Source organism: Bos indicus, chromosome 19 (assembly GCF_029378745.1).
Source record: "Bos indicus isolate NIAB-ARS_2022 breed Sahiwal x Tharparkar chromosome 19, NIAB-ARS_B.indTharparkar_mat_pri_1.0, whole genome shotgun sequence".
NCBI classification, from domain to species: domain Eukaryota; kingdom Metazoa; phylum Chordata; class Mammalia; order Artiodactyla; family Bovidae; genus Bos; species Bos indicus.
The window spans coordinates 34,735,050-34,956,715 of NC_091778.1; the positions used below are offsets into that span (position 1 = coordinate 34,735,050).

The 221,666-nt window shown below is 46.3% G+C and overlaps 1 protein-coding gene across 8 annotated transcripts; it reads right to left on the reverse strand.

Moving 5' to 3' along the window:
• Window positions 1-5,978: 5,978 nt before the first annotated feature.
• SPECC1 (sperm antigen with calponin homology and coiled-coil domains 1) lies at window positions 5,979-212,702 on the reverse strand. 8 transcript variants are annotated; one of them, XM_070773131.1, is made up of 16 exons: window positions 212,605-212,702; window positions 205,946-206,014; window positions 155,869-156,035; window positions 148,775-148,913; window positions 78,827-80,403; window positions 67,753-67,960; window positions 65,224-65,297; window positions 64,721-64,899; window positions 53,803-53,948; window positions 52,730-52,830; window positions 50,782-50,863; window positions 45,946-46,102; window positions 44,395-44,497; window positions 22,098-22,214; window positions 16,949-17,008; window positions 5,979-9,047 (listed from the first exon to the last, which is right to left on the reverse strand). In XM_070773131.1, the coding sequence occupies exons 3-16, from the start codon at window positions 156,013-156,015 to the stop codon at window positions 8,958-8,960; spliced, it is 3,180 nt and encodes a 1,059-aa protein (XP_070629232.1). In that variant the 5' UTR covers window positions 156,016-156,035; window positions 205,946-206,014; window positions 212,605-212,702; the 3' UTR covers window positions 5,979-8,957. The 8 variants fall into 8 exon arrangements, with proteins under 8 accessions (XP_070629232.1, XP_070629233.1, XP_070629234.1 ...); XM_070773132.1 differs by lacking the exons at window positions 205,946-206,014; window positions 212,605-212,702 and adding an exon at window positions 177,891-178,051; XM_070773133.1 differs by lacking the exons at window positions 205,946-206,014; window positions 212,605-212,702 and adding an exon at window positions 173,415-174,433.
• Between the last annotated feature and the right edge of the window lie 8,964 nt (window positions 212,703-221,666).

A 221,666-nucleotide genomic window follows, 5' to 3' on the forward strand; every position in this document is an offset into this window, starting at 1 on the left:
TCTCCTCCTGCCTTCAATCCTGCCCAGCATCAGGGTCTTTTCTAATAAGTCAGCCCTTCTCATCAGGTGGCCAAAGTATTGGAGTTTCAGCTTCAGCATCAGTCCTTTCAATGAATATTCAGGACTGCTTTCCTTTAGGATGGACTGGTTTGATCTCCATACAGTCCAAGGAACTCTCAAGAGTCTTCTCCAACAACACAGTTCAAATGCATCAATTCTTTGATGCTCAGCCTTCTTTATGGTCCAGCTCTCACATCCATATGTGACTACTGGAAAAACCATAGCTTTGATTAGATGGACCTTTGTTGGCAAAGTAATGTCTCTACTTTTTAATATGCTGTCTAGGTTGGTCATAGCTTTTCTTCCAAGGAGCAAGTGTCTTATAATTTCATGGCTGCAGTCACCATCTGCAGTGATTCTGGGGCCCAAAAAAACAAAGTCTGTCACTGTTTCTATTGTTTCCCCATCTATTTGCCAAGAAGTGATGGGACCAGATGCCAGGATCTTAGTTTTCTAAATGTTGAGTTTTAAGCCTACTTTTTCTCTCTCCTCTTTCACTTTCAACAAAAGTCTCTTTAGTTCTTTGCTTTCTGCCATAAGGGTGGTGTCATCTGCATGTCTGAGGTTATTGATATTTCTCCCGGCAATCTTGATTCCAGCTTGTGCTTCATCCAGCCCTGCATTTCACATGATGTACTCTGCATATAAGTTAAATAAGCAGGGTAACAATATACAGCCTTGATGTACTCCTTTTCTGATTTGGAACCAGTCTGTTGTTCCATGTCCAGTTCTAACTGTTGCTTCTTGACCGGAATACAGATTTCTCAGGAGGCAGGTCAGGTGGCCTGGTATTCCCATCTCTTTAAGAGTTTTCCAGTGTGATCCACAGAGTCAAAGACTTTGGCATAGTCAATAAAGCTGAAATAGATGTTTTTCTGGAACTCTCTTGCTTTCTCTATGATCCAGCAGATGTTGGCAATTTGATCTCTGGTTCCTCTGCCTTTTCTAAATCCAGCTTGAACATCTGGAAGTTCATGGTTCACATAATATTGAAGCCTGGCTTGGAGAATTTTGAGCATTACTTTGCTAGCGTGTGTGATGAGTGCAATTGTGCGGTAGTTTGAACATTCTTTGGCATTGCTTCTCTTTGGGATTGGAATGAAAACTGACCTTTTCCAGTCCTGTGGCCACTGCTGAGTTTTGACGATCACCAGATGGTCAATACCGAAATCAGATTGATTATATTCTTTGCAGCTGGAGAAGCTCTATACAGTCTGCAAAAACAAGACTGAGAGCTGACTGGCTCAGATCATGAACTCCTTATTGCAAAATTCAGACTTAAATTGAAGAAAGTAGGGAAAACCACTAGACCATTCAGGTATGACCTAAATCAAATCCCTTACAATTATACAGTGGAAGGAACAAATAGATTTAAGGGATTAGATCTTACAGACAGAATGCCTGAAGAACTATGGACAGAGGTTTGTGACATTGTACAGGAGGCAGTGATCAAGACCATCCCTAAGAAAAAGAAATGCAAAAAGACAACATGGTTGTCTGAGGAGGCCTTACAATTAGCTGAGAAAAGAAGAGAAGCAAAAGACAAAGGAAAAAAGGAAAGATATGAGCATCTGAGTGCAGCGTTCCAAATAGCAAGGAGAGATATGAGAGCCTTCCTCAGTGATTAATGCAAATAGAGGAAAACAATAGAATGGGAAAGACTAGAGATCTCTTCAAGAAAATTGGAGATACCAAGGGAACATTTCATGCAAAGATGGGCACAATAAAGGACAGAAATGGTATGGACCTAATAGAAGCAGAAGGTATTATGAATAGGTGGCAAGAATACACAGAAGAACTATACAAAAAAGATCTTCACGACCCAGATAACCACAATGGTGTGATCACTCACCTAGAGCCAGACATCCTGGAATGCAAAGTCAAGTGGGCCTTGGGAAGCATCACTACGAACAAAGCTAATGGAGGTGATGGAATTCCAGTTGAGCTATTTCAAATCCTAAAAGATGATGCTGTGAAAGTGCTGCACTCAATATGCCAGCAAATTTGGAAAACAAACCATCATAAGCAAAGACAAACCGCCAGCTGGGGAAAGTATTTGCGTCTCAAATCACCAGAATCATCTCTCTAACTCACAAAAAAACTCCAAGATGTGATTTCTAAACACTGAGTAAGAAAAAAATGGGCAAAGGATTAGAAAAGACTAGTCACAGGAAAAGGAACATAAATAGGATTTCTTAAGCATATTCAGCCTCATTCACAACAAATGCACATTAAAACTAATTCAGATGCTGCTTCTCACCAGCAAAAATCCAAAGGTCTGACAACACGCTCTGTGGGCCGAGCTGTGATGATGAGAAAAGCCAGCACTGCTCCCACGGGGGGCAAATTGGCAGTTTCCACCCAGAGCACAAAGCAGACGCCCTTTGACCTGGAGAATTATGTGGATGAACCCAGTTATGCACGTGCACATTAAAATTTGCAGCACTGTTGTAACCGCAAAACACTTTCACTGACACCCCCACATTCATCCTCATGGGGCGACCCCATGCCCCAGTCCACTTGGGACAGTTCATAGCTTTGCTCCAGTATAATTACTAACAGACACCACACTCTCACTCTTGAAAGGGTCCTGGTTTGTGTGACAGATCATCCGGCCACACACACCCTTCCCAGGGGAGTAGATACATAATTTATGCTGCACCCACCCAGTGGAACACCAGGCTGCAGGAACAAGAAGTGAGAATGCTCTCTTTGTATTGATGGGAAAATGTCTCCGTGATGTATCACTAAAGGAAAAGACAACAGACAAAGCAAAATGAAGGACAAGATGCAGATGTGCACAGCCTGCCACCTTCCAGGTTAAAGAAGTGAGAGCCCATGATGCTCACAGTTGTTTGTATAAGACGCTACAGAGACAGAAACAAACAAGATAACTGGTGACACGGTTGCCAGTGAGCTTGTGTGAGGGGAGGGGAGGAGAGGGATGACTAAGTGGATGGGGGACTTTTCACTGTATCTCTTTTCCTAATTGTTAAATTTTTGAGCCAAGTAAAAATAAGGTTTTGAACTGATTCAAGAAATTAAACTTTAAGATGAAAAAGTATATACATTGTCACAGAACCTTCTAGGTGCCTTCACAATGTTGGTTCTTCCCTTTCCTAGTTTTCAGCCAGGTCCACTGGTGTTCACCTAAAAAGACTACATTTCATGGTCTCCACTGAAGCCAGGTGGGCTTCCCTGGTGGCTCAGACAGTAAAGAATCTGCCTGCAATGCAGGAGACCCAGGTTTGATCCCTGGTTGGGGAAGATCCCCTGGAGAAGGAAATGGCAACCCAACCCAGTATGCTTGCCTGGAGAATCCCATGGACAGAGGAGCCTGGTAAGCTACAGTCCATGGGGTCACAAAGAGTTGGATATGATTGAGCAACTAAGTTTCACTTTGAAAATTGAAGCTAGGTACACTGCTCAATGAAATAAAAGTGAACATGTTAAATGGGTCTTCTAGGAAGATTTAAAAAGGACAGGGCACTCTTCCTCTATGCTGCCACCTGGTATACAATTGTGATGACTGGAACTCTGGCAGCCATCTTAGCTCATGAGGACAAACTGCACTCCCTTGGGAAATGTCAGAGTGGAAAGGGGTCTGGGTCCCTGAGGATTTGAGGGCTCCAACATACCATTCTTGGGTTTTCCACCTCTGGACTTCTCTTTTTGATGAGAAATAAGTTTCATATCTAAGACAGTATTGCTGGAGTCTCTATTCCTTGAAGTTTAGCCCAATCCTAAGTGATCTGATAAAATACTGAATGGAGGTTAATTGTGGTAACCCATTTTTGGTGTGATGCCAAGGACTTTTTTCATCTTTGTACTTTTGGGTATTCTCTGGACAGAACATATATTTTAGTAACAATTGTCACTTTAGAACAATGACATTTACAACTAATCACAGGAAATGCATCTTCCGGCTTCTGGTTTCATGGTCAGAGAATTTCATTTTCAAAGGAGGCAAGGCTGCTGCTGAGGTGCCATCTTTCACATCACTCACAGTGGCCCCTCCCAGCAGCAGAGATCCCACAGCATCTCTGCTCTCTCAAGGCAGGCTCAGGGAAGAGGCCCGTTGCTTTAAACTGTAAACAAGTTGGAGAAGATGCCTGGGGCCAGGTCTGGTCCGGATCTGCCAAATCCCCAGGCTCCACGTGTCTGCTCTTAGCTGGGAGACAGGTTTCCATTGTCTGAGGCAGGGGAGGAATTCTCCATGGCCTGGGGACACGGACAATGAGATGCTGTGGGTTCCAGCTGACTCAACCTGGAGGATGCGCAGGCCAGCAAATGTTCTTGGAATCCAGCCTGGCTCCCCATCCCACCCTGTGCAAACAGCTCCAGAGCCGAACCTGTCCAGAAACGAATCATAAGGGGCTCCGATGGAGCTCGTTACCACTGTGCTCCCTGGTTTTCTTTTCCCAGGCAACTTGAAGTTACACAATTTGTGACTCACCTTTCTGGCCAGTTTTGTACTTCTCCAGCTGGACTCATGCCCTGAGGATCAGGCATGCCTATGGGTTCTTCATGCCAGGGGACGTAGCTCTACAAGGAGGTGCTGAATCTTCCCAACCAACGTCCTGATAGTACTCAAACATTTTTTAGGGGAAAAGTCAACATTTTTATATGACCTGTTAGGAAGGGAATGTAGAATTCTCGACATTTTAAAAACTTCAAATACAAATTTTAGGCCCTCAAAATAAAAGACTTCTAAAGAGTCACAGTGCACAGCTTCAACCCTGTCCTGAGACCCTGAGGGGCCATTTGGGTGTGCTGGTCTATAGGAGGTAAGGTCTAAAACCCCGGCCTCCAGGACTGCAAGTTCAGACTGAAAACATCCCTGGCCCTGTACACATCTGACCTTGTTGGCTCTGCCCTGGGAAGCCGTGCGCTTAGTGGCAGGAGGAACAGAAGAACTGGCGAAGGTGCCCACAGCTGGCCGAGACCCCGCGGCCAGAGTCCCCAGGCCTTCAACGCAGCACAGAGCCACTGACCACAGACGCAAAGTACCACTGGGGCATGGGCTGTGGGTCAGGCCTCGCTGGGCAGCTCATGCCTCAGACGGAACTCAGTATGCCTGGACCGAACTTCATTCACAGAGGGGTCCAGGCCCATAGATCAGGAACCTCCCTGCTGGACCCCAAACCATGGAAGGGGGTCAACTGGCCTTGGCTGCGACACTGGCCATCCACCAAATGTCCATGTGCCCGTGTGTGCACGCACACACCTGTACACAGGTTGAGCAGCTAGGACAATGGCAGGTTATCACACGAGGACCCTGGTGTCTTCTGGGTACAGTTGCCTGGCACCTGACTGTCCAGAGGAAGTGGGTGGTGGCTGCCATCCTGGCTCAGGGTCTGTTCCACTTACATCAGAGGCCCCCAGGAGGGAAAGGCCAGAACCTGTCAGGGTGGGAAGTGAGGCAGGGGCTTCCCTGGAAGGAGGAGGAAGTCATGAGGCTCCTCCTGTGTCCTCTCTCCTCTCCTGTGGGCTGGGCTGGTCCCCAGACATCTGTGAACAGTGGCCTCCGAGAAGTGCCTGAAGACCACAAACCACCTGACGAATCACTCGCATGGCATCCTGGTGTCAGAACACTGCACCATGTCCATTCAAGTTCATGTTCACCCTGCCCCCACGATCTTGGTATGACCCCCTCCTGCTTGCTCCCCATCCCTGGCGGGCCCGTCCATGCAGCCTACAGCATCCTGTGTAGCCTTGGAGGGTGGGCTCCACAAGGGGGCCATGCAGGGAAGGAGGCTGAGGGGCGTCAGGGCCCAGACCTCTCCGGTGACCCATGGCAGCTGCGGTGGAGACCACGCCCAGCAAGGAACAGGGGCCTGGAGGTGCCAGTTTGGAATGGACTGAATGGAAGTCTGGCATTTTGAGAAAACAGTAACAATAAATGTCGCTGGGACAAATTCACAATCAGACAGAAACAAAATATATTTATTAGAAATATTACAGAGTCATATGTCATACTTGGTCGTGTCCACATTTGCACACGCATCTGTCGTGTCTGGACCACGCTTGGCACTCTGCACTCCTGGCAGAAACGAGGCCGCATTCATCCACTGCACTCAGCTCGTGTGGTTACAGTCAGAGAGCTGCTCAGGGCAGCGTAGGCCCAGCCAAACTTTAACCTGGCCAGAAAAGTGAAACCTGCCACGAAGCTGGGGCCACGATATTAAATATCCTTTATAAAAGGGCTTCTGAGTCCTGTCCATTGCTGCATGCCACTCTCACTTCCTCTCAAATGACCCTCAGGCTCTGGGCTGGGGAGGACTGGGGCTGGATGTTCAAAGGAGCTCGTATCTGATGATCGAGTCCTCCATCCCAGGCAGGGCACAGAGAGGGGCCTGTCCCTTGGTGGGGACAGCAGGGGGCTGGGAAAGCAGCCCACCATTCTGGGGCTGAGACCCACGGATACCGTGACACCAGGTGTGGGTCCCCTGGGGTCCTTGGGTGGTCTCAATAAAAGCTATACAACAGCTGAGTGAAGAGCGAAAACCAAAGACCACCGTCGTTTCTGAGGTGAGGAGGGACGGGCCAGGAGAGGTGTGGGTTCCCAGATGGCCAGCCCAGTGGGCAGGGGCTGTGGCACCACCATCAGCCAGGAAACAACTCAGCACACAAAGAGCCAAGGGCTTCTCTTTGTGTCTTAAAACAACTCCGCCCCTCTTGGGGATCTTGCATTTTGTGTCTATCTTGCGTATAAAAATAATGCATTTTTTTTGGAAAAAGGATCTGCAGAACCACCAAATATTTTAAATGACGAAGTGCTGGGTGGAGGAAGATGGGAAGAAACATAGATACAGTGGCCTGTGAAAACCTCAGGACAGGGAACTGGGGAGGGTGGGGTGCGCTTATGGTAAACACCATGTGTTCTCAACTTTAAAAACATTCCACACTCAACTTGTGCTCTGAGCTCCTCAATTAAAATCAGACCAAGGTGACCCCCCGCCTCTTCAGTACTGGAAGACCTGACCCCACACCAGGATGCCCAGGGCCAGACTGCCCTGCACCACCTGGTCCCTTGGGCAGGACACAGGCACGCTGTGCTCTAGCCTGCCCGCTGGGCAGCAAGGGGAATTGGGCAACCTCTCCGAGTTATAAAAATAAACTGCACATGGCCCCCTCTCTTCTTTTTAACCTGAAGTGAGCCCCCCACCGAGAGACTGCCGCAGGAGCCGATCCTAGACCCTCTCAGGAACCACAGGGCACCAGGAGCAGCACCAGGCATCGGCAACCCCTCCCGCAGAGCCTGCAGCGAACCCAGAGTAAACACAGCCACCAACGAAGCCCTCTTGGGTGTGACACCCCCTTGTGGGGTGAGCAAGGCAGGAGCAGGGGGCGAGGAGGAGGCAGACACCTGGGAGGAGACACCGGGTAACTTCCAGCAGACTGTCCAGGGAGGTGGCTCCACCTTCCACGTGAAGACACCCCACATGGTTACTGTCACCAGACTCCCCTTCCGGCGCTTCTCGGGGACTTTGAAAATACACACAACATGACGCTGGTGTCCCTTCCTGACATTCTGACCCCAGGCCGGGGCAGGTGAGGGGGTGTATGCTGTCGGGGAGCCCCCAGACAAGAACCCCAGTGGGTCACCTCTGCAGCCTGAGGGGGACGGATGGACCCTGGCGGGGCCAGTGTCTCCTCCAAGGCAACTGGGCAGGCGGGCTGAGCTCACACCTCCCAGGACAGGGATCAACAGGGCCCGGGTGTGCAGAAGGGCCCGCCTGCCCCCCCGGGCTCATAGGGTGTACTGGGCAGGGTGGGCAGCCCTGGGCTCAGGGAGTGTCAATGGACCTGGGTCAGAGGGCACTGATGCCAGCAGCTGTGGGAGCCCCCTGGGCCAGGGGGGCCTCATTTGCCATGAAATGTGCATGTATTTGCCCAGGTGATGACCTGCACCCATGCCTGCACGACCCAGGGGAGGGACTGCTCTGGGGTGGGGGTGCTCTGCAGCCACATGGGGTGACTGCACGTGCTGGGAAAGCCGATGCCCTTCATCCAGTCCTACCCGAGCCCTCCCTGCCTTGCTCGGGCCTCCTGTCCATGCAAATTTAAGAGGCCTGGGGAAGGACTAAGCCAAAGCCAGAGCTGAGATGCTGTCTGCCCAGCACACCCAAAAGACACATCTTCAGCCTGCTTGTGCAAAAGCAGGAGGACCTTGGCCAACACAGGCCTGTCCCTTCTGTCTGAGGGACTCTTGTCAAGTTTTGCGTGTGCAAGCATGTGGGTGTGGACGGGCATGAACATGTGCAGGACGCAAGGAGCCGGTGAGGTCACAGAGGCTTTCTGTCCACTGCCAAGCACCAGTCCTGGTGTGACCACGCCCCAGACACACCCCCTCCTGTCCCTCCCAGGGGCACCGAGCACACACCCAGGGGCTCCTTTCATCTCAAACATTTGGTCTCCCACCCAGAGAATGAAGGGACAGGAGACCTAACGGTGGTGAAATCCTCTCTGGGAACCAAGTCTGTCCCCAAAAGGCAGGGCTCACGTGACTCAGAGCTGCTTGAGAGCTGACTTTGTCCTTTTGTGTCCTGCTCGGTGTTTCTGGAGGGGCTGGACTGGCAAGTGCAGAATTTTTAGAAGGCAGAAGCCAGGATTCTTAGTAGAAAGATGATGGGTTTAGATGTTTGTCGTGAGACTCAGGGCAGCTCCAGTGAACACATGGCAGGGCTCCCACAGGAGAAGGGGGCCCCTGGGAGCACGACCCCCAACTTACAGTCCATATGTGCCAGGGTTCAGGGTAGGTGCGGTGGACCCCGCTGTTTCTTGTTTGTGTGTTGGACTCGCGTGGAACCTGCCTTGGAAATCCAGACAGTGGGCGGCTGACAGCACAGACCAGGTGCGTCCAGGGCGCACAGTGGGTGTGGGACACGCAGGACCTACGTCTCGAAGTACTTGTAGATCTGGGCCACATACTGCATCACGCTCTGCCAGTCAGGCCGGTCTGTGTGCAGCAACTCACTGAGCTCCTGTGGGAGAGGGCAGAGGTCACTGGGTGCCGCCGGACCTTCCCTCGTGGCCAGCAGGTGCAGGCAACACCCAGCCAGTGCTAAAGGTGCTCAGTGGGGAAAAGAAAAGCTTTTCCTTCCCGCTTATTCAGGAGATGCTATACTTTTAGGAACATTAGACATGATCTGCTGCCCCTCTCATATTTTAACAATAAGCATTAAAAGAAAGTTCTGAAAAAAGAAAAGTTCTGAACAAAAACTAAGAGTTGTCACATGATCCAGCAATCCCACTCCTGGGCACATATCTGGATAAAACTCTAACTCAAAAATATACATCACCCCAATGGTCTAGGCAGCACTAATCACAGTAGCCAAGATAAGGAAACAACTTCAATGTCCATCGACAGAGCAATGGATAAAGAAGATGTGTTACATATATACAATGGAGTATTACTCAGCCATTAAAAAGAATGAAATAATGCCATTTGTAGCAACATGGATGCAACTAGAGATTATTACACTAAATCAGACAGAGAAAGGCAAATAGCATATGATATCACTTATATGTGGAATCTAAAAAATGACACAACTGAATTTATCTATGAAACAGACTCACAGACATAGAGAAGACTTGTGGTTGCCAAGGGGTTGGGGAGAGAGGACTGGGAGTTTGGGATTAGCAGATGTAAACCGTTACATACAGGATGGATAAACAACAAGGTCCTGCTGTGCAGCACAGGGAACTATATTCAGTATCCTGGGATAAACAAAAATGGGAAAGAACATGGAAAAGAATGTGTGTGCGTGTAACTGAATCACTCTGTTATACAGGAGAAACTAAAAGGACATTCTAAATTGGCTCTACTTCAATCAATAAAACAAAAGTTTCAAAAAGAGTCACTATGATTCCATTGTTGCGAAAGGATTCCCACTTCTCCCAGCTACATTTGAATACACACCCATGTCCTCCCACACTGTCACTGCGTACCCTGTGCTTGGTCACTGAACATTTTTCATACTCAATTTCCCACACAGCTGTGCTACATCATTTAGCGGACATACACTGTCCAGGAGAACAGCTGTCCCATCCAAATAGCACAGGGTGTGACTGTGGTCACTTCTTTGTAGTGAGCATCTGTGCAGTACTGTTTCTGCTACTTGCGCCACAAAAGCCCTACACCAGCTAAAAGCTATTTGACCAGAGGGTCACTAGTGGCAAAAGGGTCACTAGTCACGTTTTATTTTCCCTCATTTCATTGACCATAAGCAAGCACAGGCAGAGGCCGGGGACTGACGGCGGCAGGATGGTGCTCCATCCACTGCTCAGCCAGGCTTTCCTGAAATTTGTGTCACCACACTACTCAACAATTCATCTTGGGGCTGACTGCGGATTCTTCTGTGGTCATGAGAGAATAGTAGGGAAGGTCCTGGCATGAAGATGGAAGCAGAGACACAGTGGAAAAGCAGGCTGAGCTCAGAACATCTGTTCCTGGGCAGGGACAGAACTGGCTGAGGCCTGGAACCAGCCACTTAGCTTCTGTTTCAGCATCTAAATATATTTAACTGATTTTTCTCCCTGGTGAGGCTGAGAAATCAGCGTATCATCGGTCTGAGGGAAGGGTGAAAAAGGAGCACGTGGAACATCCCACACAGGAACCTACAGCTATGTGAAAAGAGAAACAATGCATTCACAGAAGACAAGGAGGAAAAGCCTCCTTCTGTGTGCACAGACAGATGCACAAACAGCCGAAGTTCTTATAACACGAGGGTTGCTAACATGATGACACAGACAGAAGCGATAAGGAATTGTGCTCTCGGGAGGCAGATGAGCTCTGAGAAGACAGGGATGGCCTGAGAGGCTGGAGGGATGGCAAACCCCCTCTGGGGACAAGGACACGTCTTCCTGCTCAGAGAGGATTCTGAAGTCTGATCAATATTCACAGTTTTACTCAGACTGTCCTACATGCTTGAACCCGACAATAATTAAATTTTAAACTATTTTAGTGCATTGTCAACATCACGTTTGAACATGTTTGAAGAAATCAGTTAACACCTTTCAGGAGAAGACAGGGTATGTTGGATCAATAAAAATCCGATAGTGTGAGACACTTGATTCAGTAGCTAAAAACCTTCCAAAAAAAGAAAACACCAGACCCAGATGGTTTCACTGGTTAATTCTATCAAACAGTCCAGGAAGAAATAATACCAGTTCTATGCAATCTCTTCCAGGAAACAGAAGAGGAGGGGACACTTCCTCATTCATTCTGTGAAGCTAGAACTACCTCGATACCAAAAGCAGGACAAAAACATTACAAGAATACCAATTTCTCACTAAAATGTAAACACAATGATCCTTAATAAATATTAGCAAATTGAATCATGATCAAGTGGGTTCATCTCAGGAATGCAAGGCTGGCTGGACAGCCATCAATCAATAAAATTTATTCATAGTTGTTGTTGTTTAGTCGCTAAGTGTGTCCGACTCTTTTTGACCCTATAGACTGCACCCTGCTAGGCTCCTCTGTCCTGGGATTTCCCAGGCAAGAATATTGGAGTGGGTCGTCATGCCCTCCTCCAGGAGACCTTCCCACAGTGGGATTGAACCCTCATTTCTTATGTCTCCTGCATTGGCAGGCAGATTCTTTACCACCAGGGAAGCCATGTTATGTGTATTTCATTGCAATAAAAGTAATTGAAAAAAAAAAAGATAGGGCTTCTTTCCCTCAGGAGTCTAGGCAAGAACAATGGAGTGGGTTCTCATGCCCTTCTCCAGGGGATCTGCCCAACCCAGGGATCAAACTCAGGTCTCCCATGTTGCAGGTGGATTCTTCACTGTCTGAGCCACCAGAGAGGCCCAGAGATAAGCCCTATAATCAGATAAATTACAATATAACACATATGCGCTTGATAGACTATGAGTAAATTGTGCTTTAAGAGCCCAGGTTGGCATGGCTGCTCAGATGCAGGGTCATGGAGGGGTGAGATGTGGGCTCTGGAGTCAAATAGCCTCCTTGACCCTTGTCTTGGCTACTCACAAGCTATGTGCCCTTCCACGAAATTGCAGTGTTCCTCATGTAAGGAGCATCTATGTCATAGGACTTCTGAGAGGGACCATGACTCAACTCACAGAAAGTGCCTGGTACAGAGTAGCCTCTATAAAGTTTATGCGACAGCGCAGGCTCAGCCTCACCTAAGGAATCATTCTAACCTCCCTATAAAACCCTGAGCTGTGAAGACCTACCTTCCTAGGTGACCTGAAGACCTTAGTCTGTGTGAGGAGTGACCATTCTGGGGGACACACAGGCTCAGCAAGCAAGTGACACCCTCACAGACCACACGGCCGGGTATGGGCATGTCTGCCTCACCAGTGCAAACACATCCACCCTTGGAGGGCACCCGTTCTGGCTGCTCTGACAGCAGCGGCAACAAGGCCACGCCTCTTCTCTCTCCACCCTTCCTGTGATTGATGCAGTGGGTGAAATTTCTGTCTCACACTGTGGCAGGGAAGAAATGCATTCCCAACGTGGCAGGGAAGAAATGCATTCTCAACTCGGGGGAACACTGTGGTGTTTTCACTTGGAAAAACTCTTATCCTTGTTAATCCTCTAAATGTAAAAGCCTATATTTGCTAGAATATAAACATATAAGGGAATTTTTTTCCTGACTAATCTAATAATAGAACTTGACCAAAGACTTGGGATTGTTACTGCTGCCAATTCTGATTAGTTGCAATTTTAAAATGTCACATGTAATTAAATATATTATTTTTCACTGCATCTCATGATACAAAAGTAAACTTAATAATGTAGGAAGCTTCTATTTTCTTGATGGCATGAACTGGTTAAACTGCTCACAAACATTCCTAAATGTTTGTGAGATCCACGATGATGTTCGTCAGTAGCTCCTCAGAGACTTCTGTACAAATAAAATCTCTGGCTCTGATGATTAGCTCAACAAGATGATCTCATTTGCTTCCCAGCATTCACTAACTTCAGTAGTACATGAGACAAAAAAATAGGAAAAAACATTAATTTAAAAAAGCAAATATTAACAGTAACATTTCCCAGGTGGCTCTAGTGGTAAAGAACCTGCCTGCCCTTGTAGGTGACACAGGAGACGGGGGTTCGATCCCTGGGTTGGGAAGATCCTCTGGAAAAGGGCATGGCAACCCAGTCCGGTATTCTTGCCTGGGAAATCCCATGGACACAGGAGCTTGGCGGGGTACAGTCTACAAGGTCACAAAGAGTCAGACACGACTGAAGTGACTTAGCACGCAAGCATACAAAGAAAACCATATTCTGTGTAGAATATCATCTTCCAACAAGTTCTCATTATATTCAATATCTTTCCTTAAGCAAATGATCTGTGGTTACTTGTTAGCTGCTTTCGATTTGTGCTGCTGGAGAAGACTCTTGAGAGTCCCCTGAACAGCAAAGAGATTAAACCAGTCATTCCAAAAGGAAATCAACCCTGAATATTCATTGGAAGGACTAAAGCTGAAGTTGAAGCTCCAATACTTTGGCCACCTGATGCAAAGGGCTGAGTCATTGGAAAAGACCCTGATGCTAGGAAAGATTGAGGGCAAAAGAAGGGGATGACAGGATGAGACGGTTGCAAGGGATCACTGACTCAGTGGACATGAATCTGAGCAAGCTCTCAGAGACTGTGGAGGGTAAAGGGGCCTGATGTGCTGCAGTCCATGGGGTTTAAAAGAGTCCGACATAACTTAGGGACTGAACAACGACAACTCCCTGGCTGTTTAGTGTTTCAGAAGATAAATCAGGTTCCTGCTACTCCATCCTCGCCAGACATTAAGTCCCCCCACTTCTTTTTAAATTCTCTAGACTCGAGTTTGCACAATAGGGACATCTGTTTCTCAAAGGTTCAGTGGAATTTGGGCGGACTCGTATTTTTTTGTTTATGTGTGTGTGTGACTATATTTAAAACAATGAATTGCACTTCTTTAATGGCTAAAGTTCTAGTTCTTTCTCTGTGCGTTTTGGAGAAATAGTTACATTTACTATTTGAAGAAATATACTTATGTATATATTTTAAAAACTGTCTATTCTGTCAAACATGTTAGGATAACACTGTTATAACTATAGTATTAAAATTCCTACGATAGTTGTCTTTTTCCTTTTTTCCCCCAAAATTTTATTTATTTTTTATTTTGGGCTGTGCTGGGTCTTCGTTGTCATGCGGGCTCTTCTCTAGTGGTGAGTAAGCGCTCCTTTTCGTTGCCATAAGCAGGCTTCTCATTGTAGCGGCCTCTCTTGCTCTGGAGTATGGGCTCTAGGGAGTGTGGGCCTCAGTAGCTGAGGTTACTGTGGTGCATGGGCTTAGCTGTCCCACAGTACTGGAATCTTCCTGGCCTAGGAATCAAGCCGATGTCTCCTGCATTGGCAGGTGGATTCTTTACCGATGAGCCACCAGGGAAGCCCCTGGTCTTTTTCCCTTTTCATTTCACCCTCTGAGGGTTACACAAGTATATCTCTCACTGTACTGCAGCTGAGATTTTCCTAATCACTGAACATGTTTTTAAACGTTTATTGGCCCTTTGTGAGTTGCCTATTCCAGACTTTGATAGTTTTCTACTGCTGCTGCTGCTGAGTTGCTTCAGTCGTGTCCGACTCTGTGCGACCCCATAGACAGCAGCCCACCAGGCTCCCCAGTCCCTGGGATTCTCCAGGCAAGAACACTGGAGTGGGTTGCCATTTCCTTCTCCAATGCATGAAAGTGAAAAGTGAAAGTGAAGTCGCTCAGTTGTGTCCGACTCTTAGCGACCCCATGGACTGCAGCCTACCAGGCTCCTCTGTCCGTGGGATTTTCCAGGCAAGAGTACTGGAGTGGGGTGCCATTGACTTCTCCAAGTTTTCTACTAGGTTTCTTTTATTATTGGTTAGTGCAAATTATTTGTAGATGATCACTTTGCTTTTTCTGCAATTACGTTACAATGTGTCTGGATGGATGTTTTGTATTATTTATCCTGTTTGAGATTCCATTAAGAATCTGTGGTCTTTCGTCATTGTGGAAAAATTTCAGGCGCCACTTTTTCAAATATTCTCTCTCCATGTTTTCTTTCCTCTACTTCTGGAATTCCCACTGGCCATGGGAGTTGGACACGGTCTGATTTTATCTTCCATGCCTCTTAAGCTCTGTGACAGACACTATCAGTTGGTCCCAACCTCTGTTTCCTTTGCAGGCGTCCCACTAAAGAGGATGAGAAACGTTGTATGTTTGCCCTCTCAAATCCCTTTGCAGCTGGGGTGGCCACGCAACAGAGAACTGCCACAGAGCTGGAGGGCCTCTCGGAAGCCTTTTGGTTTCCTTATCAAAGAGGGGGATGTCAGGCACTCACTGTACCCCTTCCTCCCCACTTTTGGCCCTACAGATGGGAGTGATGTCTGGAGCTTGGCAGCCATGTTCAGCTATAGAGAGACAAATAAGAGGACAAAGAACCAAGAAAGTAAAGACACTCTGTGGGCCTTGATTACATTAAGCAGTGAACCATTCCTGAAACTACAAAAAAAAATCTTTATGGTTGAAGCAACCGTTAGTTGGGTTTTCCATTTCTTAAAGTTGAAAACCTATTAATAAAACCCCTATCACATTTTCATCTTAAAATCTCTGTTATATGTCCTGGGTAATTTCCTGTGATGTATTTTCTGGTTCAGCAGTTCTCTTTTCTGCTGTATCCAATCAGGTTTCAATCCAGCTGTGGTTTTTACTTTCAAATTTTAAATTTCTACTTGGCTTTTTTCAAAATCTTAAAAAAAAAAATAAAACCATGTTCCTTCCTTATGATTTTTATTCCTTCTCTGATCTCCAATATGTTTAAACATAGTCTTTTGAGGTCTCTTTCTTATTGTTTTATTATCTCAAATTCTGGTAGATGGTCCTATTGTTCGTGGTGCCTGCTGACTAGATAATTTTCTTTTCTTTGTTTAAATTTTATTGGAGTCTAGTTGGTTTACAATGTTGTGTTAGTTTCAAGTGTACAGCAAAGTGATTCAGTTATACATGCACATATAGTCATTCTTTTTCAGAGTCTTTTCACATATAGGTTATCACAGAATACTAAGTACAGTTCCCTGTACTGTACAGCAGGTCCTATTGTCAAGTAGATCATTTTCCCGACTGCTTTGTAATTTTGAATTGTGAATGTATTTTCAGTAGCCTCTGTACTCCAGGCCACAGAGCTTCTGGCATCAGAGACACCATAAACTAGTCACTGCTTGCAGCAGATCTTATAAATTTGGACTCAAAACCTCATCTGGCCCAGCTTTTCCTTCCTTCCCTCCAAGAGATTTTGTGGGTTTTGGCCACAAAGAAATCCAAGGTAGAGACTGAGCTTCCTTATCACCTCCCTGGACTGGCAGGTAGCAATTTTTATCTCCCCTTCACTAAGAAGATCAGCGTTTGGGGAGCCTTGGTTCTGTCCAGGGGTCTCAGGCCCAATGCTCTGGTTACAGGAGCTCAGTGCCAGGTCTCCTGCCCCTTCATGAGCACAAACCACAGCCTACACACATTGGAGGCCCTTTCCCACCGCCCCAGTCCCACCCTGGGGTGGCCAGAGTCCAGCACATGCCTCAGGACTCTGGTCTTCACTCCTCTTTTAATTTCTGGCATCTAGTTATTTCCCGTTCCTTCTTCAGAGATTGGCTGTGTATTGATATTTTAAAAATTACATCGTATTCATATTTCCAGGGCTTTAATGATAATTCAGTCTAGAACTGAAATTTATGCACAGCGAAATCTTCACTGAAAACACTCTAAATCACATGTGGTCAGACCAACTGTACACTTTTATATCAGGAATCATGAGTAATGGACTTCATTGCTGTGAAGATTATTTAGTAGACGGCATAAAGTTCTTTCTCATGGGATTAAACTATCACATGGATACAAAGGGGGACACTCACCAGGCTGGGTTTGATGCCTACACTTTCAGCTGCTTCAAATGCCAACAAGAGATTTCTTTTCTAGGTTAAAAGTCAAACAGAATGAAATTATCAGCCAAGAATATATAGCTTTTGTTAGCAATAGACACCAACTGACACTCCCATATAGATTATCTACTATTTATAAAACACTAGTGTTGAAGTCAAGTATGCAGACAGTGGTCTCAGTTTAAGGGGGAAAAAAGAAGATTAACAGATTACCACTGTCACTAAAAAATAACATTATTGATTGATTCCTGACCATCAAAGATACATTTTTGTTAGTTATTTTTTACTTTGTCAATATTTAGGACATACACATTCTGTTGTATATCAATTTGTTTAATCATGGTGCTGTATCAAAAATTATCAAAGTAATATATACACATAGTTAAATATAATCACATGAAAGACTTCCTTGCCTCAATCCTGGACCTTGGGAGAATGATTTTTCGCTTCTCTCTTTAATTTCAGCGACTTCCTTCATTTCTCTGTACCTGCTGACATCACTGTTTCTTCCTTCCTTCTAAATATTTATTTATTTGGCTTAGTTGCAGCACTTGGGATCTTTAGTCGCAGCAGGTAGGATCTAGTTCCCTGACCAGGGATTGAGCCTGGGGACCCCTGCTTTTGGAGCTTGGAATCTTAGCCACTGGACCACCAGGGAAGTCCCACCATTTTCTTGATTTCTAAAATAGTGGCATGACCTTCTAACTTCCTCCTAAGTTAAATGACTCAGGAATCATGCACCTCTCTCTTCCCTTCATTCTAGTCACACAGCTCACGTTCGCTCCCTTATTAGTTATGTTTGTGACTTTAACCAGTATCCTCAAACCATCATTTCTTGTCCCATCGGTTACGAATGACAGTTCCCGACTTCACTTGGTGTGATGAGTAGGACTTTCCCTTGCCTTTCCTCCACCTAGTCATGTTCTGAACTGCTCAAGCTGATACATTTGGCTTCCTTCTCCTCAACCACACTGAAGTGTCCGGCACCCTCTTAACAGGACGACTCTGAAGGCTGAAAACAACAAGGGGTATTGGCACAGCAGCTGGGATCACATTCCTCGCCCCAGGTTCCAGAGTCCCGATGCTGTGCCACTCAACACATTCTTTCCAAAGGATTTTCCTCTTTGTAACAACCAACAGCTCAGAACCACACCACATTTCGGTGTGCTCCAGACCTGGACCTTGCCTTTCTTCAAGTCTGTTTTCAGTTCTGCTTGTCTGGGACTTTTCTTGCTGGGAGAACTGTGTCTCCTTCTCTACTTCTGGTTTCTTATCTTCCTATGGCTTATAATCCATGATATTCTCTTTATACTAAAGTGACTTTTCAGATTCTGATTTTGATAGGTTTTTACAGGTGGCACTACTGATAAAAGAACCTGCCCAAAAATTCAAGATTCGTGGGTTCGATCTCTGGGTCAGGAAGATACCCTGGAGGAGGGCATGGCAACACACTCCAGTATCCTTGCCTGGAGAATCCCATGAACAGAGGAGCCTGGTGGGCTACAGTCCAGAGGGTTGCACAGAGTTGGACATAACTGAAGTAACTTAACATGCATATAAACATTACAGGCCTCTCTTGGTGCCCTTTTCAATGTCTGCTGTTCACCAAAAAACCCAAGAAATATACTGCACTGAGAGCTCCCCAGACCCAGGCTCCAACTGAGGAGGGCTGAACTTCACTCATCCTGAAGGTCAAAGGCATCGTTTCATTCAAATTAGCTCCTTCCCTTTGAAACTCAACTTCAAAGTCATCCCTTCCAGGAAGCCTTCCCTATTTCTCCCTCTCTCCTCCAGCAAGAGCCCCTCCAGGCTGAGTCTCACACACGTGCTCAGCTTTAAACTGTGCCGGTTTGATTTGCCTGTGTTGACACATTGTTCTGGGAACCCTCATTGGTAACTCTGAGATACGAGTTTCTTTCCCCAAACATGAACACAAGGTCTCCCAGTGCAGGGGCCAAAGCCAGAGCACGTCCACATGGGGCAGTTAGGAAGCAGGAGGCCAGCGGTCATCAGGGGAGGCTGTGACGCTGCACGATCTGGAATGAAAACTCCACACCAAGTTGAGGATTCAAGCCAAGTTGAGGATTATAACCCGGGAACAGCCTCTGAGGAAGCTCCCAGAACTGTTCTGCCTGTAAAAGGTCAAAGCACAGTCGTACAGGATATTGAGACAGAGGGCTGTGCATCAAGGGATGCACCTGGAGCTAAGTCCTTCACCCCTCATGAACCTGCAGCATCTCACAGCCTGACCTGCCTCCTCCCCAGGACAACATCCAGGAGCAGGGAGAAGAAAGGCAACCTGCGTGCTGGAACCATGCGCTCCCGTATCTCGAGGACAACAGAGAGACCAAGCTGTGATGCTCGGCTGTTCTGTGCATTTCCAGATCTGGGCAGCTGGCCGTGAATCTCAGGGATCACCGGCCTCCAGGGGACATGATGCGGTTTCCGTCATCTGGAAGCAATGAGATGATCTGAAGGGTGAAAGCAAACACTTTCCATTCTTTTCCAACATGTCCATTGATGGGAGGACAAAGTGCCATGGCTGCAGTCAAACACTTCACACCCTGAGGACCTATCTGCAGCAGGCTTCGACCAACCTTCCCGTCGGCAGAAACATTCAATACCTGCTCAACCATGAGGAGTGACACTCTGCCGGCACCAGCAGACTCCCCTAGGAGACAACCTTCCTTCTTGACCTTCCCTGGGCCCTGATGACCCATGACCTGCTGCTCACTCTGTACTAGCAGCCCTGGAATGTGTAAACCGGTCACATCCCTTGATGCACAGCACTCTTATCTCTAAACCTTGTACGACTGTGCTTAGACCTCTAACAGGCAGAACAGTTCTGGGAGCTTCCTCAGAGGCTTCCTCAGAGGGTTATAAGCCTCAGTTTGGTTTGAATAAAAACTTCCTTTTTCTTCCTTGATCGACTGATGGATTTTTTTTTTTGTCGACAGTGCCAAGGCTTTGTGGATCCTGGGACCCCACATGCCCCTGCTGGTCTCCTTTGTGGCTGCTCCTCCTGGTACCTGGTACCTTCGCTGGGCCACTCTGCCCTGCCCTGGCAACAAGGATGGAGTCCTCAAGGCCTGTTCCTTGTCTTCTCTTGGTGCCTCTGTGAAGTTTGATTTATGATAAGAAATACACCTTTGTTCTTTGTCCTGGTTCCTGCACAGAGCTCCTAAAGCCTTTGTAATTTTCGATGTAGGAGTCATGGAGGCATCTTTTGTAATAATATTTGTTTTTATTCGTTTGTTTATCTGGCTATGATGGGTCTCAGTTGCAGCATGTGGGGTCTTTACTGGAGGCATGCCAACTCTGAATTGCGGCGTGTGGAATCTGGTTCCCTGACTAGGGATTGAGCCTGGGTCCCCTGCATTGGGAGCGCAGAGTTCTAGCCACTGGACTGCCAGGGAAGTTCCAAAACAGGTGTCTTTTGTTACTCATAACAAACCCTTTCCAACAACACCTGGGTGTATGTTAATAACTCAATTTTTGAAAACCCCTGGAAAGACAGTGTGGGATTAGAGGTTATAACATTCAGTCCCACCCCTTGACCTGCAGGGAGCGGGGAGGGGCTGGAGGCTGAACCAGTCACCAATGACCAATGATTTAATTAGTTATGTCTGTATAATGAAGCTGCCAGTAAAACCCCAAAGGATGGGTTTTAGTGAAGCATCCATGTGCTGGGAGGGTGGCACACCACAGACTCCAAGGGGACAGACGCTCCCATGCTCGGGACCCCTCCCCCACACCCTGTCCTATGGACTTCCTCATATGGCCCACCGGCCTCCCCATGTCTCTGGTCTCTGCTCCCCTGGGTGTGCCTTTGGCATGCTCCCTGGCTCTGGAAGGCCCCCCGGCTCTGTGCATCACTGGTTCCCTCATGTGGGCTCTTCACTGGAATTCCACCTCAGAGACGTCCACAACCTTCCTGGTGAAAGTTAGGTCCCCATGTTCACCCCACACCCTATGCTTCTCTCATGGTCTTTCATGAGTGAGTGAGTGAAGTCGCTCAGTCGTGTCCGACTCTTTGCAACCCCATGGACACCAGGCTCCTCCATCCATGGGATTTTCTAGACAAGGGTACTGGAGTGGGTTGCCATTTCCTTCTCCAGGGAATCTTCCCAACCCAGGGATTGAACCCAGGTCTTCCGCATTGTAGACAGATGCTTTACCGTCTTAGCCACCAGGGAAGTCATAGTTTACAGTTATTTACTTACAGTGCTACTTGTTACAAGTTTACTCACTTGTTTGCTGACCACCCACCTCCCAAGGACAAAGGACCTGTCTACACCACCACTGCTGCCTTTATTACTGGGCATGACAGCTACCAAGAAACATCTGTTGAGTAAATGAGTCCAGGGCCAGGGACAGTGTTTCCTGGAATAACTCTGTGGAATATGATTTTAAGGATGTTCTTGGGCAGGGTTTGCTAAATCAAAGCCCACAGGCCAAACTCAGCCCTCAGCCTGTTTTTGCTAATAAAGTTTTATTAGAACACAGCAAGCCTATTATTGACAAACATCTATGGCCACTTGGGTGCTTTGATGGGAGAGCTGAGTAGCTTTGACAAAGACCACAGACCAACAAAGCCTACCACTGACCCCCAACAGGGGAAGTCTGCCAACTCCTGTTATGGGTGATTATATTAAACGTTAAAAAGGTTTTGTGGCTCTGATGTACACTGGCCTAAAATGAGTCACACAGGTTTCTCTAATGAAGGACTTCCTAGAGTATTTATGGCATCAAGAATCTCCGGAAGTGTGCTATGATAGATAGCTTCCCCAGTTTATCTGAGCCAGGGATTTCTGGTTCTTTGGAAAAGATTTTGAAAATGCTGGCCTAAGGTCTTGAAACCATGAAGGCCTCCTCTGAAAACTGAGTGATAGGAAGTTCTCAGCAGACACAGTCAACTGGTCTCTGCTGCATTTTCCTAGGTAACAAGGGAAGTTGAGGACATTACTGAGGGTGGGACCTGCCCTCCATTGTGATCTGTGCTGGAATCTTACCCCAGTTTCCTCTTCAAGTCCACAAACCCCACACTCCCTGGGATGTATCAACGGTGTGAGAAATTCCCCTGTGTTCTGGAGAGTGACCGGGGTGGGGATGCAGGACTTACTTTCTCCTGGCTGTTCAGCTCCTGGTATGGGATGTGGGCGGGCAGGTAGGTGTGGAGGAGAGCACAAAAGGCCAAGCCATCACTCCAGCTGCTGCTGAAATTGGTGATATCAATGTTCTGTGGGGAGAGTGGCATTAATCACCAGACTGCTGAGTCATGACTAAACAGGGCTATGCTGCGATGCATGTGTGCATCTCTGGGTTTGCTGGAAGATGAGACCAGATACTACCCACGTCTGCTGGGAGTACATTCATTAATAATTTTGCTGCCAGGAATGGTGGCCTGGTGTTGCCCAAATCCATTCACAGAAATGCACAAAAAAAGACTCTGGAGTGAGAAACAGTGGGGAATTTCTGGTGGCCTGCTGGTAGGTCAAAGGTTCTCAGACACTGTATTCTCAGATTAACCACTTGGTTAGCTTTGTACATCCTAGTACCTCCCAGCCTTATTTGGCCAAAGAAGAATCACCACCGTCATCATCACCATCACTACCACCACCATCATCTCATCACCGTCTCCATCACCATCATCACCACCATCTCCTAGGGAAGACCCGGGGACTTCCCCTCAGAGAGCCACCTTAAGCAGTGTGTCCTTAAGCTCTCAGACAGGCACTAGTGTGACATACAAGTCTGAGAGGCCCGGCTGCAAGGTCTGTCTGTGCTCAGGCTGGACCCCCGAGAAGCAGATCATCTGGATCTCTTGTCTCAAAAGTCTCTGTGACGACCCTGCAGCTACCTGATGGGACTTGGGGGCTGTGCTGGAAATGAAGGCACTTTGATTTTATGCCTTCTGAAGAGGCTTGCTCATGAAAAAAGCAGAAGGAAGAGCTGGAGTGGGTGGCCACGACCCATCCAGTTCACTCAGTTTCAGCTTTCAAACCTGATGCTGGGCTGGGAGACCCTGGGAGGCGGGGCAGCTGCAGAGAAACCAGGCATTAGCAAGAGCGGAGGGTTTCCGGACTTGAGGGGTGAGAAGGGAGGACGGTTGGCGGAGTGTCTACACGGTGCCTGTCACTGTGCATTTTCTCATTTAATTCCCAGGACACCCACACCCGTAAGTAAGCAGCGTCATGCCCATCTGACAGGTAAGAAAGCTGAAGTGAAACCAAACCCTGCTGGTCCAGCTCCACCCGCTGGCCACTGCCCCCGTCCTCTTGTTGGGTTTCCTTCCTCCTTCCCTTTTCTCCCTCCCTCCCTGACTTCCTTCCTGTATAAATTCACTTTACACCAAAAGCCTTTAACACTTGGTAGATCTTTCTTTTTCTGAAACATGAAAACATTTTTTTACACTGCACTGTTATACCATTTATGACACAAAACATCATTTTTCTCCATCTATACTATCTTCAGAGGCATTTGAGAGGCCAAAGGGGACCCGGAAGGGGGACAATGCCACCACCTAACAAACTGAGATGCTGCCCTCTGTTTCAGCTCACTGAACACCACTTAGGAACAACTTTTGATCTAAAGTGCAAACATCCTCATTTATTGAGCCAGTGTGGAGGGTAAAAATCTGGTGCCACCAAAGCCAGGAGTGAAGAGTTAATCAGAATGACTCAGGCCCTCAGGATAGATCAGAAGCCAAGTCACTTCCGGATGGACGGCCACTCTCTGGCCATCAGGCATCATGAGACACACATGGACCCTCACGCTTCAGCAGCAGGACTTAAACACTGCCTCAGACCAAGGAGGCAGCTTTTAAAACAAGGAATTATGTAAATCCTAAATCCAGCTGGCTCACCAGATCCAACATGTGGGTCAGGAAGGGCTTGTCTTTTGTGTCACTTATTTCCCAGTTTACAGACTTTGTTTTTGTCTTTTAATTTTTTTTAAAGAAAATTTATTATTATTATTTATTTGGCTGCACTAGGTCTTCATTGCTGCGCAAGGGCTTTCTCTAGCTTCAGTGCACAAGCTTCTTCTTGTGGTAGTCTTCTTGTTGCAGAGCTCAGAAAAGGGCTCCAGCTCAGGCCCTAGAGTGCTTAGTTGCTCTGCAGCATGTGGGATCTTCCCGGACCAGGGATCAAACCTGTGTCCCCTGCACTGGAAGGCAGGTTCGTAACCACTGGACAACCAGGGAAGTTCCTAGGTCTTAGAATTGTTCTGTCTCCGGCAGAGATGGAGGGCATCCAGCTGTGACCTGTCAAGATTACATTCATTCCAAGAACATGATGTGCTCAAATAAAATCTTACCCTTCACTTCTCTGGGGGGGAACAACAGCTCTAGTTTCCTCAATGCCACCGAAACTGTCCTTGGTTCTATGTGAACAATGAGAGTATCAACTATCTCCCCTCAGCACCGCTGGCAGACAACTAAGCACATGTGTGCATCTTGGTCCCTCAGGTCAGAGGTGGGAGTCAGAGGGCAGAGGCACTGGGTTCCAGTGGTCACCCTGTGGCTGTCACCCCCAAGGGCTTCCTTACTGCTCCCCAAGATACATCTGGATGAGAAAAAGGTGAGCTGAGAATGGCACAGCTTGATATGCTCGTGTTTTTCACAAGAATCACACCAAAGGGGTGAGCTGACCAATGCTCTCTGAGGTCTCTCACTTGAATCCTGTTCAACTGTGGACCCGTCTGCAGATCACCGTAGTCGAGTACTCCTCGAGTTTCTGGTCAGCGGACAGAGTGGGCGCAGGGGACATGGAGGATGCATGGGGATGGCCTTGCTGAGCAGGGAGTGGAGGAAGAGTCTTCCCAGAGGCCCTGAAGAGTGAACTGTGCAGAAGGCTTGTAGATAGGGTAGGCAGCAGGTACTCCTGGGCGGGAATGGGCTGCCGGGTGAGGGCAGAGAGAAGACAGTGTCCTGGGCCGGGTGGCTGAGCCAAAGAACAAGGCGAGTCCTGACTCCAGGCCCCACCCTAGGACGGATGAAAAGCCTTTTCCTCAGCTGGGGACCGTCAGCATCAGCTGGGCCTCGGTGTGGGTGAGGCCTGTGTAGCCTGTGAGCATCAATACTCAGTGCTCACAGCTGCACTGACCAAGGACAAGAACATGGCACCCAAGGGGTGTAAATACGGTACCTTCCTTTCCCCAGAGACCATCCCACTGAATCTTAGGGCCGCATCAAGAGAATAATGTACAGAGCAGTGGGAATCAGCCAACCAGGCACTCTACAAGATGGTAGAGTTATTCCCGAATAAAACTGCCTGAGATCACTGTTAGCCTTGACTGCAAGTCAGTAGATGGAAGGGAGCATGTCGGGAGGCTGTGTGTCCAGAACTGGATGCTGGTGACATGGATGTATGTGCTTCATGAAAATTCACTGAGCTGTACACATGTACGTGCAATAAGAGCTACATCAATAAAGAGGAAAGAAATGAAGGGAGGCCGGGGAGGGAGATGAGCAGGAAGAGGGGTGGGTGAGGGAGGGGGGCAGTCAGGGAAGAGGACTGATTAAGAAGGAGAAAGGGAAGACAAACAGGGACCCTGATCTTCTTAAGGGGCTGAACCATGGCTGTCCAAAAGAATGTCAGCATTTTGGAATTCACATAGATTTACTGGGGGAAAAGCAGAGCTACAACCAAAAAGAAACTTGCTGACTATTTCCCCAAGGGGAATGGTAATTACTCACTGCAAATTACCCTCAACTTTCTCTGGGCTATAAATACTTCAGAGACATTCCCAAGTGAGAGAAAGTTCCAGGGAGAGGAAGGCTCAGATATAAAAAAGGTAACATTCTGAGCATTTCCAAAAAGGAGTGCTTAGGAGAAAATTTTGTAAGATAACAGATTTCTGTCCCTAGGGCCGCAGAAGTCATTTGAGACACACACAAACTGACGTGCACAGAAGAAGCTAAAACAACACTGGTGAACATCTGAGAACATGATCAGAGAGGCTGAGGTTGTAGATAAGTTCCAGGAGGGTGAGTGGGGATGCAGCTCACAAACAACACGGCTGACAGAGCAGAGCAAACCCAACAACCACAGCATTTGCTTCTAGAAGGTTCATTTCATTTGCCTTCTGTTGCCTGGAAATGCTGACATCTGGTGAAAACATGAACTGCTCTGCAGAGCAGGCACCCACCAAGGACATGGCTGTGACCTGTTCCCACTGAAACTCCATCATCCCTCAGGGTCTCTGTAGGCTGTTCCAATGGATTTCAACGAATGGATCGACTCTGTGTGCACTAAATGCACAAGATTTTTAAAAAGTTAAAAAAAAAAAAAAAAAGAAAGTTTCTGGGAAGGAGACGGCAGACCGTTTAGAAATCGCCGTCAGTCCCCCGCTTCAGGGATCAGCTGTCCTGGGCGCCGGGCAGCCTTAGCACCGTCGCCCTGGGGCTTCCTGGGCCTTTCTCGAAGATGTCTTATTGTCACAGCTGGAGAATCAGACTGAGATTTTTTTTTGGAGGGGGGAGGGGGGCGTGTAACAATTTATAGATCATTGAGGATAAAAGTAGCTCATTCCTCAGCAAGGCGCAGCTTGGGTAGGAAGAGCCCTGGGGAGACAGAGCTTCCTTTGAAGATCTGGTGAGAAAAGTACAGAAGAGCATGTGCACATGCAAGGGGAGGGGAGGGGAAATCACCACAAAGGCGGCCTGCACGCCCTCTCTGAACGTGACCTCGATCCCTGCCTGGACGCACGTCTGCACCTACCCACGCCTCCCATTCCAGGAGCCAGTCCAATCCCAGGCTACCCGGTGACCCTCAAGTGGCCTGGCCCTGCACATGTGCAGTCCTTGGCCATGGACTTACGCAGACCCGCCTGTGGACCACGGGACACTCTCTGTACACCCTTCCTTTCTGAGGCCCCATCTCACTGAAGGTTGCTGTCTCGGGTGCCCACTCTGATCAGTGTGTCCTCATCTCGGGAGGGCGGCTGTGACCCCTCCCCACCCAAAACCAGCTCTGCACCATGACAGAAACTGTTCCCCACAGAGAGCTGTGACCATGGATCACCTCATGAATGTCCCTTCTTTCGGGGATCAGCTGCCTGGAGATAAGTATATTTAATCAGATGGCTAAATTTATAAGCCAACATCAAACATGAGGATACAGATGAACAGGTTTATCATCCTGGGGAAACAGAGCCATCCAAGGCACAAAATGCAAAGAGTATAAAAGAACTGGCTACATAAAGTTAAGTTTCTGTGTGACACACATTAAAAAAAAAGATACTTGCGTACACACAGTAAGTGACTAATACCCAGAGATACAACCAGTCAGAAATACATGAGGAGGGCTTCAGTCTCACCAGAAAATAGAAACTTTGTTCATCAAATTGGCAAAAGTGAAATAAATGGTTAATTCACAGAGTCAACAAAGATGTGGGGAAGTGGGTGATGGGCTGATGTGTGTGCTTAGTCACTCAGTCATGTCTGACTCTTTGAGACCCCATGGACTGTAGCCCGCCAGGCTCCTCTCTGTTCATGGGATTCTCCAGGCCAGAATACTGGAGTGGGTTGCCATGCCCTCCAACAGAGGATCTTCCCGACCCAGGGATCAAACTCAGGTCTCCCACATTGCAGGTGGATTCTTTACTGTCTGAGCCACCAGAGAAGCCCATGAATACTGAAGCTCATCCCTTCTCTAGGGATCTTCCTAACCCAGGAATCAAACCGGGATCTCCTGCATTGCAGGCGGATTCTTTACCATCTGAGCCACCAGGGAAGCCCACGTGGGCTGACAGGAATATAAACTGGTACAGACTTTCAGGAAGGCAACCAGAAGCACTTTGCTAAATGCAAATATGATTTGATCAAGTCACTTCACTTCTAGGCAACTTTTCTAGGGGAAATAGTCACACATCTATCTGCTCAAAGACACACCTACAAGAATGTTTACTGCAATATTACTGTTCAGAATGGGGAACTGGTGATACCCCAGTTGCCTACCAATTAAGCTAAATAAACTTTCCTTTTGAAAACCTTAATAAAAAATCTATAACTCAGTCTTCTGACCTGAATACATTCCTAGGAAGCTTGTGGGAAAACACAGCCATTCTGGTTTTCAATATGTCTGCTACACTCAATAAGTTCTAGATAATCATACTTTTCACCGATTACTAGATAAACGTCAACCTAGAAGGTTGGCCCTGGACTTCTCTATGTCATCAGTGAATAACAAGCAGATAGATTCATAAGGAACTGAGGGCTTAAGACCTGGGACAGAGTAGCTCAGAGCAGCAGGTCTAGGAAGAACGCTCTTTGACTTACATGGCAAGAACCAAGGGTAAGTTACAGGGGAAAGAGAACAGGACCATCTGAGGATGAGGGCTTTCTGATGACAAGAGGGCTGCTTTGTCTCCAGGGATGTGTAGGCAGATATGCACCACCTCCCCCTGGAGACAGTGCTGAAAGGATACTGACACATCAGAAGCACGGTTGGAGCTTATCTTTCTTGCTTCTTCCTTTCTCACTGAACAAGTGCTAGAGTGTCCCCACCCATGACTTCCCTCCCTGAGGTTCTCTGACCATGGCATCATGACAGATGGCCCCATTCCGCCCCCCAAGACAGCGGCCCCTCTCGCCACACCCCCAGCGCATCACGAGGCACTAGTTCCTCTGCCTCTAGTTCCTGCCAGGTCTTCCCTCTACCCCTCAGCTTGGCTCTGAAACAATTCCCTGCCGTGTCCCATCCCCAGGCCCAGCCCATGCTCAGGGTCTCTGTAAAAGCACTTTTCCTTTCCAGTCCTCTAGTGACTCTCTCCTGAGTAGATCACCTCATTTTCATTAATTTCACTCATCTTGACCTACTCTTTCTAAGGGAGATGGTTACTTGTAGCTCTGGTGGCTCCATTCATCCTAGAATGGTCCAATTGCCCCTTTTCTAGGCTCTGTCATCTGTCTGTACCCCGAAACCCCATGCCTCTAGCTGAGAGCTTATCTGTATCCACAAAGGACAAGTTACAGAAATGGTTTCTTGGTGCCTAGGATACTGCTCAAAATCTTATATGTCCTTCCAACCCTCAACAAAGAGAAGCAGAATAGTACAGTGTTTCAGAGACCAGGCTCTGGAGCCTGATTCTGGGTTTGGAGGCAAACTCTGTCATTTCAATAAGCTGTATGCTTCACTGCATGTGTTCCCATCATGAACCATCTGCACTCACGGGTCAAGTTTCCAGACTGGAAGGGGAGCTCAGCCCTCAGTCTGAAGTCTAATGACAGCAAATGCTCACTGAGCCCCTTTGTGTGTTGGGTGCCACAGGACACACACACAACGAAGCGTGGTCCCCAGCTCAAAAGGTTCACCACGTTCAGTAGAGCAAGCGGGGCAGACGTGCCGTGATCTGGGGTCACATGGGGGTGGCCCCTGGTGGCTGGGCTACAGAGAACCAGCAAGTCATGGACAGGATCCCCCTGTGGTTCCGGGAACACTGGAGACAAAAGTCTGGCTCTTGTTTTCTTTTGTGACTGAAAATCAGACTGAACAGGGACCTTGGCAAACCAAAACATAAAAGACTCCAAGGAGGAAAAACGAACCCAAGTTGCGAGCAGCTCTGAGGCCCAGGTCTTTGTCACTATAGCAGCTGTGTGACTGGGACTTGAGACAAATGACTCAACTTCTCTGTCTTTCAGTTTCCCCACCTTCCAAATAACTAGCTCAGATTAGGTTAGATTATATTTATTTTGTTTATTTCGTAATTTATTTTTGGCTGTGCTGGGTCTTCATTGCTGTGCACAGGCTTTCTCTAACTACAGTGAGCAGGGGCTGCTCTCTGGTTGCGGTGCATGGGTTTCTCATGGTGGTGGCTTCTCTTGTTACGGAGAACAGGCCCTAGGGCACAAGCTCAGTTAGTTGGGGTGCATGGTCCTAGCTGCTCTGTGGCATGTGGGATCTTCCTGGATCAGGGATTGAACCCAAGTCGCCTGCATTGGCCTGCGGATTCTTTACCACTGAGCCACAAGGGGAAGTCCCTATATTCATGGTTTTGAAATGACTGGCTATGGAATCTGCTCTTCCAACAAAAGTTTATGCAGAAGCTCTTTTTAGAGATTGAAAACCATAAGATGAAATGATCTCTCACCAGCTCCCATGTCTGTTCTGTCCTGCATTATCTGACAAGATAGGCAGTAGCCACAGGTAGCCACTTAAATCATTTAAAATTAAATAAAGTCTAAGATTCAGGTTCTCAGCCACAGTAGCCACCTTTTAACTGCTCAGGAACCATGTCTGGTGAGTGGGTAAGGTGCTCATTGGCATAGATCTAGAACATTCCCACCAACTCAAGAGTTTTCCTGGACAGCACTGCCCTGTACAAAACAAATGTGAAGGTTTATTCCCCCTCCTTTTATGCAAGTATAGCATGCTGTGGACAGTTCCGAATCCTGATTTTTTCCCTACTCACCAGGGTCCAGAGACAGGTTCTTACACCACATAGGGAGAAACAGCTACAGTGTAGAAACTAACAGTGCATTCTGAAGCCAGAAGCCCGTCACTTACTAGTGGCATGATTGTAAGCAATTAGGCAACTTCTCTGCACGTTGGTTTCCAAATTCTCAAAAAGGATTTGGAAGAGATATCTCATGGGATTGCAGTCGAGACACGTAAGCCAGCAGAACAATGTCCACCACACGTGCAATACTCACTATACACCAGCTCATTCTCAGCTCTGTTCTTTCCTACGATGTGGATGAACACAACAGATGCTGAGGCTGTTTCCAGCCTTTTGCTATCACTCTGCACACACATGGAATAAACCACAATGGATTCTGCCAATCTGCCCTCTGAGACCTTCTCTATCTTATTCCCTCCCATACCTACCCCATAACATATGAGTGACTTCTCCACACATCCATAAAAGAATCCACAAGGTTTCAGGGAACAATGTGATTCTGTCCATCCTATAATGCTCTAGTACTCTAAACAGAATATTTTTAGTAAGGAGAAAAAGAAAACCATTGTTTTTTAAAGGGAAAATGGAACTTATGTATTTTTGGATATGCTTACCCAAAAAAAACCACAACATAATAACTAAACAACTTGTTCTGAGGAATTTCATTCTAAGACCAAGTTTAATTTATGCTCGACAAACAATCTTGAACCGCATCTTAACCTCCCACCCCCAAGAAGACTGAATTCAGTCTCCGAAATCATAATCTTCTTGTGGCTAGAGTGTTTCTTTCCCAGATGAACATTTCATGAATAAAAGAACGGAAAAAATACTCAGCACAGAGTCACTGGGGACTGCTATTGTCTAAACAGACTTACGAGCAGCCCTGGGGGACAGAGAGCGAAGAGCAGCAACATCCAGGCATCCGGGCCTCAGCTCTCACTGAAGGCAGGTTAATGGCTTTTGATGTCTGGTGGTGCCGTGTGGCCACACCGGCTGCTGGTATATCGGATCCTGAGAAGCACCTCCTTTCCCCACCTAGCAGGATGATGGCCCCCGGGGAGAAGAAAGGAAGAAACATTTTCGCACCATTCTGAAAATCCTGCTCTTGCTTCCTGAAGCTGGTAGGACTCCTGACATTTCTACACGTATGGAGAAGAGTACGCCCTGGTGATGTATGAACACAGGCCTTTCGTTCCAGTGATCCTGTAAAGCCATAAGACTCTGCTAACTCACAGGGAGAGGTTCTAAGCGTCCTCGAACGCTATCCCCCAAAGCCCACCTCCTTCTGTCCCCTCTCTTTCTCCTGCATTTTGTAGGAATGCAGAAGGTTGGAACGGGCACGATGTGGGTCCCTCAGCCTGTGGCCTCTAGGGATGCTGAGCTGGTCTACTGCATTTGTGACTTGTACATGTAAGTGCCTGTTAACATTTTAAACCAGGTCTTATTAACGCAAAACTTTATCTATCCCTAAACTAAGCAACAAGACAAATGTCCTTTATTATGAATAGAGTACAGAACACAATATGCTTCATATTAGAAAACAGCCATCATCAGGCAGAAACTTCCCCCAGGAATATACCATATGAAAAAATACCAGACACCCTTGGCCACGCTGGAGTTTTACCCCCAGGAATACAAGAATGTGTCCCCACTAGGACACCTGTTACATAATATATTTATGTGAATTACATAAATGGGTTGAAAGAGAAAAACATCTGATGTATTTATTGCTCAACAAATGCCAAAAAGGAATTTGAAACAATTCTTATCTTTTTCTGGATTAAAGAAAGAAAAACCTCTCGGTAATAACCTTGGGACTAGGCTTCCTTTAATGGATGGTGTTTATCAGGAAATAACACAAAAGTCATATTTAAAGGCGAGATACTACTCATTTTGCAGGGAAAACAAGACTATCCACCATTAACACTATTAGTCAACATTTCCTGAACTTCTACAAGTGAATAAAACCAAAAAAGTACAAAAGGTATGAATATTAAAAAGAAAGAAAAAATATCATTTTCTTGCAATGGTCTGCCTCAAAACTCTAGAAAATCAACTAATACCACCAAATAATGAAAAATGTCGAGATGCCAACATTGTGACCAATAACAAGGCAGTGGACATTCCCTTCCCATGGCCCCACACATGGTAAGTGCTTCCCCATCACCTTTCCACCTTTCTGCACAGCAGCTGTTGGTGGCAGAGAGAACCAGACCGGCAGAAGAGGCTGGGAATTCCAGATGCTGAATCTCCACTTATGCCCAGAACTAAAATTTTATACCCAATGAAATCACCAAGTGTCAGAGTAATGTGCAGAATCAAGGTGACGAAATTTTACCTCCCACGAACTCCTGCTCAGAAGATACTGGAGGAACCAAAACAAGAAAAAAAACGGATATGGGAACCTGAAGGTCAAAAAAATAAAAAAAGGAGCTGCTGCTGCTAAGTCACTTCAGTCGTGTCCAACTCTGTGCGACCCCATAGACGGCAGCCCACCAGGCTCCCCAGTCCCTGGGATTCTCCAGGCAAGAACATTGGAGTGGGTTGCCATTTCCCTCTCCAATGCATGAAAGTGAAAAGGGAAAGTGAAGTCGCTCAGTCGTGTCTGACCCTCAGCAACCCCATGGACTGCAGCCTACCAGGCTCCTCTGTCCATGGGATTTTCCAGGCAAGAGTAAAAGGAGAGACAGAAATATAACAGTCAAGCGTCTGACACAGGAGTGAGGACAAGCCAGGACGGAGGTGGCCAAGGACTCAGGGGAGACCCCTCAGTGGGAAATGGGTGGAACCCCTCACAAGTAGGACCTAAGGGGATCTCCACAAGGGTTGGGACTGAATTAGTGATGACCATATAGAAACTGAAAGAGACACAGAGACATACAGATGGTCAACAGGCCATGAAAAGATGCTAAATTATTAGAGTAATGCAAGTCAAATCCACAATAGAGTTCCACCTCACACTGGTCAGTGGCCATTATCAGAAGTCTACAAACAACAAATGCTAGAGAGGGTGTGGAGAAATGGGAGCTCTTCTACACAGCTGGTGGGAATGAAAACTGGTGCAGCCACTATGGAAAACAGTACAGAGGCCCTTAAAAAACTAAAAATAGATTTACCACATGATCCAGCAATCCCACTCCTGGGCACACACCCGGAAAAGATGAAACCTCTAATTCAAAAAGACATATGCACCCTAACGTTCATAGCAGTATTATTTACAATTGCCAAGACAAGGAAGCAACCTAAATCTCTCTCTCTATATATATATATTACATATACATATAAATATATATAAATGTATATATTTTACTTGTTTATATTTATATATAAATATATATATATACATATTACATCTATCTATGTATGGTACTTCATTGTGTGTGTATACACACACAATGGAATACTTTTGAGTGTGTGCTCAGTCACTTTAGCTGTATCCAAATCTTTGTGTCCCCATGGACTGCAGCCTGCCAGGCTCCTCTGTCCTCGGATTCTCCAGGCAAGAACACTGGAGTGGGTTGCCATGCCCTCCTCCAGGGGATCTTTCTGACTCAGAGATCTAACCCACGTCTCCTGCATTGCAGGCAGATTTTTTTTTTACTGCTGAACCACCGGAGAAATCCCACAATGGAATACTACTCAGCCATAAAAAATAATGAAATAATGCCACTTGTAGCAACATGGATGAAACTAGAGATTATCATACTAAGTGAAGTGAGTCAGAGAGACAAAAACAAATAAGTATCATATATATGTGGGACCTAAAAATAATTATACAAATGATCTTCTTTACAAAACAGAAAGAGACTCATAGACAAACAAATTTAGGATTACTGAAGGGGAAAGTGGGGGTGATAAATTAGGAGTTTGGGATTAATAGATACACAACACTATATATAAAATAAACAATGAAGATTTACTGTATAGCAATGCAACTATATTTAATATCTTGTATGACCTGTAATCGGAGAAGGCAATGGCAACCCATTCTAGTACTCTTGCCTGGAAAATCCCATGGGTGGAGGAGCCTGGTGGGCTGCAGTCCATGGGGTCGCTAGGAGTCGGACACGACTGAGTGACTTCACTTTCACTTTTCACTTTCATGCATTGGAGAAGGAAATGGCAACCCACTCCAGTGTTCTTGCCTGGAGAATCCCAGGGACGGGGGAGCCTGGAGGGCTGCTGTCTATGGGGTTGCACAGAGTCGGACACGACTGAAGTGACTTAGCAGCAGCAGCAGCAGCATGACCTGTAATGGCAAGGAATCTGAAGCTCTACACCTGAAACTAACACACTATTGTAAACCAACTGTAGTTAGATTTTTGAAAACGTAAAAAAGTGTCTTCACAAACCACAGTGTTTCATAAACAGCAGCAGAAGTGAGACAGCAGGTGAAAAGGGCCTCCACAGAGCACAGGCCAATAATGGCACTGGTTTTCTACTGGGGATTGATCTTTATAATGAGATCAGGAAAGGAGCCACTTTAACGACATAAATAAGTCAAAGCATCATACATTCTCTGAATCGTGCCTGTAGCTCTCAAGAGACCTGTCTCAAAAAAGAAAATAACCAGCAGAGCTCCAAATGGCCTGATGGATCGCAGACTGCTTGCTATTGGTCAGGCATGCGCTGGTGCTTGTCTGGGAACCAGAGACAGAAAAACATTTTGCCAGCAACGTGGGTGTTCTTTCCAAAGACAAATTAAGGTTTGTTTAGGACAACAGGAAGACTGCTTTTTTCTTTAACATAGAAGAATACGTAGTTGCTGGCTAAGAGGTTAACTAATTTGAATCTGTTCTAGTGAGGTGGATTGAACCTAGAGCCTGTTACACAGAATGGAGTAAGTCAGAAAGAGCAAAACAAATACTGTATATTAACACGTATAAATGGAATCTCGAAAATTTGAACCTATTTGCAGGGAAGGAATAGAGATGCAGATGTAGAAAACGGACTTGTGGACACCGCAGGGGAAGAGGATGGTGGGACAAACTGAGAGAATAGCACTGAAACATATACATTATCATATGTAAAACAGATAGCTGGTGGGAATTTGCTATATGACTCAGGGAGCTCAACCCGGTGCTCTGTGATAACCTAGAGGGGTGGGATTGCAGGGGAGGAAGGAGAGAGGTTCAAAACAGAGGGGATATATGTATATCTATGGCTGATTCATGTTGATGTGTGGCAGAAAACCAGCACAATATTGTAAAGCAATTATCCTTCAATTAAAAATGGGTTTTCTTGATGGCTTGAACAGCGAAGAATCTGCCTGCAATGTGGGAGACATGGGTTCAATCCCCGGGTCAGGAAGATCCCCTGGAGAAGGAAATGGCAACTCCAGTACTCTTGCCTGGAAAATCCCATGGACAGAGAAGCCTGGTGGGCTACAGTCCATTGGGTTGCAAAGAGTCAGACATAACTGAGCAACTTAACACTTTCACTTCCACTTTCCAATTAAAAAAACAATAAAACACCAGGTTCAAAGGTGTCTGTGCCTTCGTGACAGCACAGCTGTCTCCTTGCTGTCTCAATTCCTGCAGTACAAAACCAGAAACTCCACAGATTCAGACACATCTTCAAGTAAGCCTCTTGCCATCTGAACATGGGCTTCTTGCTATCTGAAATGCAAGAGCCAAGTATGATTTGAATAATGGGGGATACTCTTTATCTAAGTATCTAAATGTACACCTGTATCTAAGGGAGGGGTCAGCCGACCTTTCTTGTGAAGGGCTTTTTACTGCAGTTACAGCACAGAAGCAGCCACATGTAAATGAATGATTGTGATCCTGTGCCTGTAAATCTTTATCCACAAAACCCCATGGTGGGCCTGAGTTGGCCCCTGGGCCATGGTTGGCCGAACACTGATCTAGACTTATATGATCAAGACTTACATGTTACTCAGCGTAATAGGATTAGACCTACTACATTATCACCATTCCAGATGGCAAGGGCTTTGATTAGACAAAATATGAAAAAACAAGACAGGCCACGCCAAAATGAGTAAATTCTGAGTTATAGTATGTGCAATTCAGGGTTAGAGAGAAGCAGCCATTTTTCTGAAAAATGGTTTTATCAATCTTTCAAGTTTACGTTGGTTTTTAAAAGATGCAGGTTTTTTGCTTTTTTTTTTAAATCAAATTGTTAACCGTCACATAGCTCTGAAATGGCACTGAGAAATAAGAACAGAAGCCAACCCTGAAGGCCCTCCAGCCCATTCTCTGTACGACCATTTCTTAGGTGCTCTGTCCTTCCACATTGTGTTTTTCTCAGAAAGGATCTGGTTTAATCACTGACTATAAAACATTTTTATGGCATTCTTCCTCAGACTTCACCCCCAAATTGTATGTCACAACACAACAATCATACAAAAGACACATTTGAGTTATGAATCATCATAATGAAGTAAACACCTTGAATCCCACCTCCTAAATAAAACCAGAAGACCAATACCTTACATCTCTCCATTTTACTTTCCAACTATTTCTTAGCATACGCAGTAATACACGGTGTATTAAAATTATATCGTTTAAAGTTATAGTTTGATAAGATTTATCATCTAGGTACTATTTTCTACCACCCCCACTAACCCTTCATCCGTAATCTCCTTGATCTCTCTACGGAAGCTCTCCTAACTGCCTTTTCTAAAAACAAATAAGAGCTTTATTGGGATATAACTCACACACCATAAAGTCTGCCCTTATAAAATGTGATTCGGAAGCTTATTCATTCACTTACATGGTTGTATAACCACTGCCTAATTCCAGAACATTTTCATCACCTGCAAAAGAAACTCTGTCACTCCCTCTGAAACTGGACTCCCCCTAAGATCAAGCTCCCCTGCAGAGTTTATCATCAACCCTTCTATCTAAAACTCTATTCTCTTCCCTGTCCCACCCGGTTCCCCTCAGGATGGAAGAAGAAGGGGGACTGAAACCAAGCAGGACCCCATGGAGACTTCCTGGGCACAAAAGTCCTTCTGTTTGTCCCCTGCTTATTTGTAGAAAAAGGCTTTAGTCTCCCAGGCTTTTCCTGAGTTCCAAAGAGCAGATTCAAGCAGTTATTTATTAGGGAAGTGAGAGAATGTGGAAAGAAAAGACAAAGGGTCAAGAAACAACAGTTCAACAATAAAACGGAGTGCAAGCTCGTCCCAAGGGGCATACAGAACACTCTGACGTGTATCTTTGAGTTGTTCTGCAGAAATAAGACCCTGGCCCAGGTGGAGGACGGTGACGACAGGCTAACCCCAAGCACTAGACCCTAGACTGGTTGGAACTAGAAGGTGGACGATTAAGATTCCTGAAATACCCCCTGTTACCTCATCTCCTGCCCACAGGAAGGATGTGCAGGAGCTGATACACACCCCTAACCCTTCCCCTCTCTTCATCTTTAAAAATTCTTCCCTGAAAGTCATGGGAAGGAGTTTGGGTCTTTTGAGCATGAAATGCCTGTTCTCTCTGCTTGAAAGTGAAAGTTTCTCAGCTGTGTCCGACTCTTTGTGGCCCCATGGACTACAGAGTCCATGGAATTCTCCAGGCCAGAACACTGGAGTGCATAGCCTTTCCCTTCTCCAGAGGATCTTTCCAACTCAAGGATTGAACCCAGGTCTCCCGAATTGCAGGAGGATTCTTTACCAGCTGAGCCACAAGGGAAGCCCAAGAATGCTGGAGTGGGTAGCCTATCCCTTCTTCAGTGGATCTTCCCAACCCAGGAATTGAACTGGGGTCTCCTGCATTGTAGGTGGGTTGTTTACCAACTGAGCTATCAGGGAAGCCCTTCTCCCTGCCTGGTGCCCTACAAATAAACATTGGACTTTCCTTCACCACAACCCGGTGTCAGCAGACTGTCTGCCTCTACAGGCAAGTGGAACCAAGTTCGGTTCAGTAACTCCTCCCCCAACTCCCTGGGAACCATACTCTACTTTCTGACTCTATGAATTTCCCTACTCTGGACATTTCATACATATAATAAGTAGATTTTTGCATCTGGCTTCTTTCCTTTGATGCGTGTGTGCACAGTTGTGTCCAACTCTTTGTGACTCCATGGCCTGTGGCCTGCTAGGCTCCTCTGTCCATGGGATTTTTCCAGGCAGGAACACTGCAGTGGGTTGCCATTTCCTTTTCCAGGGGATCTACCTGACCCAGGGATCAAACATGCTTCTCCTGGGTCTCCTACATTGGCAGGCAGGTTCTTTACCACTGAGCCACCTGGGAAGCCCTTCTTTCTTTAAAATGATGCAATTTTAAAAATAACTTTTTCTTTTAAAAATTTACACATTCATAGCAGAAAATGAAAATATTATAAGAAAGGATGAATAAATTTTAAGTATTCTCCTAGAGATAACCACTGTTAACATTTGTATAAACTTCTTTTTACAGAATTGGAATCATACCAGACAGTGTTTAAAATTTGATTTTTGACTTAATGCACTGGGTATATTTTTCCCCACTGTTTTTAAATATATTTGTTCAAAGTATGACTTTTAAGGGTTATATTATATTACACTGTACACACATACCGAAATTTATTTGATTAACCTATTATTAGATATTTGTATCACTTCCAGTTCTTTAAAAATAATTTTAAATGAATAAAACATGATAAATTTGCTTGAAATGGTATCTTCATAGGCATCCATGACTATTTCCTTGAAATAAATACCAATAAACACAGTTTCTGTGTTAAAGGGTATATTCCATGGGTGGCACCTTGACTGGGAGGCCGACACTGGTGACTTATATGGTCAAGGACAGAGGCAGGACACGGCAAGTTTTAACAGGCTGAGTTTTAAAGTTTTAAAGGCCTCAGACTTCAAGTGTCAAAACATTAGAGCAATATTGACGTAGAAGGAAATATGTAAAACGATACCCAAGTTCACCCTTATGGGAAACACAATTTGAAAACAGTCTGGCCAGGAATGCCCAGGCATTTTTACTGCTTTCTAAGTCATTGTATTAGTTTTCTTTTCCTGTGTAACAAATTCTGGGGCCCTGTGACCTGTTTGTGACCTCACGGTTCCTGACGGTCAGAGGTCGGCCAGTGTAGCCGGTTCTCAGCTTAGGGTTCCCCAAGGCTGAAATCCACTGTCAGCTGAGTGTCGCCTGGCAGCTCTGGGATGAACCTGCCTGCAGGCCTGTCCAGGTTGGAGACAGGTTTCTGCATCTGTAAGACCAAGTTCCCCATTTCCTTGTTGGCCGTCAGCAACTGGAGGCTGTTCTCAGCTCCTTTCCCCAGGTTCCCCTCCCATCTCCAACCCAGCAGCGGCCATCGTGTGATGGGGTTAGGCCCACACAGGTAATCTCCCTTCCTATTCTAGGGCCAATTCACCAGCAACTTTTAACTATGCTGTCGAATGCCTTTTGCCATGAACACAGGGTGATTGTGGGAGAAATGCCAGGGAGCAGAGATCACAGGGCATCTTAGAATTCTGCCACCCCGCCTGGGTGCTCAGTGCCAACTACACATTCATCACCAGGAGCATTTATAAAGTGCTGTGCCTGACCCCGACCAGACCTAAAGACTCGGGACCCCACAGGTAGGGGCCCCGGCAGCAATGAGAAACCTTGAATGGGAAAGTCACGCCTGAGCCTCAGGGAACCAGTGTGCTGTAGACAGAAACACAGGAACAGTAACAATGAGTGGTACACTAATGACCCAAAGAAGCAAAGTCTGTCCCTGGTTGATCATAGGAAAAGCAAACAATCTGACCTAAGGGAGAATTGGGGACTCTCTCTGTTACCTCCAGATCCCACTAACTTCGCTTGACTGGAATTCTGTTGCTGTAAATCCGGCAGTGTGCACGACACCCACTAATTGTCGGCTGGTGTCTGGTGGGTCAGAAGTCCGGGGAGCCCTGCCCGGTTGTTCACGTCAGACGTCCAGGTGTCAGTCTGGCTAGACTCCGCCCTGGAGGCCATGGGAGGGAATCCACTCACAGGTGGATTCGTGGTGTTGCTGTATGACCCGGATTGACTCGCCAGTGTGGGCCACACAGTCCAGGGCCTGGGAGCACAGCCAAGGTGCTGCCTCCGGAGGGCAGGGCGGCTGGGCCTCATCATGCTTCCCGGTGGGTTGAAGGGGTGCCCCAGGACCACGCACTCATCGTTGTTTCAGGTCAAGGGCCCTTGGCTGAGGCCCAGCAGAAGGCCCAGCAAGCTGCACACCCTCAGCCTGGCTGAGGTCTGAGGGCATCAGGACAGGCAGAGAAGGACTAGCCTGTTCACTTCACAACTGCTGGGGCCCCCACAGTGCTTCCTGGGTGTCATAGGACCTCGGTGCTCCAAGGCTTTCATGCTGGGAAGTCCCAGTTTCCTCTCTAGCCATCAGCTCCTCCTCACACGTCGCTTTCACCTTTAAATCCACCAAGTGTGTGGGTCATTATGCTTCAGAGGAGACTTGACTTTTATGGGTTTATTTATTAGGTCTACCTGGGTGATCGCCCCTTTGCCACACTTGGGGGCAAGTCCATAGGGTGAGGGGCACTGGGCGTCATTCTTAGAAGTCTGCTCTTTTATCCACCATCTCAGTTTCTGCTCCTTTAGAAGGCTTCCTGGTAATGACCTTAGAGACGGAAACCTCTATGTCATACCCCAGAGAAGGAAGGGAAAGCAGATGAAGAGAGAGAGTCTGGGAGTTCCGTGGGTAGGGGTGGGGTGGGGATGCAGCTGAAGGCACGGCCAGCACCAGACCCGTGGGGAGGAGCCTGTGGAGCCTTCCTGGAGTTTGGCTTTTTCCAAAAAGGCCCAAAGGAATCTGAGGTGAGTGGACCGTCTGGAAGGGTCTCCTTTTAAGAGTGGCTCCGTGCAGACCCCTCCCCACAGTGCAGGCCGACTTCATGTGGGATGACCCGTGCCTGCTCATCTAACCCTCGGTGCTGCTGTACAGAGCAGCCACCTGGCGTTACTTCAACTCCAACTGAGACATCCCTAAGGCCATGCCCTTTTGAGCCTGGTGTGAGATAAACACGAGTCCTCACCTTCTCCAGGTGAGCTGAACCATCACCTCTCCCACCTTCCTGTTAAGACTGCACCCCCACACCTGACATTCCCAATCCTCTTTCCTGGCATTATGTTTCTCCCTAGCACACTCCATCTTCCAATCTGGTACATATTTCATATTTAAATTTTAATTAATTGTCATCCCCACGAGAACATAGTTTCCACAGGAGCAGAGGTGCCACCTGTTTCATTCACGGATGACTTCCCAGCAGTTAAATATTATGTGGCATGAACCTGGCATCTCGATAAAAACCCACTGAATTAATATAAGGAGGATTCTGATCTAACCTATCACACTACACTTTGGTAAAAAGAAACCATTTTCAGTCAAAATTACATGGTTATTGGTTTTTCAAAAGATGTTTTTTGAACCATTTTGAGTTTTCTACAGTTTATTTCTGGCTTCCCAAGTAGGAGAGAACAAGCTTTAGAGGGCTGTCTTAGACAAACAGGTCTAGACAGAGGATAGTTTTTGAAGAGTAGATAAATCAGACACATATGATTTGTATTTCTCTCTAAGTTTACAGAGATTTAACAATGAATGAAAGATACTCTTCAGGCAAAATAAGTTTGGGCTTCATCCAATGTGAGATGCTTTGAAAACAAGTTCAAGATGTTCACAAAAGAAAACAAAGTGAAAGAAAGCAAGACAGCAAGAAACATCATTCTCATTCTCATGACTGGAAATTCATTGTCTAACCCTCTTGTGACCTAATTACAATGACCTTCTGCGTTTAAGGGCTGATTCCTTCTGAAACTTTTAACATTCTTTTCATAACCATTCTAGCACATCCCTCACCTATTTCTGGAAAACGAGAAATGACAGTGCCGCTGACCACCATGACTTCGCGGGGCTCACTGCCGTCAGACCTCGTGCCTGGCCGATGAGTCCTACTCGTCTTCCTTTTTGGTCACCAGCCCATTTCCCTCACCCTGAAACCTCCCGTAACCAGCTTTCATCCCCGACTCCTGTCCTGACGGGGATGCTGTCACTCAGCCGCCTGCCTTTGCAGGGTGTCTGAACCTTGAGAAAAGGCAGACGCAGAGAGTGACAGAGGAGCCAAGAGCACGACGGGCCAGAAACACGTTTGTACCCGGGGGGCCTCTGTTGTTGGTCATGACCCTGATTTTTTCTTTACATTTTTAAAAAACAGAAAATGAAGAGACTCAGATATGGGCCACTTTTTTCTTGGGTACAGTCTGAATTGGAGACATTTGACTGCTGCTGCACAGAGAACCTGGCTCTGCCTGGCCCTCTGGGCTGACTCTCAGCCAAGGCCCAGTCTTCTTGCCCCTCAAAGCTGGACGTTGGGAAAGGAGTGTCATGGTGCCAACAGTTTCAGGATTTGTAGAAAAATAGGGTCAAGATGTGGGGGAGGGGGCTGGGCCTGAATAAGGAGAGTGAAGGAGGTGGCAGTTTTAAAGAGGACACCTAATTAACAGGAAGGTAAAACAGTCCAACTTTCAGAAGAAAACACAGAACGATGTGTAATGACCGTGGAACAAAGATTTCTTAAACAGAAACAAAATGCACTAATCATCAGAGAAGAGACTAATAAATTGGACTTAATTAAAATGAAGAACTGTGTTTAAAGGAAGAGTGAAAATTCAACCACCCTGGGAGATGATATCGTCTATTTGACTAAGGACCTGTGTGCAGAATGTATAAAGAATCTATGAAAGCAACAAACAAAGAAAGATAATCTGATTCTAAAAATGGGCAAAGGCTTGAGCAGGCATCCAAGGAAAGACAGCGAGAACGTCCAAGGAGCACAAGAGAGGAGCTCGACCTCACCTGCCAGCAGGGAAAATAAGCCACAGCCTGAGTGAGACCTCTTGTCACACATGCCCCAGTGACTGGGAGCAACAAAACCAACAGCAGCAAGTGCTGTGGAGAAAGTAGAGAAAACATAAATCACCCAAGTCATTGGTGGGCAATAACACCATACAATTGCTTGGGAAATCTGTCCGGCACGATCTACCACACGGAACACACATACATCCTGTGGCCCACCTGGTCCATTTCTAGGTGCAGACCCAGAAAGAATGGACACGTGGGTTCTGAGAGGCGTTACAAGAACATACCAACAGAACATACCAGATTTGTAAGAGCCCCAGACTAGAAGTCACTCACCTGCCCATTGACAACAGAACGGGTAAGTAAACAATGATGTGATCATACCATAGCTTACTATCGGAGAAGGAAATGAATAAATCATACTCACAGGCAACAACACAGGTAAATCTCAACAATTTAAAAACACAGATGGAAATACTACAGGTTTTAATTCCATTTATATAAGGTTCAAATGCAGACAAAATGGATATGGTATTTAGGGACGCTAAGTTTTATGGAAAACCAGAGCAGAAACAGAACTAGGGACAGAGTCACTTGTGGAGGTCATGGGGGCTACGACGGGAAAGTCACATGAGTGGTGTGGGCTCAGCCATGCTCTGCTCCTAGACGTGACTCTATGGGTTTTCACGTCCACAGTCATTTGATAAACTATGATTTACACACTTTCATCTTTGTGTATGACATTTTATTATAAAAAACCAAACTTATATCAAGTATTCCTTCTGTGTTCAACCTCCACAGAAAACAAAAGTGGAAACTCTCCAACTAAATATGAGCAACTCTTAACTTCAGAAGAGACTGAAGGCCCACCATGTGGGGCCTTTGTGTCAATCAGAAAAAGGCACCATCTTTTGAAGATGATTTAGTGAAAGCTGCCTCCTTGGGCGGATCAGCCGGTTGGGGGCACTGCTAGGGGTTTATTCGGCCTCTGAGCAAATAAAGACGCCGTCCTAGGGGACGCAGGCTCACAGTGAGGTCACGTCTGCTGGAAGTTGTGATGGGTCCTCGGGGTCCTACCCTGCCCCCACTCCCACCTGCCAGCAGCCCTGCCTGGGAGAACAGAGCTGACACCAACAGGCACACAGGCCCGCCCAGGCCAGTACACATGCAGGACACAGGCCGCCGCCCGTCCAAGCCTGCTGGATGCTGACGGCCCCCGGCCTTACCGCGTAGCCCTCTGTCTTCCTCTGACACCACCTGAGGAGAGCGTTGCGCTTGGAGCCGCCGTATTCCCGGGCCAGGGCCGCCAGGGGGTCTCTTCTTTCCACACTAGTTAGAAAGCAGAGATGCTGACGTTTAGAGTCCACAAATACACAGAAAATAATTAACTAAATGAGAAAAGCAAAAGTCAGTGTCTGTCCAACGAGACTCTAAAAAAATCGCCCACCAGACCCATTAACAGCACATTTTTATTACATTTCACGGTATGAAGCAGAAAGGGAACTGTGCTTCCTGGCTTTCAGGAGTCTGGTGAGGGTTTTTTTTTTTAATCCATCTGCTGCTCTATCCTTCTAGCCTTTTATTTATTAAGTACAGCATCATTTAAAGACACCTATAGAAAACAGTACATGTTCCAAAGCTACACCTATTTCTACGATAACATATACAAGGAATACTGGAAGAGCATTTTAAAAACCCCAGACTAGTTGCTTATGGGAGGTAATGGGAATGGAGTTTATATGGTCAGTGTCACCATTAACAATGAAGTTACTGTGACTTTGCAAGTGTTCACTATGCCTGGTCTTAATTCATCACTGAGAGCCAAATTTCTAGGCATGACAAATTAGGGAAGACTAAAATGAAGGCTTGGAAAAGAGTTTCTCAATAAACGAAACATTTACCAGTTTTCTTTAAAAAAAAAAAGAAAATAGACATGACTGCAATAATAATAATACAAAAATTACCAAAGTAAATTTCTATTCTATTATCGGCTTGTCTCAATGACATGAATATAAAAATGAAATAATAAACTAACCTCACTAATCTAACCTTTTACGATGAAGGTATAATATGAATAGCATGGAAAAATACACATAGTCTGTTTGTATGCATTTCTGGTACAAAAAAAAGAATAATTTTGGGATAGCACTAATTCTGGTCCTGAAAACCTGTTTTGATTATTTAAATCCTCTGCACATAAACAAGACAGAAATGTAACAACTGGGGCTTTAAATTAAACCTCTGAAAGATATGACTTCATCTATTTGGGTCCAGAAACAGACCACACCCAAAGATTTGACAATGGCTGAACTGAGGTGTTCAGACTTTTATAAAACCCTTTTCTAATACTCATAATGGTAGTTCTAATGTTTGTTAAAAAGCCATTACTCCTCAAGTAGCCAATTTTGTGCATTTATCCACCTGCCTATTCGTAAATATTTACTGAGTGAGCGGCTCTGTGCAGCATAACACAAGGGGCTGAGAGCGATCCAAGCGTCAGGATGAAGTATTTGCTGTCCACTAAATTACAGCCCAAGTGAGGACAAAAGCACACACAGTGTGCAGCAGGGAATTAAATACAAATGGAGGTCAGACAGCACAGGCCGAAAAGGGGGTGTCCGTGCTACCGGGGGCGGGCTGCAACCTCAGGGGAGGGTGGACTGAGGAGGAGAAGCGTGAAAGGACAGAAGGAAGATCCTTCTGGCCGGAGCCTTGTAAATCGTCAAAATAGCTAGTGTGGTGCTGCAAAGGTGGGAGGTACAGGCTCTGATGGGTACCTGAGTTTGCTCTGCGGCTTCCAGCCCGCAGGGGAGGTGCCCAGCAGCCTGGAGCCCCCGAAGCCCAGAGAAGGGGGTCTGCTCAGGGACTCGAGAGAGGGGCTCTTACGGAGATAAGGGTTTGGCTTCAGGTCCTCAGCTCTTCCCTTCAGGAGATCTGTGGGGACAACAATATGATTACTGTCCTGGAGGAGGAGAGACCCGAAAGGTCACACTGTCCAGTACACTCAGTCCTCATGTCAGTGTCGTGTACAAGCACACAACAGGTACCGAGTCACTCTGCAGCACACCTGAAACCAGCACACATTGCACACCCGCTACACTCCACTAAAACTGTATAAAAGAACACACAACAGATACTGAATCCCTGTGCGGCACACCTGAAACCAAGACAACACTGTAAATCATCTCTGTGCTGGGTCACGTCAGCCGTGTCCGACTCTTCACAACCCCATGGACTGTAGCCCACCAGGCTCCTCTGCCCAAGGGATTCTCCAGGCAATAATACGGGAGTGGGTTGCATGGGTTGCATGCTCTCCTCCAGGGGATCTTCCTGACCCAGGGATTGAACCCACGTCTCTTGTCTCTTGCATTGTTGGTGGGCTGGTTCTTTACCACATCCCAGATTCGGATAGAGATACACACATAACATGTTCTGGGCTGGGTGATGAAAATGTGAATAGGGATGTGGTGTTCTCTAGAAAGGACTCTCCAGGCAGGACCAGCTCCATGATCCACAGGGACCAATGACAAGCTGCCCTGGTTCAACAGTTACTCTGAGCTTCAGGATGCCACCAGCAGCACACTGACCAGAGGCCCTGCTCCTAAGAGCCTCCGCAGGTGCACAGGGTCAGGGCCACCAGACCAGCCTGTCCCCAGGAAAAGCCCATGTTCTATTGATGGGCACTGGGGGAGGGCGTGGCAGGAAGACGCCTGGTAGGTCATCAGGTGGAAACGCTGGGCACCAGGAATGAGGCCCACTTCACAGGACAGGACGCCATGCCAGCCACAGGTCCCGGCTCTCTAGGAATCAGTGAGAACATTTCTTCCGAGGCCCATCTCTGCTGTCACTGTAGTCTGAGGCAAAATAGCTAAGGAAACAGGCTGAACCCCCTTGAGGCTATTTCCTAGAGGACCCCTGAGGTACAGATTGGGAGAAGACTCCTGCAACTGTCTAGCTGGACGTACAGACGACTTGGGAGTGGGAAGCTGGTCACTTGCTCGATGCCACAAGCAGCCAGCGACCAGGCCGAGCCCACGGTCCCCTCCTTCGATGCCATAAACAGTGGGGAAAACAACACTTGTATAGCTATTAGCATCAATTATGGTGGTCAGGTTGGGAGTGTGGCTAATGAGCTGGGAAGAGCAGAGAATCACAGCATTTACATCACTAAAGGGAACAACAAAAAACAGTTCATTAACCCTGGTTCCTGCAGCTTCTAGGGACATGATGCTGCACAGCTGGCTGGAAAGCTGGCAATTTCCAGGGTGCAGGCCTTTCCAAGCCAAGTAAACAATCTTGCAGGTGGACAGGTGCCTGCGGGGTGGGGGGAGGGAGGAGAGAAAGAGGGGAGCTGAGGATGAGTTACTACTTCCGGGCAATCTCAGTGTCAGTATTTATCTTGTCAATGAAAAGAACAGTTTCTCTACAAAAGGGAAATTCTAAAGCTGGAGGAACAGAGATGTCAATACTAACAATTAAAGATCACCTAACGCACTTAAAAACAGTTCAGATGGTAAACCTCATGTTACAGGTATTTTGTGTGTGTTTATGTGTGTGTGTAGTCCCTCAGTAGTGTCCCACTCTTTGCAACCTCGGGGATGGTAGCCCACCAGGCTCCTCTGTCCATGGGATTTCCCAGCAAGAATACTAGAGTGGGTTACCATGCCCTCCTCCGGGGATCTTGCTGACCCAGGGATTGAATCCACATTTCCTGCACTGGCAGGTGGATTCTTTACCACTGAGCCATCTGAGAAGCCATTTTATCACAATTTTAAAAAACAACACAGGCAGCACTGCACTTATAACCAAGTTATTCCTACTTCATATTATGTAGCAAGTGTGAAGAACTCAACATGGATGCCCCCTCTGGATTCCTTACTCCTCTGACCCTGGACTACCCATGGTCTCTGGTCACCACTTCTCTCTTCCTGGGAGTCATTTTGACAACCCAAAGTCCTATATGAACCATGCACACTTCTTTATGAAGTTGCTAATAGGAGTGATCACCAGCCTCGTCACCAGAAGGTAACATGGCAAAGAGTCAGGGAAAGTCCTTCCTATCCCTGAGCTCCTCACAAGGAATGTGGCTCTTGTAAACTGATTAAGCTCTTTAGGGCCTGAGCTTGTAAAATGCAAGGAACGGGCCAAGGTCATCTTTAAATTCTCAATGTCAGTGTTTATCTAAGGCTAAAATAAAATCTTATTAAGTCCAAGAGAAAAGAAAACAAAATTCAGAAGGGAAAAAAATAAGCTGGTGAGGTGAAAGAGTTTACAGTCACAAAAACAACCATTTTACAGATAAATCTGTGCTCGACCATGATCAAAAATGAGAAGAGTGGGGTTTCCTTTTTTATTCAGTGTCACAGAAACTGTTTTACACTTAGAAATAAAGGATTTCTCTCTATGTGGTCTAGGTTTCTGGCTTTCTCTCCTTCTTCCCTGGATTGCAAGGAGATCAAACCAGTCAATCCTAAAGGAAATCAACCCTGAATATTCATTGGAAGGACTGGTGCTGAAGCTGAGGCATACTTTGACCAGCTGATGTGAAGATCCGACTCACTGAAAAAGATCCTGATGCTGGGAAAGATTGAGGGCAGGAGGAAAAGGGGGCGACAGAGGACGAGATGGTTGGATGACATCATCGACTCAATGGACACGAGTTTGAGCAAACTCTGGGAGATGGTGAAGGACAGGGAAGCCTGGCATGCTGCAGTCCATGGGGTCAAAAGAGCTGGACACGACTTAGCGACTGAACAACAACTCCTTCTTCCAGGCACGAAGAACCAGGTAGTCAGTGTTCTTTCTGTGTTTCCTCACAGCGTGACCTCACACACATGTATCCGTCTCCCAGTGCACATTCTAGACGATGGCAACCCCGGCCAAGGCCTTGGGGCTCTGGCAGGTGGCAAAAGTCAGTCCCTCCGAGGCTCTGGCACCAGCCCGTCTGGGTTCACTCAATCCTCCAAGCCATCCCAGAGGCGGACCACAGGATTTCTGTCTCAGAGACGAGGGAACCACAGCACCGGGGGCTGGGATTACCAGGCCAGAGCCAGGTTGTAAGTGGCAGGGCCAAGGTTCAAGTCCATGCCGTCTGCCCCAGTCCCCCCTCCACAGCTCCCTCACATCAGCCATTAGCATGGCAGGTGCAGAAGGAGCAAAAATGGGACACGTGAGGCCTGCCGATACAGCCGTGCTTCGTCATGGGGATTTAAATTTTTAAAAACAAGGCATAGCAACAGGAAAAGGTCTATACTCAATGACAAAGATCTCAGGCATATATTAGGAATTGTGGGAGCAATAGACCTTCAGAATCAGATAATAGTTTTTTCTCAAAATAGTTACTTTTAAAGATGAGATATGCTCTTGAGATTTAGTAAAACAAGCAAAAGACCTCCAGAGCCTGACATTTCTCTCAGACTCAGGCACCCTGTAGCAGCAGGACACAGCTGGGACCTCATGGCCATAATACACAGTTTCAGAGTTTGAATCATCTGCAACAAATGCCCCTGATTCTTTTTCTAAGCTCAGTTTCATGCAAAGGAGAGAAGAAAAGTTAACCTTACAACACATAAGTCAAAAGCACTTTCTATTTAACTCTTTAGTGACCGGGGGATTTTTCACAGAAACTAATGCCATGCTGGACTGGAAGAAACACAAGCTGGAATCACGATTGCCGGGAGAAATATCAGTAACCTCAGATATGCAGATGACACCACCCTTATGGCAGAAAGTGAAGAGGAACTAAAAAGCCTCTTGATGAAAGTGAAAGTGGAGAGTGAAAAAGTTGGCTTAAAGCTCTACATTCAGAAAATGAAGATCACGGCATCCGGTCCCATCACTTCATGGGAAATCGATGGGGAAACAGTGGAAACAGTGGAAACAGTGTCAGACTTTATTTTTGGGGGCTCCAAAATCACTGCAGATGGTGACTGCAGCCATGAAATTAAAAGACACTTACTCCTCGGAAGGAAAGTTATGACCAACCTAGATAGCATATTCAAAAGCAGAGATATTACTTTGCCAACAAAGGTCCGTCTAGTCAAGGCTATGGTTTTTCCTGTGGTCATGTATGGATGTGAGAGTTGGACTGTGAAGAAGGCTGAGCGCCAAAGAATTGATGCTTTTGAACTGTGGTGTTGGAGAAGACTCTTGAGAGTCCCTTGGACTGCAAGGAGATCCAACCAGTCCATTCTGAAGGAGATCAGCCCTGGGATTTCTTTGGAAGGAATGATGCTAAAGCTGAAACTCCAGTACTTTGGCCACCTCATGCGAAGAGTTGACTCATTGGAAAAGACTCTGATGCTGGGAGGGATTGGGGGCAGGAGGAGAAGGGGACGACAGAGGATGAGATGGCTGGATCGCATCACTGACTCGATGGACGTGAGTCTGAGTGAACTCCGGGAGTTGGTGATGGACAGGGAGGCCTGGCATGCTGCGATTCATGGGGTTGAAAAGAGTCAGACACGACTGAGCGACTGAACTGACTGAACTGAATGCCTGTGGTGGGCAATTTGTTATGTAAGTGAATACTGAAACACTCCGGTCAATAACATTTGGGTAACAAAAGATGTATTAATATGTCTCTGGCCAATAATGTGTTAACAGTGATTTACCTGAGAGGGGAAGGTCTGGGAGATCCAAGCGTTGAATCTCTCCTTTGCTGGCCGGCCGAGCACTGCTGAAGGCAGAATGCCTCTGAAACCAAAGGGCATCACACAGGTCACACCAGGAACAAGTGGTGTGTGTATGTGCTTGTGTGTGTACATACAACAGCTCTCAAGCTCATTAGAATCACCAGGGGGTACCTTTTAAAACAACTGCTTTAACTGGACAGGTAATAAATGCAATTGGTGTGCATGCATGCAAGCTTGCTCAGTTGCTCAGTCATGTCTGAATCTTTGCAACCCCATTGACGATAGCCTGACAGGCTCCTCTGTCCTTGAGATTCTCCAGGCAAGAATATGGGAGTGGGCTGAGACTCAATTGGCAGGATCCTCAAAAGGAACAGAAAGGACATGGAGTGAAAGCACAGTCTCCCTTTCGCTCCCATCACCCCCTTCTCCCCAGGGCAACTATTACTCATCACATCTGTGAACATCTTCCTGGAATATTCTATGTATATTCAAGGACATGTGTAAACATACTGTTTTTTTAATGGTCAACAGGCACATGCAAAGATGTTCCATATCACTAGTCATTAGGAAAATGCAAATCAAAACCACAATGAGGTATCACCTCACCCCTGTGAGAATGGTCATTGCAGAAAACAACCATAGGAAAAATAAGAATTGGTGAGGATGTGAGAAATTAGAACACTTGTGTACTGTCGCTGGGAATGTAAAACCATGCAGGTGATATGGAAAACAGCAGGAAGGTTCCTCAAAAACATAAAAACAGAACTACCATGTGATCCAGCAATATCACTTCTGGGTGGTTACCCAAGGAACACAAAACAGGGTCTTGAAGGGATATTTGCACACCCATGTTCACTGTAACATTATTCACATTAGCCAAGATGTGGCAACAACCTTAATGTCTATTAACAGATGAGTGGATAAAGAAATTGGCAATGATGGGAACACTGACATCAGAGAAACTGGCAAACCCCACAAATCAGGGCTCTTTCTCCTAAACAGCCAGTTGTTAAACATCTGCAAGCAAACTTGTGTTATAGCTCAATACAAATAGGTGAAAATGAAGCATGACCTTTTTTACTTGTCTTAAATAAACAATGATTATCATAAAAAATAAATAACTTGTATTTGGTTTTACATAAAAGGTGGTAGAAATTACCTTCAAAGATGAAAGAGTAAAAAAAAGAATAAAATTTTTCTTTTAAAGCATAAGAGATCCCAAATAATACATGTAACTACCAAGAATGTCAGATAATAGAGCTTGTTGACAAGTACATCAACCTCAGCTCTGTACAGACAGAACGCTGAGTGCTGCTAGTGCCATCAAAAGCCCTGGTCTTAGAAATGCCAGGGGGTTTTGGTCTAAGACCTTTAGGAGATGGCAAACACAACACAGGGTTAATGCAGTGAACCCTTAAGAATTCATAAATTGCAAGCACTCTCTCTGGGCATCAAAAAAAAAATTCTTTGAGAAAAAGATCAGTGCCCACTCTAGTATAAAAAATACAATCTTCATTTAACTGAAAACTTTGACAGTGTCATCCTATGGAAAACCAAGAAAGAGGCATCAACAAAACTGTATGATGCTTTCAGCGTCTCTCTCAGACCCTCACCAGGCACTGGAGTGGAATTTTTGATGAAAGCTTCATATTATTATTTTAGGTCTATTAAAAACAATATTCAGAAACTTCCCTGGCAGTCCAGTGGCTAAGACTCATCACTTCCACTGCAGGGGGCCTGGGTTTGATCCCTGGTCAGGGAACTAAGATCCCACATGCCACATGGCATGGCAAAAATTAATAAATAAATAAACAAAAAAGATGATCAATGTACCTCAAAAAATATACGAACTGGTTTCCACATCCCTTTTGTTGCCTGGGTAACCACATGACACAGGCTCCCACCCACACCTTATGGGCACCAATACCTGCATTGGAGAAACAGCAGCAGCTGGGGGCGTCCTCACAGGGATCCCACTCAGGGGACTCCGGGGGGTCTTGTGGACAGAAATATTCTGCCCAGCTCCACCTGCCAAGAAAAGAGACAGGATGTTTCTATGCTGTTCCAGTTTCAAATAGCAAATAATACTTCCTGCCTTGTTGATGCTCTTTCACCCTCTTCTGGTCTGGACTCATGCTGAACTGGGGAGTGAGTCAGGGGTTAACTAGATGGGGGCTGGTCTTAAGTCAAGGACACACAAGGAGCAGGAGAACGTACAGGTACTGAGACAGCCACAGCAAGAAGACACTCTTAGACAAACCACACTGTTCTTTCCTTTTCCACCTTCACAACCAAATATTGTCACTGGGCCTTCATATTATCCTGTCTCTGCAGGCTCATCTTAATCCAATTCAGTCGCAAACTGTTTCAGCAGAGACAATGTCCTAGGACTGGCTGTTACTCTGGCCCCTGGTACAATGAGCATATTTGATGCAATCAAGGGAAGACATACATCGTGTTTTGGATACAGGTTCCTTCTAAGAAGAGTGCTCATGAAAGTTCAGGGTAGACAAGGTAGAGATCCATTTTTCTCATACACAGATAATGACAAACAAAAGTGAGCTGTGGGTCAGGGAGACATTTCCAGGAAAAGCTGGGAATGTCCCACAATCAGGAATGACAGATTATATTAGGTGCCAGCCAGACAGCCCAATGCATGGAACCAGCGCCTCCTTTCCCAGGAGACAAGCCTCTGGCCAACCCTGCTAATACTCATGTGACGGTAAAAAGGCAAACAGTGGTGACCTGGATTTAACGGACAGAGAGGAAGAAAAGGAAAGGGGTGCAGCAGGAGCTGAAGGGAAGTTTGGGAGGAGAGGAGCCAACTCCCCTCTGCCGTCTCATGCAGCCCCAGCGAGCACTGCACATGTCTGCACGTGGATAGTCTGAGAAGGGCCCCCTGGTTGTACCAACATGGGGCCAGGGCAGCAGAGACAGGCTGGATTCATGAGGCTATGGTCTGAATTTGAGTTTTACTTATCAAACAAAATGACACAATACCTGGTCGTCCCAAGTCAAATGACTTGATGAGGGACTTTACAGTGGTCACAGACTCTGAAGGTGTTGGAGGAGTCCTGTTCACATAGGCGCTGGGCCACCGGCCAGGAGCGTCCGCCTCTGAGGGCTCGGGCTCTTCCTTCACTGGTCTGCATGGCAAAGAGCAAATCAGGTTGAAAAGCTGGAGGACGTACCCATTCAGGGAAGGACACAGATGAAAACAGCCAACATGGAGAAGAATGAGTCTGGAAGGAGAAACCCAAACTGAAAATCCTGCTCTCTGTATTAGCTTTGCATCTCCAGGAAATAACCTCTCAATTTTTATCAGAGACATTTTCTTGGGAATGGCCAGAGACAGCATTTTTATATGTGGAGTGACTTGATGTGAGCTCTAAATGTATGTCTACTCTGTAAACTATAAATATATTAAAAAAACAACTGTTATTTATCATGAAATAGTTATCTTACTGTCCACGATGGATACAACAGGTTGGTGAGTTAGTGTGAATTCCAACCCCCACCTGGTGCACAGAGGCTGGAAAGATGACACCTCAGGAGCCCACCCGCTGCAGGGAAGATCTCAGATAGGGCTTAGACACTACCGGCCAGGAAGACTGGGCCAGATGTGGACTCCTGAGTTGGGGAGGAGAGGCAGGGCACAGGGCATTCACTACGCTGAGATGGACAAAAGCAGAGACAAGGTGCTCCCGCTGCTGGAAACTGGTGGCAGCTTCAAACTGGGCTGGCAGCTTCCTAGTGTCAGGTTCCCATTCAGGGCAGAGGCAGCCACTCTCCTAGAAACCCAGCTGTGTGTGTGGTTACTTCCAGAGTTGTTCCTGGAGGCTAGGCCTGGGTCTGTTTCTCCAGAGGGGCCCCCAGCAATCCTGAAAGCCCCTTCTGCTTAAATCTACAAGGCTGCCATCTCCAGGAACATCAGAGTCCTGACTCACACATGAACCCTCCCACCCTTAGGAACAGGAATGGTAACCATGCTCTGGAACAATACTGCAACTCCCTGTGAGGCAGTGGTTCTCCTGAGCTCTCCTGCACAATCATGGTCAGTCTTCCCTGTGGTCTCCAAGCTGGAGCACAGACTCATGGACTGTTGTTTAGTTGCTCAGTCGTGTCCGACTCTTTGTGACCCCATGGACTGTAGCCCGCCAGGCTTCCCTGTCCATGGGATTTCCCACGTAAGAATCTTGGAGTGGGTTGCCATTTCCTCCTCCAGGGGATCTTCCTGACCCAGGGATCAAACCCAGGTCTCCTGCATTGCAGGCAAACTCTTTACTGCTGAGCTACCAGGGAAGCCCCCAGACTCATGGAAGAGCCTCTTAAAGACAGACCGTCTGGGTCAACCTTCCTCATCCAGGGGAACGTTAGCTTGTCACTTAATCTCCCTGTGCGTGAGCCAAGACATCGCCCAACTTCCGATTTCTAAATCACTGCTCTTTTTATTATATCAAATTGCTACAGCTGTTTTGCAAGAAGATGACTAATTTATGAGAATAGCTCGGAATACTTCTGGCAGCATATTTTAAAAAGGTCAATGGAAGTTTAAAATATTTATTTACTGATCTTTTTTGGAAGAAATCTGGCCACTCAGAAGCTTCCATGATTGAACTGACTTGTCTTTGATTCTCAAAGCTTTCTCCTGTTGCTCTATAATCAATGTGAGTAGGATAAATTTAGGAAAAACACAACTTAAAACACACTTTAAATCACACTGCCCTACACTTTTGTATTTACCTTCTTTTGAGGTAAAAAAAAAAATCAGTTAACGAATGACTTTTCTGGGAAGTTAGTATCAGGGAGTCATGTACGGATGTGAGATCTGGACCATAAAGAAGGCTGAGTGCCGAAGAATTGATGCTTTCGTATTGTAGTGTTGGATCTTGAGAGTCCCTTGGACTGCGAGGAGATCAAACCAGTCAGTCCTAAAGGAAATCAGTCCTGAATATTCATTAGAGGGACTGGTGCTGAAGCTCCAATACTTTGGCCACCTGATGTGAAGAGCCGACTCAATGGAAAAGACCCTGATGCTGGGAAAGATTGAGGGCAGGAGGAGAAGGGGGCAACAGGGAATGAGACGGTTGGATGGCATCACCAACTCAATGGACATGAGTTTGAGCAAGCTCTGGCAGATGGTGAAGGACAGGGCAGCCTGGAGTGCTGCAGTCCATGGGGTCGCAAAGAGTTGGATATGACTGAGCAACTGAACAACAATATCAGGTGTTTCAGAAATTGGTAAGTTTTTGTTTTTTTTTTTTACATCAAACAGGGTTGGTTTTGGTTACCTTCCCTGTTATGTCACATAGGACAAAATCAGATGGTGAATATGCAGAAAGAGTGGAATCAGTTTAGGTACAGGCAGAGGAAAACCTCTCATTTCTGTCCTGGCCATTCTCAGGAATGTGAGAAAGTGGGCACCTTCTTAGCTATCCAGGTACATAATCTACCTTCTCAGGGACTGGGGAGATTTAGGGCACCCAACAAAATGAAGGTCATTTTTAAAAAGCCCATGTTCATTTCACTCCTTGATAATTTAATAAGAATAAAATGGAGAATCCTACATTCTGTTGAGGTGTTCCCTTCAACTACTTAAGCTTCTATGTGATTCACATCAGATGATACAGGACTTGTTCCAAAGCCTAAGAGAGTAGCAAGGATGCTGGAACCACTCCCACCTCGCCTGCCTGCAGGTACGATGTGTAATGCTCCACACCTTCTGTCTGCTGGGCTGGGCCAGCAAGAAGTAGGGTGAAGAAACCCTGCAAGGAGTTTAAGTAGAGATAAAGACCCACCCCATTATGTAACCGTTATGTGTGTACGTGTGTGCATGCGTGTGGGTATGTGCATGTGTGAGTGTGTCTTGGGAGCCACAAAATAAAGCCTGAAATGAAGAACTACACAACACAGTCATTAAGAATGCTGTTGATCTCATCAGCACTTTAATCCTAAGCAGGGACACCAGCCTGTCTTCAGATGGCTTTGGATCAACCAGCAACAAGTCCAGCAATAAAATATGACCTCTCCTCTGTTCAGAGGAAGAGTAAGAACTCTGTAATCTACAGAGGCAGGCAGATATTTTCACTGCTGAACCACCTGGGAAGTATTCTTGCCTGGGAAATCCCATGGACAGAGGCGCCTGATGGGCTACAAACCACAGGATCACAAAGAGTCAGACATGACTGAGGACTGAGCAACCTCCCTAATGCACTACTTTCCTCGTTAGGTTACAGAACAGGATCTTTGAGCACTGTTGGTTTTCTACAGCTCTTGTGTCATCACACAGGACACTGCTTGGCGTTGCTGTCAGTTTTGCTCCAAGGACACGTGAGTTCCTGTGTGCAATTAGTTCTAAAATATTCAAATATGACTGACTTTTGGGAAACATCACATTATACCACTGCTGTCTTCACAATCACCAGATCAAGGTTTGTAAAGACCACCAACCGGGCACACTGATGATCTGCTCATGATGGCTCTTTCTCAGCTACTGAATGGAGCCCAGCCCAGGCCCTCCCAGTGCTGCACAGACTCCCTGCACCCTGCCTGGTTTCCGGACCAAAGCCTGGATGTCTGGAACTCTGTTCCTCTTTGTCCTTCCTCCAGGTCTTTGCTCTCCCACATCTCCACCTGTAAGGCACTCTTCCCAAACTGTGTCTTCAGTTATACACAAGACACTCTGAAAGAAGTCTGCAGATCCACATGAGACAGGAATTGGGAAGCACTCTGTCTCAGGTGTCAAGTGTCCTCTGAATTTCACTTCTGAATGGCAACGTAAGCATTTCTAGGACAATAAAAACCACCAGGGTAACATGGCGATTTAAGAACCACAGGAATATTTCATAAAAATCCTGCATCGACCCCTGAAGCTACTGAAACACGGCATGCACAGGCCTCAGACTGTGAAGAATTTCAGCTACACAGAGAATGAGTGGGGAAAGAAGAGAAAATACTACCAGTTCACCCTAATTCTTCTGCAAGGAGAGCGAAGGTGCAGGACAGCCCACCGACTCCCTCCCAGCCCTGGTCCTGGAGGGAGGGCCAGCTGGGGAGCGGCACCTGGAGGACATGCAGAGCACTCCTCCCACAAAAGGTCAGGAACACTGAGACATGACCATCTGAGGAGGCCAGGGTGGTTGATCCGAGGCACAAAGGATGGCAGCAAAAAGCCACAGGACACGCCTAAAATGGATAATGACCAAGCAAGACAGACCCCCAAAGCCAGCTCCCAATGCCACCTGTGCCAAACAGAGAAAAAACTGGACACTGGTGAATTTCCTTGCTGGCACCTTTCCTGCTGCATTTCTTTCAGTGCCTGTATTTCTGACATTCAGCAGAGATTTACCTTAAAGAGCCTCTCCTCTAGCTTAAGATACAAGATTTCAAGAGTGGTTGGGCAGAGTGAGCACAGATGAAGGCAGAATCCAGACACTGATCCTGGGCAGAGAACAGGTCCTGACACACTTGGATCCACTGAAGCAAGAATAAGTGATGGGCAAAAACAGGCCCTGATGCACGGACAGATCTCATGGCATAAGATGAAGAGACTCACTGCACGTGAGGGAGAACAGATGTGTAAATAAAGGAAAAGAAATAGACTCAGACACTGAAAAGCCTCAACCTTGAGAATGCAATAAAACCAAGAGAATAAACTGAAGGTGACAATGTAAAATGAAAGGCTAAGTGTTATTAGCAATCTCGTAAGGGCAGGAAAATATTTTCAAGGGGAACCAGCTTAAGAGAAAAGGAACAAGGGCATATTGGGAAAGTTTTTCTGAAAATGGATGAAATGAACGATGTCAATGTGGGATTTCAGTTTCGTGGGCGGAGAATGCTGCTGACACAGACTGCCTTCCAGAATGCTACCAGAGGGGTTTAACACTTCCATTTTATTATGAGTTCACCTAAATAATACTTCACAATTAAGAAGAAATCCAATACAGTCAATCACCAAACAATGTTTTTAGATTTCAACAAAACAACTCTGGACCTCAAATTCCATGTACTGTATTTTCCGATACTTCAGAATTTTTAATTAAAATCTCATTTATGCAAAATTAGTATCTTCGATCTGTGCCCTCTTATTTCCAATAATGAAATCATTAAAAAATAACATTTGCACTTAAAAGTCAACCTCCTGTCTACAAAGGGTACTGAAAATGCAGCTTTGCTTCTGCCTTGGTTCTAGTCATCTGATGTGGCTTTTAAGTTCTGAAACTACACATGCCAGAAAACTGGGAACAAAGTGACCTGGAGGTCCTGCCAGGGGTGAAAAACCAGGCAACAGACTCTTCTAAATAATTACATATTTATTTAGCACTTCATAAACACTTGTATATAAAAATAGTCAACAGTCTCCCAAGAAAGATAGATCAAAATATGTGGAGCAGAGACAGCTGTGCATTTGAAGCTGAGGTTGTGTTTTTCTTGTTTATATTTGAAAACACCAGGCCAAGTGAATTTTGTATCATCGTAAGGACTTTCAGTCCGAGATAAACTTACAGATATATAAATTGCTATCCCACAAGGACAATTCCAGCAGGTATTGAAACTATTCTTACAGAGAGGACAGTGACCTCTCAAGTTGAGTCTTCTAGTGACCCCCCACAACATTTTCCTGAGATGATCAGTTTGCCTAAGTTTCTGTGGAGCAGACAGGAAGTCCTATCTCGTCTCGTCTCCTATACAGTAGCTGATGGTCCAGATGCTCCTCACACGAGGGATGCAGTGATCTCTGTCTGGCATAGGCTGGTGACCTGGACTTAGATCTTCACAAATGGATGCACTTCCAACAGTTTACAGTTTCACTTTGAACCTTGGATCCCTCTGAGTTACACAATTCTGGACTGGAAAAGTCTTTTAGTTTCCAAGGTGAGCATATTCACAAGGCTTTTGCCAATGCGCATGAGTTCTCAATGCAGTTCTGATCAGCACTGTCACCACGTGGAAGTGTCTGATTCAACCACAGCCTTTATGATGAAGCAAACATATAACAGAACCCCAAAGAGATTTTGGAAGTCAGCCCAACACGTGGCAGTGGCTTGTTCTGGACTAGGTGAGGAAGTCAGACCTCAGCTTGAAGAGGCGAAATCAAGGCTTGACATGGGAGAAGTAGGGCTTTCTAACTTCTTCAGAGACGTCACGTGGACAGCTTCCTATTTCACCTAAACTAGTGTTAATTTCAAGCTTATCGGATACCGTATTCAAAAGGAAGCATAAAAATAAAGTCCAAAAAGTAAAGCACGGCCTGGTTTGTGTTCTCTCTGCACATGGAAAGCCACAGACCTCACTCAGCACTCTGGCTGCCTCTAAAAAATGTTTTCATGACAGGCTCGTACTTTGTGTTTTTTGTCTTTTGTTTTCAGAACAATTTCATTTTGGGCTTCAAAGACTGCTGAATCTTCTGAGAAGAAAGAGGGGGCAAATAAGAGGGAAGGATCATCTTTGTGCAGAGTTGATTCCAAAATGCAAAAAAACAAGAAAAAAAAAAGGGCAGAGAGACTTGCTGGCAATGACTGTTCAAGACAATGGCTGTTCTAAGGAGACCGTTTGGTTCTTTATGAAAAGGGCATTCCTCCTCTACACATGCACCCTCTCACACAGAAATGGCTGTGGCTCCCCATCGCGGCAGGGCTGGGCGGCCTCTCCTCCTCCACCTGCTCTGCTAGCTGACAGAGACCATGGAGCTGGAAGATAGAAACAGGAGGCACAGGCTGGTAAAGGGGTTACTCCATGTAACATGACCGCAGTCTACACACAAGAACTGACAGCTGGCAGTGTCCGGGGGCACAGCTCAGATCCAGATCAGGATCAGCACGCCTAGATTTTGACTTTTCCCATCCCTTGCGGGAGTCAAGAGATCTTCAGACAGAAAGAACGCCATGAACAGGCTCCTCCCACTAGACCTTCGCTGATAGACAAGGGTGTCGGCAGAGATGACGGAGACCAATCACATCAGGCCTCTGTGACTGACAGAATGGCCTGTGGGTCCCTCTACTGTCCTACAGTTAAGAATAAAAAAGAAAAAGGACTTCTTTTATGATACACAAGTGCTGTGTACACACGTGCTGGAGAAGCAAAGAGCAACCCACTCCAGTACTGTTGCCTGGAGAACCCCATGGACAGAGAGAAGAGCCTGGTGAGCTATAGTTCATGGGGTCGCAAAGAGTCGGACACAACTGAGTGACTTGGCACACTGTTAAAGGCTTCAGGGAGGCACACGTCTTCAGCCCACTTTTCAAAGTGAATCTGTAGACGGGGCGGGCAGCATCCAGCAGACGCAGCTCTGCAGAACTACAGGTGCCTTCTCTGATGCCACAGGTGCGAAGCTAAGCTATGAAAATGCACGTCTGTGCGAGTGAACGGGTGATGCTTGCCGGGATACTGGAGGACCAGTTTCTGCCCTGAGAGCCAAATAAAATGCCAGCAGCCCAACAGTTGGAGATATGTATGTGAGGTCTGCTCAGAAAGTGTGCGGGAATGCCCTTGAGAACTGGCCTCTCCCCAAGGCAGGGATGGGGAGGGGGTTGGACATGTCGACAATCCCAGGGACCCAGGAAGCTACACCTCCAATGCCCCACCTCCCTTCCAGTGACAGCCCCAGACACCCAGCGAGCGGTGTGACATGTTACAGCTGTGAGAACAAAACAGGGCGCGTAGAGGCACACAACCGACGTCAGAATGCAGGAGCACACACAGAATTAACAGCCGACCCCAGGGAGGCTGGCAGTGACAGGCTGCATGCTGCTAGCTTCAGGGGTGGCAATGCAAGAACCAGAAGCACAGGCTGACGCACTGTGCACCTGAAATGTCCTAGTTTGGAAGCTGGCACAGCTAATTATGCACAGACATTCAGCATGTTTAGCTCTTTAAGATGTTTCCCATGGCTGCTCATTGGTGTCACACAATAACTACAGCAGACATAGAGTAAGTCCCCTGTAAACAATGGTTTTAACAGTTTTACGGTAAGAGCAGACACACAGAGGTCTGTCCCTGCTTTGGTCTGAGACACCCACGTCATGCATGTCTCACTAACAGGGTCTTTTGTTAGAGAGGCTGCGTGTGGCCCATCGAGGCAGTAAGCTGAGTTGCATGTGTGTCCTCTGAAACTGCCAGGCCCAAGGACTCAACTTTTCAGGAAGAATATCTGATGTTTCAATTTCAATGAAAGTTTTAATTTCATTATATTTCCCTTAATGGTTCAAAACAAGAAACAGCCAGAGTTTAAAAAGTTATTCATGATCCTTTCATCGAATAATTTATGTGTCTGGCAAAACTGCCCACTTTCAGGTCCACAAAAACTACACAAGCTTGTTCAGACTTCTGGAAGAGAAAGATGAGGTCCACAACCTCGTGTGGAGGTGCCATATGTAAGGGAGACCCCAGGCTTCTGTCAGGAAGATGGTTCAGTGGGCATGCAAGTCCACGACTCTCCATCAGAGAAAGGTCAGCCCATCAACTCGTCTCAGAAAACAGCGGAGCCTGTTGGGGTGGTGCCCTAAAATCCGACCTACTCTTACCTTCTTATTTAAGAGACGAAAGCGCTTGGTCTGGGAAGAAAACCTGCAAAGGTGAGATCAGAGCCTAACTGTGCCATGTATCTTAACATCAATTATTCTGACTCCAAAATAAAAATACCTCTGAAAACTTCACAGGGCTGAAGATAGCTAATGAGCTAAGTTTTAGAGTCATCTAAAAATAGTATGCTAAATAACGTTCCACTGTTTTAGGTACTAAGTTCTTGGGAACAAACGCTAACTCGTCTGCACACCCAGGCCCGCTGCCCACCCGCCTGCTGGCCTGTGTTCTCTTGACAGCCAGCTGATGAGAAGGCGAATCGGTCCACCTGGAGTCACGATGGAGGTGCTTCTCCTACAACACTCTTACCTTCTCTTGTTGTACTAATACTTGGAGGACCTCGTTAGAATTTTCTGCACATTCTTTGGTTGTACTAATACTTGGAGGACCTCGTTAGAATTTTCTGCACATTCTTTGGCTGTGGCTGAGCCAAGGATGACTTCTGAGTTCTCGTTAGGTGACTGTCAAAGTCAAGAACTCAGGCAGCCAAAATGGAAGCACTATGCTGATCCGGGACCTCGGAGGGTGGGAGCTGGTTCCAAGTCTGGCTCAGGTGGTGTGTTCAGGGAGAGGCGGGGCCGCCGGCAAGTAACTTCTCCAAGGCCAACACTTACAAGAGGCAGCTGGTCAGGGCGGCCAAAGCCTGGTAAGAAACCACTCTGGCAAGTGTCTGGAGGGTGGCCTGAGGCAATGACAGCCAAGAAACCCACTGATGGCACAGGTTCAGTAATGTGTCAGTTCTCAAATTTTGAAATATTGTGTGATAAGGGATTAAACTGCTGTATTTGGGAGGTAGGTTTGCAAATCACTGGAAAATCAAAAGAGAAATGTACTGCGTTTTTAAAAAAAAAGTGCCCCTAAGTTAGAAAATGTTGGGTATAGCAAATGGGGGGCCCTACGTGGTCAAGCTACATGTAGGCATCCTGTGACATCAGGTTTGTATATATAATCTGTTTCTTAGAATCTATACAATAACTTATTGAGGGCCACATCTTACACTCAAGGGCTTGTCTTTCACTGTTTATCTGTGAGATGATGTATATATGAAGCAACACAAGTTATGATGTGGTTCTTCTTCCAAAGACACACAGTAGAAAACCAAGACACGTGGACAAGCAAACAAAAGCAGACACCACAGTAAACCAGAACGACCCACAGTCATTTCAACAGGGAACACCACGAAATCTGCTTTCCTACTTGGCTGCTCCCTGAACTGAAAATTCATGTACTTTGGTGGCCAGAAAGTATAGGTTTCACTGCACAGTCATGATCTTGATTTTCATAAACAAAGGGCCACAAGATTGACCAAAGCAAGTTTGGTAAGAGAATCAAAACAAAATTCTGAGCAGAAATCTATCCCTTCCACTGCCATGAAATTCATGACACTACATCAGACCCAGAGGCTGGGAATCCAGCCTCCAGCAACCCTGGAAAAGTTATAAATTGCAAGCTGTACAAATCTATATCCAGAACCTACTAAGGGTTTTTAAATTCTACTGTGCTTTACATTGAGAGACATCTTAAAATTCAAGATAACTTCTAATAACCAAGAACCTCAATGTTAAGGACATCTATTCCTGACAGGGGAAAGACAGCAATGCATGAGCTGAAGCCTAAAATACTGTGACAATCTTGCCCGGAAACCATTTAAACTTTAAACAATAAGCAACTCTGAGCTCACTTTGGGAACAGCTTCCTCTGAAAGCTCACTGTTAGGACAGGCTTGTTGGGAAAATGCGGCCTGTGATGTCCTCCCCGATTGTCCCCCCGAAAGAAGGCAATCTTTCATATTGGCCCAATGTGTGTTCTCCATGCTGACCCTTTGAAATAAAGTAAGTTATTTCATGCTCTTCTGCAGGGAGTATACAGGAGCTGCTAAGAAGGGACACACCCTGCACCAGGACAGTGGCTGGGGTCTGCACCCACCAGCCAGGCTGGGTAGCGGGCCAGCTTCTCCCACTGAGTGAGGATGACCCACACGGGGTGCTGAACCAACACTGAGATGGAACACCAGCCTCTCCTCCAGACCCCAGAGAGGACTTGGCTGGAGCTCTGTCCTCATGGTAACCAGCTTCCTCATCACCAGGAACGGCAGTCATGGTGCTAGGTGGACTGTTCCTACCATGGAGCTTGTTATAACTTGGCCATGGGTTAGCTATTCAACAGCCATGGTTAGTTGTAACTTCGCCAGGGGATTTGTTATAACCTGGCCACAGAGCTAGTTATAACCTGGCCATGGGCAGGGACAGAGCAGCAGAGGGACCTGGAACGAAGGAAAAGGCTCGGTGAGGGCAGAGACACCCCCGCAGCCTGGGTGAGGAGAGCAGCCAGGACCCACCTTCCGCGGGCCTGTGCGTCCCCCAGTGCCTTCTGCAGCCGGGCGTTCTTCTCTTCCTCCTCCAGCAGCCTCCGCTTGACAGCGCGCAGCTCCTGCTGGGCCTCAACCTTGATGTCATTGGCCACCACTACCGCCGTCTGCAGGTCAGCCTGGAAGCGCCGCCACTCTTCCGTCTCGTCCTGGAAGAGCCAAGTTGGCGCCCACATCAGACTGACGCCCCAGCCACGGTTGCAGGGCCGAGGGGTGTCCATAGGAAAGACGGGCTTTGGGATCTTGTGCTGGGAAAAGGTGCAGGGGGGCTGCACCTGCAGGTGCGGGAGTCCCAGCCCTGAAATTGAGGCCGCCTGAACCTCCCTCCTGGCCACACTGTGGTTCCAGGCCCCCCAAGTTTACTACACAAAGCAGGGCCGGAGAGTCGTCAGAGTGTATCTCAAAGGTGTCTACGCCTCAGTTGACGGGGATATTTAAGGTAGAATGATGCTCTGGCTCTGACCACGTCTCACCTTTATCTGCTTCGTCAGAGTCTTCAGCTGCCTCTCCAGGTCTGACTTCTGTTCCTCCAGCTTCATCACGCTGCCTAGAAAGGAACAGGCAGACTGGAGTCAGAAATGTCTTGAGCCTCTGGGGAGCTGAGCTCAGGAGCCAGGCAACCTCAGGTCCTGCCACGGGCTCTGAGACCTGCCTCTGTGGCCAGGTTTCCCAGCTCAGTGGCTAGGCTTCCCAGCTCAGTGCCCAGAGCATGGGAGCCAGAGGCAGAGGGTTCCTCCAAGAGAAACAGGATGAGTGGGAACCTAAGTGATGTGAGGTTAGGGTTCAGCCTCAGAGAAAGGCTGCACAAACTCACAGCGCTATGGGAAGAGAGCCAACAGTTGCTCACGCTCACACGCTGAGTGCCTGGAAGCAGCACAGCAACCTGAACATCCTTCGCTGCTGTGATGTGGAAGAACGGCTTTTCTTTAAATTTATTTAACTGGAGGATAGCTGCTTTGCAATGCTGTGTCAGTTTCCGCCATACAACAATGTGAATCAGACACAAGTGTACATGTGTTTCCTCCCTCTTCAGCCTCCCTGAGGGTGGAGTTCTGAGCAACAGCAGGAATGGATGGTTATTACTACTGTGATATTTAGACCAGCTTCCAGAGTCTGGAACTGACTCGCAGCTAAAACTCTAAATCACCCAGGGAAATTTTTCAGAAGCACAGATGTTCAAGCTCCAGACCCTGACCCATGGAATCTGGTCTCCCAGGGAGACAGGGTCTGGGTGTGTCTATGGTCCAGGCAGGTACAGACAGCTGCCAGGCACACAGGATCAGCTCCTAGAGCAAAGTCGGGTTATGCTCCCTTGAGCCTCTGATCCCAATGTTTTCATCAAAGTTTAATGCTGTTTGCATCAAACTGGCTCGCTGGTCGATATCTTTGTGGAAAAAAGCCCGTCCCATGGGTTCTGGAACTTGTTCACCCACAGCATCCTTCTCCCGTGTAACACTTGGCAGGCATCTGAAAGACACTTCTGCAGCCCAGGGCACTCAGAAGTGCCTCATCTGTCGGGCTGGAACTTCCCTCCTGTGGGTACCAGCGCTGGACGAGAGAGCTTCAGACCTTCCTGGGAATCTGACCACACGTTTCTTTGATTTGGGTTCACAACCACATTGTTCAATGTTTTGGTTCTTTTTTAAATCTCATGAATCTACCAATGTCACTACTTTCCCATCTGCTCCACTCAGCACTTTCCCAAGCGGCTAGGGGGCAGACTGGGAAGGTCCCCTCCTGGTCTCTGGAGGTTTGGTCCACATGAGGGCACTGCATTTCTGGTAGGCATGAAGCTCCCCCATGGCTTGGATTTCCTGCACGTGATGCGTCCTGGCTCTCCTGCGCCAGGGACAGTGGATGGGATTTCAGAACTACACTTGGGGCCATTTTAACTTGTTGTGAAGTGAAGGCTTCTCACTGCAGTGGCGTCTCTTGCTGTGGGGGTGCTCGGGCTCTAGAGCACAGACTCAGTGGTTGTGGCACACAGATTTAGTTGCTCCCTGACATGTGGGATCTTCCCCGACCAGGACTCAAACCTATGTCCCCTGCCTTAGCAGGTGGATTCTTAACTACTGGACCACCAGGGAAGTCCCTTGGGGTCCATTTTAAACAGAGGCATCACCAACATCCAAGCACAAAAATGCAAACCACATAGCACTGAATCAGCTGTGAAAGACACCTGTGGATGGTCCAAGCTAAAACCGGAAGGCGGGGTCACTCTGTCCCACCCAAGCTGGGGAGGCCCTCTGGGAGACTCAGACTTTTTCCCTGTCTGCAGGGCGCCAGCAGCTATGGCAGCACCGTGTTGATTTGGGCAGGGGGGTGGAGGTAGGGGGATGGGGTTTACGAGAAAGTTTTGGCAAGCAGGTAGATTCACCACCTGTAAGAGTTCCAAGAATAGATGGAGGGACTTTACCCACTGGGGAACCTTTCAGGCCACCAACTGTGCTATGTTCAACAAGGCGGGTGCTGCTAAAAGCTTGCACACTAAGTCTTTTGTTGCTAAAGGAAAACACATTAGATGGGATCATTTGATAAGGCTTATTTGGACAAAGCAGGCAGTGTTTACCTAATCTCTGAAAAACATCCCTACCTACTCAGAGGTAGGAACCAGTTCCTAAATAAGCCACACACAAGCGCCTCTTCAGGAACACGTGGGTGATGTCTCAAAGTCAGCTGATCCTACTGTCCAGGGGACCCATGCTGGGGATGTTTTCTCCTGAGGCCTACCCCAGGCCCCCATCCTTCTACCTGGCAGATCCCACTGGTAACAGCTGTTGGCACCTGCCGTGTGTGCCTAATGCCCCACATGATCCACCCACGACCAACAGCCTTTCTTCTTTATCAGTTGTTCTGTGGCTCAGTTCAAGAGACAGATGATTCTGTCTCTTCTACTGGCCTTTCTTCCTGGGAGACCACAGTGCTCTCAGAAGGAAGACCTGGCAACCAGTGTCCCCACCTCCATCCTGACCCATGCCCATAAAGGACTTGGGTCCACTTACTTTCCAGCTCACTGATGAGCTGGTTGTTGTGCAACTTGACAGCGCGATGCTGCTCCACCTGGTCCTCCAGCTCGAATATGGTCTCCTTCATGTCTTTGATCTCTGCGTCACTCTCTGATGCTTTCTCTTGTAGCTTCAGGCTGGTTCTGCTCAGCTGCTCTGCCTGGTGATCGCAGATCTCCTTTAGGTAAGAGTAATCCTTTTCCACCTAGAAAGAAATCAAGGTGCCATGGTCACCTGAACAGGAAAGAGCTCCCCCCATGTCCACGCTGGGCCCACTGATACAACAGCAAAGGAAACCTTGGGCACGTGTGTGCCCAGCACCATCTCTATGTTCTGGGCTTCAAAAACAGCCAAGGCAGAGAAGTGTGATGGATGTCAGTGGCCGAATGGATGGATTCTGGGCCCCTTCCTGTGGCGTCCAAGAAAGCTTGTTGTTCTTGCTCAGTCGCTAAGTCGAGTACGACTCTTTTGTGACCCCATGGACTGTGGCCCGCCAGGCTCATTCTGTCCGTGGAACTTCCCAGACAAGAGTACTGGAGTGGGTTGCCATTTCATTCTCCAGGGGATTTTCCCAATCCAGGGATCAAACCTGAGTCTCTCATGTCTCCTGCACTGGGAGGAAGGTTCTTTACCACTAGCACCACCTGAGAAGCCCCTAAAGAAAGCTGCAGCTGCTTAAGTACCCCTCTTTCCTGACCCTTCCTTGGAGCTGTCCCAGGACAGCGGCCACTCGCCTCACAGCAACAATGGAGCAGCGCCCTCTGCTGGGAAGCCAGAAAGCTAACCCCTGCAACATGCCCCAAACTTCAGTCAAGTACCTGGGGCTAGTGTTTCTTTAGAGGAACACTAATGGGATGTGAAGAAGGCTGAGCGCCGAAGAATTGATGCTTTTGAACTGTGGTGTTGGAGAAGACTCTTGAGAGTCCCTTGGACTGCAAGGAGATCCAACCAGTCCATTCTGAAGGAGATCAGCCCTGGGATTTCTTTGGAAGGAATGATACTAAAGCTGAAACTCCAGTACTTTGGCCACGTCATGCGAAGAGTTGACTCATTGGAAAAGACTCTGATGCTAGGAGGGATTGGAGGCAGGAGAAGGGGACGACAGAGGATGAGATGGCTGAATGGCATCACTGACTTGATGGACGTTGAGTCTGAGTGAACTCCGGGAGTTGGTGATGGACAGGGAGGCCTGGTGTGCTGCGATTCATGGGGTCGCAAAGAGTCGGACACGACTGAGCGACTGATCTGATCTGATCTGATCTGAATGGGACAGCAACAGCAGAAATGTGCACACACCAGACACAGACATGTGCACAGCACACTCACTTCACCTGTTCAAGTTTAATCAATAATGTTTTCAACACACAGAAAAGCACCAAAGGGGACAAGATAACTACTGTGTGCCAAAACGGGCAAACCAACTGTTAATTTTTGCCATGTTTGCTAAATCTTCTCTTAAGCTAACAAGGTTTGTTAAAGCCTCAACCTTCCTTCTCACACCAGAGTGTCCAGAAATTGGCATGTGGTTGTTCCTTGAAGAGTTTCCCACATTTACTGTGTGTGGATGTGCCCGTGACAATACACAGTGTTGTTCTGGATGCTCTAAAACTTTTACACAAATGATATCACACTATCTTAGGCTTCTGCAGGGCACTGTACGATATACTGCATTGTATCTTATGTAAGATGTTCTCGTCCTGTATTATTATTTTGTGTCCTGTATATACTGTGCTGATTACACTTCTGTAACTTGCTTTCAACTATGTTTTTGAGATATATTCATGATACACACTGTTCTAGTCAGTACTTTTAAAAAAAGAAAAGCTTTATTATTTTTTTTAATGCACCGTGATGTTTGTGAGCTGTTAGTTCTTCAACTAGGAATTGAACCTAAGCCCCTGGCAGTGAAAGCATTGAGTGCTAAGCACTGGATTGACAGGGAATTCCCTAGGTCATTACTTTAAATACTGCATATCCTACTGCCTGAATACACAAATCACTTTACTATTTTAAGCTGTATCCTGGTTCTACAGTCCTTTGTTGTTAATAGCTGTATATTTAGCAGGTTATGTAAGCTTGACACCTAGTAGGTTTCTTCCCAGATTTGGAAGGGGAAGTCTCCAAATACAATTTTTTTTCCCAATTGCATTTCATGTGCAGAATCTGTGGGTATTTGAGGACAGTACTGCATTTTATTAAAATATCTACTCTGGGTATAACATTCTTATTTTGTTTTTTACAGTTTTATTATTTCATTTTTGGCTGGATTGGGTCTTCATTGCTGTGCAGGCTTTTCTCCAGTTGCGGCAAGCAGGGGCTACTCTCTGGTTGCGGTGCAAGGCCTTCTCATTGCAGTGGCTTTTCTCTCGTTGCAGAGCACGAGCTCTAGGGTGAGGGGGCTTCAGTAGCTGTGGCACGTGGGCTCAGTAGTTGCGGTTTCTGGGCTCTGGAGTACATGCTCAGTAATTGTGGTGAACAGGCTTAGTTGCCCTGAGGCATGTGAGATCTTCCTGGGCCAGGGGCTGATCCTTTGTCACCTTCACTGTCAGGCTGATTCTTTCCCACTGAACCACCAGGGAAGCTGTGCACTGTTTGTCAATTGGGAGGTTTTGATCAAGATAAAAAAGGAAGGGACTGAGAGAGAAAAAGAGAGAGTGCCTGTGTGGGGGAGGGGAAAGGGTGCAGGTGTCTTTGGGGGGCGGGGGAAGGGGAGGAGCCGCACTTGGGGGTGGGGCCACGGCCTGGACCAGACTGCGGCATGTAAATGTCAGTTGTACCAGACTGAGCCTGCATCCATCCATCTCCCTGCCCTGGTGTCCTCATCTGAACAATTAAATGGAACTTAATACTTAGTTTATCACTATCCCTGGTGCAGGTAAGCACGCAACAGTAGCTATTCTTTCCTAACTGCCTTCTGTCTCCGAGTATGTAAGTTCAAGAAAATTACAACACATGCAAAACACCGAAAGTCTTATGTCCTAGGATAGCTACTTTAATAAACAGAAGACAGACAACTCTTAAGGAGAAAAAGCCACTGCATTTTAGCTCCTGGAAGGCTGGTATCTGACAGCCTTTAACAAGCAGCCACAGGAGGCACCTGTGGGCCTTGCCTCCGGAAGATCCTGGCTTTCTGCAGAGCAACCAGGCTCCGCCTCACAGATCCTCAGGTTAAGGGCCACTCCCCTGAGGTCTAGAAACATGTCCTTTGCTTGACTGGGACTAAAACAGGAGGATGTGAGCAGGTGAGGAATGGCTGAGGACTTGGGGGTCTCCACGTGCAGCTCAGGCTGCCGGCCTCTCAGGAGCTCTGGCCTCCGTTACATCTTTCATGTTGGGGTCGTGAGCACAGGTGCGGCTACGGGAGGGCCTGTGCTGGGTGCCGTGCATGGCTGAGTGGGTAAACGTACAGACCAGTGCACGTGGGTCCACTTACACACGACGTTCTTCCTTCTTGATTTTGGAACATTCTCTCAAGTTTAGCAATGTACTCTGGAAAGCTCTTTTATTTAAAAAAAAAAAAAAAAAGGTAGCTTTATCACGCTTCCGGTAGGGGCTGGGGAGGTATTTTTAGACTCATCTCAGAGAGTAACTAATGGAGAGAGAAATTAGATCATTAGAAAAGAGCAGCTCAGCCAGCAGCTCAGCCCAGCACCTGCCCTTGATGACTACTGGGTGCTGGCTGACCCCTGCACCCCTGGCTCTTCGTTCCCTGGGCCAGGTCACCGGGGTCCAGCTCCTCTGGTTCAAGGACAGAACTGACATGCAGCGACGTGGTTTCCAAGGCTTCCCTTTAAAGACAGAAATCACTCTCACGTATATCAAGCACATCTCCTCTTCAGAAGTCAACTTTCTCTAGAAATGGGGCATGCAGAACTGCATCACAAATCGGTCAAATGATTCCTGGGAGCCCCAGTCCTCCCCAGAGAGGGGGTGCTTTAAGCCAGTCCCGATGCTCAGGCAAGCACGAAAGGCAGGTGGCAGCAGAGACCACTTGGGAGGGACTGTCCTGCAGGGCTGGCCTGAGCTGACAGGGGCTGGGATCTCAACAAAGTCACTGCCTTTCCTCTGGCTGGTCAGACACTGAATCTGAGGAATGGTATCGTCATTCGCCTGTCCCCAGGAAAACAGACCCTGCATGGACTGTAGCCTGCCAGACTACAGTCTGTCCATGGAATCTTCCAGGCAAGAATACTGGGGTGGGTTGCCTTTTCCTTCTCCAGGACATCTTCCTGAATCAGGGATCAAACCTGAGTCTCCTGCATTGGCAGGTGTTTTCTTTACCACTGAGCCACCTGGGAAACCCTTTCTTCTGGGTACAAGATGATAAAAATGTTCTAAAACTGATTGTGGTGATGGCTGCACAACTCTGTGGATATACTAAAAACCACTTACCTGTACACTTTAAATGAATTCTATGTCAATAAAGCTGGTAGTGAAAAAATTCTCCAGAGGCTCCCACTGGCTTGAGGGTACAATTAAAGCTTTTAATGGGATCTCCTCCAGCCCAACTGCAAGCAGCTGCTGTGCACTCCAGAAACTGCAAACCACTGGTCACTTCTTTGATGGGTGAGAACTTAAAATTGTCTTTCCATGACATTCCTGCTGTCCTGCCCCACCAACACATCTGGTGAACCCAGACTCCCCTCAAGATTCAGGTTCTAAATCAAACAAGAGGATGGGTCTTGATTTCTCTACTCTGTAGACAAGCAAAAACATCTTTCCTAGTTCATCGAGATGTGGCAGGTTGCTTTCTATCAAATCTAAAGGCTCTGGCTGTAAGACTGCTGTGTATTCAAGCCCATGTGTCTGCTTTAGATGGTTTTCTCTCTCTTTTTTATTTTCATGTAACCAGGAAGCAGCATGAATCAGGGATGAAGAATAACCATTATGGGACTTCCCTAGTGGTCCAGTGGTTAAGACTCTGTGCTTCCACCACAGGGGGCACAGGTTAGATCCCCGGTCAGGGAACTAAGATTCCTGCACACTGCATAGTACAAGCAAAAAAAAAAAAACAAAACAAAACAAAAAAAAAAACCCTGCAAACAGGGTGATGAAAATTAAGTCCAACAAAATTTGCCTCTTCCAAAACAAACGAACAACCAACCAAGAAGAGTTCTGGGGTCAGCCTCTGGCCTTCATTAGTTAATGAACTAAGCCTAGTAACTTAACCATTCCCTGCCTCAGTTTCCTCAACAAACCCTGAGATGGGTCAAAAGGAAAAAAAACTAGATAAAAACAGTATCTGTACCCTAAAATTATGACAATTAAGTAAGATTAAATGACGTAGAGGCACCAAGAGTGTCTGGCACATATAAAGCACTAGAATAGTAGTTGTTATGATTAAAATATGATAAACTTTTATTTAACATATTGATATAATTTTAGCAGCCCTTCTCTCCTAATTCACTGCAAGTTTCTCTGACATTCATTCCTTCATTCAATTTATTCAACAAGCATTTACCAGATGCTTAACACATAGAAGAAGTCACGTGTTCAGTTCAGTTCAGTCACTCAGTTGTGTCCGACTCTTTGCAACCCCATGAATCGCAGCACTCCAGTCCTCCCTGTCCATCAACAACTCCCAGAGTTCGCCCAAACTCATGTCCATTGAGTCGGTGACACCATCCAACAATCTCATCCTCTGTTGTCCCCTTTTCTCCTGCCTTCAGTCTTTCCCAGCATCAGAGTCTTTTCAAATGAGTCAGCTCTTCGCATGAGGTGGCCAAAGTATTGGAGTTTCAGCTTTAACATCAGTCCTTCCAATGAACATTCAGGACTGATCATCTTTAGGATGGACTAGTTGGATCTCCTTGCAGTCCAAGGGACTCTCAAGAGTCTTCTCCAACACCACAGTTCAAAAGCATCAATTCTTCAGCGCTCAGCTTTCTTTATAGTCCAACTCTCACATCCATACATGAATACTGGAGAAATGATAGCCTTGACTATACGGACCTTGGTTGGCAAAGTAATGTCTCTGCTTTTGAATATGCTGTCTAGGCTGGTCATAACTTTCCTGCCAAGGAGTAAGGATCTTTTAATTTCATGCCTGCCATCACCATCTGAAGTGATTTTGGAGCCCCCAAAATAAAGTCTGACACTGTTTCCACTGTTTCCCCATCTATTTGCCATGAAGTGATGGGGCCAGATGCCATGATCTTAAGTTTTCTGAATGTTGAGCTTTAAGCCAACTTTTTCACTCTCCTCTTTCACTTTCATCAAGAGGCTCTTTAGTTCTTCCTCACTTTCTGCCATAAGGGTGGTGTCATCTGCATATCTGAGGTTATTGATATTTCTCCTGGCAATCTTGATTCCAGCTTGTACTTCCTCCAGCCCAGCATTTCTCATGATGTACTTCTGCATATAAGTTAAATACGCAGGATGACAATATACAGCCTTGATGTACTCCTTTCCCGATTTGGAACTTGTCTGTTGTTCCGTGTCCAGTTCTAACTGTTGCTTCCTGACCTGCATATAGATTTCTCAAGAGGGAGGTCAGGTGGTCTGGTATTCCCATCTCTTTTAGAATTTTCCACAGTTTATTGTGATCCACACAGTCAAAGTCTTTGGCATAGTCAATAAAGCAGAAATAGATGTTTTTTCTGGAACTCTCTTGCTTTTTCAATGATCCAGCGGATGTTGGCAATTTGATCTCTGGTTCCTCTGCCTTTTCTAAAACCAGTTTGAACATCTGGAAGTTCATGGTTCACGTATTATTGAAGCCTGGCTTGGAGAATTTTGAGCATTACTTTACTAGCATGTGAGATGAGTGCAATTGTGCGGTAGTTTGAGCATTCTTTGGCATTGCCTTTCTTTGGGACTGGGATGAAAACTGACCTTTTCCAGTCCTGTGGCCACTGCTGAGTTTTCCAAGTTTGCTGGCATATGGAGTGCAGCACTTTCACAGCATCATCTTTTAGGATTTGAAACAGCTCAACTGAAATTCCATCACCTCCATTAACTTTGTTCATAGTGATGCTTCCGAAGGCCCACTTGACTTCACATTCCAGGATGTCTGGCTCTAGGTGAGTGATCACACCATTGTGATTATCTGGGTTGTGAAGATCTTTTTTGTACAATTCTTTTGTGTTTTCTTGCCACCTCTTCTTAATATCTTCTGCTTCTGTTAGGTCCATACCATTTCTGTCCTTTATTGAGCCCATCTTTGCATGAAATGTTTCCTTGATATCTCTAATTTTCTTGAAGAGATCACAAGTCTTTCCCATCTATTGTTTTCCTTTATTTCTCTGCACTGATCACTGAGGAAGGTTTTCTTATCTCTCCTTGCTATTCTTTGGAACTCTGCATTCAGATGGGTATATCTTTCCTTTTCTCCTTTGCTTTTCGCTTCTCTTCTTTTCATAGCTATTTGTCACATGTTAAGACTGTACATACTGTGATGGCTTAGGTAACTGTAACATGAGTGAGTATGCGTTATCTTGCTGTGTGTGTTTAATTTCATTTTAAAAATTTTGGCTGTGCTGGGTCTTCGCTGTTGCCCAGGGGCTCTCTCTAGTTGCAGCATGTGGACTTAGTTGCCCTTCGGTATGTGGGACCTTAGTTCCCCAATCAGGTATTGAACCTGTATCTCCTGCATTGGACAGCGGATGTTTTAAAATTTTTTTAAATTGACTGTGCTAGGTCTTCGTTGCTTTGCTCAGGCTTTCGTTGCAGCAAGCAGGGGCTACTCTCTAGTTGTGGTATGCAGGCTTCTCATTGCAGTGGCTTCTTTTGTTGCAGAGCATAGGCTCTAGGGTACATGGGCTTCAGTAGTCATGACTTTCAGTCCCTAGAGTCAGGGCTCAGCTGCTCCAAGGCATGTGGGATCTTCCTGGACCAGGGATCAAACCTGTGTCCCCTGCACTGGCAGGCAGATTCTCACCCAGTGGACCACCAGGGAAGTCTCTGTTATGTTTGTTTTACATCTAACTTGGTTATTCCCTTCTGCTGAAGCCTTGCCCCTGTTCTGATGGAGCCATGATTCATTCATGCCAGCTTCCGTCTGCACTATCTTTTTTACAATGCTATTCTGCCAAAGGGGAGGGAATATGCTAATTCAGTTTACACTTTTGTTATGGAAAAAGAAAGATGGGGTCAGAAAATTCAAGGAAGAGGGCAAACATCTGTATCTCACTGAGGCCCTCTGGGACACTTTCAGGGTGGGGCTGCAATGCTCCCTGAGGTGCTTTCCAAGGTCTCAACAAGGAGACAAATGCTGGGGTGGCCAGAGGCTTCAGAAATCAGTCCTGCGGTCAAGTTTAAGAAAGTGAATGGAGCTCAGGCCCAACTCAGCACCATCAAGGCACTGGGCTAGCCAAGAAGTCCCAGCCCATCCAGGATGTGGCCTCCTGGGTCCACAAGCCCACAGCCCTCCTGGAGCTGAGGGTCAGCGTCTCTGAAAAAGGAACACCGAGGTTGAGACCTAAAGCTTCAGAAAGGACCTGTGGGGGGGAAAGGGGGACAGGCATGGCCCCCCAGATACCTGAGGGCAAGAACTGGGCCTGGTTGGGCCTGGCAGAAGGGGCAGAGGGCAGTGAAGGGGCTGGAGGGGAAAGTAGATGGGGTGGGGAAGTGACCGACCAAGCAGAGTCCTGCTGGCTGTGGCCAATGGTGCTCTCACCTGCCCAGAGGCCACTCCCCCTTCTCTTCTTACTAAGACCCCCTAACTTGTTCAGGAATCAGGCTGTGATCCTGCAGTCTCAGGGAAGGTGACCTGAGGGAGGGTCACCAGGTCTCTGGGTGTGACCCAGTCCTGCCCAGGTGTAAGGGGGGGAACCCAGGGAAGGTTCTCCCACAGGACTGTAGGGACCGTGGGGACCAGATGCTGAAAGCACCGTGCTCGCCTGCACCTCCAGCAGGAAGGCAGAGAGGGTCTCAGAGCTGCCAGCCTGGAGCGGCGACATTGCACTACCTGGACCCCACCACCAGCCTCGACCCCCAGACTCCAGGTTATGGAGCAGAGTGCACATCCGCTGACTGGGGCCCCGACACCAGGGTTTGTTCTCACTGTCCAAAGCACCAGCTGGTCATGCTCACAGACCACCTGTCATTTCAGCCAGGGTCCAGGTCTCTCCATCCCTGTAGGGTCCTGTCTTCAGTCACAGTGACGGGGCTATTGACCTGCCACATCGTCTCTCAAATTCTTCTGGCCATTTGTGGCCAGTCACTGCCCTAATCATTTTGTCTTGGTGACAACGCTGGTCACACAATAATCATGTCACCTCTCATTTTCCTTGGCCACTCAGGCAAGTGCTTCTTTACAACCCCCTTACTCCATTGCAGGAAATGCCTGAGTTTTGCAGGAGGAACTGAATTTCTACCTACATGTTGTCAACCTTAGGGGAAGAGAAAAATCAGTGTCTTCTTTTAAAACTTCTAGGTTCCAAGACTTATAAAAATTCTCCAGCTTGAAATCAAGATCCCAAATGACTGGAATCTTGACGAGTAGACCTAGGCTGCATTATAATCTGGAAAAACAAAGATGTGGTCCAACTCCACAGTGCTGGCCAGCTAGGGAAGCCATGTGTGCAGTGGCGGGAGGCTAAGGCTTGAAGATTCTGTGGAAATAAGATCCCCCCTGCCCCGGCCCCACAAAGCTGTGCACAGGCAGCTTGTACGATCACACAGTCAGCTGCCAGCAAAATTATAAGGTGGAGGTCAGAGAAGCTGGAAGCCTGAAGATACTCAAACCCAGCTGAAAATGAATACATGAGAGGAAGAGAAAGCCTGTAAGACGTCCACACCATTAATGACCAGAGAATCAGGTTGCAATGGACCATTCTTAAGGCAGATGAAGCAGGAGAGACAAACCCTCTGGGATTTCAGGGTGTAATTTGTATCAAGAGAGTGACAGCCCCTGAAATGAGGTGGAAGGATGTTTTCAGTCCCTCTCAGCAAGGGACCCCAAAATCAGACCCAGAGCTCAGAGGAATTGGGAAATCAGAAGCCATCTGTCTATACCTGCTGTTGTGCTCTGAGGATGGGCAGAATATTATACAATCACCAGCAATCTTTACCAGAGAACAAAGTCCAGGCTGATTAAAGCATTATTTTTAAAAAACGAAAATAGTGATCATTTACTTGATCTTGGGTTGGGGAAGATCTTTCTGAGTGGAAATGGGGAGGGGAAAAGAGGAAACGGAGACCAGATCTGAATGACCCAAAAGCTAGGTACCAAATGTCAGCAAGGGGTCCAGAACCCCCCACGCCATTGGTGATTACACCTATGTCTTGCTGCTGGCAGCCAATCTGGCCAAGGCATGCAAAGTCTTTAAAACGGTCACACTCTTGACATAGTGAGTCAATGTCTAGGAATTTTTCCTAAGGAAATAATCAGAGAGAGATTAAAAATGACTTACACTATCAAAAGACTGGGAAAAAAACATGAATGTTCAACAACAGGTGAGCAGTAAAGTACTTAGGAAATATTTCTAGAACAGCATACTATCTGGCCTTCAAAATCATGTTTCAAAGAATAGTGAACAATGAGACTGTGCTCACAAAACATCAGATTTTTAAAAAGTTAGTAGGTATAGAATGATTTTTTAACTTGTGACATAAACATATACACACATACATTAGTACATCTGGAAGAAAACGCCAAAATACTGGTTATATAATTGTATTACTTGGTGGGGAAACTTAGGATGATTTTAGTTTTCTGTTCCTAGGTGCCCAAAGCATGGTAACCAGGAAACTGGATGTCTATCACTCACTCTTCAACACTTGGCTTACTGCCACCTCTTCCAGGCAGTCCTCCTGCACTACCCTCCCTTACCCATGTTATTCTAGGTGCTCCCCTGGGACTGGACTCCGGACTGACCTCTGCAACATTCTTTATTCCTGCATCATCAGACTCACTGTATCCCTGTGACACATTCTGCTACTGTAGCCAGAAATTGGGGTGTCTCATTGCTGCATGCCTGGTCTGTGTGGACTCTGACAGATCTTCAGGCTAGAGTGCTGGATTGTGAATGTAATTGAGTACCTGGTCCTCTGTGCCCTGTGCCTCTCAAGCCGAGGAGGGCCAAGCAGACAAGGGTGAGCAAACCACAGCGGAGAGAAAGCTTCTTACCTTGGCCAGCAGGCTTGAAACGCGCTTCACCTCTCCATGTGCCTTCAGCAGCTCCTGCCTGAGCTCCGAGCAGGACTGTTCCAGCTGGTCCTTCTCGGCTCGAGCCACGGTCAGCATTTCCTGGACGTCGCAGCCCTCAGCCATGGGCCCCAGGGGGCTGGCCCCTCCAGTTTTCTGCTCCTCGTTCTCCAGGGAGGCCTGCAAAGACCCGTTCTCTACCTGGAGCCCTTCCACGGGAAGCTGACGCGCTGCTGGGATCTCGGCTGTGGGGCTGCCGCTGTGCTGCTCCAGCTCCAGGCGGGTGGTCAGCTCCCCATTCACCTCCTGCAGGTGCCGGACCAGCTCCAGGGCACTGCGGTGCTCCTCCTCGACGGCGCACAGGCGGCACGTCAGCTGCTGTTGGATGCTCAGCAGCTTCTCGCGCTCGAAGCGGCCCTGCTCCAGGATCTCTGTGCACTTCTGTTCCAGCTCCAGGATCTTGCCTTCCTGGGCGCCAGGCTCCTCGCCCTTGACACGCTCCTGCAGGAGGGTCATAAGCTTCTCATTCTCCTGGCTCAGCTGCTCCGCCCTCTCCCGGTGCTGATGGAAGGACGTTTCCAGGAGCGTCTTCTCATCCGCCAGCTTCTCATTTTCAGCCGTCAGCTCCTGCACCATCTGCTGCTGGTCAGACAGCTCCTGCAGCGTGGCCTGCAGCTCCTCAGCCGTGCTGTGCTGGTTCTCCTCCATCCTGTGGATCTTCTCTGCCAGGGACGCCAAGGACAGCTCGCTCGCTGTGTTTGGGGAGCTGCCGGCTGCCGAGCACTTGGAGCTCTTGACAAGGCTCCCAGCAGGGGACAGGGGCCCCAGGGTGTCTGCTGGGATGTGTTCGAAGTCAGAGGCATCCGGGGACAAGGAGGCCTTGGTGACATCACTGCTGGAAGAGCCTGATGTCCGCAGGGCACCCTCATGTGGGTTTTTTCTGTACACATCAATTTCACTCAACGCCTCATTCCCCGTCGGGCTCCCGAAGCTGGACTCCTGAGTTACGGACGTCGGGCAGCTGCTGTCCCCGGTGTGACTTGCTCCCCCCTCTGAATCTGGGGAATGCTCAAAATAAGTCAGTTTCTCTTTCAAGGCCCGGTTTTCTTCCTCGAGCTCTGCGAGCTCTTTCTGGAAGCTCTTGTTCTTCTCCTCAAGGGCTCGGATCAAAGGTTCCGAGTCACCTGGCAAGACTGATGCTCCGTCCACACTGGAGTCCAAAGCATCCCCGCCTTCACTGTCCTGAGTCCGTTTCTCCATCCATTTCTTGAGTTCACTTCGGAGCCTGTTGATCTCACTGTCTTTCTCTTTAGCTTCTGCCAAGAGCTCCCGGACCTGGGACTCGAGCACAGCCTTCTCTGCACCTTCATGCTCCGGCCGGGGTCTTGGGGGAGCAGCCCGCACGTGCTTGGTGGGGGTGGGCGTGCTGGAAGAGGTGGGGCTGGTCGTCACTTTCCTTGAGTTGGATGGACCGCGTGGCACAGTTCTGTCTCTTGAGACAGTGACGGCAAGTTCTCGAGGGGCAGGAATGCCTGTCCTCTTGGTAGCTGTCACGGACCCTGAAGAGAGAAGAAACCAGTGAAACAAAGCGAGCACTTTTATGAAGGAAACCCAGTAACTTCAGCTCTCAGGGCACGTGGGCAGCATGGCTGCCACTCTTCCTTCATTGCATCCTCCCTGAAATACCTACCCAGCTCCAACTGGGGCTTCTGCACCCCTGCCCCCAGCCCTGTGCTTCAGCAGAGCTGAGGTCACGCTGAGCTACTCAGCATCACCCCGTCCCCAGAGACAGCTGCTGCCTCAAAGCACACACCAGCCCCACAGTCAAGGTCAACGAGACACCAGGAGAGAGGTTCCTGGGTGAGCATCTAAACATACTGGTTGCGGGTGAGTCTGGGGACGGCTGGCAACCATCACGGCAAGAGGAAGGTGAGGATGCAGAGAAGAAAGAAGGAACCAAGCTCTTAGTGGCGCTGCGGAGCTGTGGGTCAGTCACCCTGAGGCTGGCCCTCCAACCACACAAGCCAACAGTCACCTTTCATAAGTCGCCTTAAACTAGGTTTTCTGTAACTTGAAACGTAACACAACTGAATTGACAGTTCTGGCAACTAAGCAAAATACAGGATCGCTGTGAATTCTTAAACAAACACTCAAAAAATGTATCATTTGCATTCTGACTGAACAAATTTCATGAAGAAATCAGAAGACCCAAATAATATTGTACTAGGCACAGGCTGATCTGATTCAATGACCTATTGTTTTTAACAAAGTGGGAATACTGTGCTCATTTGTATTCACAAAGAAACAAGAACCAACACGATGAGGGCCCAGCACATTCATCTGCAGTACAGTTTTCAATGCCAAACAGATTTACATAATGTGGAAATGATACAGAATTTAGAACTTACAATAGAAAATGTAAGGTAAGGAATTTATTTTCATCTATACTACCAGTTATTTTTTAACCTTCACCTATACTACATTTTAAATTTTCACTTATACTGTTTACTATGGAAAATGTAAAAAAAAAAAAAAAAAAATCTAGGGGTGAAAACTCAGACATCAATCTCCTAAATGCTCCAAAATGAAACCCACCTTGGAGGTTAAAGTATAAAATGAAAAATCTGGACGTCTTACAAACTCAAAGATGTGTGATGAATCAAGGCTGACTGCAGCAAGTTACACTACAATGGACCGTGGACCGGAGGCCTCTGCTGTGTAGGGAGGGTGGGGGGCAGGGACACATCCACAGCCTGGCAGAGGCTCCAGCCAGCCGAGGCAGAAGCAGGAACCACTGTGGTGAAACAGCTCTGAACCCACTGCCAAGACAGCCACTAAGTCATGAGTAACTGTGTCTCCCAGTGCCCTGGAATCCGGGGGGTGATGTGGAGGCAGACAGTGGACACTGCTGAGTGTCTGATGGCGGATGCCTCTAAAACATTGACATGATGAAGGCTAAGCTGTCGTAGCCACACAGAATAAGACTCAGGTTTTTAAGTTAACCTTTCCAAATTACCAGGGCTTCCCTGGTAGCTCAGAGGGTAAAGCATCTGCCCACAATGCTGGAGACCCAGGTTCAATCCCTGGATCAGGAAGATCCCCTGGAGAAGGCAATGGCAACCCACTCCAGCACTCTTGCCTGGAAAATCCCATGGACAGAGGAGCCTGGCAGGCTATAGTCCTTGGGGTTGCAAAGAGTTGGACACGACTGAGCAACTTCACTTCACTTTCCAAATCAAGTTACTAGAAAGCTAAGAGCACGGTAACACACGTGTGATGCATGGCTGTGTCCTGGTGCCTCCGGTACACCACAATAAATGCTCAGTAAAGAAAAGATGTGTTTAAATGCCCTTGTAAAGTGAAGACTGAAATCACTAAGCAATAAACCTTTTCATCACACCAGTCTTCTGGAGTGAAGTAACCTTGGCAAGGACCGGAATGAAAACTGAGGGATAACTAAAGTTTCAACTTAATGATAGTGAGGACATGCAACACTGAATATCCAGGACCGACTGTCACGGTATCTGCATTCCTGATAACGCCACTAAAGCAAGGCTCCTTTCAGCTGTCTGTTGACTGGGAAGAATGATGTGGACAGCAGCAGCCCACCTCTGCCATCGTGGCAGCGGCAGCTTCACTGCTTCCTCTTGCTGACAGTCTCAGTCTGTCCGCCACTTGGGTGTTACTTATGCCTTATCTAAACTACTAGGAATTTGTTGACATCAAACCCAAGTCCATTTATGAATTATATCCAGTTGTGGATTACAAAGCACGCAACCCAGCTGTACTTTCATAACATCTGTTCTTTTTTTGGTTCTCGCTGCTTCGTCATCACTTGACAATCAGTGTACTTGCCTCCTTACCTTCTTTAAAAGGCTCTTCCCATCTCTGGACACATCTTTTCAGAAACTATCATTAGCTGAGCATAAGTTGAGAGTGCTGCTAAAATTCATCACTGGACCAAACTAAAGTGGTAATACTTCCCCCTCTGCATCAAGACATCCCATCACGGCCACTGGCAGGGTTAGGGGTGCAGTCCCCCAGCTTACCACGTCATAAACCAGAAGGGTTCTTCCTCCCAGTCTCCTTCAAGAACTGAGTTCAGAGGCATCAGCTCAGAGCCATTCAGCCTGGGCAGGTTCCCCAGCCCAGGAAAGCTGAGCAGGGAGACAGCCGGGGTGGCTAGAGCCTAGGCTGATGGGCAGGGCCCGGTGTGGTAGGCACCCTTGCGTCTTTCCTCTTCTGATCACTGTTTATTTGTGCCAAGGATAGCTGTCTGGCTACAAGAAGTTAAAAGCAAGCTCTGCCTAATACAATAATATTTTTAAACCATGTTTGACATGTTACATTTCACAACACCAGAGGAGAAACTGTATTATCTTGTGGCTGATCACAGGTGCATCAAAGTGTGTGTCACAGACACACGCACAAGGAGGGGAGAGGACGCGTAGGACAGGGAGTGCTGAGCTGGTCGACAGTGAGTAGTTCTCCTGATTCTTTTTTACGTTATATTTATGCCATAAAGTAAGAAAGAGGGAACACAGGGAACTACTCTGTGGTGACCTAAGTGCAAAGGAAATCTGAAAAAGATAGGATATATGTATACAAATGGCTGATTCAGTTTGCTGTACAGCAGAAACTGACACAACACTGTAAAGCAACTATACTCCAATAAAACTTTAAAAAAAAAAGGGAAAAATCCTATCATAACAATACACAGAGAGAAAATGGGGTGGGAAAAAAATCTTTCCATAGAACAAAGCATGTTTAAAATAAACAACAGTGCAGTCATTTAAATTATTGATAAGGTTTTAAGCAGTGGTTCTCATGAGCTGAAGATAAAACACTTTCAGTCTCTTTCTGATTTCCTCATCTTACCCAAAGAATCTGTTCCTGGGGCTGCTCTGTGTGATGTGTGTCAGGTTGGGGGAAAGAGTGGCATTCTGAAGTAAACCATTAACCTTTCGTTTATTCACCAAGGATTCGAGTCCTGCTCTACAGAGACACACAATTCACAAGATTGCATGCTGCCTGCCTGGTCTCCTAACACAAGCAGACTCGCTCATTCTATCTCTAAAAATCTAAAACTACCAGGTTACTCTGTATTATAACTCTTTATAAGCTTTTTTAAAAAATAAGATAATACACTTTAAAAAAAATATTTATTTTTATTTACTTGGCTGTGCCAGGTCTTGGTTGCAGCATGTGGGGGTCTTAGTTCCCTGACCAGGGATGGACCCCAGGCACCCTGCACTGGGAGCACAGAGTCTTAGCCACCAGGGAAGTCCTTTTGTAACCTTTTTCTTGGAAAATTCCAGTAATTTCTTTACTGTCAAATCTAATCTCCCCGGACTCCTCATCCATTTCCGCTCTTGGCTGGTGGCTCACTTTTGAGAATCTTTGCTCTCTGCAGTCACAAAATATTCTGACAGTGGTACCAGCCATCTTTCAGTTTCCCCCATCAGAGAAGAACATATTTAAAGCCTCCTTCCTCCTTTCTTTTTGTAACCAGCCAGGCAGTCACCCAGATGTATTAATTAGCTTTGAGAGGGTCTCCATGTTTTTCCTTTCCTTTCAGTCTGACTCTAGTCCAGGTCCTTGGAACGTTCCATTGAAATTTCTGAAACATTCTCACAGGTCTTTCTGGTTCCAGCCTCCCTCACCTGTAAGATGTTCTGGATCCATATCCCTTAAGTAAGCCTCATTTTCTATTCCAGACTCTGTATGTATTTCCCGTCAAACTTCTTCCTGTGGTTTCAAGGTCACGCATACCAGCCACAGCCAACCGTATTCATCATTTGCACCTTTCTGCTCCCCACAACCCTCACTGAGCTCTTGCCAGTGTCCCCAGGGTCCCCAATACACCTGTGACTTGTGGAAATGTCATTCCCTTCCCACTGGATTCTTCTAACCAGCATTTAAACATACTCAATTCTCTTCAATTAAAAGACACATGCACCCAGTGTTCACTGCAGCACTATTCACAAGAGCCAAGGCATGGAAACAACCTAAATGTCCATCAATAGATGACTGGATAAAGAATAGCATATATGAAAGTGAAAGTGACTCAGCGTGTCCAACTCTTTGCGACCCCACGGACTATACAGTCCATGGAATTCTCCAGGCCAGAATAATGGAATGGGTAACCGTTCCCTTCTCCAGGGGATCTTCCTAACCCAGGGATCAAACCCAGGTCTCCACATTGCAGGTGGATTCTTTACCACCTGACCCACAAGGGAAACCCAAGAATACTGGAGTGGGTAGCCTATCCCTTCTCCAGCAGATCTTCCCGACACAGGAATCGAACAGGGGTCTCCTGCATTGCAGGTGGATTCTTCACCAACTGAGCTATCAGGGAAGCCCCATGTGTATATATACAATGGAATATTACTTGGCCATAAAAAAGAACAAAATAATGCCATTTGTAGCAACATGGGAAAGACTGAAGGCAAAAGGACCAGCGGGTGGCAGAGGATAAGATGCTTGGATAGCATCACTGACTCAATCGACATGAATCTGAGCAAATTCTGGGAGACAGTGAAGGACAGGGAAGCCTGGTGTGCTGTAGTCCATGGGGTCACAAAGAGTCAAACATGACTTAGCAACTGAGAAACAACAAGTAACATGGATGGACCTAGAGATTGTCATACTGAGTGAAGTCAGTCAGACAGAAAAAGACAAATATCATGTAATATCACTTATATGTGGAATCTAAAAAAAATTACAAATGAATTTATTTACAAAACAGAAATAGACTCACAGACATAGAAAACAAACTTATGGTTACCAGGGGGAAGCAAGGGAGTGGGGCAGAAGGATAAATTAGGAGCTTAACAGAAACATACCACTATACATAAAATAGATAAATAGCAAGGATCTACTGTATAGCACAGGAACTGTAGTTACTATCTTGTATTAATAATAACCTATAATGGAAAAGAATCTGAAAAAGAATAGATATATTTATACATACAACTGAATCACTTTGCTTACACCTGAAACTAACATTGTAAATCAACTAGACTCTAATAAAAGTTTTTAAGAATTTAAAAAAAAGAGTATCTGAGTCCACACCTTCCTTCAGCTAGTCTCTGATCTGTCCCTACGTGTCCCAGCAGAATCCGGCCCCGCAATGCACTTCCAGGTTGTTTGCATTTCTTCCCCCTCATCCCCTCCTCTGCCCACTCCCATTACTCAATCAAACAGTGTCTGCTGAGCTTATCAGTGGCTTCCACTGCAACATCCAATGCAATGGGTGTTTTCAATCCTCTCAGCAGGGCTGGACTTTTTGACATGGGTCTCTGATGTCATACTGACCTAGTTCTCTCTGACCTCAGCAGCCACCCCATGTGGCCCCCCACCTCCCACTCTCTGCATGCTGGAAGTCTTCAGATCCAGGTCCTGGGCCATTCCTCTTCTCTTATTACAAGTATTTTCCTGGTGCTTCTACTCAATCCCATGAGCTTAAACACCACCTGTATTCTGATGACTCTCACATCAACTCTCTTATATGGATCTCTCCTCTGACAACATATGAACATCAAACTACTCACTTGATAAGCATAATTGAATTATCACAAAAGTATTTCAAACTAGATAAAAGGGAGAAAGAAAAGCTAGTAAAGTGTGAACAATGTGTAAAGGCCCTGGAGTACATGGAGGGGCTGATGAGAAAGAAGGCTAATGGCCATAGGGTGCTCAGGGCAGGTCTCACCATTGAAATTCAAGGTTACACACATTCGCTAAAACAAGGCCAGGATGCTATGAAAAAGTAATAGAAAAAGCTCTAGCTCTCAGAAAGTTTAAATATGTTTGTCAAATCAAAAGATTCAATGGAAGGAATACAATGCAAAATGAAGGAATTCTCTCAATGTGTACGAGAAAATGGAAACAAGATGAAAATCGAAAGGATAAACATAGAGGGCCAAACCAGGCAATCAAATAATCAATTAATAGAAATTCCAGAACTATAGATGAGTGGAAACAGAGCAAAGGAAATAATCAAAGAGCAATTCCCCAAATTTGAGGAAGGTGTCGATAGAATTTATGTCAGGCAAAACAAAAAATAGATCCACAAGGAGATAGATAAATATTTTTAAAGTTTCAGAACACCAAGAATGTGTAAAAGTTTGGGGAAGGGGTGTGAACTGAGAATGAGCCTGGCCATCATCATGTATTGGGTTGGCCAAAGAGTTTGTTCAGGTTTTCCATAAGATGTTACAGAAAAACCTGAATGAAGTTTTTGGCCAACCCAGTATTAGCAATACTGAATTCTAGAAGGCAACAAAGCAAATGCCTACAGAGTTCTGTGGGAAAATGATTTTTAACCTAGATTTCTATACCCAACCTAACTGCAAATCAATTAGAGAGGCAGAAAACACATGTCAAAACATGCACAGACTCAGAAAATTAAAACTGCCAACACCTTTTCTGAGGAAGTTATTCAAGGATGTGCTCCAGGAAAACAATGAAGCAAACCAAACAGAAGAGGATGAGTCATTCAGGAAGCCTGGCCTTATCAGAAGAAAGCAGTCAAGGGAAGTCTCGGATGGTGTCCATGGAGCAAGTCTGGAGAACAAGTCCATGCTGGGTTGAGAGGATAAAGTGTCTAAGAAGGGAGGTTTCTTTAATAGAACACCTCATTGGAAGAAGAGTCGGGGGGCGGGGGGAGTGAGGATATAATAAAAATAGTGAAAAAACAGAAACCTCACAAAAACAAGAAACTGCATAAAGGTAACAAAATCATAGCACATGACTGCACTCTGCAGGGAAGCCTATCTTGCTGTTGTTCAGGCCCTAAGTCATGTCCAGCTGTTTGCAACCCTATAGACTACAGCACGCAGGCCTCCCTGTCCCTCACTATCTCCCGGAGTTTGCCCAAGTTCATGTCCATTGAATCAGTGATGCTATCCACCCATCTCATCCTCTGCCGCCTCTTCTCTCCTTTTATCCTCAGTCTTTCTCAGAAGCCTATCTTTGTAGTCATAATAACATTAGTACTACTTAAATTTACCTATACCAAAGTAGGAAAGACTGTTTTATAGAACATTTGAATACTATCATCCTTGTTAGCAAAAAAAAAAAAATTAAAGTACCAATAGAAGAAATTGAGAGGTAGAAGACCAGGTGAAGAAAGCTGGAAGAAAGGGTTGTGACAATTTCCAACCTGATCTCATAAATGGAGAGTCAAAGAGACTAAATATAGTTGGCAAAACAAGAAAAAAAGATGAACTACATTATTAAAATAAAAGAGGTAACCAGGAAAGGAATTAAAAACAGTGATATGACACTGGGAGGAGGCAAAAGGTTATGAGTTAAATTCTCACCTATCATTGTGAGGGTCAACAAAGTGTCTACATGTGAAAAACTAAAAAACAGCAATGTCAACGGAATGATTAGACAGGCCACAGACTAGGAGGAAAAAAATCTGCAATAGACGTATCTGATAAAGGACCGTTAGCCAAAACACACAAAGAACTCAACAATAAGAAAATGAACAACCTAATTAATGGGCAAAATATCTGAACAGAAACCTCACCAAGGAAGATAAACAGATGGCAAATAAGCAGGTGAAGAGATGCTCATACATCATCAGGGAATTGAAAATTAAAACAAGGACATACCACTGCACACCAATTTTAGAGTTGCGAAAGCCCAAAACACAACACCAAATGCTGGTCTGGATGTGGAGCAACAGGAAGTCGTACTTCTACTGGTGGGAACACAGAATTGTACAGCCACTTGTGAAGACAGATCGGTGGTTTCTTTGTTGTTGTTGACCTAGGGGGCTCATCTTCTGACATCATATCTTATTGCCTTTTCTTACCATCCATGGGGTTCTCCAGGCAAGAATACTGGAGCGGGTTGCCATTTCCTTCTTCAGAGGACCACATGTTGTCAGAACTCTTCACTATGACCTGTCCATCTTGGGTGGCCCTGCACAGCACGGCTCATAGTTTCATGGAGTTACACAAGCCCCTTCAACATAACAAGGCTGTAATCCATGAAGGGGATTCAGCAATTGTACTTCCTGGTATTTCCCCAAATGAGTTGAAAACTAACGTCCACACAAAAACCTCTAAGTGGATACTGATAGCAGCTTTAGTCATAGATCCAAAACTTGGAAGCAGTCAAGATGTCCTTCAGTGGGTGAATGGCTAAACTGTGGTACATCAGCCAGTGGAACATTAATCAGCACTAAAAAGAAATGAGCTGTCAAGCTGTGAAAAGACACCGAAGAACCTTAAATGCATATGATTAAGTGAATGAGGCGAATTTGAAAAGGCTACATTCTGTGATTCCAATCACTAACATATGACACTCTGGAAAAAACAAAACTATGGAGATACTGAAAAGATCAGTGATTGCCAGGATTTTAAAGGAAGGGGATGGGAATAGGCAGGGGAGGATTTTTATTTATTTGGCTCTAGTTGTATCTAGTTGCAGCATGCAGGATCTAAAGTTCCCTGTTGTTCAGTTGCTAAGTCGTGTCTAATTCTTTGTGATCCCAATGGACTGTAGCCCGCCAGGATCCTGTCCAAGGGATTTCTCTGTCAAGAATACTGAAGTGGGTTGCCATTTCTTCCTCCAGGGGATCTTCCTGACCCAGGGATCAAACCCGCATCTCCTGCATTGCAGGTGGATTCTTTACCACTGAGCCACTAGGGAAGCCCTTTCATAGTAAAGGTCTTGCCCTATTTCACTATTTAACCAGTGCATCTCCTACTTTGTTAATAAGATTTAAGGAAAAGAAATGCGAGTGTTTGTGGACGCTGTGGAAGCCAGTAATCTGCAGCTGGTTTTATAGGCAGTGCTGGTCCTTTGGACTTAGAACAAATGAGATAAAACAGGAAAGCCTGAGGCAACTCAAGCTCTGCCATAAGGAACTGGGTCTCTTATCGCATCTCCAGCTCCACCTCACCTGTGGTAGGAAGTATTTCCATGGGCTGCCTTTTGCAGAGTCTCAATAGTTTTTCCTAAAGATTCACACATTCCTCACATTAAAGTTCACGGAAACTCCCTTTGCAAAGCAAACAGAGGAAAAAAATACACACAAGTGAGCCAAACTACTTGCTCATCTTGCTTCCTTCACTAAAGGCAACCAGTACAGCCCACATTCAGAGACGACTTCTGCAACCAGATACATGTTTTGTCTCATCTTCCTTTTTCTTTTTCCAGAACACAGAATTAATTTTGCTCATGGTCCCCTTGGTCAGCAACTCGGGTAGAGTCTAAAAAACACCCGTAAATCTGTGTTCTTCTCCTTCCCAAAGACCTACTCTGGACCTCGGCCACCACGCACAGAGCTCTAGAACCAGGGGGCTTCTAAACAAAAGACCCCTAACATTAAGAGGGGGCTCTGGCCTGAGGGAGGACACAGTGGCTGCTCTGTGTTGGGTTCAAAGCAAGATGGGGCAGGAGACAAAGCAGCAGTGTTTGGAGAAGAGCTTCTTGCAGGCGGCCCACATGGCGCTCAGTTCGTCATCTCCAGGAGGAGCCAGAATGCAAACCACCGCTGGATGGGCTGCTCCAGCAGGCTGGCTGAAAGGGGCAGAGGCAGCTGGTTTCCACTGAGACCCAAGTGGCCTGGGATTTGCTCTGCAGGCCACGTGGGCCTTCGGCTCCACTGTGCAGGTCAAATGCCAGCCTTCCCACCTGACCTGAGGGCTGGCACCTCCACACAGGAATCCCCCAGCACCCTCGGTGTCTCCAGGCAGCAAACGCTGAGTGAGGGGGGATGGGGGTGGTGGAGCTGTGGTGAAAGCAAAGACTTGCCCCTCCCTGGGCAGCAGAGATGGGAAAAGATGGACTCTATGAGGCCTGACGCAGAGCAGAATGACCCATCCTGGATCACTATTTAACTCTAATTCTCTAAAATGGGGTTTCCCTGGTGGCTCAGACAGTAAAGAATCTGTCTGCCAATGCAGAAGATCTAGGTTCGACCCCTAGGTCGGGAAGATCCCCTGGAGGAGGGAATGGCAACCCACTCCTGTATTCTTGCCTGGGAATCCCATGGACAGAAGAGCCTGGTGGGCTGCAGTCCTTGCAGGGGGTCACAAAGAGTCTGACATGATTGAGTGACTAAACACTAATACTTCTCTGAAATGAGACACGTGGCTTTATCTCACAGTGGTCACTGAGAAACTTCCAAGTTCCAGCATTATAAGGGATTAAATTTACCTGAATTTGCGAGTGGAGCAACAAGAGAATTAGGTCAACTGGGCAAGCTGAATCCTATTTACTTGAATTAGCATCACTTTTTTCTTTTCTTTTCTTTTTTTTTAAACCACCCATAGGTCAAAACATACAAAGAACTTTAAGGCGCTGTCCACATTCTTTAAACTGGAGTTCACCACGTAGGCGGTTACAACAGTTCTTTACATTGTGGGGCACTTTGGTTCTCAAAGCATTTTCTACATAATATATGAGGTTCACAAAAGTCAGCTGGCAACACATTGCTATCTTCACTTTTTGGACAAGGAAAATGAGTCTGACAGGCCTCACATTTTGCCCAAGGGTCATAAAATAAGTATGTCTTCTGATAGCTATTCTTGTTGCCCAGTCATGTCCAACTCTTTGCGACCCCATGGATTGTACCCTGTCAGGCTCCTCTGTTCATGGGATTCCCAGGCAAGAATACTGGAGTGGGTTGTCATGCCCTCCTCCAGGGGATCTTCCTGATCCAGGAAACGGACCTATGTCTCCTGCATTGTGAGGCAGATTCTTTATGAGCCAAGCCATGTGGGAAGCCCTAAGGAGGCACCAAACAGTGTTATTTCAGAACTGTAAGACACAGAAATCATGTGGCCTGATCTTTCATGCAAAGTAGTATCGACAGCATCCAGCTTCCGTTGCTATTTTAAACTCTTACATTGAACACGGCATCAGCTGTTTCCACTGCTGAGCAGCTCAAAGAGCCAGACAATCCTTCTTTCTTTCCAACTGGCTGAACGCAGTCTTGATTCACATGACACACGTGGGTTCCAGTTCTGAAACAATCTGGAACCATGAAGAACAAACGGCTTTCCTGTCCCCCATGATGTCTGAACATCTGAGACCCACTTTCATCCCCCTTGGCCTTCTATTCTTGAAGCAGGACATCCTTAACCCTTCTGGCCCAGCCTCCCAGGTCCTGGGGCCAGTCACTGGATGAACAGCCTAGTGACTGAGTTCTGCCTCTAAGAGAGCAAAGTCCCTCTGCTGTTTCAAAAATCTCAAAATGCTGCAGATGTGGTCACTCAGAGTTTTCACAGCAGAAAACCCAACTCAAGCTTGCATTCATAAGAAGAGAGGAAATGCTTGCAGAACTGGAAGTCCAGGCACAGCCTGACTTCAGGTCAGCTCAGCGGTAAGATGTCCCTGGGGCCTGTTTCTCTCCAGCCTTCACATCTGCTTCCTGGATAGGCACAGTGGCCTTGTGGCCACAGTATGCCTCAGGCAGCTCCAGGCCTCATGTCTGCACATCCCAAATCCAATGAAGAGAACTCTCTCTCCCAGAAGCCCCGACAATGTCTCTTCAAATCTCGATCTGAGGGTCTGAACCATCCTTGACTCACTGAGGCCAAGGGATCAGCTGACCTGCTGGAAGTGGAGAAATGGTGAATCAGGCAAGGAGAATGCCTCAAAGAAGAGGGAAGGAGATGCTGGGCGCAGACACCAAAGTTTCAGAAAGTGTTCGTATTGTGGTCTGAGCAGAGCTGGGTAAGTTTCCTGGTAGAGTACATCAGTGTTGGAGTGCAACACAGAGAAAATGGCACAGTTTATTCCAGCTCAAAGCAAATAAACAAAAAAGGCTTCAGATCCCAGCAGGGGATCAGATCAGATCAGTCGCTCACTCGTGTCCGACTCTTTACGACCCCGTGAATCGCAGCACGCCAGGCCTCCCTGTCCATCACCAACTCCCGGAGTTCACTCAGACTCACATCCATCAAGTCAGTGATGCCATCCAGCCATCTCATCCTCTGTCATCCCCTTCTCCTCCTGCCCCCAATCCCTCCTAGCATCAGAGTCTTTTCCAATGAGTCAACTCTTCGCATGAAGAGTGGCCAAAGTACTGGAGTTTCAGCTTTAGCATCATTCCTTCCAAAAAAATCCCAGGGCTGATCTCCTTCAGAATGGACTGGGTGGATCTCCTTGCAGTCCAAGGGACTCAAGAGTCTTCTCCAACACCACAGTTCAAAAGCATCAGTTCTTCGGCGCTCAGCCTTCTTCACAATCCAACTCTCACATCTATCAGCAGGGGACAGTAGGCATCAATTAAGAATGGAAATTGTGAATCAACAGATGAATGGATAAAGAAGATTGAGAGAGAGATATATACACACACAGAATGGAATATTACTCAGCCATAAAAAGAAGGATATAATCCCATATGAAGCAACATGGATGGACCTAGAGATTGTCATATTGAGTGAAGTAAATCAGACAGAGGAAGACAAATATTATACGGTGTCACATACATGTGGAATCCAAAATACAACACAAGTTAACATACCTACAAAACAGAAACAGACCCATAGACACAGACGACAGACTTGTGGTTGTCAAGGGGGAGGGAGGTGTGGGGAGAGGGGAAGTTTGGGACTGGCAGAGGCAAACTACTACATATAGGGTGGATAAGCAACAAAGTCCTACTGTATAGCACAGGAAACTATTATTAATATAGTTAATATCCTGGGATAAGTCATAGTGGAAAAGAATATGAAAAGAATATATATATGTATAACTAAGTCAGTTTGCAGTATAGCAGAAATTAACAAAACTGTAAATCAACTATACTTCAATAAAACTTTTTAAAATGTATACTGTTTGCCATACATTTTAGTGCATATAATGTGTAATATATAATACATATACATAACACTGGGTTTCTCAGGTGATGCAGTGCTAAAGAATACACCTGCCAATGCAGAAGATCAGGGTTCAATCCCTGGGTTGGGAAGATCCCCTGGAGGAGGAGATGGCAACCCACCCCAGTATTCTTGCCTGGGAAACCCCATGGACAGAAGGGCCTGGAGGGGTACAGTCTATGGAATCACAAAGAGATGGACATGACTGAAACAACTCAGCACATATGCATGAGTATTTTTAAGTATTATGCATACATAATACTTAAAAATAAAATATTAAATAAAAAAAGACCAAATGGGATAGTTAAGAGTTCTGATTATAACTAGGCAAACCTTTCTTGTTTACTAATGGTTTACCTACATGCAGGCTTCCCCTGTGGCTCAGATGGTAAAGAATCTGCCTGCAATACAGGAGACCCAGGTTCGATCTCAGAGTCGGGAAGATTCCCTGGAGAAGGAAATGGCAATTTACTCTAGTAGTCCTGCCTAGAGAATTCCATGGACTTAGGAGCCTGGTGGGCTACAGTCCATGGGGTCACAAAGAATCAGACACAACTGAGCGATTTCACTTACCTGCATCCAACACATAGCTGGGATCAGATCCAGGATGGTTCATGTGCCCTGAGAGTATGACCACTGTCACAGTTATGCTATTATTTACCAAACCCTCATGCTGCAGTTACTGCTGTTTCAGGACCAGTCTTCCCATAACTTTAATACTTTGTTGTTGTTCAGTCACTAAGTTGTGTCTGACTCTTTGCAACCCCATGGACTGCAGAAGGCCAGGCTTCCCTGTCCATCACCAACTCCTGGAGCTTGCTCAAACTCATGTCCACTGAGTCAGTGATGCCATCCAACCATCTCATTCTCTGTCCCCTCCTTCTCCTCCTGCTTTCAATCTTTCCCAGCATCAGAGTCTTTTCCAAGGAGTCAATTCTTTGGCTATCAGGTGGCCAAAGTACTGGAGATTCAGCTTCAGCATCAGTCCTTCCAATGAATATTCAGGGTCGATTTCCTTTAGAATGGACTGGTTGATCTCCGTGCAGTCCAAGGGACTCTCAAGAGTCTTCTCCAGCACCACAGTTCAAAAGCATCAATTCTTCAGTCTTCAGCCTTCTTTATGGTCCAACTCTCACATTCATACATGACTACTGGAAAAATCATAGCTTTGACTATCAGACATGTGTCAGCAAAGGGATGTCTCTGCTTTTTAATACACTGTCTAGGTTTGTCATAGCTTTCCTTCCAAGGAGCAAGTATTTTAATTTCATGGCTGTAGTCACTGTTCAAAGTGATTTTGGAGTCCAAGAAAATACAAATTCACCATTTCCACTTTTTCTCCATCTATTTGCCATGAAGTGATGGGACTGAATGCCATGATCTTAGTTTTTTAATGTTGAGTTTTTTCATTCTCCTCTCTCACTCTCATCAAGAGGCTCTTTAGGTCCTCCTCACTTTCTGCCATTAGGGTGGTATCATCTGCATATCTGACTGCATATCTGAGGTTGTTGGTATTTCTCCCAGCATCTTGATTCTAGCTTGTGCCACTGTTTCAGGACAAGTCTCCCATAACTTCAATGCTTTAGACAACCGTTATACTTTGTGGTTCTGTGGGGCAGGAACTCAGGAGGGGTGGTGGCTGAGGCTGGGCTGGCTCAATCCCATGGCCCAGCAGTGGGGAGCTCGGCTGGGTCTGGTGGGAGTCCCGATAGGGTATAGCCTCTCAGCATGGTGGGCTCAGGTTTCCCAGCATCCCTGTTTCTGAAAACAAGGGACCTTCACTACTTCTTGTAGCCCAGCCACAGAGGTCACACGGCATCACCTCTGTTGTATCTAGTGGTCGGAGCACCCCAGCAGGTAGACGAAACAGAGCTGCATCTTATGAAGAGGAACACACCAACTGTGCGCCTGTTCCCTAAACTGTTCACTGTGCCACCTAGACGTGAAGCCAACAACCAGCTTCCTGACGGTCTGGTAGTCCCTAAGGCACAACGAAGACACTGGTAAAGTCCATTCTGCTAGGCACACAACTCTGGGTGGCTTGCACTTTCCTGGACAAGATGGTCCCACTTCCTCACTATTAACACATGCAAGGGCATACAGAGATAACAACGCTCTTTCTAAAACTGAAATAACCAAAACCCCCTACTTTCCTGAGCCATTGACATGAAATATGAGACATGGAAAGAATGCATTCTTTCATGTGGAGACAAAAGAGCTTAGTCTCTTGTTTGGGATCATGATATACACACACATGACATAAAGCTGCAAACACTCTTCTGTGAATTCTATTTCATCTCATTAGAATACAAGCATTTATAGCCTTCCAGAACAGTGGGAAGACATTTTGCTGCTCTATTTAATAATATAATACATCCTAAGAATGATGTCTTGCAATTTATTCACTGTTTCTAGATTTGGGCCACTATAAAAAAAGAGTACTGAAATTGACAAACTTTTTCTACATTCACTGCATACTTGAGTAGTGCTGCTTTTACATCTAGAGGACAAAACCCCCCAAATGGAGCTGCTTTGTCAGAAGAAACGTGTATTTTTCAATCTCAACAGCTACTGCCAGACTGCTTTCCAAAAAAAACTGCCATCATTCACGCTGCCACTGCCAATGCACGGGAGTAACTGTTTCTCTAGTCCCTGAGTAGCACAGGAAGCTATTACTCTTCTGGATGGGTGAAAAACAGTTGCGTTTGACGTCCATTCTCCGGTGTAACTGATGTTCAGTATCTTTTTTCTTTTCTTTCCTTTTTGTCCTTTAATTGCTGATCATGCTGTTTTCGGTTGATCTGGACCACTACCTTCTTTGGCATCTGGCTCTTCCTTGTTCGTTTCTAGGCTGACCTCAGGTACACAGGGCATCCTGCATTATCCCCCCAGATTATAACATATCTGTAAGCAGAGGCTGGCTGTGCCCCAGAATTCCCTCCCTTTCTCCTCCTCAGTTACTCGACTTTCTACTGGGCACACGGCTTCAGAAGTAGGGCTTTCCAACCTCTTTGCAGCTGGGTGTGGCTGGGTGACTGGGTTCTGGACAATGGACGAAGTATTTTCTGGAAGCTCTCCTTAACTAAGCCCCTTTCCTCCATCCTTATGCCTGAAATGTGAGTGTCAAATCTGGGATCATGAGGTTAGGGTTTCACACAGTGGGTCAAGGCCCAGCACCCTACGTTCCATGGCAGCCTGGATCCCCCCTCCCAGACTGTTACATGAGAAATAAACTCAGGACTGTATCAACCTCTATTATTTGGGGGGCTGGTCTTTTGTCCTTGCAGCCAAATTTAATTCTAATGTAGAGTGACTCTGAATATAAGGTGACAGAAACCCACGTCCCAAAGAGCAAAAAAAAAAAAAAGACAGAATACAAGCTCCTTGACCAACTTGAGTAAGCTTTTTATTGCTGCAGACAAAGGAGGCAGATCCCTACCTTTAATTCATATATTATAAATATTTAATATATAGTATTTATTCCATATATCTATATAAAATGTCCTTTACATATTTATATGTGTTACTGCATTATGTTGTTGTTTAGTCACTCAGTCGTGTCCAACTCCTTGAGACCCTATGAATGTAGCCTGCCAGGCTCCTTTGTCCATGGGATTTCCCAGGCAACAATACTGGAGTGGGTTGCCATTTCCTTCTCCAGAGGATCTTCTTGACCCAGGGATCGAACCCATGTCTCCTGCATTGGCAGGGATTCACTTTAGCACTGAGCCACCAGGGAAGCCCAACCCTCTAATACTGTATTATAATGTATTATAATTATATATAATGCCTAATTGAATTATATAATACATATAATACATATGATACATTAAACTTCTATTTTATGTTCATATTTAAAACCATATTATATAAAATATATTCATTCAGGGACTTTCCTTGCAGTCCAGTGGTTAAGACTCTGTGCTTCCAATACAGGACAAGCAGTTTGATCCTTGGTCGGGGAACTAAGATCCCACATGCTGTACTGCCCAGCCAAAGAAATGAAAATCCCCAAAAAAATATATTCATCCAGAAAAACTGACCCCATATTCACATTTCAAGAAAAAGGTTGTCCAGATTTGTCACAAGCATGTTCTGTATCACTGTCTCCATCACAACTAGAGCTACTTTTCAACCATCTATTCCAATCTGCAAGAGAACCATCAGAGCCGTGTGAGATTCAGTGCTTTTTGAATCCAGTGACAGTACCATGCTGCCACTGAAAATTTTATACTAATACATATTTGCATGATATCAGGTCGATTCTTTTAAAATAACACCTGGCTGTGCCAGTCTTGGTTGTGGCATGCAGGATCTTTAGTTGTGGCATATGGGATCTACTTCCCCGACCAGGGATTCAACTGAGACCTCCTGTAAAGGGAGTTCAGAGTCTTAGCCCGAAGATCATCAGAGAAGACCCTCAGGTCAATTCTTAAAAAACAATTCTTCCTGTGAGTATGTTTATGTCTACAACCTAACCGCCTACTGTGCTGTCATACAATTTTTCAAGGCCTCAACAATCTATAACACATGTAACTCTGAGATCATATCTCATGGCATAAATACTAAATCTGTCTCCCTTTTTTCTAAGCCACCTCTATAATTATAAATTTAGAATTAAATCAGATTGAGGTTATTTTAGTCTGTCTTCCCCAAATAGTACCTAATTATTCAGAACAAAGTAATTAAGGATATGTCCAGTTAAAAATGTTATGTTTTGTAAGGTTTGAGTGTAAGGAGCTTCCTTTTTTCCTTAGAAATAATTCTGGGGAGAAATTACTCTCATATCCAGGCTTGAAAGATTAATAATTTCATAATATTTAAATCTGTCTACCCTGGAACACAGTATAGTTCCTATATCAAGTCTTGTTTTATGAACTAACAATGAGACTGAATACTTTTTACTTTATGGCCTATAATATTCTAGATAAAATCATTCCTAGATATTTTATGGCACCTGTGATTTATTTTTTTCAATTTCCAGGGTTAATCAGTTACTGCTAATATAGAAAAAACCTATTATTCTTTTCATATTTATCTTACATACAATCACAAATTCCCTTACTCTTAGTTCTAATTTGTTTCTTTTTAATATTTAAACCAAAAGATGTTTTTGTTTAATTGCATTAATACCAAAACAATGTTAAACACTAGTGATAACACTTCAAGTTTTCTATTTTTTTTTTTTTGAGGAATAGGTTTGTGAATTTATATTTTGAGGGAAATTCATCTTTTTCCTTCAGTTTTTCAAATGTAGACTGAAATTTTCATTTTTATACTTACAGCAGTAGACCTTTACTCATTTTAAATATTTTTCCTCTTTTTTTGTTTAATCAGAGATATTTCCATTATTTGCCTTTTCAAAGAATTAGTGTTTGGCCTTATCTTCTTTACCATTTTATGCTTTCTATTTCATTCATTATTAACCTTTATCATTATTAACTTATTTCTCTTTTATTTTTTCCCATTTATAAGTTGAATATTTCACTCACACAATTTCAGTCTTCCTTATATACTAATAAAAGCATCTATGATTATACATTTTCCTCTGAGTATGGCATTAGTTCTAATCCCTGCTTTTTGCTACAATACTCTCCTCCCTCCATTTGTCTCTAGATGATTTGTCATTTCTGGCTTGACTTCCTTTTGGCACAGAGAATATTTTTAAAGTGTCTCTGAATTCCAAGGCAGTTTTTAAAACAATCACCTTTTTTTTTTTAACCACTAATTGCATTGGGTTAAGATGACAGATTATTGCAAATACAATCACAATGTTTATATTCGACTATTTGTTTTCTGTGAGAAAGCACATCATCAACTTCTGTAAACAATCCCAGGTCTAGAAGAATGTATACACTTTCTCAGTGTGTTATTTATAACCTATATGCTTTGCTTTTTTTGTTTCAGAGCTTGAAAACTGGCAGCCTGCAAGGTACAGATACGTTTTGCTTGGCTGGCAAAGTGCTTTAAAATGTATGACTCTCAATGCCTTCAGGCAAGGCATGCATTCTCCAGTTCCTCTGCAATACTGTCATCTCTGCTGTCTTACACCAGGAACTCATATATTCACGCTGCCGAGCTATTCCCGTGGGCATCCAAATCAACAACCTCATCCCCCTGGCCCTTCATGTTAGAAAAGACACATAATTAACATCTCCTGGCATAACATGTTTTTTTTTTTTTTTAAACTATGTTCTTCTTTTATCCCCAGTATTTGTTCTACCTATTTTGTTGCTTAAAGATTAAAGATGGTCACGTATTCACGGTTTTTATCGTATAATATCACTCTTTGTCCTGTTCAACCCTTTTGTTCTTGCATTCCTCTATGTCTGACACTAATATTGCTCTCTCTCTCTTTTTAATAGATGGATTTGGCTTAAGAATACTTACCGAGGCTGTTTCTGTGGTTTCATTGTTTCCAATACTGCTATTCCTCTGTGGCCTGCTCACCTCTCATTATCATACTCAATCCCTGTTATTGGGGGAATACTAGCTTTTCTATTGTGTTCGTGATTACCAGCCATCGTTAACAGTCCTAACCACACCTTCATCAAAATTAAGTAACTATGAACCCAATCACATGCCAACAAAGACAAAATTCATTTCACAGTAGTTTTACATCTGAACGTCTTGAACGCCCCCAGCCGCAATCCTGGATTTTGCGGAGGTAGGCTAGAGTTTTTACTTCTGAGCTGTTACCTAGATTCTCCCTGAGAGAATAATCCTTCTTTTCAAGAATCCTACTTTACACTTCATGCATTTTCAGCCGCGTTAGTATACTCTACTTGTGTTTCCTGCTGCCAGATTCACGCTCACTTCAGCTCAGTTCGGTCGGTCAGTCGTATCCGACTCTGCAACCCCATGAATCGCAGCACGCCAGGGCTCCCTGTCCATCACCAACTCCCGGAGTTCACTCAAACTCATGTCTATCGAGTCAGTGATGCCACCCAACCATCTCATCCTCTGTCGTCCCCTTCTCCTCCTGCCCCCAGTCACTCCCAGCATCAGGGTCTTTTCCAATGAGTCAACTCTTCACATGAGGTAGCCAAAGTACTGGAGTTTCAACTTTAACATCAGTCCTTCCAATTAACACCCAGGACAGATCTCCTTTAGGATGCACTGGTTGGATCTCCTTGCAGTCCAAGGGACTCTCAAGAGTCTTCTCCAACACCACAGTTCAAAAGCATCAATTCTTTGGTGCTCAGCTTTCTTCACAGTCCAACTCTCACATCCATACATGACCACTGGAAAAACCATAGCCTTGACTAGACGGACCTTTGTTGGCAAAGTAATGTCTCTGCTTTTGAATATGCTATCTAGGTTGGTCATAATTTTCCTTCCAAGGAGTAAGCGTATTTTAATTTCATGGCTGCAGTCACCATCTGCAGTGATTGTGGAGCCCCCAAAAATAAAGTCTGACACTGTTTCCACTGTTTCCCCATCGATTTGCAATGAAGTGATGGGACCAGATGCCATGATCTTTGTTTTCTGAATGTTGAGCTTTAAGCCAACTTTTTTACTCTCCATTTTCACTTTCATCAAGAGGCTCTTTAGCTCTTCTTCGCTTTCTGCCATAAGGGTGGTATCATCTGCATATCTGAGGTTACTGATATTTCTCCCGGCAATCTTGATTCTAGCTTGTGCTTCTTCCAGCCCAGCGTTTCTCATGATGTGCTCTGCATAGAAGTTAAATAAGCAGGGTGACAATATACAGCCTTGATGTACTCCTTTTCCTATTTGGAACCAGTCTGTTGTTCCATGTCCAGTTCTAACTGTTGCTTCCTGACCTGCATATAGGTTTCTCAAGAGGCAGGTCAGGTGGTCTGGTATTCCCATCTCTTTCAGAATTTTCCACAGTTTACTGTGATCCACACAGTCAGGCTCACTGCTGCTACTGCTGCTGCTGCTAAGTCGCTTCAGTCGTGTCCGACTCTGTGTGACCTCATAGATGGCGGCAGCCCACTAGGCTGCCCCGTCTCTGGGATTCTCCAGGCAAGAACACTGGAGTGGGTTGCCATTTCCTTCTCCAATGCATGAAAGTGAAAAGTGAAAGGGAAGTCGCTCAGTCGTGTCCGACTCTAGCGACCCCATGGACTGCAGCCTACCAGGATCCTCTGTCCATGGGATTTTCCAGGCAAGAGTACTGGAGTGGGGTGCCATTGCCTTCTCCACAGGCTCACTACTGTTTCCTAAATTCTTCACTTTCCTCCTTGCTTTTCCTACTGATCCAATGCCCATGTCTCATTGGACATGTGAGCATTTGCTCAAATAGGGGACATAAATCCTTCACGTCTGCAAACATCCTTCTTTGGCCCAGAGTCATTGGGATGAGTCATCTTGGCAGGAACTGACCTGGCATCCTTTCCGACCACCAGCTTGTCAACGTTTCTCTTGTATGCTTGGGGATATCCACACTTGATGACTCTTGTTCAAGTGAAGGTAGGGCCTACCTACCCTTAAATAAGCTGAGAACATCACGTTTGCTTTCTCAGCTGCCACCCTTCCTTTTGTAGCCGGGGAGGCCCCCTGACCTGCCACTGTGTGCGCCTGCTCTGGACCCTGACTTGGGAACTCCTGCTGCACAGCCAGGACTACACAGCTGTGGTGGCTGCAGCAAGACCCAGGTCCCGGCAGGTGTGGCTTGGGTGCACGCTGTGACCCCTGCGCCAGGGTGTCTGGTGGCTGCAGTGTCTGGTGGGCAGGTGCACTGACCACGCTCCTGCACACACACAGTGGCGTGTCCAGCTTGAGCCACCCCTGCCTGCGATTACAGGCACTGTTCCTAGCTGCAGCATCCCCAAGCCTTGCTCATCAGCCCTTGGGACTATTCCATAACAACTCAATAGCCTTTAAGAACTCATCTTCTTTCTCAAGCTACCAAAAGCACCTTCCAGGGCCTACAAGGCTGAACCCAGGTGGACAGGGCTGGTACAGAGACTCAGAGCTCTTCAGAGTCAACGGTCCCTACAGATGTGACTCTGACTAGCTTCCCAGTGTCACCTCCTCACTCCTCAAAGGTGGACTGGTCTTCCTGTCGAGAAGCCTGGAGCATTTTTATCTTTATTGCTGCAGCCTAGCCACTGAGCTATGTCTTCTTCCAGATTTCTGTGAGCCCCCTTCCTCTGACGTCTAAGATCATCTTCAGCTCCAAAGGCCTCCTCCTTTTATTTAGTGAGGTCTCCTCCACCTGTTCTTTTTCCTGTTAGAAATCCTAGTGTCCAGTAATTAGATTTCCTGGATGGACCTCAAGCATCTTCCCTTCTTAAGCTCATGATGTCAACATCTTTGTGTTTACAAGATACTCCTCCCAGAAAACTAACTCAGCTCTCAGTAGGGGCTGCAATCCTTTGTATTTCATCTTGTAAAAGGTTCATTAGAAATACTAACTCTTCGAGAGCTGTCATTTTTGGTGAACGTTTTCTTCTGTCTGTTTATTCTAAACATTCAGCTAGAGTTCTCCAGCTCAAGTTATTAAATCTCTCTGAAAGCGGATCAAAACTGTTTTCTGTAAAATAAGGGTTTGGCCCCCCAACACCCAAACACAGCCACATTTCTTGGGCAGTGGATATCATCACACAGAGCTGTGAATGGCCTGGCATACCAAGATGCCCTCCACCCAGCCTCGGGGAACATTTCTGTCTGAGCACAGGTCTCTGAAAATAAACAGAGGAGACGCAGTCCTTCCCAACTGCCAGCTCCTCCTGTTCCAGGCTCCTGGGATCTGTGGGACTAGGGCCCTTCAAGACTGAAGTGGGGGGGGAAGCTGTTCCACCTGACACATTTCCTTGTGCTGAAAACTGCTTCTGTCCTGACCATTGGGAGAGGACTCGACCAGGCCTGGGCCACACCGTCTCCACCTTCAGAGGTAAATAAGGTTCACCTGGAGATGGGCGGGGCCGGGAGTGGGGGAAGGTGGGCGGGGGCAGTGCAGACTCCACTCCTCCCTTTCAGCACTTTTTCCATAACTGCCTCTGAAGCTTCCAGCAGACATGCCACATAATGATTCCCAAATATTAATCCCCAGTTCTAATATCTCCACCACCTGTGTAATTTCTCCACATCTACATCCTGGCATGAATGCAGCTCAGATCTGTACTTGCATTTAACAAAGCTTTCCCGAAGAACATGTATGTGCCAAGCACTATGGTACAAGGTACTGATGTAGGAACTTATGTGACAGACAGCCAAGGAGGTGGTTTCGATACAGTGCAGCAAACAGAGCCCTGGGAACACGGATGGACACTGTGTCCAGCCCAGGGGGTCAGGAAGGCGGTCAAGGAAGGGATCACAACTAGGTGGGGTGCTAAGGGCAGACCAGTGAGAGCTCAAAGGCAGGTCATCTCGACTGAGAGCTGGACTTATAGATGAAGAAGTGGAGCAGACAGATGAAGCTACAAGCCCAGTGAAATCAGCAGCATGTAAGAAATCAGCAAAGAAGACACCAGCATTTCAGAATCAAGGGAGAGCTTGACTCACCAGTCATCTTGAAAAGTATCATCCTGAGAGAGCTGTGAAGAGGAGAAAGGACTCTATGATGCCAGGGGGCAGTGACACAGAGATGACAGCGAACGCACTCTTTGTACAACGAACTGTGGAAGATGCTATTACGGTGTCCACCACCACCCGGTGGAAAGGAAGTGTCCTAGGGGGTTGGGTGGGAAGTATTTAGACCTTCTCCTTTGACCCAGCAACCACTTCCCCACCACACATCAATGGAAGCTCCACAGAAGACAGCAGATCCATTCAGATGTGCCTATGGGCTAAACCTCAAAATCCCCAAAAGTGAATTATTCCTGTGTCTCTCACACCCTCCTCCTAACTCCTCTGGTTTTGGCATCTCTCTCTCTTTCTCGACAGCACCATTTTCCCAATCACTCTCTTCATATAGCGCCTTGAATTTATTTCTCCCTTTACAGGAAGGAAGTTAAATTTTTTACTAGATAGTCCAAAAAATAATTAATGAAGACATTTATCACATTTCTAGAAGGAAAATCTCTACCCTGGAAAATGTGCTAATTCCCTCCCAGAGGACTGCAATTTCACTGAAATTCAAATTGGACTTTTGAAAACCAAAAAAAAGTAACTCAAATACTCATTTGAAAGAATAAACAAGAAAAATTTTAAAAATTACAATGAAGAAAACTTGATTTGCCAGATATTAAGTACTGTAGGGCTACAACAATTTAAGTCATACAATCAATGAACAGAATACTGAGAGCAGCAAATACATCCGAGATACACTGCATCTAACATGAGACAAAAAAAGGCAAATCCAGACCAGTGAGGAAAAGAAATCTTGTTCAGTAAATGCTGTTGGAATAATTGGCAAGTATTCTAAATACATTTTCCTATGTCATATGTTAAAGTACATTCCAAATGGATTAAAGACATAAATATTAAAAAGTGGGAACATGAAACCCCAAAACATCTGACCTTTGGGAAGGAAAAATACTTCTAAGACTAGAAACAATGTAAGAAATCACAACAGAAAAAATAAATCTGCTTCCTAACAGTCTTAGACTTCTATATTTCAAAAAAAACCCTGAATAACTGAATACTCTACGAAAAAAAATGGACAAACTATCTGTAAGGGAAATGGATTGGTAGTGTTAACATACCAGAAAAGAAACAAAAAACTATTTAAAACTCTAATAGAAAATTGAGAAAAGAGAGGAACAGACAAATCACAGGAAAAAAATGACCAATAAATACATGAAATTCAATAGATATGCAAATTAAAACAATGAAATACTTTTTTTGCCTAGTTAGGGAAAATCATTTAGGATCATATTGACACTGGCAAGGCTACCATGAGAACAATACTTTCTGACACAACTGTATTTTATAACTCTTCCAAAAAGAACACAGAAGACGCTTACAAATCAAGAGGTTTACAAATGATCTTATATTTTGGCCAAGTAAATCTTGAATATTCACTGGAAGGACTGATGCTGAAGCTGAAGCTCCAATGTTTTGGCCACCTGATGCGAAGAACTGACTCACTGGAAAAGACCCTGATGTTGGACAAGATTGAAGGCAGGAGGAGAAGGGGACGACAGAGGATGAGATGGTTGGATGGCATCACCAACTCGATGGACATGAGTTTGAGCAAGGTCTGGGAGTTGGTGATGGACAGGGAAGCCTGGTGCGCTACAGTCCATGGGGGTCACAAAGAGTCGGACATGACTGAGCGACTGAGAAATATCTATCTAGAATTTGGCCTAAGGACATATTCAGAAACTTAAACACAGACTTATGTATTTGAATTGTTTAAAATAGAGAAAGAAAAATACTGGATTCAACAATAGGAAGACCAAAAATACTATAGTAATACATACAATAGACTACTACAGAGATGTTAAGAAAATTCAGGAATATTCAGTGATCTAAAGAAGCCCTATGATACTCTTAAAGAAATCATGATATGAACCTGAATACACAATATGGTTTAACTATGTGAAAGTCCGTGTAAAAAAGGCTCAGTAACCACGCCTCACAGAAATGTCAAGCGTTGTGATCTCCAAGTGGCAGGATTATGAGTCATTTTTATTTTCTGGGTGTGTTTCTTTAGTTTTTTCATTTCTATAAAATGAGCACATATTACTTATGCAATCAGACAAAATACTTATAGTAAAGAAACCACCGCGACAGCTGCACTGACTCCCCTCTCCTCCCCAGACACCTTCTAGACCTGTTGTCACAGGAAGTGCACTGTCCTTTCACACATATTTGTCCACCAGCCCTTCTTAACGCTCCAGCAACATCAAAGATCTAACTAGTCCTCAACTGCTGCTGAATTCTCGCACAGCTCCACCTCTTGGCAGGTGCTTTTTCTTCTGCCGAAAAGCCCTCTCCGCCCCCAGCAAAGGCCTCTTCAACCTGTAAGACTCCCTTGAAGGACCCTCTTCAAACCCTTCCCCAGAGCTCCCAGGAGAAATGCTGCCTCCTGGTGTGGGTTCCGCACCCCTTGGCTCAGGGCAGCCCTGTGGAGGAAGCACGTTAGCATCAGGCTGACCACATGTCAACCTCCTCTCTGTGGCAGCCTGAGTGATGCCCTGGGACGTGGGAACATGTTACCTGGCAAAGGGGCTCTGCGGAAGTGATTGAATTAAGGGTCCTGACTTGAGATTATCATGGATGGTCTGAGAGTGAAGTGAAAACGAGAGTCACTCAGTCGTGTCTAACTCTCTGCAACCCCGTGAACTATACAGTCCATGGAATTCTCCAGGCCTGAATATTGGAGTAGGTAGCCTTTCCCTTCTCCAGGGGATCTTCCCAACCCAGGGATTGAACCCAATACCAGCTGAGCCACACGGGAAGCCCAATGTCTAGGGGGCTCAATATAATCACAAAGGTCTCATAAGAGGGAGGCAGGAGAGTCAAAGACAGGAAAAGGATGATGTGACCAAAGAGCCAGAGGTTGGAGGATGAACACTGAAGATGGAGGAAAACTGCAGGCGACCTTTAGAAGCTAGAAAAGGCAAGGAAATAGATTTGCCCTGAAAACACCAGAAGGAAAGGAGCCTGGCCAGCACCTCGATTTTAAAAGTCTAACTCTAGAACTGTAGGGAAGTAAAGCTGTGCTCTTTCAAGCCAGTAAGTGTGTGGATTTGTTAGAGCAGCAACACGAAACTAATACACACCTGACTACACTGAAAGCACCTCAGGGCAGGCTCAGGAGGGGATGGGAGGTGGGGTCAGGAAGGCAGAGCACGCACTGTGACAACACCTGAAGATAAATGAAACGTTGTCTACCTCAAGGAAAATGACAGAAAAAAAAGCTAGAAAAATGAGAGGCAGGAGGAGAAAGAGAAGGAGAAGGGGTCAACATTCACCACAACATTAACGGTTATTGCTAATTATACAGTCATTAACATTTTTTGAGAACTCATTCCCTTCCAGGCATTGTTGTAAGAACATTACCTTGTTCTGAGAATTCCTTTGTGTGTGCGTGTGTGCTAAGTTGCTTCAGTCCTGTCCGACTCTTTGAGACCCCATGGACTGTAGCCTGCTAGGCTCCTCTGTCCGTGGGACTTCCCAGGCAAGAATACTGGAGTGGATTGCCATGCCCTCCTCCAGGGGATCTTCCTAATCCAGGGATCAAACCCGAGTCTATTATGTCTCCTGCATTAGCAGGCAGGTTATTTATCACTAGGGCCACGTGGGAAGCCCAAGAATTCCTTTAAGGAGTGCTATTATATTATCCCCATTTCATAGAGAAGGAAAACAAAAAATGAAGCAAGTGGCGCAGGACTGCCCAGCTGGTGAACAGGGAAGCCAGGATAAGAATGCAGGAATTCTCCTCCAGAGCCAGTGCTGGTAAATATTAAGAAGAAACAGCGGATACACTGAGAGACCTGTAGGAATCTGTACATTTGCATGAGCCACAAGGACTAAAAATAGTTTAAATAGGGCTGAACTTATTAAAGGACTATTCACTATTCGATGTGCCAAGCTTGGGGCTTCTGTTTCTGCACGGTCTGATTCACACCTGCACAAACACCCGATGGCCAGATGCAGAAGGGGCATCTGAAGGCTGTGGGGACACTGCCTGGGGTCTATCCTTCCTAGCCTCCGACCCTTTCTCTCAGCCCTGCCCTGTCTGTATGCCATGTCCATCAGTCGAGAGTACACTCTCTACACAAGGACCTGTGCTGACAGTGGTCAGACAAGTCCCAGGACCTGTAAGAAGCATTCTTCTTGGTGAGGAAAACTGGTGGAAGGGAGGTAGGTGACCAGAGGCCAGAGGCAGCACTGACACAGCACTGACCTTCCAGGAGCAAATCGGTCATGGTTCCTAGACAGGAGGCAAGGCCAGTGGAGTAAACACAGCTTTGCAAAGTCTCCCATTCATGTTTTCAGTAAGACGTGAAAGAAAAACACCTTCATCAAAGGGGAAAACTCGGCATCAGGAAAGACTGCTTTCAGATGCTAAACATGGATGCACGGCAGTCAGTCCACAAGTCAGAAGACCAAATAAGGAAACTAACTCAGAATTCTGAGAAAAGGGGGATGATGTGAACACAAGTGTTTTAAAATTAAGAGATATGGAGGAAGATCAGAAAGACCCAACATAGGTGTGGTAGTTAAAGCCAGATGGCAGAAGACAGCCAAGAAGAAGTTTACCCTGAGATATGAACAGGGTGAGCCAGCCTCAGGCATCACCAGCTACAAGGACCACCGGTGTGCCGCCAAGTGCTGCAGACCCATGGCAAGAGCAGAGGTGGAGGTAGGTGCCCAGGAATGAACAGGCTGATCTGGGAGCTCCCTCATCTTCTCAGGGGCTCCAGGCAGGGGTGCAGCGTCCACAGCAAAGGTGCCAGGCTGACCTGGAGGACGGGGTGGGGGCCACGAGATGGGGAGGAGGGGAGGCCCTGGGCCAGAACAAACCAACCCTGCTTCCTCACTGCCACCCCCGTGGATGGGTCCTCCACTCCAGCTGGTTCTCTCAGCCATCTGGGTGCAGACAGCTCAATTCTGCCCTACCTACCTGGACTTAACCCAGGATCCACAGGTTAAGGACTCTGTCCCCAAGATCACCCCCACTCCCAAGGCGCTGTCACAAGTCCCAGGTTGTCACCTGTACTTCTGACCAACTGGGTATAAGCCCTGGGGGGTCCCACAGCCCCCATCCCAGCTCTGATAACTAACTTCTAAGATGGCTCACACACTCAGCAGTTTCCTGCCGAGATCACTAGTTTATTGTGGACGACACAACTCACAACAGTTGCATGGGAGAGACACCCCATCCAGGCCACACCCTCTAGCACCTTGATGCCCCTGGAGACCCAGCAGCTCCGCATCCCAGGGTGAGGAGTCTATGGAGGTTCTGAGAATCACTGGCTACTGGTGGTGAAACCCCCTCAAGCCCCTCCACCCCAGGGATCCCGCTGGGACTGAGGGTCCCTCTGACTCCTAGTTGTTTCCTCTGCCACCAGCCCAGCCCCCAAGTCACCATATCACCCTAAACTCTGGTGCAGTAGAAACAGCTCATCACGAATAAGAAAAGACCTCCTCAACCTATCACTCAGAAATCCCAGGCATGCATTTTGGGACCTCTGCGCTGGAAACGGGGGCCAGCTGTCCGTTTTTTACTCTCTTGGGACGTCACCAGGCCTGTCACTCTACAGGACAAGCAATGACCTGCCTCCCCAGCTGGCTGCAGGCACACATGTCCCAGGGGAACAGAGTGAGTCAGGCCCTGCACTCACCACCCGAGTCAGCCAGGCCCTGTGCGGGCAGGACCTGTGGTCAGTGTGGAGCCAACTCCCTGAAAGGGAACTCTTTATGGAAGAAAACACTGGGTGACTCTTGGGCTGCTTTCAGGACATAAGCGTGCTGCCTCAGGGCAGCATTTGTAAAGGAAATGAAAGACTGCTGGAGAACCCAGGAAACAGTCTCCCTGAGGTCATCCCTGGCTGAGGAAGGATACACAAAGGTCTGCCCCCCATCTCAATGCAGGACTTGTGTGAGGATGTCCCAGCTCCAGCTCCCTCGGGACTGATGGACAGATGGATAGCGGCTGTGACTGCATCACACCCCATGCGCTCCCTCACAGGTACTGTTCTCACAGGGACCCACCCCAGAAACCTGCTGCCCACAAATCTCTGACCAGATCAAGGCCAGTTTCCCCAGGAAGCAACCAGAATAATCCATAACCTCATGATACATGTGTAGTATATTCGTTTAATTATTTTATCTTAAAATAATCTTTCTTAGGGCATCCCAGGTATCTTAATGGCAAAGAATCTGCCTGCCAATACAGGAGAGGCGGGTTCAATCCGAGGATTGGGAAGATCCCCTGAAGGAGGAAATGGCAACCCACTCCATTAAGATTATTGTATCTTAAAATAATCTTTCTTATTTATCTTATTTCAATAAGTCTATTTTATCAAAAAAAAACTGAAATCAAAAACTCAACTGCCAAGAGATCCACACAGATAAAAAGATGTCAGAAAGGAGCCAGAGTGAGCGAGGGAAACAGCACGTGTAGTGCTCAGGCCCCAGCCTGTAACATCCAGATGTGCCGTGAGAGAAGGAGGCTGGTCCTCCAGTCAGCACTTCCACACAGACGAGATCAGCACACACACAGCTCTGCACTCAGCTTTGTTCATCCCCTCTATATGGCAGGCTTTTCCACCTTGGATGTGATCCTGACCCGTCTGTCTGAGCGATGTCAGGCGCTATCCAGTGAATTCAATCACCACGATTACTGAACCACTCCTTCTGTTTAGACGCCGGCACTGTGAGGACGTGACCCAGTGACGCCTGTGACAGAATCAGATAGGGGTGTTGACTAAATGTCTACTGTCAACATTTGTGGGCCTAGACTAATTTTTCTAAATTTGGTTTCCAGGCACTGCTCCTGGTACATATACAATGGAGTGGGGCAGCTTCACAGATAAAAGTGACCACACGGCTCTTGAGGATAACATAACCCACTCCATGCTACACAAACATCCCTAGAGTCTAAATAGAAACTTCTTTGGAAAAAAAAAAGAAAAGAAACTTCTTTGGGAGTAATGGTCAAAGCTGACCACTTCACCTAAATATGAAATGAAACAGAAACCTCTAGGTCAGTCGGCAGTCTGCATTCTTTTCATGCCAGGGCAAAGGCTAGACTTGTATTTTACTTATTGTTTCCCAGAGTAGCTCATACACCCTTATTTGGAAGTTTTCCTTTCTGGCCTGCAAGTGGGGACAAAAAAAGTACCCTAGAAACACAAAATGCAAGCTTTCCATGGAATCCTGCACTCTTAAAAGGTGGAAGGGACATCATGGAGACAGTCCAGGCCCTCATTTCACCAACGTGAAAACCCACTGAGGTCAAGCGAGGACCAATGGACCTCCGGTGTCTGTCTCTGAATCCAGGGCTTTGTCTCTCATCCTGACTGATGACTGAGAAAAGATGCAGTTTATTTCACTTGATCTGTGTGTAACCAACCTCTGGGAAGTCTCTCCCTGCCTCGTGCCCACTCCAGTCTCATTTCTAAACCCTCACATCTGATCCAACAGCCTCACCGGGGAGAGGGGATTAGAATCCTCTCATAGAGGGACAACTCACATGACATCAGTGGCCCCCACAGACCATGTCCCCATGTTCCGTCTGCCCTTTCTGCTCCTCCGTCTCACCCCGCCCCCTGGCGCCCAGCCACCTAAACCTCTCCTCTCTCACCTCCTCCAAGGTTGGCCCTGCTCCGTCCTCTCGTCCTGTCATGGAAAGAAGCCCAAATTTCTCTACTTCTCCGAAAGCCTGGCCGTGGGAGGCGTTCAGCAGCCAGACAAAGAATCTCACCCCCAGGGAGAAGGGAACCTGCCCGGGCTGGAGGGGAAAGGTCCCTCTGGGGAAGTGACATCCCATCCCTGGGAAGGAGCTGGGGCCTGGGAGGATGAGGAGTGGGTTGAAGGTATTGTTTATCTTCCACATGGTGGCACTTTTGAGAGTTAGGTAACAGGAATAAACCAGCTGGTGACAGGAGTGAAAGGGGCGATGGCAGACAGATTTACAGCACAACCGCAGTGGGATGGCTGTGAACCCTTTAGAGGAGCACTCCAGGAACAGGGCAAGGACAAGAGGGAGGAGGGTCATGGGACACAGAAGACACACCTGACTCAGGAAGGGCATGTGACACACAGGGGCGCCCTGATAGCTGGCTAAGCTCACCTGCCAGCCCTTCAGCCTCATGAGATGGTGTCATTAACAGGAAGAGATGCCCAGAGATGCTAATACACATAGCTGTGCTCCAAACGTCACACTCTTCCACTTTTAGAAGAAGCACCTCTGGTTTAGACACACCTGGCAGTTCTGGTTACTGGTTTCCAGGCGCGTGGGCACAGATAGGCGGCAACAGATAAGTGGGGGGGAGGGCGGTCTGTAATGTGAGCAGCATATGACCCCATGTAGACTGACCACAACTTTTGAGAAGCCCCAGGGCACCCCCCAGAGTCAAGGCTGGTGACAGATTTGACAAGGACAGTGATGACCTGAGTAAACAAAAACAGCATGCTGGTCAGACTTTCAGGATGATTTTGTATCTGAAATGGTTAGTGTAAGGCTCTGTATTCCAGAATTTATTACAAGGAAGAGGTCATTTTAATATACTGCTGGTGCTGTTAAGTCGCTTCAGTTGTGTCCGACTCTGTGCGACCCCATGGACAGCAGCCCACCAGGCTCCTCTGTACACGGGATTCTCCAGGGAAGAACACTGGAGTGGGTTGCCATTTCCTTCTCCATTTTAATGTACAGATTACATTAAAATGGAATCACTGTTATCCATTCATTTGCATTTTTTCTTTTTTTAATCACCTACAATGACTGATTGAAAGTCCCCACCAAGGCATAAAGCACAAAAGCAGAAAGCCACAGAAGATTAGATGTCAGGGAAGTTGTGAGGGGCACACACAAACACAACACACACAAAGGCACACAGTCCCCCCACGTTGTTAACCTGCACAAAGACACCATTCTACCACATCTCTGGTCCAGCTTGCAAGCATGTCATTCCAAACAACTGTGGCACACTGTAATGTTCTCAGATTGAAATGAGAGCAGAAGAGACCAAAATATAACTATAAACAGATAATTTTCCTAACAGTTCAATGCCCACATGAGCCTGTGAATAGGCTCTCTGTTTATCTGTTTATAAATCAGAAGAGAAGGTTAGACTGCTGATAATTTAACCTTCCAAGTTTTTTCATTTTGTTTTTAACGTGGCTGCCGCGGCCAGAGAGAAAAGCAGGACCAATTAGAGGAAGGAGATGAATTCTCTGGCAGATAAAACAAAGGGGATTTTCAAGGGCTCTGGAGGTGGCTGGCACTGGTTTCTTGCTGAATGGAGTTTCAGGTCAAAACTTACAACTTTACTTTCCAGGTTGATCGTAACCCCTAATCTTAACGCTCATCTGTAATTAGGTTTAATTTGGAACAAGCAGCTGGAGATGAGGGAGGACAAAGAGTGAAGAAGAAAAGACTAGTTTTTCTAGAGAAACAGAGCAAGGGTTTTTTAAATGAGCAGAAGCAGAAGGGCACTGGAAAGAAAGCTTTTATGAAAAGATCAGAGTTATGACCTGGGGGTGGTCTGGTGACAGGCAGAGAAGGAGAGCGTGGGTGAGGGGTGATGACCTCAGCTCCTGCAGGGAGTCCCCAGCCCAGGATATCGGGGTTATCTCTCTAGTGGCCTGGAATGCGGAAAACTCTGTGAAACAAGCTTTTCTGAATTTCATAACATTAAATGATTGTTTTAATCTCACTTTTAAATATTTGGCCAACCACATTAATTTTGAAATATCAAACCTACTGTCTCTCAAGAATTCAAAAATTCCCTGGTAATACAAGGGACAGCTGCCATCAAGGTCTTCGTAAGGACATGCTGAAACCTTCGAAATTCTCCGTTGTTTTAATGCTGCTTCTATGATAACACTATTCAGGCTGGTCTCAGCTAACTGGAGCCATATCAACACTTAGAGAAAGTAAAATAAGATTCAACAGACTAGAACTCTTATATCTAAAGCACATTCAGGTAACACACTCCCCACGTGAAAGCCCAGTCTCCTCTGCGCCCAAACTCTTCTCTGAATGAGAAAGTTATTTAAAAGTCTACCAAAGTCACAGAATGTTAAAGGTAGTATAAACCTTGCACACACACCTCCTTTTTTTCGTTTTTACATACAAAGCAACAAGAGACCAAGAAAAACTGTAACTGAAAGTTCACCTTTCATGTTAAAAAATTATTTTCCAAAAGGAGGATTTAGAAAAACCTGATTGAAAATTCCATTATACAGTGAAACATTTCAAATCCATCACATCACTATGCCTAAAAAGAGAAATCATAATCTCGAGAGGGAGGCCTAAGAGGCATTTTACAAAATTCAGCAACTATTTCTGACTTTAAAAATCCAAAACATACAAAGGATAATTCCTCTGTATAACAGGGTACATCCATCTCGTGATCTCGGGCGTCCAGCTCTGCATGGGAAGCTCACAGCTAATCAAAGACGGCCTCACACACCCCATTTTCCCCAGGCTTCATCCACTGTGGTCACGCTGAGAATGTGACCTTTTAATAAACTAACCCTTGTTTCTGGTGATCAATTAAAGCTACTGTTCTACACACATCTACAAACACACATGCATGCATATATATGCACGTTCAAACATATAGGAATACACATATGTATTGCCAAGCCGGTTACTGCATTCTCACTAGTTCTAACAGTTTTTCAGTTGATCTTCTTAACTATTCTAACAGGAGATTTACAGTCTCTACACGTGCATGCCAAATCGCCTCAGTCACATCCAACTCTTTGCGACCCCATGGACTATAGCCAGCCAGGCTCCCATGTCCTTGGGATTCTCCAGGCAAAAATACTGGAGTGGGTTGTCATTCCCTCCTCCAGGGGATCTTCCCAACCCAGGGATTGAATCCAGGTCTCTTATGTCTCCTGCACTGGCAAGTGGGTTCTACCACTATTGCCACCTAGGAAGGCCACAGTCTATAAATAATGCTAATTTTGACTCATTTTTAAAATAAACATTAAAAAAAAATCTTACTGCCTTGGCTAGTCTATCTGAAAACAATATCCTCTGTGGGCACCTGTTTTTTCCTGACCTCTGCAGGAGTGTTTTTAGTTTCCTGTTAAACGTGGTGTATGCGGCTTTCAGACCATTTTATTATCTTTGAAAGAATCCATTCATTCCTATTAACTGTTTATGAGGTAGATGTTAAGTGTTATTAAATGCACTACTGATATATACAGTAAGATGAATTTCTTCTCTTTAAATGTACCGATGTTGTAAATTTATATAATAATATTATTGCATTTTGGAATGAACCATTTTTTTTGTAACCAGTGAGTGTAATATTTTGAAAAGGCCTCACTGGAGTAAATGTAGCTTATCTTTCAGTCAGGACGTGTGCACTGCCACACTGTCCCCTGGCTTTCTTTCCCCTCTGTCTCTGAAAGGCTTTAGTATCAGGAACAGTGTTAATAGTATTAGCTCTGCCTCTGTTAAAATAAACTGCAGAGTCCTCCATCTTTTGTCTTCTGGAGTGTTTTTCAAGTTTCTATTATTTGAGTATCACCTTTACAATTTTTGGAGACGGAAATGTCAACCCTCTCCAGTATTCTTGACTGGACAAGAGGACCTTGGTGGGCTACAGTCCATGGGATCACAAAGAGTCGGACATGACTGGGTGACTAACACTTTACAATTTTGGCTATATTTGTATTTACCTGTCCTATTACCTGGGGCTTCCCTGGTAGCTCAGCAGTAAAGAACCCACCTGCCAATGCAGGACACCTGGGTTTGATCCCTGAATCAGGAAGATCCTCTGGAGAGGGAACTGGCAACCCACTCTAGTATTCTTGCCTGGGAAATCCCAGACAGAGGAGCCTGGTGGGCTACAGTCCATGGGGTCGCAGAATCAGACATGACTGAGCCACTGAGCACGCACGTCCTATTACATCTTTAATATTTTTGTGCATAAACTAAATGTTAACTCATTTTTTAAAAAACCTAATCTTGTCCTAAGCAACATAGATTCAATGAACTACTTACGATTTTTCTAGCACAGCTTAATTTAATTACTAAAATAAGAACTAGCCATCAGTATATACCCTAAACCATTATGTGCACCCTCTGTCAGATCAGATTAGATCAGATCAGATCAGTCGCTCAGTCGTGTCCGACTCTTTGCGACCCCATGAATCGCAGCACGCCAGGCCTCCTTGTCCATCACCAACTCCCAGAGTTCACTGAGACTCACATCCATCGAGTCAGTGATGCCATCCAGCCATCTTATCCTCTGTTGTCCCCTTCTCCTCTTGCCCCCAATCCCTCCCCGCATCAGAGTCTTTTCCAATGAGTCAACTCTTCGCATGAGGTGGCCAAAGTACTGGAGTTTCAGCTTTAGCATCATTCCTTCCAAAGAAATCCCAGGGCTGATAATGCATTAATAATCTTTAGGAAACGATGCATTTGACGACTTTAAATAGCACAGAAATCTATTTTTCTGATCTTTGAAAAACTGCATATTAACATCATCTGAGTTCAGGATTCTTTCTGAAGTTTTTTCCTTAAGTCACTTTGTGATGTCTTCCAATATTCTGCCCAAGTGTTTCACTACTTCGTGAATTTAGCAGTTTCTTTCTCCTAGGAAATTTCATCAAAAATTTTTATTTTTATTCTATTTTTTTAAACCACCACATCTCTGATTACATACATTCTTGTATTGCTTATTTGGAGTACTTGTGGGTTTTGTTTTTTTTTTCTTAGTTTAACTACAGCTTTATCTAGTTCCTTGTTTTAACAAAGGGTCTATTCTAATATGTTTCAATTCTAGTGATTTTTTTTTCTTTTTTTTTGTTCTTTCATATATTCATTTAACAAATACTGAGTGTGAACCATGTGCCAGGTCACGGGCCAGGTGATGAGGATAGAAGCAAGGAAACAGATGCTGTCAAAATTGACTTCATTAATTTCCGCCCCTTTTTAAAAAACTCTCTCCTGGACTTCCCTGGTGGTACAGTGGACAAGAATCCGCCTGCCAATGTAGGACACAGGGGTTTGATCCCTGGTCTAGGAAGATCTCACAGGCCAAGGAGCAACTAAGCCCGTGCACCACGACTACTGAGCCCGTGCACTGCAACTACTGAAGCCCTCGAGCCTAGAGCCCGTGCTCCACCACGAGAGGCCACCGCAACGAGGAGCCCGAGCACCGCAGCAAAGAGCAGCCCCCACTCTCCACAACTAGAGAAAGTCCGCGCGTAGCAACAAAGACCCAGCGCAGCCAAAACTAAATAAATTAACATATATACATAAAATTCGCTCCTGTTTTCCCAGATTTCTTTTGTCCTTTACTTTCTAATTTTCTATGTCTAGTACTTACTGCATTTATGATAAAAGCTTTTAGAGAACTAAACTAGCTTGCTATTTGTAACTATATAAAGTATTTCACTATTATTTTTCTAAATGATCCATAATCATAGTTTTCAGATCCTATTTGGGTCAAAATTTCCAAACAGCTTTCTTTATATATAATTGATAGATAACATTACACTCGTTTCAGGTTTACAACATAACGATGTATGGATATTTGTATACACTGTAAAGTGATCACCACAATAAGCATGGTTACCATCGGTCACAGTGCAGTTATAAAATGATTCACCCCCAGCCACTTTCAAACATGCAATACAGTACAGTTAGCTACAGCCACACCATGCTGTATCAAGATGGGTTAACTGTTTAAAATTTCAATTTCTACTCCTACAGTTTTACTGCATTGTGACCGGTAAAATTTCCCTTAAGAGACTGTAATAAGGTTTTCTTTCTGGTCTAGAAGAGATCAATGTTTTAACCATTTCACGAACACACACACTGAAGTCTCTCATTTCACATGTGAGTTTTTTCAGGCAGTTTTAATAGCTTTTGCATTTAATTACTTCCACGGTTTGTCTAGTTAGTGTACTCATTTTGTAACTGCTACTTTTTCTTCTTGAATTGTATTCTTATCAATACTGAAAGTCCAGTCTGATTTAAGGTGCTTTGTGGTGTGTATCTTTAACTGATACGATTGTTTCAGTAGTCAAAGGCATAAGAGACAGATAGCCGCAATTAAATCACATTTTCTTCACTATCAAGACAGATACTGCTTTACTACACAGAAAGTTTAAGAATAGCAGGCAGTGTTCTATCAAGTCAAAGGTCTTCTGAGTCATACAGGAAAATGGTTACATATTTTAAGTGCCAAAGAAGTGCAAACCCTCATCAAGTGATATGGCTGTTAGAACAGAGGTCTCAGACACCTATCAGGAGCTCCAAGATCAAATGTAGTTTGAATTTAAGGGACATGGGCATCATGACCACTTTCTTCTTCAAGTTCTGGAGTCGGTGTCACAAAGAGATTACCAGGATTTTGAACCTAGAATTCTTTGCCCAGGGAAACTATCAGTAAGGCTGAAGGCAAAAGAGAGAGATCATCACATCAAGGGTGAGACACAGCATCACGCATGGATGATCTTTGTATGGGTGCAAATCCAGCTGCTCCAGACTGTGCCCCAATCGCAGCAAAAGGTGCTCAGCTGGTACGGTGTTAGGTAAGAATCCTGTTCCTGCCGGAAATCTCTGTTGGTTAAAAAACCTCGTCAAACTGAGAACGCAACCCCAAAATTATATGGGATAAAATTCCAATACCAGTTATTATTTGGAATAAAGCATGTAAGTAAACATCTTTTAATTCAAGAAAGGTTTAGAATCAAGTAGAGAAGTAGTATAAATGAACAAGTAGCAATAGAATTATAAATTAAGAAATACCTGTATTTTGGAGCTATTTTAATGTTTAAGAGAACTGAATCTTCCAAGAATTACAGAGCAGCCTCATGATTCTAATTTAAAGTGTGTAATTGACAGTGTGCATTTACACACACACACACACAAGAGAGACTGTGTGAATGTTTAGGGATGTATATAAGGACTTAAGAATCACTATATTTTTAAGAATAATTACACATGAGCACAGCACACACAAAGACTTATAAGAACTGGACTTGATGTTGAACTTGAAAGCTTTCTTTAGAACTAGATTTTTATTATTCACAACTTTAACCAACTTAATTTTAAAAATCAAACTACCATCTGAATATTATGCTTTTATGCAGCTTATGTATTTTGTTTTCTGTGTTAATCCAGAGGAGGCTCTTTTTCTAAGTGAGTTTAACCCATTTATTATACTAACAGATATATCTAATATTCTCACCTTTTTTTATTATGTGTTATCACTGATCTTTAACATATACATCTTTTTTTTTTTTTTTAATTCTAAAAGGCTGCATTTTCCAAGTATGTCTCTCAGGACACTAGTTTCACTCTAAAATTCTTCTATGGAACAAAATACATCTGAGAAAAATACATGCTATATTCTCCTCTTTGTGAATGCTGTCAAAACTCTGATGAATCCCTGAAATCTAAAACTAAGGACAAGGCAGCCCATTAATTTGCTCAAGCCCACCAACCAACTCCACTTCCTTTCCCCGTAACTCAAAACTCTGAACTGCTATGAGTAAGATAAAACAAAGCACAAAAAGATATTTTGGAAATAGAAAATATAATTGATGAAAATTTCAAAGTCAATAAGAAAAGCTGGAAGAAAAAGGTGAGCATGGAGATGATAGAATATATAAAACTTCAGCGCCAGACAGAATCACAGGAAATGCTCCAGCCAGAGAAAAGGGAACATACGAAACGAGAAAAAGGCTTCAAGAAGCAGGGAGCTCACCTGAGAGTAAAGCCAGACCAGAAGGCAACCAAGTCTGAACGGGAAATGTTAAGTCAGAAGGACAGGAATAGTCATGACTAAAGCTTACCGGGCACTTTCTGTGATGTGTGAGCCTATTCTAATCCATCATGTGCTTCAAGCTATTAACGACTGCGACAACCTTCTGAGGCAGGCTGTACTACTGTCCTCTTTCTTGGAGCTTAACTCATGTGCCCAAAGCCTCAGAGCTGCTAAGGGACAAAACTGGGAATGTGAACACAGTGTGGCTCCAGAGCCAAAACTCTTAACCGCCATGCCTTCTGTCTTTAAGAAGAAAATGAATTCTCTACAACAATCTGTAGACTTGAGAAGCCGGATTAGAGGATAAAAGCAAGTTAAGATCATTTTAGGAGTAAAAAACTATAGTGACTGTGTGCTCAGTCAGTCGTATCTGACTCTATTCGACCCCATGGACTATAGCCTGCCAGTCTCCTCTGTCTATGGAATTTTCCAGGCAAGAATACTGAAGTGAGTTGCCATTTCCTTCTCCATAGGATTTTCCCGACCCAGGGATCAAACCCACGTCTCTTCCGTCTCCTGCACTGGCAGGTGGATTCTTTACCACTGCGCCAACTTACTCCTTCTAGATTTCCTTTAATTTTTTTTTTGTCACACCACATGGCATGTGGGATCTTAATTCCCTGACCAGGGATCAAATCCAAGTCCCTTGCATTGGAAGAGCAGAGTCTTAATTAACCACTGGCCCACCTGGGAAATCCCTATTTTTTTTTTTTTTCTTTTAAAGTAATATTGCCTGTCACAGATTATAAATTAAATCATGTAAGCCTGAATTTCCTTCTCTTCTACCTCTAGATGCACTACCTGGTTTTCCAGTACATGATAAATATTCGAGCCTAGTATTTTAAATGCTGACTGGTTTTCAACTTTAAGAATTAACCTACAAACACACAGAGATTTAATGATACTAATTAGGAGACAGAATGTTCTTGCTATGTAAAAGGCTGGGAAGAGGGTATGGAGCCTGTAGGGGAAATGGCAGAAGAAATGTAGAGATAGCATATCCTTCTTTACTGAGCCAAGGACACCATTTAAAGCTGGCTAGTCAAGAAATACATGTGATAAATAATAAAAGATTTCCTTAGTATTTTTGTTTTTTGAATGAAAATTTCATATAGCAAAGTTTTACAGTCAACAACTAGACACCCACAACTGTACCCCACCATTAACACTTTACTAACAATAAATTCAGAAAATTTTAGTATGGCTTGCAGGAACAGAGGAAGAGAGAAATACAGTACTAAAAATGCACTGAATTCCTCACTCTATACAACCTTCAAAACTAATAAATCAAGAAATAGTACAGACATACAAAATTATGTAGAACTATAGAGATAACCACCATTTCCTTGAAATGCATCAAAAATAAGAGGGACTGACGAAAGGACAGCTGGATGAAGAGGATAAAGCAACGGAAACAGAATGTTAACTGTAGACTCTGTGGTGGGTCTACGGGTGCTAGCTATACATACCTTTCAATTTTTCTGACTAAAATTTCCTAAGAAAATATTGACACAGATGTGGTTGAGAGTGGACCTCACATCCCTGCTGGCCTCTTCATGGCACTGGCTGAGCCTCCTTCTAGCCGCTCCACACCGGGTGGAGCTGGGTGCTGGAGCCTGGTAGAGGTAGGGAGGGAGAATGCCATAGGGATGACGGGCACCCCGTCCAGGCCCAGCCCCACTAGCCCCCACAGGACCCTCATGTCCTCTCCCCTCTCCTGACCACCATCAGAGTCAGCAGAACCCGGGAGCTGGACCCAGAAGACACATTCACCAGCCTGAGCCTCTAACAACCATATGACTCTCAAAGGGCCCCACCTCACCCTGGACCGGGGCGTGAGGGGAAATCAACTTTTAATGTCTTAAGGGGCTATTCTGGGATCTGTCTTTAACCACAGTTAGCTTAACCAACAGGGAGTGGAATCTGAGGGAGTGGGGGTTGAAGCTTTGACTTTTGTTTCCTATCACTGGTATCCACTGTTTAAAAACACACGCAGATTTAAAGCAGAGAGTAAGAAGCTGTCAGTTCATGGTGACACTGGGAATGGCCTTCTAAGGTTTTAACTCTAAGTAGAAAATAAGGTTTCTTTAGCATATTGGGCACCTATGTGTGAATATAAAATGGCACCATTCCTCTGGAGCGATACAATCCCACCCTGGCCCACTCTTTATTCCCAGCTGCCTTTGAGCCGTGCACAACCTGCGTGACTATACCCAGCATCCCTCTCTGATCTGCAGGCACTGAAAACCTGGCTGGAAACTGAAGGACTGTTAACTGAGACCTTTGAGGAAGTAAGGGATGTGGTCCTTGACAGGTTCAGATTCCAGCTGCCCTTATTCACGCAGACTCTCATGTCTTTTGCTTGATTCATTTCTCTCGTCCGTCCCATAATGCCACAGTCAGTCACAGTGACTCAACTCTAAGGACTGCATCCCCACACAAAAGAATTCTTGCTACCATGGCAGACAGTTTCAAGGCTGGAAAGGTAGCCGCAGCTGAGAACCTGCCTTCTGCCTCAGGCCTGCCTGTAGAGGTTCATGGGGTGGAATGGGGATTCTGCCTCATTTACCCTCTAACAGCCCCTCCCTGTTGGAGCAACTGAGGTCTCAAGGGGGTCAGCCAGGAGGTGTGCCGCTTGGATCTCCCTCCGAGAAAGACTGTGGCTTCAGCTGCAAGGACAGGTATGAACTGACACTCCAGCAGCCAGTGCCACTGGAACTCAGCCTGGCTTTTGAGCTGAAGGCACATTTCTCCAGGAAGCCTCAGCAAGGCCTGACCCAGTGAGAGGATGAGGGCCTGGCTCTCACTGCCCGAGCAGGTCTCCTCTACCAGGCAGTCTTCTCAGGGGCTCCCTGGCAGCTGGCCGGGACCTGGTCAGACTTGCAGGTTCTCTGCCCAAAATTGCTGCTGCCTTTTCCTTTTTGGGGTGCTGGTCCAATGGCTCTCCTGGCCTGATTCAGGTTCCCACCTCTTCTTTCTCAGGCATTTTACCCTCTAATAACCCTCCTTCATTCCCAATTCTGTTTAAGAGTCTGCGCCTCAGAGGACAAAGCTGACATAGGACTGGTGTAGAAATCAGGCGTGGGTGTTGCTGTGCCTGTCTCCTCCTCACCTCCACTGCTTACCTTTGGGCCCCCTGCTCTGAGGACCCTCAAAGCACTTGCTCTGAGTCTAGTCCAATGCACCACACCTGCCAATGGGAGGCCCTGCCCTCCCAGCCTCATGCAAGGTGGTAAAGCAGATTGAGGATGTGTTAATCTTTAACAAAACTCTCATTTCCGGGATCTCATTGGTGCATTCTATAGCATTTCATCACAGCACAGAGATCACTTAAAGTTATATGCACATTTTCAGCTGACAATAGTCTAGCAAGACAGTCTTTCCTAAGACTTTCTAACTGGGTATCTTTACTTGCAGTAAATCAGACTTGAGTTCCTATACTGAAATTGTATGCACTCAGAAAAGTGCGATAAAATAAGTCACTGCCATAAAAATGTCTTTTTCATCCGCTATTCATTAGATTGCTTTGAAAAGCAAGGTCACTTAGAAACTGGAACACAAGCACCCAAATAACACTTAAAAACTAACAAGGGGCACAGTCTCTTCATAGTTTTGACACCAACAAAATAATACACAGGGCAAGTGGATATTAATGAGATGTGTTTAAAATCTTACATATTCTTTTCTTGTTTCGTCATGTCCGACTCTGCGACCCCATGGACTATGGCCCACCAGGTTCCTCTGTCCATGGGATTTCCCAGGCAAGAATACTGGAATGGGTTGCCATTTCTTCCTCCAGGGGATCTTCCAGACCCAGGGATTAAACCTGAGTTGCCTGCACTGGAAGGTGGATTCTTTACTGCTGAGCCACCAGGGAAGCCCTTGCTGCTGCTGCTGCTGCTGCTGCTGCTGCTGCTGCTGCTGCTAAGTCGCTTCAGTCGTGTCGGACTCTGTGAGACCCCATAGACAGCAGCCCACCAGGCTCCCCCGTCCCTGGGATTCTCCAGGCAAGAACACTGGAGTGGGTTGCCATTTCCTTCTCCAATGCATGAAAGTGAAAAGTGAAAGTGAAGTTGCTCAGTCGTGTCCGACTCCTAGCGACCCCATGGACTGCAGCCCACCAGGCCCCTCCGTCCATGGGATTTTCCAGGGAAAAGTACTGGAGTGGGGTGCCATCGCCTTCTCCGAGGGAAGCCCTTACCTAATAGCTTATCGCAGGGCTGTTTAGGACACAGACAAACGTGCGTTAATTTGCAAATATTGGCTATTTTGCCCAAAGAAGGCTGGATGAGTGCTGTGCAGTTTAGAAAGTCACCCCTTCATAATCAATGCAGTAACCCCATCTCTAGTTTTTCCTCCATGGTCTCCACTTGTGGCCAAGTTTCCCATCCTGATTGTACCAGTCCAATGTACCATAGCCGCCGCCTCCCAGCCTCAAGGACACTGCCTGCCCCTGCCTAGCCTCCCTGCCCAGGTGAGTGGAGACCAGTGAACCGAGGCTAAGAGACCCAGATCTTAATGATAGCCCTGCCTCGGATTTGGGGACAAGTCACTTGGACAAGCTGGGGCAATTTCCTTATTCAAATTCAAATTTAAAAATCACCCCCTGGAAAAGAGTTTCGAGTTCTGACTCTGTCCCAGATTCACAGACCAGTCACCTGCCGGCCCCGGACTCCAGCCCGAGATGGACAATCTCCTTTCCTGGCAAGCACGCACTTGGGGACATTGAAGTAAACCGTTTGCGTGTGTGACTGGGCAGAAACATCCTATTCATCCGCAAACGCGACCCCGTGGCCAGCAGAGTCTACGTCTGCGGGAGGCCAGGCTGACCCTCAGGGCTGAGGACGAAGCCAGCCGTCTCTGAGGACCCGTGTGAGGACCGGAAGCACGGGTCCTGGGATCGGTCCCCGCTATTCTGAGTGAGCAACAGTCACCGTCCGGCCCACCGTCTGAGGGTGAGTAACAGACCTGCTGACCTCTCGCACTGTCCACTGGGCTCTGGAAAGTGTGTGACACGGGCGCGGCCGGGGCCCACACGTCCGCGGCCGGGGCCCACACGTCCGCACGGACCTCTCCCAGCCCGGGGTCGCCCCCGGCCCTCCTCCGCCCGTCTGGCCGCCAGGTGAGCCGGCGGCGCTCCCCGGTCGCGGCGCGGGCACAGGTGAGCCTGCCACCCCCGCCGCGCATTCCAGAGGCGGGACTCACACCCGGGAACTTCGCCTTTTCGCCCCCCGGCGCCCGCGGGCAGCGCGGCCCGGCCCGGGGTGGTGGGGGAAGGGCTCCCAGCCGCGAGGGGGCGCGGCGACCCCCGGCACGCCGCACAGACCTGCTTCGGGATCCTCGGGCCGCCCCGAGTGGTTGCCCATGGCTCGGCCGCCTAGGGCAGCGGCCGGCCGGCCGCCTCAGACGGCGCGTCCACCGCGCGGCCGCTCACACCGGCTCGGGCTGACGAAGCGGCTGCGTCTGGCGGGTCCGCTCCAGTCAAAGAAAGGGCCGTCGCTTCAGTCCCAGCGGCCGCCGGCCACTCCGCGCTCGCTCATCTGCATGCAGCCCGCCCACCTCGACTCCCGCGGCCCGCGCACCCGAAGGCCCTGCCCACCTTATCTGCATGCCGCCCCTCCCTCGGCAGGCCGTCTGCCTCGACTCGGGCTGCCCCGCCCCCTTATCTGCATATCTCTCTGGGGCTCCCAGACTCTTCCTCCCCGGTGGGGGAGGGACGCGCCCGCCGCCCGACTTCCGGCCTCTAGGGGCGGCCGCTGGGAACTGCAGCTGGACACTGCGGGCTGGAAAAACCCCACTGCGGGGAGGCCGAGGCCAGGTGTCACGAGGAAGGCACAGTCCTGCGCATGAGATATCACACCATCGGGAAAAACCTGGGGTTGCATACGACAGGCGCTTCCTAAGTATTGTCTGGGTAAGTTTAGAGTTAAGTTTTGAGATAAATGAATAGACCAACAAGCAAGTTTTGAGGCGGAGGTGGTGAGGAAGACGCTTTAACAACATTCTCCACGATGAATGCTGCCACTAAAAATAAAAATGCATGCCAGTCACGAGCAGGATCTGCTCTCTGAAATGACTGAGTTACGGAAATCACCCTAAACGACTTTCCACCCTGAACGACTTTCATAGTCAGCCTTGCAGTGAAAACGCTTCAGTTCAGTTCAGTCGCTCAGTCCTGTCCGACTCTTTGCGACCCCATGAATTGCAGCACGCCAGGCCTCCCTGTCCATCACCAACTCCCGAAGTTCACCCAAACTCATGTCCATCAAGTCGGTGATGCCATCCAGCCATCTCATCCTCTGTCGTCCTCTTCTCCTCCTGCCCCCAATCCCTCCCAGCATCAGAGTCTTTTCCAATGAGTCAACTCTTCTCATGACGTGGCCAAGGTACTGGAGTTTCAGCTTCATCATCATTCCTTCCAATGAACACCCAGGACCAATCTCCTTCAGAATGGACTGGTTGGATCTCCTTGCAGTCCAAGGGACTCTCAAGAGTCTTCTCCAACACCACAGTTCAAAAGCATCAATTCTTTGGCGCTCAGCTTTCTTCACAGTCCAACTCTCACATCCATACATGACCACTGGAAAAACCATAGCCTTGACTAGACGGACCGTTGTTGGCAAAGTAATGTCTCTGCTTTTGAATATGCTCTCTAGGTTGGTCATAACTTTCCTTCCAAGGAGTAAGCGTCTTTTAATTTCATGGCTGCAGTCACCATCTGCAGTGATTTTGGAGCCCCCAAAAATAAAGTCTGACACTGTTTCCACTGTTTCCCCATCGATTTCCCATGAAGTGACGGGACCAGATGCCATGATCTTCGTTTTCTGAATGTTGAGCTTTAAGCCAACTTTTTCACTCTCCACTTTCACTTTCATCAAGAGGCTTTTTAGTTCCTCTTCACTTTCTGCCATAAGGGTGGTGTCATCTGCATATCTGAGGTTACTGATATTTCTCCCGGCAATCTTGATTCCAGCTTGTGCTTCTTCCAGCCCAGCGTTTCTCATGATGTGCTCTGCATATAAGTTAAATAAGCAGGGTGACAATATACAGCCTTGACGTACTCCTTTTCCTATTTGGAACCAGTCTGTTGTTCCATGTCCAGTTCTAACTGTTGCTTCCTGACCTGCATATAGGTTTCTCAAGAGGCAGGTCAGGGGGTCTGGTATTCCCATCTCTTTCACAATTTTCCACAGTTTATTGTGATCCACACAGTCAAAGGCTTTGGCATAGTCTATAAAGCAGAGATAGATGTTTTTTCTGGAACTCTCTTGCTTTTTTGATAATCCAGCGGATGTTGGCAACTTGATCTCTGGTTCCTCTGTCTTTTCTAAAACCAGCTTGAACATCTGGAAGTTCACAGTTCACGTACTGCTGAAGCCTGGCTTGGAGAATTTTGAGCATTACTTTACTAGCATGTGAGATGAGTGCAATTGTGCGGTAGTTTGAGCATTCTTTGGCATTGCCTTTCTTTGGGATTGGAATGAAAAACTGACCTTTTCCAGTCCTGTGGCCACTGCTGAGTTTTCCAAATTTGCTGGCATATGGAGTGCAGCACTTACACAGCCTCATCTTTCAGGATTTGAAATAGCTCAACTGGAATTCCATCACCTCCACTAGCTTTGTTCGTAGTGATGCTTTCTAAGGCCCACTTGACTTCACATTCCAGGATGTCTGACTCTAGGTCAGTGATCACACCATCGTGATTATCTTGGTCGTGAAGATCTTTTTTGTACAGTTCTATGTTTTCTTGCCGCCACTTCTTAATATCTTCTGCTTCTGTTAGGTCCATACCATTTCTGTCCTTTATCGAGCCCATCTTTGCATGAAATATTCCCTTGGTATCTCTAATTTTCTTGAAGAGATCTCTAGTCTTTCCCATTCTGTTGTTTTCCTCTATTTCTTTGCATTGATCGCTGAGGAAGGCTTTCTCATCTCTCCTTGCTATTCTTTGGAACTCTGCATTCAGATGCTTATATCTTTCCTTTTCTCCTTTGCTTTTCGCTTCTCTTCTTTTCACAGCTATTTGTAAGGCCTCCCCAGACAGCCATTTTGCTTTTTTGCATTTCTTTTCCATGAAGCAGAAGATATTAAGAAGAGGTGGCAAGAATACACAGAAGAACTGTACAAAAAAGATCTCACGACCAAGATAATCATGATGCTGTGATCACTGACCTAGAACCAGACATCCTGGAATGTGAAGTCAAGTGAGCCTTAGAAAGCATCACTACAAACAAAGCTAGTGGAGGTGATGGAATTCCAGTCGAGTTATTTCAAATCCTGAAAGATGAGGCTGTGAAAGTGCTGCACTCCATATGCCAGCAAATTTGGAAAACTCAGCAGTGGCCACAGGACTGGAAAAGGTCGAACTTGCTAATTCTTGCAGTGAAAATACATAATAGGAAAAAAATCATAAGCAGGACGGCGGTTTCCAGCTCTGCGTCCCCTGAACACTGGTTCACCTCAGCTTTCATTCAGTGTTTCAGGCCGCCCAGGGCACTTGGGTGCTCACTGTGTTTATTCCCTCCGCTTCCTGGACGGCATACTTCGCTTCCTGCCTCCTCTGGCATCCTCCTCTCCGTCCCCTTCCTTTCTTTCTCCTCATCCCCTGACCTCTGGACACTGCGTACCCTCATGGCTGGTCACCTCTGTCCAATTTGCTCAGGGCCTCTAACTTGGCCTTTGCAGCCAAGCTGTAGCTTTTAAGTCCTGCCTGTGTGTCTTGAGCTTGGTCCTGCCTTCTGAACTCTGGATTCATCTACCCAACTACCGTCTTGATGCCTCCAACTTAGGTTCCTCAGTTTAATGGGAACAAAACCCAATTCTAGGTTTTATACCATCAGTGTCTCACACAGTCTCCCTCATCTCTGTAAACAGGATGTGTCAGGATGTATGTGGTCAATGCCACCATCTCTCAGCACCGCTCACGGCTTCCACCGCTGCCACCTGGACCAGCCCATAGTCACCTCCCACCAGTATCTCTGCCACCGCCTCCGATCCAGCCTCCCTTCTTCTGCCCCTGGCTCTTTACGGTCTGACCTTCACATGACAGAGCGACGCTTCTAAGACCCAGGTCAAGTCCCCCGACTTACACGCTCTTTCTGTCTCTCAGAGGAAAAGCCAAGCCCTCACCATGGCCTCCAAGGCCCTGAATTCCCTCCCATCGCTCCACTGTGGACTTGCCCCCACCTCCCCAGCCACCGGTCTTGCTGCAGCACCTCCTCACTGTTCCCCAGATCAGCCAAGGTGCTCCGACTCCAGGGCTTTTGCACTCACTGTTCCCTCTGACCCAAATGCTTTCCCCCACATTCCAACAGACCTCTCACTTCCCAGATCTCTGGTCAAATACCATTTGTTCGCTTAAAAGGAGTTTCTCTTGTCTTATCACATGAAAGAGTAAATCAGACCCTCAACACACACACTTCCTGGCTTTGTGGACCTTGTGACACTTTCCACTGTTTAGTGGACTTGTTTACTTGTCTCTCCAGCAGAGTGAAAACATCACAAGAACAGCGAATGAATGGATGAGTGAGTTTATAGGCTCTGCTAAGTCGCTTCAGTCGTGTCTGACTCTTTTAACCCCATGGACTATAGCTCACTTAGGCTCCTCTGCCCATGGGGTTTCCTACGTAAGAATACTAGAGTGGGGTGCCATTTCATTCTCCAGGGGATCTTCCCAACCCAGGGATCAAACCCACCGCTCTTACGTTTCCTGCATTGGCAGGAGGTTTCTTTACCACTCGAGCCATCTGGGGCTCTCCTCTACTGGTAGCATAAAGTCCCCAGTTCTCCTGCATGGTATCATCTTGCACCCTCCCACCGTGTTACTCTGGCCTCAAAACCACTTTCAAAAGTACACCATCCCTTGGGACTTACCTGGTGCTCCAGTAGCTGAGACTCCTCGTTCCCAATGCAAGGGGCCTGGCCTTAGTCCCCAGGGAACTAGATCCCACGTGCCACAACTAAAGATCCCTCATGCTGCAACTAAGACCCGGGGTAGCCAAATAAATAAATATTAAAATAATAGTACAGCCTCCCTGTACCTCCCAGCAACATGAAGCCAGCTGTGGTAACCTGCACACACCCTCCTGGTCTCAGCCCCTACGCTTTCCTATCTGCTGTCTTCACTCTGGTTTAACTCTGCTGTAACCTGGCTACCTGGAAAATGCGGGTTTTCTGCTCTAAATTCGTGGTCAGGCATCACTTCCTCTGGGGGCCTGCTCACCCCAGCCAGCATCAGATACTCCTTTTCAGTGCTGCTGTCCTTGGAAATGCTTGTGTTTTCCCACAGAACCACATTACTTAAACTATTCTTTATACACTGTGAACTCCACGAGTGGCAAGGATGCTGTCTTACTCCTTTTTGCATCCACATCTAATAAATACTAAAGTAAATAACATATTTACTTACTCTATAATATGCCACTAATTTCTCAAACAAACAAAATAGTTCTGTGATGGTCACTTAGCTTCTGAAGGATTCTTTGCTCTCCACAGAAATACTATGTCACTGAAATGAAAAGAGTAAACATTATAAAGACATCATGTCTGCCCAAATAGTTATAATATATAATTTTATCAAAATTCAAATGAATCATGAACTTGATGTGTTTATTCCAAGACTCACCTGGAGGAATAAAGTATCAGAAAGCCTAAGAAAGTTTGCAAGAGGAAGAATAACGAGAAGAGATTTGCCTTATTAGAAATAAAAACATGCAGGCTTCTCTGGTAGTCCAGTGATTGAGAGTCCACCTGCCAATGCAGGGGACACAGGTTCAATCCCTGGTCAGGGAACATTCCACATGCCATGGAGCAATGAAGCCCATGCGCCACCACTACTAAAGCCCACTCGCCTAGAGTTTGTGCTCTGCAACAAGAGAAGCCACTGCAATGAGAAGCCCAAGCATCGCAACAAACAGTGACCCCTGCTCACGGCAACTAGAGAAAGTCTTTGCAGCAATGGAGACCCAGTGCAGCTAAAAATAAAGAAATAATTTTTTTAAAAACAAGGAAAAATATGCCATAAAATTCCATCAGAAAAACAGTGTGGTTACAACAGAATGGAAATTCCCAAAAGGATTAAACATAAAGTAACACTTCAAATTAAGTGACAGCCATATCTCCCTCTTTATGCCCCAAATAAATTCCAATTCAATATAAATTTAACTGTAAAAGATGAAAATATAAAAGTTCTGGAAGTAAACATGGATGAATATTTTATAAAATTAAAAGGGGGAAAGCCTTCTTTTTTGTCCGAACTTTCACTGTGAACATTTTCAGATTCATAGAAAAGTTCGGCCAGAACACTACAGTGAACACTAAAGGGAATACTACAGTCAACACCTTCGATATCCATCACCTTGTTTACAAACTAGAAACATTTTACCACATTTGCCTCTATCTTGATCCCTCTCCATTTTATTCTTCATTGACTCATTTGAAGTATGTTGCAGACAACATCGGAGAAGGCAATGGCACCCCACTCCAGTACTCTTGCCTGGAAAATCCCATGGACGGAGGAGCCTGGTAGGCTGCAGTCCATGGGGTCACTAGAGTCAGACACGACTGAGCGACTTCCCTTTCACTTTTCACTTTCATGCATTGGAGAAGGAAATGGCAACCCACTCCAGTGTTGCCTGGAGAATCCCAGGGACGGGGGAGCCTGGTGGGCTGCCGTTCGTGGGGTCACACACAGTCGGACATGACTGAAGCGACTTAGCAGCAGCCAGCAGCAGCAGACAACATGACATCATTACATTTCCCCTCCAACTAATTCCAGCACAATCTCCTGAACTCTCCTACCATACCACAATCAAACCTACGAAAAACAGTACTTTCAAAATAGTGTATAGTATACAGTCCGTGGGCTTCCCTGGTGGCTCAGTGGTAAAGAATCCGCCTGTCAACTCTGGTTTGAACCCGAGTAAACAACACAGTCCATATTAAAATTTCCTGGATTGTCTCCAAAAAAAAAAAAAAAAAACCCTGGAATTATGTATTTTCTATTTTATCTCTATTTGAAATGGTTATTTAAGGAAGACCGGGGGACGGGGGCGGGGAAGGCTTTTTAGGAATCTTCATTGAAAGAAAGGCAATGCCAAAGAATGCTCAAACTACCGCACAATTGCACTCATCTCACACGCTAGTAAAGTAATACTCAAAATTCTCCAAGCCAGGCTTCAGCAGTACGTGAACCGTGAACTTCCAGATGTTCAAGCTGGTTTTAGAAAAGGCAGAGGAACCAGAGATCAAGTTGCCAACATCCGCTGGATTATCAAAAAAGCAAGAGAGTTCCAGAAAAAACATCTATCTCTGCTTTATAGACTATGCCAAAGCCTTTGACTGTGTGGATCACAATAAACTGTGGAAAATTGTGAAAGAGATGGGAATACCAGACCCCCTGACCTGCCTCTTGAGAAACCTATATGCAGGTCAGGAAGCAACAGTTAGAACTGGACATGGAACAACAGACTGGTTCCAAATAGGAAAAGGAGTACGTCAAGGCTGTATATTGTCACCCTGCTTATTTAACTTATATGCAGAGCACATCATGAGAAACGCTGGGCTGGAAGAAGCACAAGCTGGAATCAAGATTGCCGGGAGAAATATCAGTAACCTCAGATATGCAGATGACACCACCCTTATGGCAGAAAGTGAAGAGGAACTAAAAAGCCTCTTGATGAAAGTGAAAGTGGAGAGTGAAAAAGTTGGCTTAAAGCTCAACATTCAGAAAACGAAGATCATGGCATCTGGTCCCATCACTTCATGGGAAATCGATGGGGAAACAGTGGAAACAGTGTCAGACTTTATTTTTGGGGGCTCCAAAATCACTGCAGATGGTGACTGCAGCCATGAAATTAAAAGACGCTTACTCCTTGGAAGGAAAGTTATGACCAACCTAGAGAGCATATTCAAAAGCAGAGACATTACTTTGCCAACAACGGTCCGTCTAGTCAAGGCTATGGTTTTTCCAGTGGTCATGTATGGATGTGAGAGTTGGACTGTGAAGAAAGCTGAGCGCCAAAGAATTGATGCTTTTGAACTGTGGTGTTGGAGAAGACTCTTGAGAGTCCCTTGGACTGCAAGGAGATCCAACCAGTCCATCCTAAAGGAGGTCAGTCCTGGGTGTTCATTGGAAGGAATGATGATGAAGCTGAAACTCCAGTATTTTGGCCACCTCATAAGAAAAGTTGACTCATTGGAAAAGACTCTGATACTGCGAGGAATTGAGGGTAGGAGGAGAAGGGGACGACAGAGGATGAGATGGCTGGATGGCATCACCGACTTAATGGACATGAGTTTGGGTGAACTCCGGGAGTTGGTGATGGACAGGGAGGCCTGGCGTGTGGCGATTCATGAGATCGCAAAGAGTCGGACAGGACTGAGCGACTGAACTGAACTGAACTGATTGAATATAAGGACCCCTTCTGTTTGTAACAGCAAAAAGTTGGGAAAAATCTTCAGTGTTTAACATGGAAAGAGGAAAGCCGCTCAGTCTGGTCTTCCCGACCCAGCAATCAGAACCTGGGTCTCCTGCATTGCAGGCAGATTCTTTACCGTCTGAGACACCAAGGAAGTCCTACACTGGGGCTAATAAATGATGGTTAAATAAATGATGACACAGTCATACAATGGTGCCTATGCAGCCCCTGAACAATGTATCAGACTTGCTACCCTAGAAAGCAGAAGGGTACATATATCAGGGACATAAATCTTATTTTTTGTTTATAAACAAACAAACAAAAAACATCTGGACACAAACACACAGATGGAAAGTTATACCTCAAAGTTCTGATAAAGAATTAGTGGCTCTCTTTGAATGCAGTGGGTGAGATTTTATGTCCTTTATGTTCTTTTATTGTTTTTTTGCTTTTCCATATGTTTTTTATTTGGCTGTAGTGCACATTGTACTGCTTTTGCAATTTAAAAAATTCACTTTGAAAAAAATCACATATATTCTTTAAATAATGTCAGGTAAAACTGTGTATATTACTAGAAGATTCTTTAGTTTCTAGGAGGATCCTTTAAATATTAACCCAGTACATGTACAATTGTTGAACATATATCCCTTCCTTCTCCATGATGCCATTAAGGACTGAGCTTACTCTAAAGGTGGTGCTAGAAGACAGGCTGAAATTCTTACTAAACACCAAAGAGCCCACCATTTTTTAATAACATGAGCTACTTTAATTTTAAATATTTATTATTAAAAATTCTAACATATACAAAAAATAGAAAGCAATGTTATAATGATCCTCTATCAACCCAGTTTCAACACATCAATTCATTGTCAACCTTGTTTCAAATACCATCATCCATTTCCCCCTCCCCATTCCCAAGTAATGTGAAGCAATCCCAGACATCCTATTTCATTGGCAAATGTTTCAATTTGTGTTCCAAAGATAAGGATGCTTTAGAAAAACAAAATAAAACCACAGTTCCATTATCCCAACTGAAAAAAACTGACAATAATCTCTTAGCAAATACCTAATCAAACTTCAAATTTCTGCTTGTACCAAGATTTTAAAAAATCTTAATCCATACCACAACACATGTATTAGAATGGTAAAAATCCCAAACACCGACACCACCAAATGTTGGCAATGATAAAGAGCAACAGGAACTCTCATTCATTGTTTGTGAGGATGCAAAATGGTGCAGCCCCTTGGGAAGACAACCTGGCAGTCTGTTACAAAAGTAAACAAATCCTCACCACATAACATCCATCATGCTCCTTGATATTTATCCAAAGGCAAGGTGGTGAATAGATAAATGGACACACAAACTGTGGTCCATACATATCATTATTCAGAATTAAAAAGAAATGAGCTGTCAAACCACAGAAGGACATGGAGGAACCTTAAATGTAGATTGCAAAGTGTAAGAAGACAGTCTGAAAAGGTTACATCCTGTATGATACCAGTCTTATGACATTCTGTGTGCATGCTGATTCTCTGTGTCACGTCAGACTCTTTTAGACCCCATAGATTATAGCCCACTAGGTTCTTCAGTCCATGGGATTCTCCAGGCGAGGATACTGGCGTGGGTTGCCATACCCATCTCCAGAATCAAACCGAAGTCTCCTGCGTCTCCTGCATTGGCAGGCGTATTTTTTGCCACTGAGTCACCTGGGAAACCCCATATGACATTCTGGAGAAGGCAAAACTATGAAGACAATAAAAAGATCAGTGCTTGCCAATGTTTGAAAGAAAGGTGAGGAAGACTAGGTAGATCACAGGGTATCACGGCTCACTTATTACTATAACTTGACTTCGCCCCACTTCAAACTTCCCCTCAATGGTTTCTTGAAGTCCCAAGAGTGAGGGCCTAAGGCTGCTTTACTCAGTCAATACTACCCAATACATGTTTTGTACATGACACTCCAAGTTTTCCATTTTCTAAAGGAAAAGGGGAAACTCAGGTTTCCCAATAAGTCAAAGGCCAACAAGGTTCATACAAAGAGAAACCAAGAGAAACTTAAACACGGGGAGAGTCAAAGAGAGGGTGACGAATGAAGTGTAGTAATTGAATCAGAAGAAATTCCTCAGGCAAACACCGTTAGTGTTGGTCTGATGAATGCTCCAGAAGGCAGCAAGCAAAGTTGAGGGTGGACCTATAGGGACAGAAAGCAGTTGCCTGCAGCTGGAGTGAAACAGGAATTGACTGGAAACAACGCGAGCATCCTTCTGGTGTGATGGGAACGTTCTAAAGCCCAGTCGTGGTGGATGGTTGTAACCCAGAAAATTGCGTAAAAATCATCAGCCTGCACATCTTAAATGGGTGAATTTGAGAATATGTAAATTACCCTTCCATAAAGCTGGGTTTTAAGTCAAGAGAGATACATAGATGAGCCTTCAGGGCTCTATGAATTATTTCTGAACTAAAAAGAGCCCCGTCCTCACTGTGAGTCAATTAGCGTGACTGAAGTCCAGGGGTACCTCACTACCAAGAATCAAGGCTAGAAAGATACACGCTTTGAAGAAGATGAGATAAAAGGGAAGAGAGAGGCCTCACCCCCGAGCAGGATGGGCCTTCTTCCTGAGTGTGCTGCCAGCAGGTCCAACACATGGTCCCAGGAGAAGAGAATGAGGAGGAAGGACAGAGCAGCAGCACCAGGTAGGACTCAGGAGGGCTGGACAGAAGGACACAAGCAGTGTGTCCTTAAAAGGGAAAAAAGCACAGCCCACCGAGGGATCCAGAAAGGCTTCCTGATGCTTACGAGCTGGTCTGTTCCTGGTGATCAGAACTGCTGTCAACATCCAGTGTGGCAGGAGGGTGGCAGCAGAGAGGGCAGGGGCTCCAGGCATGGACGAGCATCCTGGAGGTGCAGGCCTGGGCCAGGTCTGGCTCATCAGGACAAACAAAGACCTGATTGTGGCAAAGTCCTGAGTGTGTTTGGTGAACCAGCCCCGCTTAGCCCAGGACTGGAGTCAAGGCAAGAAAAGGACTGGGACGTGGCTATAGCGGGACTGCGCTGGGTCCAGGCAGGAGCTCTGCCCCAGTCCCTTCTGCTGCCGAGGCAGAGATCCCAGAGATCTTGTCTGAGGTGTCTCAGCATGGGGCTGGGCCAGCCAAAGCTGCAGCTCAGGACAAGGGCCCTGCTGCTGCAAAACCTGCCCTCTCATCCACCCTCCTCCAGCACTGACCCACAGCCAACCTGCCAAGATCACTGAGGCACCCATCTGAACAGGGTGCACTGACCAGTGTCCTGGGCACTGACAGCTGGGAGGCTCTTCCCAGAACAAGCATGCACTTCGGCCCCTCCACCTAGGACGTCCGCATACTGAGAGTAGGTGGATTGTTTCAACCCTGTTCATGCTAGTCATACCACCAATCTTATTTACATTACTTAATTATTCTGTAAACCAATGAAACAGGAGTGCAGAGAGAGAGAGAGACATTGCTTCCTCAAAACCCACTCTGAATAGTCTGAAAAGACTGGATGAAAGCGACCTGTTAAGACAGGAGGTATTGTTCAGTCACTCAGTCGTGTCCAACTCTTTGTGACCCCATGGACTGCAGCATGTCAGGCTTCCCTGTCTTTTGCCACCTCCCAGAGTTTGCTCAAATTCATGTCCATTGAGTTGATGATGTCATTCCACCATTTCATCCTCTGTTGCCCTCTTCTCCTCCTGCCCTCAATCTTTCCCAGTATCAGGGTCTTTTCCAGTGAGTCAGCTCTTCGCATCAGGTAGCCAAAGTATTGGAACTTCAGCTTCAGCATCTGCCCTTCCAATGAATATTCAGGGTTGATTTCCTTTAGGATTGACTGGTTTGATCTCCCTGCAGTCCAAGGGACTCTCAAGAGTCTGCTCCAGCACCACAATTCGAAAGCATCAATTCTTCGGCATTCAGCCTTCTTTATGGTCCAACTCTCACATCTGTAGATGACTACTGGAAAAACCATAGCTTTGACTATACTGACTTTTGTCAGCAAAATGATGTCTCTGCTTTTAATGCACTGCCTAAAAAGGTTTGTCGTAGCTTTCTTTTCAAAGGAGCAAGTGTCTTTAATTTCATGGCAGTAGTCACCACCCACAGTGTTACTGGAGCCCAAGAAACCTCAATTTTAAAAAATGTTCAAAGTTGCTATAAATGATGAGGAAACCCTTTGCAACCCAACCCAAATCAAGAAGCCTCTGTGTTTTTCAGGTGAGAGATGCCAGGCCAGGTTGGGTCAGGGGAACCCAGAGGAAATGAAAAGTGGGCAAATGTGGTGACAAAGACAGTCACACACTCAAGAAAGGAGGCTGACAGAAAACAGGACAGCTGATCTGGGTGACTGCAGTCGGAGGAGTCAGGCGCTAGAGGAAGCTGGAAGCCCATGCAGTGAGAGGTGAGCACCATTCAGAAAAATCCCACGAGAACGAGAACACAGCGGAAGACCCAGAAGAGCTGGGGCTTTCTGTGTGTTGCTCATGGCTGCCTCCCTGGCACCTGGAAAGATGCCTGGGACTCAGTAGACACAAATACTTGGTGAAGGAACAAATGGATAGACAGTGTCAGCTGTTGGGGTAGCGTTTCCGGAAGGCAGGTTCACTTTGGGGTGGAAACGCAGGTTTGGCCTGAGGGCCCAGAAGAGTGTCTCCCATGTGGGAGGGGACAAGAGAAGACATGCAGGAGGAGGTCTTTGAGCTTAACAGCAACCCCCTGAAGTCAGGAAGGAGGTCAGTAAGGATCTGATTCAATCACCCTCCAACATCCCCATCAAACCTTCACTCCAGTAACCGGAGTTCTTCATTTCCTGGGGCTGAGCACTTCCGATGTGCTGTGGCTGCTGGAACATTCTTCCATGCATGTGTGTGTGTGTGTGTGTGCTGTCATTTCAGTCATGTCCTCTCTGTGACTCCATGGCCTGCAGCCCACCAGGCTCCTCTGTCCATGGGATCCTCCAGGCAAGAATACTGGAGTGGGTTGCCGTGCCTTCCTCCAGGGGAATCTTCCTGACCCAGGGACTGAACCTGTGTCTCTTACATCTACCTGCACTGGCAGGCAGGTTCTTTACCACTAGTGCCACCTGGGAAGCCCATTCTTTCATATATTCAGTCAAAACCTGACCCGAATTTTACTGCTTCGAACCAAAAAGGATAACTTTAATTTTGACTGAAAAAGGAATTGTTGACCAAGTGCAAGGGATGGTAGCTTTGGAAGGAAAAAAAAGCACACTGTAATGCAGAGCTGGGAGCTCCTGGGCAAGATGTGCCAGACAGAGCCCACGGCAGGTGGGTTTATCTAATCGCCATAATTCCTGACTCTGAGGTCCTGTCGCACAGGGTGGTTTTCAAGGACAAAAGCACATTTCATAAAGACAGCTCCACGTTAGGCTCCACTCTTGCTTCCTCACAGAGGCCACTGCACTTCCTTCTCACCACTTCCTGAGATGGGTGTGGTCAACCTCATCTTATAGGTGAGGAAACTGGAGAAGCTTCTCCAAGGGGGAGGCTCTGATCCCCCAATGAGTAAAGACACGATGGGAGAAAATTGAGTCACTGTTCAGAAGTTTACCCTGAGTCTCAGCGTGAGAGAAAGTCACCTGTGTGGACACAGCCCCCAGAACGTCATACAACAGACTTTCCTCTGCGAAGATGGATGATTCTAGAAAATCACTAGATCTATCTGGAAAGTCTTGGCCATTCATAAGAGGGGAACCAACTGAGAAATCCAAATAAATAAGCACCTATGAAACAGTCACTGGAAGAAATAGGAAATTTTAGAAAATCTCTAATGTGTATCCACATTGAAATTCAAGGAGCTTTTACAGCTGTGAAGCTACAGCAAGAGGTTATGAAGAAGAAACAATCTGAGATCAGATAAATCAGACAAAAGATGAAACACACAATAGCTGAAGTAAGGAAAAAAAGCAAAGCACATTAGATGATAAACTTTAAAAAAAATCAGAGGATGCACGAAAGTAATCAAAAGGATTAAAGAAAATATTAATACGTGATGGGGAAGATATACTCAGGAGACAGAATATACACATATTTGAATTCCCTGAAGTAGGCTCCAGGGTAAAGAGAAAACCAATAATTAAAGTCATAACAGAATGCCTTGAGGGCATTTAATAAATCTACCACCCAATCTAGAAACTCTTAAGCAAAAGAGGAAAGGAAGAACTGAACCTGCAAATCAATATCTCAAGCCAACTTTCTGCATCTGATTTAACGGGGAAAGATCAAAAGCAATCACAGTAAAATGAGAACAAGGACATCACTAGCATTTAACACAACCCAAGTGTCACACACACGACACAGCAGGAATGAGAAAGAAAAGACACAGCCATAGGGATGAAGGAGACAAAGGGCTTTGTTATCTGCAGCTGATAGAATCATCCACTTGGAGATCATGGGAGAATCAACTGAAAACCATCAGTACCAGTGAGGGAAGGAGTCAGTTACAAATTAGATAGTTTAAAAAATATCTAATTAAAAAAATACAGTGAATGTTCACCTCAGCAACACACATCCTAAAATTGGAAGGACACAGAGAAGATTAGTGTGGAGGATAACATGCACGTTCATGAAGTTTTCCACATTAAAAAAGAAGAAAAAGCAATCCCACTCACAAAAGTAATAAAAGTATAAACCTGGGCGTAAACTCAACAAACAGAAGAAAAAGGAGAAGAAATACATGAACTATAGAGAAAGACAAAAAGGAAGGCTCAGAGAGGCGGCCACACTTCTGGACGGAAAGACCGCAAAAAAGTCAGTATTTCTGGAGGGACAAGTAGGGAGAGTGCCCTCCTCTGAACCACAGGTTCCCAGAGAGGAACCCTGAACGCCACCAAACCCTGATGACCATGTACCTCTGGGAAGTATAGGGTCATGAAACTGCCAGGTACCCTCAAAGAATCCAAGACTTTATAATAGCAGTACCAAGTTCAAAACTTCCTCACAGTGGTGTCACCCTGGACCCTGCAGAAGTTAAAGCTATTTCCTGGTTAGTCAGTGATGGAGGGATAAAGAAAATGTGGTTTACATACAAGGCAATATTATTCAGCCTTGAAAAGGCTCTCTCCTAGGGCCTGGCCATAGCCTCTGATTGGGTCTTCCCCCATCCATTAGTCCAGTCTGCACAGGCAACCAAAATGCTCCTTCTAAAATGAGGTCAAGTCCAGAAGAATGGATAAAGAAGATGTGGTACACATATACAATAGAATACTACTCAGACATTTAAAAGAATGAAATAACGCCATTTGCAGAGACATGGATGGATTTAGTGTCATACTGAGTGAAATAAGTCAGACAGAGAAGGAGAAATATCATATTACATCCCTTATATGTAGAATCTTAACACATGATACAAAACAGAAACAGACTCACAGACTTAGAGAATGAACTTATGGTTGCCAGGGTCAGGGGAAGGGATAATTAGGGACTCTGGGATCGATATGTACACACTGCTATATTTAAAATGTATAGCACAGGGAACTCTGCTCAATGTTCTGTGGCAGCCTGGATGGGAGGAGAGTTTGGGGGAGAGTGGATACATGTATAACAGACTGAGTCCCTTTGCTGCCCATCTGAAACTAACACAACATTGTTAATTGACTAGTAGCAGTGGTATCCAACTCTTTTGCAATCCCATGGACTGTAGCCTGCCAGGCTGCTGTCCATGGAATTCTCCAGGCAAGAATACTGGAGTGGCTAGTCATTTCCTCCTCCAGTGGATCTTCCTGGTCCAGGGATCAAACCCAGAGCTCCCGCATTGCAGGCAGATTCTTTACCATCTGAGCCACCAGTATAGCTACCGTTAACTGGCTATACTGCAATATAAAAATAAAAAGTAAATAAAACGAGGTCAGGTGAGTCACTCCTTCCCTCAGCCCCCAACCCCAGCCCTCTGCCCTGCGCCCCTCCCATCTTGGCTGCAGCCATGTGCCTGCACTGTTCTCATCAATGTTTGTTCATGGAGCTCCACGGATGGGGGATCTCCGTCCTGCCCCCTGAGGTTGCCCTGTTGCCTAAAACAGTGTCAGACACACAGTAGGCACTCAAAAATGTTTGTTGACCTAATTGCATGAATGTCAAAAGGACCTCTAGTCAGAGTGGGGGCTCCCAGAACATGAGTCAGTGTGTGGACGAGGCTGCCATCTACTGGTGGGGCCCCCTTGCAGCTTTGGCAGGGGGGGTACCTAAAAGGCTCAGCATCTCTTGGGGCCCTGGGATGTGCAGTTAGGGGGTATCAGGGAGGACAGCCATCTACCACTAGGGGCTACCCCATTCTCTAAGCCCATGCCCATCAGTTAAGACCAGATCTGCATCACAGACACTGGAGGGAGAAAAGGAAGAAGCAGGTGTCTGGGCTGGGCTCTACCACAGAGATGTTATAATATTGATTCAAAATCAGTTGGGAAGAGCAGGTGTTCAGTGTGGAAATGGGCAGGCATCAGAAGACAAAGTAACGCTCGTGTGACCTCCCTGAAGTGTCATGACCTGGACGAAACACTGCCTTCTCCTGGAGGCTGTGGTGAGGTTGAGCGAGGCCAGCACCTGGTGCAGGGTGGGGTGGAGGAAGGTGCCAGGTAGGGCTGGATCACCTGCCCCGTCCACACCCCTTCCTGCCTTCCAGTGGTTGCTCTGGGTACTGCAGATGGTGACAGGGCCCTGGGGATGCTCGGGCCTGGACATCAGAACCCGGAGACAGTCCAGCCCCTTCACCAAGCTCCCCAAGCACCCAGGTTAGACAGCGCATTAGCAGCAGTTGCCATCATATGATCAGTACTACCTAAAGAGTGAGCATTTCCTTCTGTGCTAGGTTTGAGGGCTCCTCCCCAAGGACAGATCAATTTCCAGCAAAGGGTACAATATAGGCTGATCACAGGTTTAACTGCTATGAGTTTAAAACCACAACACTGTATAATTGTTTCATGACAGGATCCCTTCCAAAATTAATATACTTGAAAGAAAACAGATTATACCATCCCACGCCATTACCGAAAACATGTCCCAAAGCCAAATGTTGAGGGCCATAAAAAGAATTCTGTCCCCTAAGTATTTACATACAATTTATAATTACATCTTTCCTTTAGGAGGAAATCAATCACGTACTGCTAGTATTTTCCTTCTTTTCTTTAGTTTTATTTTTGTCTTTACAGCTGAATCTACAGAGTGGTGGTGACTCCAGTGAGCTCCTGATGGGGGTGCCCTTTCTAACAGTGAGTCACCTCCTTCTTTGTCTCAATGGTCCTGAGATATTAAAACCCACACTTATTACTAGTGCCAGTGCTCTCATTCCCCTGGTTTTCATGCACGTAAAATAAAGACAAAGTGTGAGCTGATATTCACAGAACCACCTAACACGACTGCACAGTGGCAGGGGTGCTGGCACCTGCAGCAGAGACAGACCTCTGATGGGCGACCTGCCGGCCAGTGCTCCTAATGGCCGGTTTGTCAGCTGATGCATGGGTCTAACTCACAGGAATGGGGCAGACTGGGGATATGTGACCATGTACAAAAGTGCCAGCTGTACAAAAGCTGATAGGAAAATATTGAGGACTGCCCGCACTTAAAACCCAAAAGCTCCATAGACAAGTGCAATTTTTTAATCCAACTTGATTAAGTCAAAGGATGTAATTTCATTACAATCAAGGTAATCTCATTACATTCAGGAATTTGAATGATAACTGTTGGAATACTTTCCAAATAGCCCATCAGAGCTTATGAAGCATTCACAGACCTTTGCTATGACATCACTGAGCTGAAGATCTGTGCATATTTCCTCAATATGAGAATAAGAAAACTAAAGTCCATGGAGTGAGAAAACCAGTAAAACTGGTTTTACAAAGTCTTTCTTTAGGATCCTGAATAAAGGGAACATGTGCTATGATTAAGCAGTTAAACTACTGACTAACAAATGGTTAAGACACACACTAAAAGGCAAGTAGAAGAGTAAGGATTGGGCTAAAGCAAAAAAAAAATTTAGGTTATAGTCCGTCTTGTCCAGGCTATGGCTTTTCCAGTAGTCATGTATGGATGTGAGAGTTGGACTATAAAGAAAGCTTAGCACCAAAGAATTGATGATTTTGAACTATGGTGTTGGAGAAGACTTTTGAGAGTCCCTTGGACTCCAAGGAGATCCAACCAGTCTATCCCAAAGGAAATCAGTCCTGAGTGTTCATTGGAAGGACTGATGTTGAGGCTGAAACTCCAATACTTTGGCCACCTGATGTGAAGAACTGACTCATTGGAGAAGACCCTGATGCTGGGAAAGATTGAAGGCGGGAGAAGGGGATGATAGAGGATGAGATGGTTGGATGGCATCACCGACTCAATGGACATGAGTTTGGGTAAACTCCGGGAGTTGGTGATGGACAGGGAGGCCTGGTGTGCTGCGGTCCATGGGGTCGTGAAGAGTCAGACACGACTTAGCAACTGAACTGAATTGATTCTGTTTTTAATTTTTAAAGCAATGTCTGTATGTGTTTTTAACATTTTGAAACAGTATAGATAGATCTAATATGGAAGGTCTCCTTCCCCCACCACTTTCAATACTCTCCTCAAAGTAACATCCCTATATCCTTCCAGGAAAACAGTTATGATTTCAAAAATTAAATCATGTATTTAAAAATCAAAACACATGAGGTCAGACTATACACACCATCTTATTTTCCCCACTTAGTAATAATCTTTCCCTGTCGGTACATATAAATCTACCATGTCCATTTTCATGGCTGCATACTATTCTGCCATACCAAAATCTCATTATGCAACCAGCCCTGGACTGATACACACTTGGGTATTTCCAGTGTTTTACTGTTATAATAATGCCACAATCAAACATCTTGTTCATGTATATAGGCATTCTTTTTCAAGTATATCAGTTCAGTTCAGTCACTCAGTCATGTCCGACTCTTTGCGATCCCATGAAGTGCAGCATGCCAGGCCTCCCTGTCCATCACCAACTCCTGGAGTTCACCCAAACTCAGGTCCATCAAGTCGGTGATGCCATCCAGCCATCTCATCCTCTGTCGTCCCCTTCTCCTCCTGCCTCCAATCCCTCCCAGCATCACAGTCTTTTCCAATGAGTCAACTCTTCGCATGAGGTGGCCAGAGTATTGGAGTTTCAGCTTTAGCATCAGTCCTTCCAAAGAACATCCAGGACTGATCTCCTTTAGAATGGACTGCTTGGATCTCCTCACAGTTCAAGGGACTCTCAAGAGTCTTCTCCAACACCACAGTTCAAAAGCATCAATTCTTTGGCTCTCAGCTTTCTTCACAGTCCAACATAATGCTAAATGCTAAGTGGTAGAAATCCTTGGTGAAAGATCATACATGTTTCAAATGTAGAGAGATTTTACCAGATTGTCCTTGTCATCAGCAATATGTGGTGTGGCTCCCCTCACCCTTAATTAAATAAAAAATTATCAATCATTTTGTAGTTCTTTTTTAAAATTTATTTTGGCTGTGCTGCATAGTATGTGGAATCGTATTTGCCTGGCCAGGGGTTGAACCTGTGTCCCCTGCTGTGGAAGCACAAAGTCCTAACTGGACCACCAAGAAAGTTCCTCAATCATGTTAATTTTTATTAATCTGTTAGGGGAAATCACATACTGTAATTATTGCTCTGAATTATATCTTTTTACCTCTAAGTGGGACTTAGTCTCTTTTTTCTGTTGGCTGTGTTGGGTCTTCATTGCTGTTGTCTTGTTGTGGAGCGCAAGCTCTAGGGCTAACAGACTCAGTAGTCATGGTGCACAGGCTTAGTTGCCCTGCAGCATGTGGGATCCTCCACCAGGGATTGAATCTGTGCCCGTACATTGGCAGGCAGATTCTTAACCATTAGACCACCAGGGAAGTCCCAGCATCTTTCTAGTGGCTATCTGTATTTCCTTTTTATATGAACTACCCATTTTTTTTGTACTATTTTTCTTATTGATTTATACAAACTCATTGTAAATAAGCCCCCTTTGTTACATGTCTTGCAAATAATTTCCCCTTATTTACAAAGCAGTGTGTAATATTTATGTGATTTTTTTTTCACCAGTTGACTTTTGTGCTTGTTCTTTCCAAGGCCGAGACCACAAGTTCATTCTCTGATGTTTTCTCTCTGCACGTTCATGGTTTCACTTTTTAAGGTTTAAATTTTAATCCACTTGGAATTTACTCTGATGAAAGGCATGAGATAGGGATCCAGCTTTATTTTTTCCTGAAGACCCAATCAGTCGTTACTTGTGAGTGAATTATCCATCTTGATAGAAAATACTACTGTAATCCTACACGAAATCCTCCAATCCTGTGGACTTTCTGCTCCACTGAATAGTCCTCCCCAATCGCTGATGTTTCAGAAACTTCCTGGTTATCTGAGAGGATTTATTCTTCTAGATTAGGGTTTATCAACAGCGCACTACTGACATTTCTGGCAGGACCCTTCCTTTCTGTGAGGGGCTATCCCGTGCCTTGCAGGAAGTTTAGCAGCACCACTGACCTCTGCCCACTAGATGGCAGTATCACCCCCAATGATGCCAACCAAACCTGTCTGCAGACTTTGCCAGTGGTTCCCTGGGTTGGGGTGAAGGGCAAAATTGCCTGGGGTTGAGAACTCCTGTTTCATATAAATCGGTCTCATTTTATCAGTGTTTCTGCTCTCGAATTCCCACTGATACTATAACTGAGATGAAGACAAATTCATAAGATACTTGAGACATTTGTTTTATTTAACATATCTACTAAATTTAATCTTTGTTATATTTAGTCTTATCCAAGAACCAGGTATATATATCCTTCCACTTATGTATACCTTCATTTATGTCCTTTAAAAAGAGCTTTAGGATTTTTAAAATATAGGCCCTGGTCATATTGTTTGTGTTCATGCATGCTCAGCTGTGTCCAACTCTTTGCAACCCTGTGGACTGTGGCTCCTCTCTCCACGGAATTCTCAAGGCAATAATACTGGAGTGGGCTGCCATTCCCTTCTCCAGGGGATCTTCCCTACCTGGGGATCAAACCCGCATCTCCTGCTTTGGAGGTGGATTCTTCACCCACTGTGCTACCTGGGAAGTCCCAGTATTAAGCTTACTACTGGTATTTTACCTTTTTCATTCCTTTATAAACGGGATTATTTCTTATGTTATTATCTTTCCTAACTAGTTACTGATGAGAAAGCTATTGATATTTCACATTCTATAATCAGCCACACACTGAACTCTTATCGTATCTAACACATTTTCAGGACATGATAAGGTTTTTCTAATGATACAACTTTCAGGAAATTCTAAGCATAAAATGTTATTGTCTGCATAAAATCACCATTATATTCTAACATGAACACCCTCCTATAGCTCTCCTGTCTCACTGCCTAGCTTAATACTTGCAGAAAAACCGACGTGAGTTTGAGTGAACTCCGGAAGCTGGTGATGGACAGGGAGGCCTGGCGTGCTGCGATTCATGGGGTCGCAAAGAGTCGGCCACAACTGAGTGACTGAACTGAACCTTAAGTCATTCTTGATTTTAATGGAAATACTTCTAAGATTTTACCATACAGCATAATGCTGGTTTTGACTGGAGATACATATATTTTGTATCACTAAAGTACCCATACACTTGTAATCTACCAAGAGTTGTTTTTTTTTTTTTAATCAGAAAGAAGTGAAAGTAAAATCAAAGAGTGCTCTCTTTGTCCAAGGCATGTTCCATCTCTATCGGGATGACCTCACGGTTTTTCTTCTTTAGCCTGTCAATATTGTGTGATGGATTATATTCCTGAATTTCCTGGTAAGCCAATCTTGGATAGCATAAATCCACTTGGTTTTGATATGCACTATTGCTGTTAATTTGTTGAATTCTACTTGCTAAAATTTTCACCTCACGTTTTTACACCAATATTTGAGAGCGAGGTCAGTCGGTTAGTTTTTTAGTGGTGCTTTGTTAACTTGTAAAAACTGTCTTAGGCTGGCTTGATAAAAATATATGTACTTTCATATGCTGTATTTTAAAAACAAAATGTGTGAGGGCGTCCCTGGTGGTTCAGTGGTAAAGAATCCACATGCCAATGCAGGAGACACAGGTTCCAGCCCTGATATGGGAGGATCCCACATGCCGCAGAGCAACTAAGCCTGTGAGCCACAACTATTGACCCTGCGCTCTAGAGCCTGGGAGCCACAATTACTGAAGCCCATTCTAGAGCCTGTGCTCTGCAACAAGAGAAGCCACTGCAGGGAGAAGCCTGAGTACAGCAACTAGAGTCGCCCCTGCTCACCACAAGTGGAGTAAAGCCTGCACATCAATAAATATAATTATTTAGAAAAACCAAATGTGTATATATTTAGTATGAAACCAGTCTTTTGAAAAGTAAAACTGGTTGTAGATAAACATGAGGCCATTCCCACATCATAAAAAAAGTCACATATATTCTTTACAGATTCAACTTTTTGAAAACTGAGTAAATTAAAATGTGCCTTTGAAAGCTAATCTGTGATATTTTACATAAAAGTGAAAAAGTCACAAGCAAGCTACCATTAAACCCCTATCATAAATGAACATTTTAGCTGTTCCCATCTTGGATGACTAAGCAACACATTACTATTATTTATGGGCCTGCATTGTGAGTTGGACCACGGAAAGCTCAGTTTTCTTATCTACATGCTGCAAAAGAAAATGAAATATATTCTTTGATGTTTTAAGTTTGCAATGCTCTGAATAATGGATTTAAAAAAAAAAACCTTTTCTGTTTCTCAAGAAACTGCTAACGCAGAGAATGCCCACGGCTTTCAGCAGCCACCGGCGTCTGAGCGACTGTAAGCAGTCTTGAGATCTTCCTGGTCTCCACAAGACCCAGGATGCAGGCTGGGCAACTCCGCCAGGGACCTGCGGGCCCACGCACTCATCTACACTTCGGCACCAAGATCCCAAGACAGCCCCACGGTTGTACCACCCTGCCTGGATCCCCACGAAGGCCACACGTGCAAAGTGACGGACAAGCAGAGGGGCGGAGGGACACAGTGGGCTCCCCACCGCCTCCATGTCCCCTTGTGTCTGTTTCCCCGAGACATAGAAACCCCCCCGTTGTGGAATGTTGCCTAAAAGCTCCTGACTCAAAGTGGTCCTGACAGACCTTACGGGGAAAGGGGGAGTGAAGCCCTGAGATGCTTTCAAATGGACAAGAAAGGGCCTCCAGGGCTCCTCCGCCCGGGCTCCCCCTACGTGTCCCGCCCCTCCCCAGACCCCGCCCACCTACCCCCACCTCCCTGAGACCCTCCCACCTGCCCACCCCCACCGCCTGACTCTCTCCTTGTCCCCACTCCCGCCTACCTGAGGGGCCCCTCAAGCGGCTCTCCGTGAGCTCGGAGATGGCCCCGGACGTGGACGTCTTTTTCAGCCGAGCTGCTGCCCCGGAAGCGACGGCCGCCCCGGGCTTGTTGAGGGTGTCCTCGCTGCTGGCCCGCTTGAGCTGAGAGGTGGAGGAGAAAGGGTGAAGAGATGCTTTTTCGGGAAGGAGCGCCAAAAACCAGCAAACCACAGAGCGGGCCCCACCTGCCCACCCCGTTCCTCGGGCAGCAGTGGGCCGGAGGGAACAGCGCAGAGTGGACAAACCCAGATGCCCTCTGGTCCTAGCGCGATCCTCCAGCACTGCTTCAGAGATCCCTGTAAGGTCGTGGGCAGTCACCACCCATCAATCACATTCAAATAATGAAGTTTTAAAAATATGATGTGTATTTTTATGTATTATTTGGCTGAGACACCCCCACCTCCTGCCCCCAGCGTGCAGGCCAAGCAGGGATGGAACCCATGCCCCATGCATTGGAAGCAGGGAGTCAACCACTGGACCACCAGGATGGTCCTGATGTATTATTGTTTTTTTCTTAAGTTAAAAGACTGGGAACCAATGAAAAAAGAACTAGATGGCACACAGAAGTCAGGAGAGAGCGACACACAAGAAATTCAAAGACAATAAAAAGTAGCACAAAAACCTCTGGAGGTTCTTCCCTTCTCAGAGGGAAGAGATACAAACAGGTGAACATCCACAGGTGCCCACCCCAAGCGCTGGCAGGCAACCTCATACACACCATGTTCAGATGGAGGAGAGGGACTGCTGTGGAGCCAGAAGAATGGTTAGGGATGGCAGAAAGACAGCAGGACCCCTGCTCCTTGTCTGCCTCCTTCCCCGGCAGGGAAGGCAGAGAACAAACATTTGCTGAAGGGTATTGAAGTGGGGGGGGGGGTGCGGGGAGGGGTGGCCCTAAATGAGCTCACACTCTGGCCCAGGTAAACAATACCTGAGCTGAAGGAGAAAAACCACAAATAAGTTCTCCCAACTACAGAGTCTTGGTTAAAGATGGCTGTGGAGGGGATCCTTCTAAAAGACAAGGCAGGCAGGTGTCTGGAGCCTCCGCAAACACACATGACACTCCAAGAAACAGCATGAAAATTCCCTCGAATCAACGGGAGACCTGGAGCAGGAAGCCCGGGCCACCACACTGGTCAAGGGCCCCATCCTGCTCTAGGGCCATTTCCTGAAGGTTAAGGAGCCCAGAGAGGGAGAACGGGGAGGGGGTGGAACAGAGAGCCTGGGCCCCCTCTCCTCTCACCACAGCCCCCAGAGCTGCTCCCACCATCCTGGACACTGTGCTCCGAAGGCCTACTGCCAGCTGGGCGTCCACCCTCAGTGCATGCAATGTGCCGAATCCATGGGCCAGGGTGCACACGGGTCACAGCGGAGTGGGCGGCCTGCTCTCAGGGTCAACAACCAGCAAAGGGGCTAGTTCCTGTGTGGTGACTCATGAACAGTGAAGAAAACAAAAACGGGAGGTGTGGGCATCCTCACGGAGCAGGTGCCCTGGACCAGGCCTGGAGGACCAAGTGGATGGGGTGTCCCTGAGGCTGCAGGTGTATGCTAAGAGCTGGGGGCAGGGAGCAGGGTGGGGAAGGAAGGGGGAGCACATGGGGCCAGGGCAGGACCCTCCTGGCTCCTGGAGAAATAAGGATGAGGAGAAGCAGTGACAAGGATTCGGACGTGATGAGCAGACAACAGGGAAACCCATGTGTTCCAGCCAGGCGAGCCATCCAGTTGAGTCTGCTGGAGAGACCCCTCTGTGAGCAGAAGCGAAGGAGGGCTCGGGCAGGTTGGGGGAGGGGAGAGAGGAGGCAGCTGGGAGGGCAGGCAGGGGTGGGGAAACAGAGAGAGCACCTGGGGAGGTGGAAGGAAGGCAAAGTCAAGTTCTTGCTGTGAAGATTGGGTGGTAAGCCTGTTTGGAGGGTCAGAGGTAGAATTAAGGGAACAGATAGGAGCTGATGACATGCGGCAGCCTGGGTCCTTCTACGTCCTTGACTCACATGTTACTTCCAATTCAAAACATAACTCGACTACACTGGACTTGACAAAGCGCATTAACTAACTCGCTCGAGGCTGCATGGGTGAGGCAGGACTGGGAAGCAGGCCCGGGACTGTGTTTCCAAGGCCTGCATGATTTCCACTGGGCTGGAGCCCAAGAGGAGCCAGGAGACGCTGGGGACACCACCGGGGCTTGTGGACAGGGCTGAAGGAAAGCCATGTCACATGGGCGGCACAGGGTGGCAGCTTAGGGCACCAGCTCTAAGTCCAGACTTGGAATCCTGGGTTGGAATCTTGGCTCTGCCTCTTACTGGCTGTGTGACCCAGGGCAAATCACTTTATCTCTGTGCTTTTGTTTTTTTTTCTGTGCTTTTGTTTCTTCACCTGATAAACAGATCAAGCCATGGTACGCATCTGAGTGAACTCCGAAGCCCACTTCTGAGTTCCATTTTACCAACTGTACCCAGCTTCCTCGGCCTCTTCTTGGACTTGGGGTCCCAACCTGTATTATAAAAAGATCTGATCCCATCCTTCACTGGCAAAAGGATAAGACAGACGTGCTCCAGGCCAGTGTCGTGCTGTCTCCCTAGTGCAGCATGGCCCGTTTGGGTGGCAGCAAAGCTTTTACAGGGAGCCCTTCATTTCTCCTGCACCTTCCACGAGGAATTCCTTTGGAGAAAGATTCACTGCTTAGCACTTTCCCCAGAGGCAGGATATACAGACCCTAGATTGATCCTTCCTGTCCTCTGAGGCAAACAGCTGAAGCCTCTCTTAATATTTCTTGGAGGCAATATCAGACACAGAACATTTCCACTGGGCCAGAGCCTAAGAGGAGCCAGGAGACGCCGGCCACATGGCTGGAGTGAGGTTACTAATTCATCTTTCTCTGTTCACGGCTGCATTCTTGGCTTTGTTTCCTGGTCATCGAATGCAGCTTCGGCACCACCTGAGATCTCTGGTTTGTTATACAAGATCCCTACGAAAGCATTGGTCTTGCTTTGATGTGTTTAATAAGTATTTTCACCAACACTTCCACTGATATTTAAGCTGCTGAGCACCTGTACATGAAAGCTTACAAAAGGAAAATGTCTGAACAGCTCACAGATTCATGTAGCTAAGATATTCCTTCAATTCCACAAAAAGGGGATGGGGGATGTTAAAGTTCTCAAATAATCGCACAAAACACAATCTGGTCTTTCAAGGTGCAAAACATGTTAATGATTGGAGCAGTGGTTCTCAAACTTCAGGGTCTGTCAGAATCCTAAGGGCCTGTTAAAACGCAGACGGACGCCTGCACCCCAGCCCCAGTGCCCCTGCCAAGTTTCTGATCCCCTAGCTCTGGGTGGGGCCTGAGGATCTGCATTTCAGATGAGTTCCCAGGGGATGCTGGTACTGCTGCTGTGGGTTCCACACTTTGAAAACCAAAAGGTTTTAGAGTAGCACTGTCAGTGGAAATATTATACAAGCCATGGACCTAAGTTTACATGGTCTAGGAGGAACATTAAAAAACATAAATGAAACAGGCAACCTTAAATTTAGTGATATATTTTCTGGACACAATACATTCAAAATATTATAAATTAATGTAGAACACACCGATGAGGTCTTTTCCTTTTTTTGCACTCGGTCTTCAAAACCTGATGTGTGTCTTGCACTCACAACACACTTCAGGGATCATCACCGCCACACGGGCTGGTAGTTCCTGCTTCGGGCAGTGCAACTGTGGAGCGTTCTTTCCTGAAGGACAACAACAGGACTGACCCAGTCCCCAAGACTCAAGGAGAACATAAACCATGAGACAGCTTTACGGGGACCCTGAGCCCCAGCCACAGGACTGGATGGGGTTAACACATGACTCATGCCCACCAAGCAGAGACCTTTCCCAATACTTTGCTTGTTGCTTTCTTTTAACCAACCAGAAGCAAGCATTAGCTGGGCCCTCCAAGGAATGGGGGAGGCATGGGCAGGACTGACAGCCAGACTTCATACCACGTAACAAAGAAGATGACAAAGAAGCAGAGAAAGGTGACGTGACGTCCCGGGGAGTCCCGTCCATGGTCCTGGTCTCTCTACGCTCCTGTCTTGCACCTTTGTCCTGCACACAGTGACCCAGAACCTCAGATGTCTTCCATAGATTTCTCTTCTGTTCAAGTCAATGTTCTGTCATTTGTGACCAAGAGAGTCCTGACTAACAGACATGGGCCTTCTAGTGGCCTGTCTGCATCAGGGAGTCCGGGGGGCTTGCCTCCCTGTGCTGGGCTCAGTGACATGAGGAGGACTCACAGCAGCCCCTCTACCCTCGCCATCCCATCCAGGCTCCTGCTCCTCCCCACACACATCTGCTCCTCCACGGCTCCACAGCTCAGGCCAGCATCTGAAGCAGGGTCTTTCATTCTACTTCAGTGCATGTGTTTTAGTTTGCCTATTTTGGGCCAGTGAAAACATATCTGTCTACACTTATATGTGTCCATCTCCTGCAAAGCAGTCGTAGGTAATGTGTGCGTGCTCAGTCGAGTCTGACTCTTTGTGACCCCATGGACTGTAGCCCACCAGGCTCCTCTGTCCATGCGATTTCCCAGGCAAGAATACTGGAGTGGGTTGCCACTTCCTCCTCTAGGGGATCTTCCTGACCCAGGGGTTGAACCCGAGTCTCCTGCGCTGGCAGGTGATTCTTTACCACTGAGCCACCCGGAAGTCCTGTAAAGCAGCCGTAGTGAGATGTGGCGTCCAGCTGGTGGGATGTCATGTTCAGTGTATAATTTAGCTTCTCTGAGTGCTCAGATTTTGGCAGTAAAATACTCGAGGGGGAAGCCACTTGCTTTTCTGTCAGTGTCTGTCACCTCTTTCTCTTCTGTGCTCTGGGTTTTGTCTTCTTCCTCTGCCCACAGAGGCAGAGAGGAGAGGAGGGTCAGAGAGCAGTGGGGTGCAGCTCTCAGCTATTCCTTCCCCCAACACCATCACCCTCTTTCACAGGTTCAGGCCTGGCGACCCCAAGGACCAGGACAAGAGCCGAGAGCCTCCAGAGGAGTGTCTGTGTCTCCCCCGACGTCCTCCCACTGGAACCAGTTTCCAAAACACACATCCATCAAAGGCAGAAATGGCTACCATTTTACTGGTTCATCATCAGTAGGAAACACACCTGAGCTTCACCTGTGATTAAACACTGCTTGAAAATATTTTAATATATTCCAGAAGTTCTCAGGGTCGGTTATGGGGGAAATGTATGTATTCATTTAAAATCCACATTGAAGATGTCTCCCAATAGGTCAAAGACAATAAAAATTAAAACGATGGAAATAATGGTCAGGGCCAGGATAACAGAATAATGATAAACAAAATTATGTGCAGGACACTATCCACACTTATGTCTCAGGGCAGATACAGTCCTCACCCCATCTCGGAGCACCTACGCAGCCTGCCTGAGGTTCCACAGCCAGGAGCGGGCAGAGCTGGGGTCCTGATGTGGCCTGTCTGACCCCCTCCTCAGCGAGCTGTTCCTACACCCACCGCCCCTGCCGGGCATTCAGCCCACACTGAGCACTGCCAGGGAGCAACAGGACAGCAAGGGGGAGCCCAGAAGCTGTGTGCACGCAGCCCGGGGAGCCAGGCTTCGCGGGGTGGGAGGACACTTTACTCCCCTCTGAATGGGTGGGGACAGCCTGGAGGATTTTAAGCAGAGGAGCGACTTGTGTTGACAGGACCACCTGGCTTCTGTTGAGAATGGAACATAGGCTGCAAAGTCAAGAGCAGGCAGGTGGACCATGGAATGTGAGAAAAGGAGGGTCTGGGGATGATGTCAGGGCTCTGCCTGAGCGACGACAGGAGGAAGCTGCTATTTACTGGAACAGGGAGAGTACAGAGGAGCAGGTTTGCAGGCGGGAGAGACAGAGGGGAAGGAGACCAGTCAATGTGGAGTATGTCACCCTCAAGGGGCCTCCAGATGCCCAGGAGGTGGGTCACAAAGGCAGCCGGAGGAGCGCTGGCTGGAGACACAGATCCATGTGTCACCCCCATACGGTGTCAGAATTCATGAGTGAACGCTGTCTCCTACAAGAACTGTCCTTACCAGGAACAGTGCCATTCCTCAGGGAGTGTGTCAGAATTCTGTGGGTGCAGCTTTAGCTGCCACCGTGATTGGAGGCGGTACTGGTGTCTACCGGGTGGGAAGATGGAGACCCCAGATGTCCTTCCGAGAGCCTGGCACAAGGAACTGTCTGCATCCACACGCTTCACAGATCCCTCAGACACTTGTAGAGCTGGAGCGTCTTTGACTGTTATCCAAGTGGAGAGCACCCCTTTGTTTTACATATAAAGACAATGTGCTTCTTGTAAGACTTTAAGATACACTCGACTTTCTAAGAAGAACAAGGGAAGACTGCACTTGGGTTCACAATTTCACCAAGAGTGCTCAGCATTCAAACCATTACCCCAGCCTTCCCGGTGCCCAAGTCATCAACACGATAACCTTGAATCTGTCTGCTCAGAGTGGCCACATCCATGGGGCCCCAAGAAGCATCACAGGTCCTTCAGTGAAGCCACACACAGGCAGTTGCAGGTGGAAACGTGATGATTTAATTATAAATGATGTTCCTTCTATAGTTAGGATGCCACACTGATTTCTCCAGAGTGTGTGTATGTGTAGGCCAGTGACAAGGTCTCTGAGTTTCATCTCAGGGTGTAAGGAGGTGCCCCAGTCCACTTATGTTAGGAACCCCAGAGGGTGAGGAGGAGCCAGCAAGGGAGACCCCCAGGGGCTGCCCTGGTTGGGGGAGGGGAACCCTGAGAGGAGAAGCCCAGATGCAGGCCAGTGGGGCAGTGACACCCGGATTATGAGGACCCTGGTGACCCTGAGCCCGTCCAGTGGACGCCGGGGTCAGATGCTGGCTGGAGAGTCCACATGGTCCATGCAGGGGGTCCCTGTCTCTGCTCAACTACAGATTTCCTCTTGAGCCCAGGGCACCTCAACTGCACCCTCTTTGCTCTGTGCCTTCAGGTCAAGCTATGCTGGGGCCCTCCTAGGGCCTGCTCACTGTCTCGGGGCACCCAGCAGCCCTGCCCGTTGTCCCATCCATACCTTGCTGAGTCGGGACTCAAAAGCCAGCGAGGTGGAAGACTTGGAGCTCTTCATGCCGGGAGAGGGGACGGGGAGGGGCCGGGGGCGGTCCACCCCATGGCTCCCTGCCCTGGTCACTGGACTCCAGGGCTTGGCTGCACTCCTCATGTTTGTCCCAGGGAGTCCTTCTGTACAAAGAGTAGAAAAGAAAACCCATGTGTCCACACTTGACAGAGCTTCACCCCCATGCACCATGGGCATCACCACTGTCATGGAGAACAAGCCTCCAGATGAGGATGCACAGAGAGCACCTTCCTCCTGAGATGGTACCTTCCCACCAGGTTCCTTTCTACAGCTTCACAACAGCTCTCACTGAACTACTGAAAACACGTGCACCATTACCCATGTTCTGACATGGGTTGTGATGGTTTAGTCACTAAGTCATGTCTGACTCTTGCAACCCCGTGGGCTGACCACTAGGCTCTTCTGTCCATGGGATTCTCCAAGCAAGAATACTGGAGTGGCTTGCCATTTCCTTCTCCAGGGGATATTCCCAACCCAGGGATCAAACCCAGGTCTCCTGCACTGCAGGCAGATTCATTACTGACTGAGCTACAAGGGAAACGTTATGACATTACTCTTCAGCAATGTGGAAATACATGTATCTCCCCACATAAAACAGGTCAGCTGGAGTTGAGACATACTGTGTCTGTAAGCCTTGCCATTTTAGGGTTGACAGTCGAGCAACTTCCATAATTTCCAAATAGACATAAATGAATTACTTGAAAATTCAATTTCACAGAAGCACAGCTTTTTTTTTATTCTTTTGGACAAAAATGGTATCAATTAAAAATTAATTGGGAAGATTTTGATCAGGCAGACCTGCCATTATAGGGTAGAGTTACTCAATTAAAATATTCTAGGAAAGACAGCTTGTGCAAAGGAGCAGGATGTGGTTAAAAACCTGGGGGAAACCCACGTCCAAAGGCAAGGAAGGTGGCCTGGGTCCTGCCATCACTGCTGAGGATGTGGGCCGGCTGGCCATGAACCTCTGAGCCCATTTCCCTCTCAGCAGCACAATGGGACTCCGACTCTGCCTGTCCTTGTGGATGCTCACGACCAGGGATGTGAGGTCAAGGACAAAAACCGCAGATAAGAAACAAACTGGAAAATGCACTTTAAAAACACCACCACTGGACTTCCCTAGTGGCACAGTTGGTAAAGAATCCACCTGCAATGTAGGAGACCTGGGTTTGATCCCTGAGTCAGGAAGATCTCCTGGAGGAGGAAATGGCAACCCACTCCAGTATTGTTGCCTGGAGAATCCCACAGACAGGGGTCGCAGAGTCGGACACGACTGAGCGACTGAACCACCACCAACCACCAGGTGACAGTGATGCCAGTGGCTGCGCTCCCAGGTATTCAATCATGTCCACCCCTTTTGTGACCCCATGGACTGTTACATGGACTGTAGCCCACCAGACTCCTATGTCCATGGGATTTCCCAGTCAAGAATACTGGAGTGGGTTGCCATGCCCTCCTCCAGGGGATCTTCCCAACTCAAGGACTGAACCCTCATCTCCTGTGGCTCCTGTGTTGGCAGGCAGATTCCTTACCACTGCGCCACGCGGGAAGCCCCAGACCCCAGAGCCGGGTCTAATTAACTGCTTGCCTCCTGGATCGTAGCTGGTGCTCAGCAGCCCTGGGCTACCTCTCCCCTCACCGCATCCCAGGACACCCCTCTCTGCCCCCGAGAAAATGAACAGGCTGCCTCCCCCAGCCTGGCGCAGCGGGGATGTCCTCCTGTTCTTGTCTCCTTTCCCGGGGACATCATTTCAACCAATGGTCTCCCAGCTGGGGCCACCCAGCCCCTGCTCCTACTTAAACAGCTTAACTGGTGGCCACTGTCCAGGACCATACCTGGCACTCGTTCTGAGCACTGCTATCCTGGCAGCTGTGCCAATGTGACTACAGGTGAAAATAGTATTTTAACACAGCAATTTGTTTTCTAAAGCATTTCTGAGAAAAATTACTCACGATTTTAGTCATATGACTAATTCAACAGTTTATTAGTCTCAGCTTGATTCCAGGTATCACGATTTTTAAGATTCTGTATTTAAACAACCACTTCTTGTGTATTTCACAGATGTTTAGCACCAGCTATTTTTCTTTCTCGGCCCACAATTTTTAATGCTTGTTTCCACAGCAACAAGGAAGAATTCCTAGGTTAAGACCTATATAGCAACTCATTTTATTAGGACTCTCAATATAAAATGAATGAACATAGCCTGAGTGATTCTTGGAGAGAACTGCTGATGAATTTTACCCATGACTGTAGAACTAACTGGTGACACGTCAGTCTGACTAATGGAAACAACAAATAAAGTATCTGTTTAATCAAGGCACCCTTTCAGGTGATGATTGCAACTACTTAGAGATGACTGTTGCAGGACTTACTTGGTGAAAACATAGGTGATTCTATACTGCATCTGTGCTTTCCAAAATCTACCCATCAACCTAGAAATGAAATGCATCGTACTCATTCCCCAGAAGAAAGATAAGACCTTGAAGAGGAAAAGCAGAAGGAAGGTGGTAGAAAATCTTCCCAATGTTTCCCTAAGCCCTTGGCATAAAAAAAGAAAGAAAAAGAAAGGAAGGGGGCTTCCCTGGTGGCCTAGTCTGCCAGTGCTGGGGACACAGGTTCAGTCCCTGGCTCAGGAAGATCCCACACACCACAGCGCAACTAAGCCCATGAGCCACGACTACTGAGCTCGTGCTCCACAGCAAAAAAAGCCATAGCAATGAGAAGCCGGTGCACCACAATGAAGGCCCAGAGCAGCCAAAAATACATCTTTAAAAAAAAAAGGAAGGGAGGAAAAAAGGGAGGGGGGAGGGAGAAAGAAGAGAAAGGAAAGGGGGAAAATGCATCTCAGTCAAAATTCCAGATCTAAACTCTTAGTCTCTGGCAACAAACCTGACAACCTTCCAGACAGTCACCTGAAAGACCCGCAGCCACTTCTCGAAGGCTTCAGTTACTTGCTCTGAGGCAAAATTCTCAGGGTTACTTTATTTGTATCATCACATCTTTATTCTCCTAGAACCTTGAGCCCAATCTGATTATTCCCAGATCCAGATATACAGAGGACCTTCCTCCCCTGGGCCCCTCCACACTGCGTGACTCTTCATCCTTGTCTTTCCTTCATTTTCCCAGATGGAGACATCTATCTTGTATTCATGCACCAGCCAGACTCTTCAAATTCCATCTTCTTCCAGAATTCAAAATATACAGAAATGAAATAAGTAACATCTCCCCTTGAACCAGGAAGAGAGTCCTATTAGTAGGGAGAGTGCCGGGGGAGGGGTGCTGGGGTGGGTGCTGTGTTGGGGGGAATACGCCCTGAGGGGTAGTAGGCTCCACCAGAGCAGTGCCACTTCCTGGGACGAGGAGAGGACAAGGGTGCTGGGTGGGGGTGCTTCAGCCTCCAGCCGGGCTGAAGGCCAGCTCGGCGCCCTGCTCCCCACTCTCCATGTCTAGGACTTCGTTAAGCATCGCCTGCCCTTTCCAGCAGGACCGGGTCTTCCTCGTGTCCCTCAAATCTTCTGAGGCCTCCTCTTTCCTTTGTTCTGCCCACACCTAGCCCTGGGCTTTCCAGGAATGGACCCCGAAAGGAACATCCTTGGAGCCATCCACCCACAGTGCTTGGCCTGCTCTTGGCCCTGCTCACTGTCCACTCCCCAGGATCCTCCTGCTGGAATTGGGCAGGGCACCAGGCCTACTCCCAGCTTCTGCAGACTTTCACCCAATCTACTTCCCACTGCCTCCTCTCTGACCCTCCTCTTGCCCCTCACACGTGGCCTGGCGCTGCTCAGCCCTCTTCACGTGTCATAACCTTATCATAACCCTACAAGGTAGCATCACCCTCAGTCTAAGATGGGGACACTTGGTTCTGTTTAGGAGGTTAAGGAACTTGCCCAAACCACAGAATTTACGATACAGCCAGGATTCAAATCCAGTTTTAATTGGCTCTTACACACCAGGGATGGGTACGGCCTCCCTGGACAGTGTTCTGAGGAAAGCACACAGGCTTCCGGATCCAGAGCTCCCGGTCGGATTCCACCTCCACTGCTCACCGCCCAGGCTCAGGCATGCTTTTCAAAACACTACGATTCCCAACATCTTCACCTGATAAATGGAGTTTTTGGTGCCTGCATCACACAACAGAAGACACTCAGTGAGCACCAGCTGCCTACTCACAAATGCTCATGGTGTTCAGCCAAGAGCTGCTTGGCTTTATCGATTCAGCAACACCCAGCAATGAATCCACGGACTCAGTGTCCAGTGGCCGGAACCAGACAGACACTCCAGACGTAAGCCAAGTCTCTCCTTGCTCACAGAGCAGCCTGTGTTCACCTGGAAACCCAACAGAGGGAAAGTGCAGAGGAGGGTGAACAACGAGCAGACACGCCACAGTCACTAGGACTGGCCCCAGTGGCTGAAAGGCAACACCGTGTGCATGCTGATGAACGACACTTCTCTTAGGTTTATGAGTTCATAACAGAAAATAGACAGATGGGTTCTAGCCAAGCACAAGATGATGGGGAAAAAAAAAAAAAGATTTCTATGAGTAATTCCCTGATTCCTAAAAATTCTTCTAACCAACTGAAGAGGATCAAACTGATCAAGAAATTACAGTTGACTTTTGAACAAAGTGGAGCTTAATTTATCCATCATTTATAGTCGGCCCTCCATGTCTGGGTCCCTCCATGTCTGTGGTCCTTCCACATATGTGGTCCCTCCGAGTCTGTGGTTCCTTGGTATCCACGGATTCAACCAACTATGGACCAAGATGTACTGAAGGATCCACTGTAGGAAAAAACCTACTTGTAGGTAGATCCACGCAGTTCAAACCTGTATTATCTGAGGATCCAAGGTACGCTTAAAACTTAGGAACTCACTCCACAAGGGCAGGGAGAGGGTCTTGCCAGGGCTGTTTTCCTTAAATTGTTCATTTTATATTCTTATCAAGCTTCTTTCCTCTCTAGAATGGTGTAAGACTTCTATTTAAACCATAACTCATAAATTGAGTGGAGTTAAGTAAAAAAGATGGACGAGAAGGAGAGGGAGAGAACAGTTAGGAACACGACACGGTCCATGCAGCAGGAGGGTCAGACAGCATGCAGCTCAGCTGCTTCAGTCTCGGGCCTCAGACTGGTTATCCTTTTAAGGCGAGAAAGGCAGCCAGGAAACTATTCTGGACCATCGCAAATAATAAGGAGTGTCTGGGGGTGGGAGAGGGCATTCAGCTTTGCACTCCAAGTACAATAAGCCCCAGGAAGCCGAGAGCGGAGGCATTCAAGTCTGAGAACAAACAAAATAAGCATGTTCACATAGCTCAACTACCAGGGGACTCGGCAGGAAACAGAAGGCAAGTGAATGGCACGCTGAAAATATCCAGCAAGAGCTTTCTAGAACCCGAGCTGGGCTTGCTCTTGACCTCTGCAGTGGGGTGGGCGGAGGATTCTGCCCCCAGGGGACATCTGACAGTGTATGCAGCTGTTCTGGGCTGTCACAACTTGGCGGGGTGGTGCTGGGGGTGGAGCCAGAGATGCTGCTGGACACCCCAGTACCCGAAGAGCAGCCCCACAATGAAGAATGGTCCTGCCTAAACTGTCGGGACCCCAGGTTGCGAAACTCAGTTCCAGAGGAAGACCCAGGCTCCTCAACTGGCACCTGGTTCGGTTCCCACCCAACCTGGGAATGTTTACGCTGAAAACCTGGCCCGGGAGCAGCCAAGGGAATCCCGGACTCCGGCTGGAGGCCAAAGGAAGCTCTTCAAAGCTTATTATTTCCTGTTGGTCTCGAGATGAAAAGTCATCCCATTTTGTTTAGATTCAATCCTTCCTAGTTTGTAAAGAACAAGATTCTACACAGCATCAGAAGGGAAAAGGCAAATTCATATGGAGGACTTCCCTGGTGGTACAGAGGCAGGATAGGAATCCACCTGCCCATGCAGGGGACACGGGTTCAATCCCTGGTCTGGAAAGATTCCACAGGCCACGGGGCAACTAAGCCTTCGAGCCACAACTTCTGAGCTCAAGTTCTAGAGCCCTTGAGCCACAACTGCTGAAGTCTGTGAGCTTAGTACCTGTGCTCCCCAACAGGAGACACCACCACAAAGAGAAGCCCAAGCACCGCAATCAACAGCAGCCCCCGCTCACTGCAACTAGACAAAGTCTACAGCAATAAAGACCCAGCTCAGCCAAAAATAAATACATACATAAAACTTTAACAAAAATTAATTGATCCCATCAGCAGAAGTCATCGGAAGAAAATGAGAACCAAGAAGGGATGAAACAAAACTAAACAGAAAAGGACAACTGCACAGCACCAGCCCCACCATCTCAAGCTGAAACCACAGTCTGGAAATGGAAAAGGGACTTGCAGAAGCTATGACTGACTGCCACAAGGTGGAGACCATAACGAATAGGGTTTAATCTGGAATTTAAAAAAACAAAAACAAAAAAACAGGAGGCGCTGGCCTTTAAATATGAAATGCAGATCCTGGAGAGAGGCTGTAATCTGGGAGCTATATTGAGATCAAACCCTCAGAAATACTGCCCTGGGCCATCCTTCTGTCCCCAAAGCTGAACCAAGAAGCCAGCGTCCCACAGAGCTGGTGGCCACTAACCAGTGGTTGTTTCCTTACCTAGCATGTGGATTCACATCAAAGAACTATAGGAAAGAGTCAAGGGCATACAAAAGGAGATGGAAATAAGGTACTTCAAGAGCTCTTTCTATAGGCACAGTTTCAAAAGGTCTATTGAAAGAGTAGGAATATAAACTATTGTCTAGTGCCAAGAGCATTCAGAGGGAAGGACAGTCTTTTCAACAAATGGTGCTAAGAAAACTGGGCATCCACACCAAAAGGATGAAGTAGAACCCTTAGCTTACACCACAGGCAAAAGTTAACTCAGAGTGGAAGAAAGACCTAAATGTAAGAGCCAAAACTGTAAAACCCTCAGAAGAAAACACAGGGGAAAAGCTTCACGACACTGGATTTGGCAATGGATTCTTAAATATGACACCAAAAGCACAGGCAACAAGATGTGCTGGATGACAACAAAATTAAACACTTGGGACTCCCTGGTGACCAGTGGTTAAGAATTCTCCTGCCAATGCAGGGGACACAGGTTCAATCCCTGGTCCGGGAAGATCCCACATGCCATGGAGCAAATAAGCTCATAAGCCACAACTGCTGAGCCCACGCTCTACAGCCTAGCTCCACAGCATGGAAACCACTGCAATGAGAAGCCCATATACTGCAAGAGAGTAGTCCCCGCTCACTGCAACTAGAGAAAGCCTATGCACAGCAGTGAAGACCCAATGCAGACAAAAAGTCAAGCAAATAGAAAATAATTTTTTAAAAAATTAAACACTTCCATGCATCAGAGAACCCACAATCAGCAGAGTGAAATGGCAACTCACAGAATTGAAGAAAACATTGGCAAGGGTTTGCTGTGGACTGAATTGAGCCCCTCCCCCACCACATTTATATGTTGAAGCCCTAATTCTCAAAGTGATTTCATTTGGAGATAGGGCTTTCAGGGGGTGGATTAAGGTTAATGAAGTGATAAGGGTGGGTCCTAATCCTGTAGAATTGGTGCATTAGGAGAGGCGGGGAGAGAGACCTCTCTGCTGCACACACACTGATGAAAAGCCACGCGAGGGCAGGAGGAGACCCCTCACCAAGAACCCAATGGCCACACCTTGTCCTTGGACTTCCCAGCCTCCAGAACTGTGAGAATCAATTTCTGTTGTTTAAGGCATTCAGTCTATGGTATTCTGTTATGAGCGCCCAGGCAGACTAAAGCAGAGTTATCATCTGGAATATACGAAGAACTCCTGCAACTCAATGACAAAAACTAACCTGATTTTAAAATGGACAAAGGACATGAATACATACTTCTCCAAAGGTGATATGCATGTGTGCTCAGTCATATCCGACTTTTTACGACCCCATGGACTCCAACCCGCCAGTTTCCTCTGTCCATGGGATTTCCCAGGCAAGAATACTGGAGTGGGTTGCTGTTTCCTTCTCCAGGGGATCTTCCCGACTGAGGGACTGAACCCCAGTCTCCTGTGTCTCCTGCATTGGGAGACAGATTCTTTACTACTGTGCCACCTGGGAAACCCAAACAAGATATACCCATGGTCAAAAGTACATTAAAAGATGCTCAACATCATGGAGATGCAAATCAGAACCACACTGAGATACCATATCACACTCATTAGGATAGCTACTACCAACCCAAACCAAACCAAGCCCAACCAGAAAATGACAAGTATTGGCAAGGATGTGGACAAATGTGGAACTCTTGTGAATTGTTGCTGGGAATATAAAATGGTGCAACTGCTATGGAAAACAGTATGGGGGTTCCTGAAAAAAATTAAAAACAGATTTTATTATATGATCCAGCAATTCCACTTCTGTGTACATTCCCCCCAAAACTGAAAGCAGGGTCTCAAAGAGATTACTGCACACCCATGTTCACAGCAGCATTATTCACAACAGCCAAAAGGTGGAAGCAAACCAAATGTCCACTGATGGATGAGTAGACACACAAAGTGTGGTTTATACATGCAATGAAATATTACTCAGTCTTCAAAAGGAAGAAAAAGCATGGATGAATATCGAGGAAATTGTGTTAAGTGAAATAAACCGGCAGAAAAAGACAGAAAAACTTGTATGATTACACTTATGTGAGGTACTTAGAGTAGTCAGATTCATAGGAACAGAAAGTAAAACAGTGGTTTCAAGGGGCTGTCGCGGGTCGGGGGGTGAACAGGAGTTATTGTTTGATGGGGACAGAGTTTCTGTTTTGAAGAAACAGTTCTGTGGATAGATGGTGGTGATGGTTACAATACAGCATGAATGTACTTAATGCTACTGAGCTGAACACTTCATAATGGTGAAGACAGTAAACTTTATATTACGTGTATTTCACCACCACAAGTTTTAAAAATGTGATAAAGACAAAACAAAGCAAAAATTATAGTGGAGGAGGGAACTGGATTCATCTCAATTTAGGCAGAAGCATCTTGAATCATGGCTCAGCAATAAAGAATTTGCCTGCAAAGCAGGAGATTCAGGAGACAATGGTTCGATCCCTGGGTTGGGAAGATCCCCTAGAAGAGGGAATGGCAACCCACTCTGGTCTTTTTGCCTGGGAAATCCCATGGGCAGAGGAGCCTGGCAGGCTACAGTCCATGGGGTCCCAAAGAGTCAGACACGACTGAGCACGCAAGCACACTTGCGTGTGTGTGTGTGTGCACACGCACGCACACGCACACACACATCTTGAGTCATAATCTTTGTTCAGTCACATGCCCCTGCCTTGTCTGGGACATCAGCTGGAAAACAGGAGAGCTCAGAAAGGACCCTTTACGAGGGAGTGGCTTGTCTGAAAAGTAGCATAGGGGAGGTGCAGAAGCCAGGCCAGGACAGGATCACCCCCAGACTGCCAGGTCAGGGATGGAGCAGCCGAGCCCCTGAGGGAGATGGACCAAGAGCAGAAGCTGAGCCCCTGGCAGAGAAGTGCAGCCAACCCAACCACTCAGGAGGATTGGGATGGGGGAGGAGCTGGGGACAGAAGGGCCTCAAGTGCTTTCTCCCAACTCCTGACCTCCACTGGTGCTCGGGGCTCACCGAGAAGTGTATGTGTGGGGGGTGGGGGGGCTGGGTACAGATGCAGCATCTGCAAGAGACTGGTGATGTGGAGGGACAAATGGAGTGAGCTCAGGGGTCTCCCAGTAGAAGCCTCCCCAGCCCAGGAGGGCCTCCTCAGGGCCCCACCCTCATCTGTCCTTTGACTTGCTGGGCAGCTGGCCTGTCGCCTTCCGGGGAGTCGCCAGCCCCAGCACAGACCGGCCTGAGTCAGCAGCTTCTCCTGACTTCCTGTATCTACTGTCAGCTGTGCCTCCTCCCGCGCTCTCCCTCCCCCAGGGCCCGGGGCTGCCCCTCAGATCCTCAGCTGCCTGGGGGTCCAGCTCCTGTGTGGATCCCCGTGCTCCCCTCTCCTTCTTGGTGGACTGGGCGCAGCCCTGGCTTTCCCTTCCCCAAACTCCTGCCCGACTCAGCCTCAGCTTTTGGCCAGTGCCGCTGCTCCCGCACAAACCCTAGTTCTGCTGATGTGCCAGAGCCTGAGCCCTTCCCGAGATGGACCCGGGCTAGACCTTGTTCCCAATCAAGGGACAGCCCAGCTGGGCTCCACCAGCCAGGCCAGCCACCGGCCAAGGGGCAGTCAGGCCCCACTGATGCACCTGCTGTCCCCACGACCCTCCTCAGACACCTCCCTCTATGAATGTTCCAGTCCCTCCTGTGAGGCTCTGCCAACAAGGCCTTCCAATACTCACCGCCCCACACCAAGTGTCTCTCCCCACACTCCCTTGCCCCAGCCCACTCCCTCCTCCCGCTGCCAATGGTCTCAGCTCTGCTCCTGCCCATCCTGCCCAGGACAGTTAAGGCTACTCAGCTGCCAGAGGGCTTTTTAAAAACACAAAGCATGTAAATGGCTAAGATGGTAACCTTTATGGTACGTGTACAATTTAAATTTAAAAAATTATTTTTAAAAATATACAAGTCAGGCCATGTCCCTCCCTGTGGAGAACCTTCCTGTGGCTTCTTCTCACTACACTTAGAGTAAAAATCCAAGACCTTTGTCACAACCCCCAGGTCCGAGGCCTCTGTCCAGAGACCCCATCTGTGCTGTCAGAGGGCCCCGCGTCAGACGTGCCCAGCTGGATCCCCTGGAGGAACGTCACACCTGGAAGGTCCCCCAGCTCTTCACACGGGGTCGGGTGGGGGGCGGTCTTCCTCCAAAAGGCCTTTTCCCTCCAATCTCTGCATGAGCTTCCCACTCATTTCTTCAGAGATTTACCACTAGACGGAGACTCTGGCTGCCACTGGCCATCCTTCGCTGATCATCTGCCTCACCCACCCCACGCAGCTCGCCTCCCAGTTCACTGCGGTGTTCCCGGTGCACAGAGCAGCTGCTCGGCAAACACTGGTGAATGAACACTAGAGCCCTTCTTTCACTGAAGAAACATGTGCAAGTGTCTCCTTGCACTTGCTCTCTTAGCCAGGTGCCTAGATTCACAAAATCAGTGCTGAATTAATCGGAGAATACAAAATGGAGCCAGGCTTCCCAGGTGGCTCAGTGGTAAAGGATCTGCCTGCCAATGCAGGAGACTCGGGTTTGATCCCTGGGTTGGGACGATCCCCTGGAGAAGGAAATACTCCCCACTCCACTACTCTTAGCTGGGAAATCCCATGGACAGAGAAGCCTGGCGGGCTATAGACCATAGAGTCATAAAGAGTCAGACACAACTGAGTGACTAAACAGTAACAACAACAAAATGGAGCCACAAAGCCATGATAGTCCTCCTCCCTAAGACCTATAGATGCCTCTAAACAATTACCAAACGGCTCTCAGGACGAGAACCCCATGGATATTGATGCAGAGCCTTCCAGCACTGGTATATTGAAAACGGAGTTCATGTGGATGTGTCAGCATCAGCCTTATGAGATTAATCTCACTAACTTGTAACATATGGGGAAATAGTTCTTGAAGTCATTCAACAACACATCTCTAAAACCATCTACTGATTCATCTCCATTCCTGACTTTATTCCCAAAGGATGGCTTTAAAAAAATGTGTGCTATAATCCCAGTATCACAGTAATGGTCAACAATATTTTACAATTTTATGCTTTAAGATTTCAGACGTCTTAACCAAAACATCACAATATAGGAACTTACGTTCAATGCTTTGTTAAGCGGTAGCCAATGGCAACCACAGGGTTAGGGGCGCAAGAATTTAAAGTATCAAGTCTAAGTACCTTTTGTGCAACCTGTTCTGTTTTCTTTGTTCCTCTGGGGGCCCCCTCTCAGCCAGGTGGGACAAGGGGCAAATCCTGTATGTCAGTGGCACAGCTTCCAAGGAAACCAGCGGCCACTTCTGACTCATTCTGTTCTGTTTCCTCCAGAAACAATGCAAGCACTACAGAGCATACCACTCCACCCCCAGCCCCCCAGCAAAACCCCATGCCCTCCACCCACTCACTTCAATGCACTTGCCCTACAGAGACGGGGGATGCACAAGTCCCCTCCCCCAGCACTGCTGGGCGAAGATGCAAACAGGGACCCTCCATCCACGAATGCAGAGGTGGGGCCCCTCCCACACCCACTGCCTGCCTGCCTCGCCCCCAGGCTCACTAAACTTCAGCCACAAGGCCTCAGGCCAACAGCAAACAGAAGCCAGGAGGAGGCAGCTGTCTGCAGACAGAGGAGAGGCGGCTCCCATGCTCCACACTGCACAGGCTCCCAAGAATCCACGAGGCTCACCTTCCATGGCCCTTCGCTGAGAAGGTGGCTCAACGATCCACGAGCTGTGGTGGGAGATGCTAGCACTCCCCCCACTCTGACTCAGGGTAGGAGCGTGGGCATGGTCCCTATTGCCCCATCACAGGCTCTGCTGCACCATATCACAAGCCAGGCCTCCTCGGCCATGTTCTCGTCCCCTCTGATACATTAATCACAAGTTAAGTTTCTCTTCCCCTAAAAGGACGTGCTCCTCCCCACAGGGTCCTCCTGTCTGCAGATGTCAGAGGCAGGCGCCTTTATGACGCCAGGAGGCAGGGCACTCACCGGGCGGACCCCAAGCTGTCTGGCCAGTTTCTGACTGTGAGTGCGTCTGTGTGTATCTCTCTGTGTGCATGTCTGTGTGTCCGTGTTGTGTGTGGTGGTGGGAACAACCAATCTGTTTTAGGATTTTATAAACAGAAGTCTAGTTGATTTACAATGTTGTGTTAGTTTCAGGTGTACAGCAAAGTGATTCAGTTATATACACATATATATATTCTTTATCAGATTCTTTTCCCTTATAGGTTATTACAAGATACTGAATATAGTGTTATACAGTAGGACTTTGTTGTTTCTCTATTTTACATATGCATCCTCAGTCATGTCTGACTTTTTGTGACCTCATGGACTGTAGCCTGCCAGGCTCCTCTGTCCATGGGATTTTTCAGGCAAGAATACTGGAGAGGGTTGCCATTTCCTCCTCCAGGGGATCTCCCTGACCCAGGGATCAAACACAAGTCTCCTGCATCTCCTACATTGCAGGTGGATTCTTTACCGCTGAGCCATCAGGGAAGCCCTATTTTATATATAGTAGTGTGTATATGTGGAGAAGGCAATGGCAACCCACTCCAGTACTCTTGCCTGGGAAATCCCTTGGATGGAGGAGCCTGGTAGGCTACAGTCCATGGGGTTGTGAAGAGTCGGACACAACTGGGTGACTTCACTTTCACTTTTCACTTTCATGCACTGGAGAAGGAAATGGCAACCCACTCCAGTATTCTTGCCTGGAGAATCCCAGGGACGGGTAGAGCCTGGTGGGCTGCCATCTGTGTGGTCACACAGAGCTGGACACGACTGACGTGACTTAGCAGCAGCAGCAGCAGTGTGTATATGTTAGCCCCAAGCTCCTAAATTAGGAGTTTTGTTGTTGCTGTTGTTCAATTGCTAAGTCATATCCGCTCTGTGACCCCATGGACTGCAGCACGCCAGGCTTCCCTGTCCTTTACCATCTCTCGGAGTTTGCTCAAATTCATGTCCATTGAGTTTGTGAACATAGGAGTTTGGGAACACTCAATTTAAAAACCAAAATAAATCTTGAGCTCAACAAAATAAAGACCTTGTGGAGGGAAGAAACCATGATGGACTCTGGTTCCTTCTTGCTTTTTGCTCAGCAGGCAGACTTCTCCCCCGATGGGCACCTTCAGAAGCCTGCAGTCCCTGATAGACCCACCAAGGACCCCAGCAGTGGCTGTGGGTTTTCTGTAATGATGACAGCATTCTGAAAAGGCAGCCCTGAGTCTGGTTGAAGGGTCAGAGAAGCAGGGTCTCAGCTGGATCATAGCCATGCTGGGCACTGTGGCCCAGGAGTCTGGAGGCTGGCAGGATGGCCCCTGGCAGTCTGTCTGTAGGTCTATCCAAGGCAGTACAGATCCTCCTGGGAGAACTCTGATTCTTTGGGCTGGGGGAAGGCAGGGACTGGACCAAGAAGAAACACTGAAAGGGCCCTTTCATTGCATGCTGTTTTTGGGGCAGATGGAAGCCTTGGGGGACCTGGCGGTGATGGAGGAGGGCCGGCGGCGGGCCAGGCCCCCATCTGCGGGCCCAGGAGCCAGGTCTGAGGACAGTGGGCAATGAGGCCTCCAGTGCATGGACATGACAGCAGCAGCCACCCCAGGGTGGGGGAGGGACAGAGGGACAGAGGAGAGGACCGCACAGCCATCGAGCCTGTCAGCATTTGTGTTGGCTCCTAGACCACTGGAGGAAATGAGGGGGAGAGAGAACTTTCCTGGAACTTCCACAGGTACGGAGTGTGCGGGGCCAGCCGCAGGGCCGCACCAGCACCCTAGCCGCCTCAGGGCCTGGCAGACACCCCTTCTGGGTAGCGGGCAGAGCCCAGCCTTCCACCCAGCTGCCAAGTCGGCCATCGCTCTGGATTTTCTTATTGTTACCAGATTAGGTGAAAACACTGAATGTGCTGATTTCTTTTTTGTTTTCACATTCCTGAAATGTTCTTTGCTAACCCACAGGCTTCAGCTCTTTTCCTGGAGCACCAGCTGGCTCATGAAAGCAACTGCTGCACTTGGCAGGGTTAATTTATTCAGTGCCTGGAACAGGCCCCTATCTCTCTCCAGCACACAATGCTCTCGGATTGTGTTTTAAACACACACACAATAGCCGCACACATGAGGGATCATGTCCAGGCTACTCCCAGGATGGTCCTGTCATTGCAGGGCCTTGCTGGGACCTCAGGAGAAGGTCTACAAGGAACAGCAGGACAGTAGCGGGCTTGTGACCGGTCCCCAGGGTGGGACCCAGGCACACTGATGATACAGCACTGTGGCCTCCCCGAGGATGGGTTCTTTGTGACACAGATGTGTCTGACTGGTGTGGTTCAGAGCAAAGCAACAGTCCCCCGCCCTCACCAAGCTGTCTCCACCTAGTTTTTGTTCTGCGGTGAGGCCCGCCCAGAGCCCTGCCCACGACTGCCAGGTGCCCTGCACTCAGACCTGAAAGACAGGCAGCTGCTCTGTCACCAGCCTCCAGGCCTCCCCACGGCCACTCTACACCCAGGACAACGGCTTCCCACCCCCATTCCTACTTTCAACCTGACCCCTACAGTCCTGTCCTGTCTTCCCACCGCAAGAAGTGTCCACAGCTCCCTAACCAGGCTGACTCCCTGCTGACTCACTCCCTACCCCAGCTCTTCAACCCAGAGCAACCTAAAGCAAAGGACTGCCTCATTCCTCTGGCTCCACAGCTCTGGCCCCACTGTCCCGTCTGTCATCAATGTTGGCTAAAGACAGATAGAAACTTCAGGAAAACCAACAAACTGCTAGAAGAATGCAGGAGAAAATCTTTGTGACCTTCAGTTAGGCAACGATTTCTCAGCATCAACACCAAAAGTATGATTCGTAAATAAAAATTCTTTAAAGTGATAGATAAACTGGAATTCATCAAAATTTTAAACTTCTGCTCTTCAGAAGACATTGTCAAGAAAGTGCAGAGCCAAGGCACTGGCTGGAAGGGAGGCATCCACAAAACACAAAACTAACCAAGGACCTGATTCCTGAATTTATGAAGAAACTCACAAAACTCAACAACGACTGAACACACAACTCAATAAAAAATGATCAAAGATTCAAACACTTCACCAAAGAAGATAATTGGATGGCAAATAAACACCTGGAAAGATGCTCAATGTAAGAGTCATTGTTGTTGCTTGGTCACTAAGTCATGTCTGACTCTTCGCGACCCCATGGACTGCAGCATGTCAGGCTTCCCTGTCCTTCACTACCTCCCAGAGTTGGCTCAAATTCATTGCCATTGAGTCCATGATGCCATCTAACCATCTCATCCTGAGTCATTAAGTAAATGCAAATTGAAACCACAGGGAGATATTACTATATGTCTAATTAGAATGGCTTGAAATTTAGAAACATAAAAACGAGTGCTGGCAAAGATATGGAGCAACTGGAACTCCCATTCATTGCTGGTGCAAATACAAAATGCACAGTGGCTTTGCAAATCAATTCAGTCATTTCTTATTGTTTTAAAAAAAACAACAACACAAAAGGTAACTGTGTGAACTTTAAAGATCTCACTGGCTTTATTCAATGATTCATGAATGGGGTAGAAGCCCATCCAGCAGTGAGAAAGGAGCTCCGAGGAGGTGTACAGAGGACAAGACCTTCACAGGGAGGATGGGCAGGAACAGGAAGCCATGCTCAGCAGAAAATCGGCATGATTATTGTGAAGTCACTTCCCTTTAGGGGAGGTGGGGGTCCACCAGGCCAGTGAACTCAGCCAGGGCTGATCAGGGAATTCCTGATTCACTGGTTTTAAGAACCTGTTTTGGGGATAAGATGAAACTATAGTGAAGTCTTGGTTTGGTGATGGGGGGCTCAGCATCAGTGACTCCATTTGGGGCCCCTTGTCTTTAACAGTATAAAATTACACCTGCACTGATCATATAGTCCAGTAATCCCACTCCTGGGTATTTGCCCAAGAGAAATGAAAGGGTGTCTGAGTGGGAAGTAATTCATAGGCTTGGTCCTGATGAAATAAAATTCATGTTTTAAAGCAAGATAAGAAAAATTTAAACATAATTTTACTCTGCTTTTGGCCTCCTCCCTCCCCACTAGTGTACATGTGCGTCTGCACTAACCAGACCCCTGCACTCCCCACCCCCAATGGCTAAAATCAACTTTTCTCCTCCTACAACAAGGACCTATTGTGTAGCACAGGGAACTATACTCAACATTTGGTCATAACCTATAAGGGAGAAGAATCTCAAAAAGAATGTATATGTATAATTGAATCACTTTGCTGTATACCTGAAACTAACATAATATTGCAAATCAATTATGTGCTTAGTTGCTCAGTCGTGTCTGACTCTGCAACCCATGGACTGTAGCCTGTCAGGCTCCTTCATCCATGGGATTTTTCAGGCAAGAATGCAGAAGTGGGTAGCCATTTCCTTCTCCAGGGGATCGTCCCAACCCAGGGATTGAACTTGTGTCTCCTGTGTCTCCTGCATTGCAGGTGGATTCTTTACCTACTGAGCCATTAGGGCTTCACCTAAAAAAAATTTAAAAACAAAACAAAATTTATCTACTTCTGGTTGTTGTTTTGGGTTTAGTTGCTCAGCTGTGTCCAAATCTGTGACCTCACAGACTGTAGCCCACCAGGCTTCTTTGTCCATGGCATTTCCCAGGCAGGAATACTGAAGAGGTTGCCATTTCCCTCTCCAGGAGATCTTCCCAACCCAGGGATCAAACCCACGTCTCCTGTATTGGCAGGCAGGTTCTTTACTACTGAGCCACCTGGGAAGCCGCTCTCCTTCTGGTACCAGTCATGTAACTCTAGAAGAAGTTCTCAGTCCTGCTGGGGACACAATGACCACCACTCACAATGACCACCACTCACCTTGTTTGTGCAGACATCTTTGGCAGACTTCATGGACAAGGCCACTACAGTACTTCCCTTTCCTGCACCAGATAGCAACTGGTGCAGGAAAGATTGGTCAGATGACCTAGGGAGATAACGGGCCCCACATGGAGAAAGTCCTCAGCTTAAGTACTTACTTATGACTTTATATTAGTATCACTAGCTATATTACTTATATTCTGCCTATTTTACAAAATTACTGTTTCTTACATCACCAAATGATGTGTGACTGAGATTCACATAAAATAAATGATGATTAGGTGGTCTGAAACAATTGATCAAATATACAGTCCTGTAAGATCAAGTGTAACTCTAGATGTGGGAGGGAGCAACAAGAGGAAATCGTTTCCTGGACATAACAGACTGTAAGACAGGGATCCAGAGGCGTTGGGCTACTGTTAACAGGGCCTGGTCCACTAACAGCACACTGAGTGGCCCATCAATGAAATCCTTGCCTGACTTGGGAACAAGCATTCCTACTGCCATAAGACAAACTGGTCACTAAATGCCTCCCAAACCTTGGTCAAAACTAAGACCAAAAGGGAGAGGCTTGTCAAATAAAGAATGTTGCCCACCATCCAGTTCCATAAGAACCAAGTCATCACCCACTGCTGATGATGACCCACAGGACACCCTGAAGAATGTTCTGAGTGAAGACCAGGATGAAGCACTCTGTGCTCTGGGAAAACTGGCAGAACCAGCCCTCAGACAGTTAGATATTTTCAGGAGAAATTTTTATGAACCTGGATTCTTGCATCTTCCCATACTTAGAAAAGCACTTAAAAAAAAAAAACCATTAAATGAGGTGTCTGCTCTTCGTGACCAGCAGCAACCTCCTACCAAGATGGGTGCTCATTGCATGTACCCCCTTTACCAAAACCACACATGTACTGGCCTCCCCTGCTTACCTCTTGGGAACAGTCCTCAGAGTTACCTGAGAGGCCATCTCCCATGTTGCAATCCTTGGGGGCCAGTCCTATGGGACTATGCCTTACACTCTGTGCAGGCAGACAGCACCCGGACTGAGTTCATGGCTCAGTGGTGGTTGGAAGACACGTCGGAGGGGCTGAGTATAAGCACGAACCAGAGACTTGGGGGAGATCGTGGTGGGATCACACTGAGCATGCGCTGGGTGAGTTCACGTGGGCTCCTTGCTCTTACCTAGGCCCACCCCCAATCTCACTTCCTTGCCCGCCTCAGACTGGGCCGCCCTGGCCGCCAGCAGCCAGGATGTCCAGCTCCCACTTTTTTCTTAGTCCTTCCTCCTCAGCTACCTTTCCTACCCTCACTCCTTTTGCACCAATTGCACCCATCCTGCCAGCCCCAGATCAAATGTGACTTCTTCCCTGGAACCTTATCTGACTGCCAACTCCCCACATCCATAAGAAGCTGGAAATTACTGGATGCACCTCTGAAGCCCAACACTTGGTCTACGTGCTCTCACAGTACTGCCTTCTCTTGTGTGACTGGGTATGGGGAGACCATGTCTCTCAAAGGGATTGAAAGCAGAAAATCTGGTTTTGCATATAGACACAGCATCTCGAGGGATACGTTACGTGTGGTAAGAGCTCAGAATTCTGTTTGATGAATTAATGATGAAATGAGCAGGCACAGTGACCCATGGCCAATGAAGTGGGTGTGGTCAGCACTTGGGAAATAGAACATCACCTAGGAGTTCAGAGAGACGGTTTTTTGGTGATAAGCAAACAGGACTATGGGGGTTAAAACTCCACACCTACTGTTCTCCTAGTAGTCACTTGTAGTTCCCCAACCTAGCAGATCAAAACCACCTGCCAGACTGATTAAAAACATGCAGGCCTGGGGTTCACTCCCTGCAACTCTGACTCGGTCCCATCAAGGGTAAGTCTTGCTTCATATATATATATATATTCCTTTTTTTTTTTTTTGGCAGGGGTCCACACTGTGTGACTTGTGGGATCTTAGTTCCCAGACAGAGATTGAACCCAGGTCCTTGGCAGTGAAAAGCTCAGAGTCCAAACCATTGGACTGCCACGGAAGTCCCTTGCTTCCAATATTTTTAATAAAACTCCCAGGGTGTCTCTGAGCAACCAAGCTTGAGACTTAGCTGCCTAAACAGCCAGAAAGCTGAAGACTCATTGACAGGTAATGATTTTTTTAAAAAGGGCAGCTCTGAGAATCTGTACAGAAGCCACACATACATATGACAGAAATGTGACTAGATCATCAAACTGTGATACATCCATGCCTGGCAATACAAAGAAATAAAGTACTGACACACAGAACAACATGGATGAATCTGACAAGAAACCAGACACAAAATACTACGAGTGTATGGTTCCATTGATAGGAAGTTCTAGAAGAGGCAAAACACAGTGACAGGAAGCTGATCAGTGTTTGCCTGGGGATGGTGGTGGGGTTGGGGCTGGTGGGCTGGGAACGGGACTAGAGGGACACTGAGGAAAATTTGGGGGTGAAGGAGATGCTTAGTGTCTCAATGGCAGTGGCGGTTCTGTGGGTGTGTACAGTTATCAAAAGTCATTGAGTTACATGCGTTCAACAAGAGGGCATCTGCTGAGACTCAGAACCCAGGACCCTAATGGGAATCCTGCCACTGTCCTCCAACCCGCGTGGCTAGCCCGTCACCATGTTCTGCCTTCTGATTCGGAAATCTCTCCTGGATCCTCCTCCCACTCGTTACTTCCAAAGCCTGGCAACATTGCCAGGGGTAGAACTGCTGCTGGTCTTCCTGCCCAGAGTTCAGGGCCACGGCCCCCTCTGCCAACAGGCTTTTCAGATGCAGAACCGATCATGCCCCACCTCGAACCCCCATTTAGATCCCTCTGATTACAGACCACCCACCTGCACCCCTTCCAGGGTAAGACAAAGTGCCACGTGCCTCTCTGGGTTCTCTCTGACCCACCACTCAGACCTGCTCCTGGCTGGACTGTGCACGGCTCCCCAAAGCACCATCACAGCTCCAGGCCGGCGTGCTCACCACCTCTCTGGCCCCAACATTCTCCCAAGAGCCTCCACTGGCAACTCCTGCTCACCTTTCCATGCCTCGGTTTCCCCACCTTGAAAGAGAGGGCCGTACATATGGGCGCCTCATGGGAATCAGAGGAAACAACCCTCTAGGAGAACTGGACTGCTTCATTTGCCACGCAGTCGGCATGCCAAAGTCTCATGTTCATCATTTTAAAAAACATCGATGTGTTTGAACAAGAAAACTGAAGCCAGGGGAAAAGACACTTCCCATGCACTGGTTTCCCCCAGTGAAGGTACAGTCCTGCCTGTTTTGCAAGACTTTTCGTGGGTGTCTCCTGCTGAGACGACACGGACACACGGAAACTCATGTGGCAGAGGAGAGAGAAGAGATGAAGAGAAGTGAAACAGCCGCTCTGAGCACAGCCACGGAAGACGTAGTCTGTGGGGCTGAGCCAAAGGGACAGAACCGGATCAGAGGAGCACATGTGTGCCTATCTCTGCATCCAAACCAGAGGGGCAAGCCCGTTTCTGAGTCAACTTGAAGGATGAACGTCCTGCGAAACTGAGCTAATGGTCTGATTCTAATAAGAGATTAGACTCAGTGGAAGAAAGGGGGAATCCCCCAGAACTGAATTTCCAGCCACCAGAGTGGTGGAGACGCTGCAGAGTAACTTGAGCCCCTTGCCCAGGGGGTGGGGGCAAAAGACGTCTAAACAGAAACCACGTAACAAGTAACTTCCTAGAAAAGCCTCTATCTCTGTCATATCTTTGAGACTGCCATCTAGGCCTCGCAAGCACAGCGTTTGGTCCAGATACTGTGCACAGGGACGTTATCCGGCCCTCTGCAAGGAAGGGAGGGGGTGCTCCCCAGAGCTGGATTCCAGGGGAGAAGGCTTAGAACTGGTCCAGTGGGCAGTACCCGCCATGGGACTTCAGATTTCCCATGCCTGGCAACAACACGCACATAAGCAGGCTCTGCACCACGGCTGTGAACACATCTCCACGCTGCCAGTAACTAGTACCCAGGGGGAGAACTGCGTTTCCAAAGACCTTTAGACTTGAACCTCAAGTTAGATCCCCTGGAGGAGGAAATGGCAATCCACTCCAATATTCATGCCTGGGAAATCCCGTGGACAGAGGAGCCTGGTGGGCTACAGTCCATGGGGTTGCAGAGTTGGACACGACTGAGCAACTAGACAGCAGCAGCAGCAGTATTAATTATCCTTACTTGGCAAGACAAGAAAAGTGACAGGCAGTGAGAAAAGACAATGTTTTCAGGCTGCCAGAAGATGTTTGAAATCCATCGTCAGCCCCCAAACAAGCATGTAGCACGCACTTGCCCAGCCCATGAGGATGTGTTAATAATGTCAGGAGTCACCGGAGACTTGAGGTGTTACACCCACAGCAGAAGAACCTCTTTCCCCAGATAGTGCTGTTGTTCTGAGAGTTTCCATCCCCACCTTAAATAATAACCAGCTAGGTACTTACTCCAAAACCTCCTGCTTCTTGGGAGCGGCTGAACTCGATCAGCAAGCCAGTGGTACTATTTTAGGGTTTGGTGCTGGCGGGAGGAAAACCACACTTGAGGGGCCGGGCGCCGAGCATTGGAGCAACGCTTTGCTCAGGAAGCAGGCGGGCTCTGCTCTCCAGGGCCTCACCCCCTGCCTCTCCCTCCCTTCTTCTCCCTCCCATAAACTGCAAAATCACTTCTACCCTACTGGTGCCCGAGCGCTTCCTTTGAATGTCTCTGAAACATAGGATTTAAAGACGTAGGCTGACTGCTTTCTTTCTGATTGCTCCCTGACATATCAAACAGAAGAAGGGGAAAAAAGCCAGTCTACTCTGCAGAGGTGTTGTTCAGTCACTAAGTTGAGTTCGACTCTTTGCAACCCCATGGACTGCAGCACTCCAGGCTTCCCTGTCCTTCACCATCTCCCAGAGTTTGCTCAAACTCATGTTCATTGAATTACTGATGCCATCCAGCCATCTCATTCTCTGTTGCCCCCTTCTCCTCCTGTCCTCAATCTTTCCCAGCATCAGGGTCTTTTCCAATGAGTCGGCTCTTCGCATCAGGTGGCCAAAGGACTGCAGCTTCAGCATCAGTTCTTCCAATGAATATTCAGGGTTGATTTTAGGATTTACTGGTTTGATCTCCTTGCAGTCCAAGGGACCCTCAAGCATCTTCTCCAGCACCACAGTTCAAAAACATCAATTCTTCAGCGTCATGTCTTCTTTACAGACCAACTCTCACATCTGTACATGACTGTTGGGAAAACCATAACTTTGACTATACGGACCTCTGTCAGCAAGGCCTCAGGGCCCCTCCCCTGCCAAAGTCTGTGGCTCCTGACAGTGACTCTTAATTCTACAACTCATATGGAAATGCAAGGGACCCAGAATAGTCAAAACAATTTCGAAAAAGAGGAACAAGGTAGGACTTACACTTCCCAATTTCAAAACTTACTACAAAGCTACAGCAATCTAGACCATGTGATATTTGGCACAGGGCTAGACATACGCAGATAAATAGAACAGAACTCAGAGTTCAAAACTGAACTCTTACGTTTATGGGCAGTTGTTTTGGACAAGGACACCAAAACCATTAGACAGGGAAAGAACAGTCTTTCAACAAGCAGTGTTGGGACAACTGGACATCCACATGCAGAAGTATGAAGTTAGACTCCTTCCTCCCACCACATGCAAAAAATACCTCAAAATGTAAGAGGTGAAAAATAGAAAACTCTTAGAAGAAAATATAAGTATAAAACTTTGTGACCTCGGACTAGGCCACGTTTTCTTAGATATCACACACGAGACACAAGCAACCAAAGAAAAACTAGATATGTTGGACTTCGTAAAAATCAGAAACGTTTGTGCTTCAAAGTACACTATCAAGAAGTGAGGGCTTCCCTGGTGGCTCAGTGGTTAAAAAAAAAAAAATCCACCTGTCAATGCAGAAGACTCGGGTTTGATCCTTGATCCAGGAAGATCCCACATGCCACAAAGCAATTAAGTCTGTGTGTCACAACTATTGAGCCTGTGCTCTAGTGCCTGGGAGCTATAACTACTGAGCCCTAGGGTCCCAACTACTGAAGCCCATGTGCTCTAGAGCCTTACTCCACAACAAGAGGAACCATCAAATGAGAAGTCCACATGCCGCCACTGGAGAATAGCCCCCACACACCGCAGCTAGAGAAAAAGCCTGCATGGCAACAAAGACTTAGCATAGCCAAAAATAAATATAAAATTACAAAAAAAAAAAGAAAGTGAAGAGATAATCCACATGATGGGAGAAAATATTTACAAATCACATATCTAATAAGGGCCTATTATCCAGAATATAAAGGACAAGTAACCCAACTGAAAAATGGGCAAAGGAGCCAAACAGACAATTCTTCAAGGAAAATATGAAACATACAAATGGCCAATAAGCACATGGAAAGATATTTGCAATTATTAGGCAATAGCAGTACGAAAATCAAAGCTACAATGAGATAGCATCTCACATCTACTAGAATGACTACAGCTAAAAAAGACAATAGTAAGTTTTGGCAAAGATATGGAGAAATCGAACCTCCATACATTGTTTGTGAGAATGTAAAATGGTATTGTTGTTTGTTTAGTTGCTCGGTCATGTTGACTCTTTGCGACTCCATGGACTGTAGCCCGCCAGGCTCTTCTGTTCATGGAATTCTCCAGGCAAGAATACTGGAGTGTGTTGCCATTTCTTTCTCCAGTAAAATGCCATGGCATCTGTGAAAAAAAAAATTGGCATTTCCTCAAAGATAAAGACAGTCACCATTGTGATCTAGTAATTCCACTCCTAGGTATGTACCCCCAAGAACTGAAAACAGGAGCTCAAATAAAAATCTGTATACGAATGCTCACAGAAGTACTATTCACAATAGCTAAAAAGTAGGAAAAAAATCCTCATCAAGTGATGCATGGATAAACATAATGTGAGATCCATACGATGGAATACTATTCATCAGTAAAAACGAATGAAGTTTTAAAAAAAGGAGCGAAGTAGTGGGACGTGATACAATATAGATGAACCTTGAAAACATTATGTTGAGTGAAAGAAGCCACATCAAAGAGGTCACAATTGTATGAATACATTCATATGAAATTTCCAGAATAGCAAATCCATAAATACAGAAAGTAGATTAGTGGTTGCCGTGGGATGAAGGGAGGAGTTAGAATGGGCAGTGACTGATAATCGCTCCAGGACTCCCTTTTGGGGTGATAAAAATGTTCTGGAATTTGACAGTGGTGACTGTTGCACAACTTTGTCAATACACAAGAAAATTACTGTATTGTATATCTCAAAATAGTGAATTTTATGATGTGATTTATATAAATTTCACAAGTGACACTGTAAAATATTTGATGATGTGGAACAAAGATGACAATGTATTTAGTGGAATATATGGTTATGTATCGGAGAAGGCAATGGCACCCCACTCCAGTACTCTTGCCTGGAAAATCCCATGGGTGGAGGAGCCTGGTAGGCTGCAGTCCATGGGGTCGCTAAGAGTCGGATACGACTGAGCGACTTCCCTTTCACTTTTCACTTTCATGCATTGGAGAAGGAAATGGCAACCCACTCCAGTGTTCTTACCTGGAGAATCCGAGGGACGGGGGAGCCTAGTGGGCTGCTGTCCATTGGATCGCACAGAGTTGGACACGACTGAAGCGACTTAGCATGGTTATGTATTAAGTTTGCATCAGCACTGAACTGAAGACGCTAAACCTATGGCTACAAAGGGTCAACTGTATATTTTATTTTTAAAAATCTGTGTGTAAGTGGACCCATGCAGTACAAGCCCAGCTATTGAAGGGTCAACTGTACAAATATCATATGATCCCACCTCTGGGTATTTACCCAAAGGAATTGAAATCAGGATCTCTAAGAGACATTAACACTCCTTTGTTCATGGCAGTGTTATTCACCATATCCAGGATGTGGAATCAACCGAAGTGTCCATCAGCAGACAAATGGATAAAGATGGTACATATATACAATGGAATGTGATTCAGCCTTAAAAAAAGTAAGGAGAGTCCACAGTATGTGACAACATGAATGAAGCTGAGGACATTATGCTGAGTGAAATAAACCAGTCACGAAAGAACAAACCCTTCCTGACTCCACATATCTGAGGAACTCTAAAATAGTCAAATTCACAGAATCAAAGAATAGAATGGTAGTTCCTAGGGGCTGGAGGAGGGGGAATGGGGCATAAAGTTTAATTAATTAATCAACTGGCATAAAGTTTCAGTCAAACAAGATGAGTAAGGTCTAGAGATTTGCTGTACAGTGCTGTACCTCTAATCACCAATCATTTATTGTATGCTTAAACATTTAAGAGAGTAGGTCTTGGGACTTCCCTGGTGGTCTAGTGGCTAAGACTCCACGCTTCTGAAGCAGGGGCCTGGGTTCAATCCCTGGTCAGGGAACTAGATCCCATATGCTGCAACCAAGACCTGGTATAGCCAAATAAATATATATTTTTTTAAAGCGAGAGAGAGTAGATCTCAAGTTAAGTGTTCTCACCATGGTAAAATAAAAGTTTAGAAAATAAATGACAAAAAGAGGATGTTACCTCTAGGTGCTGAAATGATGGAAGGTTCTAATTGTCATTATGTTCTTAAGATTTTTTTGACACTAGCTGAGATGAACATGGCTTGTTTTATCATTTTAATAATACTATTTAAGCACAATAACCATTAGGCATTCTGAGAGCAGCAGACTCTATGACTTGATGGCTTATTCTGCAGAGACTAAGTTCAACATGATCCCAGGCAGGCTTTCTTAAGTGTAGAAGCAACTAAACCCTGAACAAGATGTCCTCTGTGGGGACAGGGAACTCAGAACAGAGGGAGGTGATGGACCATGACAGTGTGTCCAGGTGTCCACTGACGCAGAAGCTGCACAGGACAAGGGTGGTCTACCTTCTGGGCTGGGTTCATGACTCCAAGCTAACACTGAGAGGAAATCTCTGTGCCAGCCAAGTTCATAAGTGCCTCAGCAGGAAACCTGCCTACTCTCCATGGAACAGAATTTACTAAGCCTTAGCCAAAAATCAAAGCCTTAAAATGTTCTGTTTGCTCTTGGAAAAAATAAATCTATCAACCCTAAAAATATCTAGGACAAAGCCAAAAGATGAAAATGACTCTGAGTGGGTTTCAAAGAGATGTTTGATGAATCTTTGCAAAGACTGTCAGAGTAAGAGTCCTTAGGACCCTTGCATTATAGTGGAGACATGCCCTCAAGGACCTGTGATGAAGTACATGAAAGGACACCCTCCCAGGGGCAACAACAGCTGAAAACTCTTCACAGTCTCTACCTTTCATGCAGCCAGAACAGACCCTGTGCCTATTACTGGAAAATGAGTATAAACAGAAACTGTTTACGTGATGTGCTGATGGTGGTGGTTTAGTCACTCAGTCATGTCCAACTCTTTTGCAACCTTGTGAACTGCAGCCTGACAGGCTCCTCTGTCCATGGCATTAACCAGGCAAAAATACTAGAGTAGATTGCCATTTCCTCCTCTGGGGGATCTTCCCGACCCAGGGACTGAACCTGTGTCTCCTACTTTGGCAGGCAGAATCTTTACCCCTGAGCCACCCAGGAAGCCCTACCTGCACACATAGACTCTGAAACCTGACATCAGCATGTAAGACAGTACTAGGTTGGCCAAAATGTTCATTTGGGATTTTCCTAAGATCTTTTGGAAAAATCCGAATGAACATTTTGTCCAACCCAATACACTGCTCTTCTTTGTAAATATCTGTGTGACCTGACTGTAAAAAATCATTCCTCCTTAAAGGAACTTGACTTTTATGTTAACCCAACCATCTCTTTAGATGACTTTTTAATTTAGTTCTAAAGCATCAAATTTCACTGTAGGAAATTACATAGAGAGAAGAAATTACAGAGGGAGACACACCGCACAGGGAGAGAGATGTTTAGTGAGGTTGCCCTTTGTACGAGCTCTGGACAGGGGTCACTGCGCCCTCCCTGAGGAAACAAGAAGACCAAACTCATTCTGCGAACACATGGCTAGGAACATAGGCCTGTTGGCTTACAGTTTATGCCTTGATATACTGTCATAAAAACACCCCTGGAGGGCCAGATGAACTCACAGGCCCAAAGGAGCCTTGACAGGTCAGGTCGCCATGAGGCAAGTGTGGCTCCAGGGCTGGCCCCTCCCCACTCTCCTCCCACTCCACCCCAATGCACCCCTTGCTGCCAGGGCCACACACCTGCCACCCACACAGCACCTCCTGTGTGAGGATGCTGAGGGAGGCGATGCATATGTTTGAACTGTTTAATTAGCCAGGAATAGGAAAGCAGCAATTCTTTCGGCTTCAAAGCAGATGTTGAGCTAAGTAGGAAGGACAAGAGCCCCAGAGCCTGCAAGATGACTCAGCCCCGGTCCCCCACAGGTCCCAGCATCTTTGGGGATGTACCTGTCCACCTGACTTTCCTACTACAGGGATTCTGACACTGAAAGGCCCTCTCTGACGTCCAGCAACCCTTCACCTCCTCCTTCCCAGCCTGGTTTGCTGGTTAAGCTGAAACCCCTGCACCCTTCCCAGACTCGGGTTCCCAAAGGCCTCCCTGACCAGTCTGAATCCCAAGACCACCTCCTTCCACCAGGCTCCCCATCAGCTCCCTGCTCAGCCAGCCACCAACTGGGATCTGCCACATCACCATCTTTCTGTTTCCAATCTGGGTCTCCGGATGGAATTATGAAGACTGAACTCCCCCGAGGGAACATGGCCTTCATTGCCCCTGAAAGAAGTGAAAGTGTTAGTCATTCAGTCATGTCTGACTCTGCAACACCATGGACTCTAGCCCACTAGGCTCTTCTGTCCATGGAATTCTCCAGGCAAAAATACAGGAGTGGGTTGCCACTTCTTTCCGCAGGGGATCTTCCCAATCCAGGAATCAAACCCAGGTCTCCTGCATTTCTTTACCATCTGAACCACCTCACCAGGAAAGCCTTCATTGCTACTTAGCAATTGATTTATTCAACTCTATTTTCATGTTGAACCTCCCAAAAAGCATTTATTCTAAGAATTTCTTGTTAACTCAGAGGGGAGAGGTCATTAGCCTGACTAATCGCAGGTTGAGCATTATTCTTCAAGTCATCCTTACTACTATCAAAGCCTACATGATCTCCACCTGATGCCTGACTTGTTTCTTCCTGATTCTGAACTTTCTTTATTGGTGATGGCGGCAGGGGGGGGGGGGGGGGGGAGGGGCGGGGGGGGAGGGGGGAGGGGGGGAGGGGGGCGGGGGGGGAGGGGGGGGCGCGGCGGGCAGGGAACAGGGCTGATGTCCCTCTCCCAACCCTCAGCAACAACTTTTGAACCTCTGCTCCCAAAAAGGTACAAAAGATGCAAGGAAGAGGACTTCCCTGGTGGTCCAGCTGTTAGGAATCCACCTGCCAGCGCAGGGCACACGGGTTCAATCCCTGGTCCAGGAAGATTCCATATGCCACAGGGCAACTAACAACCCCACATGCCACAACTACTGAAGCCTGTGTGCCTGGAGTCTGTGCTTTTTAACAAGAGAAGCCACTGCAATGAGAAGACCACTTGCTGCAACCAGAGAAAGCCCCTCATGCAGCAGTGAAGGCCCACTGCAACCAAAATTAAAGAAACTATAAAAAAGAAGGTACAAATAGGAAATGAATAAAGAAAAAGCAGCAATTAATGAAACCAAAAACATTTTTAACAGTCCCGAGGACTAATAAAAGTAAAAGCTGGTGTTTTGAAAGGACTAACAAGATAGAACTTCACGCAAATTTAATCAAACAAGAAAAAAAGAAGGCATCCAAATTAGAAACAAGAAAGAGGACATAATTATATATATGGATTTGTAAACTGGCAAAACAGATAATTTTCTAGGAAAACACAGATTACCAAAATTAACTCAAGAAGAAACAAACAGTTCCAGAGGAAAAAAAGCAAAGGGTAGGAAAAGGCAATTCAGAGAAATACTAAAGACTAATAAACACATGACAAGAGGCTTCATCTACCCAGTGCCCAGCACTGAGCAATATGAACTGAGCAATAAGATACTTTTAAAGCCATCATATGGGTTAATATTTTTTAAAGGGATAACAGTGTCACCAAAAATGTGGGAAACAGGACTTTCACACACTTGTATGCATGGATTTTGGGAAGCAGCTGGAGAGGAGATTGTAAAAGGGGACTTTCGGGACTTCCCTGCTGGTCCAGTGGCTAAGACTGCACGCTCCCAATGCAGGGTGCCCAGGTTCCATCCCTGGTCGGGGAATTAGATCCCACCTGCCACAGCTAAGAGTCTGCACGATGCAACCAAAGATCCTGCATGCCACAACTAAGATGTGGCTCAGTCAAATAAATATATCTATTTTTAATTAAAAGAATAAAGGGAGGCCTTTCACATTTTACTCTCTGCACTTCTATGAGTTTTTATAAGAATGTGCTTTAAAAATGGAATTTCTAAGCCTGTATACACAAGGACTAATACACAACTGTTACTATCTGTTTAGATTGGAGAACAAAGCTTTGAAATGAGAATGTAGACTTAAAACAGTTTATGGATCTGAAACATAAGAGGCAAGAAAAAAGAGAAACAGAAAACTAAGCAGCAGAGTACAGACTGGATATGATGCAGAAGAAAACCGAGCACCAGCTCCTGTGCTCTTCCTTCTGCCCCTTGCTGAGAGCCCAGCACAGGACACTGAGTAAGTGTTTGCTGAATACATGAAAGAAAAATGGGATTCACATATCCAGAGCTACTTTGGGAATTTCAACTTCAAAAGAAAAAAGTGCAACAGTTTTACTCAAGTGTATTTTACTAATTGTGGTGGTGGGTTAGCCGCTAAGTCATGTCCAACTCTTGTGACCCCATGGGCTGCTAGACTTCTCTGTCATGGGATTCTCCAGGTAAGAATACTGGACTAGGTTGCCATTTCCTTCTCCAGGGGATCTTCCCGACCCAGGAATCAGACCTGGGTCTCCTGAATTGCCAGCAGATTCTTTACCAACTGGGCTATGAGGGAAGCCCCAAGTATTTTATTAATATTATCTTGAAATGCAAGATTATTCTTTTCCCTGAAATCCTGTTACACTCTTCACATAACCATTAAGTTTGAAATTTATACTTTGGTTATTTTTCTGCATCCAACCTTCAGTTACAGGGATGTAGTTCAGGCTTCCCTGGTGGCTCAGTGGTAGAGAATCCACCAGCCGATACAGGAGACGCAGGTTTGATCCCTGGTCCGGGAAGATCTCACATGCCTGAGAGCAACTAAGCCCATGCGCCATGACTATTAAGCCTGTGCTCTAGAGTCTAGGAGCTGAAACGACTGAAGCCCACGCACCCTAGAACCCATGCTCCACAATAGAAGCCAGCGCACCGAAACTAGAGAAAGCCCACACAGCAATGAAGACCTAGCACAGTCCAAAATAATAATTTTTTTTTTATTAACCTGCATCTCCAGGGTCTCCTGCGTTGGCAGGTAGGTTCTTTACCACTAGTGTCACCTGGGAAGCCCCAGTAAGTAAATAAATATTTTTTTTAAGGGATGTGGTTCATCTTGGTTAGTCTGTTACTATATTTTCACCAAATTTTTTTTTTTCATTTTATTCTTCCTATATTTTCACCAAATATTTTAATAATATTGTATGCTGGTGTTCATATTTGTTAAAATTCACAGTTTTCCTCTTTTTCTATTTTGTGGCATTACATCAGTTTAGAAAAATTGATAGAGCAGAGTGAAGTGTTAATCATTCAGTCATATCTGACTCTTTGCAACCCTATGGATTGTAGCCCACCAAGGCTCCTCCCTCCACGGGATTCTCCACGCAAGAATACTGGAGTGGGTTGTCATGCCCTCCTCCAGGAGAGCTTCCCGACTCAGGTATCGAACCCAGGTCTCCCTCATTGCAGGAAGATTCCTTACCGTGTGAGCTACCAGGGAAGCCCAGAGAGAGTGGTTCAAGGAAATATAAAGGTCATGCTGACAGTATAAATATGACTCAACAGTTAGAAAGGGTCACTATTTTTAATCAGCTTTTTGGTTGTTGTATAGTTGACTGGAAGGGTCATATTGAACAGGACTGATGTGTAAGCTGGAGAGGTGTATGTCCTTTATGTGGCCAGCCAGCCACTTAAACAGGGATGTGCAGGCAGGAAGCACAGTAGTGTATCCTGAAAAACTGGAATTCATTGGCCCCCTGATGCATTTGCTTCCAAGGGTTAGAACACTTCATAGTTTTCATGAAGCTCCTGAAATAGTGGCAGAAAACCACGCATGCTTCCCACATGACTTTCAGACAAAGCACCATGGCCTCTTTGGTAAACCAACCAAGTTCTTCCTCAAGGGGACAATAACGTTTCTCTGTGCAAAATCCTATGAGTTTCACAGGAATACAACAGAGGCCTCATTTACTGCTACACCCCTCACTGGTACAGCACACACACTAATGGAACGTGTTTTTAGAACTGCCCCAAAGTTAATGATACATGTTTTGGAGAGAAAACAGAACAAAATGTTAGCAGAATCCCTCTCTCAAATCATGCTCTGAATTTCAAGGAATACGTATGGCGTGCCACAGCAAAGAGGAAGAAGCACTCAAACCTCAAATGGCTTTACCTGTACTGCTAGGGTGTCTGGACTTGATAAGCCCTAGTCAATGAGGATGATTTAAGCAAAGAAGCAAGGAGATAAAACTCATACTTTAGAACAACTGTTCTGATGGCAGCATGGACGACAGATTATAAGGGAGTAAAGCTGGAAGCAAGAAACCCATTTCCAGGCAACTTAAACAGTCTAGATGAGATACCATACACAGAGAGTGAAAGAGAAATTCATAAGAGGCTGAATCAACAAATTGTTGCTGTTGTTCAGTCGTGAAGCCGTATGCAACTCTTTGCGCCCCATGGACTGCAGCATGCCAGGCTCCTCTGTCCTCCCCTCTCACCTAGAGTTTGCTCAGATTCATATCCATTGAGTCACTGATGCCATTTAACTATCTCATCCTCTGCCACCCTCTTCTCCTTTTGCCCTCAATCTTTCCCAGCACCAGGGTCTCTTCCAGTGAGTTAGCTCTTCACATCAGCTGGCCAAAGTACTGAAGCTTCAACTTCAGCATCAGTCCTTCCAATGAATATTCAGGGTTGATTTCCTTTAGGATTGACTGGTTTGATCTCCTTGCAGTCCAAGGGACTCTCAATTGTCTTCTCTAACACCACAGTTCAAAAGCATCAATTCTTTGGCGCTCAGCCTTCTTTATGGTCCAACTCACACATCCATACATGACTACTGGGAAAACCACAGCTTTGACTAGTTGGACCTTTGTAGGCAAGGTGACGTCTCTGCTTCTTAATACACTGTCTAGGTTTGTCATAGCTTTTCTTCCAAGCAGCAAATGTCCTTTAATTTCATGGCTGTAGTCACCATCTACGGTAATTTTGAAGCCCAAGAAATTAAAATCTGTTTCCACTTTTTTCTATTCTATTTGCCATGATGTGATAGGACCAGATGCCATGATATTACAGATTCCTAAATATAAATAATAGAACTTGAGTGTCAGTTGAATTTTGAGGAGGAAGGAGGTGTTTCTGGTTTGAAAACAACTTGTTGAGATTGTGAAAAGACAAGGTTTGCCATGTGCATTGTTCATCTACTGCCGTGTAACAAATACCCGTAACATTTAGCAGCTTGCTAAATTTTATTATATTTATCATTTATCATCTCACAGTTTCTGTGGGTGAGGAATCAAGGAGAAGCTTTGCTGGATTATACTTAAGCTAGGGCTGCACCATCTGAAGACTTGACTGGGATGGGAGCTCCGAGGAGTTCAAATCACATGGCTGGCAAGTAACCACTGGCTGCTGACAGACCTCTGTATCTTGCCCAGTGAACCTCTCTATAGGTGGCTTGAATATCCTTCAGTTATGGTACACGTCTTCCCCTGCACCAGGTGACCCGAGAGAGAGCAAGGACGAGGCCACAATGCTTTTAATGACCCTCAAGTCTCACACATCCTTTCTGCCCTATTCCACTCATTAGGAGGGAGTGATTAATTCCAGCCCACGTTCATGGACAGGGCATTAAGCCCCACCTCTTGAAAGGAAAAGTATCAAAGAGTTTACAGGTATGTTTTCAAACCATTATAGCACTGAAGCAGATGATGAGTTCATTTCTTGCTGAATTTGAAATGCAGAGACACTCAGCTGGAAGAGTACAGAGGACAGATGGACATACCCATCGATGAACGTAGTGGGAACAAAGTCTACAGAAGACAGAGCTAGAAGCGAGGTCACAGGACTTTCCTCAGGGCTCAGTGGTTAAGAATCCACCTGCCAATGCAGGGGACACCGGTTCAATCCCTGATTCAGGAAGAGTCCGCATGCTGTGGGACAACTAAGCCTGTGCACCACAACTACTGAGCCTGCGCTCAGGGCCGTGCTCTGCAGCAAGGGAAGCCCCCAGGAGGAGAAGCCGTGCACCGCAACTAGTCCCCACTCACCACAACTAAAGCAAAGCCTACATGCAGCTGTGAAGACTCATTGTGGCCAAAATTAATTAATTTTCTTCAAAAAGAAGCAAAGTCACAGAGTTAAGGAGGAAATGAGAGACAAAGTCAAGCGATTCCTGAAAACTTAGCCATGAAAGGAAGTCAACAGTTAAAGGTCAGAGTAGAGAGTTTGGGTGGACTCCTTTTTAAGATAGGAAACTTTTGAGCTTGTTTATAGGTAGAGAGAGAAGAAATCAGTACAAGGACTTCCTGGTGGTCCAGTGGCCAAGACACCGTGCTCCCAATGCAGGGGGCGTGGGTTCGATCCCGGGTCAGAGAATTGGATCCCCCATACTGCAACTACAGATCCCGAGTGACACAAATAAGATCCAACACGGCCGAATAAATAAATACTTAAAAAAAAAATCATTAGAGAGAAGTCAGAGTGTCAATGAGGAGGGGGTAGTTGACGAAGGTCTTGGTAGGACCTCTTGGCCACTGATCCGGGACAGAGGAGAGACCTCCTTACCCCAGAGAGAAGGAAAGGAAGAAAGGGTGCTGTTTAGCTTGGTCCCGTCTCCAGGACAAGTAGATCCAGGACAAAGTGTGTTGTTAAGAACACAGATGTGCCCGCAGGTTGGGAAACTCTCAAGTCAGCTTAGTATCTCCCCAAGCCGTCCTACCGCAGACCCTGCCAGGTCTCTGAGGCCGGCTGTAGGCTTCATTGTTCTGACGTACCTGCTTCCCTGTGCCCTGTGCTCTTCTAAGGTGTTTGATTGGCTGTCTATCTAGGAAGATGACCACCTTGACCTTGGAATCTCCTCTATGGGAAGTCCCCATCAGCAGCCCTGAGGGACTTGGTATCTTGGGGTCTCTGCCTGCTCCCAGGCTGTGGCTTGCACCCCGAGCTGGGTGCGGTAGTAAAGCCCCTCTGAACCACAGTGTGCTGTTTCCCACAGAAGAAACTGCAGTGGCACTGCTGTTTCTGCCCTAGAACCCTGCTTTGGTGTCCAGATTCTTGATGAATTTATTATCCTTCAGTTCTATAAAACTTTGCTGCATTAAATACAAATATAGTTCCCTTCCTGTGAATTATGACCTCAACAAAAGCTGGCCAACAGAAGATATACATTAAACTGTGACGATTCATGGAAATGAATAAGCCCATAGCAGCAAGTTTCCATGCTAGCAGTTACCATGGTGACCATGGGCATGAATGGCTATTTAAGGTGCTCTCTTTAAAACATCTCATTAGGCACCGGATAGAAAAACTGATGAAATCATGGGGGAACTTTGTTTTTTAATTTTAATGAAGAAAGAATTTAAGCTCCAGGGGATCTTCCCAACCCAGGGATTGAACCCAGATCTCCCACATTGCAGGCAGATTCATTTTGCCAGCAGAGCCATCAGGGAACCTAAGAATACTGGAGTGGGTAGCCTATCCCTTCTCCAGTGGATCTTCCTGACCCAGGAATCAAATCAGCATCTCCTGCATTGTAGGTGGATTCTTTACCAGCTGAGCTACCAGGGAAGCCTCTAGAAATATGTTAGCTACTATTTATAAAGCAACTGTTAGAGACCATACACTTTCCTAGGGTTTTTGCTTAAATTGTCACATTTATTCCTCAGAAAGTCCCTATGAGCTAGGTAGTATTCTTTTACCCTTAGAGTAGTTGAGGAAACTGGGAATCAGACAGATTGTATAATTTTCTGATATCCACACAACGTGTGTTAGAAAACCTAAGGTTTATACAGAAAAAGTTCATGGTTTTTCCATTCTCCCATATTGCTGTTCTGATAACAGTAACTAAATTAAAGTATAAATACGATGACCAGGTATTGCCCCCAAGCTCATTCACTCTCACACTACCAGCGGCTCAATGTCCTCCACACAGGCTGACCACAGCCTGAAGTTTTCTTATTAGCTGCCTATCTTCCCACTAGATTACAAACTCACTGAGAGCAGGGTCCTTGTCTGTTTCACTTCCCACCCATCATCAGTAGCTAGAACATTATCTAGCATGGATCAGGGAATCAGTAAATATTTGTTGAATTAACAGACAAATAAGGCAAATTCAAAGGAAAAGTTAAATTAAGCAGGACCTTGGAGAGGCTTCTCAGGGATAGAAACCCCACCCCATCCCACCATGTCCCCTGCCTCTTGTTTGTAGAAAAGCTTTAGCTTCCCAGGCCTTGCCTGAGTTCCAAAGTTAATCAGAGCAGTGAGAAAATACAGAAACAAAGGAAAACAGTTAAGTAAGACAAAATAATAATAGTTAAGCCACAACACAGGTGCTGGACCTTCAGTTCCTCCTCAAGGGCTCTAGATAGCAGTCTAAGCCACGTCCTGAGTGGTACAGAGACTGACACCCCTACCAGCTGGAGTTAAGTGCATGCAGCCCACCAGCACGTACCTCAGACCCCCTGTAACCAGAAGGTTTTGGATGTAGACTCCTGATCACCTCACCACCAACCGTCAGAGAATTGTGTACAAGCTGATCACACCCCCTACAATACCCACCGCTAACACTGTCTTTAAAAACCCCTCCCTGAGAGACCTGGGGGAGTTTCGGTCTTTTGAGCAGAAGCTGTCCATTCTCCCTGCTGTTTGGCTCAATTGTTGTTCAGTCTCTAAGTCATATCCAACTCTTTTGCAACCCCATGGACTGCAGCACCTCAGGCTCTCTGTCCACAGGATTCTCCAAGCAAGAATACTGGAGTGGGTTGCCATTTCCTCCACCAGGAGACTCTTCCCAACCCAGGAATCAAACCTGAGTCTCCTGCATAGGCAGGCGGATTCTTTACCACCAGGGAAGCCCTTTTGGTTCAATCACAAAAGCACTAAAGCAAATGCTTATATAAACATGTATTTTAAAAGAAAGCATTTGACAAGTTCAAGACAGAATTTAAATTATAACTTTTAAAAAGAAATACCCACGGGCTTATTCGGGACATACTGTGCTGTATTTTTCCATGTACTATTTTCAGTAAAGCAGTTAGCAAACTTGAAAGATCATAATAACAAACATGTGCTTCTGTAACTCTGAAATTGTGACTAAAGGAAGTTCTTCTTCACCAGTTCATGCACACATTTGTGTTAAAAAACGTAATAATCTATTTTTCCCTGGAGAATACCCAAGGCCAGTTTAACTAAAGGAGGATGCTCATTGAAGTGAAGCTATCAAGTATGAGCCTAAGTGTTAATATATTCCAGAACAACAACAACAAAAAATCTTAATTTCCTCTGCCAACCCTGCAAATGCATTCCCTATATCACTGGGGAGACAGGTGAGAGAATGTAGAATGACCAACCAAAGGCCTCATTTCTCTCAGCAAAATCAATTTGAAGCTAGTAAGTAAACATATGCCCTCACAATGAATAGCAGGTTATGTCCAGAAGAACTATTTAAAACATCTTACTCTGAGGATACTACTAAAATCTTTCAACATGATTTCTCTCCAAAATAATTTTATTGAATTAGTATTTTTTTTTAATTATAAGACTACATTTTAAAAATATTTTACTTTATTGATTTTTGGCTGTGCTGGGGCTTTATTGGTGCACGTGGGCTTTCTCTAGCTGCGGCCTGAGGGCTCTCACCGAGGCGGCATCTCTCACTGAGGACCCAGGCTCTAGGGCGCGCAGCCTTCAGTAGTCGCGGCCCACGGTTTCAGTCGGGTGCAGCGCAGGGGCTCAGCAGGTGCAGCGCAGGGGCTTGTGAAGTTGTTCTGAGGCATGTGAGCTCTTCCCAGACCAGGGATCGAACCCACATCCTCTGCATTGCAGGTGACTCTTAACCACTCGCCCACCAGGGAAGCCCTAAATTTTAAAATGTCTGACGCTTACAGTCAACTGAAAAAGCTATAAGCTTACAGTCCTGTATCATTACAGTCTCAAAGCTAGACTTAGCCTACACCACCCTGTCATTTGTAACTCTTGTTAAAATGCCAGACTACAGCTCCTTTAAAGAAAAACAAACCCGGCGCATGGTGTCAGGCATCCTTTGTTGCTGCTTATAGTGACTAAGTCCCACGCTTCTAATACAGCTTTCATCTACTTACTACACATCAAAGGGTTTTACAGGGTTTTCTCTTTACACCTTAATTCAGTTTGTTCAGGATACTGTCACTCTTTCCCAGATAAAAATGAGGAAAATAAACTGAGCAACTTACAAAATAATATTGAGGATGATCAGGTGGAAGTTTATAAAACAAATTTGGCTGTGAGTTAAATCATCACTGAACCCAGGTCACAGGTACATGAAAATGTACCATATGAGGCTGTGTATTTTTGTGAATGTTTGAAATTTTCTGCACTATAAGTTTAAAGAAAAAATAAAAGAAATTGAACAAATGACTTAAAAGTCACAAAGCAGAGACTTCCCTGATGGTCCAGCTGTTAAGAATCCACTTGCCAATGCAGGGGACATGGGTTTGATCCCTGGTCCAGGAAGATCCCACCAGCCACAAAGGAACTAAACCCATGCACCACAACTACTGAAGCCCCTTGCATCCGAGAGCCCCTGCTCACAAGAGAAGCCACCGTAATAAGAAGACCGAGTACTAAAACTAGAGAAAGCCCGCTCACAGCAATGAAGACCCAGTGTAGCCAGAAACACATAAATAAAGATGGTAAAGATAAACATTTGAAACAGGGCAAGTGGTGGGGGTGCGTGGGGAGTCAAAGCAATACACAAAGAGTGCCTGGCAGAAAAGAAAACCCTAGTTCACCTATAACTTGGTGGCTAGACACACCAGCGGTGTACTGTCACCTTTAGGGTGAGCTGTTTCAAAAGTCACCTTCAGCAATGGAATGATTCATTCCAGGCGAGTCATGTCCTACTGCCTTACTATTAATTACCTGTAAGACCAGCCTCAGATCTTATTATAGCCATGGTGGCACGCAGAAGCCAATAAAATGTCTGCCATCCTGCAGAGAACTTGTTGTTAGCCTTACAAGAAATGCTGGAGGGAGTTCTTCAAGGTGAGAGCAAGTGAGCCCAGAAGGAAATTCAAATTCACACACACAAAAATTCAAGGAGCACCAGTAAAGGTAATTATGCGATTATAAATGGGAGTAAACACAGGGTCCATCCTCCTCTGAACTGATTATTTTAAATTATGTGGTGAGAACGACAGTGGGAGCAAGTAGTTGGAGTATACACGGGGTCCTTGGGAGGCACCCAGGAGGTAGGCCCTGCCTCACCTCGGAGAGTCTAGAGTTGCAGCCTGACCTCGAACGGAGCAGGTCTCTCTCTCCTTGATGCTACTTCAGAGCCTGAATACACTTTAATTCCTGCACACATCACACTGTTTATAATCATTTTATAAGCTTCTGGATTAGTCAGGATTTGCTAGGTTGCAAGTGACATGAAACTAATCTGAACTAGTTTCACAAAGCAAGAGGGAAGGAGGACCAGATTTCATAAATAAACCCTGGAAAGTGCAGGGGTGGATGTGGCCCAAGGAACCACTGGACCAAGGGAGACTCTCTCTGCACATCTTTCTGCCTGTCTCTCAGTGAGGGTGGGTTGAGGCCCCACCAGATTCATTGATTAATTAATTGTGCAAATATCACAATCCATCAATGCTAACACACCCAATATCCCTGAGGTCAGCACACCTCCTATGGTCGCCGCTGGATGGTCAATGCTGCTCAGGACGTGACAGAATAAGCTCCCTGAAAAGCACAGTAACTTGGCTTTCACTCCAGGTGGCCTCAGAGCTGACCGCAGTCCTACACTATTCCAGGCTTCACACCAGAGGACCATCGAAGGAGCGGTGTGAGTCCTGGCTGCTTTATCAACACAGTCTGCAGATCCCTTTAGGTGAGATAAGGAAGGGCCAGCATCAAATTCACAGAATGGGTGTCACAAGCCCAAAAGAAAACCCTGGAGACAACCTGGAACACTTCCACAACCACACACAACATGTTACCAGGGTTCTTGGTGGCAGAGGGGACTTCATCTGTGAAAAATCACAAACGACCTGGAGTCAAAAGTGACTTAGAAGAGAAGGTTTTAGGGCTTCCCTGGTGTTCCAGAGGTTAAGAATCTGCCTGCCAAAGCAGGGGTCACCAGTTCTTATCCTTGGTCTAGAAAGATCCCACACACCACAGGGCAACCGGTAGTCACCACAACTATTAAGCCTGCGTGTTCTAGAGCCCGTGCTCCACCTGAGAAGCCTGAACATTGCAACAAAGGGCAGCCCGGCTCCCACAACTAGAGAAAGCGTGCACACAGCAACGAAGACCCAGTGCAGCCAAAAATAAAAGAATGGATGAATGAAGTTTTTAAAAAGAGAAGGTTTTAATAGGAATTTGATAACTAGATATTTGCTGGTAGTAAAAGTTAATAAATTTTTAGCATGAAAAAATTATTTTAAAAAAGAAGAGATAAGTTCCCTGGAGAAGGAAAAGGCAACCCACTCCAGTACTCTTGTCTAGAAAATCCCATGGACGGAGGAGCCTGGTCCTCATGGGGTCGCAAAGAGTCGGACACGACTGAGCGACTTCACTTTCACTTTAAGCAGCTAACAGCACTTACACTTTCCTGTTTACATACAAATAAAAACACTGTATGATATAAACTATATGATATAAACTGTCTTAAATATGTCCAAAAGATCTTTTCATACATCTAAAATAAAAGGTGCACATAAAAAATATGTTATGGTTTAATTAACAGTATTTTTTTCTTTCTTAGTGGAACACAAAATAATTGTTTGAAAATGGATGGCACCTTAGATTTTATGAAATTGTGTTGACAGAGCACTCACTGTGCACTGGAGACATACACTTAGCCAAACAAAGATCAAGCTTATAAATTTAAAAAACAAAAAAAAACCCACCAAAGACCAAGTTTCCACAGAACTCACACCTCCAATGACTCCCAAGAGGGTAGGTGGCTCTGGCTGCACCACACCCATTTCAAACAACTCAGAGGAAAGTGATTAGCCTGGTCTGGGGACATGATATGACCCCTGGAAAAGCCTCTGTGAACAGGGAGTGTTAAGTCCTATGATGGTGTCAGTCTGGGTGATGGCCAATCCTTGTGCTCGAGGTGAGGTCTACTTCCGGAAGAAGACAGAAAGCAGCATGAAACAGACAAAAATCACAGTCGTTTCCATGTCTGTCCTGAAAGACTGTGGGCATCTAGAAGTGGGGTTCTTGTTCTATATTGGACAGAGTCCAATCTGGAAAACAGAATTCAAGAGCTGTAGCTCAGCAGAAGTTGAAGCTCCAATACTCTGGCCACCTGTGTGCAAAGAGCTGACTCACTGGAAAAGACCCTGATGCTGAGAAACATTGAGGGCAAAAGCAGGAGGGGGCGGCAGAGGATGAGATGGTTGGATAGCATCACCGACTCAAAGGACATGAGTCCAAGCAAACTCCAGGACATAGTGGAGGAGAGGGAAACTGGAGTGCTGCAGTCCATGGGGTCACAAAGAGACATGACTTAGCAAGTGACCAACAACAACAACAAAGCTCAGCAGAGGGAATTAACATGGGAACTGGTCACAAGGTTTGCAAGTGAAGCAAGTGATGCATGCTCAATCGTGTCTGACTCTTTGCAACCCCATGGACTGTAGCCCACCAGGCTCCTCTATCCATGGGATTCTCCAGGCAAGAATACAGGAGTGGGTTGCATTTCCTACTCCAGGGTATCTTCCCAACCCAGGGATCAAACCTGTATCTCCTGCATTGGAGATACTTTACCACTGCGCCACAAAGGAAGCCCCAAAAGGTTTGGAGAATGACCAAAACACTAAGTGGTGGTGGAGAGCAAACCAGAGACTCAGCAGGAGCCCTCCAGCATGTTTAATAAGACTGGAGGAGCAAAGAAAGGAGGTGGTGATACCAATCAGGGTTCTTGACCTTCTCCAGTCCATAGAAATTGACCAGAGGCCAGACAAGAAATTCAGGCAAGGCTTTGTTAGAGCCCCTGCTGCAGCTGGGCTGGATGAAGCACAAACTGATACCAAGATTGCCAGGAGAAATATCAATAACCTCAGGTATGCAGATGATATCACCCTTAAGGCAGAAAGAGAAGAAGAACTAAAGAGCCTCTTGATGAAAGTGAAAGAGGAGAGTGAAAAAGTTGGCTTAAAGCTCAATATTCAGAAAACTAAGATCATGGCATCTGGTCCCATCACTTCATGGCAAATAGATGGGGAAACAGGGGAAACAGTGACAGACTTTATTTTGGGGGGCCCCAAAATCACCACAGATGGTGACTGCAGCCATGAAATTAAAAGACACTTGCTGCTTGGAAGAAAAGTATGACCAACCTAGACAGCATATTAAAAAACAGAGACATTACTTTGTCAACAAAGGTCCATCTAGTCAAGGCTACGGTTTTTCCAGTAGTGGTGTATGGACTGAGAGTTGGACTATAAAGACAGCTGAGCGCCAAAGAATTGATGCTTTTGAACTGCAGTGTTGGAGAAGACTCTTGAGAGTCCCTTGGACTGCAAGAAGATCCAACCAGTCTATTCTAAAGGAAATCAGTCCTAAATATTTACTGAAAGGACTGATGCTGAAGCTGAAACTCCAACACTTTGGCCACCTGATGCAAAGAACTGACTCATTTAAAAAGACCCTGATGCTGGGAAAGATTGAAGGCAGGAGGAGAAGGGGATGACAGAGGATGAGACGGTTGGATGGCATCACCAACTCAATGGACATGAGTTTGAGTAAACTCCGGGAGTTGGTGATGGACAGGGAGGCCTGGTGTGCTGCAGTCCATGGGGTCACAAAGAGTCACACGACTGAGCACAAAGGGTCACACGACTGAGCGACTGAACTGAAATGAACTGCTGCAGCAGGGGATACTGAGAGCAAGTAATAGGTTCCCTTGCTCGCTCCCTGAGTGGGGGTGAGCTTGTTTCTCATGTTAGGTGAGGGTGGTGTTGAGTGCAGGGGGCATGCTCAATACCCTGCTTTTGTTCCCAACACTCTGCTTTTGCTCAAGGCTCTTCAAAAGTGGCTGCTGGGTTTTTTGGTCTCTTTGTATCTTTTGTCCAGAATTTATCCCAACTGCACAGACACAATTATTTTTAGCTCCATATAGTTTCTTTGTACTTTGTTGCTGGAAGAGAGGTGTGTCCAGGTGCAAGCATTGCAGCAAAGGCTCCCGTCCTGGCCTGTCTCAGTGGGACGAAGGCCAGAGGCAAGTATCCCTCAGCTGGAGCTGGGACCACCCCTGAGACACTGTCCAAGGCAGAAAACAGGGGTGATAAATCCCCTGGCTCCCCCTCCTCTCACATCCTGGTCTCCCCTGGGGCCTCCACCTGTACCTTTAGCTGGAGGCAGTGGCCAGGGGAGCAAGGGGATGAGTTTGGGGGTGAAGAGCCAAGTGACCAGTATCATCTTACTCGTCTCTGTATCTCCAGGGCCCATACCGGGACAAGGTTCTGATAGAAGGAAATCAACTAAATATAGAGAGAAACAGAATTACTACCAAAATGCAAGACACGAGGTCTGAATAGTACTCCCTAGACTGGAGAGAAGAGGTAACTTACTCCACACTGAGGACACAGGAAAGGGTCACAAAGGACATGGGGAAGGAAAAGGTGAAGAAATAATGAGCAGAGGAGCTTCCCTGGAAGTTCCGTGGCTAAGACTCCACGCTCCCCATGCAGCAGGCCTACATTCAATCCGTGGTCAGGGAGCTTAATCCCACGTGCTGCAACTAAGACCCGGCACCGCCAAATAAATATAAATATTTTTAAAGGAAAAAAAGAAACAGGGACTTGCCCAGCGGTCCAGTGATTAAGACTCTGCCTTCCAAGGCAGGAGGTATGGGTTCGATCCCAGGTTGGGGAACTAATATTCTACATGCCTCACATAGTGCAGCTAAAAGTTAAGAAAGAAAAAAGAAATAATCAGCCAAGGTTTGCCAATGAAACAAAAAGGTGAGGAAGTTGGGCAGGCAGGGAGCCTGCACGCCTGAAGGCAAGACTATGAATACTTTTCAAGGAAACATAAAAGGTTCAGAGTCAGATTCCATCAAGTGCTTTTTCAGTTTCTCTTAAGGTGATTACATAGCTTTCCCCTTTCATTACTTACACAATGGATTAAACTATGTCCTAATATCAAAGCAATCTTCAATTCCATGAAGAAAATCTACTTGAAATTCTGCTGAATTCATCTTGCTGTTTTATTTAGGATAGTTGCATATATCCATATGTCATCTTTGTCTATGGTTTACTTTTGTGGGCTTGTACTCTTCTCCATCAGGATTATTTTGACTGTGAATTTAAAGTTCTGTGATTTCTTATTTTCTGACACATTTTGATAGCATGGGGGTTGTCATCATCAACCTCTGATAACTGAAGGACTCAGGATTTTGTGTGGAATTTTTACCCAGTCTCTGTCCTGTCATTCCTGCTACCCACTCTGGGGCTGGTTACCACCCCCATTGCCTCCACCCCAAGCCCCCACTCCTCGCCACCACAAAACCAGGTCTCTGCTTTCCAGCCATAGTGAGCGAAACTGTCACCTCATGGGTTTTACAGACGAAGCACAAAAAGGCCCTGCCCCTGTCTTGCCTAATTCCCCTCCCCGCTCATTTTCCATGCCTCCGTCTTACAGAAAGTCTTCCCTGATACGTTCCACCCTAGACCCATCCTGGCCTGTTCTCCTCACTTGTCTGTCTCCCCACCCAGAGCTAGAGCTTGAAGACTGAAAGTGTGCTTCATCACCAGCACCACCTAGGCACTGGTACAAGCAGGTACTTGCTTCCCAGTGATCAGGCAAATGCTGTGAGCCTGCGCCTGAGAAACAACAGGAGAAAATGTTGTCAGAAAATGACAGTCTGCGGGGCAAGTCTGGACCAAACGAATGGATCACATTCACTGACATACTGTCATTGCCTGCCTTCAAGCTATGGGCTTCCCAGGTGGTTCAGATGGTAAAGAATCTGCCTGCCAATGCAGGACACACAAGTTCTATTCCTGGGTCAGGAAGACCGAACCCTCTTTTGAAGAGGTCATGGTTACCCATTCCAGTATTCATGCCTGCAGAATCCGACGGACAGAGAAGCCTGGCGGGCTACAGTGCATGGCAAAAGAGTTGAACACGATTAAGTGACTGATCATGCATGCACGCCCCTTGAGCTATAAGAGCGGGAGAGGAGTGATTGTGAGACACTATGACTCCTAAAAAGCCTAGAATATTTATTAGTGCAGCTGGTTTTCTTTCCTGTGCTGACACTCACTGCCATCAGAACAGCCACCGCACCATGCTCTGAGGTCCAAGCCCACTTCACCCCAGAATCACATTCAGGTAGCACCTTCATGGACACTAACTATCATCACGCTTGTTTATTTTCAAGGTTTTGCTCCACACACAGCAGGGGCTGATCATAAACTCAGAAGACCACATGACCAGGAGGTCACGGGAACAAGTGAAGCCTGCTGGGTGGCAGATAGTCTACCACTCGGTTACTATAGCTGACACTAAAACACAGCTGATTCAACAGAGGCTAGAAATCTGGATTTTTATGTGAAATATCTTGATTATTAACATGTTGTCAATTAACAAGCACAGACATTTATCTTGGTATCTGGGGGCAAATAAAAAAAACTCAGTTATATATAACTGAGTCACTTTGCTGTACAGCAGAAACACAATATATATATATGTATATTCTTTTCATATTTCTTTTCCATTATGGTTTATCACAAGATACTGAATATAGTTCCCTGTGCTCTATAATAGGATCTTATTGTTTATCCATACTGTATGTAATAGTTTACATCTGCTAATCCCGAACTCATAATCCTTCCCTCCCCTTCTTCTTCTTCTTCTAAGTCGCTTCCGTTGTGTCCGACTCTGTGCGACCCCATAGACGGCAGCCCACCAGGCTCCCCCATCCCTGGGATTCTCCAGGCAAGAACACCGGAGTGGGTTGCCATTTCCTTCTCCAATGTATGAAGGTGAAAAGTGAAAGTGAAGTCGCTTAGTCCTGTCCGACTCTGAGTGACCCCATGGACTGCAGCCCACCAGGCTCCTCCATCCATGGGATTTTCCAGGCAAGAGTACTGGAGTGGGGTGCCATCGCCTTCTATCTCCCCCCGAATTGGTTATTTTGACTACAGAATTAAGGATTTCCTTAAGATACTAACAACAAAGTGGACATCATGTATCAGGAGAAACCATTTGTATCTTCTAAAAATCAGTAAGTGGTTAATGTCTAAAAAATATTCTAGTCAGAAATCTCAACTGGAAAATGGAGGGGAGGATATTCCCTGATGGTGCAGTGGTTAAGACTGGGGCTTTCACTGCTATGGGTCAGGGTTTGATCCCTGGTCAGGGAAATAAGATCCTGTAAGCCATGTGGCGAAGCCAAAAAAACAAAAATGGGGAAACAGCATGAACAGGCAATTTACATTAAAGAAAATACAACAAGGTAGCAAGCATACACATTCTCAAGTGTATATACTCAGTAGTAACCAGAGAAATGTAAAATAGAGTAAGACTGCAAAAGATTAGAAAGCTGGACAATGCCAAGTGTTTGCAGAGAAAAAGGTCTTTGGAATCCAGTGCACTCTGGGGAGATGCAGAATGGCGTGGCCTCACTCAGAAGCAATCAGTGATACTGACTGGCACACACTGTGAGCAGGCAGTCCCGCTCCTGGCCCACGTCCAGAGAGACTCTCCCAGAAGTCCATATGGGACATGTATGAGAGCTTCCCTCAGCACTGCTTGTAGTGTCTGGGCATAGAAATCAATGTGGGCATCCATCACCAGGAGGGAGAGAGGCACAGTTGGTGGATACACAAACTGGACAGTCACCATAGCGACAGGAATGAGTCATAGAAACATGGCGGTGAGTGATAACACTAGAAGAGTCTAACATGACACTACTTATGTAAATTAAAAATACCCTCCCATGGGGACGTCCCTGGCAGTCTGGTGGTTAAGAACCGGCCTTCCAATGCTGGGGACACAGGTTTGATCCCTGGTCAGGAATGAAGATCCCACATGTCTCGAGGCAACTAAGCCCAAGTGCCACAGTGAAAGATCCTGTGTACTGCGACTAGGAGTCCACACAGACAAAGAGAGAAGAAACAAAGGAGATAACAAACTAAATTTTTTAAAAGAGAAAAAATAAGAAAAAACATGCACACAAAACAATACACATTCTTGAGAATACATACACACAAGATGTGGATGTATTGGGTAGGGTAGAGATCTCCACTCAAATCCAAGTATTTGGGGAAGATTTGAGCACATTATATCATGATGGCATCAAGAGACTGAATACGTAACAGTTACATTTGGGGAAATACCTACAAATAAAACCACAATGATGCTCAAAAAAAAAAAAAAGAATACATACAATAAGAGCGTGTGTATTAAACAGAATAGTCGGCCATGGTGGGGGTGGGGAAGAGAATGAGACAGTGGGCTACACAGAAGAAAAAGGAATAAATTATAAATTTATAAACTATAAACCAATGAAAGCACGAAAAACACAAAAGACGTGAGGGGCTCAGATGGAGAAGCTGTTCCTTTGGAGAAGGAACTGGCAACCCACTCCAGTATTCTTGTCTGGGAAATCCCATGGACAGAGGAGCCTGGTGGGCTACAGTCCATGGGTCGCTAAGAGTCAGACATGACTGAGCATGCACACACACACAGGTTTACATCACCATCCTCATCACAGAATACAAGTCAGCGACATGTGGATCAAGGATGGAGAAGAGATGCCTTTCCATGTTCTTGTAGCTGCTCCTTCCAGAAGCACTAACAGATACCAGCGTAAGCGCTTCACCCTGCCGGGGAGGCTCTGGGTCTATAGCTACATGTGGTTTGCTGTTTGGTCCTCAGAGAATTCTCAGTCTTGTGGGAGATTAAACTTAGACACAAAGTGAAGCAACAAAAGCCACTGAACACAGTCACAGAAGAGACGTAAGGGATAAAATGCCCCATGGGTGGAGCCATGGCCAGAGTTTGGGGAGCAGAGCCTGTGGTGGAAGAGGTGACCTGAATGATCTAGGAAAAGATACACATGACACTGGGGATGGTCACGTGCCTTGCACCAGTGCTCTGCCACTGGTGACCGAAGACCAGCAAGAGAACCGATCACTTAACAGCCCAGTGGTCACCCCATGCTCTGCCCCTCAAGGCTGCTAGCCACGCAACAAACTTCAGCTTATTCCAAAGTCAGGAAATAGTGCTTTACCCGTAATACTCCAGAAATGCTGCTTTCTCCCGAGAGAGGGCAAAGGGCACTTGGTAATTTGGCTGGGAGAAGTCATTTCCAGGTATGGTTTCCATTTTTTTCCTGTGGAAAACAGGAGGGCCATTTTACAACAAAGGGTTAACAGGGCAGGCCTGAGACAGGCCTGAGCCAGTCGGCCCTTGGCTGGCACCTGGGAACTTGGATTTTGCTTCCTGATGTTTGCAGGACTGATAAGAGAGGCTCTTATTGCCCCTAAACTGTTTGTGCAAACACTGTTTTATGCTCAACACCTGCTTCCCTTCCAGGAGCCTGGAGTTTGGGTGGATACTAGGCAGAGGGTGCCCGGTGTGACCAGCACCCAGAAAAGACCTTGGGGCCCAGTCTCAGGAGAGCTTCCTGGAGGAATGTGCTTCAGCTGTGTTTGCACAGCTTGTCGCTGGGTGACTCCCCAGGAGAGGACTCTCAGAAACCTGTGCCTGGTCCACAGGGCTTGGCCCCTCTGGGCTCTTCCCTTTGCTGGTCTTGCTTTGTATCCTTCACAGTGATAAGTCACAGCCATGGGGATGACAATGTGAGAATGTGAGGAGTCCCGTGAGACCTCCTAGGAAATCTCTGAACCTGGGTGTGGTCTCTGGGACCCCCTCAACAACAGAAATTGATTCAAGATAAAAGGTAATATTGAAGAACAGACTTGTGGACATAGTGGGGGAAACTGGACTAAATACATACTTCTGCTTTCCTACCCTAAAATTCTTTGGAACGACAGAAATATTTTTAAACCACTAAATCAATAAGAGATCTGGGGAACAAGAAACAAGACCAGTGGCCAACGAAAGCACCTAAGACACTTCTGAGAGGCACAGCATACTCAGGGTCAGACTGCCCGATTGAACCACAACCCGGCACCAGCCTGGGAGGAGCCCGTCATGCAGGGTTTCAGGTTCCAGATCAGCAGAGGGAAGGAGGGGCAGGGGTGGGATCTGACAAGGAGATGAACTGGGGCACGGCAGCCGGGATGGCCAAGCCCCTGGGACTCCTCCCTGCACACTGAGCGGCCATGACACGAGCCCCAGCCCTGGACCACAGAGTCCACGAAGCAGCACGTCACAGTCTCCAGCAATCACCAGAGGCAGCAAAGAGGCAAGCAGGCAAACAAGAACCCTCATGCTCAAGTATGAGCATCTGAAGGCAGATGCCCCAGGTTCTTACCCAGCGTCATGAAATGGGAACACCAAGTTAACAGGAAGACGTATGCCTGAGAGGGGAGTTAATGGAGCACATTGTTGTTGTTTAGTCGCTGTCGTGTCCGACTTTTTTGTGACCCCATGGATTGCAGTCTTCCCAGCTCCTCTGTCCATGGAATTATCCAGGCAAGAATACTGGAGTGGGTTGCCACTTCCTTCTCCAGGGGATCTTTCTGACCCAGGGACAGAACCAGTGAGCCTGCTGCCTTGCAGGTGGGTTCTTTACCGCAGAGCCACCTAGGAAGCCCAATGAAGCATGTAGAAGAAATTATTAAATGTCTTTGGAAAGATGGAAGGGAGGCATGACTATGAAAAGCAAGAGCCAACTGTTGGTTAAAATCTCTACATGGTGAAATTAAAAAGTGCACACAGGGGACATCCCTGGCAGTCCAGTGGTTAGGGCTTTGCCTTCCAATGTAGAGGGTGAGGGTTTAATCCCTGGTTGGGGAGCTAAGATCAAAAAAAAAAAAAAACAACATAAACAACAGAAGCAATATTGTAACAAATTCAATAAAGACTTTACAAACAGTCCACATCAAAAAAAGATTAAAAAAGAAAAATAAAACCCTGTCAAGGGAATTACCTGGTGGTCCAGCGGTTAGGGCTCGACGCTTTCACTGCTTGGGTCCGGGTTTGATCCCTGGTCAGGGAACTAATGGAGGTGTAGCAAAAAAAAAAAAAAAGCAGGGTCAAGGGAAGTACTATTTGTGCAAAAAAAAAAAAAGGAGGACTTAAGAACATAATTCATACTTACTTGTATTTTCATAAAGTGTCCCTGAAAGGATATATAAGAAACTAATAACACTGGTTACCTGCTTTTGAGGTGACAGAGAACTTGGTGGGGAGACGGAGGGGCACCTTTTACTTACAGCTTTTAATACAGTATAATTTTTGAACACTGAATATCTTATTTATTTCAAAAATTAAATTTTAAAAAAGTAGAAACCTTGAAAATTGAATACATGATTTAAAAAAAAAAAACACTCCATAGATGGGCTTAAGAGTTGATGGGACAAAGCTAAACTAGATTTGTAGAATCTTCTAGAATGCAGCCCGAAAATGATAGAACATTTGACAGAAAAGTCAAGAAACATGAAGGATAAATTAAGAAATCTTAATATCCATTTTCATACTATTTTATTTTATGTTTTGGCCACACAGCATGTGGGATCTTAGTTCTCCAACCAGGGATCAAACCCGCGCCCCCTGTACCGGAAACACAGAGTCTTAACCACTGGACTGCCCGAGAGTCCCAAGAAATTCTAATACCCATTTAACAGTAATTCCAGAAGCAGAAAATGAAGAGAATGGAGGAGGTAGGGAAACATTCAAACTTCCCCAGGGCCAAAGAAATATTTATCCACAGAATGAAAGGGACCACTGAGAACTAAGCAGGAAGAACAAGAGAAATCCACCCCAAGGCAAATAGTGGTGAGATTTTAGAATACAAGGAAAAAAGAAAAAATTGTAGAGCTTCAGAGAAATAAACAGGTTAACAAAAAAAACAAACAAAAAAGTGAGAATCAGATTACAAAGACTTCTCATTAACCACACTAGAGGCCAGCAGAGAATAAAGAATTATCTTCAAAACTCAGACATTTTTAACCTAGAATCCTATACCCAGTCAATGGTATTCACGTGGAAAAGCAAAGTTTTTTAATATTTTTAAAACTTATGAAGGCTCAGAAAGTTTACCACCCATAGAATCTTTAGGGGAAAAAAATTTACTGAAGGACTCATGCGATCAAAACAACTAATGAATCCAAAAATGAGAAAAACAAGATAAAATAGTCAGTGATGAACAAATAATCAGTTAAACATATAACTGTTGACACATAATGTACAAAACCCCCAAATCTCATATATACAAATTATCTTTAAACATCAAGAGAAAAAATGCTTAGGTATGTGTGAAAACTTAAGGATACCAAAAGAGCTCAAATTCATCTATCATCAGGGAAATCCAAGTTAAAACCGCAATGTCATACCCACCAGAATGACGAAAATAAAAAAGAAATTACCAAGAGTTGGCAAGGATGTGAGGCAACCACACATGCTTCTCGGGTACATAAGCTGACGCAACCACTATCGCAAACTGTTTGGCAGCATCCGTAAAGACTGAGCATATGCACACTCTATGACCAAGCAGTTTCACTTCTAGATATGCACTCAACAGAAACGCATCCATCCAGCCAGCAAAGACGTGTACTAGGATGTTCATGGCGCACTATTCATGATAACCCCAAACCACCTAAAGCCAGCCAAGGCAGAATGGATATCCACATCGTGATACATACAAACAGTGGAACGTATACAGCAATGGAATGAACAAACCACAACCACACTCCAGAATCCTACAAATTACACAAATGCAATGTTGACAGAAAGCAGCTAAATACAAAGGAGCACGTACTGTACAATTCTATTGCTATCAAGTACAGAAACGGGAAAACCAGTCTATTGTCAGAAATGGCAGGGGTTATCCTTGGCAGTGAGCAGCAGGATGACAGAATCTGGAATGTGGGAAAGGTTGGTCTTATTTTTGTTTGTTTCTTGTTTTGCCTGCTGGTTAAACATGTATTTAGTTAGTCAAAATTCATCAAGCTGTTAAGATGTGTATACCTTTACATGTTCATGTTATACCTCAATAAAATGGTGTCTCCAAATTCAAGGGTGCCAAACACAAGCAGAGTAAGAACATGTAACTTTGTTCTTTGTAACTTCCATGTCTTGAGAGAAATAAAATAGAACAAAACGAAAAAAAAAAAAAAAGAAATCCTCAGTCAACCCAACAAAAAATAGGAAAAGGGTGGAGGCTGTCAGGAAATAAGCACAAGACATTGAAAACATAAAACAAGACAGCAGGAATAGGACCCAAAATAACATTAATAAAATATAAATAGGTTAAAGTCATTGATTGAAAGATAAAGATTTCACGCCCATTAAGATGGCTACTTTCAAAAAAAAAAAAAAACAGAAAATAACAAGCATTGGAAAAGATAAGGAAAAACTGGAACTCTTGCACACTGTTTCAGGAATGTAAAAAGGTACAGCTGCTGGGGAAATAATAAAGCGATACCTCCAAAAATTAAAAACAAAATGATCATACAATCTTGAAATGTGATGTCTGGGTAAATACCCAAAAGCACAGAGAGCAGGGTCTTGAAGAGGTGTTTGTACACCCATGTTCAGACCAACATTACTGACAACAGCTGCATGTGGAAGCAACCCAGATGAAATAACATGCAAAATGTGGTCTGTATGCACAATGGAATGCTATTCAGTCTCATAAAGAAAGAAAGGACACCTGCCACAACATGGACTGACCTTGAGAACACGACAGTAAGAGAAAAACACCAGTCACAGAAAGACAAATTCTACATGAGGTACCTAGAACAGGCAATTTCACAGAGACAGAAAGTACAGTGGCGGTTACCAGGAGCTGGGGGCAGGGTGGGGTGTGTATTGTTTAATGGGAACAGTTTAGATATTGCAGATGATAAAGTTCTGCAGGTTGGCTGCACAGCAACATGAATATACTTACTACTAGTGAACTGTACCGGAGAAGGCAATGGCACCCCACTCCAGGAATCTTGCCTGGAAAATCCCATGGACGGAGGAGCCTGGTAGGCTGCAGTCCATGGAGTCGCCAAGAATCGGACTCGACTGGGCAACTTCCCTTTCACTTTTCAGTTTCATGCACTGGAGAAGGAAATGGCAACCCACTCCAGTGTTCTTGCCTGGAGAATCCCAGGGACGGGGGAGCCTGGTGGGAGGCCGTCTATGGGGTCACACAGAGTCAGACACGACTGAAGCGACTTAGCAGCAGCAGCAGCAATGAACTATACACTTAAAAATGACTAAAATGGTAAATTTTATGATATGTGTATTTACCCTAACTTTTCAAAAAAGACAAACATTAAGGAATAAAACAAAATCTTCCTGTTAGGTAATCACAAGAGTAACACCTAAAACAAAACACAGAAAATCAAAAATAAATTAATATTACTAGAAGATATGCCAGATAAAGGGCTTCCCTGGTGGCTCAGCAGTAAAGAATCTGCCTGCAAAGCAGGAACTGCAGATGTGGGTTTGATCCCTGGGTCAGGAAGATCCCTTCTGGGAGCGATGGGATGGGAACCCATTCTAGCCAGGAGAATCCCATGGACAGAAGAGCCTGGAGGGCTACAGTCCACGGGGTCGCAAAGAGGTAGACACAACTGAAGTAATTTAGCACGAAGGCATGCATACACATTGCTTATAGGGTTCCCAGATGGCTCAGTGGTAAAGAATCCACCCGTCAATGCAGAATCCCCTGGAAAAGGAAATGGCAACCCACTCCAGTCTTCTTGCCTGGGAAATCCTATGGACAGAGAAGCCTGGTGGGCTACAGTCCATGGGGTCACAAAAGAGTCAGACACGACATAGTGACTAAGCAACAACATTGCTATGGCTGGCTCATAAATGTATATATTTAATAATATTACAAAAACGAATAGAACAAAAGAAAACCATTAGGGATCACAGTGGAAGTCCTTAACACAATTCTCAGAATCAATAGGTCAAGCAAAAAATAAGGGTCCGGAGAATATAAATTATACTTAGTAAATGTGAGATGAACATTTAATTTTGTACAGGGAAAAGTCACTAAAACTGACAGCTTGTTAGACTACAGATTAATTTCTATTTTTCATCTTTCAGCACTATGGCAGAATTGAAGTCCCCAAACCTTCCACCTACAAACTATCTTTTAAAAATGCTAAATACACACACACACACTTTTTATATGAAACTTTGGACTCAATGGACTAGAGAAAACAGTTGAAGCCAAAATTCAACACTGATAGAACTCGCAAAGAGGGTACTTCAGGGAGAAGGCGGGTGATCCAAAAAAGAGAATCTGTGGTCAGGAAGGAATGAAGAGGGAGGACGACGGTAAACAGGTAGATACATTTAATACATCTAGCTAACAAATAATAGCTAATAAACAAATCTAGCTAATAAATAATCTAAACAATTATCTAGCTAACCTAGAAAATAATAACAGCAATAATGTCTAATTTGAAGAGTTAAAGTAAGAATAGAGCCAACACCAAACAAGAGGTGACAGGAATTATAAGTTCTTGTCTCCATCAGGAGGACTGATTGATTATATGATCGAATCTTTCGACTCAAAAGGCTAAAATTTGAGTAAAATAAACCCAAGTTAAGGAGAAAGAAAAAGAACAGAAATTAATGACAGAAAAAATCAATAGGATTAATCAATAAATCCAAAAGCTAGTTTAATCAATAAATCCAAAAGCTGGTTATTTGAAAAGAAGTAAGCAAGCCTGGCCAATTAAAAAAGAGAAAAGGTGGACACACACGCACGCATACACACACACAAGTAAATATAAACAGGAAACAGCGCACTGCAGACATGGAAGACTTATTCTCTTACAACAGACTACTATACATAACATTATGTTAACATAAGTTAAATTTCTTTTTTTTTAAAACGTATGTTAAATTTCAACTGTGCTGATGATTTTCTAGGAGGACATAAAGTATTAGGTTGAAGAGGCAGAAAATCTTAGAAAAGCCAATCATGGAAAAAATGGAAAGGGAGTTAAATTCTAATACCAACTTCTTTAAAAAAAAAACAAAAAACAAAACACCACCACCAGCAGTCCAGGCAGTCTGCAGTCAGATTCTGCCAGACTTCGGGACCAGATCATTCTGCTTCAGAGCATGAAGAAAACTTTCCCCTCTCCACCACTGAGGACAGTATAACCTTGATTATGAACTCATACATGGGAGGAGGGTGAAAAAACATAACACCAATCTCTTATCAATACAGATCCCAAAATCCTAAATAAAATGTCAGCCAACTGACTCTGTCAAACAACCCATACATGCATTTTAAATTATCCCAGGATTTTGGCGACAGAAAAACTAGCAAAATAATCTCCTGTGATGTTAACAATGTCAAGAAGAACACTACATGGTCATATCAGTACATGCTATACAGAAGCATACAGGGAGGGGGTTGAAAGCCACAAAACATAAACTGACTTAATCTGATAAAGAAGATCCTTAGTGAGGAAACTGGCAACATTCCCCTAAAACCAAGCCCAGGACAAAAATGTCCTATTTAATAGTCAAGGCTCTGGAGAGGTGGTCCATAGAAAACAAGAAATGAGTACAAACATCAGAAAGAGACCTCTGTTGTTTAACAGAAAAGAAGACTGTCCACGTACAACAAGCAGACAAATCAACTGGAAAAAGGATTAAAACGAAGAGACCTCAGAGAGGACGCTCCAGGTCTAGTTTGGGGCACAAATCAAAGTTAGTTTGCTTCCTGACTTCGTCCTGCAAAGCTGTTTTCTGTAGAGTAAGGCATCGGGGATGACAGGCTTGCCCCCACCCCCAACCTCGTCTCCCATCTTAAATGAAACAGCATCTTGTTTGAAACTAGATGACAGAAATCTTCTGAAACCAAAATTTGACTTGTGACGACTCAGCGGCGCTTTATCTGCTGCCTGCAGCGCCCGCAGCTGCTGATGGATAAGCGCGTCACGGCGGGCGAAATGCTCCCGATAGAGGGCAAGGGCGAGCAGCCTCCGGGAACGCGTCTCTCCAAGCAAGCAGCGCTCATTATATAAACTTACCTGCTGGCAAACGCAGCGCCCACACCTCAAAAATGAGATATTCAGGGTCCGAATTCCCTTTTTTAAAAAGAATTCTAAAACTAACGGCGTTCCCCGGATGCGCGAGGAGGAGGCGTCCCCCTGCGCTCCTGACAGGCTGCGCATCCCGGGCCACCGGGCATCCCAACGGCGCCCGGGTCCAGGTGCGCCACGCCGGCCGGGCTAGCGAAGCGGGGCCCACGGTTCGCAGGGGCCCGGACCCCACGGCCCGCCCCGCCTCGCAGCACCCAGGACAGCTCCCGCGGGGCCGCTCCGGGGGCGCCTCTGGGGCCCCGTGTCCGCGGCGCCGGCCTCCGTCCAGCGCTCCCGGACACTCCTGGCCCGGAGGGGAGGCCAGTCTCCTGCCGCGCCACCTGCGACACGGGTCCGGCCGCCCGGGTTGGACGGGCCGGACGCCGCCTCAGCGAGGGGCAGCCCCGCAACCCGCGCCGGACCCCGCATCCCGGACCCCGCACCCTGGACCCCCATTCCGGACCTAGACCGGGACCCGCAGCCCGAGATGACCACGCGGCTCAGACGCGAGGCGAGAATGTTCAGCGCCGACCCCACTCACCCGCCAGCTCCCCTCCGCAGCCAGCAGCCGCCGCGGCTCCCGCGCTCCCTCACGGACTTCCCGAGGGGCCCCCGCCGCCGAGCGACGCCCCGAGCCGCCTGCAGGGGGCGCGCGCGAGCGGCGCGGGGCAGCCTGGGAGATGTAGTCTCGCGGCCCTGCGCCGTCTCCCGCCCACGCGGTGCCCAGACCGCAAAGCTCGGTGCCTAGACCGCTAAGCGTGGTACCTGATCCGCAGAGCTCGGCACTCGGACCGCAAAGCGCGGTGCCTGAACCACAGAGCTCGGTACCCGGCCGACCAGCGCGGTACCTGGACCTCAAAGCTCGATAGCCGAACCGCAGAGCTCGGTACTAGGACCGTTCAGCGCGGTACCGGAACCGCCCAGCTGGTACCTGAACCGCCAAGCGTGGTAGCCGACCAGCTCGGGAGGACCTGGTTGGAAACTCAAACGCCCCCTCGCCGCGGCTCCGCAGCGTTTGCTGCATTAAAAACTCTGGGGGTGGGGCCCAGCAATCTGCCTTTTGCAAGCCCTTCAATTGATTCTTAAGTTCCCTTAAGTTTGAGAACATCTGCTCTAAGTCCCACGCACCCACTCTTCTCCAAGGGACCTCAGCTCACCTGTGGCATCAGGTATATATATATGTACACACACACCAGTCCATCCCCAGGGGCACTGGTGGCCCAGGCCACCCCTCTCACTCCAGCCCTCAACTATCAGAGTCCACCCAACGTCTCCTCGAGAATGCCTCTGAAAAGTCAAAACTCAACAGGGTCAACACCACACTCACACTGCCTCATCTGGTTCTGCTCCAGTGAGCCTCATGTACATTGCATTTGTCCACTGGGGAGTCATCTAAGACCTTAGTGGAAGCTTCAGGAGCAGAATGGCAGGTCCCTGAATCATACTTGAGGGAGGGAAGAGGGAAAGAGGAGAAAGAAATGAAGCCCGGAAAATACCAACCCCTCAACATGTGGCGGGAACAGAAGGACAGGTGCTGCCTTAGGGGTTCCCTGGAAGTGTTGTTGAGGGAGGGTTGTTTGAAGATGTTTAAGTATTTATGAAAAGAATCCAGTTAAGATGGAGCTGTGGGCTACACAAGAAAGAAAAAGAGATCTCACACATATGATGCCTAAGAAGTTGTATGTATGCGATGGAGCAGGTGGAGTCTCAGCATCAGTAGGGAAATGAGCCGGGACTAGAGGTTCTCAGGGGCCGTATGTCCCCCACCCCCACCTCCCTACCCAGGAGAACTTGGAGATGGCTGGACACATCGTGGTTTTCATACTGGGGGGTGCCACCGCCATCTAGTGGGTAGAGGCCCCTGATGCTGCAACATATAATGTTGGCACAGGATGGGCCCACCACCAAGAATGATCTGACCCAAGCGCCAAAAGTGTGGAAGCTGAGAAGCCCTAAGAAAGGAAGAGAGGAAGTTGTTTATGAGAAGAGACAGGTATGTGTGTGTGTGTGTGTGTCTGTGTGTGTGTATGTGTGATGCCAAATCTAAACTGAGCAAGATGAGAAGTAGGAGGAAGTTCTTCCTCTCCTTTCTCTTTTTCCCAAAATGTGCTTCATATTGTACATGTACAGTGCTTTCCAACTGTGGTGCTGAGAGGATGCTTGAGAGTTCCTTGGGCTGCAAGGAGATCAAACCAGTGAATCCTAAGGGAAATCAATTATGAATATTCACTGGAAGGACTGGTGCTGAAGCTGAAACTCCAATCCTTTGGCCACCTCATGCGAAGAGCTGACTCAGTGGAAAAGACCCTGACACTGGGAAAGCTTGAGAGCAGGAGGAGAAGCGGGTGACAGAAGATGAGATGGTTGGATGGCATCACTGACTCAGTGGACATAAGTTTGAGCAAACCCCGGGAGATAGGGAAGGACAGGGAAGCCTAGCGTGCTTCAGTTCATGGGGTCACAAAGACTAGTGCACAACTTAGCGACTGAATAACAACAGTATTATTAAGGAAAATATGTTTAAAAGATGTCCTTTTCTTTTGCCATGTCATTATGGCTTCTGCCCTGATGTTTTACTTTCAAATAGTTAAAAGTCAACACTTTACATAGCAAATATTAATTACCGCCCATATTTATAAAATTGTTCAGATTTAAAACTTTGTTAATATTCATAAATTTAGTATTCAGTTCAGTCGCTCAGTTGTGTCCAACTCTTTGAGATCCCATGAATCACAGCACGCCAGGCCTCCCTGTCCATCACCAACTCCCGGAGTTTACTCAAACTCATGTCCATCGAGTCAGTGATGCCATCCAGCCATCTCAGCCTCTGTTATCCCCTTCTCCTCCTGCCCCCAATCCCTCCCAGCATCAGGGTCTTTTCCAGTGAGTCAACTCTTTGCATGAGGTGGCCAAAGTATTGGAGTTTCAGCTTTAGCATCAGTCCTTACAATGAACACCCAGGACTGATCTCCTTTAGGATGGACTGGTTGGTTGGACCTCCTTGCAGTCCAAGGGTTAGGGTAATTTTCTTTAAAAAAATCAAATTTAAATGTGACTTATACAGTGACTAGGCACATTTACATTCAATTTCTTCTCTGCACTTTTCTTCATTTGATAAATATAAGAGCTCAAGTACTATCTTTCCTTCTGGATACTTTTTTACTTGAAATCAGTTAACACAGTAGCTTTTTCGGGTTTTTTTAAACATAGTCAAAGAGAAATAAAGCAAATCATACTCAGAAAAAAGAAGTAGGAAGAAGAAAGCTGGATGATTGGGATTACGCAGTGAGTCAAACAGATGTTTTGAGAAGGGGTCAGTGATTTATTTATCTTATTGGAGTAATTGAAAAACCAAGGTAGAGAGGAGTTTTTGGTAAGGAAATATGATGGTCGCAGATGATGTGAGGATGGATGGGGTGGAGGCAGGACCACTGAGTATCCTTATATCAATTGCACAGCCAGGGGGAGGAGTGGAGTAAACCAGAGACCAGGGTCATGCACTTGGATGTTCAAACCACCTGCACACCTTGCACATGCGCCGCTGTGTATGACATCTCCAGTGAATAACAAAGTAGAGAGACATCAGGAAGAGGAGAGGGGTGAGTGGTGAAGGTAAACAGTTGAAAGGTTGGATAAGAGTGCAGGGGAGGCACAGGATGGGTCTCTGGAGAAGAATAGATTCAGTCAGGTGTCCTCAGAGGTTCTCAGGCCAGGCAGTGTTTCCAACCAGGCAGAGGTGGAGATGTGGAGCTGCCCAGAGAACATGAGGATAAAGAGGGATTTGCAGGTCGTGGGACACTCATCACTCTCAGACATACTTTACATTTTGTGTTTTTCAAAAACTTGTCTGCCTCCCTCCAGCTGCAGTGCATGCTCCCTGCAGGCAGGCACTTTGTTGTCGTTTTTGTCCACACCCAGTGCTGAGGACACTGCTTTTCACGGCAGGTGTGCAGGACTTGCAGAATGGATGGATGGTAGCATGAGTTAATCTCCCCAAGGCGAGGAGGTTGATTCAACACTGAAAGATCTGTGGGTGTCCTTCGCTGTAGAGACACCTGAGAGAAGGATTTTGTGCCGAGAAATTCTTTGACAAAATACAGGACCAGTTTCAGTCTTCAAAAACTCCTAGTAAACTGGGAACACAGGGAAATTCCTAAGCCAGATAGAGAATCTAGCTACCTGAGCCCCTCATTAAATGTTCACTCCATGGTGAAACATTCAAAGCATTCCCAGGAAAAATCAAGTCGAGAGTGTCTGCAGTCTTCACTGTTATTCCAAGAAGTCGAGAAGAAATGAGTAGTAGTAAAAACACTTGAGATGGGGCAGAAGCTGGCAAAGGCCCTGAGACACTCTGCTGGGTGAGGCTGGGGTGCCGGGCATGTTATGAGGGGACACAGGCCCTGCTTTCCTGAGAAGCTGTGTCAGAGCATCCTTCCTATCTTCCCCCTTTGGCAGCGGGTCTATCAAAGGAGCATCCGCCAGAAGTATGGAGCACGTGATGCAAAGTGAGGCAACAGTCTGGATTTTGACTGCTCTCTCGTGACTCTGTGATCTATTCCCATATTGTCCCAGTAAATTCCTTTTCTACTTAAGACAGCCAGAAATGACCTCTGTTGCTTACCAGCAGACCTTGGCTGGTACAAGGGAGTCTCCTAGCCAGGCAATGCCTAACATACCCTCACTCATTTGTTCAACTAGCTCTGCTCCAGGGACTGAGAATACAAATATCAAAGACATAGTAAGGGTGCTTCTCGTTAACTGGAGGAAAATCTGTACTTTGAATTTCCACATCTGTACTATCAAGTCACCTAATCAATCCAGTGGTCGGGGGACTTCTCTGGTGGTCCAGTGGCTAAGCCTCTGCACTCCCAATGCAGGGGGCTCAGGGGACTAGATTTACTTTACTGGTCAGGAAACTAGATGCCCCATGCTGCAACTAAGAGCCGGCACAGTCAGATAAAAAAATTTTTTTTAATCCAGCAGTCAGAACTTGGGTCCAACAATCGCAATAGTAGGCACCTCAGTATATTTAGCTTTTGGTAAGATGAACCACTGAAATAGCTGAAACAAGTTCAGGATTTGGATTCAATCCTTGGTGTGAAAAAAAAGTGATATAATTCAAAAATCAGGAGAAGGAAATGGCAACTTGCTCCAGTATTCTTGCCTGGGAAATTCCATGGACAGGGGCCTGGCAGGCTGCAGCCCTTTGGGTTGCAACTGGTCAGACATGGCAGAGCTGCGGAGCACAAAGTTCATTTGAGGGTTTTGCTGCCACCTAGAGGATTGATCTGATTCTGAAGCAGGAGATCACAAAGAATGGGACTGAGCCACTAATATAGGCACACACACACAAGTACTCTAAAACTCAGGGCCCCAAAGCGGTGGCTGCTTTTAAAGGAACAAAAAAGAATTATTTGGAATTTTTAATATGAACTTATAGATGTTTTATGCAGGAATTCATAACACTTTGGGTCACGGGCTCATGTTAAGATGTGATGAAATAATAAACACTCTTGGATAAATGTACAAACCAATCCTATATAATTCCAGGGATCCTGGGACATCCCATGCCCCCCACCAAGACCATAGTCAGGTTCAGTGTCCAGTTAAGAATCTCTGTGTTACGTGGGAATTGACTACAACCTCAGAATTTTTTCACGTGGAGACACATTCTTGCATGTCACATTGGATGTTTGTATGTTGTTGTTGTTTCGTCGCTAAATTGTGTCTGCCTCTTTGCGACCCCCTGGACTGTAATCTGCCAGGCAGATTACATGGGATTCTCCAGGCAAGGATACTGGAGTGGGTAGCCATTCCCTTCTCCAGGGGAGCTTCCTGACCCAGAGATTGAATCTGTGTGTCTCACACTGCAAGCAGATTACCATATGAGCCACCAGGGAAGCCCTGGTCTCCAGCAGACTTTGTGTATTTATATCACGTGGTGTTGGGAGTGTGTGGGTTTGTGCTCCCTTCTCAGGACAGTCTTCTGAAACCTGCCCAGGATTTCCTCCTCGGCTTCCTCAAGTCCTGCAGCTCTGCGGGTGCCAGCTCCCGCCTCACACCCCACGGCCACAGGCTCCTCTCAGAGTCTCTGCGCTCCCAAGAGCAGCTATGCCCCTCTCTCCCCGCCCCTGCAGACTCTTCTCTGGGTGATCACAGCCCTGGGCAGCACATGGAGCAGGCAGCTGACTCCCTCTGGATTTGTGCAATGGACGAGCTACTGACACCTTCAGAGAACATGGTGACATTCCTGGAGCCAAAGCAATAGGGGGTCAGGGATGGTGCTCAAGCAGGCAGCCAATGGTTAGTAGAGTTAAGCCCCCAGACCTCTATGACCTTCCTCCAAAACAGGGCCCCCTGTATTGCTGGTTCCTTCTTGGGGCCACAGTCTCTGCTCCCAGTTGCCCTGAATCCCCGTGAATGTCAGGATGAGCTCCCTGTCACGCCCCCAGGCCTAGAGGACCTTCAACATAAAAAGAGAACAAAAGCAATCGAATCATTGCAATAGTAACAGCAGCAGCAGCTACTACCAGTTGACTGCAATGGGCCCAACTCTGCTCTAAGTACTTCTAATGTCTGCTCAGTCACTCAGTCTTTGCAACCCCATGGACTGTAGCCTGGCAGGTTCCTCTATCCATGGGATTTCCCAGACAAGAATACTGGTGTGAGTCACCATTTCCTCCTCCAGGGGATCTTCCTAACCCAGGGATCGAACCTGCATCTCTTGTGTCACCTGGATTGGCAGGGAATTCTTTACTCTGTGCCACCCGGGAAGCCCGGGCACTTCTAATATATTTCTTTAAATGCACAACCACCCATGAGGTCAGTGATATCTCCATTTTACAGATGCCACTCATCAAGGGTAAATAATTGACCTGAGGACAAATATAGGGCTGGGGTAGATGTCCAGATCACTTCCCAAACTTACGTTCTTTCTGGTATGATGTAACAGACAAAAGAGACCCTCAGGAAACATTTAGGAACTGGTGGAGTCAGTCTTCCTTCATAATCTGATGGCTGTCACTATAAAACCAATAGTTAAGAGATGGACTCACCTTGCCCGGCAGCTGCCAGTAGCCCCTTGTTGTTGTTCAGTTGTTCAGTCGTGTCCTACTCTTTGTGACCCCATGGACTGAAGCATGCCAGGCTTCCCTGTCCTTCCCCATCTCCCGGAGCTTGCTCAAACTCACGTTCGTTGAGTCGGTGATACCATCCAACCATCTTGTCTTCTGTCATCCCCTTCTCCTTCTGCCTTCAATCTTTCCCAGCATCATTTCCCAAACAGGGCCTTCCTTTTTCAAGGACCTGGCCTCACCACCCCTTTTCTCCCCTTGCATCAGGAGCAGGACAGCACTGGTCCTCAAACCTCCCAGCTCATGGGTGGCACAGTTAGCCATCTGGGTTCCAAAAGCCTGCACACAGCAGGTTTGCACAAGACCAGGCTGCTAGCTGTTTTCTCTGCTAGGCTGTGTGGTTGACTTGTCTGATACAGCGAGGGTAAGTCTCAGCTTCTCTGCACATTCAACCCGTTATAGAAAATATTCTCATAGGGACTTCCCCTGGCTGCCTGGTAGTTAGGACTTCACACTTCTACTGCAGGGGGCTCAGGTTCTATCCCTGGTTAGGGAACTAAGATCCCACACGCCATGCAGTGTGGCCAAAAAGAAAGAAAAAATTCTTACAAACATCTGTGCCCAAAAGCAGGTGCAGGCTTGAAGAGTCTTCGGATGCAAAGCCCACCCGTGAGCTTGGTCTGAGGAATCCCAGATCGGGCAGCTTTCATCCTCCACTTGTGGCTCTGCCTGACTTGGAAATGAAAGCTGTCTGAGGGTGGCTTGCATATCTGCTACAGACCCAGGGTTTATGCTTACTTTCTGACTCTCTCAAGTCGGGGCAAAGAGAATGGGGAACTGAAAAGCCATTCAGTCACTTCCCATTCTTAAAAAGACACCCATGCAAATTTTGGTTATTGTTTTCGAGTCAAGTGAATCATCAGATTTGACAAATGAAAACTTTACACAGCATGGTAAGAAGAAAGGAGGCATCAGAGGCAGCGAAACTGTGTTCCACTCCTTCGTTCTGCATTTAGAGCTGAAAGATTTTAGGCAATTCATTTACCCTCTCTGAAGACTCATTCACTCATTTGCAAAATGAGGCAAATAATAACACCTCAATAATAATCTCAAGCTGCTGTGAGAATTAAATGCAACATTACTTTATTGGAATAAAAAGTCCCTTGGACAATATCTGGCATTCAGTACACACTCAGCACATGTTGCAGTCTCATCTCCATCCTTCCATCTAGATCCTGAGCCTCTGAGGATGGATCCTCATAGCAGCAGTATATGAGAGAGACGCCACTCAAATTCATTTTAAATGAATAAGTTTGATGGTACACAGGAAATTAAAGGAGGGGGACAAAAGGAGGACAATTAAAGGTTTGGGCTCACTAGTCTCTTTTGGTGGGAGAAAGTGAAAGCGAAAGTTTCTCAGTCATGTCCGACTCTTTGCAACCCCATGGATATACATGAATTCTCCAGGCCAGAATACTGGAGTGAGTAATCATTCCCTTCTCCAAGGGATCGTCCCAATCCAGGGATCGAACCCAGGACTACCCACATTGCAGGCAGCTTCTTTCCAGCTGTACCTCCAGGGAAGCCCACGAATAATGGAGTGGGTAGCCTATCCCTTCACCAGGGGATCTTCCTGACCCAGGAATTGAACTGGGTTCTCCTGCATTGCAGGCAGATTCTTTACCTGCTGAGCGACAAGAGAAGCCCTTTGGTGGGAGGGAGACAAACAATTTGGAATTAAGTGTCCAGTCTACATTCTAGTCCTTAGAATCATTCAGACTGGTTAAATTAGAGCCTACCTAAGACTTTGTCTTTTTTAAAAATTTGTTTTTATTATTACTATTATTATTTTGGCTTCACTGGGTCTTCATTCTGTGCTCAGGCTTTCTCTGCTTGAGGTCTGCAGTCTTCTCACTGCAGTGGCTTCTCTTGTTGCAGAGCAAAGGCACTAGGGCTCACAGGCTTCGGTAGTTGTGGCACTTGGGCTTAGCTGCCCAGCAGCATGTGTAATTTTTGTAGATCAGGGATCAAACCCCTGTCCCTGGCATTGCAAGATGGATTCTTAACCACTGAACCACCAGAGAAGTCCCTGAAATTTTTTTCATCTGCAAAATAAGAGCTCCTATGGGAATTAAATTTTTTTAAAGTAGGTCTGGTAGGTGCTCAAAGATGAGAACTGAAATGATCACCTTAAATTAGCTTGTTAAAGAAACAAGCAGTCAAATCTCCAGGCCCTACAGATCCCCAGAATCTGGGCATCTGTGAGACCGTACAGACCCATTCCCCTGGCTGCATTCTTGGTCACTCTGAACTGGCTGGTCGGGTATGGGGAGTCGAGTGGCACATATGGTGTTTGCCCAGTTTCCTCTGATCCCTGACTTGGGCCATTCTGGACCTTTCTCATCTCCACTGGCTCCCATGTCAGTTCCACATGGGTTCTGGACAGCTTCATGCAGGGGTAATTGACAGCACCTCACCTCCTGGCCCAACTGTGCAACCCCCTGCTCTGGGCTCCCATATTGACCATGCC

Bases quoted from the DNA above. Each gene is read 5' to 3' on its own strand.
- SPECC1 (XM_070773130.1), bottom strand. The intron at 64,900-65,223 runs GTGAGACGTGGT...TGGCTCTTCCAG, and splicing joins CTCTGACGAAGCAGATAAAG to GACGAGACGGAAGAGTGGCG. The intron at 17,009-22,097 runs GTAAGTCCTGCA...CTTTTAACCTAG, and splicing joins AGCTGAACAGCCAGGAGAAA to AAAAGAAATCTCTTGTTGGC.